The following is a 272,610-nucleotide window of genomic DNA, read 5'->3' on the forward strand; positions in this document are numbered from 1 at the left end:
TTGCCTCCATTCTACAGACAAGGAAAAGGAGACACAGAGACGCTAAGTAATTTGCCCGAAATCGTCCAGCTAGTGAGCCGTGAGCAAGAGTTGAAGCCATGCCACCTTCCCGAGCCTATGCTCTCATTTACTAAAACTCAAATACTTCCACGGACCCCAGGAGCAGACACAAGGTAACAAGCAACAAACGCACACAACGCACACCCTGACTGGATCCTCTCCCCGTGCCCACCTTGCCAGCTGTGGAACTCCACAACCCAGCCTCCCCGCCTCCCAAGCCTGGGGTCCTCACCTGACCCAGCAATGACAATCCTTGCTTTATTTACCCAGCTTTCTTGGCGCGGCTGGGGTCAAATAACCAAAGTTGCTAGCCACTGAGCCTGAGACCCTTGGAAAGACCTAGCATGGATTTCAGAGTGTCTTTGCCCCCTAAGCTTGAGTTAACTTGGAGGGAGTCCTGGCCTAATAGCTCAGAAGAGAGACTCCGGGTTTGTCACCCTTCCTTTGTCATTGGCTACCTGTGGGATCGTGGAAAAGGCAGCCCTCTCTCGTTCTCTCTTTCCCATCTATACCATGGGGGATCATCAAGGACCTTCCGTCTTGGATTGTGGCAAAGACTGTGCTATCCGTTTATAAAGTACTTAGAACACAGCCTGACACAGACTAAGGGCTCTGTAGGTGCTAGTTATTAGTAGATGTGAGTCTCCATTTCTCTGTCCAAGGGGTGCGACAAACCAGATAGTCTGAACCTGAGCATTCATTGAACCCCCCGAAATTGCACACAAAATTGCATGTGTTTACATACAACTTTTATTAGGTTCCCCAGTGGGTCCCCAAAATGGTAAGAGAAGTCCACAGGAAGGCACAAAAAGATGTCTTTCTCTATAGCAAGGGACCCCCAATCACATCACCCTGTCCTGACACCAGGCTTCCCATGTAAAATCCACACTACCCATCCCGGTCTGCAGAGTCCCACTCCACTGGCCAACCCATCAGCCTGACCTTGAGGGGACTCGGATTCAGCCTTGCTGGCTCTCCTTGCTACCCCCCACCCCCCATCCCTGGCCCTCTCTCTGCTCATCAAACACACCAAATTCTGTCTGGCCTCAGGGACGTTTTACATTTGCTTTTCCTCTTCTTTCCAACTCAGCTTCCTACCTAAAATAGCCACACAACTCACCTCACCCCTCCCCAGAGTCTCTAATGAATATCCCCTTTTAGCGCCTAACGCTCTTCATTCATTGCTTCCAACATGACTTTATAAAGCGGACGTGTCAGGTGCTCTTTCAGGCAACAGACACAGCAGTAAACAAGACAAAGTCGCTGCCTTCACGGGGGGCTGACCCTCTGAACCTCTTAACTGTTTATTTGCTGGTCTATTGTCTTCCTCCACCACCCCACCCCCAAATAAAATGTTTACTCCCTGAGAACCAGAAGCATTCCTGTCTCCTGCTCTCTAAGACACTTTTTTTAAATGTTAAAATGTATCCTAAACAGGATCTGCATACAGTCTCCACGTGTGTTCCAGACATTCCTTGGTAATTACAAAGGGGGGAAGGTATTTATACAGTGGTGAGATCATCCCTCTCATCTGACTCTGTACTGACACCGTGGGAACCTGCTTGGGAGTCTCTCTCTGCCCCCCCCCCCACACACACTTGCATTCTCTCTCTCTCTCTCTCTCTCTCTCTCAAAAATAATAAACAAACTTTAAAAATATATGTATATAGATGCTTGAATTTCAAATTTGAACGTGCGAAGTTTGAACACTTGAAATTTGAATGTTTGATAGTATTAAGAAATTATGCTTAATATTTAGACATCCTATTGTGTGGCTGTACGTCAAAAACAATCTTATTTACAGCCGCGTCCTCTAGTGTGAGTAGTCGAAATGATCTTATGGCTGGGATTTATTTCAAATAATCTAGCAGATGCAGGAACAGAGATGAAACAAGAAAGGCCCTGGGGCAATAACAGCGGAGCCTGGGTGACAGGTATGGGAGGCTTCAGTAAACCATCTTCTCTGCTTTTCTGTACGTATTAATCTGCTCAGGCTGAGATGACAAAACTCCCTAGACTGGGGAGATTAGATCGCATACATATATTTTCTCCTAGTTCTGCAAGTCCAAGAACAGGGTTCTCGCGGTGTCCTCACCCAGACTTCCCTTCGTGCTGGTGGAGAGGGAGAAAGAAACAGAGAGAGAGAGTGCGCGCTGGTGTTTCTTCCTCTCTAAGGACATCACTTTCAACAGATTGGGGTCCCACTCTTATGTTCTCCCTTAACCGTAATCACCTCCCCCAAGACCCCATCTCCAAATACCATCCCCCGATGGTTAGGGCTTCACCATATGCGTAGGACGGGAAGGGAACCACAGTTCAGTCCATAACAGCGTGTGTTTGAAATTTTCCATGCTAAGAAGTTCTTCAGGAGAATTCTCAAATGCCAGTGTGCATCAGAATCGCCCAGAGTGCTGGGTTAAAATGCAGCTACTTGGGTTGGGAGGGGGGGTGGGGGTGGGGAGTGCCTGGCTAGCGCAGGTGGTAGAGCGTGTGTGTGTCTCTTGATTTCAGCGTCGTGAGTTCCAGCCCCATGTTGGGTGTGGAGCCTACTTAAAAAAATAAAATGAGGGGCGCCTGGGTGGCGCAGTCGGTTAAGCGTCCGACTTCAGCCCAGGTCACGATCTCGCGGTCCGCGAGTTCGAGCCCCGCGTCGGGCTCTGGGCTGATGGCTCAGAGCCTGGAGCCTGCTTCCGATTCTGTGTCTCCCTCTCTCTCTGCCCCTCCCCTGTTCATGCTCTGTCTCTCTCTGTCTCAAAAATAAATAAACGTTAAAAAAAATTTAAAAAAAAAAATAATAAAATGAAATCTAAAGTGCAGCTACTTAGAGACTCATCCTCAGAAACATCTGATTCTCTGGTGTGGGGCCCAGAGGCTGCACGTTTAACCAGCTCCCCAAGCTCTCCTGATGACCCTTGGACAACCGTCACCCTACTCCACTCCCAACCTCGGAAAAGTAGTACCAAGTACAGAAATCCAGGAGTTAGGGTGCAACGCAGTCCCTCTGAGCGCAAGAGGTCAGTGGACTGTGGGGTGTGAGTCCCAGCCATGCTTCATGTAAACCTCCACTGTTAATTCAAACACCTTCCAGCCATCCTGTCACTTCATCCATATATTCCAGGAGGTATCTTTAAAAACAAGGGCTTTTTAGAGGCACCTGGCTGGTTCACTCAGAAGAGCATACGGCTCTTGGTCTTGAGGTCATGAGTTCAAGGCCCACGTTGGGTGTAGAGATTACTGAAATAAATTAAAAAAAAAAAAAAAACTTAAATAAGGGCGTTTAAAAACATCACTAAAATACAATTATCACATCTAATTTAAAAGTTTTTTTAAAAATGTTTATTTATTCTCTAGATAAAGAGACAGAGTGAGAGTGGGGGAGGGGCAGAGAGCGAGAGACAAAGAATTCCGAGCAGGCTCCAGACTCTGAGCGGTCAGCGCAGAACCTGACATGGGGCTCGAACTCACAAACCACGAGATCATGACCTGAGCCAAAGTCGGACGTTCAACTGACTGAGCCACCCAGGCGCCCCACACCTAAATTTTTTTTTAGAATAATTCCTAACATCACTTAAAACTCCGATGTCACCCAGTGTGTTTGAACATATGAGAGGAGTTTTTACTCTTATGGTGAGGATTCCATGGTGGGAAATTAAGCCAACAACAACAGATGGCAATTATTCAATCTCATGAAAACAAAAAGTTATCAGACAAAATAAATGTAATCATAGCACACTATAAGGCTCAGCTGGGGACAGGATTTTACTTAGTCATAATAATACAGACACGAATATTGATCTAATAATAAACTGCGAAGCAATTCTACAGTGAGGAAGGAGAAGAGACGTGAAGTCAATAGATAATGTGAAATAGAAACATAAGAAGTAGAGATTTAAACATGTTATCCAGAATCCTGGAAATAAAATACCAAAAGAAACAGTTACAAGATTTCAAAGTGGTGGGGCGCCTGGGTGGCTCAGTGAAGCTTCTGACTTAGGCTCGGGACTTGATCTCTCGGTTTGTGACTTCGAGCCCTGCCTGGGGCTCTGTGCTGACCGCTCAGAGCCTGGAGCCTGCTTTGGATTCTGTGTCTCCCTCTCTCTCTGCCTCTCCCTTGCTCACACTCTGTCTCTCTCTCAAAAAAAAAAAGGTTTCAAGGTGGTTTGATAAGAATAAAAATTAAATAAATTAAAAAAAAAAAAAAGAATTGACATTAAATGCACTAGGGGTCCTTATCATGGAGTGTCCATAGTCTCAGAAGGGTGGCGGTCCTTGGGCCATAGGGTTTTGTGTTTGTGTATGTTTTGTTCAAAGAAGTGGGGTGCTGGGGTGGTGCCTGGGTGGCTCAGTCAGTTAAACAACAGACTCTTGGTTTCCGCTCAGATCATGATCTCATGGTAGTGAGATCAAGCCCTGAGTCAGGCTCCACACTCAGCCTGGATCTGGAATCTGCTTGGGATTCTCTCTCTCCCTGTCTCTCTGTCCCTTCCCCCACCCCATGCACACACGCGCGCACTCCCTCTCTCTCTCGCTCTCTCTCTCTCAAAGATAAATAAACTTAAAAAAGAAAAAGAAGCGGGTGCTGGACTCTGGAGGTTCTCTGAGACGAGGCAGTGGGGGGAAGGTGGAGGCAGGGCCACTAGGATTTATAAAGAACCTAGCACAAGTTCAGGGAGCTCTCATCACCCCCTCACCCCCGCTGCCAAAGGAAACTCAGGACCCCCAGGGAAAGCCAGACTATTGTCCCCAAAGGAAACAGAGGGCACGTTCCATTGGAGTCGTTTCAGCAGCTGAATGAGGAGGCTATTTACAAAGGTATAGCCAACCCCCAAGAGGACGGTGCAATATCCTGGGTCAGGTAACCTTGGGGAGCCGTGACCACCCCAGGCTGGGAGCTGTGAGGAGGCGGAATGCGACCAGGACCCAGAGATAGGGAAGGGTCTTCCAGGGGCTTGGGCAAGAGCTGATGCCTTGACCTGTCTCTCCCTTCAATTCCTCCCTTGTCTTGGAGGGAGAGGGGAGGCAGGCATTGGCCGAACCCAACGGGAAGGGGAAGCGGGATCCCATTGATGCACCCCGATCAGAGGTGGGAGAAGAAGGGCAGAAGTGGATCTGACAGGGGCAAATGGAAATTGACCACAGCAGGGGAGCTGAGGGACAGACCAGTGAGTCAGAATCTGCCCGCAACTGACAGGGAGGATGGTGATAGCCAGGCCCTTGGCTACGGGGAACCTCCCCCCTGCCTCCCCTTACAGACGCCCGGATCTCTTCCCCGGTCCTCTCCAAGTGTTTCTCCTCACCACCCGCGTTCCTCCTCCTTCTGAAATGCTTCCCTGGTGAGGAAGGTGGTTCCTGGAAATAGCGAAGGAGCCACACTGGACCAGAGAATACAAATGAGTCATCAGCATGAGAAAAGACGCTCACCTTAGGGACCTTGGACGAGGGAATGACACCAGTAACGATCTTTAGAAAAGATTGTAACCTGGAGAAGTCGTGGTCTGGCCATCGTCTGAAAGCCAATATGTTGGAAAGTTTAGTTTTTTTCTGCTTCCGGTAATGGCAGGCTGAGTTATTTGCCTCAAGGGAAACGCTGGCATGTATAATGTTTAATCTCAGAAGCCCCGAGGAGAAAACAGTTGAACACTTTGTTAAAACACCAATCAGGGGGCGCCTGGGTGGCTCGGTCGGTTAAGCGGCCGACTTCGGCTCAGGTCATGATCTCACGGTTCGTGGGTTCGAGCCCCGCGTCGGGCTCTGTGCTGACAGCCCGGAGCCTGGAGCCTGCTTCCGATCGATCCTGTGTCTCCCTCCCTCTCTCTGCCCCTCCCCTGCTCGTGCTCTGTCTCTTTCTCTCTCAAAAATAAATAAAAACATTTAAAACAAGCTGCATAGAACTAAACGCTCATACATACACACAGATGAATTCAACTAAATGCAAACTCCAGATAAGATCAGCAGATTGTATCAACATCTACATCGCGGTTGTGCTATTATATTATGGCTTTGTAAAATATTATTAATCAGGCAAACTGAGTTAAGAGCGTGCAGGATTTCTATTATTTCTTACGACTGAAGGTGACCCCACAGTTTATCTCAAAATAGAAAGTTTTATTAACAGCATTCACGAGATGAAAACACAGACGGGATATAAACCTACTAGAGTTTGCAGTAGAAACAGAGATGCGGGAAGAATTTACAGAAGGTGTTGTATCCTAAGAGTGTTTTCCTGGAGGACACGGTTGGGTTTCATTTCGTGGCCCCCCAGGGTCAAAGGCCCATTGCCTGGCCAAGACAGGAAGTAGACTGGAAGGCACCCCCACATTAACCTGAGACCCCAAAGTGCTTTTCCGAGTTAGGGCAAAAGCCAGATCTAAACCTGTCCCTGCCCCGACTCCAGGAGCAACCGCCTTGACACAGCAGAAGAGGAGAATGACATTTTCAAAAGTCCTTTACAGAGGTGCCTGGGTCGCTCCGTCAGCTAAGTGTCCGGCTTGATCTCAGCTCAGGTCCTGATCTCAGGGTTCCTGGGATCAAGCCCCACATCGGGCGCTGGGCTGACAGCACAGAACCTACTTGGGGTTCTCTGTCTGCCTCTCTCCCTGCCCCTCCACCCCCCTCAAAATCAATAAATATTTTAAAAACCTTTTAAGTTTATTTATTTATTTTGAGAGACAGAGAGGGAGAAAGCACGAGCAGGGGAGGACCAGAGAGAGAAAGAGAGAATTCCAAGCAGTCTCCGTACTGCTCAGAGGCCGATACGGGGGCTCGAACCCACGACCGGAGAGATCATGACCCTAGCTGAAGTCAGACGCTCAACGGACTGAGCCACCCAGGCGCCCCTCAAACTAAATAAGCAGTTTTTTAAAAATCCCTTAGAAGTTGTGACCTCAGAATGACTCTGGGACAGGGATGCCTGGCTGGCAAGTTGAAAAAGCACGCGACTCTTGGTCTCAGGGTCATGAGTTTGAATCCCACATGAGATAGAGAGACTAAATAAATAAACCTTAAAAAAAAAAAAAAAAAAAGAATGACTCAGGAACAGATTGACACCCCTGGGACAGAGATCTGGGTGAGCCAAGGAACATCAGGGCAGAACTGGGTCTAAGGTGGCTCTGATTGGAAGTGTTACCCCAGAGCCCGGCCAAAGCAAACACAGCCTCCGGCGGTGGCACATCCGTGTTGGGACTAGGGGAAATCCCACAAAGCGGTAATCATCAGTCAGAAATAATCAGGTCACAAGGAAATACTACAACATCAAGAGCCAAGAGAACACAACAGGTGAACTCAGGCTACAAGTTCTAGAATGATTAGACACTGATTTTAAAAGTTATGCTTACCATGTTGGAATAAGGGCACGCACGCTTGAGAATATCTGCCGAGAATTAGGAAACGATCGAAAGTGACACTGTTTTCTGAAAGAGAACCAAAAAACCAGAAACGAAAAAGATGAGCAATGAAATTTAAAAATCAACAGGTGTGGGGCACCTGGGTGGTTCAGTTGGTTGAGCATCTGACTTCCGCTCAGGTCATGATCTCCTGGTTCTTGAGTGTGAGCCCCGTGCGGGGCTCTGTGCTGACAGCTCAGAGCCCGGAGCCTGTTTCAGAGTCTGTGTCTCCCTCTCTCTCTGCCCCTCCCCTCCCCTCAAAAATAAACATTAAAAAAAATTTTTTTTAAGTAAAATTAAATAAATAAAAATCAACAGGTGTGTGTAACAGCAGGATGGGTAGAGCAGAAGAGAAATCAAACGAAATTATCCAAGACACAGCACCAAGAGAGGGAAAAACAGAAAACACAGAGAAAGAGAGAGGTTGATAGATAATACAGGGAAAAGGTCTAACGCGCACACTTACTTCCAATCCTAGAAGGAGAGAAGAGGGAGGATAGGGCAGAAGTAGTATCTGTAGAATAGTTGAAAATTGTCCAGAACTGATCAAAGACATCAGATCACAACTTGAAGAAGCCAGCGAATCCAAAACAAGACAAAAATGAATACACACGTTGAAAACTCAGAGTAAAAAGTTAAAAGCTTCCGGGTTCCGGGGGGTGGGGGCAGGGGCAGGCTGGGGGGGGGGGGCGTAGATTACTTTCAGCAGAAGGCTGTTAAACTAGACGTGACCCCTGGACAGCACCAGCGGAAGTCACCAGAACATGACATGAAATCTCCAATGTGATAAAAGGCTATAACTTCAAATGTAAAATTTCACAACCTGCAAAAGTAGCTCCTAAAGGCTTAACATTTTATTTTATTTTTTTTAATTTTTTTTTAACGTTTATTTATTTTTGAGACAGAGAGAGACAGAGCATGAATGGGGGAGGGCCAGAGAGAGGGAGACACAGAATCCGAAACAGGCTCCAGGCTCTGAGCTGTCAGCACAGAGCCCGACGCGGGGCTCAAACCCACTGACCATGAGACCATGACCTGAGCTGAAGTCGGCCGCCCAACCGACTGAGCCACCCAGGTGCCCCAAGGCTTAACATTTTAAATTTTGCACCCGTAAAAGGCACTCCTGGTTTGGGGCGCCTGGCTGGGTCAGTCAGAAGGGCACGCGACTCTTGATCTTGGGGTGGTGAGTTCAAGCCCTATGTTGGGTATCGCGACTATTTAAATTAATAAATAAAAACTTGAAAAAAAGAGGGTAGGTTTTACTAGTTTTGTCGGGCCATCATGACAAAATACTACTGACTGAGGGACTTAACAGAAACTTATTTTGGAGGCCACAAGCCCAAGATTACAGTCTGCGGGTTTCCAGACCTGAGGCTTCTCCCTGTGGCTTGCACATGGCCACCAGTGAGAACACAGTGGCCTCCTATGGTCTCTCCTCTGTGTACCCATGTGTCTTGGGTCTCTTTTTTTTTTTAATCTTTTAAAAATTATTTATTTCTGAGACAGAGACGGAGCATGAGCAGGGGAGGGGCAGAGAGAGAGGGAGACACAGAATTGGAAGCAGACCCCAGGCTCCGAGCCGTCAGCACAGAGCCCGACGCGGGGCTCGAACTCACGGACCGCGAGATCCTGAGGGTCGCTCAACCGACTGAGCCACCCAGGCGCCCCTCTTGTGTCTTTTTCTATGTCCTCATCTCTTCTTCTTCTAGGACATCAGTCATATTGGGTTAAGGCCCATCCTAGCAACCTGATTTTCACTGGATCACCTCTTTAAAGGCCCTATCTCCTGATACAGCCACGTTCTGAAGTCACATAGTGAGAGTCAGACTCAGCGTCAGTCACATACTGAGAGTCAGGGCTTCAATATATGAATTTCGAGGGAACACAAATCCGTCCATAACCTAGGTAACCTAAAAAAGATTTTCAGACTACAAAATGAGTTCATGAGAGATGAGAGATGAGAGAGTTCATCACCCCCAGACCATCATTAGGGAAAATTATGAAGGATATACTTTGGGCAGAATGCATCATCATCCCAGAGAGAAGGTCTGAGAACGTAAAAAAAAATTAAAAAATAAAAAAAAAATAGTAATGTTGGGGTGCCTACTGGCTCAGTAAGAGGAGCATGATCTTGGGGTTGTGCGTTTGAGCCCCATATTGGGTGGGGAGATTACTGAAAAACAGAATCTTAACTAAAATAAAAATAGTAGACAATAGTAATTCATACACTGGGAACAAATGAAGGGAAGGTAAAGTGTTCTCAGGTCCTTGTATTATCCAGAAGCAGACGAAAGCGTAAATAGTGATTTCAATATGTTAACTATGCATTTGTAATTTCCGGGATGCCCAGTGAAGGAACAGAAACAGGGCACCTGCGTGGCTCAGTTGCCTTCTGCTCAGAACCCCACCCTGCCACTCTCCCTCTCAATCCACCCAAACCATGATGTCCCTTGAATACCTCCGTCATGCCCTGACCTCAGGGCCTTTGCACCGGCTGCTCCCTCTGAGACATTCTTCCCCCACGTATCTCTAAGACTCCCTCTCTCGCCCCCTTTAAGTCTCTTCTCTAATGTTACCTCCTCCAAAAGATCTTCCCTGACCGTTCTCTACCTGTATCTCACACCTTTTATTTTTTTCTCTATAGCACATAGCCTTACCCAATACACTATCTATCATCTGTCTATCTTATTTGTTTGTTACCTGTAGAAAATTCCAGCTCCATGAAGGCAGGGGATTTCTGGATATTTTGCTCATCTCTGTATCTTTAGCAACTCGAACTGTGCCAGACACACATTAAGTAATCAGTAAATGTTTGTTGAATGAATGAGCAAATATTCTCCCCATCTCTCTGGGCCCCCACTGTCTACATGCCTCAGCATAGCACTCCTCAGTAAATCTTTAGTGAGAGAGATTAAGCATAATGGCCAAAGGTCACTATGTACCTGTGCTAATGACTTTACCTGCGTTCTCAGCTGTCATCCTCAAAAACAGCCCCAGGCGCCCCTGGGTGGCTCAGTCGGTTAAGCAATCCGCAAGCGAGCGATTTGGGTTCAGGTCATGATCTCACGGTTCGTGAGTTCGAGCCCCCTCGTCAGGCTCTGTGCTGACAGTTCAGAGCCTAGAGCCTGCTTTGGATTCTGTGTCTCCCTCGCTCCCTGCCTCCTCACCACTCGTGCTCTCTCTCTCAAATACAAATAAACATTACAAACGTAAAAAAAACAAAAACAAAAACAAAAAAACAGTCCCATAGTAGGGGGTCTGCAATGGTCTCCCTTTTTGTTAAACAGGGGAGACAGAAGTCCAGAGAGGTGACATGACATGACTCCCTCAAAAGCACACAGCTGTGAGTGGCAATGCCCAGATTTTACCCAGGCATTCTGGCTGCAGTGACCACCCTCCCAATCACCAGGCGACATCAAGTATTTTTCTTTTATACATATATAAAAAAAATTTTTTTAGCATTTATTTATTTTTGAGAGACAGAGAGACAAAGCATGAGCAGGGGAAGAGCAGAGAAAAAGGAAGACGAGAAAGAGGGAGACAGAGAATCCAAAGCAGGCTCCAGGCTCGGAGCTGTCAGCACAGAGCCCGACGCGGGGCTCAAACTCAGAACCGCGAGATCATGACCTGAGCCGAAGTCAGACGCTTAACTGACTGAGCCACGCAGGCATCCCCGTAGCATATTGTTTTTATTTTCTGTCTCCTGTCTCCATCTTTCTCTCCAAGAGTCTCTTTTTAACTTCCCTTGTCTTGGTCTCTGCACAAGTACACCCCTCGGGTCCTTCTGGGAATCCCTGCTGCCTCTCTCTGTGTGTCTCCCCCACTTTCTCGGGGTCCCCCTCCTCCTGACTCACGCGTGCCCCGCCCCATCCTTCTCTGAACTTCCCAGGAGCTGTTTTCCCACCAGGCACCAGGTTGAGGAGGAAACTCACGAGTAAACAGGGCAGCCTTGGAGTCTGGTCCACTGAGAGTGGTGTGGCCATGGTGGGAGTGGAGGCTGGGATCGAGTAAACACCATGGCTGATGAATTTCTCATCAGTATCATCTCTGACTTTCCCTCAATACACAGCTCTGACCACTCCATGGAAGAAGGCTTGTCTGAAGAGGGATGTCCTTCAATTACTGATCCAGTAAAACACCACTGGGAGGGGGAGGCAGGGTAGCCATGTGCTAATAGCAGTGTCCTAGAAAAAACGACCCTGGGGGCGGGGCGGGGCGGGAGGGGGGAATAATAAGGTTAAAAAAAAAAAAAAAAAAAAGACTCGAAAGCAAGGGAATCTGAGAGTCTCCAAATGGTAGGTGCGATTATTAAGGGGAGTTCATGGAACCTCCAAACCCCCACTTCTCCATAGTCAACCTCACACATGCCATGGCTTCCGGGACTGGCACCGTGTCCCTGCGTCTCCGTCCTGCAACGCACAGGGACTCCTATACCTGCCGGAGCGAAAGCTCCCAGCTGTGACTTTGTGGAAAGCACTTAGCACAGAGACCCCCACACTCGTCCTGGTCCCTCCCTCCAGGAGCCTTGTTCTTCCACATGGCAGATTCTGGTCTCTTCTGCCTCAAGAGGATCCATCGATGGCCGGCAGGTCTCTTTTGTTCTCCCTGTGAAAATCTATGTGGCTCAGCTACCCCCAACCTTCCCAGTTTTCCACTGCAGAATGCAGAATGCCCCTACACCCGGGAAGTCCCTTTCTGCTCCTCTCCTAACCAGTTTTGCAGACTTTCAGGGGGGTGGGTGGATGTCCTGAGTTCAGCTCCAGCCCGCACCCCATACTATCCATATAACCTTGGACAAGCCCCTCGGCCCCTCTGAGCCTCCCACTGCTTATCTGTAAAATGGGGCTGCCTTACAGGATCCGGGGAGGATTCAAGAACACAGGTAGCCCATCATGCTGACCCAAAGGAGATGCTCTGTAAATAAGTGCCCTTAAAATCATTGCCTTCTCTGTGTCTTAATTATCCTAGCTAACGTTTTTGGTTGGTTGGTTGTTTTTTTAGAGAGTGAGAGACAGTGCGAGTGCTGGGGAGAGGGAGAGGGAGAATCTGGGGCAGGCTCCACACCCAGCGAGAAGCCCTCCGCGGAGCCAGACTCGACAGGGGCAGGTGGCAGAACCACACGCGGAACCTGATGTGGGGCTCAATCTCACGAATCAAGAGTCAGATGCCAACCTGACTCAGCCACCCAGGCAGCTCTCTAGCTAACATTTAATAAACATATCCAGGGGCGCCTGGGTGGCTCAGTCAGTTAAGCCTCCGACTCCGGCTCGGGTCGCCATCTCCTCAGGTCATGAGTTCGAGCCCCGCGTTGGGCTCTGTGAGGCCAGCTCGGAGCCTGGAGCCGGCTTCAGATTCTATCTCCCTCTCTCTCTCTCTCTCTCTCTGCTCCTCCCCCCCCCCCACCGGCCCTCTGACTGTCTCTCTCTTTCTCAAAAATAAAAATGAACATTTACAAAATGGCATCTTTCGATAAATAAATAAATAAATAAACCACATCTCATCAGGCGAACACTAGCATCTCTGTGTAGACGTCCATGAATGAGACAGGAATAAACTGTGTGTTGTCTGGACAGTTGCCACCATTAGGCTGGGTGGTGGGGCTTCTAGAAATAGTGAACAACTCTGGAAAACAATATACGCGGTAATTGCGTTCCAAGAAAAGTCAGTGTATCTGAACATCTCGTGAAAGTGCTGGCGTTTATATGCAAAACACAGGTAGGTTCTAGGCTTAGATCATCATAAATGGCTTTTTCTACACATGTGGGTGTCCAATAACACACTGGACAGTTAAATGGGGCCCAAAACAGATCTTGGTCATGTGGATTGTTGAGCTATCCGGCATTCTGTGCTCACTAATTCCAGTCACACTTCCTTTTTTTTTTTTTTTTTTAACGTTTATTTATTTTTGAGAGAGAGAAAGAGACAGAGCGCGAGCACGGGAGGGGCCGAGAGAGAGGGAGACACAGAATCCGAAGCAGGTTCCGGGCTCCCAGCTGTCAGCACAGAGCCCGACGCGGGGCTCGAACTCACAAACTTCGAGATCATAGCCTGAGCCGAAGTCAGACGCTTGACCGACTGAGCCACCCAGGCGCCCCTCCAGTCACTCTTCCAATCACTGTGACAAACCCAAAGAGCCCCCAACCATTTCCAAAACATCCCCTAAAAGCGATCCATAGTCCGATGGCTTCTAGCCACCCCTGCACGCTGGGCTGGCTTATCTTGGGATACTCGCTCTGTTCTGTCCACCCTATCCCTCTTGCTGTCCCCAAATTTTAGGCTTCCATAGCTTGCGTTCCTCTTTCTGGAAGATTCTTCTCTGTGGTTTCAGCTTCTAGGTCACTTCCCTCAGCCTCGCCTCCCTTGGAGCACCCTCGCTATATGTAAGCGGGTATTTTGGGTCTATTGTTTTCTCATTTGCTGGCTGTCCCCCCAGTGGACTCGCAGCTCGTGAAACGGGCACTAGGTAGCTGTCACTGCTGAGTTTCCAGCATCCAAAACAAGGAGCCTCGGTGACTCTGCACTGAGTGGTCAAGGCAACAAATGGAGATGGTTAGTGGAGGAAGAATTCCGCGAGGTGACGTGGGCAGGAGGCAAAGGCCTTTCTTGGCCCCCAAGTTCAGGTAGGATTTGTGACAATGCACAGGGCCATGACGGGGCATTCTAAGTAAGGCTGTGCCATGCCAAGGTCCCCTGCCTGCTGCTTCTAAGATCAATTCCCAGTATTTCTAGAGTCACATGGGGCGTGAATTCCAGTTACGCCATTTCCCTACTGCGTGACCTTGAGTACCTCCCTTAACCTCTCTGAGCCCCCTATCCTCCTCTGTAAAATGCAAGTGATAACCACCTCCTTGAGTGGCTATGAGGCTCAAAACCTGTTTATAGACGTCACTTATAAAACACTGCGGTGTGCACTCAAAAAACATTTATTGAATATATGCTTCCCAGGTCCAGACGTGATGGAAAAGTTAGCTTTTAATCCAAAAGAGCTGGGAGGAGTGCTTGCTTTGGGGTCCCGAAGACCCGGGTAAGAGCCCCAGCTCGGTCACTCGCATGCTCTGTGACTCTGGGCCGGTGAGTTTCCCCCTCTGAGCTTCAGGTAACTCATCTATCACATGGGGCCCATAACTGCAGTGAGAAGGAGATCAGATCACGCAGGGAACTGTGCAGCATAGCGTGTGGTGCGTGGTAAGGGGCGATTATTACAATCAGGAACGGGTCTGGAGTAAATGGAGGACCCCGGCCCGGGAGTAAAGGAGGAGGGGGGTGAGAGGGGCATTTGTGGACACGGAGCTTTATTGAAGGGATAGAGAAACTGAGGCCAGGGAAAGGAAGGGCCTTTCTGGAAGTCTCGAGGCACCCTGGAGGCAGAGGAAGGACCAGAGACCAGGGAAAGGGCCTCCTTCCTGATCTCTGTGGGGGATTACAGTCCGATGGAGTCGTGGGTAAGGAGTGGGCCCTTTAAATCCTAAGCTCCACCTTTGCTTAGAAGGGTCTTTGGGGGAGTATAAAAGGGGGTGCAGTTCCTCTCTGCTCCGTCAAAGCACCTGCTGCTCCTTCCCCCTGGTCCCGCGGCCCTGGCGTCTCTCTAGCCACACGTCACCTCTGCCGGAGAGCCATGCAGCTGCCTCCCTTCGACATGTGGAAGGACTACTTCAACCTGAGCCAGGTGGTGTTGGCGCTGATCCAGAGTGGGGGGCAGAGGCCAGAGGCCCCAGGGACCGGGGAGCCGAGACCCGGGCCCCCGCTGGAGCAGGCTCAGGGTCCGGGAGGGCCCGGGGCCAGCGGAGGCCTGGCCACCTTGTGCAATTTCTGCAAGCACAACGGGGAATCGCGTCACGTCTACTCGTCACACCAGCTGAAGACCCCAGACGGTGTGGTGATGTGCCCCATCCTGCGGCATTACGTGTGTCCCCTGTGCGGGGCCACCGGCGGCCAGGCACACACGCTCAAGTACTGCCCACTCAACGGTGGCCAGCAGTCCCTCTACCGCCGCAGCGGGCGCAACTCGGCCGGCCGCAAGGTCAAGCGCTGAGGACTGTGAGGTGCTTGCCCCCCACCCCCTCCTGGTTCAGTCCCTGCCAAGTCCCAGGACCCTCCCCCTGACTCCCCCCGCCCTCTGGAACTCCTGGCCCCCCAGAAGGACATCCCTGCTGGATCCTGAAACAACAGAGGCTGTTAGGGGGCCAAGCCAGCCCTGCCCCTGGGACCTCTCGGCCACGGGGGTTCTGTCCTGGGGGTGTCTGTGGATTCTTGATGCGGCAGGACCGCTGCCCCTTGGGACCGCACGGCCTCGTGGCCCTTTGTGCGCCACCGTTCATGGATCTTTACTCCTCCTGGGGCTGCTGGTGACGCTAGCCCTGCCCCCCTCGACTTCTCAGCCCTCTGGTTCCATTCCTCGTGGATTCTTGCATCCATGGACCTAGGGGACACCGTGTGCTCTCCCAGGCCAGCCCTCAGAATCTGGAGAGAGTGAACAAGACTGGTTTGGACACTCCCCCACCCCCAAGAACTTTCCAGATGGGATTCTGACTCGAGACCAGCCTTGTCCACCTTCTTCAGCCACCTGTAGAGCCACCGGTGCCTCATGGACCTCCCTGGACTGTTCCTTCCCTGGCCCCGCAGCCCATCCATCATCAGGAGCTGGGGGAGGGAGGGGACACAGAGGGGGCACCCTGTCTTGGAAGGCTTATCTGGGAGTAGAGAGCCTTGTGGTGGGCTGACACCTTTCACCGCCTCCCCCCCACCTTCTTGTTCATTCCATTTCACAGCACTCAACCCCCACCTGCAAATCACCAATGGGTGTTTTCCCCCAGCCCGAGGGCGTCTCTCCACTGCCTCCCACCCTTCAAATCCTGCTAGTTTGCTAAAGGTCTTTTTTTTTTTTCTCCTGTTTTTTCTTTCATCCTCCAACATTTAAGTCAACAAGCTCCCGGAGAAGCATGGGGTTTTAGTGCCCAGAAGGGAAAGGCAGGTGCCTAGATTTTATGTTAGGGGCGAAGTAAAGAAAGAGCCCAGGTCAGATTTTAAGTTGTATGGTTTTTGGCTCCTGGCTGGGGCCCTGGGGGGGGGTTGAGCTCTGGTGAATAAAGAGCGTTTCTGGTTGTCTTTGAAATCACTGTTTCTGTCTTCTCCCTGGAGGCTGGGGGAGGGAACCACGTCTGCCCCCAACGCAGGGAGGAAGAGCAGGAGGGGGTCCTGGGTTCCTCTCACGACGTGTCCTCCCTCATGTCCTCTGACACAGGTCACCTATGGACTGGTCCCCACGTCCTGGCCTCCACCTTAACCCCAGATTCCCTTTCTTCCTCCTTCCTGGGGCTCTGTCCAGGGGTCCCTCTCCCGCCCCTCTAAACCACGGGTCTAAAAGGACCAACTCTGATGGTAGCTCTTAAACTTTGGGCTCCCAGACCCCCTTTGGAGAGCTGACAGAAAGTATGGTCCCTGCCCCTTAGAAAGGCACGTAGGCACAAAACATTGCCCGGAACATCAGGTCTCCTTTTATTCCACATGTTCACAGATATTTATTGATCACCTGCTTTGTGCCAGGCACCTTTCTAGGGGGTGTAGCAGTAAGCAACGCAGACAACACTCCTGCCCTCATGCACCTGACTTTCTAGTGGGGCGGGGGGGGGGGGGGGTGCACTGACGATTAATCAACAAATATCTCAGGAATATCGGGTGGATGATGAGCGCTCCGCTGGGAAAGAAGGCAGGGGAAGGGAGAGACTGTTGCCTACAGGGCGGTCAGGAAAGGCTTCTCCGTGAAAGTGACATTTGAGCAAAACCCAAATGAAGGGGCGCCTGGGGGGCTCCGCCGGTTAAGCGTCCGACTTCAGCTCAAGTCACGATCTCACGGTTCACAGGTTCGAGCCCCCGCTGTGCAGAGCCCTCTTCCGATCCTCTGTCCCCCTCTCTCTCCGCCCCTCCCCCGCTTGCATGCGCGTGTGCGCTCTCTCTCTCTCTCTCTCTCTCTCTCTCTCGCTCGCTCTCTCTCAAAAACAACATTACCTGAGCTGAAGTCGGACCCTTCACCAACCGAGCCACCCAGGCCCCCCTGCCCCCCCCCCCCTCATTTGTATTCTGCATGTATCTGTGTCTGGACATAATCTACTCTAGTCCCATTGACAGCTGATTTCTTCCCTCATTGAACCTTCCCCATTTTTATATTCTGTTAAATTGTCTTAGCTTAATTTTAGTTGGGTTTTCTCTTCCATGCATTTAAATTATTCCCAACCGGTTCCCAGACGTCGGCTATGATTCTGGGGAGTTATGCTGAAAACTGAAGGTGTTCCTTTCCCTCCCCCCGGGGGCCCGGCAGAATGGCTCCCACAAAGAAGGGTAGCGAGAAGGGCCCTTCTGCCATCAAGGAGGTGGGGTCCAGAGAACACAGCAACATTCGCAAGCGCGTTCATGGAGTGGGTTTCAAGAAGTGAGCCCCTATGGCACTCGAGGAGATCTGGACACTCGCCACGAAGGAGATGGAAACTCCAGATGCGAGCTTGGACGTCAAGGCTCAACAAAGCTTTCTGGGCCAAAGGAAGAAGGAACGTTCCATCGTGTATCCGTGTGTGGTGGTCCAGAATACACAACAAGGATGAAAGTTCACCAGACCAGCTCTCTACGTTGGTTACCTATGCACCTGTCACCACTCACAAAAAATCTCCAGACAGTTAATGTGGAGGAGAATTAGTCGCTGATTGTCAAATAAAGGTAAAAAACTGAAAAAAAAAAATTAAAAATAACAATAAATTGAAAATAATAATAATTAAAGAAAAGATATTTGTTTTTAATTTTTTTTACCGTTTTATTTATTTTTGAGACAGGGAGAAACAGATCATGAACAGGGGAGGGTCAGAGAGAGGGAGACACAGAATCCGAAACAGGCTCCAGGCTCTGAGCTGTCAGCACAGAGCCCGACGCGGGGCTCGAACTCATGGACCGAGAGATCATGACCTGGGCTGAAGTCGGACGCCTAACCGACTGAGCCACCCAGGCGCCCCTAAAGAAAAGATATTTGTAAAAAAAAAAAAAAAAAAAAAAAGTCAAGGGAGCAACGTACCTTGACCTCCATCTTCCGGCACCTCACCCCTGTAGGGCCCCGTGCACCTCTGCGGGTACAGCCTCGTCGTGATCTCCACACCAGATTTAGACCCAGCTCCGCACTTAGCCCAGACTCTCAATGAGCCACGGCATCCTGGCTGCCTCTCCTAGATGCCCAGGGGAAGGGGACGGCTGGGTGACACGCGGGTGGCCGGGGCAAGTCCCGGTTGGAGGTAATGGGGTCAATGAGGACATGATGAGTATAAGGTGCTCCAAGGGTGTTACGGGTTGAGTTTTGTCCCCCCCCACCCACCCAAAAAAAGGATGTGTTGACGTCCTAACCCTCAGCATTTCAGAATGTGACCTTCTCTGGAAACGCGCGGTCATCAGAGATGTGATTGGTTCAGATGAGGTCCTACTGGAGTAGGGTGGGGGGCCTTAATCCAACATGACCGGTGTCCTTATAAGAAGAGGAAAGAGGGGCGCCTGGCCGGCTCAGTCCGCAGGGCATGCAACTCTTGATCTCAGGGTTGTGAGTTCGAGCCCCAGGTTGGGTGTTAGAGATTGCTTAAAAGATCAAATAAAATTTTAGAAAGGAAAAGGAAAGAGAGGGGCACACAGGGAGGACAGAAGCAGAGATTGGAGTAGTCCTGCCACAAGCCAAGGAAGGCCCCGGGGCTGCCGGAAGCTCCAAGAGGCGAGGAAGGAACCTCCCCAGTGACTGCGGCACTACCGACAGCGTGGCTTCAGGATTTCTAGCTTCCAGAACTTGGAGAATACATTTGTGTTGTTTTAGGCCACCCGGTTAGTGGTATTGTTATGGGTGCCCTCGAAAACTGAGGCGTCCCTAAGAAAACGAATACACCGGGCATCCAGGGGAGGCATCCAGAATGTTCTTGGTGCCAGGGGAGTCTGGGTTGAGAGGGGGGCTGGGTCTAAATCAGCTCTCACGAGAAGGCTGGAGACAGGGAGCCATGGACAGCAGCGAGGCATAGAGAGCTGTGCAGGTGTGGGTACATCGAGGCAGGCTCAAGAGGCCTGGCATCCCCCAGCACGTCCCCCGTCCCCCATGAACACAGAGACAAGGCAGCCGGGCAGATGCACAAACACACAAGGCAGCCCCCTGGGCTCAGAGCAGGCAGACAAGGGGCAGGGTGGGCTGGGAGAGCATCTGGAAAGTTCTGCTCAGGGGCCTTGTGCGCCCACTCTGTGCCTGCTAGAGCACAGCAGAGGAGGAGACAAGAGGCTGCACTCCATGCAGAAGTGCAAATGCTTAGAAGTGACCCCCTCCCTCCAGCACCACGCTGGGCTTAGGAGGGGCGGTTCTACACCCACTTAGAGCCAGGGAAGGAAAGTCAGGCCCTAAAGATGGCTCTAGAACCCCACAGAGTTCCCGTTGCGCCCGGAAGCGTACGAGCCTCAGGCCGAATTCCCTGAACCTCAGTTTCCCGCTGTGCGCATGGGTGCCTACCATTTTGGGGGTCTCGGAAATTGAATTTGTGCCCCGGTGGAGGTCCAGGGGTCCCCCGGTGAGGTGTAACTATAGGTTAAAGCTGATTTCTTGTTTTGGGGGAGTGGGCAGGAGAAGCAGAGAGAGAGGGAAAGAGAGAGAATCCCAAGCAGGCTCTGCACTCCCAGCACAGAGCCTGACGCGGGGCTCGAACTCACGATCCGTGAGATCATGACCTGAGCCGAAGTCAAGAGTTGGAGGCTTGACCAGTTGAGCCCCCCGGGCGCCCCTCTACCAGCCATTCTGACAAACACAAACCTTCCTCCCAGACTCCACGCTCATCAGGTACCCACTGCCCACGAAATACCCACGCGGATGTCCCATCGTGTCCAAAAAGGACATCCTGTCAGCTCTACCCCCCAGAACACACCCCACCATCCGACCGTCTCCCCCCCGGCCCACTGTTCCCTGATCCCCACCACAACCTCTCACCAGGACTAACGCAGTCACCTCCTCGCTAGTGTCCCCGCTTCCGCTCTTGACCTCCTAGAGTCCACTTCAAACCCCAACAAGAGTGACCCCGTTCCTCCTCAGCTCAGAGTCCTCCTGTGGTCCCTGTCTCACTAAGTAGAGGCCAGAGTCCTGGCCTCTCTCTCTCTCTGACCTCTTCTCCCCCGCCCCATGTTGTTATTGTTGTTTATTTATTTTGAAAGAGGGAGAGAGAGCGCGAGTTGGAGAGCAGCAGAGAAGGAGGGAGAGAGAATCCCAAGCAGGCTCTGCATGTCAGCATGGAGCCCGATGCAGGGTTCACTGCAAAACTGGATGCAGGATTTGAACTCACGAACTGTGAGATTGTGACCTGAGCCGAAGTCAACCGACTGAGCCACCCCGGTGCCCTCCCTCCTTTTTTTTTTTTTTTTTTTTTTTTTAAAGTCCTCACTGTTCCTTGAATGCTCTGGGAACTCTCATGCCTCAGGGCCTTTGCACTTACCCTTCCCCCTACTTGGATTGCCCTGGCCCCAGATAGCCACACGTTTTGTTCCTTGCCTCCTGCAGTCCTTGGCTCGTACATCACCTCCTCTGTGAGATCTTCTCACCCTCTCACTCCTGATGTTTCTTTTTTTTTTTTTTAAGTTTATTTAGTTTGAGAGAGAGAGAGAGAAAGAGAGAGCATGAGCAGGGGAGGGGAAGAGAGAGAGAGGGAGAGGAAGAATCCCAAGCAGGCTCCATGCTCAGTGTGGAGACCAGTGAGGGGCTCGAACTCACAAACCGTGAGATCATGACCTGAGCCGAGATCGAGTCGGGCGCTTAACTGACCGAGCCACCCAGGGGCCCCGCTCCTGATCTTTCTTACCCTGTTCTATTCCTCTTTCCTCAACACCGACCATCTAACAGGGTTTACCACTTACTTATTGATGACGTCTGTGGTTAAGATGGTCAGTTTGATGTATCCACGGCTAGAGTCCCCAGTTATTGAAACGCTAATCCTGGTGTTGCCACGAAGGCATTTTGTAGATGCGATTAAAGTCTATATTTAGTTCACTTTAAGTAAGGAAGATTATCCTGGATAATCGGGGTGGGCCTGATCCAATTAGTTGAAAGGTTTAGAGAGCAGAAACTTCCTCTCTCGAATTCAGTGCCTTTCACTTTTTTACTACAAACCACAATGAGAAATTCATTTCACGTCTTTTTTTTTTTTAATGTTTATTTATTTTTGAGACAGAGAGAGAGACAGAGCATGAACGGGAGAGGGTCAGAGAGAGGGAGACACAGAATCGGAAGCAGGCTCCGGGCTCCGAGCTGTCAGCACAGAGCCCGACGCGGGGCTGGAACTCACGAACCGTGAGATCATGACCTGAGCTGAAATCAAGAGTCAGACACTCAACAACTGAGCCACGCAGGTGCCCCAAAATTCATTTCACATCCTTTTTTTTTAATGTTTTTTTATTTTTTGAGAGAGTGTGAGCAGGGGAGGGGCAGAGAGACAGGGAGACATAGAATCCAAAGGAGGCTCCAGGCTCTGAGCTGTCAGCACAGAGCCTGACGTGGGGCTCGAACCCATGAACTGTGGGATCATGACCTGAGCCAAAGTTGGATGCTCAACTGACTGAGCCACCCAGGCGCCCCTCATTTCACATCTTGATTACACACACACACACACACACACACACACACACATCTTAAACAAAAGTTTCACAAAATAATAATCATCTCAGTAATATTAACACGACAAAGAGCTGTTCAAATACTTTATACATATTGACTTAGCTAATACTCATCACAGTCTAAAGAGATAGATTCTGGGGTTAATCCCCACTTCACAGAGAGGAAAAGTAAGGCCCGGAGAGGTTAAGTAACCCTGTCCAAGTTTATACAACCAGCAAGTGGGAGAGTGTAAACCCTGACAGGCTGGCTCCAGAGTTGAGCAATTTCCACTATCCTGAGATGAGTGTTTTTTTTTTTAACACTTATTTATTTTTGAGACAGAGAGAGAGAGAGAGAGAGCATGAACAGGGGAGGGTCAGAGAAAGAGGGAGACACAGAACCTGAAACAGGCTCCAGGCTCTGAGCGGTCAGCACAGAGCCCGACGCGGGGCCCGAACCCACAGACCGCGAGATCATGACCTGAGTCGAAGTCGGATGCTTAACCGACTGAGCCACCCAGGCGCCCCCTGAGATGTGTCTTAAGAACGTCTGAAAATATCTAACAAACCAGAGTTCCTCCAAGCAATACTTACCCCACACAGCACATTCGGATATTTGGTTTCTTCAATGCTTGTGGCAACCCATTAAATATTTTTCAGGATCCACAGTTTAGAAAACATGCCTTAGAAAGGCTTCCCTGGGGTGCCTGGGTGGCTCAGTCAGTTGAGCGGCCGACTACTGGTTTGGGCTCAGGTCATGATCTCGCAGTTTGTGAGTTCGAGCCCCGAATCGAACTCCACGCTCACAGCTTGGACCCTGCTTTGGAACTTTTGTCTCCTTCTCTCTGTTCCTCCCCGACTCGTGCTCCTGCTCTCTCTCTCTCTCAAAAATAAATAAATGTTTAAGAAGGAAAGAAAGAGAGAGGAAGGAAGGAAGGAAGGACGGAAGGCAGGAAGGAAGGGAGAAAAAGAAAAGCTTCTCTGTTCAACCAGCATCCCAGGGCCCTGGCTCTCTGACCTCCTACACCCACACCTACAGACCTCTATCTGCCTCACCTCTGCCCATGGTTCCTTGTCTCCGGCCTTCTCATGAGCTCCAGACCTGATGTGGATCCACAGCCCCCCCAACCCACCCTTCTCTGGTTCCACCAGCATCCTGGATGCCTCCTCTCGATGCCCGGCGTGTTAGCTTTCCCAGCGCTTCCATAACAAAGTACCACAAACCAGTGACTTAAAACGAAAGGTATTCTCCTAGTTCTGGAAGCTGGAGACCCGAAATCGAGCTGGTGGCAGTGCCGCAGTCCCCCCGAAGACGCTAGGGGAGGATCCTTCCTCGCCTCTTCCTCCGGCCTCCTTGCTTCCTTCCTTGCCTCTTGGAGTTTCTGGAAGCCCCCGGCCTGCCTTGGCTTGTGGTAGGATCGCTCCCATCTCTGCCTCTGTCTTCCCTCCGTGCGTCTCTTTCCTCTTCATATAAGGACACAGGTCATGTTGGATTAACGGTCCCTCCTACTCAAGCATGGCCTTATCTCAACTAATTACATCTCCAATGACCCTATTTCCAAAGAAGGTCTCATTCTGAAGTCATGGGGCGGTTAGGACTTCCACGTATCTTTCTGGGGGGACAAAGCGGAGTGCCTTACAACCACCTTGTCCTAGCTGACTCCACACCCCCGACAGGAGCCTGGAGAAGAGGACCGGCTGTCACCTAGAGGGCTCCCTTCCCCTCCCAGACTGACAGTCTCACCCCCTGTACATGCTGCCTCTCAAATATCTCCCAATTCATTTCTACCCTTCCCACCGTCCCCTGCCTAGTCTCCTCCACCTCTCTTCCTAGCTCCCTCCTGCCCCTGCCCCAGATTTCTCTTTTAAGTCTGGCCAATAGTCTTCCTCCTTCCCATAAGAGCGGGGGAGAGGGGTGTCTCTCTAAAGCACAAATCAGACCCTGTCCTTTCTTGCTCAGAACCTGCACTGAAGTTCCTTAATGCTGCCCACCAGGCCTGGTGTGGGCTGGCCCTGAGCTCTGGACCTCATGCGGCCCATGGCGGGACCTCATATAAACCCAGCCCTGGCGAAAGTCAACTTGTGTTACTCACTGTGCACCTGCACCCACTCAGACAAGTGCGACCCGAGAAAAATCTGTCTCACTTCAACCTCATAGCCGAGAACCTCCAAAGATTGGGTCTATCTGTCTACATTTCCCCGGCCACTCACTCACTATTTCAATGCCTTTCTCCTTTGTTGTCCCTCACCTCGGAGCCTCCCTCTCACCTCAGACCCTGCTTCCTACTCTCCTGAGACAACCGAAGGAACAGAAGAGAAAATTCACATGGCCCTGACATCACATCCTGCCTCCTGCCTGCCTCTGTGCCCTCCCCCTCCCACTGTTTTCTGTAGATGACCAGCTCGTGCCCCTTGGACCACTCTCTACTTGCGCCCGCCCTGCCTAGTCAAGGCTCCAGCACTCTCCCCTCTCTCCTCTGCACCATTAATCTCCCCTCTTGTGATTCATCCTGAATCGGGACACACCATACTTTTACAACTCCCATCTTAAATAAACCTCTGGAGATCCCATGCCCCCTTCCAGATATACCCCTTTGCTGTGCTAGAAAGGATCATCTACACTGGTTCTCCCCAAACCCTCTCAACAAACACATAAGCAAACCCTCTCTTGAACCCATCCAGTCAGACCACTGCCCCCACCGCATCACCAAAGTTGCCCTCTTCGAGATTACTAATGACTTCCAGATTGCTGGTCCCAATGGTCAGCTCTCAGGCTTATGGGCCTTGGGCTCTAGGCAGCATTTGGCATTGATTCCTTCCTTTGTCTTTGATTGACGCCCTTCGCTTGGCCTCCCGGACAGCAGACAGCCCTGGGTCTCCTCTCATTTTACTCATTCTTCAACCTCCTTTGCTGGTGTCAGCCCTCTACCACTGGAGTGCCCCCACCTCAGGCCGGAGACTTCTATCTACAGCTGTTCCCTCTCTAACCTCTCCCATTCTCGGGGATTTAGATTCATGTAGTCACTGACAACGTCTAAATTTATATCTCATGACCCAACCGCTCCCCTGACGTCCAGTCTCAAACATCCAACTGCCTACCCCACATCTGTACTCGGTTGGGTAAAGGCCACCTCAAGTTTGGGGAAACTTGAACTCTTGATCCACATGAATCCCTGCCCATCTTCCCTTCTGGTAGCTCCAGACTTCCTGTTGCTCAGACCAAAGACGATGGAGTCACCCTCAACTCCCCTCTTTCTCTCGCTTCCTGTACCCAGTTCTACTGCCCCCACCCTCCCCGCCTACCCCTCTGGCGGGAACCCCCACGCCCTCTCTCCTGAGCCACCTGTCTCCTCAATTCCCTGAGCCCCCAGCTTCCACTCTTGCTTCTAAACTCCATTCCTCCCCGCCGCGGAGGAAGCCTATTAAAACCAGAGCCAGACCATGGCCTTCCTCTGCTCCGGGACCTTCTGTGACTCTCACTTAGGTAAAGGCCGAAGGAAGTCCCTTACAGGGCTCGGTAAAGCCCGCACGTTCCTGGAACACCGCAGGGCACAGCCTTACTTCTGGCTGCACCCGCTTCCTCACCTCCTTCGCGTGTCTACTCAAATGTCCCCTTCTCAGGTAGGTCTCCCTTGCCAACTTATTTTAAAGTCACAGACACATCCAGGCACCATACCCCCCAACCCTGTTCCGAGGTCTGTGTTTTCCCCATAATGTTCATCACCTCCTCACGTATGTATCATATTTGCATACTGTTTCTCCCAACTAAAATGTGATTTTAGCGTTTATTTTTTTTTTTTACGTTTATTTATTTTTTGTGTGTGTGTGTGAGACAGAGAGCGAGCGGGGGAGGGGCAGAGAGAGAGGCAGACACAGAATCTGAAGCAGGCTCCAGGCTCTGAGCTGTCAGCACAGACCCGGACGCGGGGCTCCAGCCCACGAACCATGAGATCATGCGTGACCTGCTTAACCGACTGAGCCACCCTGGTGCTCAGATTTTTTTGTCTTTTGTATTCGCTGCACTTGGAACCGCGTAGGTGCTCAATAACTATTTGTTGAATAGATGAACGAAACGCTGTCTGTTGAATGACCTTGAGGACTCCTGCAAAGATGCAAATCAAATTTCTCAGCCCGACTTAACTCCATCACCCTTTCTTCCAGCTCAGCCAACCCGTGTTCTAGATTAATTGCTGCCTCCGCGCCTCTGCTTAAAGCCGTACCTGCGCCAGGATCACCCTCCCTACACGCCGAACTCTCCCTCTAAATTCTCGCTCCCCGCGCCATGACGTCACTGTGTGGACAGGGGCCCCCAGGCACCGTTGGAAGGTTGACGGGTTGCCATGGTTACTGCACCGCCTGGGGTGGAATATCCCCAGGGTGCCCCGCCCCCGTGGGTACGAGTTGGCTGGCAGATCCAGGGCAGCCCCGCGCCGGGGCAGGTACGAGTGGGCGGCAATCCGGTTTTCTTACGCCCCCGCCCCGCCCACACCGTTGTCATGGAAACGCAGCGCATCCCTTTAGCGCCGTCTCCCTCCCCTTTCTCCTAGCGAAGGGGACCCAGCACAGTTAAGAGGGCTGGGTTCGGCTGGAAGACTGGTCGAAAAGCGAGGACGCAGCTTGTTCTCAGCGCTCTCTCTCCATCATTTCTCCCACTTCCTCCGAGGATTGCTACGCCTGCGCAGGGACGCAGCCCCGGGATACCAAAGCTAACTAGGAGCGAGGGGCACGCATGCGTGGACAGAGTTCCGCGCGAATGCTCTTGTGGCCTCAAGAAGCTAGGGGAACGAACGCAGCGCTAATGTTGCGCCTGCGCAGCTAAGCCCCCACGCGAGGAGGGCGGTGGAAGGCAATTCTGCGCTTGCGCCGTGGGAGGGGCGTGAAACTCTAGCGGTAAGGGCGTTGGGGGCTGACTGGCGCTAGGTGCGCCTGCGCCATGGCTCTTGGGGCGGACGGGGGCGGGGCCCAGAGGGGGACGAGAGAGGAGGGGGGAGGGAAGAGGCCGCAGAAGCCCGAGCCTTGACCGACGGGCAGGCGGGGGCTGCGGCGGCGCCGGTGAGTGACCCGCGGCCCGACTCGGTCCCCACCCTCCACGACCCTCACTCTTCATGGAGTCCCCCATCGCCTCCGTTGTCCCCTCTTACTCCCGGACCCCTTTACCCCCAGAGATCCTCTTAATTCCTGGCAATCCCCAGAGCCCCCACAATCCCCGCAGACCCTAATCCCTAGTATTTGATAGTCCCAGCTTCTCCACTGTCCCAGGAGCCCCCAACTCCCCATTCTACCTGGACATCCCTTCTGAGGACCCCATCTCGTACCGTTCTTACAGACGTCCTATTGCCCCGGAGCCCCCAGAGCGCTCCTCTGCTCCAGATCCCCCCTTCTTGCTGCGTCTCTCCTTCAGCATCTCCTTACCCCCATGCTTCTTCGACCCCGAGACACCCCCATTCTCCCTCCATTTCGCTTTCTCCCATGCCCCCATTCTCCTCTAACTCCTGCAGACACCCCCTCTTCTTTCGCCTTTCCTCATTTCTCTCCACCCCTCCAGACCCTCCCCCAATTTCCATCAACTCCTCGGCGTGGCACTTTGCGCCGCGCGAGGCACAAGAGGAGCGCTCGGCGGGTGTCAGCTATTATTAGGCGCTCCGAATGTCCCCCGTGGCCCGTCGCCCCCGGCCACTCTCCGCCCCAACCCCTGGCCCCGGGGGCATTGGAGGCGGTGTCTGGGCGGCCAGGGTGGGGCTGGCGGCGCGCGGACGCCGAGCCCCCGCCAGCGCCGTGCGCCCTGTGCCCGCAGCGCCGGCGCCCCCCCATGCGCCAGGCGGCCGGACGGCGGCGTCGGGGGGCGCCATGGCCTCGGCGGCGGCGGGCGAAGCGGAAGAGACCACCCGGCTGCGCAAGCCGCGCTTTTCGTTTGAGGAGAACCAGATCCTGATCCGTGAGGTGCGCGCCCACTACCCACAGCTCTACGGCGCGCAGAGCCGTCGGGTGAGCGTGGCCGAGCGGCGGCGTGTGTGGGACGGCATCGCCGCCAAGATCAACGGCATCACCAGCTGGAAGCGCACTGGCCAAGAGGTGCAGAAGCGCTGGAATGACTTCAAGCGCCGCACCAAGGAGAAGCTGGCCCGCGTGCCGCACTCCACGCAGGGCGCCGGGCCTGCCGCCGAGGACGCCTTCTCCGCGGAGGAGGAGACCATTTTTGCCATCCTGGGGCCGGGAGTGGCGGCACCGGGAGCCGGTGCCGGAGCCGAGCAGCCCTCGGTGGCCGCTTCCTCACAGCCGTCAGCCGCAAGTGCGGGCACCCAACGCTACGTCTTGTCGGAGGACCGCAGGGAAGACCGACGGGCAGGTGAGTTCCTTCGGTGTCACCGTAGCCAGAGCAAGACAGTCGCGAACTCAGCTGTTTGCTCGGCACGGTCCCCCAGCTCTTTACGTGGCTTGCCCAAAGTCCCACAGCCCATGACTGTCAGCGTCGTGAACGGAACCTAGAACGCCTGGCTCCAGAGTCCACACCTGGGATTATCAGCACAGGCAGGATTTCATTAAACGTAACGTAGGGTAGTGACCAATGGAGGCTGACCGGGCTCCAGTCGTGACTTTGTCACTCAGCTGTGTCATTCTGGGTACGTTATCGCAGGTCAGTTTCCACATCTGTAAAATGGGGATTAAAAAAAAAAAAAAAAGCCCCCACCTCAAAAGCCTGCCGTGAAGATTGAACGAGTTAATATGCGTAAATTGCTGAGTACAGCGCTTCCTGAACCTTCCTCGTTCGCTATTGATAGGATTACCAATGCTGCGAGGTATGAACTATTTTGCCATTTTATGTATCAAAGCCTTGGAGAGGTTTGGTAACTTTCCCAAGGTCATGCCATGTATAGGGGAAGTGTGGAGAGCAGAGTACAAAGACATCCCACTTGGCCTTGACTCTGGCTTCTTATTTCTTCTACAGCTATTTCCCCAGCACCTCCCCTGTACTGGGCAGTGTTGGGGACACTGCGGTGAGGGAGACATCTCCAGCCCTGCCCTCCTGGGCCTGAGTTTGGGTGTCCCGAGGGGGCACCTAACCCAGGCTGGAGGTCAAGGAAGGCTTCCTGGAGGAGGAGACATCAGAACAGCAGAGTGAGAATGAAGAGCTGAGGAAGTGTTGCCGGTAGAAGAAACAGCATGTAGAGTGGCTTTGAGACAAGAAAGCTTAGCCAGTTTAGGAACTGAGAAGTTTCCAAGTTAGAGGAAGGGGAAAGTAGAAAGATTGAAGAAATGTTTTGAGATGAGGTCAGAGAGGTCAGCAGAGGCCAGACAGTGAAGAATTTTATCCAGAATGCCATACGGAGTCACTGAAGGGTGTTTTCAGAAAGGGACGGAGGTGGATATGATCAAACAAGTTCAGGATCATGTGGTTCAGAGAGTTTCATTCATCCACCCAAGGTCACCCAGAAAGTAAGGAGTAGAATTGGGACTCAAATGCAGGTTGTGTCCAACTCACAATGCATGCACTTAACTTAACCACTGGGCTAGATTGTCTGGCAATCACAACAACAATTAATATTGACTGAGAGTTAATGGGCATGCCAGAATTAGATCACACGCAGTTTGTAAGTGAAGGTCAGAACTTGGGACTTTATCTTCAGGGCATTTGGGAGGCGTGAAAGTGTCTTAAGCAGGAGAGAGAGACACGATCACGTGGGACCCCTGTTCTCCACAGGAATCTCAAACCTCACTGTTTCTGTCTGTGAAACGGCCACACTGAACCAGGGCAGAGACGGCAAACATTTTTTCGAGAGTCGTACAACTGTGTTATTCCTGCATTAATTCAACAAATATTTATCGAGCGCCTATTCTGAGGGAGGCGCTGTGGCAGATGCTGGGAAGACTGTGGAGAAAAAGCCACCTTCCCTTTTCTTACGGAGCCAGCATTCCAGTTATTGGAGAAAGACACGAACAGACAACCCCAAAACAGATCACATACCAGGAGGTGATAAGAACTAAGAAGAAAAACAAAGCATGTTAAAAGGATAGGGAGTTGGGGTGCCTGGGTGGCTCGGTCCGGTGAAGCGTCCAAATCTTGATTTCCGTTCAGGTCGTGATCTCACGGTTCGCAGGTTCGAGCCCCAGGCTGGCCTCCCCGCTGACAGTGCAAAAGCCTACTTGCAAGTCTGTGTCTCCCTCATTCCCCTAGCCCCTCCCCCGCTAGCACTCTCTCCCTCAAAAATAAATAAACATTAAACCCATGAAAGAGGACAGTAAGTGATGGAAGGGGGTTGCTCTAGATAGTGTAGTCAAGGAGGGCTTCTCTGAGAAGGTGGAATTTGAGCAGAGACCTGAATAGAGAAATTGCGGCAAGTAGATAATCTCATAGAACAGCACTTGAGCCAGAGGAAGCAGTATATGCAAAGGCCCGGAGGCAGGAATGTGCTTAAAGCATCCTTGATTAGAACCTCACGCAAATTTACCCACTGCGTAAAATTCATAAAAGACAAACGGGCTTTGATTGAAAGACTGGAATGGGGCCTGGGGCGGCCTGAGGTGTCTGTGTTGACACTAGAGGAGAGCTCAGGATAATTTATCTCTGACCTAATATTTGAAAACAAAAAAACAAACAGTAACAGCATTGAAGATGCACTGTGCCTGGGGTGATTCAGTTAATCCCTGTGACGGCCCTCAGGGAGAGGTTCTGTTATTCGGTCACTTGGTCCTTTGCCTGCTTACACACGCGCGCGTTGCACACACACACACACACACACACCTATTTTACAGGTGGGGAAATGGAGGCCGAAAGGTTGCAAATAAATGATTTTAAATGTGGCAGCGGCCCTTCCGTGACCCCTGTGGGCACGAAGTGTGGGCCATTTTCTATTCTATTGTTCAGTAGGCTAGAAGAACAGTATTCCAGAGTGGCAACAATCTGGAGTGGTAAGGGAGACTTACCACTCTTGAGCCCTCAAATGCCTCTTCTCGCATTCACCAGCACTGTGATGTCTCTCTGGGCCTCAGGTCTCTGCATCTGTAAAATGGGATGATAATGGCGGCACGTACCCCTTCCCCTCCACCCCCGCCCCCAGGAGAATGGCTGAGAGGACTCACTGGAATAACGTAGGAGGAAAGCATAGCCGCTTCACCCAGGGCCTGGCCAGGAAAGTGTCCAACAAGTGTTAGCTCCGGTTATCATCTCTCTCCGTGCCTCCCCCACCTCCTCTGCCTGCCTGGTCCAGGGAGGCTGGACCCCCAGCATTGAAGGCTGGAGGGGATTGGCTGTTTCTGCAACAGGAGAGCAGGGAGATCAGATCTGGCCTAGGAGCAGGAAGCAGGCTTCTCTGAGGAAGGACTATCTGAACTGGCCAAGAGGCCATGCAAGGGGGATACTCTTAATAGAGGGAACCTCACGTACACTCTCCCTGAGGCAAGGAAGAGGGACCGAAAGGGGTAAGGGCTAGGGCTTTGTAGCCTTAGGGGCTGGACTGTCCCCTGTGGGTGCTGGGGAGCTGTGGGAGGGTTGCAGCAAGGACCTGGGGCCTGGGGCCCCCATCCGTGCTGACTCCTTGGAAGCCACAGTTCTTTTTTCATTAAAGAAAACATTTTGTGCTGGACATTGTTCTAGGCGCTGGGTAAACAGCAGCGAACAAAACAAAGCCCTGCCTGATGGAGCTGACATCAGGAGGAGGAGACAGACAACAAACAGAGCGACCCCATGCCAGGTGGAGATAAGTGCTAACAAAAGAAATCAGGTAGGGTTAGGAGAGCGAAGAGGACAGAGATGGGAAATGCTGTCGACAGAAGGTCAAGGAAGATCTTCCCAAGGAGGCCGCATTTGAGCAGAGGAGCTGAGAGAGAGGGAGCCAGGCAGGTGTCTGGGGAAAGATCTTTCCAGGCCAAGGAACAGCACATGCAAAGGCCCCGAGGCAGGAGCAGGCGTATTGTGTGTGTGGACCAACAGGAAGGCCAGTGTGGCTGGAGCCTAGTGAGTGAGAGAGAGAAGGGAAGGGGTAGAGCTGAGGTCAGGGAGGCACTGGAGCAAATTGTGCGGAGCCTTGAGAGCCTCAGGGACTTTGCTTTTAGTCTGAGACGTGAGAGCCCCAGGAAGCTTTTGAGCGGGGGAAAGACAACGTCTGACTTGTATTTGTTAAACACCTTTATTGAGATACAATTCCCATACCGTACCGCCACCCCTTTAAAGAGGACAGTGCGGTAGCTGTTAGCATCCTCGTGGAGTTGGGCAACCATCGCCACTGTCAATCTTAGAACATTTTCGTCACCCGAAAAAGAAACCCCGCATCTCTCAGCCATCACCCCGACCTGGCCCCCCCCAGCTCCGCCCAGCCCCAGGCAACCACTAATCTACTTTCCGTCCCTGGTAGCTTTGCCTGTTTGGACATTTCCTATACACGGATCCTCGGATATGTGGTCCTCTGTGGGTAGTGTAACCGACACGTATATTGTTTGGACCTCTGAGACTTTGGAGGAGGCCGGCGACCCAGTCGAGGAAGCAGTTGCAAAAGTCCCAAGCGGGAAATGCGGGTGGTTGGACTGGGAGGGGCTTGTGGAGGTGGATGGAAGCGGGACGTTGAAATAGTTTGAAGGCAGAGCCAGTGACCATTGTACATGGACAGTGTCTGGGGCGAGAAACAGAGTGAAAGTTGTGCCCCCCCCCCCAGCGGCTGGAAGGATGGGGCTGTCATCAGCAGCGATGGGGGGCGGCGGACCCGGGAGCGGGATGTGAGAGGGTCAGGAGCTCAGCTCCAGGCAGGAGAGTGGGAGGCAATACTAGACCATCCAGGGGCTGTGCGGCCGGTACACAAATGGAGCAGAGGTTTCAGGCAGGGCCCGGAAATCTGAAAGCCTCTGTATGCAGACTCTGTCCAAGTTCAGGAGCGTGAATGAAGTCTCAGGTGACACGAGGCCGCGTGCGGAAACCCAACAGGCTTGGGGTTGAGGGTTGAACTGGTACAGACCACAGCTGAGGGAGAAATCCCACCACCCGGCCAGAGAGAGCCCACGGAGGTGTGTGGTGGGGGGAGCGTCCAGATAGTTGGAGGAGCCTTCTAGAATGTTGGTTCTGCCTGGCTCCAGCAGGGGACCCTCCAGGACCCTGTTTCCACCAAGGCTGGCATCAGCCACCAGGGGGTCATTCGCTATATTGTTTTTCTCCCCTGTGTCCTCCTCCAAGGCCCGATCTGACTTGGGTTTTGAAAAGATGGCTCTGGAGCCAGGGCGGGTGGGAGGTGGAAAGGGGAAATCGAGACACATGGTGGGGGGAGGGGGGTCACGTCACCTTACCTACATCTCTCTCTCCACAGATACACCAGCCCACAGCAAGGGGGGCTCCAGCAGCCCCGAGCAGTGGGGCCGGCCCTCCTGCAGCCCCCAGGAAGGGGGCTGCCCGCCACCCAAGGAGCGTGAGTCCCCGCCCCCTCCGGCCCTGCAGACCGTGCAGCTGCCGCGCCTGGCCTTGTCTCCTCCGCCCCCGGCCCCTCCACCGCCACCACCCCAGCCGCCTCAGCAGGTCCACGTGGCACCCTCGTCCCCCAGCCCACCACCTCCTCCACTGCCACCACCCACGCCCTCGGCCCCGGACCCCTCCCTGGACTTCCTGCGGGCCCAGCAGGAGACGGCCAACGCCATCCGGGAGCTGGCTGGCACCCTTCAGCAGGGACTGGCCAAACTGAGCGAGGCCCTCAGCGCCCTACTGCCCCTTCTGCCCGGAACCGCCGTCGACAGGCTGCCCCCACCTCTGCCCCCACCCCCACCCCCCAGGCCCCTCTTGCCCCCGCCCACCCCGAAAGCGGAGATCACCCCAGAGCCCGTGTCCGTGGTGGCTGCTGTGGTGGACGGAGCGGTGGTAGCAGCCAGGGGGGTGATCATCGCCCCTAGGAGCGAGGAGGCGGGGGCCCCCCGGCCTCCCCCGGCTCCCCTTCCTCCCCACGACTCACCCCCACACAAGAGGAGGAAAGGTTTCCCTACACGGAAGAGGCGGGGGCGTTGGAAATCTCCCTGAAATCTGCTGTTGGGTTCGAGCTCCTTCTGCCTGTACCTCCTCCCCACCCCCACCCCCAGCTTAGCCCAGTGGAGGAGGGCGACGCACCTTCCCCATCTCGGCTGCACCCTGGCTCCCTGCTGCGGGGGGGCGCGAGCACCCCACTCCCTATACTAGTTAGTGCCTGATTCTCAGGGGGGCTTGTTGATGGGTCCCCCACCCCCTTCTCCAGTACAGCGCTGTCTGCCTGGCTGCTTCCCTGAACCCTAACTTCTAAGCCATCAATTTTACGTTATTTATTATTGCCCTTTGTGGGTTGCGGAGAGAACCTCTCGGGTCTGCACATGCGCCCCCCTTCCCTAACAGCTCCTGGTCTTGACTTGAAGAGAATTGACCCGTAGGGGCCTCCTCACCTCCCCAATCCAGACTTTGGAGGGGGTGGGAGTCGCAAGACAAATCAGAATATGGATGACAAAGGATATAGCAGTCTGTACCCTAGGGAGAGGGGGCAGAGTTCTCACTGGGGAGATACAGGTTGGGCCCTCTGCCTCCCATTGCCGTCTCTGACTTCCAGAGCTCAACCCCCTCATTTCTCCCCGGTGGTGACAAGATATGAATAAACTTATTTTTAATACAATTACTTCGGGCTCTGAGACAGGCCTGGGGTTTCAGCACCTACACCTGTCCCCCTCACCACCCTCCCTCCCCCGACCCTGCCTCCATGGACCAGTGGCATCCCTTTGAAGTTGGGAGGCTGGTGATTTTCCAGCTTTTTTCTTTCTTTCTTTCTTTCTTTTTTCTTTCTTTCTTTCTTTCTTTCTTTTTCTTTCTTTTTCTTTCTTTCTTTCTTTTTCTTTCTTTTTTCTTTTCTTCCTCTTTTCTTTCTTCCCTTCCTTCCTTCCTTAAAGCCATCAGATCCTGTGTTCAAATCTTATTCCAACTTATTCATCCTTCCCATACCAGCCTAAGTGTCCTCTCCTCCAGGAGAGCTTTCTGGATTTCCTCCTCCAGGCTAAGATGGGTCTGCTCAGATTATCTTCTAGTGTCCTCTGTTCTCTAAATGAATACATGCCTTTATCTGTTTAAAGCTTCCCCCACACACACACCCCCACCCCCTTTTCATGAAGGCAAGAGCTGGTTTTCTTTTTTACTCCCAAACCTGCTGGAAAGCAAAGTAGCCAATAACCACCACCCTGAAATCAGCCACACCTGGCTCCGTCCCTGGTGCTGCCCTGGCTAGCTGTGTGGGTCTCCCTTTTCCTTGTCTGTAAAATGGGCATAACAATGTAGGCGTCTACATCTACATTCTATGTTCATCCTTCAGGTCTCAGCTCAAATATCGCTGCCTCAGGAAAGTCTTTTCTGGCACTCCCTCTCCCCTAGCAGTCGGGGGGGTGGGGGGGTAGGGAGGTGGGGAGAATGCAGTTAAATAATCATTTGAGTAAATTTAAGTTGAATGTCTGCCTCCATCACCAGGATGAGCCTTGTCAGGGCAAGGCCTGAACGTATCTCAGTCACTGCTGTGTCCTCAGCCTTGCCCGACACAGAAGAGGGTTGCATCTTTGAATTAATGAGCAGCTTAAAAAACGGTTTCCACTTATGTATGCTGTTCCTTTTCTGGGCCAGACACCATGCTAAACGTTTATATGCGTGTTTTCATTTCAACTTGGAGCTATCCAATGAAGAGCAACTTCTACAGCGTCTCTGTCCTGAGAAGTGTAGGGACTTGCCCTAAACCTGCCAGGGGACAATCCCAATTCAGCCCACCTGAAGCCGAACTCTGGCCAGAACTCTTGACCCCACCAGGAGTGTTTACTGAAGAATGGCTTAAACGCAATTTTAGGTGATCCCTGAATGGCCTCTTTAGTGGTTCCATACATAGTGTTAACTTACTTGATTAAAATGTAGCTAGTACATAAAAAAAAAGTAGGACTGTGCCCATAATACAGACATACCTCATTTTATTGCGCTTCGCAGATACTGCATTTTTTTTTTTTTAAGTTTATTCGTTTTGAGAGAGAGAAAAGGAGAGAGAACACAAGCAGGGAGGAGCAGATAGAAAATCCCAAGCAGGCTCCGCACTGTCCACGAAAAGCCTGATGCAGGGCTCAGACTCACCAACCATGAGGTCATGACCTGAGCTGAAATCAAGTGGGACACTTAACTGAGCCCCCCCCCCCCCCGCCCCCGGGCGCCCCAGATACTGCATTTTTTTAGAAGCTGAAGGTTTGTGGCAACCCCGCCACAAGCAAGTGTATCAGTATCCCTTTCCCAACAGCCGCTCACTTGTATCTGTGTCACATTTGGGTAATTCTTTGACTATTTCAAATTTTCTCATTACATTTGTTACGGTGCTGTGTCATCAGGGACAAAATCTGAAAGCTCAGACGATGGTGACCATCTTTTTTGGCAATAAAGTATTTTTTAGAATTTTTTTTTTTTTTTTTAATGTTTATTTTTGAGAGAGTTAGAGCGTGAGCAGGGGAGGGGCAGAGATGGAGAGAAAGAATCCGAAGCAGGCTCTAAGCTGGCTCGAGCTCACCAACTGTGAGATCGTGACCTGAGTGGAAGTGGGACACTTAACCGACGGAGCCACCTAGACGCCCCGGCAATAAATGTATTTTTAAATTAAGGTATGTACCTTGTTTCTTTGGACATAATGCTGTTGCACACTTAATACGTTACAGCCTAAACTTAACTTTTAGATGCACAGGAAAAACCAGAAAGTTTGTTTGACTTGCTCTATTGTGCTATTTGCTTTATTGCCAAGATTTGTTGTATCGTGGTGGTCTGGAGGGAGAATGCAGTATTTCCGAGGTATGCCTGTATTGCCCAGGAGGAGGCAAAAGTAGATGGCCTTTTGTCCCATGGGAGTCCATATAAAGAAAACAATACAGGTTGTAAGTGAAATTGCAAAGCTGAGGCTGATGTTTGGATAACAAAATCACAGCAGCTGTGATTGCAGCGGGCTGGGGGAGAGGAAGCAGACAGTCCGATTAGTTTGAAAACCAGTAATGAATGCAACTCGGGCAAGTCACGTCAATACTTTTGAGCGCTTATCACGGACCCAGGCTTAGCGGACAGAAAGAGGGTGATGGGGGGTTAGAACCCAAAGACTTGCCTCTCCTCCCCTCCCTACTCTTCCAGTCTGACTCCCACCGTTCCAGATGTTGAGAAGAAAAACCTGGCGGGGGGAGTCCCCAAAGCCCGGTTGGGCCGATCAGGGAATGAGCACTCAAGGCTGGAGAAAGGTGGTTTCCCCGGAAACTAACCCCACGACTCTTACTCGCCATCTCTGGCCTCCGTCCCTTCCCCCAAATTAGGGAGCAGTAGAGGGTGAGGATTTCCTCAACCCAGTGCTCCGAAAAAACGTAAAGCCACCCCAAAATTGAGCCGGGGGTGGAAGACAGCGGGAATCGGGAAGGCCTCCCCCCACCTCCCATTCAGCGGAAGTGCGTCCTTTGTCCTCGCTGCAGAGCATTTTGGGAATTGTAGTGAGTGGTTGATGGGGCTGGCAGGGAGAGATACAGTGTAACCCTTTGTAGACCAGAGCGCGCCGGCAGAACTGGAAGAGAGTTCGAGGGCGCTCGACCACTCTCTTTAATGGATGAGGCAACTGAGGCAGAGGCCTTGACCGAGAGGCCTTCGTTCTTCCCCTTTCTCCCGCTGTTGCCAGCCCCATTCCGAGAATGGTATACAAGAGTGGAGGAAAACGAACTGCCATGCAGAACCCTCCCTCCCCCAGTTGCCAGCTTCCCGTCCCCCTACCCCGAAACCGTCCAATCAGAGCCCCTCCGCCCCGCCCCAGGAGATGCTGCCTTCCTTACCAGTCATTGGCCCACCTCTGATGGGCGGGGAACTGAGCCTCAGAAAGAGCAAGACTTTTGCCTAAAGCTGCACAGCAAGTCGGAACAGAAATTATGCGCGCGGAACCCTGTCCACTTCCTACCATTTCTGAACCCGTGGCAGCTCTGGCCATTCATATCTCCTTTCCGCCCCCAAACCCTGTGCCGGAGCTCCGCGAAGCGCGCCGAACTCCCTGCCCCGCCGTGATGAGTGGTCGGGTTTGCGCGTCGGAGAGGCGGCGAGCCCACTCCCTCTGCCGCCGGCTGTCCCCTTTAAGAATCAGCCCCGGCGGGACTACGTTTCCCAGAAGGCTTTGCCGGCGCGTTATGTAACTTTCCCTGCGAAGCGGCCTCTGGGGCAGAAGGAGGTGGAGGCGGCGACGGCCGTTGCAACGGCGGCGGCGTCGGCGGCGGGAGCGGCGGGAGCCCGAGGCGGCGGCGCCCGCGGCCCATCGCGGGGCCCGAGCTGTGCGCCTCGGCCGGGAGCCCGGACCGGGCGGGGGCGCCGACGTGCCTCTAACAAGCTTTTCAAGGAGGCGGGAGTGAGGAAAAAGGCTTAGGGCCCAGGGGGCGGGGAAGGGGGGCCGGGCCTGGATCGGCGGGGAGGCCGAGCCGGAGGCCTGACTGTGGCTCGCGCGGTCCGGGGGACACGAATCAAACGTCGGCGGCGCGGATCGTACGTCGGCGGCGGGTGGAACGCCGGGGCTCGGCGGCGCGCGCGCGGGGGGTCATGGCGTCGGTGCAGGCGTCCCGCCGCCAGTGGTGCTACCTGTGCGACCTGCCCAAGATGCCGTGGGCCATGGTGTGGGACTTCAGCGAGGCTGTGTGTCGCGGCTGCGTGAACTTCGAGGGTGCGGATCGCATCGAGCTGCTCATCGACGCTGCCCGCCAACTCAAACGCAGCCACGTGCTCCCCGAGGGCCGCTCTCCCGGGCCCCCCGCCCTCAAGCACCCGACCACTAAGGACCTGGCTGCGGCCGCTGCACAGGGGCCTCAGTTACCGCCTCCGCAGGCCCAGCCCCAGCCGTCAGGAACAGGCGGCGGCATCTCTGGCCAGGACCGCTATGACAGGGCCACCTCGTCGGGCCGCCTCCCCCTACCCTCGCCCGCCCTGGAGTACACCCTGGGGTCCCGCTTGGCTAATGGGCTGGGCCGCGAGGAGGCCGTGGCGGAGGGGGCGCGAAGGGCCTTGCTTGGCTCTATGCCCAGCTTGGTGCCCCCCGGGCTGCTGGCAGCTGCGGTGTCTGGCCTGGGAAGCCGAGGCCTGACGCTGGCACCCGGCTTGAGTCCTGCCCGTCCAGCTTTTGGCTCCGATTTCGAGAAGGAGAAGCAGCAGAGGAATGCGGATTGTCTGGCAGAACTGAACGAGGCCATGCGTGGCCGGGCAGAGGAGTGGCACGGGCGCCCCAAAGCGGTGCGGGAACAGCTGCTGGCGCTGTCAGCCTGTGCCCCCTTCAACGTCCGCTTCAAGAAGGATCACGGGCTGGTGGGGCGGGTGTTCGCTTTTGATGCCACTGCCCGCCCGCCCGGCTACGAGTTCGAGCTGAAGCTTTTTACCGAATACCCCTGTGGTTCTGGCAACGTGTATGCGGGAGTCCTGGCCGTGGCGCGCCAGATGTTTCACGATGCTCTGCGGGAGCCGGGCAAGGCTCTAGCCTCCTCAGGCTTCAAGTACCTCGAGTATGAACGGAGGCACGGCTCCGGGGAATGGCGCCAGCTGGGGAGCTGCTGACCGACGGTGTCCGCAGCTTCCGAGAGCCAGCTCCCGCCGAGGCCCTGCCCCAGCAGTACCCAGAGGCAGCCCCTGCAGCTCTATGTGGCCCGCCGCCGCGAGCCCCGTCCCGGAACCTGGCGCCCACGCCACGCCGTCGCAAGGCATCCCCTGAGCCCGAGGGTGAGGCGGCTGGGAAGATGACCACCGAGGAGCAGCAGCAGCGGCACTGGGTAGCACCCGGTGGCCCGTTCTCCGCCGACACCCCTGGTGTGCCCTCACCCATCGCCGCCCTGAAGAATGTGGCCGAGGCCCTGGGCCACTCCCCCAAGGACCCTGGCGGGGGTGGGGGCCCCGTGCGCGCTGGGGGTGCCAGCCCCGCAGCTTCCTCCGCAGCCCAGCCTCCGACCCAGCATCGTCTAGTGGCCCGCAATGGTGAAGCCGAAGTCAGCCCCACAGCTGGGGCAGAAGCGGTCAGCGGGGGTGGTAGCGGCACGGGGGCGACCCCCGGGGCACCCCTGTGCTGTACCCTGTGCCGGGAGCGGCTGGAAGACACCCACTTCGTCCAGTGCCCCTCAGTGCCCGGACACAAGTTCTGCTTTCCCTGCTCAAGGGAGTTCATCAAGGCACAGGGCCCTGCCGGGGAAGTGTACTGCCCCAGTGGGGACAAGTGTCCCCTGGTGGGCTCCTCTGTCCCCTGGGCCTTCATGCAGGGCGAGATCGCCACTATCCTTGCTGGAGACATCAAGGTTAAGAAAGAACGGGACCCCTAGGCCACCACTGCCACCAGTCTACTGCGTCCTACCCCCTTGCCACCCACCGCTGCTGCGGATAAATTATTCCCTCCCCGACCCAACCCAGTGCTACCCCCACCTGTGTACATACCCCTTCCTCGTCCCGGATGGTTCCCTGGGGTAGATGCATTGAGGGTGGGGGGAGAAAGCTTGTGGCTTCTGCCCAAGGGGGTGTTTGGGGTCCCTTGGCCCCTCCAGTTTCCCTCTCCCCTCCTTGGCTTGGCTTTGCTGCTGCTTATAGTCGGGGGAGAGGTGCCCCCCTCCTCCTCGAGAAGGGGCCTCCTGAAATCTCGCTCTTTATAAACAAAGCAAAAGCATTTTATTGCCCCCCCCTCCCGCCCCCTTTTCCTCCTTCAATAAACCGAAAGATGGTTTTTTTTTTTTTTTTCCTTCTTGGTCCCTTAGTTGTGTGAGACGCTGCGCCCCCTTTGGGACCGAACTGATCCTGCAGGGAAAGGACGATACGTGGTAGCCTCCAGGTGGCGCCCTCCACTCAGGCGGGCCCCTTGGCGCTTTTCAGAAGTGCTGGCCACTGGTCAAGCGTTCTAGCCATCTGCCCGTTTTCCAGATGACAGAACTGAGGCTTAGAGAGCACGGGAAGCTCCTTGCATGGGAACCAGAGCCATGCTCGGGAATTAGGTTTCTCTTCTGGTCCCGCCCCTGTATCTACCCAAGGTGTGGGGGACTAGCGCCCGCGAGGGGAGGGGAAAGGAGAGAGGCATTAGGAGGCTTCCTAGAAGGGATGGGCAGTGAGTTCTTGCTCAGCAGGCAGAGAATTACGTTACATTGCTTAGAGGGACTGCCCTAGGAAAGAGGAAAATTACCTCCATGGGGTACACTAACAGGATCCCTGGAAACAAGGTGACTGCATCCCACCTCTGGTGGTGCCCTGAGCTGCGTTGCTCGCACCCATCTTGGGAGACCAGTCTCAACGGTGGCCATCCTAGGACACCGTGACTGGCAGGGTGAAAGGCACTACCCCCCGCGGCAGCCTCTGATGTGCGCGGCCTTGTCCCGCACCTGTCCCGAAGGGCTGATCATTAACCAGGACTTCCTGCTCTCTGGCGTCAAGGGGCGGGGCCTGAGCAGGCTGCGGCAAAGCAAGGGTTAAGGGGAGGGGGCTGCCCCAAGAACCAAGCCTAGACCCCCGCGGTGTCTCTGCGACCCTGAAGTGGAGACTGCGGGAAGGGGGAATGCGGGGCGCCAAGGCCAGTGGATGGACAGAAAGATTGGGGGGGGGGGGAGATTGTAGTGTGTCCTTTGACCGCACAGCACTGTCCTACAGCCCTGAAACCCCAGGTTGCCCCGGATCTCAGGAACACGGGTGTTCCACCGCCGAAATCTGGAAGACCTTAAAGTCTGGACCCATCTGCTTGGTTATCCACGTGTCAGACGCACACATCTTGCAGAGTCACATGGCCCAAATCCCAAACATTAAGGACCCTGGGACTTTGTCCTCCGCATCTGGAGGACGCTCAACTCTTAAACCGCCAGCTCTTGGGCTGAGGGGTCCCCTCCCCTCCCCCAGCCATCAGGTCTCAGGTGTTCTGTCACCCCCGGTACTGCCAGCCTGGGCCCTGGGCAGGGCTGGGAAAACCACCCCTGATTAAATATACAGGCGATAAGCCTGGAGCAAGGGAGACGCTGGATGGAGCTCCGGCCTGGGCACCCATCCCTGGCAATCTTGTGGCCTCCCCTGCCCCAGCTCTGTAGACCCAAGCACTGGGTAGTTCCCCCTCCCCCATCCCCAGGGCAAGAGGCCTCCAGACGCCAGGGTCCCCAGTGAGGGCTAAAGGGCTATGGAGGACACCTGGTCCTTTAAGAACAGCTGGTAGGGGGGTGGGCAGGGGAGTCACCCCCAGCCTGGCTGGTGTGTGTATTCTAGATAGAGGTTGAGTTAACCATTAACGGAGCAGACGGCCTGACCTGTGTGGGTGTGGGGGCTGAATCAGTCCCCCTTCCCCCAGTGCCAGGGTGGGGCCAGAGCGGAGGGATTCTGGATGTATTGGGGGGGATCCGTGAGTAGGTGAAGAGACTTCCAGAAAGGAGACACAGACAGACCCAGGGAAAGATGGGAGACAACAGAGGTGGAAAGGTATAGAAAAACCAGCTCACTGGAAGAGGACAGACCCAGAGGGGGACAAGAGAGCTCAAAGACCCTCTTGAGATGGAGGAAACGAGATAAAAACAGAGGGACAGACAGACGTTCAGAAGAGAGAAATACCCAGATAGGTGCAGAGAGCCTGAGATACACAGATGAGACCCCAAGAATAGAGACCTAGAAGGAGGGAGAGAGAGCATTTGAAAGCAGGAGAAAGGGGAGACTGTGAAATCAAGGAAAGGTTCGGGTTTAAACTAGAGAGTTAAGACATCTTGAAACTCAAGTTCTGCGAAGACAGATCGCTTCTCGGCCTTCTGGCTAAGATCAAGTGAAGTTCTACGAGAGGGAGGGAGAGAATGGAGATCTGTGAAGACGAGCGAGGCTGGGTCTGTCTCGATCAGTTGGTCCCCACGACAAGGCCTGGCTCACTCCTACTCATCCCTCAGGTCTCTCCTCAGCTACCACCTCCTCCAGGAAGCCCTCCTTGGCCCCCAAGCTGTGTCGAGTGCCATTTCTGGGCTCTCACAGACCCTGCACTCCCCTATCCCGGCCCTGCACATTCTGGATCGCCACTGGGAAATCGACTGTGGGCCCCATGAGGACAGGGTTAAAGCCGTCTCGGTCACCACTATGAACCCAGCATTGCCTAGCACAGGGCTAGTTTAAAGGACGGATAGGGAACAGCAGGGAACAGAATGCAGCCCCTACTCTCATGGAGCTGACGTTCATGTAAGAGGTACAGACAGAGCCATAAAATGTGACAGCCATGGAGCAGTGAGTCCTAAGAAGAAAAAAGAAACCAGGGGAAGGGGATAGAGAGTGATGGAGGTTGCTGCCATAAAGGAGGAGGTAGAGAAGGGCTCACTGAGGAGATGATACTAAATTGAAGGAAGCGAGGGAGCAAGCTGGGGGAAATCTGGGGGGATAGCACATGCAAAGGTCCTGAGGCAGGAGTCTGCTTGGTTTGTTCCAGAAGCAGCCAGGTGGCCAGGGCAGCCATGGCAAAGGGGAGAGGTAGAAGAATGAGGTCAGAGTGGGGCGCGTGACTGGCTCAGTCAGTAGAGCATGTGACTCTTGATCTCGGGGTTGTAAGTTCGAGCCCCACGTTGGGTGTAGAGATTACTTAAAAACAAGATCTTAACGGGGTGCCTGGGTGGCTCAGTTGGTTAAGCATCCGGCTGGGGCTCAGGTCATGATCTCGAGGTCTGTGAGTTCGATCCCGGTGTCGGGCTCTGTGCTGACAGCTCAGAGCCTGGAGCCTGTTTCCAATTCTGTGTCTCCATCTTGCTCTGCCCCTCCCCCACTCGTGCTCTGTCTCTCTTGCTCTCAAAAATAAAACATGAAAAATTTTTTTAATTAAAAAAATAAGATCTTAACCAAGAAAAAGAAAAAGAATGGGGTCACAGGGATAGCAGGGAAGCATCGGCCACGGTAAGGACTTTGGGTTATATTTTAATGGGAAGGGAAAGAGCACTGAATGAAGAGATAGCAGCCGTAAGACAGTAATTGCAAAGAATCAGCTGGGATGGACGGCATCTCATTTATCTGTGTCTGGGGCTCAACAGAGGGCCTAGTACATGTGCCCAACAACAGCGTGTGCACGAGCGAATACGCCCCAAACCAGCAGAGAAAAAGTCAGAATGACATTAGATGGACGGACAGACTCCCAGGGAGAAGCCAGGTAAGGACCCGGGGGACACCCAGGGACAACAGACACAGACAGACAGCAGCCGGCTGAGAAGTCCCATTCCTTCCCCACCCGGAAAGCTTCCCTGCAGCTGGAAAAGTCCCCAGGCCCCCCTGCCCGCCTCGCCCGTGGCGTGCCCACTCACACCTCAGGCAGAGGAAGCTGGCAGGCCCCACAGGAACCTTTCTGTGCGGGAGGGGGGGGAGTGGAGGCGGGCGGGTAGCAGGGACGAAGGGAGAGGAGTGGCGGGCGGGCAGGCAGCGGGCAGTGGCTACACAAAGGCCCCAGTGTCTGCCCCTCCTGCCCCCGGGTACAGATATAAATAATATGTACATATACCTTTATATATATACCAGCGGGCTGGGGGCGGGAGGCTGGGGGCCACGCACCTTCCCAAGGGCCCCAGGATGACAGAAGCTGGCTCCTGTGGGGGTTGGGGGCTCAGAGACACACAGAGAGAGTGGCCAAGAGTGAGAGACATGGGCTGAGAAGGACACAGTGACAGGAGGAGAGAGAAAAACTTCTCAAGTATGAAAGAGCAACAGAAGGACTGGCAGAGAGAGATACAGAGTCAGCGAGCCGAGGGGCAGGGAGAGAAGGCAGACTCCAACGGAGACAGACCAGGAAAAGGGAGAAATCGACCTTCACCGAGAAAGAACAGAGAAAGATGGAGTAGAGGGGACAGTGGCAGAATGAAGACAAAGGTCATTCCAGAGAAAGGCAGAGCCACAGAGAAAGGGACAAGCCAGAGAGAGACAGACGGAGAGAGAAGACAGACAGAGAGACAGGGCTGGGCCGAGGCTGGGGGCTTGGGAGGCTGGTGACCGTGGGTGAGGGGAGGGTCAGGGCAAGTCTCCAGTTTGGGGACAGCGCCCGTGGGGCTCTGGCGCAGCCCGGTCCGGGGCAGGCTGAGGGACAGGGAGCAGAGGTGAGGGAGGTGGCCCTTGGGTTCCGGATCTTGGTGTTTACCTGTGGCCGGGCATTGCAAACAGGCACCCAGCCTGGCCCACAGCAGGCGAGGGTGGGATGGGCTGGGCCCCAGCCCTGGCACCAGTGGGCCCGACACGCCCACCTGTGGCCTGGGTGGTGAGTAACGCGGCGACACCTGGGAAGATGGTGACACATAGGGGAACAGACATGGTGACAAACAGGGACAGATATAGGCAGACCCAGAGTGACGGAGACATAAACAGACCCATAGGACCCAGTCACAGAGGCACACTGTTAACAGACGCAGTGACAGACGCACACAGTAATGGACATCGGGATACGAGGAGGGGCAAGCACACTGTTAGGCGTGGAGGGACAATGACAAAACACAAGCAGTGACAGAGATGACACAGTGACAGACAGGCACATACAACACACTGATACGCTGACCGGAGAGACATGTCATGAGGAACACATAAGCCTGTCACGTAATGACCCTGACATGTTCACACCAAGATAGAGATGGGACACTTTACACACACACACACACGCACACACACACACACACACACACACACACTTGCAATGCACCCAGACTGCTGGCTTCTGGGCATGCTTCCCTCCTCCTGGTGCCGGTTGTGGTAGGGAATGGCGGTGGTGGGGGGACTCTGAGGGACGGGTCGGGACCCCAAGTTCCCCCCCCACCTTGCTGTCACCCCTCTTGTGCTCTAGGACAGCACAGCGGTGGAGGGCACTGACTCTGGGCCGGACTGCCTGGGTTCAAGGCCTAGCTCCCCCGCTTACACTAACCATGTGACCTTGGGCAGGTGGCTTCACCTCTTCCGGCCTCCGTTTCCACAAGAATAAAATGGGGGTGGGGTGGTGGGAAGGATGAGGCCAATCCATTCTGTAAGGTGCTCACACAATACCTGACCGGTGATAAGCCCCTAGGAGCCATTGTCAGGATTACTCCCTCCGTCATGGTTATCACATGCCTCCTGATACAATTGGACCTCTGCCTTCAGCTGGGACCCTGCCCTGGCCCTCTTTTTCCCCAGCCGTGGGCCCCTCCCTTGACCCATGTCACCTCAGGCCTATAGGCTCTGTCCAGTTTCACCTGTCCCAGCCCAGGCTTCTCTGTGTCCCCACGGCTGTCCCTCCATCCCCAATCGCTGGCATCATCATGTCTGTCCATGCGTCCCACGTCTGACCGTGGTACTTTTCCACGCTGGACATCAGCCGGCTGTCCCTGGGGTGGGGGTCACACCTGCCCACGCCAGCCCGAACTGGTGGCCACCAGACACCCTGACGGATGGCCCCACCCTCCCCCCCAGGACCCTACAACAACACCCGCCCCTCCGGCCACCTGAGGTCCCTACTGGGGCGGCCTGAGGCCCAAGCCTGGGGACAGGAAGCCCCAGGCCTGGCCGCCCTGAAAGCCTCTTTCAGCCTGGGCCTCCTCCCGCCACCACCGACTCCTCCTGCGGAATAATATTTGGGCTGTTGGCCGGGGGGCGGGGGCCAGATCCGGAGGCCGCCTGGGAGAAGCCAGAAACCGCAGGGCTTCCTGCCTCGGGCCGGCCGACTCCGGGAGAGACCCCCAGGCCCGAGGGAGGGGGGCAGGCGCCCGGGGAGACTGAGGGCCTTTCTCTCGGCCCCAGTTGTTTTTTTCCAGGAACCAGGAGGAATTCCCCGGCCTGCCCAGGACAGCGAGGCCGGTGGGAAGGCTGACGCGAGCCAGCACGGCAGGGGCGGGGGAGGGTGACACACAGCCGCGGCGGCAGGGCGGGCACAGCGACAGAAATAGAGGGCCTGGCCTGCGAGGTGGCAGGTAGGGGCAGAAACTCGGGGAGAAGGAGGAGGGAGGCCAGAGATCCAAAGGCGGGAAAGGGAAGGCCGACCCCAGAAAGGAGTCACAGTCCCCAAGAGAAGGAGGGAGAGACCCAGAGCCCAGAGAGAGCAAGGGACAGAGTCAAAGCAATGGAGAGAATGAGAGAGAAAGCACAAGGCAGACCACAGAAGAGGAAGGCATCCCGAGGATGAGTAACATTTTCAAAACAGCCAAGAGACAAAGTCCAGAGACAGGGCTAGGGACAGGGTGCCACAGAAAGATGACACTAAGAGACAGAAAGATAGGGGTGCCTGGGTGACTCAGTCAGTTGAGCAGTCCGACTTCGGCCCGGGTCATGATCTCGCGGTTCGTGGGTTCGAGCCCCGTGTCGGGCTCTGCGCTGACAGCTCAGAGCCTGGAGCCTGTCTCGGATTCTGTGTCTCCCTCTCTCTCTCTCTCTGCCCCTCCCCACCGCCTCTCAAAAATAAATAAATGTTAAAAAAAAAAATTTTTTTTTTAAGAGACCGAAAGATGAACACAGAGAACCCGGGGGCGACATCACACAACACGTAAACAGACAGCCTTTGGTCTCTGAACGAATGCTAACGAACAAATGAATGAATGACCAGGCAAGCAAGAACCAAGAAAGGCAAACCCCGAATAAGGAAAGGAAAAAAAAAAAAACAAAAAAACCCAAAAAACCGAGAGCAGGCCTGGCTACCTGCTCTAGCCCGGCTGAACGATGTTGGCCTGGGGCCTTTCCTTCTGAACCTCCGCTTCTCCTCCGTGAAATGAGATCCGTGCGCTTGGGACATCTGAGCGACTGACACCAGACCCAGAGCCTAGGGAAGAGATCTGGGGGAACAGAGACACCCAGAGGCCCACAGCTCCCGAAGGCAGACCGAGCTCCTTCCCCCCACACGCCTGCGGGCAGAAGGGACCGGCGCGCTGCGCAAACCCAGGCGGACGCTTGTCAACACGCAGGCAGATGCCGACTCGCAGAGGTACACGTAAGACACGTCGTGACAGGCAGGCCCGCGACACGGATAGAGCCACACACAGATTCCTCGGGGCCGCGGGTTTGCAGACAAACTGAGACACAGACCCGCACCTGATAGTGTGAGACCCAGAAGGCCCCAGGGGTAGGTGTGCGAAGAGAACAGCATACACAAAACGGTAAGAAATCCCAGGCCAGCGGCGCCTGGGGGGGTCTCAGTCGGTTTCAGCGCCCCACTCTTGATTTCGGCTCGGGTCATGATCTCACGGTTTGTGGGTTGGAGCCCCGCGTCGAGCTCTGCGCTGACAGTGTGGACCCTGCTTGGGATTCTCTCTCTCTCTCTCTCTCTCTCTCTGTCTCTCTCTCTCTCCATGCCCCTCCCCCCGCCCCCCCTCCTGCTCCCGCCTGCACTCTCTCTCTCAAAATAAATAAATAAACATTAAAAAAAAAAAAAAAAAAAAAACACAAAATCAGGACACCTACAGTTAGCACCCAGGGTAAGAACAGACATGCAAACCCACACAATCGAGGGATATGAACAATAGGTAACAATCGGAGGTAACAACAGGCAGACCACAGAGACCTCAGTGGGCACAGTGATATCCTAGGACCAACAGAGGCCCACCCCCCCACACACCCACACACACGGAGAAGCCCCACACACCATGTCCTTCAATTAACGCCTTGTTTGTCCCTTCCCTTCCTCCCCAGCTTAACCAAAAATTGAGCAGCCCCCTGGTCTCCTTGGGCCCCAGAGCAAGAGGTGTGTGTCTGGGGAGTGGGGGTGGGGAGATGGCCTTGGTCACTGCCGAGCCACCTCCCCCTTCTGCCCTGGCCCCACTGCTGCGGGGGCTGCTATCTATGAGCAAACTGTCCTTGGGGTCAGGGACAGCAAAGAGCCAAAGGTCAGGTCGATGCCTCCCCCAGCCCCTCCCCCAGAGGCAGCCAGCTCCTGGGGGCCAGGGAAACGACAATTCAGGTGTTCAAGCCCCACAGGGCCCGCCGGCTAAGGAAACGAGACATTCAACGAGAGGCAGAAACAGTGCCTTTAATGGTCAAACACAGCCAGTATCCCGCTTCCCAGGCAAGAACCAGATTTCAGTAGAAGTTTCCCACACCCTAGCCAGTCCTTTCTGGATTCTCCTGGACCAGAGAGGGGGAATAGGCTCCCGAAAAAAACAAGGAATATTCTCACCTGCATTCCTCACTCAACTCGCACCAAAGAGATGGTGGTGACATGGCCAACACAGGGGCTGTGATAGCCGTCATGGTTCACTGGTTACGTCAGCCAACCAAGATAGTGGCCATCATGGCACCCAATGGGCCAAATAAAGATGTTATGCAGGATGTTGGCCAACTTGGCACCTCCTATGCCAAGAAGTTCCCCAAGAAAGAAGGGACCACAGCCCCCAACGGGGCAAATAAGTTGTAATTGCGATGGTGTCACCATCACATGCAAAGGGTCGGTCAAGAGGATGTCCGTCACCATGTCCAAAGGGCCAGCTAAGATGTCATCCAAGATGGCAGCCATCAGAGCACCCAATGGATCAACTTATAACATCGATCAATACGGCAGTCTTTGTAACACCCAGCGGGCCCACCACCATGTCAATGGCAGTTATCACAGTACCCAAAGGATAGACATGACGCCCACAGAGACAGCAGTCACCACAGTAACAGACCAGCCAAGATGTTGACTGACGGGACAAGCAAAGTGTCACCAGGTGGGTCAGGCCCCAAGGGCCAGATGGTGGGAGCTACAGCCATACCCCACCCACCACGCTCCCACGCCCCTGCTAGGATGCGTTAAGCAGAGAGCGGGAATAGACACCCTGGTAGTACACCCCAGGCTCCCCACCCTCTGCCCCATAGCCCCCAAACCCCACGTCCAGTTTAGGAGGTGCTGGTGTCTGCTCCGACATCAGGTTGTTGATGGAGAAGGGGTGGTTGAAATTGTAGGGTGCATCCAGCTTCAGCTCCCCTGGGAGCTCCAGGCCAGCGAAGTAGGGGGTGGAGGAAGGGGGAGAGCCACAGTCCAGAGCCCCCACGTCTTCCCCACCCTGGGCCTCGGGCTCAGGCGGCGGAGGCTGGGGCTGGGGGGGAGAGGTGACCGTGGCAGCAGGCGTGGTGGCCGGGGCGGCAGACCCTGCACTGTTCCTGGAGGTGGACGTCCCGCCAGCCCCCTTCTTCACCTTCTCCTCCAGCTTGAAGCGCTTCTGGCGGCGGAGGTAGCAGCCATTCTCAAACATGTTACCTGAGCTGGGGTGCAGGGCCCAGTAGGAGCCCTTGCCTGGCTTGTCTGGGGAGCGCGCCACCTTGACAAAGCAGTCGTTGAAAGACAGGGAGTGGCGGATGGAGTTCTGCCAGCGCTGCTGGTTCTCCCGGTAGTAAGGGAAGAGGTCCATGATCCACTGGTAGATCTCACTCAGGGTCAGCATTTTGCCCGGCGCCTGCTGGATGGCCATGGTGATGAGCGAGATGTAGGAATATGGCGGCTTGGCATGGGCCAGTGGCCTCCGGTAGCCTTTTGGCACCTCCTTCCCGTGCACCAGCCCCGGGCCCGGGCCCCCATACCCTGAGCTGCTGCCTCCACCAGTGCTGGCACCCAGGCCCGGGAAGGTGGGCCCCAGGGGTGCCGCGGGGGCTGGGGGCGCCAGCGGTCCTGAGGGCAGCGGAGAGGCAGGGAGCCCCCCGGGGGGGTAGGGAGAGCTCAGAGGGTTCAGGGTCATGTAGGAGTTGAGGGGGGCCATGGTGGGCACTGGGGTCACCGGTGAATAGACCTGCAAGGAAGAAGGACACAAGGGGAGAGGTCAGTGAGCTTCTACTCTGCTGGTCAGCAAAGGATCACTGGCCCCCTCTGTGCATCTATCCGTCTGTCTGCCTTGCCTTTTCTACAAAGTCCCTCCCATCCTTACCTCTCTCTGTGGATGGCTGTCTCTTGAAGTCTCTCTCTCTTCTCCGTCCTCATGCACCCCATCCCTGACCTCACCCTCCACCCCCCCCCCGGCCCCCCGTATACTGAAGCTCACCCTTTAAGTGGTTCTCAAAGTGTGGCCCAGGACACCCTGGAGAGTCTCCAAGACCCTTTCAGGGTGTCCATGAGGTCAAAACTATTTGCGTATAATGCTAAGATATTACTAGCCCTTTTCACTTTCTCTCATGAGTATCCAGTGGAGTTTTCCAGAGGCCACGGGGCAGGGGACATCGCAACAGACCAAATGTAGGAGCAGCCACAAGAATCCAGCTGTCTCCTATTGAACCAGACACTGAAGAGATTTGCCAAAAATATAACAGTGCCACTCCTCTCACTACATGTTTTGAAATATAGTTATCCTATCCTATTCTATTTTGTTCAATTATTTTGTTATCCTCTCCTCTCCTCTCCTCTCCTGTTCTATTCTATTCTGTTCTATTATTTTTTTATCCTCTCCTCTCCTCTCCTCTCCTATCTTATTCTATCCTATCCTATCCTATCCTATCCTATCCTATCCTATTTTGTTCTATTATTTTTTTTTATCCTCTCCTCTCCTCTCCTCTCCTCTCCTCTCCTCTCCTCTCCTGTTCTATTCTATTTTGTTCTATTATTTTTTTAAGTAGGCTCCATGCCCAATGTGGGGCTTGAACTGACAAGTCTAAGACTGGCCAACTGAGCCAGCCGGGTACCTCGAAATATACTCATTCATTCATTCGTTTTGAGAGAGAGACAGAGGCAAAGTGAAAGAGAGAGAGAATCTTAAGCAGCTTCCGCAATGAGCGTGGAGCCCAACTCGGGGCTTGATCCCATGATCCTGGGGTCAGGACCTGCACCAACATCAACAGTCGGAAGCTTGACTGACCAAACCACCCAGGCACCCCCAAAGTATAGTTATTTTAACAAAAAACACAGTATTTATACTAAAAAATTATTTTATTTTTTTATTAAAAATATTTGTAATGTTTATTTTTGAAACGGAGACAGAGCTCAAGCGGGGGAGGGGCAGAAAGAGAGAGGGAGACACAGAAGCTGAAACAGGCTCCAGGCTCTGAGCGGTCAGCACGGAGCCCGACGTGGGGCTCGAACCCACGAACCGCGAGATCACGACCTGAGCGGAAGCAGACGCTTCACCGACTGAGCCACCCAGGTCCCCCTAAAAAAGTATTATTTTTAAACTAATTAATCCATATCTTAAAAATTTTCTCAGTTGTAATCTCAAATGCAGTCATTTTTTTTTAGTGCAGTAACTCCTGATAGACATGATCCACATGAATGAAAGCTGTTTGGGGTCCTCAATAACTTTTTAAGCGTGTAAAGAGGTCTTGAAACTGAAAAAATTGAAAACTGCTGATCTCTCCAAACATCTCATCTACGTGGGTACTCTCCATCAATCTTTTAGGTTACAGAATTACAGTGGTTATAGGTCAAAAATGTTTCAGTATCCAAAATGATAGATTTCAATCTAATGTGTGTGTGTGTGTGTGTGTGTGTGTAAAATGTGTATTTCTTTTGAGAGAGAGAGAGCGCCAGCAGGGACGGGGCAGAGAAAGAGGGAGAAAGGGAGAATTCCAAGCAGGCTCACTGCTGCCAGTGCAGAGCCCAACTTGGGGCTTGAACTCACAAACCGTGAGATCATGACCTGAGCCAAAATCAAGAACTGAATGCTCAACCAACTGAGCCACCCAGGCGCCCCCCCCCCCCCGCCCCCAACCACCACAACCTAATATATTTTATGTAGTTACAATGTATCATCCAATCTAAGACATCCTCATTGGTAAGATGCAGCCTTGTTTCAAGTAGCAATAAGAATGGGGGGAAGAAAACAGGGTCAGTCCCTCAACGCTATTGACTAGAAGACCCATTCCAGACTGTAAAACATTTCAGAAACGTTCAAATGGGGAAAAACACGCATCTGCACTCAGTGGAATACGGCAGACGTTGCTAAGTCTCTCTAAATAACCCTCTATTCTTTCATCCATTGAACAAATATCTATTGGCCACCTACTTTGTGCCGGGCACAGCTCCAAACGCTTCACGGGGAAGGGTCTCCTTTTCAACCTTTACAAAGGTACTATGGGGGAGGTGCTATGATGACACCCATCGCATAGCTGGGCAAGCTGAGGCCCAGAGAGGCAGTCCAGGGTCACACAGTAAGAAGGGGGCAGAACTGGGATTCTGAATTTAGGCAGTCTGGCTCCAGACCACCACTCGGGATCGTGCTATAGAAGCAGTGACCAAGACAGATGCAAATGCCTCCCTTCGCAGACCTGACAGTCTAGCAGGAAGTGAACAAGACAAACAAGGAAAACGTAAAGCGGAGATTTCTCCCTTCTGGTGTGCATTTACCCTCCCATCCACTGTCTACCGTCGTCTCTCCCTCACAGCCCCGTCTGCCCTGCTCCCTCCCCACGCTGGGGTCTCCTGAGGCTCTATTTGGCTCTATTTCCTATTTCCGGGAGGAGCCACCTTTGCGGTGAGTCAGTGGGTCCTGTCTTAGACCCTGTCACTGCAAGGGTCTGCAGGTCCCAAAGTCCTGAGAGAAAAGGGAATTGCCAGGGTCACTCAGAGAGCCAGAGACAGGTGGGAACCAACCCTAGTCTGAGGGCAGGTAGAGAATCTCTCTCTCTCTCTCATGAACTTTCAGGTAGCTCTTTTGTCTCCTGTCTCTGAATCTCCCAGCTGGCTCCATGTGTATCTGTCCATCTCTTTCCCTGTCTCAGAACCTCTGTGCTCCTCCCCTCTCTCACTCCGCGGCTCCCTCCGTCTCTACTCCCCCTCTACTCCCCGATCTCTTCTAGCCGCCGTGTCCCTCCCCATCTCTTTCTCGCCCCTCTCTTTTCACCCCCTTCTCCAGTCTCTCCCTCTCCCTCATCTCTCCCCAACCCCCCTGCCTTTCCCTCCTCCTCTTTCCAACCCCATCTCTCTCTCCCCCACCCTATCTCTCCCTGTCTCTCTCTATCCCACTCCCCTGCCATGGCTCTTCCCCTCCAGCACATCTCTGTATCTCTGTTCTCTCCATTCAGCATCGCCGTCTCCCCAGAAGCCTCACAATGAAACTGGGAGTCACAGCTACCCCTCCTCCCTGCACCGGTCTCCCCACCACCACCTTGGCTGTGTCTGTTTTCTCCCCAGAATGAGGGAAGCGGGTCCTTCGGAGCTGAAGGGAGGCAGTGGACTCAGGGGCATCCACAGAGAGTTGGTAAATCCCTCTGCAACCTCCGCTCCAATTCTCCGACTCCATCGGACTCCTTTGTATCACAGAGGAAGACTGACCAGGACCCCAGGGCCCTCCTTTTCTGGTCCCCACCCACCCGGAAGTCCTCCTTCGCATCTGACCTCAAGCTCTCCTGCTGCCCTAATCCACCCTGGGCTTTCCCACGCCCTAGGGCTGGGATGAACCCCCAGTGTCCGGGTGTGAGCCTGTGAACCGGATCTCCCCAGCCAGGGCGGGGCTGAGACTGGGGGGAAGCCTTCAGGGGACCTGCACCCCCATCCCAGGAGGCTGGAATTTCTCTCCTTTCATTTCCTTATTGTCTCTGAGGAAGGGTGTGACAGCGGGCAGAGGAAGGCGGTGTGAAACCAGAAGCCTAGTTTTTGGTCCCAGCCCCAGTCCAGATCCTCAAGCAGCCCCCCAACACTCGGAGAGGCTTCGGGGTTCCCATCTCTAACAGGGGGGAGCCCTCGGACCAGCTGATCTGTAGAACTGGAGTCCAGGGGGGACACCCCAGGGTGCTAACTTTCCAATTTCCTTCCAGATGGGGAGCCTGATCCGGGGTGTCAATCACCCCAGCAGGAGGGTGCTGTGCGCAAGAAGCAGTTTGGGGACCCTCTTAGTTCTTAGATGCTGAGTGAGTGCAGATGTTTCTCTATTGTTCAGACCCAAGGGGGAGGAGGTGGCTTTGCTGGTGGCTGATCCAAAGGCTGGGGACACCATCAGATCGTATTTCCATTTCCAGCCCCCAACATGCCAACTCTTCCAAAATATGCCCCCCAGTGCTAATCCTCTCTAGACTCTCTAGACTGTCCTTGGATTTCTGACAGATTCCCTACAAATTCTTAAACTTCAGACTGTGCCCCAAATGGCAACTCCTCTGTCCTTAGACCCCGCAGGGCTTACTTCTTCAAGATGTGCCCCCCCCCAACACAGATCGGCAGTTGGTTCTCTTAAATCATGTCCCCAGGCTGAACTCTCTAGGGGTTCGGCTGGGATCCCTCACTCCCTGGGAGCCTCCACGTCGGACCTGGTCCGTGCCTTCCCCACTGCACAACCGATATCTCCAGTAGGTCCCAGCTCCGTCTCTCAGCACCCCCAATCCCTTCCCTGGTCGGCCCGCCCCACCCCACGTGCACCTCACACCTCCACAGCCCCAGGACTGGCCCCTCCCGGGCACCCTGCCAAGCCCCGCAGGCCTGGGGAACCAGGAGTCCCACCCTAAGCTTCAAACCCCAGACCCAGAACTCAGGCACGGTGGGGCCCCTGGAACCTCCAGATCTCAGAATCTTTGGAGCTCTCAGCCATTCCAGCCCCACTCCCACCTGAAGCCCAAAGCCTCCTTCCAGGTTAGGAACCCAAGTGTCTGGACCCCCATAATCCTCCTACCAGGACCCCTCCCCGGTCACTTCACAATCTTGACTCTCTGGAAAGAATGAGCCAAGGGGGAGCCCTTGCAGCAACTGGAATGGGAGTTAGACTTGGGTAAGGACTTTCGGTCAGCTGAGGTGCGGGAATTAAGATACACCCCGCCCCCTACTCCAAGGGCGGCCTTGTCGAAGGTGGGACAGTAAGGACGTTGGCAATTACTGGAGATAACTGGAAGGGGGGGTGGTGGTGTGAAATCTGAAACCCTCCAGCCTCCAATTAGGAGTATCCCTGCTGAGGGTCTCTGAAAACAATTAAACCACTGAAGTTCAGTCGGGAGGGGTAAGGATCAGGAGTCGGGATGGAGGGTGGAGACTGACCCCTCTCCAGCCAATGCCGTGGCTCACATCTGCTCTCAGGCTCCCAACTCTGACCCCATCTGGGCCCCCATCTATCTGAGCCCCAACTCTCACCCACCTGTTATTATATTACAGACTCCCCCAAACCATGTCTGGTTTCTTAACTCTGAGCACCAATCCCTATTTTCTGATTCCTAGAGCGCCACCCCCATGTTTATCTCCCAGCCCCCAATTCTGATTTCTACCCCAGAACCCCCATCTTTAACTATATTCTAACCTTGAGTTCCCCGCCTCAGGCTTTCCTTCACGGTGACCCCTTTCTCTCATCTCTTCGTTCCGGTCTTCCTCCCCCCACCCCCCCCCCCATTTTGAACCCCATTTCTCAATCCCCCCAGCTGGGTCCCCTATCCTGGACCTCGGATTCCCATCTTTGGTTTTTAACATTTCAGTCCCTTGGATTTGGGGGTCCCCGAGCCCCGGTCTTCACGCGTAAACTATGACCTGACCCTTGCCTAAATTTTTCTGACTCCCATTTAAGCCCTGGCTCCGGTCAGCCTAAACCGCAGTCCCGTGCTTCGCCCCCCCCCCCCCCCCCCATCCCTGACTCTTACACCTGGTCTCGGTGTCTCCAGTTCCTCCGCCCCTCAACTGCGGTTGGGGCCCCCATTTAATCCCCATCCTTGTCCTCGATTACGCCCGCACCCTGATTCCTGCCCCCCGCTTCCCGCTCCGCCATCCCCGAGGACACACCTCGCCCGCCTCCGGGTAGTAGCTCCACTCGGCCAGGTCATGGGCCTCCATCTTCACAGAGCCCAGCATCCCCCGGGCCCGCGCCCCCTCCCGCCCCCGCTCCGGCCCGGGGTGGGGGGGGAAACCGAGCGCTTCAGATCTCTCAGCCGGCACGGCCCGAGTTCCGACCGGTGCCCGCCCGTCCGACCGCCCGGGGTCCCAGCCGTCCTGGGCGCCGCGGGAGGCGGCCACGCTTTATAGCTGGGACACCCCCCCCCACCCCCCCGCTCTCGCCCGCCCCGGGCTCCCCTCCCGCCTCCCCGAGGGCCGGCGCGCTCGGGCTGGGGCGCCCCCTGCGGGATTGCGAGGAGATAGACCTCAGGCGCCGGGAGCCGCAGCCCGTGGCCGAGAAAGCTGGAGGTGGCCGAAGAGGGACGGAGCTGCAGGTGGGAGACGCTGCGGATGCTAAAGCCAAGCGCAGAGCTCTGGATCTTTTCTACTCCGGTGGGTTTCATCATCTCGACAGGAGAGGGCGAATAGCCAGAGCCCAGTATGACGGCGGCGGAGGAAAGGGGGCTCAGAGCGCAGTGGATTGCAGAGGTCCTTATGCTACTGTAAGGACCGTGAGAGGCCCTCGAACCCACATTCCCACTGGACAGACTGGATGATTGGAGCTTCCGACAGCTGGAAGTGCTCCAGCCTGTGTAAATGGTCAGGACCAACGGTGGAGGGGATCGGAGCCTCTGCTGGGGTTCCACTGGGGCGACAGACCATCTCCAGGACCTAAGAGCTTCGTCGCCCGGACTGTCCACTGGCTCTAACGCCAGCCGTCCAGGGACTCGGAACCACCGAGAACTCCATTTCCCAAAAGCCTCTACCTTCCTTTCCGTCCAGTGCCTCTGCCAAGGGACTACATTTCCCTTAAGGCACGGCGCTCCAAGGCCGGAAACGAAGGGCGCCCCAGCGTGGTCTGGCTGAGGGCGGAAGGCCGCTCGCGCAGCCGGAGGTAGGGGCGGGTTCGGGCCGCACCGTGGACTCCATTTCCCGGCGGCCCCGCGCGCGCGGCGCGTGCGCAGTGTCCCGGCGGCGAACGGAAGATGGCGACGGCGGCGTCTGCGAAGAGGCGCTGCTGAGGGGGCGCGAGGGGGACGGAGGCCGGCGCCGCGGTGAGCGGGGGGCGGCGTGGGGGCCCGGGAACGAAGGGAGGAGGGACCCCCCCAAGCGGCAGGGGCGCTGGCCGGGGGGTTGGGGCGCTGCGAGGAAAGGGGAGCAGTGACGTTCGGGACCCCAGTTTCTTCCCCTGCTCAGGACCCTCCCGTGGCTCCCCAGTGCCCTCAGGGCAAAGTTCCAACGTGGCCCCCAAGGCGCGTCGGCCCCGCCGGCCTCGGCTCGGCCTCTCTGCCCGCTCCTCACTTCGCACAGCTGCCCTGGCCTTCCGGTTCCTCAAACTCGCCATGGGCCTTCCCGCCTCAGGCTTTTTGCACATGCTGTCCCCCCTCTGCCCGCAACATCCTTTTACCCATTCTGCCTGGCTAACTCCCATTCATCTTTCGGGTCTCGGCACCAACGTCACTTCCTATGCGAAGCCCTCCTTTCCCGCCCTCCGTCCCGAAATCCGCCTGTTAAACGCTCTCATAGGTCCCTCTTCCTTTCCTTCACGTCACACGTGGTCTGATTTACCATTGGACCTTTATTTGTGAGGCTTTTTGATTAGGTCCTTGACCGTGAGCTCCACGGGGACAGGGAGGGACTGAGTATGTGTTGGTCATCGCCGAATTCCCAGCACGGCGCTGGTCGCACTGAAGACACCCGGGTACTGTTCGTTGAATGAATGAATGAATGAAAGATAGTCCTGGGGTTACTGCGTAAATGAGGGGAGTCGTCGTACTCCCGGGTGGGAGTATACCGGGAGGGAAAGGGAAACAATGAGCGTTGGCAATAGCCAAAAGGCTGCAAACACCCCAGATGTTCTTCACTAGGCAGGAAGGGCTGGCGGAAAAAAAGCTGGTTAACATCCACGTGATAAAAAGCTATGCAACCGTAAAAAGGAATGAGGGGCTGGGGGGGAAGGGAAGGAAGAAAATGCCTGTACACGGATACAGAGAGTGGGCTCCGGAATATCTTAAGTGAAAACGGGTGAAATGGAAGGCAGGGCTTATTATATGCGCCCCCCCCCCTTTTTTTTTTTACAAGAGAAAGGGAAATGTGTTTATGCCCCACGACAGCAAAGGATAAACCAAAAAGTAGAAGAGGAAGAACGCAGGGCAAATAAGAAAAAAAAAAAAAAATAGTAAATAAATAAAAAATAAAGTGGAAGATGTCAACGCATTATTATCGTGGACAGAGTGGAAAGGTTCGTCATGAAAAAGGTTTATTGTGATCTGGTAAGAGACAGCAGTCTGCTGGCTGTCAGGTGACCATGCCCCCCTTGTGTTGGATGAACAGACCTGGGACGGGAGTAGGTGTTCCATTCAGAGAGGCAGCCCCGCGTGGTGGGGAGGAGGACAGATCCTGCCGTCCTACTGCTGGGTCTGCGTTTTAGAAGCTGTGAGCCTTCGGTCAAGTGACTTTCCCTCCCTTGCCTTCCAATTTCCTCATCTGTGAAATGGAGATTAAAAATAAGACCTGTCTCAGGGCACCTGGCTGACTCTCAGTGGAGCATGCAATTCTTGATCTCAGGGTGGTGAGTTCAAATCCCACGTTGGGTGTGAAACCTGCTTTAAAAAATAAAAATAAAAATAGTACCTGCCTCAAAGAGTTGGTGCCGTGGGGTTTAAATAAGTGAATATATGTATTAGAATTGTGCCTGGCACGTTAGCTATTATTTTTCAGACATTCTAGAACCAAAGGGCATGGATACTAAGTCCAGTGGTTGCTGAAGCCCTTTGGCATTCCCTCAGATATTTACCGAGCACTTAATAGGTGCCGAGCGCTGTTCCATGCTGAAGATCTAGAAAGTGAACACACACACACACACACACACACACACACACACACACACACACACACGTGTACACCCCGGCTTTCATGGAGCTTATGAATATATAGTATGTTGGTGGTAATAAATGGCTGTGTAGAAAAAGAGTAACACAGTTGGAGAAGGAGACGGAATTGACATGTAAAATAGGGAAGACCTGGGGCACGGAGACTGGAGGAAAACGAGGACAGAGGTGGAAGCAGCCACTCATAGGAGGTCTTGTAGTGAGGATGATGGCTTTGCCTCGAAGCAAGATGTGGGTGTGACAGATGGCAGGGAGACAGGAAGGAGGTCTTTGGATACTCATTCATTCAGCCGACCTCGAATTACGCATTCAGCCGACCTCGAATTACGCTCCTTTTGGAAAGTGTGTCTTTTTTTGCCTTCAAAGGATCATTAACAGTCTGTGCAACATCCTTCAGATCTTTTCAGGCGTACCTAAAAATAGTAGTTGTACTTATCACATGTGTTATGTATGTCTCCTAAGTTATCTAGTCCTCAGAATGGTCCTGGGAGGGTAAACATTGTTACCACCCCTATTCTATAGAAAAGGAAACAGACCCGGTTCATTCTGTGTGTCCACACACAAACTTGACAAAAAGGAATTGCTCTATTCTGTGGTCTGTGGGCTGATGCAGACGCGTCGTTTTTTTTTTTTTTTTTTTTTTTTCAACATTTTTTATTTATTTTTGGGACAGAGAGAGACAGAGCATGAACGGGGGAGGGGCAGAGAGAGAGGGAGACACAGAATCGGAAACAGGCTCCAGGCTCCGAGCCATCAGCCCAGAGCCTGACGCGGGGCTCGAACTCACGGACCGCGAGATCGTGACCTGGCTGAAGTCGGATGCTTAGCCAACTGCGCCACCCAGGCGCCCCAGGACGCGTCGTTTTTTGATAACACGTTGAGATCCACCAGATTTATTTTACTGTTTTCTCCCACTTCCGCTTTTTGGTTTATCTTTTCAGTCTTTTTAAAGTATGTATGCGTACGTACGTATTTCCCTTTTGTAAAAAGGGAGCAGGGGCACCTGGGTGGCTCGGCCGGGCAGACGTCCGACTTCAGCTCAGGTCATGATCTCACAGTTCGTGGGTTCGAGCCCCGTGTCGGGCTCTGTGCTGACAGCTCAGAGCCTGGAGCCTGCTTCCGATTCTGTGTCTCCCTCTCTCTTTGCCCCTCCCCCACTCATGCTCTGTTTCTCTCAAAAATAAATATTAAAAAAAGGGCGGGGAGAGCATACAGTAAACATCTGCTTCCACTTTGCTTGTTTTCACTTAACATACACTGGAATCCACTGGTTATCAATGCAGAGACATTTTCCTCACTTCCTTATACAGTTTCCTCCTTTCTTTATGCAGTTGCCTAGTATTTTATTATGTGAATTTATCATGGTTTTTCAGCCACTCTCCCTGTTGGAGAATCCTTGGGATGCTAACAGTCTTTTGCTGTTGGGAATAATGCTGTAATTGATCCTTATTTCATAGTTTTGCCAAGTGTGACTTTGGGACAGATGCGCAAGTCTCGCCTCCCCCCCCCCCCCCCTTTTAAATATAAAATGTTCATTTTGAAGAGAGAGAAAGAGCGTGAACAGGGGAGAGGCGGGTGGGGGGACAGCAGATCCAGAGCCAGCTCTGTGCTGGCAGCAGAGAGCTGGACATGGGGTTCGAACTCAGGACCACGGTGAGATCATGACCTGAGCTGAAGTCAGATGCTTAACTGACTGAGCCACCCAGGCACCCCTTCTCCTCCCCTTTAAACAAACAAACAAACAAACAAAAACCCTCCAGAGTATTCCAGAAAATGGTTGAAACGTTTCTTTAGGCCTTTTCTGATGTGAATACTTAGCATGTAGGACTCTGTGACTGGTGCTCCTCAGAGCTATGTTTTAGAAGACTTGCTCTCACTTCTAGTCCAGAGTACAGCCCAGATGGCAAGACGGGGCGCGGAAACCAGCGAGGTGGCTGCTGTGTGTCCATTCGTTCAGTCATTCGGCAGACGTTTGTGGTCAGCCTGCTGTGTGTAAAGTGCTGGGGGTGAGGCTTGGTACTCCACGAGGTACTGCCTCTGACCTGGGAGGCATCAGTTTCTCCCAGATTATAACCCCCAAGTCTGAGACAGACCTTGGATCGGGGAGGGACTTCGGAAGACCCAACAGGGACGAGGCAGAATGGAAAGGAGGGTTGAGCCCTTTGTGGAGTGGGGGTGAAGGTCCAGCCCATCCGCAGGGCCCTGGAGCTTGATCTCTCCTCTCCTTTTCCAGGCGATACGGGACAGCAGGCATGGCAGGCAGCAGCGGAGATAGTATCACTCGTCGGAGTGTGGCATCCCAGTTTTTCACACAAGAGGAGGGGCCGGGCATCGATGGCATGACCACCTCAGAGAGAGTGAGCACGGAGAGAAGGGCTTGGAATGGGGAGCCACAGCCCCTGTCTTGGGGCGGTCCGCCCCCGGGTGACGGGGCCCAGGGGGTGCCAACGGGGCTGGGCTGGCCCGGCTAGCACCGTCACCTGCCTCTCCCCTCCGTCCAGGTGGTGGATCTCCTGAACCAGGCGGCGCTGATCACCAATGACTCGAAGATCACAGTACTCAAACAGGTGAGGGGGTAGGGGGATGCTGGCCAGAGCAGCGCGAGGGTAGGGGGCGGTGGGAACATGCACAAAACAAGATGCCGGTGTCACACCGGCGTCCACGTTTAAGCATTTAGGATGTGCTTGCTGTGGTGCTCAGTGCCATACAGGCATGTTCTCACTTAATTCTCACAAAAGCTGAGAGGCAGGGTACTTTGGTCCCCAGTTTCTTTTTTTTTTTTCTTTTTTCTTTTTTTTAATTTTTTTTAACGTTTTATTTATTTTTGAGACAGAGAGAGACAGAGCATGAACGGGGGAGGGGCAGAGAGAGAGGGAGACACAGAATCGGAAGCAGGCTCCAGGCTCCGAGCCATCAGCCCAGAGCCCGACGCGGGGCTCGAACTCATGGACCGCGAGTTCGTGACCTGAGCCGAAGTCGGCCGCTTAACCGACTGAGCCACCCAGGCGCCCCTGGTCCCCAGTTTCTACAGAAGGCAGCAGAGTCTCAGGATTTAAAAAAAAAAAATGAGCCTCGGGTCAGTCTGCTGGAGCTGGCTGAACCAGGACTTGAATGCTGGGCTCCACCTCCAAATCCGCTGCTCTTCATGCTTGTATTTCCTCACTGCCGGGTTTCTGTCCAGTGGGGAAGACGTGCAGGTCACCAGACGGTGGGAGCAGAGTGGGCAGGGCTGGGATGGAGGAGCCCAGCCTGCTGACCTGGCCTAGGGGTGGGGAGTCAGGGAGGGCTTTCTGGAAGAGGGGACATGAGAGCTGAGACCTGGAGGACAAGGAGAGAAGCAGGCTAAGTGAGAGAGGGAGAGTGTCTCCAGCAGAGGGCACCATCGGTCATGCAGAGGCAAAAGAAGGCGTGAAGACTTAGATGGGAGTGGGGGCTGGATGTGGTTCAGACCAGGAGGCAGGTGAAGTTCGGGAGCCAGGGGTTTGGGTTGGCCGAATGAGAACCCTCGTTCTGCTACTTGCTCGGCGTGTGGCCTTGGGTAGCTGACTCCTCAGCAGTGGAAGCCACGCCTGTGCTGGCACTGGGCCTAGATGTGACCGTCTGTGGGAAGGGCTAATTCCAAAGAGCCTGGCAAGTACAAGAGCATCAGGAGACGGGTTCTCACTGTCATAACTGGCAGTGTGAATGGGGAATAGAAACACGGAGAGTGGAGAGAATTGATGGATGGGCCTCAGGAAGGAATTCGGGCAGCACTTTCCTCTTTTCTTTAGCCCCTTTGTATATCATGTGCTCGCTACCCACCAGGACCCTGTGCCCTGTATGATCTTCTTACTTTTAAAAAAAAAATTTTTTGGGGGCGCCTGGGTGGCGCAGTTGGTTAAGCGTCCGACTTCAGCCAGGTCACGATCTCGCGGTCCGTGAGTTCGAGCCCCGCGTCAGGCTCTGGGCTGATGGCTCGGAGCCTGGAGCCTGTTTCCGATTCTGTGTCTCCCTCTCTCTCTGCCCCTCCCCGGTTCATGCTCTGTCTCTCTCTGTCCCAAAAATAAATAAAAAACGTTGAAAAAAAAAAATTTTTTTTTTAACGTTTATTTATCATTGAGAGACAGAGAGAGACAGACCGTGAGCAGGGAAGGGGCAGAGAGAGAGGGAGACACAGAATCTGAAGCAGGCTCCAGGCTCTGAGCTTGTCGGCACAGAGCCCGACACGGGGCTCGAACTCACAAGCCAAGAGATCATGACCTGAGCCGAAGTCGGACGCTTAACCGACTGAGCCACCCAGGCGCCCCCCGTATGATCTTCTTATTCAAGCCTCACAGGAGCCCTGTGAGTTGGCATTTCAGATCCCCGTTTTATAGAAGAGCAAACAGACTCAGGGGAAGCCAACCTGCCTGGGCCGTGGTTGGGAGTGGCAGAGCCAGGATTTGAACTGAGTTTATCTGCTGCCTCCCTCCATGCTGTGTTCTACACACTCCTATCTGTACTGACTGGCCCCTGGTTTTATACGTATGGCCCTCCTCCTCATCCCCAGTCTCCTTCCAGGTCCAGGAACTGATCATCAACAAAGATCCCACACTACTGGACAACTTCCTGGACGTGAGTGACCAACGGGAGAGAAAAGATGTGGGTGTAGAGGGAAGGGGAAGGATCCTGGTGCAACCCTGACCCACCTTCCTGATGTTGGCAGGAGATCATCGCTTTCCAGGCGGACAAGTCAATTGAAGTGCGCAAATTTGTCATCGGCTTCATCGAGGAGGCATGGTACGGGGTGGCGCAGGGAGCCCCCGGGAGCGCCCCTGGTGGAGACCGCCTCTTCAGCTCCCTGCCTGGCCCTACCCTCTGCTTCTCAGACCCATTTTCCCTCCCATGCGCACTGATTCCTCAGCAAATATTTAATAAGGTCAAAATCTTGGAGTCATTCGTGATTCCTCTACTTCTCCCACACTTCACATCTATATCATCAGTAAGGACCGTTGGCTCTACCTTCAGAATTTAAACAGTATCTAACCATTTTTCAACCACTTCCTGGGCCATTAGGCTGCTCTAAGCCACCATTACTTCCTCCCTAGATGACTTCAGGGAGGGGCCTTTCTGGTTCCCCTGCTTCCACTTTCTCTCCTGTTTAATTGAACTGAAATTCACATGACATAAAATCGACTACTTTAAAAAAAAATTTTTTTAATGTTTACTTCTTTTTGAGAGAGAGAGAGACAGAGCGTGATCGGGAGAGGGGCAGAGAAAGAGAGAGAGGGAGACACAGACACCAAAGCGGGCTCCAGGCTCTGAGCTGTCAGCACAGAGCCCCATGCGGGAGTTGAACTCACAAACCGTGAGATCAGGACCTGAGCCAAAGTCGGACGGTTAACCGACTGAGCCACCCAGGTGCCCCCAAATTAACTATTTTTCAGTGGACAGTTCAGTGACATTTATAGTACATTCACCCATCTAGTTCAAACATTTTTATCCTTCCCAGAGGAAATACCATAACCATTCCCTGCTTCCTTCTTACGGCAGCCAGAGTGATCCTGTTAAAATGTCAATCAGATCTTGGCAGTCCCCTGCTGTCAGACCTCCACTGGCCCACTGTCTCACCTAGATTGAAACCCAGACTCTTCCCCCTCACGTCATCTGCTCCTGGTGGCCTCTCTGATCTTCACTCACATCCTCCAGCCCCCCCGCCCCTCCCCCCTGTTGTTCCTTAAAAAGCTCTGTTCTCTCAGCTTGCTGTACCTGCAAAGGATGCTCACCTCCCCCTACGCCCCACCCCGGGAGCCACCTGGCTCGCTCCTTCACTTCCCTCTGGTCTTCCTCAGTAAGCCTTTCCTGGCCACGCCAGTCCACTGCCATACCTCTGGCATCCCCATCTGCACTGTTTTTTTATAGTGTTTTTACTAGTTGGAAATACCTTGACGCTTTTTCTTTCAAAAATGTCCACCCTGTGAGGACAGGCCTTCTCTGTGTTGTGGACCACTCTATCCCAGTGCCTGGAACAGTGTTGGCACGTAGGAGGAACTGAATACATACCGGTTGAACAGAAATTGCATCGCAGTGGTGACCACATGGCACGCTTACTGTGCCATGCCCTGTGTGAAAACCTCTCCTCTGTTTTCACCTGTCATCTTCGCAGCAGCCTTGGCTCTGTTATCCTCCTTTTAAGGGAACGGAAACGGAGGCTCAAAATGATAAAGTGATTTGTTCAAGCTGAGTCATTTGTTCATTCAGCATTTACTTGGTGCTTTGTGACGCAGGAAATAAAATAGCCCCTATTTAGTGACTGTTTTCTGTTTGTCAGGCACCATACCGAACGCTTTACCTAGTTACCTACTTTGATTCTCAAAACAACACCATGGATTAGTTATTTGGCCCATTTATCTCAAGACAAAACCGTGACTCAGAGAGGTGAAGTAAGTTTCCCAAGATCACATGGCCAGTATGTGGCGGGGCTGGGATTTTAACCCATTATCTGTAATGCCATTGCCCAGATTCGTAATCGCCACCTTTTACTGGGAGAATATGTGGTAAATTTCCAGAGTTTGCAGAAAAACCGAATGTTTAGCAGGTACGTGCCAGGCATTTGTGTGAGCCTGTAGGAATACAACAGTGAGTAAGTACAGATACTGTTTCTGCCTTGATGGAGCTGGCAGTTGAGTTTCACATTTTTTTTTGACCGATGAGTTTAATATTTGACTTCACGTTGTAGAATGTCGTGAAAATTACATTCATGACCTGAGCTCTAGGTGTGGCCTTCCTGAAGTTTTTAGTTCATCAAGCAAATAATGTATTTCATTCTCAACAGAAAATGGGGCTCCACTAGGACTGACTTTGAAAGGGTCCCCTGCTTTCAGAGGCCCCACATTGAGGTAAACAAATTAGTAAAGAAGACCAGCGATTACATAAAGCGAAGTGCTTTCTAGTAATGCCAGCCCGTATTTACAGATGCTTTCTATCCTGTTCTAAGTACTTTACAAGTATTGTTGCAGTGTTCACAGCAAGCTGTGAGGTAAGTAGTCTCCTAGACGAGACAGTTGGCTTGGCCAGATTCACACCGTTGTCTGGCAATGCCGTGCCTTACGTGAACAGCAGAGTCCTAACAGTGAAAGAATGGGCTTTGCAGCACTAACCTAGAGAGGAGGTTCATGGGTGGCTAAGTCTGAAGGTGCCAAGCATTGTTTGCTGACAGGGCAGGTGCAGTCCCTGACTTTGCCCCGCCTCTACTCCAGTCTCCTGACGTTGATCCCAATTTCCCTTTCCTCATGGACCCCAGGCTCCCATCACATGCCCAAAGAACCAGCTTGCCCTTGCCATTTTTTCTCCATCCCCCAGCAAACGAGACATTGAGTTACTCCTGAAACTGATCGCAAACCTCAACATGCTCTTGAGGGATGAGAATGTGAATGTGGTGAAGAAGGCCATCCTCACCATGACCCAGCTCTACAAGGTGGCCCTGCAGGTAAGCGCTCCCTCCCACCGGGGGGCGTCCCGATCTGACAGGTCTCATTTATAGCCTCCTTGGTTAGACAGGGACAGCTGTGTTAAACCAGGGACGGGTCAAATTCTTTATGGGCAAGATGTGCTGTTGCTTTTTGGGAACAGACAACAAAGGGGTCTAATGTCCCAATGGTCAGGGAATCCCCATTCATCCATCCATCCGTGCATTTAACAAACATTCCCTGAGTACTTCCTCTGTGACTCACAGGGGCCTCAGTGGTGCTTACGGCCTAGTGAGAGAGACCGACTTGTGTCAAAAGCATCACAGAAATTTTAATTTTAGATCGTAGTAAGTTCTATAAGGAAAAGAACACACTGTGATGTGGTATTCTTTAGCGTGAATGAAATAAATGAATCCATTTGATTTCTGCTGCCATGTCGTGAGGTCAGCGTTGTTATCCCTTTGTCGTAAGATTTGAGCCTCTTCACTCCGGGTTGTTAACCGTGCGTGAACCTCATGATGGCGGAACCAAACCTGTCGCGGTCATCACTGGGCCTTGTCCCCACCATCACCTAGCACAGGGTCTGGGGCAGAGGTGTAGCTCAGTAGATGTTTTCCAGATGAATGTATGCGTCACCATTTGTGGACCTCTGAGTAGTGATGGAGTTGGCGATGTCTTGTCCCCGTCCCTCTGTCCCTGTCCCTCTCGCAGTGGATGGTGAAGTCACGAGTCATCAGTGAGCTCCAGGAGGCCTGCTGGGACATGGTGTCCGCCATGGCTGGTGACATCATACTGCTGCTGGATTCTGACAATGACGGCATCCGCACCCACGCCATCAAGTTTGTGGAGGGCCTCATTGTCACCCTGTCACCCCGCATGGCAGACTCGGAGGTGCCCCGCCGCCAGGAGCATGATATCAGCCTGGACCGCATCCCCCGGGACCACCCCTACATCCAGTACAGTGAGTGCCACCCATCAGCCTGTCCCATTTGTCAGTCACTCTACACCAACTACCCTCCTCCGCCCCTGTTTTCTCTCTTAGTTTTTCATTTCTGGAGACAGTATAAGACGGTTAAGAGCCCAAATGCTAGGGTCAAATCCTAGCTTCAACACTTATTATATGAACGTGGGCGAGTTACTTCTCTCTGAACTTCATTTCCTTTTCCACGGGTTTGTAGTGAGGTCCCATGAGGAGGTGAGCACTTAGTAAATGCTGGCTGGTTTTAAGAGTTTTCTTAAAAGTAGGCTCCATACCCAGTGTGGGGTTTGAATTCATTACCCTGAGATGAAGAGTGGAATGCTCTACCAACTGAACCAGCCGGGCGCCCCTAAATTTTTATGCTCATTAATAGTCCATCTCCTAGGACTCATCAGCCACTAAATTTTCTGGTCTTTTCCAGCCATTCTGAGCCATGTGTAAGGGTCTCTCCCCTTTTGGCCCCAAAGGCTGCTTTCTCCAGAGGCCAGGGAGAAAGGCCCCTGCTAACTGGTTCTTTTCTCTCCCTCATTAGATGTGCTGTGGGAAGAGGGCAAGGCAGCTTTGGAGCAGTTGCTCAAGTTCATGGTGCATCCCGCCATCTCCTCCATCAACCTGACCACAGCTCTGGGCTCCCTTGCCAACATCGCCCGCCAGAGGCCCATGTTCATGTCAGAGGTGATCCAGGCCTACGAAACCCTGCATGGTAGGTTGGGCCACTGCCCTCCCACTCTCCACTGGCCAGTCTGCTCCTTCCTGAGAAAATGTGAGCCGGGTAGTGGGTCCCTGAGGGATTCATCATTCTGGTAGGTCTGGACACAGGAGGCATTCTTTAGACAGGAATCTTTGGTTGCGTATGACAGAAACCTGGTTCAAAGCTGGCTTTAATATTAAGATATGTGTGGGTGAAATGATATGATGTCTGCTAAATACTTTAAAATGTTCCAGACTCTCCCGCCCCCACCAAAAAAAAAAAAAGAAAAAAAGGGCAGGGTAGATGTGCCAAGATATAAGCAGAGTGTTGATGGGTACTTGGTTATTTGTTATACTCTTTTCTCTGCTTTTGTGCATGTATGAAAACTGAAATGTCTGGGGTTGAGGCGTGAATATGTACAGATCGTGGAACTGTCTCCATTTCTTGGCTCTTATTTTCTCCTTGTTGGCTTTGTTCTGTGTCACTTTCCTTGGGGTAGCAAAGATGGCCCCCAATACCTCCAGGCCTCCATTCTGTCCACTTGGCAACCCCAAGGGACAGAGTGTTTCCTTCCCAGTCATTCCATCAGAAGTCCAAGGGCTGATGCCCATTGTGCCTGATTGGCTGAGAAGACCTTGGTAACCTGTCTCTGAACCAATCACAATGCCCGAGGGATTTACATTGTTCTTACTGGCTCTGAGTCTTTTGCCCACTTGGACTGAGAATGGAGCCGGGGTGGTTCCCTCAAAGGAAAATGGGAGCACTGTTGGCTGATGAAGGAGGGAAGGATGCTGAGCAAGCAGAATTACAGGCATCCTCTTTCTCTCTAGAACAGGGAAGGTTTGCTCACGAAGGTGACTGTTAGACATTAGAATATCATTCTGGTGGCAGGGACCGACAAGGCACTGTTGACGGCAGTTCAGTTGGGACATTGTGGAGGTGAAGTTGGTGATGATAGCCTCCCCCGGGGGAGGCATGTTGGAATTTCCAGACCAGAGATGGAAGGAGATGAGACTTTATGTTTCATAGGAGAGAGGGTGAGCTTTCTTTTTGTTTTAAGGTTGACTAATCCCGATGGAGACCTCTTGAGGGTTTTAAGCATCAGCTCGTGCAGGGGGACGGCTGCACATGAGATCTGAGAGCGCAGGAACCTTCCTAGGGGGCGCCTGCAACCACTGCCCAAGCTGGGGACTCGGGAACTGAGCTTTGCAGGGCCCCATAAGCTCCGTCCACAGGACAGAGCTCCTGCTTCTTTCCTCACAGCCAACCTGCCCCCTACGCTGGCCAAATCCCAGGTGAGCAGCGTGCGCAAGAACCTCAAGTTGCACCTGTTGAGTGTCCTGAAGCACCCGGCCTCCTTGGAGTTTCAGGCCCAGATTACCACCCTGCTGGTGGACCTAGGCACACCTCAGGCTGAGATTGCCCGCAATATGCCCAGCGGCAAGGATGCCCGCAAGCGGCCCCGGGACGACTCGGATTCCACGCTCAAGAAGATGAAGTTAGGTGAGCCGAGGAGCTGAGCCAGGCCTGGCGAGAGGTGGGGGCAGGGACTGGCCGCGTTTGTAGTATTCAGTTACTTACGTTCAACTGTCAGCTTTATTTATGTTGGTTCATATTACATTGTAAATTATAGCGTTTAGATATGACCTAGCAAATGATATCAAAATAGAGTTATTAAAGTAGTTACGAATTGCTTAAATCATGCAGAAGGTGAATAAACCGAAAAGTCTCCCTCTTGCTCCTCTCCCCAAAAGTAACCACTCCCTAAGTGTTAACACTTAGGTTTTCTTTCAGAAATACCTCTGAGTTCTCCTTTCCTTTGTTTCCTTTATAATTGGATTTGTTTTCTGAAGCAATTTTTTAATGGTTGTATTATTTTGTCAATGGTGTGAACCATGGCAGACTTTCTTACTATAAAACTTTTCTTTTTGGGGCGCCTGGGTGGCGCAGTCGGTTAAGCGTCCGACTTCAGCCAGGTCACGATCTCGCGGTCCGTGAGTTCGAGCCCCGCGTCAGGCTCTGGGCTGACGGCTCGGAGCCTGGAGCCTGTTTCCGATTCTGTGTCTCCCTCTCTCTCTGCCCCTCCCCCGTTCATGCTCTGTCTCTCTCTGTCCCAAAAATAAAATAAAAAACGTTGAAAACTTTTCTTTTTAAATCACCGATGTTCAGTTCTAGAACATTTATGAAAGAATTAGATTTTCTTTTTTAAGGAGGCTCCACGCCCAACATGGGATTTGAACAAGAATCAGATGCTTTACTGACTAGAGCCACCCAGGCGCCCCAAATTCCAAGCAGGCTTCACACTGACTCACAAACCGTGAGATCATGACCTGAGCTGGAACCAAGAATCAGATGCATGACTGAGCCACCCAGGCGCCCCTTTTCCCCGTTGTAAATACTAAGTTGAGGGAGGTACTTGTACTGTCTACAATACATGTTCCCCTTCAAATTTTGACCCAGTGGCTTTAACATCTGTTGATGATTATTGCCTGCATCTGTTATTGCTATAATGGTTATGAGAAGATTTCCTTCTGCATTTATTAGTTGGCATTCTGTAAGGAAGAGCTTTCTTCTTCCAGCTCAGGTCATGATCTCACATTTCGTGAGTTTGAGCCCCACGTTGGGCTCTGTGCTGACAGCATGGAGCTTGGAGCTTGCTTCGGATTCTGGGTCTCCCTCTCTCTCTACCCCTCACTCACAGTCTGTCTGTCTGTCTCTCTCTCTCTCTCAAAAATACATAAACATTAACGTATCCCATACTTTTTTTGAACATTTTTTACTTTCTGGCATAACAAGATGTTCTAGACTTTACTTACCCCAGCTTTGGAATCAGCCTTTTCTCTAAGGAGCTCTGGATTCTTTTAAGTAGGGAGTAGTTTCAGAAACTAAGATTCGAGCCCTGGGTGTGCCCACTGCTATTGGGCACGTGGAAATTCTTGATAGCCACTGCCAGACTGTTTTCCAAAACAACTGCACCACGTACAAAACCCCCGCAGCCTGTGAATGCCAGTTACTACACTCTTACAGCCCTGAATGTTCTATAAACCGCCTGGGTATAAACAGTTTCCTGGGCTTAGATTTGCTTTCTTGCACGTATTGGAGTCAGGCTGGGAGTCCTTTTACACTTCTTAGCCATTGGTTAGCTGTTTGCTGGTCTGTGAGGTGCCTATTCTGTTTGACATTTTGTAACTGAATTGTATATACCCTTGCTCTTGGTTAACTGCAGAGTATCAGCTTTTCCTTAAAGCGTGTTGCAAACTTTTTTAAAAGGCTGCATAACAGCGGTGCCTGGCAGTCTCAGTCAGAGCACATCATGCTTGATCATAGGGTTGCCCAAACGGGCATGGAGCCTACTCAAAAAAAAAAAAAAAAAATTGTGTGACGTGGCATCCTATTTTTGCCATAATCTACTTAAATCATTACCCCGTTAAACATTCCAGCTTTTCCGTTTTTTATAAATACGGTTTCCAGGAACATGTTTGTACCTAAAGCTTTTTCTCTGAGACTCAAAGTATTAGTTTTGGTCCTTGAGCTGGAACCACTGTACTTGGATGAGCCAGCCTGTTCCTGATGGAGACCGTGTGCCATTTCTCATTGTATAGTCAGTGGCGAAGTGAATTCTCTGTACGTTTTACCTTCAGTCTGCCCATGACCTATGTGCTTAGGGTCAATACTTAGAAGTAGGTTTGCTGGGTCGGAAAGGTGTGTACATGGCAAATTTTGGCCTTCAGTCAAATTGCCCTTCCAAAAGGCCTTACCAGTTTACCTTTCCACAGTCCACACCCCTCCTAACAACGGTCACTACCAGCCTTTTTATTTATTTATTTATTTTGTCAGTCATATAGGCAAAAAGGCTATCTCATTAGGTGGCTTTTACATTTTCCTGATTCTTGGTGAGGTTGAGCAATATTCCAAAGACAGAGGATTTTTATGTTTTTTGTTTCTCATGTTTTTGTTTTTGTTTTTTTAACGTTTGTTTATTTTTGGGAGAGAGAGAAAGCACGAGCAGGGGAGGGGCAGAGAGAGACAGACACAGAATCCGAAGCAGGCTCCAGGCTTTGAGCTGTCAGTCAGCACAGAGCCTGACGTGGGGCTCGAACTCACAGACTTCGAGATCATGACCTGAGCCGAAGTCGGACGCCCCACTAACTGAGCCACCCGGGCATCCCCAAAGATAGAGGTTTTTCTAAACAAGCTCGGTGAAATTATTAGTTAACCTTTTCATCTTCTTGGAGTTTGGTGTGATCGGCCGGGCTGGTGTGGCTTATTCCCCTTTCCCAGATGAGGAGAATGAGGCCTAAAGAGAGGCGGGTCATTCTGCAGGGTCCTGTGGTGCTTTGAGGTCTGTGTTCACCGCACGGCTCCTACTTGCCGAGGCTGCCTGGAGGCGGGGACCCCCGGGGCCCCCTGGGAGGAGGGAGGGCCCGGTGCTCACTCTAGCACCATCACCTCCTCTCCTTCCCTCTCCCAGAGCCCAACCTGGGGGAAGATGATGAGGACAAGGACTTGGAGCCGGGCCCATCGGGAACCTCCAAGGCCTCAGCCCAGATCTCAGGCCAGTCGGATACAGACATCACCGCCGAGTTCCTGCAGCCTTTGCTGACACCTGACAACGTGGCCAATCTGGTGAGGATGGACGGGAGCCGTTTCCCACGGGGCAGGGAAGAAGGCCTTCTAGTCTTTCCCTACCCTTCCGCTCCACACTGCCCCCTCTCCCAGATGGCATGAGTCCCAGAACACCTCTGTTCTCCGTCGGGAGGGTGTGATCCCGTGGGCCCTCCCAACCTTGGATGGACCTTTCCTCTTGTCTTTACTCCTTTAGGAGGTCCCTTGTCACCACTCCCAGCAGTCCCTCTTTGGGTAGTCTGAGTCCCCATCCAAACTCATCCCCTCTCGCCCTCTCCTCTCCTTTGAACGGAGGTCGTATTAACTGGGGAGTGAACACCACGACCTGTTTGCTAAGTGGCGTGGGATTGGCATTGGTGGGGCGGGATGGCCAGTGTTTTCCTTAGATTCTCGAAGATACCCTGCTGTGCACTGAAAGAACCGCTGGTTTGAGTTGCTGGGGGCGGGGTGTGTGTCTCACCTCAGTCCTGGGCTGTAGCGGCACTGAGACCTGTCCATCGGGTGCTCCTGGACAGCGCCTCTTCCCCTGCAGTCCTTCCCTGCTCTCTGCCTAGAGGCTCCAGGGGGCTTAGTTGTTGGGTGCATGGAATGGAATTTTTGTCACCAGGGTAGCAAGAAGGGGTTTTCTCTCGCGCTCAGATCTCTTTGGTGAGCTCCAGGCCTGGAGACGTGTCTACATCATGCATCGTTCTCCCCTCAGATGTTCCACAGGCCCCGCAGACTCATTATGTCAGAAGTAAACTTGCAGAATTTCTCCGTATGTTCTTCTCCAGGCCCACAGCCCTCTCTGTGTTCTTGGCACACCAGCCTCCCAGTTCCCAACCCACAAACCTGGGAGTTAAGCTCTTTGCCTTTCCTCCAGTCCTTCCCCTTGTTCTCCATCCCCCAACCCCCGCCACGGGCCCCTGCATGGCCCAGGCACCACCCGCCTGCTCCTTGGCTCTGGCTTCCACTCTCCGTGTGGCAGCCAGAGACATCTTCCCCAAGTACCGCGCCTGCCGTTCCCCTGGCTCCCCTGCTCCAACCCCTGCCATGGCTCTCCATTTCCTTCCAGATAAAATTTGAATGCAGCTTGCCTCAGGCCCTGCCTGGTTATGCTTCCATTCAGTGTTCAGTCGGTGTACCTCATCTGTCCTCTTCACATCCTGGGAAATTGTCCTTTTAAAATTATTGGCTGAAAGCTCTTCACAAGATTCTTTTACTTTTGTAACAACTGCCGTTTGTTAGTAATGTGCAGCGTTTTGGTTTCTAATATTGTCTTCTTACTCTTTTTGTTATCATTCAGTCTTGCCATAGGTTTGCCTTTCAAAGAACTGGCTCTGAAGTTTTGTTTATACTCTTGTGTAACCTTTTCTGTTTTATTTCTGTTGTCTTTATTTCTTTCCTTGAATATCTTATCCCCCAGTTTTAAGTTAAATGCTTGGCTTATAAGTTTTCAACTGTCTTACCCCCGGCCAGCCCTCCCCGCCCCCTCCCTCCCTCCCCCCACCCCCCCCCCCCGCCCCCACCATAAGCATTTAAGGATTTGATTTTCCAAGTACCATTTTAGCTGCATCCCACACATTTTGATTTGTAGTTATTTTAGTATCTCTCTGTTCTAATTATTTTATTATTTCAGGTATATATTTAAACCTCTAAGCATGTAGGGATTTTCAAATTACTTTCTGTCACCAGCTCCTGACCAAAATAGACAAGCTCCCGTTAGGATATGGATTTCTTTTTAAGCCATTTTTTCACATTTATTTGTTTTTGAGAGAGAGAGAGGGAGAGATCATGCGTACATGGGTGATGGGCAGAGAGAGAGGGAGATGGAGAATCCCAAGCAGGTTCTGTGCTGTCAGCGGAGAGCCTGATGTGGGGCTCGAACTCACATACCATGAGATCATGACCTGAGCTGAAATCTAGAGTGGGATGTTTAATCATCTGAGCCACCCAGGCTCCCCAATGGATTTTTTTTAAAGTCAATTTCTGGTTCACAGGACACTCTTCACAGAACTTCCAGGCTCTTGGCAGGATTCTGCTGCTCCTTAGCGCCCCCATGCTGTTCCTATACCCGGAATACACACCCCCTCCCACTGTGAGATGTCACAGTATGCCAGTCTGAAGCTTGCCCTCCTCTCAGATCTCAGTCTAGGTGCCACTTCCCCGGGGAGCCAAAGCTGCCCCTGGCCCTCCTGAGCGTCTCGTGGCACCCTCTACTTCCCCCTCTCGGGCACCATGCTGCAGCATTGCTCATTTTCTGTCTGACTTACCCGGGAGTCTGAGCCCCGTGAGACCCGGCCCGGGACTGTCTTAGCCACCGTCCTTTGCCCAGCCTGGGCCTGGGCCTGGGCCTGGGCCTGGGCCTGGAACGGGTGTTTGTCGAGTCAGTGAGTAAGGAAGGACTCCTCTCCCTGGGCATCCCGCAGGTCCTCATCAGCATGGTGTACCTGCCCGAGGCCATGCCCGCCTCCTTCCAAGCCATCTATACCCCCGTGGAGTCAGCAGGCACCGAAGCCCAGATCAAGCACCTGGCTCGGCTCATGGCCACACAGATGACGGCTGCGGGACTGGGGCCAGGTGAGTGCCACATGGAGCTGACCTGGCCAGGGGTCGGCCCCCTGGCCGCTGGCTTCTGCTTACTGGAGGAGCACCTCTTCCTGGTGGTACAGATGACACTCACGGGAGATGTTAGGGGTAAATAATTACAAGTCCCCCGGATACCTCGAGTGCTTGATATTTTCAGTCCCTGGGCTTTGAATCCAACAGACCTTGGTGTGAGGTCTGTGTCGAACCAGACCGCCTCAGCCACTTAATAGCTGTATAACTTTGGTCAAGTTACTTAACCTCTCTGAGATTCAGGTGTTTTCCTACATTAACAGTACTTTTGAGCTATATATTACGTAGAGAGACACAACTCTTAGTACAGAATTTTCGTAAAGAGAGCACACCAACGTAGTCACCATCCAGACAGAGATATAGACCATTTCCACCACTCCAGAACATTCCTTCTTGCTCCTACCAGTCGCACTCACGGCATCCCACTTCCTGAGATGATCACCATTTTTTTTTTTTTTTTTTTTAAGTTTATTTATTTGAGAGCACAAGCAGGGGAGGGGCAGAGAGAGAGGGAGAGACAGAATCCCAAGCAGGCTCCGCGCTGTCAGTGCAGAGCCTGTTGTGGGGCTCGAACTCCCGACTCCTGAGATCATGACCTGAGCCAAGATCAAGAGTCGGACGCTCGACCGGCTGTGCCACCCGGGTGCCCCAGATGACCGCTCTTCTGATTCCTGTCTCCATGGATTAATTTTTCCTAGTCCTGAATTTTGTATAAAATGGGATCATAGAGAGTCTGGCTCCTGCTCGACATAAGTTTTTGAGATGTGTCCATGTTTTCATGTGACCCAGTGGTTTATTTGTATTGCTGAATAGTATTTGCTTCTGTGACTAGGCCATCATTTGTTTATGGGCCTGTGGCTTGTGTCCGGTTTTTGACCGCTGCGAGTGAAGCTGTACAAATGTGTGCGAGTGTTTTTGGCCGGTTGGTTGGGTTTGCGGGGGTGGTTGGGTCTTTTTTGTGTGCTTGAGTGTAGTTGGTGTGTGTAAGTGTTTTGGTATACACACGCCCTCATTTTCCTTGAGTATATACACTAAGGGGTGGAATTGTCGGGTCATAGGTTAGGGTATGTTCGGGGTTATTACACGGTGCCCATCAGTGTTCCACCGGGGCTGTGCCATTTGATACTCTCACCAGCAGTAAATGGCATTTCTAGTTTGAGCCTTGGTTGTATTGCCAAACGGGCATGAAAAGCGTGCCTGTTCCAGAATGGTGTTTTGCAGATTTACACGACTTTTGTGTATACAAGCCTTAAGATAGAGCCCAGCGCACGGGAGGTCCTTGGATGGGAGCAGGTGGGCGTGACAGTCCTGGGGCCCGTTTGCTTACCTCCCTCTCAGGTGTGGAGCAGACCAAACAGTGCAAGGAGGAGCCCAAGGAGGAAAAGGTGGTGAAGCCAGAGAGTGTCCTGATTAAGCGACGCCTGTCGGCCCAGGGCCAGGCCATCTCAGTGGTGGGCTCCCTGAGCTCCATGTCTGCTCTGGAGGAGGAGGCGCCCCAGGCCAAGAGGAGGCCAGAGCCCATCATCCCTGTCACACAGCCCCGGTGAGTTCCCCGGTAGGTGCAGGTGCAGGACCGAGGGCCTGGTCCTTGGTGTGCGCGTGCACCTGTGTGTGTGCATGTGTTAGAGACAGAGACGGATAAACTGGCGGGGCTGGAGGAGGATCTGTCTGATCCCAGAGTCAATGCCATGGCCACCAAGCCTTACCTGTCATTTTCTTTTACATAAAAATGCCCCCTTACTTAGGTCTAAAGTTGGGATGGTAGTATCTCTCTCTCTAAGGATCAAGGGAGAATTAGGTGGGTTCACGGTGATAGTTTGATCATTCAATGAGGTAACTCTTGAGGTTGGAAATGAATTTGATAGAAAGTATTTAGCCTGATTCCTAACAGGTAGGAAGTGCTGCTGTTCGTTGTTCTCCTCCTCATTGTCATCCCCCTTACAGACCACAAAATCCAACCAGTCCCTGCCCATCCCAACCATGATTTGCTTCCTGGGCCGTGCCTGGTCCTCCCTCCCAGCCCTCCCTTCCCCTCACTCCCTCCTGCAGTCACACCTGCCTCTTGAACAGCCAGGCAGGTAGGTCCCCACTGGAAGCTTCCAGCCTCGGCACTTTCTGTTCTCTCTACCTAGAAAGCTCATCCTCCAGGTATTTGTGCGTCCTGTCCCCTTGCCTCGTTCAGATCTGCACTCCCACCTTGCCTCCTCCTATAAGCATTTCCTTTACACGCTTTACAAAGACAAAATGGCACCCTCCTCCTTTCTCCTTCCCCTGCGCCCTGCCGTGGCTGAGTCACGGGAGAGTTAGAGGGGCGGCGCGGTGAGGGCTGGGACGGGGAGGGTGGTCTCCGTATGGCCCCTGGTGGGCCTCTGCTCCAGAAAGGCCGTTTGAGTCACCGTGTCCCTGTTCCTGCTCCCCCATGTAGGCTGGCGGGCGCTGGTGGGCGCAAGAAAATCTTCCGTCTGAGCGATGTGCTCAAGCCCCTGACCGACGCCCAGGTTGAGGCTATGAAGCTGGGCGCCGTGAAGCGGATCCTCCGGGCAGAGAAGGCCGTGGCCTGCAGCGGGGCGGCCCAGGTGTGCCCCGGTCCCCCCAGCCCATTCTTCCCAGCCCTCCCCTCACCAGCTCGCCTCATATCCCGAGAAAGACACAGCCTTAGACCCAAACCTCCCTGGCTTCGGGTCCCACCTGTGCTGCCCGCCAGCCCTCCGTGCCTCGCTTCTGTCCCCCTCCTTAAGGTGGAGGTGGCGGCAGCAGCCGCACCAGTGATGAGGAAGAAACGCACGGACGCGCACGGCTCTCGCCCAGCACCGGGTGGCTGCGCGGAGAGCCCTGCAAGTGAGGGCTGCCGCCGTGTGCTTTCTTCCTGGTGGTTAATAGTGTTGTTACTCTTAGATTCAGACAGACCTGGTGTAAGTGCTGATTCTGCCACTTGCTGGCGTTGTAACCTCAGCCAGGCGACTTTTTTCCCATTTCTTTAAGTTTAATTTAATTTTATTTTATTTTATTTTTTTTATTTTTTTTATTTATTTATTTTTTAACGTTTATCCATCTTTGAGACAGAGAGAGACAGAGCATGAACGGGGGAGGGGCAGAGAGAGAGGGAGACACAGAATCGGAAGCAGGCTCCAGGCTCCGAGCCATCAGCCCAGAGCCCGACGCGGGGCTCGAACTCACGGACCGTGAGATCGTGACCTGAGCCGAAGTCGGGACGCTCAACCGACTGAGCCACCCAGGCGCCCCTCTTTAAGTTTAATTTTAAATAACCAAGAAGTATGTAAGAGTACCTTCTCTGTTAAAAACAAAAAATTTCCGGGCCATAGAGGTACCATGTCAGTCTTCCCTGACTCCCCGACCTGCCTCCAGTCTCCCGTCCTCAGAGGTGACCATGTACAAATTAAGGGAAGCCTTTAGGATCTCTTTCTGTTTTCTTAAGTATGTAAGATACTACTTTTACAAACTCAGTTTTATTCTATGATGGTTGATCCCCCCCACCCCCACCCCTGCCTTGTTTTTCCTCCCGCACAAATGAGACCTATGGGGGTATGAGGTTCTTCAGCTGGCCTTCCTCACTTAACGCTGGGCCTGCACCGGGCATCCCTGAGCAGGAAGAGTCACAAGACACGATCACAAGGTATCTGGGATCGCCCACCCGCACGCCAACACATACACCCGCTCTCCTGTCAGGTGCGCATAAAGATCCTGGCCAGTCTGGTGACACAGTTTGACTCGGGCCTGAAGGCCGAGGTCTTGTCCTTCATCCTGGAGGATGTGCGGGCCCGCCTGGACTTGGCCTTCGCTTGGCTCTACCAGGAGTACAATGCCTACCTGGCAGCTGGTGCCTCGGGCACCCTGGACAAGTACGAGGACTGCCTTATCCGCCTGCTCTCCGGCCTGCAGGAGAAGCCAGACCAGAAGGATGGGTGAGGGAGACAGCCCTGCGCTCTCCTGTGTCCTGCCTTTTCTGGTTTCTGATCACCTCCCTCTTTACCACCCAAGTCCGTGTGTCCATCCCGAGACTCCCTTGTCTCCTTACCTTCTGGAGGCACATACGAGGCAGATGCAGTGTGGGCTCTGGGGCACACTCCCCGGGCTTGTTCCCGGCTCTGCTGCTTGCCGTCTAAGTGATCGGTGTCACTCCCCCTCTGGGCCTCCATTTTCATAAATAACAGCGCCTGCCTCGTGGGCTTGTATCGCAGGTTGACCTCTCCAGCCCCGTCTCTCGCCTGAATTGCTTCTGTAGCTTCCTCCTTGTCCTCGACCTCCTGCTTATCTATCCATTCTCCACACAGCGGCCTGGGTGACATTTTATAATGTAAATACTATCTTGTTATTTACCCACTAACACCCTCCATGATTCTCCGTTGTTCTTGGGATAAAGTGCAGCCTTTTTTCTATGCCCTATGAGACCTGCGTGATCCAGTTCCTACCAACCTCTTTACCTTCTTTTTCTGCCCTCTTCCTCACGGCCCCCAAACCTTAGCTACACTGGCCTTCTGTTTCTGATCTTTGAACATGCCAAGTGCAGGGCTTAGCGGTTCCTGCTTCTGTACCTGGAATGCTATCCCCCAAGTCTTTGCATGGCTGGCTCTTTCTCCCCACCCCCACCCCCAGTGTCAAATCAGGGTCACTTCAAAGCAGCCACTTTTGGCCACCACATCTGAAAGGCAGTACCCCTCCCCACTCCCCATCATTCCCTTCCATTACTGTAGTAAATGAGTAACGTTAGAAATCCTTGTTTGACAGAGGGGAGAAACCGAGTTTCAGAGAGGTAAGTCACCCAGCCGGCAGCTTTTGAATCCTGCTCCGTTTACCTCCAAAACTCTGTAACCAGGGGGTTGAACAAGCTGTATGTGAGGAGCAGCCCTGCCGGCTCAGCTCCAGCAGGACTGGGAAGCTTGTCTGCAGCCACTCCCCCTCCCTTCCTCTCTGGCAGGATCTTCACGAAGGTTGTGCTAGAGGCACCGCTGATCACTGAGAGCGCCCTGGAGGTGATTCGCAAGTACTGTGAGGATGAGGTGAGGACAGGCGGCACATCTCCCTCGGCCCCTAGCACCTAGATAGATGCATGCAGGAACCCTGGGAGGGACGGGGACCTGAAGAGCGGAGGCACATGGCCTAGACCTAGTGTCGGGATTCTGTGAGGGGACAGGTCCTTTCTTGCCCAGTATTAGATCTGGAGGGAGGCAAGGGAGAAACCCCCCTTGCCGGTTTCCCTCCTTCCTGCCACAGAGTCGCACTTACCTGGGCATGTCTACTCTTCGAGACCTGATCTTCAAGCGCCCGTCCCGCCAGTTCCAGTACCTGCATGTTCTGCTAGACCTCAGCTCCCACGAGAAGGACAAGGTGATCCCCGCCACCCTGAGCTGGGCTACACTCAGCCTTTCCCAGGTCCTGAGGAACTTGCCCAGCCTCTTCCACATTCCCCCTGGAAGTCCTGTCTGGGCCTGTTGCCCTTCCTGCAGTAGTGTGTCAGTGGTGGTTAGTTTTTGATTTTTGGTGGCACGAAACCGCGTAGATATATACGCGTATATACACACCCTCCCAGGAGGGGTCCATTCTCCCTCCTCACGCCACCTGCGTTGGGGAGCCCCTTTTAAGGCCTGCTGCTGTGCTGGGACCTGGTTGGGGAGGTGACAAGAGAGGAGCTGTGTGGCCTATCAGCACGCAGGGAGGACACAGAGAGCTCTTGGAGTCGAGTGGCATTACAGCAGCAAATGCAGCTGTGGGAGCCCTGGGGCGGGGCCTGGCCTACCTGATGGGGGACAGGCAGGGGCAGGGGCTAAGGCTTCTGGAGGAGGCAGCGGGTAAGCCAAGACCTGGAATCTAAGTAGATGGGTGTAACTGAACAGAGGAGACAAGGTGTGTGCATGCATGTGATTGAGAGGGCTCTTGACTCATCCCTGCTCTATCTAGTGTTTTTCAATTCCTTTCCTGGTGTCGTGTGTCCATTCATTCAGCAGACCCTCACTGCAGACTCGGGCTTGGCCTTTCAGTACTGCTGGGCACAGAGCAGGGCCCAAGAATAGTCCCTGTCCTCAGGGCATTCTGGGCAGCAGGAACCTCTAGTGCCAAGTCTCAAAGCCAGGGAGAATGCTGTCACTTTTGAGGAACTAAGGAAAGCTCATTCTGGTTGGAATGTAGCAAGCAAGGCAAGAAATGGTAAAAGAGGGGGCGGGCAGGGAGATGGAGAGGTGATACAGGGCCCTGACCGGGCCAGGAAACCTCTCTCCCAAGCCAGTGAGCAGCCTGGGGCACAGGTGACTCAGGGAGTTGAGGCCTTTCTCGGTCTTGGACTTGTTTCCCACCGGTACTTCCAGGCTCAGTACAGCGGTCTCCCCCGTCCACCGTCTTGCCCCCACTGTCTCAGGTGCGTTCCCAGGCCCTGCTGTTCATCAAGCGCATGTACGAAAAGGAGCAGCTGCGAGAGTATGTGGAGAAATTTGCCCTCAACTACCTGCAACTCCTGGTCCACCCCAACCCGCCATCTGTGCTGTTTGGAGCCGACAAGGACACAGGTTTGCTGCAGCTCATCAGATGCGTGTTGAGCACCTACCGAACCCCAGGCTCCAGGCTGGGCCCTGGCAATAGAACCGGATGGAAACTGAGCGCTGTTCAGCCTGCTAGGGAAGAGAGCCAGGCAATAAGAGCCAGAACGAGCAGGCCTAGGGGCTGCGGGAAGAGGGGCGTCTGACCCCAGCCAGGGGTCAGGGAGAGCATCCTGGAGCAGGGAGTGGTTGGGCTGAGAGTCAGAGGACAAGGAGAGCTAGCCTGTGATGGTGCTCTGGGAAGGGCCAGACAGGTCATCACAGGCCTGTTCCTTCAGCAAAGCCCTGGGTCCCCCAGAATTACAGATGGGGAGACCCAGGCCCTTGGACCATTAAACTGGAAGGTTCAGGGGTGCCTGGGTAGATCAGTCAGTGGAGCATGAGACTCTTGATCTAGGAGTTGTGAGTTTAAGCCCCACGATGGGCGTAGAGCTTACTTAAAATTAAAAAAAAAAAAAAAAATTAAGTTTGTTTATTTTGAGAGCACAAGCATAAGTCGGGGTGGGGGGGGGGGCGGCGGCGGGCAGAGAGAGGGGGAGAGAGTCCCAAGGAGGCTCTGCACTGTCTGTGCAGAGCCCGATGTGGGGCTCAATCTCATGAACCATGACATCATGATCTGAGCTGAAACCAAGAGTCAGATGCTTAACCGACTGAGCCATCCAGGTGCCCATACTTAAATTTAAAAAACTGGAAGGTTCAGGTTGTGACAGGAAGCACAGGACTTTCTGGGAGAATAGGGGCCCTGGCACAGCCCAGGTGCCCTGAGGACTTACTAGCAGAGACACTGTTGCTTGAGGCCCAGAGCATGAGATAGAGAGAGAGAGAGGAGTTGGACAGCAGAGTTACACGCAAAGGAGTGATGTGTGCAAAGTGACTTGGGGCTCTGAGGGACTGTCAGAAGTAGGATATGGCCAGAGCCCAGGGGCAGGAGCTGCCCCAAACAGCATCCTGCGGGTAGAGCAAGGTGAGGCGCTGGGGACTTGTCCTGGGAGCGCTGAGCAGGAGAAGGACAGGGTCGGAACTTCACTTCGGAAAGATCCCTCTGGCTCCCCGGTGGGTTGATGGTCAGAGACGAGGTGGGACTTCCGGTGCAGAGGTTTCTCAAAGGGGAGCAGTCCTGGTCCCACCCCGTTTCCCTGATGATTGACTTCCTGCCCTAGAACAGTTTGCTTCCCAGGCCCACCTCCCTTCTGTGCCTGCTGCCCCCTCCCCTCCCCCCCCCCCCCCGCCCCCAAAAAGGGACAGACACTGAGGGCGGGAGGTGGTTGGGAGGAGAATGTCCCTGATCCCCGCCCCCCTGCCCTATCAGAGGTGGCAGCGCCCTGGACCGAGGAGACAGTAAAGCAGTGTCTGTACCTCTACCTGGCTCTCCTGCCTCAGAACCACAAGCTGATCCACGAACTGGCCGCCGTGTACACTGAGGCCATCGCTGACATCAAGCGGACGGTGCTGAGGGTCATCGAACAGCCGGTGAGGCCCCTGAGCTCACCAGGCTCTGCCCACTCGCGGGCAGGGCCCAGCCCCACGTCCAGCCCTTCCCTTGGTATTCCCACCTCGGCGTGTGCTGGGCACCAGTGGTCGCCACTCCGGGCCGAGTGGCTCTGTAGCTTGGGGGTGGCCCACGTGCGCCAGCTGCCAGTGAAAGCACGAGAGGGTAGCCCCGCAGTTACCGGCCTGGAGTTTGACAGACCTGGATTCACATTCTGCCTCTCACTTTCCCCCTGAACAGACTGACGCCTCTTCGGTAAAATTAGCGAGGATGATTCAGTCCCCCAGGTTTGCTGCTGCAGCAAACCTGCACGTGACCTCATGCACGCAGACAGCTGTGGCACTGTTATCATTTGTGAACTGGCCTTCCCCTGCCTTGCCTACGGCAGTCTTTAGCTGTCGTTACGCAAGTCCCTCCTGCTGCTCTCTTCCAAGCCACTCGGCCACCCACCCAAGAAGTGATTCAGAGCGTCTGTCCTTCCAATTTGCCGCTGGATTTGAAACCACTTTTTTGTATATGTCTGTCCCTGATGTGTTTTTTTTTTTTTTTTTATGGAAAATTTCTAACATAAACAAAAGGAGGGAGTACAGTAATGCTAATTCCCAAATCGCTGCCGCTCAGATTCAGCGGTGTCCCCACCTGTAGCATGGGGATAATAGTGGTTTGCTCAGAAGAAGCAGGTTCTTCTCCCTGTTTTCACGGTGAGCCCACCAGACTGTGAGCTCCTGGAGGGCAAAGACTGCTGGTTCCCGGATGATTACGAACATTTGGCAGAGGAAGGCGTGAGCCCTTGAAGCCGGGCGCCACGTTCTCTGCATTCGTTGCTTCCGGAGTGGGGCGGGCTGCAGACGGAGCCCCGATCTGAGCCAGCCGCCGCGCCCGGGCACTGGCAGTCACCGATGCCTTTAAAAGCCTGCAAAGTCTTCACCAAGGAATCAGAGGGCGGGATGGGCATTAGAGGGCGGGTTAGGTCAGAGGTGACCGGGAGAAAGGGCCGGGCCTGCTGACTAGGCAGCCGGCACTGGCGGAGGCATGGGGGCTGCGGCAAGTCTGTACCCTGTGAGATGGGGGTCGACGCAGCCCGGATGCTGCCGCCCTGCCCCCTCCCCACCTTCCCCACATTTCCCCCAGTTCTTCAAGGCTTCTTTGCCCCCCCAGGTTCACTGAGGTAAAATTGGCGCAGAGCATTGTGTTAGCATGAGGTGTAATACAGATGGTGCTTTGGTGTGTTTTTGTGTGTTGCAAAGTGATGATTACCACAGTTCAGTTAACATCAGCTCATATAGTTTTTTCTCTGATGATGAGAACTTTTCAGATCTCTCTGTCCCCAGTTCTTGCCCCAGAGTCCTGTCATCCCCCCAGCCACCCTGCCTCTGACGCCTGGGCCCCCTCACCCTCCCCACATCACCCAGCTCCTTCCCCAGCCTGCTCTCCCTCTCTCTCCCTATAGATCCGAGGAATGGGCATGAACTCACCAGAGCTGCTCCTGCTGGTAGAAAACTGTCCCAAGGGGGCAGAGACACTGGTCACACGATGTCTGCACAGCCTCACGGACAAAGGTGCCCCCAGGACCCCCACCTTTCATCCTTTTCCTCCGTGCCCTAGACCCTCCCTACTTCCCCTTCCCAAGACCTGAGGATCAGAGCTGCGGGGTATATTGCCAAATGCATTTGAAAAACCGAGGGCCAAAGATTCCCGCTCTGAAATGTAGTTGGCCCTCCCCTCCCCTCGCACACAGCCGCCGTCATTTCACCTTCCCCTCGGTGCTCACCCGCACCCCGTCTGTGCTCCTGCTTCTTTTGCCCACAGTCCCGCCCTCCCCGGAGCTGGTGAAGCGGGTCCGGGATCTCTACCACAAGCGATTGCCAGATGTCCGCTTCCTCATTCCTGTGCTCAATGGACTGGAGAAGGTACGGAGCAGGGTGTCCCCGGATGCCCCCACAGATGAAGACATGGCAGGGCAGGGATGGTGGGGAGGCAGGCACCACCAGTCAGATGCCTGTGAGCCCATCCCAGGGCTCATCAGACTAGGGGTCGGTCTCAACTCTGCTTCATCCTCTGTGACCTTTAGCAAGCCCCCCTTCTCTGCACTTTGGTTTCCTCCTGTCAAGTGAGGATCGCAGTGACAGACACACACACACACACACACACACACACACACACACAGACTGTCTCCAGGCCTAAATGAAACTGCAGACACAGCACATATGTGCTTCCCCTGCTTGGGTCTTACTCCTGACAGGCTGTGAGGCCCTAGCAAGCCTCAGTGTCTCGTGTGTAAAGAGATGATGACCACACTGTCCGCTTGCAGGGGGCCTCAGGGCATGTGACACAAGGAGGGCTCAGATGGGGAGCGATGAACTGGGGCTGAGTTAGGCCCAGTGACTTGGAGACAAAGCTCGGCTCCAGGCGAGAGAGGGAGCAAGAGGAGGGAAGCGTCGGGGCATGATGAGGCCAGAGCACCTCCTCACTTCCCTAGAGTGAGCATTTGGGATGGGGGTACAATCTGACCCGCCTCCCCTGCCCTCCGCCTGCAGAAAGAAGTGATCCAGGCCCTGCCAAAGCTCATCAAACTCAACCCCATTGTGGTGAAAGAGGTCTTCAACCGCCTGCTGGGCACCCAGCACGGTAGGTGACGTCGTGGACGTGGTCAGAAAGCAATGAAGTAGAACCCCAAGATAGAGAAGCTACCCGGTGTTGAAGGATGATCTCCTCTCCCCTCACCCCCGTGGCCGGCGTGGAGGCTGTCTGGTGCACACATAACACGGAGATTTAAAACCCACACACAAGAGCGCCTGGGACCCTCAGCACAGCACTGGCAGAGTGCCGTCTGCCCTGGCGCCTCCCCACAGCGCCGTCTCGGAGCTCTGTTAGCAAGCCCACTGCCCGGCCCGGCCCGGCTCGGCCTGTCCAGTGAATGCCCACATCTGTGCTGTGCTGGGGTCCTGCCCTGCTGCGTGCACAGCTCAGGGAGGAGGGAGAGAAACTGCTGGACCACATCAGATGTTGTCTTAAGGAGGGAAGGAACCCGTCAAGGGGAGGAGAGCAAGATAAAGGCTGTGAAGGAGGGCTTCCCAGAAGGGGTGGCATTTAGTCCGTCTTTCTTCCCCTGCTCCAGCCCTCTGTCCTCCCAGTCCCATCGAAGAAGAGGGCGCCTCATCCTCATCCGCCACTACCCTGATCTGGGGAGCACAGACACAGCTCTTCACTTAGGCTTCCGCACTGTCTCCTTCCCCTTCCCCTTCCCGCCCCCGCCCGCTGCAGGTGAAGGGAACTCGGCCTTGTCCCCGCTGAACCCTGGAGAGCTGCTTATTGCGTTGCACAACATTGACTCGGTGAAGTGTGACATGAAGTCCATCATCAAAGGTGAGGCGCTCCCCCCATCCCCCCCCAAGTGGCCTGGCTGCTGTGGACCCAGGGAAGAACCTCAGTCACCCACATGTGCCCGCTGGAATCTGCCAAGTTGGAGATTGTGCCACCTGCAACCCCATCTCAGCTCTGGATACCCGCCCTCCTCCCTTTGCCTCCCTCCTCCTCTCCTTCCTCCCTCCCTCCCTCCCTCCATCCAAGGAACTGACTTATCTACTATGCGCTGGCACAGAGTAGCCCTCAAGAAAGGTGGGGAGCCCCTCCCTCCCCAGGCCTGGCCTGAGGAATGAAGGGAGCTGAGCCCTCGGCCGAGCAGGGGCAGAGGTGTGGCCAGCAGAGCAGATGGAGCGCACCGGGGCACTTGTTGGACGAGGAGTAGGTGCAGAGTCCGGTCTGGGCTCCTGGGCTCGGGTTGAGGCAGGAGAATGTGCCTCCAGGGCAGGGGCTTGGGGACAAGCTGGCCGGCTCACCACAATCAGCAGTTTCATAATGGCTGCTGTCACCGTTTAGTGAGCACTTACACTGAGCCCGGGCGTCCTCTGTGCCCTACGGGCCTGCCTGCCCCTGCGCACCGCCCCTTACCTGGTGAGTATGCCGACATCCGTGTTATAGACGAGGAAATGGAGGCTCCGGAGAGATTGAGTAACTTGCTCAGGGCCACACACAGCTAAGTGGTGTAGTAGAACATAACAGGAGCTGACGTCCAGTAGACCCGAGCTGGAATCCGGCTCTGCCAGTTCCACCTGTGCGTGCACCCTGGGTCTCGGGCCATCTCCCCAGGAAGCCTTCTGTCCCTCAGCCCTCCTCAGCACTACCCCCGCTCCTCCCCGAGGGAGGTTTCTGGTCCAGAAGCCGTGCTTTCCCACGGAGGTGGGAGCCCTTACTGTCGCCTGCTGTCCTCAGAAGACACCTTTGACCCGTCTCCTTTAAGAGCAAGGAGGGGGGTCTTCCCCTCGCCACTTAGTTTCACGTGTGGCCTAAAGCAGCTTCTTAGAAGACTACTTGTTTCCTAGCCTTCCTCAGCAAGTTCAGTCAGAATCTTTTAGATCAAGAGAGGAACTAACGGAAATTTAAAACCCACACCACAACTGAGGAGGCACTAAGGCCTCTAGCGAAAAGGGTCTTGAAGCTGAGCATCCAGAAGTGGCCTTTTTATTTATTTTTTTTTTAAGTTTGTTTATTTATTTACTTACTTAAGTAATCTCCACACCCAGCGTGATGCTCAGACTCAGAACCCAGAGATGAAGAGTCGCATGCTCCTGCGACTGAGCCAGCCAGGCACCCCTAGGAGTGGCCTTTTTACACACTGTCGCCCCTTTGATGTCAGGGAAGCTCTGGGCCCACTCCCAAGGACGGTACGCTCACACAGTTTTGCGTACAATTTGAGGGGATTCACAGACCCCACCACCCCCGCTAACCCCATTCACAGACCCAGATGTAGTCCCTGGGGGAACACCTGGCTGCAGGTTGCCCCAGTGAACAGTGGCCAGGTCCCTGGAGAGATCCTCAAGGCCTAGCCTTTTTAAATTTATTTATCTCTTTTTAAATGCTTATTTTTGAGAGAGAGAGACGGAGAGCACGAGCAAGGGAGGGGTAGGGAGGGGTGGGGGACAGAGGTTCCGAAGCGGGGCCTATGCTGACGGCAGAGAGCCCGATGTGGGGCTCCAACTCACAAGCCGTGAGATCATGAACCTGAGCTGAAGTCGGTCACTTAATCAACTGAGCCCCCCGGGATGAGCATTCTTTCATGGCATTCACACCCCTTTTAAACCACCCTCTTTCTGTGGTGAGTTTTTCTATAACTGGACCTGCCCCCGGTGGCCCGGTGCAGCAATTAAGAAAACTCGCTGAGCACCTCTGCTCAGCCCTTTGCTGGGTGGTGCTGGGATGGATACAGCCTTGGTCCTCCCTCAGGGACTCACAGTCTATCCCCGGACAATAACAACCCCCAGTGAGCAGGGCTGAGACGGGAGCCCCAAGGGGACACCAAAACTGAAACCACAGAAGGAGGAGTAGGAGTGAGGTAGCCGGGGAGATGATGATCCCAGAGAAAGCAAGACTATTTGCAGAGGCCAAGAGATGCGCTGGCATGGTGTGGTTCTGGAACTGCAGACATGAAGCTGATTAGATCTTGTGGTTTAGGGGAAGGGGCCTGGTCGAGAGAGGTCAGACTGGAAGCATTAAGAAAACCATGCCTGGGCCCCATCCACAGAGTGTCTCATAGGCCCACAGTAGGAGATTGGACTTGATTTCTGGGAGGCATGGGGTTCAGAGTAAGCTTTTTAAACACCCCTCAGGCTGCTATGGAAGGTGGATTAGAGGGCTGGGTGGGAGGCCCAGGAGGAGACTGGAGCAGAGGGGGAGGAGAGGACAGGGGGTTGGTTGTGGACCCTTTCAGGCAGAGCAGGCAGGAGCCGGCCACTGCCTGGAAGGGAGGAGGCGGCGCTTTCTTGGTTTCTGGTAGGTTCACTCTGGCTTCTACACTGTCCTTCCCTTCTACACTCTCCTCTGGCCCAGATACCTGCCCTGTCCCCATCCAGTCTCCTTCCTGCCTGCATTCCTGTAATGCCTCCGTCCTCCCCCTGTTCCTTATAGGAGCCCCCTCATTCCTTATAGGCACCCACCCCTGTTCTCCATTAGCCTCTCAAGGATTGGGGGCCTCTCTTCTGGCTCAATAAAGACTTCCTGGTTGACAGACTCACATGGCAAGTGGTGTTTGGGGAAGAAGGGGTTTGGAGGCAGTTCCTGGGGTCTCCCCCTTAGCACAATGGATCAGAGCACTGCCAATCCTGATTTTGGGGTGCCACAACCCACTCCTGAGGGAACAGACCCCAAAGCCTGCCTGCCTTCATGGATGCCCATACTGTGCCCACCCTCCTTGAGCCCTGCCCCACACTGGGTCTGGAGCTGGAGAGCTCTTCGAATGCCCAGGCTTCCTCCTCTTGCTCCTTCCTCCCTTCTTCTGTGGACCGTGCCTCCCACGTGGCCCCAGGCCTGGTATCCCTCCAGCACCAGCACAAACCCTCATGCCCTGGTCAGGATGGGGAGTGGGCAGCCCCGAGGCCAGCCTGCTGGTGGAGAGCATCTCTCCTATGAGGGCGCTTATGGAAGTCAAAGCTGCCTTCCCACTCTGGTGGGGGTGGGGAGGGCAAGCCAGAATGGGCCCCAGGCTTTGGCAACCTGTCTTTCCTGCCTCAGCCTTCCCATGGGTTGTCCCTGGAGAAAAAGGGCCAAGGTCTGCCCGCTCCGCCCAGCGTGGGGCTCCCAGGAGCTGGACATGTCTTTAACCTTGGACCAAGACCGCAGGCTTTCCAAGGACCAGGCCACAGTACATCCCCTCAGGGACCTGCTGGGTGAGGAAGTCCCTCTCGCCTGGAGCTTCAGGAAGTGAAGGCTAGGTCTCCACTCAACATGGGCAGATAATGGGGCTCTGTCAGGGCGGGGGGGGGGGGGGGCTCCCACCTCCCAGGGGGCAGGCGGGCAAAGAGGACAGGCCCACTTTCCGCCTCCTCGCAGCCACCAACCTGTGCTTTGCGGAGCGGAACGTGTACACGTCGGAGGTGCTGGCCGTGGTGATGCAGCAGCTGATGGAGCAGAGCCCCCTGCCCATGCTGCTCATGAGGACCGTCATCCAGTCTCTGACCATGTACCCCCGCCTGGGGGGGTTCGTCATGAACATCCTGTCCCGCCTCATCATGAAGCAGGTAACCCGCCCCTGACCACCCCAGTCCCGCAGGCAGGACACCACAGCAGGACACGCTGGAGACACATTGGGGGCAGAACCCCAGGCTTTCCCCGCCAGCTTGCCTGCCGCCCCCCAGAGGGAGCCGGGAGGAGAGCACGCTCCAGGAGGCCCGCCAGCCCCTTTGCCCTCCCTGGCCTGGGCCAAGACGAGACGGCCCAACAGGGGGCGCTCACTCAGCTCCAGGATGGCCACTGGGTGGCAGGAGCAGTTGGCAGGCTTCACGGCCCGGCCCGTGTCCCAGGAGAGGCGCAGTGCCCCTTGCCACTAGCTCCGCACCCGGCCAGGAGGCACACTAGAGCTGAGAGGTGGGCCCGTTTTTCAAGAGAAGCTTGAAATCTGGGTGTTTAGAAATACCAAGAGGAAGTAAGTAACAAACCCCACTCATAAGCTCTCAGACGAGATCCAGCCCACAGGTTGCCACTTTGCAACATCTGGCTGACAGGTAAAATGCAGACTCAGACGATCCTGGGTTCAAATCTCGGCTCTGCCCCCTTGGTACCCACGGTACCCTGTGCCTCCGCCTCCCTGGGCCTCATCTGTCTAGCAGGGCCGGTGTTGCCCCTCAGGGCTGCTGTGGAAGTGAAATGAGACGGTGCTTGCCTGATAGGGCCACTCCCGTTTCCCTCTCCTCTTTTCCTAAGTGGCCCTCATGAGCCGCTTGGGATCAGAAAGAGAGTCACAAGGTCTTCTGGAGGGCCAGAGGTGGCGGGGCGTGTAGCCCAGAGCAATCTGTTGCCTGGTAGGGATTTGGGCCCCATCTCGGTCAGGTCTCCCTCCTGGTTCGGGGGGTGGCGACCTGCATGCCCCCTCAGGACCGCTCCCTCCCTGCCCCGTCCAGGTGTGGAAGTATCCCAAGGTGTGGGAGGGCTTCATCAAGTGCTGTCAACGCACCAAGCCCCAGAGCTTCCAGGTCATCCTGCAGTTGCCGCCCCAGCAGCTGGGTGCCGTCTTTGACAAGTGCCCAGAGCTCCGGGAGCCCCTGCTGGCCCACGTCCGATCCTTCACCCCCCACCAGGTACCCCAGGGTGTGGGATGGGTGGCCCCGTGGGTTCAGTCCTGGAGGAGTGGATGGGGGTGCGGAGAGGGGAGCCCTGCACTGCCACAGAGGGTCAGGGATCTGGGGTGTCCGCTTGGGGTCTCGAGTCCGAGCACTCCGTAGAGCCCCCCACCTGCTCTTCCCCTAGCAAGCACACATCCCCAACTCCATCATGACCATCCTGGAGGCCAGTGGCAAGCAGGAGCCAGAGGCCAAGGAAGTGCCCGCGGGGCCCCTGGAAGAGGTGAGGGCCCACAGCCCCCCACTCCCCAAGCCATCAAGGCCCACCCTGTTCTCCTCACCCCAGACACCTGTCTGGGAGAGGCTCCTGCCGAAAGGGATGGGAGGTGGGGGAACAGTTGCCCCGTACTTACTCCTTGTGCCCACCCTGCCGTCTGCCTCAGGGTGCCTTCTGGCTCTTTGCCACCATCCCCTGACAGTCTGTGACCTGCCGCCTCCCTCCCCTGAGCTTCTCTTTGCCCTTCCCAACCCCCAGGACGACCTGGAGCCCCTGGCCCTGGCCCCAGCCCCAGCCCCCCGGCCCCCTCAGGACCTCATCGGCCTTCGGCTGGCCCAGGAGAAAGCCTTAAAGCGGCAGCTGGAGGAGGAACAGAAGCTGAAGCCGGGAGGAGTGGGAGCCCCCTCGTCCTCCTCCTCGTCCTCCTCTTCCTCCACCCGGCCAGGCCCTCCCCAGCCCGAGGAAACCATAGATTTCCGGGAGGAGGGGCCTGAGTGTGAGACCCCCGCCATCTTCATCAGCATGGATGACGACTCGGGGCTGACCGAGGCCGCACTCCTGGACTCTAGTCTTGAAGGGCCCCTACCGAAGGTAGGGATGACAACTTCAAAGCAGCAAGGGAAGAAAACAATCAGGGCCCCGGGGGTGAAGGGTGTGTGCCAAGTGCCCAAGGTTGGGGTGGGGAGGGGAGGGTACAGCCCGAAGGAAGGCTCGGAGGTAGGATCACACTGTCCTTGACCCACTCCCCCTTCTGTCACCAGGAGGCAACAGGCGGGTTGACCTCAAAGGAGGAGCGCAGCCCCCAGACCCTCACCCCTGCCGGAGACGATACCGTGAAGACCCCCAGCCCCGCCGCCGAGGAATCCGGGGAACCCGAGACCAAGGGGAACAGCTGACGGGGCTCGGTGGGGAAGGGGAGTGGGGCAGAGAGCTCGGGGAGGGCAGGGCGGGGCCTAGCCGGCGGGGCTTTGCCTTTAAAATTAAAAAGATCGCGGGTCTGGGGCGTGGATGCAGTCTCTGGTCTCTACCTGCGTGTCAGCTGTGGGACTGCGCGGTAGCTAGTGAACGCGCCCAGCCGCTGGCTGGAGGACAGGCAGCCCCTCGGTCGTGGGGCTGCGCCTGCGCGGAAACCGGCTCCTAGGCCCCGGCGTCCCCGCGCGCCCTCCCCTGGTAACGGCCCGCCCCCTCCCTCCTTAGAAACCGGGCGGCTGGCATAGAGGCTAGCCGGCCTGTGGCGGCAGGCGGGCGACCGGTCTAGCCTGCCTGTCTGCAAGCCTTCCTCCTGGAAGTCGGCGATCCCTTTTGAACTATGGGGGACCCACCGCCCGACCCTGAGCCCCCTTCCCAGCCGCCTTCAAGTCGGAGGAGTTCCCAGGTTTCCCAGCGGCGCGGTCTGGAACTCTCTCGGCCCCAGCCCGCCTTCCCCGAGGAGGCGGAGCAGATACCACTTGATGCCTCCATCCTGCAGAGCAATGGGGGGATTCTGGCCAGCCAGGCCAACCTCCAGGGCTGGTCGCTAGGGGCCAACCCGACCCAGCAGGAGAACTTGACGATGTTCCAGGCTGAGGAGGCCCAGCTGGGTGGGGTGGAGTACCCGTCCCCGAATATGGGCTTTCCCTCCGAGCTACAGCCCCAGCTTTATCTGGAAGAAGGTGGGATCCAGGCCACCCAAAACGCCGGCCTAATGCTGCAGCAACTACAGCGGGGCCAAAGCAACCTCTTCCAGCAACTGGAGTCTGCTTATCTGGAGACCCAGCCGGACTTACTGGGCCAGTTCAACATGTACCAGAGAGATGACCTGCAGTTCAGCCAGCATGGGCCCTACTTGAGGGATGACCCCACCCTCCAGTTCTCACCCTCCGAGCTGGGCTTCACGCCCTTCACTCTGGAGGTGCCCGAGCCGGAGCCTCTGGAGCTGGCCGTGCAGAACGCCAAGGCCTACCTGCTGCAGACCAGCGTCAGTTGCAGCCTCAGCCTGTGAGAAGGGGCTCCTGAGTGGGGAGGGAGAGGGGGTGGGATCCCGGCCGGGAGAGGACCCAGCCAAGGCTCTGCCTCAGGCTCCCAGGTCTCTTCAGTCAGACCGGGGATCACCCCTCATGGGTAACCAGGGACTGTTCCAGGGGCATCTAACTCAGGCTAGGAGTCAGGGGATGGAAACGCTAACAACAGCTAGCATTTACTTACCAGGTCGCCACCATTCATACATTAACATCTAGTTCTCACAGCTGAGATTAGCACATCTACTGTCCCCGTTTTACAGAGGACGAAGCCAAGACAGAAAAATTCGGTCCCATATCCAAAGTGATAACAGCTAGGATGTGGCCAAGTACGTGTGATTTGGCTCCTGAGGCCCTATTAGCCACTAACTTGCCAAAGCCTCTTAGCTGTAGTTAGAATACAGTTCTCAGTCCCCATTACGTCATCGTGGAACTTACATTTTGGTGGGAGAATGGGCAATAAATATAATAAATGATAGGTAATGATGGGAGCTAAGGTGGAAAATAAGGCACGGCGAGGGGAGTTAGGGAGTGCATGTGAAATAGCATGAGGTCAAGGAAGGCCTCTGGGGAGGCCTCTGAGGTGACATTTGATCAGGGACCTGAAGGGGAAGAGGGAGAGCACCTTGCAGGTGACAGAGGAAGCACATTGAAAGGCTTCAAGGCTTGCTGTGTTTGAGGAACAGCAAGGAGGCTGGTACAACTGGAACCAAGGGAGAAAGAGGGAGAGCAGGAAAGGGCCAGGTTGGAGAAGTAACAGTTCTTGCTAAAGCACAAAACTGACCCCATCTGTCCCAGGCACAGGGCTTGCCATGGCTCAGGAGTAAGTGCTTCCTCCTCACAAGAGCCATTCAGCCCCTGCCGCTCTCCAAACTTCATCTCTAGTCAGCTCCTGGCCTCAGATCCTAGAGTCTAGCCAGAATTAACCTCTAGCTTTTCCCAACAGTTCCCACCCTTGGAATCTTTAAGGTCCTTTATTCAAAAGCCATGGTCAAAGTCTGACCTCTCCTTACCCTTCCCAATTCAGTGATGGCTCTCCAGCACACCCAAGACAACTGCCAAAGGGTTTCCATCCAGCAGAGAGTTAGACATACATGCTTTCTTGGAGAGGGAGAGACAGAGAGAAAGCATGCTCAAACATGACAGCATGGGAGAGGGGTTGAGAGGGAGAATTCCAAGCAGGCTCCACACCTAGCGTGGAGCCTGATGCGGGGCTCGATCCTTTAACACTGGGATCATGACCTGAGCTGAAATCGAGAGTCAGACGCTCAGCCAACTGAGCCACCCGGGCGCATCCCAGACACACATGCTTTGAAATCAGACCAACCTGGTTTCAAATCGTGACTGTGTTACCACTGTGTGATCTCATGGCCTCAACTTTTCGGAGCCTCAGTTTCCTCACCTGGAGAGTAGGGATTGTAATTGTTCCTCAGATGTACAATTGTGGTGAGAATCCAACACTGCTCTCAAGTGCTCAGCATCGTCCCTGGCTCAGGTAGAAGGAAGCCATTACAATACTGTTATCACAGTACTGTCTCACTGTGTATCAGGCGGTGTCACTGCCTCCTCTCCTCCCCTGATCCCTCCCTCTCCTTCCACTCCAGCCAACATGCCAGGCACACCCTCCACTCAAGGCCTCTGCACATCACCCCCAATCATACCACCTGCAAACCATGGCAGTTTTCCTTCTTCCTTCCCCATCCTTTTTGCCTTTCCTTTTTCATGTCATATTGCATTAGCCACAACCTCCAGTGTAGTCGTGAAAGCGGGCATCCTCGTCCCCAATCTCATAAGGAAAAAATGTTCAGTCTTTCACCATTATGTGCCATAGGTTCCCCTTTATGCGATTGTAAAAAAATACCTTCTGGGGCGCCTGGGTGGTTCAGTCAGTCCGACTCTTGATTTCAGCTCAGGTCATGATTTCACGGTTCGTGAGATCAAGTCCCTCATCAGGCTCTGTGTGGACAGCCAGAGCCTGCTTAATATTCTCTCTGTCCCTCCCCCACTCTCACTCACATGTGCGCGTGCGCGCGCTCTCTCTCTCTCTGTAAATAAACATTTTTTTTAATTACCTTCTAGGGGCATCTGGGTGGCTCAATCGGTTAAGCACCTGACTTCAGCTCAAGTCACGACCTCATGGTTCGTGAGTTCAAGCCCTGGGTCGGGCTCTGTGCTGACAGCTCAGAGCCTGGAGCCTGCTTCAGATTCTTTGTTTCCCTCTCTTTCTGCCCCTCCCCTGCTCACTCTCTCTCTCTCTCTCAAAACATAAATACACATGAAAAAAATTAAAAATAAAATAAAATTACTTTCTGTTCCTAGATTGGTAGGGTTTTTTAAAATCATAAATGGGTGTTGAATGTTATCAAACAACTTCTCTGCACCTACTGAGGTTATCTTACATATATTTTGAACATATTAATATGATGAGTTAATTTTTTTTTCTGTTTTTCTAATATCTGCCCAGTCTTGCATTCCTGTTATTAGCCCAGTTTAATCATGGTGCATCATTTGTTAAGAGCATCTTTTTGCTGGATGTCATTTGCTAATATTTTGCTTAGGATTTCAGCATCTATATTTCTAAGCAAGATTGGCATGGAATTTTCCTTTCTCCTAGTTTCCTTCAGTTTTTTTTTTAAATCTTTTTTTTTTTTTTGAAAGTTTATTTATTTTGAGAGAGAGACAGAGAGACAGTGCACATGAGTGGAGGGAGAGACAGAGAGAGAGAGAGAGAGAGAGAGAGAGAGAGAATCCCAAGCAGGCCCTGCACCCTAAGTGGGGCCCCATCTGATGAGCCCATGAGATTGTGACCTGAGCCAAAATCGAGAATCAGACACTTAACTGACTGAGCCACCCAGGCGCCCCTTCCTTGAGTTTTGTTGTCAAGATCATGTAAGACTCACGAGATGTCTCAGGGCCTATGCACCTGCTGCTCCCTCTGACTGAAATACTTCTCCACCCCCCCCACCCCCACCCCCAGTATCTGTATGGTTTGCCTCCTCACGTCTTTCAGATCTCAGCTTAAATGTCACCTTGGTGTGACCTTCCCTGGCCTTCCTATTTAAACTTACAAGCCATCTCCTATCCCTGGCATTCCCAGCCCCCCCCTCCCTGCTTTGTCTCCATAGAAATTACCACCTCCCGACACACTGTATGTTTTGCACATTCGGTTCATTTCTGTCTCCATCATCAGAATGTCAGCCCCACCAGGGCAGGGACCTTTTCTGTACTGTGTCCCCAGCGCCAGGCACGGGGGCCAGGTACGCTGAGCTCACTGAGCTGAGCGAGTGATGTCTCCCACCTCCCACTCCCTCCCACGGGAGGCAGGTATGAGCACCTAGTGAACCTGCTGACCAAGATCCTGAACCAGCGGCCGGAGGACCCTTTGTCCATCCTGGAGTCGCTGAACCGCACCACGCAATGGGAGTGGTTCCACCCCAAGCTGGACACCCTGCGGGACGACCCAGAGATGCAGCCCACCTACGAGATGGCGGAAAGACAGAAGGCGCTGTTCCTGCGGAGCGGCGGAGGCGAGGGCCAACAGGAAATGGAAGAGGAGGTGGTGAGAGAGGCTATGGGGAGGGGCGCGTGGCAGGAGGGGCAGTGACCCAGGCTTAGGCACAGCCGGTGCTAAGGTCCGGGGGCGAGGGGATGCACAGTAGGACCGAGAAACCGCAAACAATTTCAGGTCAGTGTGGGAGGTGGGCCACAGGGGGTGGGGGTGGGGGGGCGGGAGGACCAGGTCACAGAGGGCTTTGAATGCCAGACCGAGGAGATTGGGCTTTCTCCTGAGGCCGCTGGAGCACCACGGAAGGGTTTGAGGCAGAGGAAAGGCTAGTGGGCTTTGCTTTTTAGAAGACTGACTCCAGGGGCCTCTGGGTGGCTCAGTCGGTTTAAGCTGCAGACTCTTGATTTCGACTCAGGTCACGATCTCACAGTTGTGAGATCCAGCCCCTCATCAGGCTCTGCGCTGGGTGTGGAGCCTACTTAAAATTCTCTCCCTCAGCTCCTCCCCCACTCGCTCGCGCTCTCTCTCTCTCTCTCTCTCTCTCTCAAAAAAAAAAAAAAAAAAAAAAAGCTGACTCCAGCGGCTAAGTGGAGGTGGAGGCTGGTCTCCCTCTTGCCGTCCTTTACTCCTCCCTCCCCCAAATAATTCTGCTTTGCAGGCGTTTTCTGTGAAACTCCTTGCCTCCTGGAGTCTCTCAACACTGAAGTGCCCCTTATCCCCAGACTCAGTTTCCCCTTTTGTAAGTCGACCCCTTGCTAAGAGCTCTTCAACTCCTGGCCCAGTAACATTTCACTAGCCTCAGAATATTTAAGTCCACAATTCTGTTTCCAGGCTTGGACAACGGCATAAAATTCAGGTGAAGGATTCTTCCACTCGTTCAAGAAACATTTGCTGGGGACTCTATTTATGATGATTCCGATGCCTCCTAGGCCCCCGCTAAGAGCCTTGAGAGCCTTGGCTCGGCTCATCCCCCGAAACAACCCTGCAAAGCAAGCGCTACTTAGTTTCTATCTGTAGAGGAAAGACTTCAGCGCGGAGGGCGGGAAGCTAGGACGTACCAGAGACAGAACTAGGAAGGCAGGACCGTGACCTCCAAGCCCGTGCTATACAGAACCTTTGCCCCATCTGCGGATGCGATTGCTCTGTGCTCACGTCCATGCTTCTGAGAGTCTGGGATTCTGGCGACGGTGGGGTGGGATGGTGAGAGACCACGGGAGCGACAATCTGACAAAGGAATGAGCCCTTGGGTGAGCAAAGCGCAGGTGGAAATACCAAGCCTCGCGCCAAGTTTTACCTGGGAATATGGTTTTAAATTTCAGATGCAGTTTCTCCTCGGGAGGCCCCACCCACTTGGAAATACACCCTTCCCTTCCACCTCCAGGTCTTACCCACATCTAACGCAAGGCCCCGAAGGCTCCGCCTCCTTAGAACGCTTGGCTCCTAGAGGCTCCGCCCCCTCGGAGCACCACGGCGATTGAGGCTCCGCCCCGTTGAAATGCCAACCCCCGGAGACTCCGCCCCCTGATGGGCTTGTCCCTGAAGGCCCCACCCACTTAGAATTTGGAGCTGGAATTCTTTCTGGGAGGTCCGCAAACTCGTGGCAAAATTGTGGGCGTTTGTGGCCTGTGCATGTTTCTAGGAAGAGACCCAAAGAAACCAGTGATTCATCATTTTTTATATATTTCCCTGACAGGAGGTAGGGCTCTCATTTCCTTTTTTCTGTTTCTCCCAAGTCGCTAGCCACGATCCCCAGCAGCCATGGTGGAATAATGCATTCTTTCCCCCCATCCTCTGAAATGCCATCTCTGATTTATTTACGCCTCTATGGACTCGACCTGTTTGTGGATTCTCTATCCTTCTCCTTCGCCCTGTAGATGGCTTTCTGCCCCGGAACTCACTGCGCCTCTGTTTCATAAAGCTCCTGACTACTCTCCAAGTTATAATTTCAGACTAACTTCGGTATTATTGCATCATATTCCAAAAGCTAACACTTTCCTTATTTGACAACACAGACCATGTGAGGGCAGGAAACAGATGATGTTGCAGAAGTGGAAACAAGTGGTAAACAAGAGAGAAGTTTCTCCTCACACCCAATGGTCAGGTGCAAGCAATCTAGAGAGGGCAGGAGGATGCCCGCTGTACGTTCTCTCCCCCCAGGCACGCGTTACTGGCGATAGCAGAGGATGGGGAGAGAAGCAGAGTCTGACCTGACCTTGGGGGGGCAGTTTCCCACTCTTGCTGCAATTAACAGTGAGCGGGGTGGAGTGATATCACTTAAACATGGTTGGTGAGGCCGCTCCATTGCCATGTGGATGGAGGGTGGGGATTCCCAGAAAGAGGGTGATGGCCATTGGCTCATGGGCCAGGCACACACTCATCCCTTTTTTTAAAATAAAAATTTTAAGATGTTTTATTTATTTTTCAGAGAGAGAGAGAGAGCAGGGGAGGGGCAGAGAGGGAGGGGGGCAGAGGATCCGAAGCAGGCTCTGCGCTGACAGCACAGAGCCTGATCTGGAGCTTGGACTCCCGAATCTGAATCCGAGATCACCGAGCCACCCGGGCACCGCTCTACCCTCCTTCCTTTGTCTTCCTCCCCGTCAGCGAGGTGTCTTGGAATTAAGCTTGACTCCGCTCCCCCGAGTGGCTGGTGTCACCACCAATCAGGAAAACCAGCTTTTGCATGGCGTTTATGATGGGAAGAAAGCGCCAGAACCACTTTCAAAAGAACGATTCTCCTACTATTGAGCATTAGGGTGTGTTACATCTCGAGCTGAGGTAAAAACAAACAAACAAACAAACAAAACCCCAGCACAACAGTCTCAGTGGCTTAAAACTACACAGTTTATTTCTCGCTCACACGACCTGCCCACCCAGGGTTCCCAGAAGGGTTTTGCTAATCAGCTGCCTGAGAACCGGGGACGATGGAGGCAGTTGCATTGTGCCACAGGCTCCCACAGTTGCAGAGGAGGAAAAAGAGAGGGTAGCAAGCCCCACATTGGTTCTTTCTTACAGCTTCTGCCTGGCTGTGACATGTGTCCCTGTCACTGCTGTTTCAAGCAGTCAGAGCAAGTGACATGGCCCCTCCTAAGTGCAGGGGCATGGGAACATATCGTTCTCCTTTGGGGAGGGATTTCAAACACTTGTGAATAGTATGCCCATGGCCAGCAAGCATAGAGAGAAAATGCGATAAACTGTTCCTGTTAACACTACAGAGAGAAAGAGAGAGAGAATGGGGGAGGGGCAGAGAGAGAGGGAGACACAGAATCCGAAGCAGGCGCCAGGCTCCGAGCTGTCAGCACAGAGCCTGATGCGGGGCTCGAACCCACAGACTGTGAGATCATGACCTGAGCCGAAGTCAGACGCTCAACCGACTGAGCCACCCAGGCGCCCCCTTATGAAGTATTCTTATGAAGGGTGATGTATCCCTCACCCAGACCCTTCAGAATGTGACCTTATTTGGAAGGAGGGTCATTGCCGATGTAATGAGTTATAATGAGGTCCTTCTGGAATAGGGTGAAGCCCTCATCCATTATGCCTAGTGTCCTTACAAAAGGTGAAGTTTGGACACAAAGTCTCAGTCATCCAGCATGTGGCTCCCACACTTACGTGTTTCACTTGCAGCCACACGCACAGAGGGGACCCGTATTAGTCTCTTATGGCTGCTGTAACAAACTTAGTGGCTTAAGACCACATAATGTTTTACCTTAGAGCTCTGGAGGTCAGAAGTCCGCTTCGGATTGGGCTTCACCAGGCTGAGGTTAAGGTCGGCAGGGTTGCCCTACTGATGGAGACTCTTGAAGAGAAACCATTTCCTAGCCTTTTCCAGCTTCCAGAAGCAGCACACATTCCTTCCTCCTGGGCCCTCCTCTGGAACCTTCCAGTCTCTGACTCTGATTTCTGCTTCCATCACATCTTCTCTGACCCTCCTGCCTTCCCCACTTTCACTTAGCAAGACCCTTGTGTTGACTTGGGGCCCACCCGGACCACCCAGGATGATCTCCCTGTCTCAGGATCCTTAATTTAATCACACCTGTAAGTCACTTTTGCCGTGTCAGATAGTCACAGGCCCAGGAATCGGGACATGGACATCTTTTGGGGGGATCGTTACTCTACCTTCTATACCTCCTCTCTCTCCCTTCTGCTTTCAAATTCTGGCAAGAGAGCATGTGGTCTCCCCGATTTGGGCAATGTGTTTCCCTGGGCCAGTCATGTTGGCCAAGGGTGGGTCATGCCAATCTCCTGAGGAAGGACCTCATGTGTTTTGGTCTCTGCTATATCTCAGTGCCTGCCTAGCCTGGGACTGGCACCCACTGGGTCTTTAATAAAGATTTCTGGACTGACTGAAATGTATTGGGGTCAGCCTGTGGCCATGTGGCTATGGGAGTGGCTGCCTCGGTCCAAACCTCACTGTATTCTAGTCTCAGCCCTCAATTTGCTTGTTCTCACTCCCTTTCTGCCCCCCGCTTCCCCGTCTCTCTGCCTCTCCCCCTCTGTCTCCCTGAACCAAGTAGATGGTGAAGGAGGAGGCGGTGGGGGCAACAGTCATCACCACCATCCTCCAGCATCACTGATTCCTGGGCTCAAGGCCTGCATCTTCCCTTAATTTGTTATATGATTTGGGGTATCTGTTAGGGGTGCATTTGGCTGCAAGTAACGGAAAACATGACTAAAAGTGGCCTCTTTGCCCCATACAACAAGAAGGGAGGTAAGGTGGCTCAGTGATGCCACCAGGGACCCGGCAGTTTCCACCTTTCAACTCTACCATCATTAGGCTATGGGTACACACCATCCCATGCATTGCCTCATGGTCCCAAAATAGCTGCTGTGCCTCCAGATCTCACATCCCATTGCAGGCAGAAAGAAGGGGGAAGGATGAAGGAGCAAAGGATTTTCTCCTGGTGATTTTCCTTTTTATTTCTTTCTCTCCCCCCCCCCCTTCTCTTTTCCTTAAGGGACCTCCTCCCCAAGGACTTGCCCCTACATCCCACTGGCCTACAGCGGTCGCATGAGCAGCTGGGTTACAGAGCAGTTTAGCTCTCCGGATTTCACAAGTCAGGCTAGGGAGCAGGGCTTCAGCCTTCTTTCCTCTGCCCTCCACCCGCCCCTCTGCAGGCTGAGACGGCGGTGCCCAACGTCATGGAGACGGCCTTCTACTTGGAACAGGCTGGCGTGGGCCTGAGCTCAGACGAGAGTTTCCGCATCTTCATGGCCCTGAAGCAGCTGGTGGAGCAGCAGCCCATCCATACCTGCCGCTTCTGGGGCAAGATCCTGGGGCTCAGCCGCAGCTACCTGGTGGCCGAGGTGTCCTTCCGGGAGGGCGAGGAGGAGGGCGAGGAGGAGGAGGCGGAGGAGATGATGGAGGGCGGCGAGGGCATGGACGCGCCCGACGAGGAGGAGGGCGAGGAGGACGAGGAGAAGGACACGGACGTTACCCCCAAGCCCATGTGGAAGCCACCGCCCGTCATCCCCAGGGAGGAGAGCCGCTCGGGCACCAACAAGTACCTGTATTTCGTGTGCAACGAGCCGGGCCGGCCGTGGACGCGGCTGCCGCACGTCACGCCCGTGCAGATCGTGCAGGCCCGCAAGATCAAGAAATTCTTCACCGGCTTCCTGGACGCGCCAGTCGTCAGCTACCCGCCCTTCCCGGGCAACGAGGCCAACTACCTGCGGGCCCAGATCGCCCGCATCTCGGCCGCCACGCACATCAGCCCGCTCGGCTTCTACCAGTTTGGGGAGGAGGAGGGCGATGAAGAGGAGGAGGGCGGCGCAGGGCGCGAGTCCTACGAGGAGAACCCCGACTTTGAGGGCATCCCGGTGCTCGAGCTGGTGGACTCCATGGCCAACTGGGTGCATCACGCACAGCACATCCTGCCGCAGGTGAGGACAGGGGACTCACCGGGGTGGGGGGGGGGGCGGGGAGGGGGAGCTCCAGGCAATGGTCTCAAGCTCTGGCTCTCTGCCGGACGTGCTGCATAACATTCACTCATCCGTTGGTTCGTTCACGCGGCAGATATGGGTTGACGATGCCCTGTAAGACACTGTTGGGGCCGGATGCATCCTGGAGTTCCGAGCTTTTCAGATTTCAGAAAGGTGATGGGGCACCAGAATATTACGCAACAGCTCAGCTCAAGGAGGGGCTGGGGCACCAGCCGGCGCTCAAAAAGATTTCATTCTTTCTTTTTTTCTTTTTTTAACGTTTATTTATTTTTGAGAGAGAGACAGAGCACGAGCAGGGGAAGGGCAGAGAGAGAGGGAGACACAGAATCCGAAGCAGGCTCCGGGCTCCGAGCCGTCAGCACAGAGCCCGACGCGGGCCTCTAACTCACCGACCTCGAGATCGTGACCCGAGCCGAGGTCGGACGCTCAACCGACTGAGCCCCCCGGGCGCCCCAAGCCCTGCCTTTTTTGACCGCCTGATGTGTTGAACTCTATATTCGTGCACTCACTGGTTCAAGGAAGCCCCTGCTGTGTGCTAGGAGCTTTTATTCATTCAGTCCACAAACTTGTATTGACTCTGCCACGCCTTCTTGAATCCAAACAACTTCTTTTGGGAGTGTGGCACGACTACCATCCCCACTGCCTCGCTGAGGCAGCTGAAGTCTGCTCTGTGCTGTGCATTTAGGTGCGTTCACTTAACAAACACATATCAGCTCTTCAGGGCCTCGTGTAGCCTGTCAGCAATCCAACGAGAGAACCCCTATGCTACCCCCATTTCACCGATGAGCAGAAGATCATATGGGAGGCTGAATATCAGCTCCCCGGGGCAGAAATTGGGGGCGGGGGGGTCTCTCCTCTCAAGGATGTTTCCCCAGCACCTATCTGTATGTAGTAGGTGCTCATTAAATATCTGACAAATGAATGAATGAACGCCCAGACGGGGAGCCACACAGCCAGCAGGTGGCAGGAGTCTCCATCTCACCACTATAGCTCTCTCTTCCCCCACCCGTGTGACTAGCCCTGCCCCCCCTGCCCATACTTGGGTCCCTGAGGACAGGGCCAGGCCCCGGTGTGCTTCCTGGCCCCTCACCACCTCCCAGGGTGCAGGCGGGTTGCTGTCCCCCCCGGGAGATGTGGCCTGACCTCCCCCCGCCCGACCTCCAGGGCCGCTGCACTTGGGTGAACCCTTTGCAGAAGATAGAGGAGGAAGAGGAGTTAGGGGAGGAGGAAGAGAAGGCAGACGAGGGGATGGAAAGCGTGGAGCAGGAGGTCGGGCCCCCGCTGCTGACGCCGCTCTCCGAAGACGCAGGTAACAGTCCTCTTGGCCTCACGCACGCCAGCCCACCGGCCCAGGTGGGGACTGGAGAGAAAGCAGGGGTTGGGGGGCATCTCTCTCAGCCTCAGTTGCTCCCTCATCTATAACACGGGCCTGGTGATCGTGCCTCCCTCCTGGGGTTACAGGAACACCTCCATCTTGTGAGCCGCGTCTGGCGTACGGCAGTGGCCCGGGCGGTGGGATATGATCTTTCCAGTCCCGTGTGGGTTTGGGGCGAGAGACAGAGAGAATTAGACAGGCCTTCCCCAAGAAGGCAGGACCCGAGCTGGAATTTGGAAGATTGGATGGGGATTTCCCGAGGTCAGGGTCTCAGGCACCCGGAGGAAGGAGGAAGGAGAGGCCGAGAGCCGGTGAACGGGCAGAGCCCGAATTTGAACCCGGATTTCCGGGACCACAGGGCCTGTGCCGTGCCCTCTGACCCTGGTCCAAAGCCATGGCTGACCTGGAAGGGTGATCACTGAGCACGGCAGCACCTGCAAGGGAGGTGAGATAAGTATACCCACTTCTTGGATGCGGTCACTGAGGCTCAGACTGGCGAGGTGGCTTCCTGGGGCCACACGGTGAGAAAGTGATCTGGAGCCAGCCACACCCCCTTCACGAAGCCCCTCCCTGTCTTCCTTCTTTGCGCCCTCCCCTCTTTCTCTCAGTCTCCCCTCCAGGGGGCTGCGCAGGGCTGTGGGGAGCTCTGACCTCCCCTGGTGCTCTCCACTCCCCTGCAGAAATCATGCACATGTCACCGTGGACCACCCGCCTGTCCTGCAGCCTTTGCCCACAGTACTCCGTGGCTGTCGTGCGCTCCAATCTTTGGCCAGGGGCCTATGCCTACGCCAGTGGCAAGTAGGTCTTCTCCTAGTCCCTTCCAGAAGAGGAAGCCCCTATAACCTCTTCCGAGCCAGGCTGAGGGTGGACGGGGGCAGAGAGTGGAAGGAACCCCTTTCAAGAAGCCCCCTGGGCTGACCCCCTCACTCAGCTCCAGGACTTCCAACCAGGGTTAAATGAGAAATCCCGGACAAAAAGTGAGAGCCCCTCAGATAAGAGAACGGAGGATCAGAGAGGGTAAGGAACTGACCCAGGGTCACACAGCGTATGCAGGATTCAAACCTGGATCTCTGGCCTCCCGGCCCAGGCTTCTCAGCTCTATGAGTCACAGAGCCAGACAGGACTCAGGAGTCCACTTTGATGTGGCCCTGCCAGGGACACCGTCTTCTTTCCGGGGGACCTAACTCCTTCCCTGGGCCCCCTGGCAGTTCTTCCAATTTGAAGGGTCTTGGGTCCATGGGGCAGAAGTCTTCCCTGCCAGGATCCCCCACAAGTTGCTCCCCCAAGATTTGTCACTGCTGCATATTCCCACCCACGCACACTCACTGAGACACTCACCACACACTCGCCGGGCACCGAGAGGCCCTCAGTCTCTCCCACTGGGCGCGACGGAGCCTTTCTGCTTTGCCGCTTAGGGAGCGCCCTCGGCAGCCCCGCGCTGGGCGCACTTACCAACTCCGTCCACCAGATGGCAGGATAAGTTTTCCTAGATTTTTCCCTTTCCAGCTCAGTGCCCAAGGTGCACTGTTCCATCCTATGATGAGATTTCGTGTAATCCGGCTGCTTTCACCACATTCTTGGCGATTTTTTCCCCTCTAGAAACAGGGAAGAGTCTCCTTGGCTTGCTTTCACCAGCCCCTTCTTCTGGCCGCACCCTAATTTGCCAGCAGCTTTCTTTTCTTTTTAAAGATTTTATTTATTTTTTTTAAAGTTAATTTATTTATCTTGAGAGAGACAGAGACAGCATGAGTCAGGGAAGGGCAGAGAGAGAGAGAGAGAGAGAGAGTGGGAGAGAGAGAATCCCAAGCAAGCTCTGCACTGCGAGCACAGAGCCCCATGCAGGCGTTGAACCCATGAACCCCAAAATTATGACCTGAGCCGAAACCAAGAGTCAGATGCTTAACTCACTGAGCCGCCAGGCTCCCCTTAAAGATTTTATTTTTAAGTAATCTCAACCCCCCAACACAGGGGTCAAACGCACAACCCCGAGATCAAGAGTCACACGCTCCACTGAGTGAGCCAGGCAGGCGCCCTGCCAACATCTTTCTGAAAGCAAAAGATAGATCCAAATTGGGAACTCAACTCACCCATCCATCCACCACTCGATCATGCATCCCTCCCACCATCCATTTGTTTTTTCTTTATAAAACCCTCTCGGGTGTCACTGTTGGCCAGATGTATGCTAGGTCCCAGGCCCTTTATTGAAAAGGCGATACGGATCCTGCCTCTGAGAGCAGGCAGAGGAAGCATGGAAATTAACAGTATAGCGCCCCTCCCCCCCCAGCCAAATAAATACCCTGTTACAAACTAAGTACCATTAGGAACAGTGCGGGGACCAATTATAGCTCATACCGGTCATCTTAAGGGGATCAAAGTGGGATTCCTGGGAAGAGCAACCTTGAGGTGAAATCTCTGGGGAAAGAGAGAAGTAAGGCGGTGGGGGGGGGGGGTGGAGAAGCAGGTAGACCAGAGCTTCCCAGACTGTGAGTGTACCGGACCCCAGGGATCTGATTCAAGTGAAGGTTCTGGTGACACAGGAGTGGGGTTGGGGCCTGAAGCTCTATCTTTTTATTTTTTTTAATGTTTCTATTTATTTTCGAGACAGAGCGAGCATGAGCAGGGGAGGGGCAGAAAGAGGGGAAGACACAGAATCCAAAGCAGGCTCCAGGCTCTGAGCTGTCAGCACAGAGCCCGACATGGGGCTCGAACTCACGGAGTGTGAGATCATGACCTGACCTGAGCTGAAGTCAGACGCTTAACCAACTGAGCCACCCAAGCGCCCCTCTGCTCAGGCGCCCCTCTGAAGGTCTGTCTTTCTAGGAAGCTCAACCTCCCTGGTGAGGCTTCCAAGGAAGCAGTGTTTTCGAAGGTTCTAGGAAGACCTGGAGGAAAGCAAAGGTCTCAAGAACAGCAAGGCTGTGAAAATAAGGGCGAAGCCAAACAGCCTGCGGGGCAAATTCTCCATCCCTCTCTCTCCCCCCCCCACCCCCCTGCCCCTCACTGCCTCTCTCCCTATCTCCCAGTCCCCTCCTTTTCCTCCCATTTCCTCCTCTAGTTAAAATTCTGGGAACAGGTGGGCTGGCAGGCTTGGCCCCAACCCCTTCTGTTCTTGTTTATTATCAGTCTCCTCCTTCTAGAATGCAGGCACCACCGCAGGGATTTTTGTCTAATGTGTTCACTGCTGGGTCCCCACACCTAGCCAGCACTGTCCAACATACATAAAATACAGGCCACCTGCATTACTCTACATTTTCTAGAAGAGCGCCCAGGTGGCTCAGCCAGTTACGCGTCTGACTCTTGATCTCAGCTCAGGTCTTGATCTCAGGGTCATGAGTTCAAGCTCCACGTTGGGCTCCGTGCTGGATGTGCGGCCTACTTAAAATAAATAAGTAAGCAAATAAATAAATAAAATGTCCTAGAACTAGCCATGTTCAAGAGTAAAAACAGGCAAGGTTCCTTTTAATAGTTTACTTTACCCTATTATATTTTAAATGTTGTCATCGCTATGTGAAATCGGTAATGTAAAACTTAACGAGCTATTTTACATTCTTTTTTTAAACTTTTCATACTCTGTCTTCAGAATCTGGTGTGAAGTTCACACTTACAGCACATTCCATCTGGATGCTACGTTCTCATCAGAAGTACTTGACCTTGGATTCAGATTTCACCACATTTACAGCTGAGAAAATAGATTCATGGACCCAAGTTGCCCCAGGCACACTTCGACATTCTCCCGTTATCCGATAACAGAACTGAATATCGGTTTTATTGTTTACATCTGAATTCATTAAAATGAAGTCAAATCCACCCAGACGACAGCAGAACACACATTCTTTTCTTTTCTTTTTTAGCATTTATTTATTTTTGAGACACAGAGCACGAGTGGGGGAGGGGCAGGGGAAGAAGGAGACACAGAATCCGAAGCAGGCTCCAGGCTCTGAGCTGTCTGTCGGCACCCCGACGGGCTCGAACTCAGGAACCATGAGGTCATGACCTGAGCCTGTCAGACACTTAACCGACTGATCCACCCAGGTGCCCCAGAACACACATTCTTTTCAAGCGCCCATGGAACTGTCTCTAGGATTAGACCATACGCTAGGCCAGGAAACAAGTGTCGATAAATTTAACCGGATTGATTACACAAAATATGTTCTCTGGCCACACTGGAGCGAAATTAGAAATCAATAACAAAGGAATTTGGGGGACTTTTCGCGGATATGTAGAAATTAAGCAACACACCCCCTAAGTGACCAGGGGGCCGAAGGAGAAAGCACGGGTGAACTTAGAACATCAAATACAATTAGAAACTCAGGCTTTTGGGGCGCCTGGGTGGCTCAGTCGGTTAAGCGTCTATCTGCGGCTCAGGTCATGATCTTGCAGTTCACAAGTTCGAGCCCCGAGGCGGGCTCTGTGCTGACAGCTCAGAGCCTGGAGCCTGCTTCGGATCCTCTGCCCCCCTCCCTCTCTGCTCCTCCCCGGCTCTCTCTCTCTCTCTCTCAAAAATAAATAAAACACTAAAAAAAAAAAAAAAAAAAAAAGGAAAGAAACTCAGGTTTTTGGTCCCACCAGCGACGTTTCAAGTGCTCAGCAGTGACATGCATTGTTGCAGGGTACAGCTCTAGACAGCCCGGCACTTAGGAGACAGATGCTCAGTAAACACTCAAGAGCACGTGAACGGAGAGACCTGGTAGGCACAGCACATTCCACCCCACCACCCGCACCTGTGCAGCCAGGCCAAGCCCTCGCGGGGTCCCACCTTCAGTGGAAGTCCAGGCTGGGGCCTTGGAGGGAGGATCTCTCAATATCTCCCTGCCTTTCCAGGAAGTTTGAGAACATCTACATTGGCTGGGGCCACAAGTACAGTCCCGAGAACTTCAACCCACCCCTGCCAGCCCCCGTTCAGCAGGAGTACCCCAACAGCCCCGAGATCTTGGAGATGAGTGACCCCACGGTGGAGGAAGAGCAGGCCCTCAAGGCAGCCCAGGAGCAGGCCCTGGCGGCCGCGGAGGAAGAGGAGGAAGATGAGGAGGAAGACGAGGAGGAGGATCTGGATGACTGAAGGGGGCCCCCCCAAGCCCCTTCCGCAAGCAGGTAGATAGTAGGTTTTCCCTTATACATAGTTAGTGATGGGGTGTTGTTTTTTCCCCCCACTGTCGGTTTGCTTTCTGCCCCTGGAGGGCAGGAGTAGAAGAGGGAGGTAGCTGCTCTAAAATAAAATTTCCCCATGGCACTATGGCCTAGTTTCTCATTTGTGTGTTGCATTTTCTCACTGCAGTTGTTGACATGGCCCCCAAGTCAGGGCTGTTGAGCTCTGCTGGGAACAGACATTGCTGCATAGGCCCTCCCATCTGTTTCATTCATTCATCTGGCCACCAAACAACTGTTTTTTTTCAATGTTTCTTTATTTATGTTGAGAGAGGGGGAAGGGCAGAGAGAGAGAAGCCCACGCAGGCTCCACGATGTCAGCGCAGAGCCCGACGCAGGGCATGAACTCACGAACCGTGAGATCATGACCTGAGCCAAAATCAAGAGTCAGATGCTTAACTGACTGAGCCATCCAGGTGCCCCCAAACAACTATTGAAGTGCCTTCTGTCAGCCCAGCCCTGTGCTGGGGACACAGGGGGGCCAAGCAGCTCCAGCTCTGCTTTCCCGGGGGCTCACTCTCTACAGGAGAGGCAGTCACATCTCTCGGCGGTGACAACCTGGATGGGGGAGCCCAGAGAACTGACCGAGCTCCTCAGCTGGCTCTCAAAGGGTCAAGAACAGAGTGGGGAAGAGCATTCCAAGCAGAGGGAACAACATGTGCAAAGACCAAGGGCAAGAGAGAGTTCTATGTTGAGGTAGTTTCCCGAATCTCCATGTTTGGGACATGGGGTGAGGAGTTAGTTGTAAGAGATGAGGTTGGAAAGAGAGGTTGGCAGGAGCAGATCACTCAGGGCTTTATTTTGCCCCAAGAACACTAGGGAGCCACAGGTGGTCTTGGGGCAAGGGAGGGCCCCAGTCATACTCATGTTTAGAAAGACCTCTCTAGATGCCAAGTGGAGTGTTGGGATGGGAGTCTGGGAGAGCAGAGACCAGGCTGCTGGGAGGGCAGGACTGGAGTGGAGGGCTTTGGACCAGGGCGATGCAGAGAAAGGGACTAGAAAAGAGGAATTCAGGTAACAGAATGCAAAAGACTTGGGGGCTAGAAGCAGGGGGTGAAGGAAGATGATACAGATCTAGGGAGACACTGAGGTCTGCAGACTGGGTGAGTGGGGGATGGCAGTGTGAACTCTAAGTTGGGGACACAGGAGAGGAGCAGGATTTGGAGGAAGATTTCAATTTCATTGTAGGTCTTGCTGAGTGTGAGATGCCTCTGGGACATTTTGATGAGAAATCTGAGAGACCACTGAGAATGGGTCTAGGAAGATCTGTGATGGGGTCAGGGTGGCTTCAGCAGAAGTGAAGGGCACTGGCAATCAGTGGGGCGTCATGGATTACTAGTGGGTCATCGGGACACTGCGGGCATTGCGGGGATCGATGAAATTTTGGCATCAGAAGAGGGTGTTGGAGAACCAAGTGAGATTGTTAAAGATGGTGAAGTCATGGAGACATATATCGGAGGTTGGAGGGAAATGTGGAAATGTTTGGGGTTAACGTTACTCAGTAGTGGGTGGGTGTAGCCCTAGGAGTTTTATGGAGACACTGGAGACCAGCAGGATTTGGGACATCATCCAGGGTGGGGTGGAATGACTGGAGATGCTGTCGTCAGTCAGGGATTTTAAGATGTCAGTGGGAAACACTGGAGATCAGAAAGGTGTATGTTGCGAGTCTAAGAAGGCACTAGAACCACCTGGGGTCGTCTGTGAAGCGATGGGAAGGCCAGTTATGAAGGAGGCCTCCTCTTGAGGGTCCCTCCGTTGCTAGGCAAACGGTTCCCTGGGCGCCGTTGCTAGGGATTTGAGCTTTTCGACGACCCCGCCCATCTCCCGCTGGGCCCCGCCCCGCAGCCAACCACGAGTCGGCCGCTGGCACAAAGGCCACGCCCCATCTTGCGCCCCGCCCCCAGTCCCTGAACCGTTACCGGAGCGACGGCCCGAGCTCATCCCGCCTCCCGATCCTGTTGCCAATCGAAGAGGCGTCGCCCGGGTGACCACCCCACCCCTTCCGGCGCGAGCCCGCGGCTTCCGGCAGGGGCCCGGCGGCGGGCGGCGGTCCGGCAGCGGCGGGGCCCGGGCGGGAGGGGGGCGCCCAAGATGGCGGCGGGCGGCGCGGAGGGCGGCTCGGGCCCCGGCGCCGCCATGGGGGACTGCGCGGAAATCAAGTCGCAGTTCCGCACCCGCGAGGGCTTCTACAAGCTGCTCCCCGGCGATGGCGCCGCTCGCAGGTCGGGTCCGGCTTCCGCCCAGACCCCGGCGCCGCCCCAGCCGCCGCAGCCCCCGCCCGGCCCTGCCTCCTCCTCCGGCCCCGGCGCCGCGGGCTCCGCGCCGTCCCCGCCGCCCGCAGGCCCGGGGCCAGGGCCCGCGCTGCCCGCCGTGCGCCTCAGCCTCGTGCGCCTCGGGGAGCCCGACGGCGCCGGGGCCGGGGAACCGCCCGCCACGCCCGCGGGGCTGGGTGCCGGAGGAGACCGCGTCTGCTTCAACTTGGGCCGCGAGCTGTATTTCTACCCCGGCTGCTGCCGCCGCGGGAGCCAACGGGTGAGCGGCCTGCATCGTGGTGGCCTCGGTGCTGGCAGAGAGGATAGGGCCCCCTGAGGTGATCCCGAAGTGATGGGAGGGTCTCTGATTGATGTGGGGTTTGGAAATGGCATCCTAGATGTGACGGATGTCCTAGGATGCAGAGGTGCCTGGAGGTTATGCAGAATTCTAAAAGGTGGTGGCCTCTTAGCCCTTTAGCACCCTCCGAGGTGCTGGCCATCCTAGAGGTGATGGAGAATCGTGAGGTCATGTGGGATCTCCGAGTTATGCGTGGGGGGTTCTGTACTGGTATTTTGGAGAGATTCCCAGATGGCATGGGACCCTGTGTGGTTCTGGGTGGTAGCGATCTGCAGGTGATAGGGACTCCTGAGGTGATGCAGGCTGGAAGGTGATGGAGAACCCAGGGGTATTGCAAGTCTGCAGGTATTGCGGGGGGGTGGGGGGGTGGGGGGGAGTCTTGAAACTTTGGGAGCCCAGAGGTGAGGATGATTGTGGAACTGATGGGGCTCTGAGAGGTCATAGGGATCCTGCAGGTGAATGGGATCTTAGGGAACGCAGGTTCTGGAGACACAGGGTCCTGGAGGGAGTGAGAATCTCTGAACTGATGGAGAGCTGGGGGTGATGAGAGCCCAAGGGGACATCCTCAGGTGTGATGGTGGTCTCTAGAGAGATGTAGGTCCCAGAGGGGGATGAGGCCCGTGGAGGTTATGGTGGTCCCCCAGACGTGATGGAGATCCTGGGAGCCCAGAGGTGATGAAGGACCAAAAATGTGGGGGACCATGAGGTTTAATGCGTCTGTGAACTGTGATGGAGGTCCCGAGATTTAGGGACTCCAAAGGAAACAGAATCCTGGGATGTTGGGCATTAGAGTCCTGGGGATGTGGGCGGCCCTGAGTTTGGGGAAGCTTCGATATTGAGGTGCTAAGATCAGGGGAGTTGCTGAGGCCGTGGGGCAGGACTGGAAAGGAATGGGACTGTGGGGGTCTGCAAGCTTTGATACTACGGGCAAGGGTGTCCCCTAAAGTTAGGGGGTCCAACTCTGGGGGTAAGCACCGTGGTCTCATGTGGGGTGGAGGGGGGGGAACCTTCCTGTCTGTGTTTTTCCTTTACTGGGTCTGTGATTTGGGTCCCCCTTCCTGTCTGTGGTTGCCCACTCACCCATCCACCTACCCACTTCCCTCAGGGATTTAACCCTGCTTCCTCTTAGTGGTTTCCCCCGACCTCAACACCCTCTTCCTTCCTCAGTAGTAGAAGCTATTAACTGCTTTTCTCCCGCTGCTCAAGTCCATTGATCTCAACAAGCCAATCGACAAGCGGATCTATAAGGGCACCCAGCCCACCTGCCATGACTTCAACCAGTTCACTGCTGCCACAGAGACCATCTCCCTGCTGGTGGGGTTCTCAGCCGGCCAGGTGCAGTACCTTGATCTCATCAAGAAGGACACCAGCAAGCTATTCAATGAAGAGGTGATTATGGGCCCCCGGGGCCTAGAGCGGCTCCCCCCCTTCCCATTCACCCACCCGTACACCGTGGCCACGAGACTGCAGCTGCCTGGGAGCCGTGTAGACCTGGTGGGGTGGGGGGGGTGGGGTGCAGGATATGGGAGAAAGAGGGGATGGGCTGACGGATGTGTGGGCCGAGGTAACAGCTAGCGTGATAAGGACCAATAATGACAGCTGCGCCTGCTGTGCCCAAGTCCTGTGCTGCTGGGTTAGGGCTCGTGGTGCCCGTGTTGCGGAGAAGACAGTTGAGCCTAGTCACCTGTTGGGACTCGTTTGACATCAGAATTTGGTCTCCAAATTCAGGTCCTTGCCGCACCGTTTCCTCACTGTGTGGTTTCGGGAAGGTGACACCCCCCCCCCCAACTGAGCCTCAGTTTTACTCCTCTGCAAAATGGGATTCTCATCCCTACCTTACAGGACTGTCATTACAAAATCATATGTGGGGATTGCCCAGTCCTGGCTGGATTCGGCACAAGAGGGCGTGCCGATGAACGACCTCATCCGTGGGCAGGGGCCGCTCTTGTCCTCTTTTTTTTTTTTTTTTTTTTTTAATGTTTGTTTATTTTTGAGACAGTGCAGGCAGGGGAGGGGCAGAACGATAGGGAGAGAGAGGATCCAAAGCAGGCTCTGCGCCGACAGCAGCGAGTCCGATGTGGGGCTCGAACGCATGAACCGCCCGAGATTGTGACCTGAGCCAAAGTCAGACGCTTAACGGACTGAGCCACCCAGGCGCCCCATCCTCTGTCTTTTTCTCTCTGTTCAGAGGAGGTGTTCCAAGTACACAGAGTGCCTGAATGGCAGAAGGGAGCGGAACGGTGAATGGATTAAAAACGCACTAGCTCGTCCGTTCACAAAATAGGAGAGGCCTCCTTGCAGGGGGCGGGGGGAGGGGACATTGAAATAAAGACCTGAAGGAGGCCAGAAAGTTATCAGGGGAAGTGTGGGAGGAGGACAGCAGAAAGGCTGAGTGGCCAGAGCAGTTCTTGAGGGGTGGGTGGTGGACGGGTTCTGAGAAAGACCTGAGGGACCAGCCCGTGTAGGGTCTGGAGGGCCATGGAAAAGAGAAGAGTTCGGCTGTTAGAGCCTTTCTTGACTAGGGTTCATCTCAGCCGTAGAACAAAGAAGTGATTTGATGATTTCCGAATCTTTCCCAGCAACGAGGAGCCACCTCGCTGCCTGGGGAGGAAGTTACTTCGTTGTGTACTGCGGGTGCCCAGGGCTTCGTTCTCTCTGGAACCCTGCTTGAGAAAGGCCGCCGTGGTGTTTGGGGCTGGACGGTGCCTGGTGCTGACTTCCATTTTAACAGCCTCTGTCTGGCAACCGAGCGGCAGTGGCAGCCTGGGTGGCCAGTTAGGCCAGCGCAGGGTTGATGGCGACTGGGACCTGCGTGGTTGGAGTGGGGGTGGGGCGAGAAGAGGGCAGGTCCGGGGTGTTCTGGAAGGACTGGATGTGGGCTGGGAGGCGGACGGGAGCAGAGGCGCGTGTGCGGCTGGCGGGCTGGTGCTGCCCCTCGCGTGTCTAGGAGATGTTGTGTGCACAGCGCTGTGCTCTGGGGCTAGGCCAGCGAACCACACAGATCGAGAGCCCTTCTTTGGGGGCTGATGTTCTGTGAATCGATCTCTTGCCTTAAGCCTGACGTGGTGAAGACCGTGGAGAGGGTTAGACAGAGGAGGAGAGTTCTCTGAAAGGCAGGACCGTCCCCTTGCAGAAGAGGGGGCATCGTGGCTCCGCGGAGCTCCCCGTGGCTGCCTCACAGGCCACCCTTCTTCCCCTGCGTTCCCGTGGCCTGGCGTCCATCCCTTACCCTCGGTGTGGGAGGCCCCGTCCGAGAAGGTCTGGGCCACGTCCGAGGGCCTTTTAGGGGGAACCACGTTGGGGAGGAGGTCTGCCGGGAGCCGGGAGCGGATTACCTTCTCCCAACCCCCACGGTTTCTCCCTGGCAGCGGCTGATCGACAAGACCAAGGTGACCTATCTGAAGTGGCTGCCCGAATCAGAGAGCCTGTTCCTGGCCTCACACGCCAGTGGCCACCTGTACCTGTACAACGTCAGCCACCCTTGCGCCTCGGCCCCGCCGCAGTACAGCCTGCTGAAGCAGGGCGAGGGCTTCGCCGTCTATGCCGCCAAGAGCAAGGCGCCCCGCAACCCGCTGGCCAAGTGGGCGGTGGGCGAGGGCCCCCTCAACGAGTTCGCCTTCTCGCCGGATGGCCGGCACCTGGCCTGCGTCAGCCAGGACGGCTGCCTGCGCGTCTTCCACTTCGACTCCATGCTCCTGCGGGGGCTCATGAAGAGCTACTTTGGGGGCCTGCTCTGCGTGTGCTGGAGCCCGGATGGGCGCTACGTCGTGACGGGTGGCGAAGACGACCTGGTCACCGTGTGGTCCTTCACCGAGGGCCGTGTGGTGGCCCGGGGCCACGGCCACAAGTCCTGGGTCAATGCTGTGGCCTTTGACCCCTACACCACGAGGGCCGAGGAGGCAGCCGCGGCCGGCGGCGGCGACGGGGAGCGGAGCGGCGAGGAGGAGGAGGAGCCTGAGGCCGGGGGCCCGGGCTCGGGCGGGGGAGCCCCCCTCTCCCCCCTGCCCAAAGCCGGCCCCATCACCTACCGCTTCGGCTCGGCCGGCCAGGACACGCAGTTCTGCCTGTGGGACCTCACCGAAGACGTGCTTTACCCCCACCCGCCCCTGGCCCGCACCCGCACCCTCCCCGGCACGCCTGGCGCCACGCCGCCCGCCGCCGGCAGCTCTCGGGGCGCCGAGCCGGGCCCCGGCCCCCTGCCTCGCTCGCTGTCCCGCTCCAACAGCCTTCCGCACCCGGCGGGCAGCGGCAAGGCGGGCGGCCCCGGCGCGACTGCCGAGCCGGGCACGCCGTTCAGCATCGGCCGCTTTGCCACGCTCACGCTGCAGGAGCGGAGGGACCGGGGGTCAGAGAAAGAGCACAAGCGCTACCACAGCCTGGGCAACATCAGCCGGGGCGGCGGCGGGGGCGGCGGCGGCGGCGGCGGGGACAAGCCCAGCGGCCCGGCCCCGCGCAGCCGGCTGGACCCGGCCAAGGTGCTGGGCACGGCGCTGTGCCCACGCATCCACGAGGTGCCGCTGCTCGAGCCCCTGGTGTGCAAGAAGATCGCCCAGGAGCGGCTCACGGTCCTCCTCTTCCTGGAGGACTGCATCATCACCGCCTGCCAGGAGGGCCTCATCTGTACCTGGGCCCGGCCGGGCAAGGCGGTGAGTCGCCCCACGCCAGCCTCCCCAGGGCCCAGGAAGAGGCGGGCATCGGCGGAGGGGTTGGCCACCGCCACAGCCTTTAGCCCTGTGGGATGAGGGGGAGCCAGGGAGCTCTTAGTGTCCCAGAGTGAGACCCCCTCAGGTCCCAGGGTGCCGGGCTTCTAGAACTCTCAGTGACGACCGAGAGAGGGTTGGGGATAAGAGACAGCTGGGAGTAGTGGGGACCGTGGCCAGCTATCTGAAGCGGGGAGCCAGTGGGCCCGGCATGGCCCCATCTGATCACATGTCACTCGAAGCCAGATCTCCGTTTCTCCGGGACATGTGATTTGCCAGTTGTGAAACCTGGTGAATGATGCTGGTCAAATTCTCTGGGCGACACTGAGCCCGTGGGCCCGGCTTCCGGCCTGGGTCTCAGACTCTGGACCTGAGCCCACCGCTGGAGTCACGGCCTGGGGAGTCCCAGCGTGGGTTCCGGCGCCGCTCCCTGTGACCTCGGGCAGGTCACTGCTCGTTGACCTCCATCACCTCTTAGGGAGCCTTGAAGGTGGGTGGTGGGCGGATGTGTCCACCTCCCGCTGTAGCTGTGGGGTTCGGCGAGGTCCCGGTCGGGAAGGTCCCAGTAGGGGAAGCACAGACCTGGCGCCTTCTCTCTTTGGAGCTCTTGTCTCGTGGCTCAGCTTCTCGGGGATGTGGGCACAGTGCCCAGGATGCCAGGTCTGAGGGCCGAGGCTGGGTTCCCTCGAAGAGCAGTTTTAGGATTGTGTAGGGTCTTGAATCCTTAGAACGTAATAGCACAGTCTCAGAGGCAGGGTCGTTGGGATCTGGGGAGTCCGGCAAGTCCTAAAAGAGACCCCTCTATCTCCCTAGTTCACAGACGAGGAGGCCGAGGCCCAGACAGGGGAAGGAAGTTGGCCCAGGTCACCCAGCAAGTCAGTGGTAGAGGTAGGATTGTCCCTGAGTTCTCTACCCCCCACACCCCCCAGTCAGAAAGGGCCCCGTCCTCTCCCCATCCTCTCCACCCCTACCCCATCCTCTCTGCTCGGGATCACCCCAAGGACTTTAATTATTGTCTAAGAGTGCCGCCTGCCGGGACAGGGAAGCTAGCTGAGATATAAGTTCCTGACCTAGAGCAGCGGCCTCTGTCCGGGCGGGGTCTGGGGCGGACTGAAGGGCAAGGTCAGGGCGGCAGCCGCCTTGGGGACTCTGGGCTGGCTCCCTCCCCATGGGACTGACGGGAGCCCCAGGCAGCCTCTAACCCTCCTGTCTCCCCTCTCGTCTTCCCCAGGGCCTCTCCTCCCAGCCCAGCAACTCCCCGAGCGGCACAGTGGTGTGAAACCATGGATGTCGGGGTCCCCCCTCTGTTCCCCGCCTCCTAGCCATAACCCCCCCGCCGACCTCACGGATCAACGTATGATTAACAAGACTAACCATGACGGATGGACTGCTCCAGTCCCTTGCCCTGCACAGATTTGGGGATCAGAGGGTCCCCCAGACCGGCCCAGCACTTGGGGGGACGTAGTGGCCCGTGTGGCCTCAGCCCTGTCCCCACCCACTGCCAAGTACAATGACCCCTCCCTCTGAAACATCAGTGTTCGCCTCGTCCCTGTCCCCAGCATGTGACTGGTCACTCCGGGGGGGAGACCCCCCTCCCCCACAAGCTCTGCAATGTGCCCCTCGGCCTGTGGGCAGGGCAGGGGTGGCCTACCCCTCCCCTGGCCCGCACCCTGCCCGTGCTGTTGTTTGTGCTTTTGAAGAGTGTTAAATTATGGAAGCCCCTCGGGGGCCCTCCCTGTCCCCCCCCGGGACCTCTTATTTATACTAAAGTTCCCTGTTTTCACAGCGTCTCTGTTCCCTTCCGGGAGGTGTGGAGGGAGTGCGCGCGCACTTTTGCTGCAGTCCTAGAATCCAGTTGCTTCGACCAAAAGGAAGAGCTAGGCCCTCCCTGCCTCTCCCCCACCCAGTCCTCTCCCTGCTCCCTTCTAATAGCCCGGAACACTGAAGGGCGGAGGGGGCTCGCTCAGTGGGGGACACACAGCCGGTCCAGCCCCAGGCAGGGCCCTTGGGACGGAGGAGGACGTTGCTCTGGCTCCCAAACTCTAGAAGAAAGTCCGTCCAGGACCCCCCTCAGAGCCGTTTGAGAGTGCCCAAACCGGCCCAAGTCGGATATTCCGGGGGGCCTGTCCGGATGGGTCCTCCGGGCCGCTCCTGAGGTGCCCGGAGTGCGCATGTCTGCGCCTCCCGCCGCCTCGGGCCGGCTCACGCGGCCCAGGCGCCCAGAGCCAGCTAGAGACCGCGGTTTCCTGCGGGAGAGCTGTCCAGCCCTCCCGAGAACAGCGAGAGTCCGTCCGGCTGCTGCAGGGAGTGGTGTCTTCCCGCTCTGCCCTCCACCCCCCGAAATGTTTCTGTTTCTAATCCTAGCCCGGGCAGGAATGTGGCTGCGGGGCCAGGGTCCAAGGAGCTATTTTGGGGGCTCCTTTTTCTCCCCCAGGCTTTGGCCAGCGGGTCACCCCTGGTCCTGGCTCCTGAGGGCCTCCCTTCCCAATTCTCTCACCACCCCTTCCCCACCTCCTGCCAAAAAAAAAAAAAAAAAAGTCAGTGTAAAGCAGAGGTCCTGAGGGCTAAATTTAAACCATCCCAAAGTCTGACTCCGTGGCTGAGTCACCCGCGAAGCTGGCCTCCTACCCCCCCCTTCCCAGGCCTCACCCCTTTCTCACCCCACCCCGATTCCTGGGCTTGAGAAGGGGGCGTTACGCGATCATTCTGAACCTCAATTGGCCCCCTCGGAATGGAATGGGAGGGCTCATCTTTGGCTTCTGCCACACCTGTAGCTTCCTCTGTGCTCCGCCTTTTTTGGGGGGAGGGGTGCATGGTGGGAGAGTTGAAATTCTTCACCCCCCCCCATCTCGCTCTGAAGTGTTCTGAGGGGCCCCGGGGGGAGGGAGTTGGGGGGCCTGGCTCATGAGGGGTTAAGGCTGGGAGGCGGGAGGGGGCCGAACCGAGGGGTGGGGAGAAGGGGAGGAGGCCTCAGCAGCAGAGAGAAGTGGCCAGAGAGGCCCAGGGGACAGCCAGGGACAGGCAGACATGCAGCCAGAGCCCCGAGGCCTGGACAGGGGCTGCCAGGCCCCGTGACGGGAGGACCCCGAGCCCCCGGCCCGGGGAGGGGGCCATGGTGCTGCCTGCCCGACATGTCAGCCGAGGTGCGGCTGAGGCGGCTCGAGCAGCTGGTGCTGGACCCCGGCTTCCTGGGGCTGGAGCCCCTGCTCGACCTTCTCCTGGGCGTCCACCAGGAGCTGGGCGCCTCCGACCTGGCCCAGGACAAGTATGTGGCCGACTTCTTGCAGTGGGGTGAGTGCCCGCCTGCATGGACGCCCCCGGATTGGGGGGCGGTGGGGGCAGGGCAGAGACAGGAGATGGGGCTGGGCACGGGGGACTGGTGGTTGGGGGCAGGATGGACGTGGGAGAGCCTCCCATTCAGGAGCCCGGAACTCCGTGCCAGGTCCCAGGGTGACATGCCCCTTCCCCCGTGCCACCCTGGCAGGGCAGGCCGGGGTCAGCAGAGGCCAGGACAGCCAGGACTCACAACCAGGACTTGGGAGGCTGGGCTGGGCACAGCTTCCCGTGGTCCCTCTGTACCCCCTCCACAAAGTCTAGGCCTAAGGACATGCCGGGAGCCCTGTATTTTAGGGTGCCCCCACTGAAACGGGCCCCATGGCCTTCCACCCTGGTTTCCCAGAACGCAGGGGCAGGCAGAAAGGACAGCACGGGGCAGCTGCCAGGGGCGCGGCCAACGGGCAGGTGTTTGGCTCCAGCCTCTCCAGCTGCCCCGACAGGTGCCCAGGCACTGGGAGGGTGCGGTGACTCAGGCAGGCCCCGGGGGAGAGCCAGCTCTGAGACAGGCGCCACTCAGCGCCCCTCACCCCCTGGATGGAGGAGGAACAACTTAAGGTTCTTCTGGGTGTACCCCCCCCCCAGCCCTGTTTCACTGTGGTCTGCATGGGGAGCCCTGACTCCCCTCTAGCTACCCCCCTCCCATCACTCATTCTCCTAGCTCATGACCTCCGACCTCCCGGCTCTCCCACAAAGTCCCTTCTTGCCAGGTCTTTCCCCAGAGACAGGTCTGGAGGGAAGGTGTGCCCGCCTCAGCTTCTGGCCTTGCCTGCCCGGCCCTTCCTCCACCCCAGGGCCCAGGCTCCTTGGGTTTTCTGTCTCTCTGACACCCTGCCACTTGGTCCCCGCACTGGGTTGCCCCTCCAGCGGCCTGCTCTTGGTCCGTGGGCTCCGTGTGTCTCTCTCTGCCTTCTCCCTCTTACTCCTTTCTTGTGACCATCTCCTTTTGACCCAGGCCCCGCTCCTGTCCCTCCCACTTCACAGATAGGAAGGTGGAGATCAAAGGCCAGGCCGCTCAGCCCCTGTAGGAACTTTCTCTCCGCCTCCGCCAACCCTTAGTACCTCTGTCAGCCCTGATTTCGCAGAGCGTGAAGTGGGGCTAGCAGGGTAAACTGAGCCCTGAGCTGGGGGCAGGGGTCTGGCCCTCCCGTAAGGAGCGCTCCTTTTGTGGCCCGAGCAGCATCCTGCGGCCCCTCCCCTGCCGGGCCGCCCGGGCGGGGGAGGGGGCCTGGGTTCCTGCTGCCTTAAAAGGGCTCAACGTCTTGGCTCTCTCCTCCCTCCCCCGTTCTGGGCCCTGGCTGGTTCTTCCCTGCCTGCGGCCCACTCTCCCCGAACCTCATGGGGGGCCCCTCTCTCCCTTCCATAACGCACTCCGTCTCCCCTCATTCCCACTTGCACACGTCCCTCTCTCTGTCCTGCCTCTCAAGTCCCCAGCGTCCGCTACTTCCCGCCCTCCCTCTCCGTGTCCCAGTCTCCCCCTCCCAACCTGCCCCCTTTTAACTCCTAGCTGTGGGGCCTTGGGCCGACCGCCTCACCGCCTGGGCCCTGACTCCCCACCTGTAAGTGAGGGGTACTGAAGAAGCCCTCTTTGTGGACTTGAGGGCAGAGAGAATACACTAGAGCCTGGGATTTGGGGGTCCACGCTGGCTTTGTCTTTCTTGTTCCTTCTCCCAGCCCCACCCCCAGCCCCAAATCCAGTGTCTCCCAAAGTGTGGTCCAAAGCCACCTGCGTCATAAACCTGGAGGTACTGGATTAAACCGAATGTTCCAGAGACAGGTGACCCGAGAGAGACAGAGAATGCTGGGGTGGGCCTGTTGGGCGCTCCCTCCACCAGCCCGAGCGGGGGTGGGGCCTGAAGCTCAGGGGGCCCTAAGGCCTGGGTCTCATATCTTCCCCGTCGGTCCTGCAGAGCCCGCGCTCTCCACCTGCAGCCACTAGGGCCCTCCGGCCCAATGGCCTTCCCAAAAAGGGGTTCCCAGGCATCCCACCTTTTTCTGTAGGAGGGCAGTTTGGGGTGTCCCCAACCCTCACAGTGTTTTGGTGGGGAAGCCCTTGGGAGACTGACAGTCCTAGGAGAGAGAGAGAAGAGAGAACAAGGGACAGAGGAGACCGAGGATGGAGAGAGGGGGAGACTGAGGGGCAGAGGGTGGGACTTCCTCCTGTCTGGGGTGTCAGTCCCAGTTAGCCTCGGTTCTCACCTCCCCTCGCCCCCCAGTGGAGCCCATCGCCGAGAGGCTTAAGGAGGCCCGACTGCAGAGGGATGACTTCGAGATTCTGAAGGTGATCGGACGCGGGGCGTTCAGCGAGGTGAGCCGTGAGCTGTCACTGCAGCTCGGCGGAGCGGGAGACGCGACTGCTCACGCAGTGGGCGGGACACAGGGGTTCGGGGCGGGTCCTTAGAAATTGATGAATGACTGAGTTTAGAAAAACTACACCAGAGGGGCGGGGGGCGGGACTTTGGGTCGATGGGCGTGGCGTTGGCGGTGGGGCGGGGCCACGACTGGGTGGTGTCGGGGGTGGAGCCCGATCGGAGAGAGCCCGGGTGTTTCCGCCCCCCCCCAACCCCCCGCGCCACCTCAGCCCCAGTCACCCCGTTTCGGCCTTCAGGTGGCGGTGGTGAAGATGAAGCAGACGGGCCAGGTGTACGCCATGAAGATCATGAATAAATGGGACATGCTGAAGAGAGGCGAGGTGAGGGCCGGGGCTGGACGTGCGGGACGCGAGGATCACCCACCCCAACTCCCGCCCGGCCCGCTTCAGCGCCCGCGGGTGCCCCGCAGGTGTCGTGCTTCCGCGAGGAGAGGGATGTGTTGGTGAACGGGGACCGGCGCTGGATCACGGAGCTGCACTTCGCTTTCCAGGACGAGAACTACCTGGTGAGCCCCGGGCCGGGGCGACTAGAGAGCTGGACCCCGACCCCGAGGCTGGCAGTTAACGAGACGGGGTCAGGCAGAGGAAGTGCCAGGCTTGGGGAGCTGCCTCTGGGTGTGGTAGGAACTGGTCTTCCTTGCCCGGGAGGGGAGATGTCACTTACGGCTCTTTTCCCGGGCGGATTCTACTGGACTCTGCAAAGATGCCGCCGTCGGGGGTGGGGGTGGGGCGGGGATCTCTCACCGGGACTGGGATAGCTCTCTAGTCGATGTGGGGGCCACTGGGCAGGGGGTATCTGGGCACTGGGTGGGGGGTGGTTCTCTGAGTTCTCTTTTTCCCTCCTTCTGTCCGGTGACATCCTGGGGGAAATTAGGGGTTTTTTTTGGGGGGGGGGGGAGTGTCTCTGATTTGGCCTCGGAGATCTCTTGGGCTCTTTTGGGGCTGGGGCTGCGGGGTCTCTCCCCAGGAATGGGGCATCTGTGGGAGTCTTTGTCCCGGGCTATCGGCGATCGGTGCCGAGGGGTGCTACTGACCCCCCCCCCATGACACGCCCCCTGCTAGTACCTGGTCATGGAGTACTACGTGGGCGGGGACCTGCTAACGCTGCTGAGCAAGTTTGGGGAGCGGATCCCAGCCGAAATGGCGCGCTTCTACCTGGCCGAGATTGTCATGGCCATAGACTCAGTGCACCGGCTGGGCTATGTACACAGGTGGGCGCAGCAGGGGCTGAGGGGCGGGGGGCTGAGGGCGGGGCCCAGAGAGGGAAAGCAAAGTTGCACCCGGGCACGGTACCGCAAAGGTGGGGACCCAGAGGGGGCGGGCCCTGCAGAGGGACCTCCTTGGTTGGGGCCACTGGGGACAGGGCCAGAGGAGTGGGGTTCAGAATTGCAGAGTCCCCTAAGGGGCGGAAGCCGAGGAAATGGGTTCTGAGGGGGTAGGGAGTGGAGGGGCCCGGAGCTGGAGAGCATGGTCCCTAAGAGGGTGGGACCCGAGGCCGCGCTGCCTGGAGGGGTGGAACCTGCCGAGATGGATGGAGGGAGGCTCACATCCACCCCCACCCTTCCGTTTGCCCAGGGACATCAAACCCGACAACATCCTGCTGGACCGCTGTGGCCACATCCGCTTGGCCGACTTCGGGTCCTGCCTCAAGTTGAGGGCGGACGGAACGGTGCGTGGGGCGCCGCTTCGGGCACTGCGGCCACCAATGAGGAGTGGGGGCAGGTGGGGGGACAGAAGCGCAGAGTGTGGGGGCGGGGCTGAGGCGCCCAGGTAGAGGCGGGGGCCCGACCAGATTTAGAGGGGTTACAGGGAGGGGACCCACGCCTAAGTGTGTGAGCCGCTCCCGGTTAGAACAGAAAAGGGGAGGGACTAAAGCACTCGGGGCGTGGTTAGGAGGAGGGGAGGAGCCAGAGCTGGGAGGGGCGGGGCCGAGCCCAGCTCTGGACCTTTTGGCTCAGGTGCGGTCGCTGGTGGCTGTGGGCACCCCGGACTACTTGTCCCCTGAGATCCTGCAGGCTGTGGGCGGCGGGCCCGGGCTGGGCAGCTATGGGCCCGAGTGTGACTGGTGGGCACTGGGAGTGTTCGCCTATGAAATGTTCTACGGGCAGACGCCCTTCTACGCCGACTCCACGGCTGAGACCTACGGCAAGATCGTGCACTACAAGGTGAGCACGGCCAGAAGAACCCCTGATCTCCCTTGGCACGTAGCGCCAGGCCGGCATCCCCTGCCCTCCCTCTCCCTCGTGCAGGAGCACCTGTCTCTACCGCTTGCCGACGCAGGGGTCCCCGAGGAGGCCCGAGACCTCATCCAGCGGCTGCTGTGTCCTCCTGAGACGCGGCTGGGCCGGGATGGAGCAGGTGATTTCCAGAATCATCCTTTTTTCTTTGGCCTTGACTGGGACAGTCTCCGAGACAGCGTGCCCCCATTTACACCGGATTTCGAGGGTGCCACTGACACGTGCAACTTCGATGTGGTGGAAGACGGGCTCACTGCCATGGTGAGCGGGGGCGGGGTAGGTACCTGCGACCCCTCCTGGGCAGAGGGTATTCCCCCCACCCACGCCCCACCCCCATCCCTTATCCAGAGAGCCGGGGTTAGAATAGTACCCATCTCCTGGGGTCTTGAAATCATTCCTCCCCCAGAGCGCCTGCTCTGTGCCCACCCGGCGCCGGGAACCCAGCGGTGATCTGGATTCGCAGTCCAGTGGGGAACATAGACTTGTCCCCAGACAGTGATGCCCCAGAGGGAGAGTTCAGGGGTGAGACAAGGGAGGGGGAGTGCGGGGAGGGGGGCGCCGGCTCCCCACCCAGCCCGGAAAGTCTTGGAGGGCTTCCTGGAGGAGGAAGCCTCGGCTATCTGAGCCGAGACCTGGAAGGATAAGAAGTGAGGCAGGGAAACACCGTAGAGGAATCTCTCCTAGGCCATCTCTCTCTCAACTGTTGTACGAGCCACCCCAGTGCTGGGCACTGCTGGGGACCCACAGGGACCAGGCCAGCCCCGGGTCCCCGCCCTCGTCCACGTGTAGTCGGGAGAAGTATAGAATGACACTGTGGAGAGCGCCCTGAGGGAAGCAGCCGGATACAATGGAAGAAGATGAGGGAGGGACCACTTTAGACGAGGCCCCAAGCTGGGGTGGGGTGGGGAGCTGGCATTTAAGCCAAGACCGGGAAGGGGTGAGGCACCAGCCCTGAGGAGCACAGGTCACTCCACATCTGGATTTCTCTGGTACAGGAGACGCTGTCCGACATGCGGGAAGGCATGCCCCTGGGGGTCCACCTGCCGTTTGTGGGCTACTCCTACTCCTGCATGGCCCTCAGGTAAGCGCTGTTCAGGGGCTCCCAGCAGGGTTGCAGGATCAGGCTCAGAAGCGTAGCGCCTTGGGACCAAGGACTGTTAGGAGTCCGGAGTTGTAGGACCTTACGATGTCAGACCGTAAGTACTGTGAAGTTTTAGATTCCCTTGCAAAATGTCGGAGCCACAGACCTGGCCTTCCAGAATCTTCCAGGCGTCCACTCTTAGATTGCTAGTACAGTCACGGGACCTCAGAATCTTAGAAAATAAGAAGCATAGAATTTTAAAATCAGTCTTAAAGGAATACAAACTTTTTTGAATCGCTCATATAACCACAAAGCTACTTCGTTATTTGTTTGTTTATTGAAAGGAGGCTCCACACCCAATGTGGGGCTTGAACTCATGACCCCTGAGATCAAGCGTCAGGTGCTCTACTGACTGAGCCAGCCAGGCGCCCCCAACCATAAAGCCTTTTAAAAACGTTAATTATACAAACAATACATCGTTTGTCACTGGTAAATTAGAAAATTCTGGCAAGGGAAAGGAGCTCCCTGGCTCACACGCACACACAAGCTGGACAACCGTGAGAACACGCTGTGATCCAGTCTAGTCTTTTGCCGAACAATGTATCAAAATGTCCCTTCTTGTCCTGAACGAAGGCCAAACATGAGCCACTGTGCCGTACTGTCCTTTCTGGGGGGGGGGTGGGGGGGGGGAGACAGGACTCCGTTAACCCATCTTCTCTGTTATAACCCAGATTGGATGGACAGCCGCAGCGCGGTCTCGGGGGGTGCCCAGGATCCTGGGGTCCTTGAGACCTGTTTCCAGAGAGGGAGTGCTGGGTGCGAGGGGCCATCCACTTTTATTGCAATTTCATATTCCTGGGGAGGCGGGGTCTCCCTCCAGCAGCTGGGGATGGCAGGGGGCGGGGTGCAGAGAACTAGAATCAGTCCTGGGGTCCCACACCCAGCCTTAACACTGTATCTTTGGAGGTGGCCAGAGCTGGGGGGGGTCCCCCTCATTGTCCTGACGTCCTAAGGAAAGGGGTCTGCAAAGGTCACATGGACGGGGAGATGAGTGACCCCGCATATGGGTGTCTCGACCCCAGGTTCCCACAGAAGGTGCAGAGGCCAGCTCCCAGGGGCCTGAGGCCATGTGAAGGGCGGGCCTTTACTAACAAGAAGGGGACCCGTCCCATCGACCTGCCCCGCCCCCTCCTCACTCCAGGGGTCCTTCAGGGCCTGGCTGTCCCACGGCCACAGAAGAGGGAGTCCTGGCTCTAAATCCAGAGGGGCGGACAACCTCTTGAGGGGGCCCGGCTCTCCCTCCCCTCGCCCTCTTCCTCTCCCCAGGGACGAGGAGGTCCCAGGCCCCACGGCCATGGAACTGGAGGCGGAGCCATTGCCTGAGCCACCTGTGCGGGCGCCCAGCCCAGAGCCCACGGTGCCGCCACCAGAGGAAACAGTGAGTCTCTGGAGGAGAAGGTCAGTCAGGGAGAATCCGAGAAAGGCAGGGCCTTCCGGGGTCTTGTGTGCTGCCGGCCTGAAGCCCTCTGGGAGCTGGCTTGATAGAAAGAGAGAATGCAAAGTAGAGACAAAGTTACTTCAGTCAGAAATCATTCCTCTGAAGAAATAAAGGCCTTTGTGTGTGGGAGGAGGGGGCCGGCCCTTGGTCAGCAGACAGAACCTCAAGACAAAGGTTTATGCTTGAACCGGAAAGGAGGGTAGTGAGGCCGAATTGTTCCCGGAAGAGGGGGCTGGAGAATGAGGGGAGGGGAGACAGAGCCAAACCAAACAGGGCCTTTTGGTGAGGCAGGCCTTCTCCTGAGGACGCCCAGGGACTGGAGAAGAGGGGAGGGCCATGGTCAAGTTGGGTAAGAGTTGTAGGAATAGCCCTTTGGTTCCTGTGTGGAAGGTGGGTGGGAAGGGCCCAGACTGGAGGCCGGAGACCAAGGCAGGGGCTGGGGTTAGTTAGGGAAGGAGGAGGAGACTTGGGTCACTGCAGGAGCTGTGGGGATTCCGGAAAGATCTAGAGGACAAGGGAAGATCCCAGCCTAGAACCGGTGCCCAAGTCTTGGGCGCTGCAGGAGCGGGCAGCCCTAAGCCAGGTCCCGCACGCAGGCCGAAGCGGCAGCTCCGGGGGCCGTTCCCGCGGCGGCGACGGCGGCGGTGGCGACGGAGGCCCAGGTGACGCTGCGGGAGCTCCAGGAGGCCCTGGAGGAGGAGGTGCTTACACGGCAGAGCCTGAGCCGGGAGCTGGAGGCCATCCGCACAGCCAACCAGAGCTTTGCCAGGTCGGGGTCGGGGCGCCGGGGCTGGTCGCTACCGTCGGCAGCCGGTCTCGCCCAGGTCCGGCCCGGAAGGGCTCACGGTCTTTCCCTCCCCGCAGTCAGCTCCGTGAGGCCGAGGCCCGGAACCGAGACCTGGAGGCGCGCGTCCGGCAGCTGCAGGAGCGGATGGAGCTGCTGCAGGCCGGGGGAGACGCAGGCGAGTCCCCCATCCGTCCCCTTTCCCGAGGGCGACGGGGGGAGGTGGGCCCGCGGCGTGTGTGGACACCTGGGGGAGGGCGAGGGGCCCAGGCTGGGGCACGCCGCGCCACCGCCCTCCTCCGTCCCTCCACGCGCCCTACGCCTCTCTCTTCTCCTTCCAGCTGTCACGGGGGTCCCCAGTCCCCGGGCCACGGATGCACCTTCCCATGTAAGACCCCTCTTTTTCCCCTGTATCAAGCCTGCTGGCCCCTCTGCAACCCCGGCCCCGTCTCCCCGTCCGGATTTAGGGATCACCCTATCTCTTTGGGGTTCCAGACGGCAGACTTCCTCCACTCAGCCCCACGTCTACCAGACAGCCCTCGGTCCGGGCCTCTAACCAGATCCCATCTAGGATCTCCCTAGATTCCCTCCCCGACTCCGTTCGCCGTCTCTCGCCTCCTGCCGAGGGCGGCCGGGCCGGGCTGGGCTCCGATCGGGTCACCTGTCCCTTCTCTCTCCAGCTAGATGGCCCCCCGGCCGTGGCTCTGGGCCAATGCCCGCTGGTGGGGCCAGGCCCCATGCACCGCCGCCACCTGCTGCTCCCTGCCAGGGTACGTCCGGCTGCTCACGCCCGCCCGCCGCCGCGCCCCTCCTCGCACCAAGCACCCCAAGTCTCCTCTGCTTAGCTGCGCCTCTGTCGAGCGGGGCCGCCGCGGGGAGGGAGGATGCGCGGGCAGCCAATCAGCTCAGGCCGCTAGGAAGCAGCCAGTGGCGAGTTCGGACGAGACTTGAAGCTTGCCCGCGGACCAACCGCAACTGCCCGCGGGGGCGGGGCGGGGCGGGGCGGGGCGGGACGAGAGAGGATTGTGGACCCACCTATAGGCGTGGGCGTGGCGAGTCCCAGGAGCCAATCGGGGGGCCGTGCCGCCGAGACCTGATCACGCCCTCTTGTCCGCAGGTCCCTAAGCCTGACCTATCGGAGGCGCGTTCCCTGCTCCTGTTCGCCGTTGCTCTGGCTGCTGCCGCCGCCTTGGGCTGCACTGGGTTGGTGGCCTGCGCCCACCATCTCGCCCCGGTCTGGCGCCACCCGGGAGCCGCCTTCGCCCCCTGAACCCTAGGACCCCAAGCTGGAGGGTTGGGTGACCTGGGCACGGCGCAGAAGCCATTCCTACCGCCTCCCCGTTCACACCGCCTCCCAGCGTGGGTCTCCGCCCGAGCTCCAGCCCTGTGATCCGGGCCCGCCCCCTGGCGGCCGGGGAGGGAGGAGCAGGGGGCTCCAGGGAGGCTTGTAACCGGGAATGCTGCAGTTGCTGCTGGGGAGAATCGCAGACCAACCACCTACTAACTCCGGCCTGGCTGAGGCCCCGCCGTGGATGGGCAAACTGCGATCTAGAGGAGACAGCAGGGCCAGGGCTCGGCCATCAGTTTTTCACCCTCCACGCGCCCCCCGCCTATCGGCTCGCAGACCACAAATCCCTGTGCATGAGGCCCTACTATCCCGGGAATGTTCTCTTCCCGCGGCGAACGTCTAGTGCGAGCCCCGCCCGCCTTCTCGAGAACCTTTTGCTTTCGCCAGCCCCGCTTTTTCGGGGACTCGCGCGCCCTCCTCACGTACGTAGCTCTCGGGGCCACAGCAGGCTCCGCCCGCCTCGGCAGTTTGGGTATTTATTGACCTGTCCTCCGACCCGCCAAGTTCCAGGACCCCAGCACCCTAATCCACGTTTTGGATGCACTGAGACCCCGACATTCCTCAGTATTTATTGTCTCTCCACACCTAGGACCCCACCCCCGATCCTCGCGAATAAAAGGCCCTCCCGTCTGCCCAACGCTCTGGACTCCGCGGTGTCCGCTCTCTTTGCGTTGCGGGAACGAGGCTGCTCAGTGGGCCAATTGGAAGGCGAGTGGAGGCGCCCAATGGCCTGGCAAGAAGCTACAGGGCCGCCAAGCAGACGAATCCGGGCCGGGGGTGGGGGTGGGGACGCTGGAAGGCGTGGCTTCGGCAGCCGGCCAATAGGAGGTGGCTAGCGAGCCGCCCGGAGGCACCGCCCCTTGCCCAGCTGTGGCCCAGCTGTGCCACCCGCAGGCCGGCAAGAAGGGGGTTGGGCCGGCTGCGCGCGCGCGCGCGGCCATCCTCCTACTACTGCGCTTGCGCGGGCCACGCGACTCGGTCCCAGCGACTAGCTCAAGAAAAGTTGCTGCAAACTTTCTAACCCGTTTCCCCCGCCCCTTCTCCCTGCCGGACCCGCCCCCCTGCGGAGCCGGGAATTCCGAGGGGCGGAGCGCGGGCCGAGATGGGGCATGGGGGGGCCTTCAGAGGACTCTGGAGACGGAGGCGTGCAGAAGCTTAGTCTCCGGGCGGAGGTGGCTTCGCGCCCTTAGCCTTCCCGGACGGCCCGTTACCTTCTCCGTTGTCCCGATGGGGAAACTGAGGCCCTCAGCCTGAGGCACACGCGGGGGGAGGAAAAAGCGCGGCCTGAGGCGGAGGGAAAACAAAAGGAGAATCACGGACAGACGGGGAGGGGGGCGGGCACACACACAGACACTGGGACAGAGACCCTAGTGGAGAGCTGGGCCTGGCACTGCTGGGGGAGACGCGGGGTCGGCGGGGGGTTGAAGATCGGGAAGCGCGAAGGGGAGGGCGGAGGGGGGGGGGACGGGCGGGGGAGGGGGCTGGGGAAAGCCCGAGGGAGGAGGAGAAGGAGGGAGGAACTTCCCAAAGTTGCAAAACATGGCTACCTTGCCTGCGGAGCCGAGCGCGGGGCCGGCGGCTGGGGGGGAGGCGGTGGCGGCGGCGGCGACCGAAGAAGAGGAGGAGGAAGCGCGCCAGCTCCTGCAGACTTTGCAGGCGGCCGAGGGTGAGGCGGCGGCCGCAGCCGGGGCCGGGGCGGGCGAAGCGGCGGCGGGAGCGGAGGGCCCGGGATCCCCGGGCGTCCCCGGGTCGCCCCCCGAGGCCGCTGCCGAGCCGCCCACGGGCCTCCGCTTCTCGCCCGAGCAGGTGGCGTGCGTTTGCGAGGCGCTGCTACAGGCGGGCCACGCCGGCCGCTTGAGCCGCTTCCTGGGCGCACTGCCCCCGGCCGAGCGCCTACGTGGCAGCGATCCGGTGCTGCGCGCTCGGGCCCTGGTGGCCTTCCAGCGAGGCGAGTACGCCGAGCTCTACCGGCTGCTCGAGAGCCGCCCCTTCCCCGCCGCCCACCACGCCTTTCTGCAGGACCTCTACCTGCGCGCGCGCTACCACGAGGCCGAGCGAGCCCGCGGCCGCGCGCTGGGCGCAGTGGACAAGTACCGTCTGCGCAAGAAGTTCCCGCTGCCCAAGACCATATGGGACGGCGAGGAGACCGTCTACTGCTTCAAGGAGCGCTCCCGCGCCGCGCTTAAGGCCTGCTATCGCGGCAACCGCTACCCTACGCCGGACGAGAAGCGCCGCCTGGCCACGCTCACCGGCCTCTCGCTCACGCAGGTCAGCAACTGGTTCAAGAACCGGCGACAGCGCGATCGGACCGGGGGCGGCGGCGCGCCCTGCAAGAGGTGAGGGGACCCGGGCGGCGCAAGTCCCGCTTTCCCGGGGACGTGCTACCCACCAACCCCCTCTCCCCCATACCCGCGCCGAGCTCCTGGGGACACCTCCTGCACACACCTTCAGGCGCTCCCCGCCCCCCAGCGCAGGGAATACGTGTGGACGGAACTGGCACACGCCCCGGGCCCTCTCCCCGACCTCACTTCTGTCGCGTAGGCTGGGAGACCTCTTCCCTCTGCTCCATTCGGAGCTCCATCCCGAATCCCATCCATGTTCTTGGCCAGGGGGAGGCAGTGAAGAAAACGGGGGGACTGCGGAAAGGGGGGCGGGCCTTTGTCCGTCCATCCCGCGTGGGGGCACCTTTCACGCCCGCGGGCCGCCGGGCCTTTCCCTGACCGAGGCTCTTCCTCACCCCCCCACCCCCCTGTGTGCCCAAACAGCGTGGTCCGTCGTCTGTCTTTGTTGTGAAACGTGAACCTTCCCCAGCTCCGGTTTCCCTGTAACCCAAGCCCTTCCCCTCCCACCCCTCGCGCCGGCCTCTCTCCCTTCTCTGACGCCCCGGGGGTGGGGGGAAGGCACCGGGAACTGAGCGGGCGGCTGCCTCTCCACTCTCCGAAGACGCTGGGCTGCTTGCGGCCTGACCCAGGGGACTTCGGGCAGCCCAGTGCTCAGCCTCTGGGGCCCCGAGGCCAAGGGGCTGGGAGAGGAGGGCCTCCTCCCTCCGATGTGGCCAGCTTCGGCTCTTATGAAGAGGTATCAATGCTGGACTTGGAAACGCTCTGTCTCAGGGGGCCTTGGGTGGTCTGACTGAGGAGGTTTTATGACCTCCTGAAATTGGCCACGGAAGTTTGGGCCGGGGAAAGGTGGGGAGGCAGTGGTGGGCCTGTGCTCCTGCAGGGCAGCTTGCTGGCCGATGCGGAAGCTCAGGCGTGGAGGACCACAACTCACGATCCTTTCTCTGGCCAGCGAGTCTGACGGGAACCCCACGACTGAGGACGAGTCCAGCCGCAGTCCCGAGGACCTGGACAGGGGCGTGGCTCCAGTGGCATCTGAGGCCCCCGCCCAGGGCTCCATATTTCTGGCGGGGGCCGCCCCTCCAGCACCGTGCCCTGCCTCCTCTTCCATCCTGGTGAATGGGAGCTTCCTGGCTGCAGGCAGCTCCCCAGCCGTGCTCCTCAATGGGAGCCCCGTCATCATCAATAGCCTGGCCCTGGGGGAGGCCTCCAGCCTGGGCCCCCTGCTGCTCACCGGGGGCGGTGGCGCTCCTCCACCACCACCGCCCCCGCAGCCCAGTCCCCAGGGGGCCAGTGAGGGCAAGACCTCCCTGGTCCTGGACCCTCAGACCGGGGAGGTTCGACTAGAGGAGGCTCAGCCCGAGGCCCCGGAGACCAAGGAGGCCCAGGGGGCTGCTTCGGTGCCGGCTGGAGAAGAGGCTCCGGGGCCTCTGCCCCAAGTGGTGCCCGGCCCCCCGCCGGCCGCCACCTTTCCTCTGCCCCCGGGACCGGTGCCTTCTGTAGCTGCTCCCCAAGTGGTGCCGCTTTCCCCACCCCCTGGGTACCCCGCAGGCCTGGGCCCCACCTCCCCGCTGTTGAACTTGCCCCAGGTGGTACCCACCTCACAGGTGGTGACCCTGCCCCAGGCTGTGGGGCCACTGCAACTGTTAGCCGCCGGGCCGGGCAGTCCCGTGAAGGTGGCGGCTGCCGCGGGCCCTACCAACGTGCACCTGATAAACTCCGGCGTGGGCGTGACCGCCCTGCAGCTGCCCTCGGCTGCGGCCCCAGGTACCTCCTGCCTGGCTGGGGCCTGGGTGGTGGCTGGGCTGGCCGAGAGTGCTGGCGGTGGGCTTCTGGGAGGTGGGGCAGCCTGTCCCTGGCGGTGTGTGCCAGAACCCTCCCGACGCCTGGCCCACCTCTCGTCCCCACAGGAAACTTTCTCCTGGCCAACCCCGTGTCTGGCAGCCCCATCGTGACAGGCGTGGCCGTGCAACAGGGCAAGATCATCCTCACCGCCACCTTCCCCACGAGCATGCTGGTCTCCCAGGTCCTGCCACCTGCCCCCAGCCTGGCCCTGCCCCTGAAGCCAGACGCAGCCATCTCGGTGCCCGAGGGAGCCCTCCCAGTGGCGCCCAGCCCTGCCCTCCCGGAGGTCCACGCCCTCGGCCCGCTCTCTGCACATCAGCCGCCACAGCCGCCACCCGCCCCTGCCGCCACCACTGCCGCCAGCCTGCCCTTCCCTGCGGACTCCTCCGGCCTCCTGCCGGGCTTCCCGGCGCCCCCGCCGGAAGGGCTCATGCTGTCGCCCGCAGCTATGCCCATCTGGCCGGCAGGCCTGGAACTGAGTGCAGGCACAGAAGGGCTGCTAGAAGCAGAGAAGGGGCTGGGGACGCAGGCTCCCCACACCGTGCTGAGGCTGCCGGACCCTGACCCTGAAGGACTGCTCCTGGGGTCCACGGGGGGGGGAGAAGTTGACGAGGGGCTGGAAGCCGAGACCAAGGTTCTGACCCAGCTACAGTCGGTGCCTGTGGAAGACCCCCTGGAACTGTAACCCGGCCGGGCCTCATCGCCTCTCCTGACAATGGTGCTCAAGGTCCAGGACAGCCCCAGACGAGGGGATCGCTCGGACATGACCCCTGGGAGCTGAAGATCCCACACACTACGTATCCCTGGGCCCCTTAACCTCTCCACGCCCTGGAGGTGCCGGGGGCTCCCCACTGTCTGCTCCTGCCCAGGGACACCGTCCTCTGGATTGGAGGCCTCCTCTGTTACAGCCCTCTCCTTGCTCTGTGTCCCCAGTGTATGGGGAGCTTTGGGGGTCCTGACTCCGGGGCTGTGCCCCCCTCAACCCAGTACTAGCTGTGAGCTGAAAGTCCTGCCACGTGGCTGGATTTCCAGCCCCCTTGAGCCCTCTCCCTATCACTCCCTAAAACACTATTAATAGGTCCACTGACATCCAGCGTTCCCGGAACCACTTGGAGGGTGGAGGACAGGCAGTCCGCGCCCCAGACCACCAGCCCCTCCCAGCTGGGCCCTTCCTGCTGAAAAGGGAGGCAGGTGTGGGGAGGCCTGGGTGAGGCTCCTCCAGGACTAGAGGCCGCCTGATCACGTCCAGCCCCAGACCAAAGATCCCCTCACCCTGGGGCAACCCTGACCCCTGTGTCTAGTTTGTATCATAAATCTTTATTTTTCTAGGACATGTTATGCCTCCGTTTCAATCAAAATAAAGTTAACAGACAACTAGAACCTCCAGGGGTGTGGGTTCCCTTCTAAATTACTTGCTCAAAGGAAAAGCTGAACTCTAAAAAGCCCCACCTGAGCTTCTGGCTTTCTCACTGTTGCTCCCTGGTGAGGACGGGGGTGGGGGGGGGCGGGCGGGGGGGAGTTTAGCTCCGTGGTGCTGCTTGGGAAGGTGTGGGCAGGGTGTTTCTCAAACTGCAGGCCTCGGGGCCTCTAGATCCTGCAGAAGGAGCACCTCCCACCCAGCGTTGAGGAAGCCAGGGGGCCAAAGGAGCCTCCCTTGTCTTTCTTGCCGGTAACAAGGGTTCCACTTACTTTATTTTGTGGAGAACAATAAATAGTCTATAAATAGAACAGGGGAGGGAGGTGTGGGGTGAGGCAAGAATGAACGGGGTTGAAACCATTGGATTCTGGGGTGGGCAAAGGAAGGGCAGGGCGAGACCCTCCGTGTAGACTTTACCTTACTGCATTTCATTCAGGGCTTCCTCCCACCCTGCAGCTCCCAGGATATACTGGCTAGAAAGGGGGTGAGGGAAGGGCAGTGGACTGCGGGCAGGCACAGTTCAGGCCGCCCTAGTACGAGGAGGCAAACTCATAAAGCATCAGGGTCAATAAATACGTCCCCTCCCAGCCGCACAGGAACTGGCCAAGGGACCTGCTCGAGGAGGGTTGAGGCCCAGGAGGGGACAACTGCTTTGTCCTGGCCTCCTCATTGCAAACCATCCATAGCTGCGGGAGCTGTGAGATGGGCGGGGGAGGGGAGGAGAGGAGAGGAGAGGCGAAGCAGGGTTACCCTCTCAGTTGTGAGGGGGCAGCAGAGAAGCCAGATCTGAGGAAGAGCGGGCCTTCTCAGCCAGCAGCTGGTAGAAGGGCTTGGGGGTCCCCCAGTCTTCGTCGTCGCTGCTGGAGCTGTCCTGCTTCACGATCCGGTTGTGCTGGAGGCTGAACCTGCGCGCTTTGACGCTGGGGGAGAGGAGGCAGATCTGTCATTCCTTCCCTGTTCCCCGTCCCACCTCCCCGGGCCCAGAGCCTGGCTGAGGGGGGAGACGGGAGCCTTGTTTGGCCCCATCAGGCCAACCTCTGGGCCTCCAAGTCCAGGTCTGTGCGATGGAAAGAGTCAAGGGCTCTTCGCTGGAGCCTCAGACTCCCATGAGGTGTTAAAAACCGTGCACAGACATGTCATGTGTTTCAGGGGCCAGTGAGAAAGGGGCAGGTGACAGCTCTGATGTTAGACAGGAGAGGGTGGCAGAGAGGGGGAGGCAGGGAGGAGGCCTAGTGACAGGGCGATAAGAGTCAGCTTCCTGCTCTGAGAAGCTCCCTGTGGCAACAAGGGCAGAAGGGGGTCCACAGCCCGCTATTTGCCCTTCTAAGCTGCGAGGTAGGGCCCCTCTCTACCCATCACCCCCTAACACGTTCCTAGGCATTTGCAACACCCAACTCTTGCACCCCAGTCAGCTCCAGCCTGCCTCCGATACCATGAAGCTGGAGGCTCTGGGAAACAGAGCAGCAGTAGGGAGCAGGGAGGGCCCTCGGCTCCGGGCAGGGGCTCCTCACCAGTATGGTCTGCGCTCCTGCTGGGTCATCACCCGCCACAGTTGGGCCAGCTCCTTGGTGGCAGCCGTGGATGCGGTCCCAGGGCAGGCTCTGGGACAGGAGGGAGGAGGTCAGGAGAGGCCTTCGGGGGAGCCCGTGAAGGAGGTTTCCCTGCCCTCTCAGGGTCCTGGCTTTCCCATCCGCGTTGGCCTGAAAAGCCTCAGAACACACCCTCTGGGGCTCAGTTGTCAGAAAAGGGAGTGGGACTGAATGGTTGTTGGGAAGGGGACACCGTGTCTTGGGACGTGCGGAGGACCTGTATCTGCTGCTCCGGTACCAGCACCTGGATCTTCCTGTCAGGGCACCGTCTCCCCGTTGTGGATCGGGGGGCCTCCCCACCCTCCGCTGTCAGGGCTGGGTGACTGATCTAGCAGGTGAGCCCCGAGAACTTTTGCCGGAAACATTAGAAACAAGGAGCTCTCCTCCCACCAGGTTGCTTGGTGTGACCCTGCACTGACCCCACCCTGAGTGCTGAAGGACAAAGCCAACCCAGAGGAGCCAAGTAGGAGATGGGGACAAAACTTCCAGACAGCAACGTCTGAGCCCTAGGCCCAGCGGCACCTGAAGCAATCGCGTTCTCCCCTTCCGTCAGGTTATATAAGCCAATTGTCTTTTTCTTTAAGTGTGAGTCGGGTTTCACTGCTTATAATTCGCAGGCCTTGACCAAGGCAGTGGGACCCAGTTAGATGCTGGGGGGGCAGGGCGGGGGGTGGGGAGTCTGGCCGAGGAAGGGTCACTGGGTCCTTTCTGGAAGGGGCAAATGTGTCAGACAGCAGGGACGACGCACTCTGGGGGCAGGGGGCGGGTGGACAGTGCAGGTCAGGCCCCACCCAGGGCCCCAAAGGACCCCCACCCACCGGATGTACTGTTTCCGGTTCATCCTGCAGAACATGATGAAGCCATTGACACACTTTTTCTTCATCTGGGTAGGGCAGGGGGGTTTCTTGTTCTCCTTGGGCTTCGCCTGGCCCCTGCCCACCTGGCCCTTGCCCGCCCGGCCCTTCCTGGCCTTTCTCCCGGCAGAGGGCTGGGTCGCGGCCCGCCTGGTGGGGGTCCATGTGTAGTCTCTGTCCTCATCGCTGGAGGACTGCAGGCGCTCGGGGTCGGCCTCATCGTCCTGGGCAGGGGACAGGGAGGTGAGAGTGGGCCAGAGACATGGGACCGACCCCTCCGATGGCTGTCCCCCCTTCACCTCTAGCTGCCTCCACACCGACTCTTCGTCCGTGTTCTCAGAGCTGGAGCTGGACGGCGCATTGCTGTTCTCGCTCAGCGACAGGTAGCAGTGGTCCAGCGAGACAGAGGACTGGCACAGGCTGTGGGAGTCGGGGGGGTCCTTGGGAGCCTCAGAGGGTGTCTCCTGGGGAGTGAGGGAGAAAGACGGGAGATGTGGGGGAGACCGCAGTGTCCCAGCTCAAATTTAAGACTCCCTGGTCCAAACACCTCCTGGACATGTAGGCAAATGTTCCCAAGTTCCCACAGCAGGTCAGAGAGGGGCTGGGTGGGGCTCAGGTCCTCCGGGGCAATAGCTCTCGACGCCATCAATTCAGCAGCCGTTGTGTCCTGGGCAAGGCGTAGCTTCTCCGAGCATCAGGCTTGCCCACAGAATGGCGGTCACTACACGTGCCTCACAGGGCCGAGAAGCACCCACCACAGTGCCCGGCGCTTACTAGGAGCTCCGCCAAAGGTGTCTATGCTGTGATTCAGTTACTCGCTGAGGCAGGGGGCCGCCTCCCACACGAAGGAACACTTATCTGGGGACCAGCTGGGTGAGTGGAGGGCCTTGGGGCCTGGTGTGTGTGTGGGGGGTCCTCTTTCCAGCTGAAGATTCCTGAGCTCAGTCTGCCGTTTTTAGTTTCCTCATCTGTTGAATGCGGGTCACAAGAGACCCCACCTCACAGAGCAATTGTAAAATTACGTGGGGTCTCTTATGGGCACCTGGCAGCTTTTAGCTCTTATCCTTTGTGTCTAGTTTATTCCAAATGCCCAGCACGGAGTGGGGTGCCTGGTGGCCAGCAGTGAATGTTCAAAGGATAAGGACGGACAGACGAGGGCACAGACGGTAGATGAATCTCTGGAAAGACGAGGAGAAGGGTGAGCAGGTGGATGGTGAGTGGGTGGGGGAAGGCGGCTTAACGGTAGAGGAGACGGAGGAGTAAACGAAACAGGTGAGTGACACGTGCGGAAAGAAGGATGGACGTGTCTGCGGACAGATGCCTACCTTGTTCTGTGGCACCCCAAGCAAGCCATCGGGGAGTGGAGACTCAGGATCTAGGAACACTTCTTCAAACAGACCTGTCAGGGAGGGAGACCAGGGCGGGGGCTGGAATGGAAATGCCTCCCTCGCAGGGCCGGCCGGAGAGCCTCAGTGCCCTTCTCTAGATTTCTGTTCTGGGATCTCCTGTCCCAGGTCCAAATCCAGCTCGCAGGCCAGCTCCCCTGGGGCACCTCCAACCTGAGCCGAGTGAGTGGGTCCCCACCGCAGGCTCCTGGAGCCTTCTCCTCACCACACTGGCCTGGGCTGCTTCCCCACGAGGCTGTGGGCTTCTCGAGGCAGGGCCTGGATGGGATTCACCCCTGGGACCCAGTTCTGCCGAGCACAGGACAGCACACTTGGTGGGCATCACCGTATGTTTTCTTTCTTTCTTTTTTTTCTTTCAAGTAGGCTTCGACACCCAGCGTGGAGCCCAATGTGGGGCCTGAACTCCCAACCCTGAGATCAAGACCTGAGCTGAGATCAAAAGTCAGACACTTCACCAGCTGAGCCACCCAGGCGGCCCTCACTGAATGTTTTCTGAATGAACCAAGCGTCACATCTAGCCCTGGGCGCTCACCTTGCATCAGGTACTCAGTACCGTCCTCCAGGATCTGTTCTGGCAGCGTGTTTCCTGGGGAGCTGAAGAGGGAGGGGCTGAGCCCGAGGATCTCACTCGGGTGGCCTGTCACAGCCCAGCTGTTAACCTGGGGAGGCCCCAAGGCCAGCGAGCTCCCTGAAAAGGAAGCATCAGGCTTGAGGATGTGTCAGCCCCGCACAGCAGCTGGCTTCGAGGAGGTGGTGCTGGGCACTGGGAAAGGTGACTCTGCCGATCGCTCACTTGGAGCGCTTGGGAGAGGAAATTAAGAGACAAGATGCCCGGCATGATGCTGTGGATGGCCAAATCCGAAACCATCAATATCTGGTGTGCCAAATATGATAGATTGATTGTAGCTCCCCGGAGCTCTGCGTTAAGAAAGATTCTGAGGCAGTCTCTGGGCTCAACAGAAAGAATGATGGTTGATTACTAACGTCTGCCATAGCAACCGATGGCTCAGCGATAGCAGGTAAGCTTACGTGGCCCTGCCCGCAGCAGCAGTCCTGGTCTCCTCCCCGCCAGTAGGCCTCAGGAGGAAACGACCAAGGACGGCCCCCACACTAGCCTACAGGGAGGACAGACAGATCCAGTCACCATGGGGGCTGCCCTCTGGGGTCCAGGCAGGAAGCCAAGGGTCAGCATCTGGGGACTCCTTGTCCACTTCCTCGCTGGAATCGTAGAACACCATCTTCTGTCTGCAAGAGGTAGAATTCAAGAGGCAGACCCGGAGCCCTGGGCTGGGAGCTGCATGTGACCTGGGGCGAGCCGTTTCTCCCTGGGGCGTCTTGGTGTCACCCACTGTGATTGAAGATGGGGGTCGCTTTGTGCTGGCTGCTGGGGGGGGGGGCGGGGCGGGCCGGAAGCTTAATCAGCTGAGGCGCCTGCCCTCAAGGGGCTTCAGATTGTGAGGAGAGGCAGGTGTCATGGGGTGCTGGTGACACAGGGGGCAGGGCCGTGATGGGTGGCGTTCCAGGAGGACAGAGAAGGTGGACAAGGCAGGAGGGAGGACCACACTGAGGTCAGCCGGAAGGGTGGAGGCTTTCTAGGGGGATGAGGGAAACAGGCTTGCCGGGAAGAGGGATCAGAGGGTGAAAAGCCCAGAGGCGGCAAGAGTGTGGCTCCTGTGGAGTGCCACATATTTCGTGGTGTTAAGGGTAAGATTCATGGGCGAGGGGCAACAGAGAGGGCTGGCAGGATGAACCAGGGCCGGGGAAGTTCTATCTGGCTCTTCCCCATGGGCACTGAGGGAGGCCTTAAAGCCATGAGCTGATGTGACCACAGTCTGTGGTTAGAGAAGTCAGTCAGGCAACTAGGGAGGACGGGCTGGAAGGGGTGAGGCAGGAGGCAGGGAGGCTGGTGAGGGGCTGCAGCCCTGGTCCGGCAGACCGGAAGCAGGGCCCTCCTTGGAGCCTCAACCGCCTGCACCAAGCTAGGCCCACAGAGGTACTCTCTCCACAGATACCAGCGAGGATGTAAATCAACCTCGCTTCTCACTGCCCCTCAGCCATTCCAGACCACACACCTCAGCCTCCCCCACTCAGAGCCCTTGGGGTTCCCTTACCTGGGACAGGGCTGTGTCCTGTTGAGAAAATGGATCCCCTCGGCCCCTTGTTGGGCCTTGAAGGCAAGGTAGGGCCCATTACCCTGGGCACTGACTCTGCAACAGCAGCCTACGGGGGCAAGTCGGGATGCTTACTCCTGTGACTGGAACACCTCCTGGGACTCACAGACACAGGGATGCAGAGGTGCCGGGGCCTGCTACAGCCTCTCCCGCCCAGATCCTAGCAAGACCTCAGGCTGCGGGGCCTCTGCGTGAGGCTCCAGGACAACCCGAATGACCCCTGGGTTTCTGGAACCCTACCTCTTTCTCAGAAGCTGGAAGGGAGCTAAAATCCTGAAGTGGAATAGTGTCAATGAAAATGACGATAGCAAAGACAAGGACAGAGTGCTTACCGTGCCAGCGAGGTTTTAGACATTTTACGTGGCAGTCGGCAGCCCTGGGCTGAAAGGCGCCATTTTTACAAGCCTTTCACAGTTAAGTGAACAGAGGGGATAGAACAGCTCAGGGCCTTGCCTTCCAAGCACCCCTTTCTCGCCTGGCTCCCTGCTGGGTGTGTGTCTGCAACTTTTCAACCTGGCACACAGACCAGAGTCACGAGAGCGACCGCCTGCCCTCCCCCAGTTCTGTGACCCACAGCCTCACATGAGGGCCACACTGAGGCTGTCCCACAACAGAGCCTGAGAAGAAAAGAGAACAGGGAAAGAGGCCTGAGACAGCGTCTCTCTTGTGCACCATGGAGTCCCCAGCTACTGGGACCGGACTCAGGACATTGCTGGTACCTGACAAGCAGTGTATAAATAACCGGCTAAGATAACAGTGAGGAAGGAGACCAACTTGAGATGTCACAGTGGATGCTGTTCTCAGCCATGTCCAGCAACGTCAGCCGGGATCTTCCTCCCTTTCTGTCATCTTGAGGCAGGGCCGATGCAGCTTTGGGGTGATTGCTGGAGGTGGTGCATCTTGAAGGAGTGGTGGTCCTCCCCACATTTCCTCCTTGCTGCTCTGGGGATGGGGTTACCCACTTCTCGGGCTTGTCCAGGGCCAGGCAGCGGCGAGGCTTCTGGGCCCGGGTCTGGCGTTCTGGGGGAGCAGAGAGACAGGCGTCAGAGGGGGCCAGAATATGGCTCAGATGGGGGGCTATCTTTGCTCTGGGTCCCACAACCTATTCAAAGCTTTGCCCAGGTAAGCCTGGGCCTCAGTTGGAGATCAGCTCAACGTAGGCTCCCTTCCCCTGCCCACACGTTAGAATCATCTTGTGAGGTCTGGAAAAATACTGATGCCCAGGTTCCACCCCAGACCACTGGAATTTGAATTTCAGGGTATGAGGCGCAGAGATAGGCATTTTTTTTTTTAAGTTTATTTATTTACTTAAAGAGAGTGAGAAAGCACGAGTAAGGGAGGGGCAGAGAGAGAGAATCCCAACCAGGCTCTGCATTGTCAACACAGAGCCTGATGTGGGGATCAAACTCACGAACCAGGAGATCATGACCTGAGCCCAAACTAAGAGTCTGACCTTTAACTGACTGAGCCACCCAGGAGCCCCAGGGACAGGCATTGGGCTTTTTTTTTTCTTTTTTTTTTTTTTTTTGAGAGAGAGAGAGGGCACAAGTAAGTGAGTGGTGGAGAGAGAGAGAGGGAAAGCTAGAGCGAGAATCCTATGTGGGGAAGAGAGAGAGAAGCGGGGCTCACCTGAAGCGGGGCACGAGCTCACCCGAAGTAGGGCTTGAACTCACAAACTGTGAGATCATGACCTGAGCTGAAGTTAGATGCTTAACCAACTGAGCCACCCAGGTGCCCCAGGGATAAGCATTTTTAAAAGTACCCTGGATGATTCAATTAGATATGCAGCCGAGACTGGAAATCATTGTTTAGGTACAAGTCCCATTTTAAAAACATGTAAACTGAGGCATGTGGAGGGGAAGGGACACATAGCGAGTCAGTAGCAAGGCTGAGGCCAGCCCTAGGATGCTTGCTTTCCACACTTGGGTCTTTCCATCACCCCGCGCTCCCTGATGTCCTGGCCCAGGATGCATGACTGGGTGTAAAGACTACGTGCTAACAGCAGCTTCCACTCACTGAGCGCTGACCATGTGCCTCTCCACTCAGCATTGCTCGAGGGGTGTGTACACAGGCTCATCCTTAACACCACCCAGTGGCAGGTACTACAATTTCCAGACCGGGAAGCTGAGGCTCGGAGGAGGAAAGTAACCGCTCCAGGGGCTGGGAGTTGAACCAGGTGGGTCTGTCTCACTGTAAAGCCTGGTCAGGGGCTCTGGGTTGCTGCCTGGGCCTCCCCGGAGTAAGAACGGCTCTGGGGAAGGAGCTCTGCTCCCAGTGACCTGGCTTCCTGTCTAGCCTCACTTGTACCTGACGATCCGGTCAGTTTCTTCTTCCGAGGTTTCCGGCAGCCTCCCTGGAGACGGGACTTCCTCCAGTGTGGGGAGCGCGAAGGGGTGGAGCGTCTCAGCTTTGCTGGGCCCACGGCCGGGTTCCGAACCAGCCCTGCACAGGACGGAGAAAGAGTCAGGTCGGGTGGCCCCAACCGGCTGACTTTACAAGTGCGGAAACTGAGCTCCTGGGAAGAGATCGGATGGATGGCTGTGAGGCTGCACATCCAGGCAGTAGAGGTACAGGGCGAGAAGTCAGGTGTCCCCAGGGCCATCCTGGGCCTCTGCCAAGAGGGAAGACAGGCTCAGCGCTTCCCAAATGCTTCCCCGTAGGCCTCATCCCCAACCAATGCCTCCTCCTACCTTCCTCAGGGCAGTGAAGACTCCGCTGCCCACCCTGGCTTGCCTGGGGCCTATCAGGCCTCTCAACTGTCCTTTGTTAGCATCTCCCAAATGTACCACTTCTGTCTACAGCCTCACCCTCAGTGCTAGCTCGGTCTGTCCGGTCATCCTGTCCAGATCACTCCTAAAGGCCTCTTCGCTGACCTCCCTGACTCCAGTTTCTCATTTAATACCCAATCCCACACACTAGATGTCAGGCTCGTCTTCCAAAAAAAAAAAAAAAAAAATCTGATCCTGGCTTTCCCTGGCTCAAAGCCCTTCAGGGTCTTGGACCCTCACCTCACCTCCTCTCACTGTGGCCCGTGGATTTTTTATGCCGGAAACAAGGACGGCACCCGGCACACGGGGAACAAGCGGCTTGTTCCAGGCACCGTGTGACACTTTCTATGTGTATTAACTCACTTAAGCCTCATGACGAACACAGGAAGGAAGTACAGGTGGCCCCTGAACAAGTAGGGTTAGGGGCGCCCATCCCCCTGCGCTAGAACTTCACTACTAATAGCCTATTGCCGACCAGAAGCCTGACCAATAACATAAACAGTTGACTCACATATATTTTGCATATTATATGTGTTATCTACTGAACTCTTACCACAAAGTGAACTAGAGAAAAGAAAATGTTAAAAAACCGTAAGGAAGAGAAAATACCATTTACAGTTCCGTACGATATTTCTCCCGAAGTGCCTGTGTAGAGGTGAGTCCATGCGGTTCAAACCCATGTTAGTCCAGGCTCAACTGTGCTAGTATTTTGCAGCCGTGGAAACTGAGGCATTGAGAGGCTGAGGTCCCGAGACCTGTGTCCGCGTCAGGATCCGGTTCAAGAACCTCGCGCGTCATCTTGATGTTACGCGGTCCCTCCAAGCGTGCCCGCTGCTGGCCTGTCCCAGACCTTCCACAGGTGTCTCCTCATACACGCCCATTGCTGCTTCTGCCTGGTGGGGTCCCCCTGCCCCTATCCTCCAAGGCCCAGTCGCAAGGCCCCTCTCCGCCACAGTCTTCCCAGATGCCCCTAAGTTCACAGCATCACACGCATCTCTCTGTCTCTGTCCCCTCGGCCAGGCTCTAAGAGGCCGGAGGGCCTGGACTCATCTAAGTCACTCACTCGGTGCCCCCGACGGCAGCACAGCTCTTGGTCTGTGGCAGGCATTGGGAGATGGGGACTGAACTTACTTACCCCCAAGTCCGCCTTCCCCATTGGCGGTGTGGAATTTGAGCAAGGCCTTGGCCACATCGATGTTTTTCTGGAGGTACTGAATGTAGTGCAGGACGTGCAGGAGAATCTCCTTCTGCCCTCAAAAGAAAGACAAGGCTGAGCACCAGAGTGGGGTCCCACGACAGTGTGAGGCTACTGGGGACCAGAGACAGAAAGGCTCTGGGACCGCGTTCCCCACCCCAACAATTCCTCCACTGGCAGAGGTGCTCCTATTCTGCTGTTTAGTCCTTGCTGCCGCTCAGGGAGACTTCTGTTACAGCTAAGGAAACTGAGGCTCAGAGTGCTAACGCTAAGGTGAAAGAGAGGAAGTGGCAGTGCTGGGATCTGAACCCGGGTCTGCCTGCCTCCTGGCCCAGTTTTTCAACACACACCATCTGGCTTTCCACCCCTGACCCTTCGCGTATGCTGTATTCTCTACCTGCAAAGCCCCCCTCCCCCCTCCCCACAGACCCCTGCTCTGGCTTCTCCACCTTTGAGCCTTACTTAGCACAGTGGTCTCCCCTTCCAGAAACTTTCCACCTCCCTGACCCCTCTCACCCAGGCTGGGTCAGATGTCCCTCCTCAGCATTCTTGTAATACCCTGGGCCTGTTTTATAATTACCTGTTTATGCGTTATTTTCTCTCATTGACCTTGAACTAGTTGAGGGTAGAGATTGTAGCTAAGCGATTCCTGTATCCCTCACTCACAGAATAAAGAGGTAGCTTAGCCAGTGTTCGCTGAAGATTGACCTCCCCCGTAGCACTGAGCATGATGCCTTCTGCCCAGCAGGCATCAGCCAGCCAGCCAGCCAGCCACCAAGTACTGACTAAGTTGGTATTGGAGGCACGAAGCTCAAACAGACCACTACCCACTGAGGGCCAGGTATGCAGGGGTGAACCAACACACTTCTGTTTACCTTCCTGGAATTTATAATCTAGGGAGGGCAGTGGGCCTCAATAAACTCAGAAATGATGCAAAATTACCAACCGTGTGATAAGCATTCCGAATAAGAGTGTAACAAGAGATTCTGAAAGTGGACTTGAGTGTCTGAAAAAGCATTTAAACGGAGACCTGAAGAATGACAGGGGTTTGCCTGGGGAAGAGGAGAGGGAAGAATGCCAGCAAGTATTTCTTGGATTGAACTGATCCCTAGAATAACAACAAAACCATTAGCAATAATCCTCCAAACCCTAGATCAGGAAACACGATCCCACAAAGGGAAATGTGTGAAACCATTCCAGAAGATATAACACCGATGGTCGCTGAAATGATCTGACCTGATCCACGGAAGGAAGCTGTAATCTAACTAAGGAATATGTGTGACACAGGCAGGAGACTATGTATTACTTTGGAAGGACCTGGGCCCCATGTGCCACTTCCTGGCTGGGTATTGGGAGCAGGCCACGTTACCTCTTTGTGCCTCAGTTTTCTCATCTGTGCAGTGGGAATGAGGATATTCACATAGGCTCCGAGGATCATCGTTAGGACTGAATAAACTAGTGTGTGTGAAACTGCCCAGCACAGAGCCTGATACACTTTGGGTGAGAACACTTTCATCAGGTTCTCAAAGGATTAAGTGAGGACCTTTTCTAACTTTGAGAACCGAACTGTGGGTTTCTCAAGATCAGGTACGGTATCTCCAACACCAGGCTTGGCACGCGATTGGCACTCACTAAGCTAAAATGTTTATGAACTATAAAGTAATATGTAATGTTTTTTATTACTGGTATCATTTTTTAGTGTTTATTTCTGAGGGGGGGGGAGGGGCAGAGAGCGAGAGACACACAGAATCCAAGGCAGGCTCCAGGCTCTGAGCTGTCAGCACAGAGCCTGACGGGCTCGAACTCACAAACCGTGAGATCATGACCTAAGCCGAAGTTGGATGCTCGACCGACTGAGCCACCCAGGCGCCCCATACTGGTATTGTTTTTATGCAGAAGGCAATTGGGCATCAATTCAGACTCCAAGACCAAAGGCTCAGTGATCAATACTTCAGGAAGGTTAGTATGGGGACTACCAGCAGAGGTTCAAATCCCGGAGACCTTCTGAAGGGAAGATAGATGGTCCTGTAACATTCTCAACTCAGGGAATTCAGGCACTCACTCATCTACTCGTTCTTTCATTCAACAAACACCTATGGAGCACTGAATGACAGAACCGTTGAGGAGGTGAGCCTTTGGAATGCCACAAACCTGACTCTCTCTCTCTGCTATTAACCAGCTGTGTCCTTGACCCCTCTGTGCTTCAGAGGGGTGAGTTCCGCCAATGGGGAACTCATGCTGGGAACTCTGTGAGTTCCCAGAGGATGGGTCCCAAGTTTCTTTGCCTCCCCTTGTTGAGACGAGAACAGCTTCTGACATCCAACCGTCTTTCCACAACCAGCTGATGAATGAACGAATGACAGGATGGAATGAGAGGAACGAGAGCGAGAAAGCATCACACCAGGCCTTCCAGATCTTTGAGTCCCTTATTAAGTTGCTCCCAGTGGCGGGAGCAAGGTGTCAGCTCAGCACTGCATACTTTTATTGAGGAGCCACTGTGGACGCCCAGAGAAGCCTTATCTATCTCCACCTTGCGGAGGAGATGCCCACAGGACACAAAACAAGGGACTCGCAGAGAGGGAACCGACATTTGGTCGTGACTATTATGTCATTTTGGCCTCACAGTATTGCTGGGTAGTAGATGTTATTGTTTCTTGTTTTACAGCTGAGAAGCATGATGCTGGAGAGGCTGACAAGCTGAGCGCCCGGCCCAGAGTCCTATCGTTTGGGGGCTGAAGGGCTCAAACCCATGGCTGTTTGAGTCCCAAAGTGATGACCTTTACCAGGCTCTTTGCCGATTTTCCCCTCCCAGGTCCCCCTGCCTCCTTTGCAAAAACAGACCCCACCCCTGCCACCACCCGTCTTCTGGTCATGGGATCACAGAAATGCCCCATCGAGGGCGCCGTCCCTGAAAGGGCCTGTCGAGGGGTCCCAGCATGAGGGAGGCTAAGCTGGTTACTGATATTTTCAGATCTGCCTCCCACGTCCGCCTCCTCTCCCTCGGTCCCCATACCTTGGTGAGCTTCTTGGTACCCTTCTTCAGGGCCATGGGTAGCAGCAGTGCCAGCTCCTGCAGTTTGCTGGTGTGGTTTTTCCTTTGCCTCCTGTTTTGGGCCAAGAGCCGGTTTGGGTTAGGACAGCCAAAATGGAAATTGGCCCCTGACCCCCAAACCACTGGTCTCAGGGTTCCCCTTCTCAGAGAAGCTCCCCGCCCCTGACACCCCAGACAGAATCCTCACCCCCTCGGTCATCAAATCTCACCCGTTCCCCTTGCAATCCCTTCTCTCCACCCCCAGCCCCTGGCCTGGTCCACATGTTGACATTCCCCTAGCTCTCCCGGCCTCCTGTCTGGCCTCCTCCAGCCCATACTGTCTCCTAGAGTCAGGGTGATCTTTCTGAAAACCAGATCTGCCCACGGTTTTCTCATCGGTGCAGTGGGAATGAGGAGATCCATTCAGGCTCAGAGGATCATCAATAGGACTGAATAAATCAGTGTGCGTGAAGCCGCCCAGCACAGAGCCCGATATGTTACTTGACTAATAAGTGTTTCAAATCTCTCAACGCCATCCTATTATTAAAGGTCAAGTTTAAACTCTGAACACAGCTTTTATAATGCCCCTCAAGGCTGGGGCGCCTGGGTGGCTTGGTCGGTTGAGCGTCCGACTTCAGCTCAGGTCATGATCTCACGGTCCGTGAGTTCGAGCCCCGCGTCGGGCTCTGTGCTGACGGCTCAGAGCCTGGAGCCTGTTTCAGATTCTGTGTCTCCCTCTCTCTCTGCCCCTCCCCCGTTCATGCTCTGTCTCTCTCTGTCTCAAAAATAAATAAACATTAAAAGAAAAAAATAATGCCCCTCAAGGCCTGGCTCTGCTGACCATCCTGGTCTCATCTCTTACTTTCTTTGGTTCTCCCCCATCAAGTGACTCTAACTCCACGGGACAGGTGGGATACCTCTGCTAAGGTCCCTCAGCCCCATGCTCATGCACTTCTCTGGGCCCTGCTCTGAGCTGAGAGCTGGTGGAGGGGGGAACCACTGTATCTCTAGCATCTAGAACAGGGTCTGGCACGTCGTGGGAACTCGGCACATCTTTGCTAGATAAATAAATAAGGGCATGGCAGAAGCTGACTCCTGGGGGGATGCAGAACTTCCAGGATCTAATCCCTGAATCCATAATTCATCACATATCCCTGTATACACACCTCCACCCCAATCTTGACAGATGGAGACACAAAGACAATGGAGCCTCTCTCCCAAATTACACACCATTGCCACCACTCCCATGACTCCTTTTGAATGCCCAGATCCCCCCCGTTTCCACCCATCTTTGTCTCACCTTCCTTGGGGCTCAGTTCAATTGCCACCTGCCCCAGGCAGCCCCTGGCGACCACCCTTGCCTTCCTCCTTTGCTCTGAATGGCCACAGCACTTTGTCACCTGCAGCATGGCCACGCCCAAAACACTCCCTTGATTACAGCCAGATGTTTAGTTCCTACTCACACATCCACAAACTAACACCTCCTCCTTTTCAGGCCCCGCGCTGGACACCACGGAAGGTGAGAGAAATCATGGTCATTGCCCTCGAGGAGATGGGGGAGTAGTGTGGGACACACACTTATCTCCCTAACCAAACTCTGGAGCTCTAAAGGATCTTTCTCACTCATTCACTTAGCAATTACTTATTGGGCACCTACTATGTGCCAGGAATGGTGATAGGTGATAGGGATAAACGTATATAAACAAAGGGACGCCTGGGTGGCTCAGTTGGTTAAGCATCTGACTGCAGCTCAGGTCATGATCTCATGGTTCGTGGGTTCAAGCCCCACATCGGGACCTATGTTGACAGTGCGGAGCCTGCTGGGGATTCTCTCTCTCTGCCCCTCCCCTGCTCTCTCTCTCTCTCAAAATAAGTAAGCTTTATTTAAAAAGTATAAAAAACAAAATACAGCTCCTTCTAGAGCCCACAGTACACTCAGGGATAAAGGCATTAATCAAACTGTCACACAAACAAACATAAAATTCCAACTGGGACCAGAAACAGCTATAAAACTTACTGGGGTGGAGAGCCTTGCAGATGAAAATGTGGGGCCCCTTTTTCAAAAATTAAGAATTTCTACATGGTGAGAGCAGAGCATCAAACCAAGAATCAGGCTCTGCCAAGCACAACTGCATGAGTTGCACACCCATGAAGTTGGCCCTGATGGAGACAAAGACACCTGCTTGGTGTTAGGAGAACTTGTAACAGGTGTCTTTGATCTAATCGGAGGTTTTCCCTGAGGAAGTTAACCTGGCCAAAACCTGTGCTGAAGGATGAGTGGAGATGGGTAGGTGAAGAGAGAACAAGAACCTTTCAGATAGAGGGAACATGTGCAAAGGCCCTGTGGCACGAGGAAGCATGGAGAACTCAAAGGAAGTAAAGCTGCCAGTGTCCTGGCCCACAGAAAGCAAGGGGTCTTGTGGGGTGACACAAGGCTAGAGAAGATAGGGGCCAGATGAGGCAGGGTCTCAGAGGCTCATGGTGCAGAAGAGTTTTGCCCTTATCTGAAGACCAACAGGAAGCCATAAAAGGGCCTTACACAGGGGATGATATCATTAGTGTACCCTCTCAAAACTGCTATGAAATAGAAGACTATGCATATTAGTCAACTGAATGGAGGAATAAAAGAAAAACAAATCTCTGGTCTCAAGTTACTTCCTGGTAGAAACCACAACTTTGAGGGGCTAGGGTGTTAGCGTTCTATCCTTGGAGGAAAACTGGGTTAGGCTGACCTCTAAAGTCCTGTCGGGCCCTGATATTTACTTTTTGCATACCACTTTCCTTCTGTTCTAGAGGAGCCCCTGGAAGCCCCAGCGAGAAGCAAGGAAGGAAAGCAAGGAAGAAAAAAAGTGTCCAGGCCTATTTAAGTTCAAGGTGTTATTTGACCATGTCTGGGAAAAAGAGTTTCATTTCAACTGTATGTAGTCCCTGGGTGTTTACTCAGGGTTTTGCAAAGCACCGAGAGAGCCTTCTGTGTGCAAACACAGAAGTTCCAGGAAAAAAATTTACAGGGAGAAAAAGGATGACTAGGCATCACAAAATCTTGGCATCTCATGGGCAGTAGTCCTGAATAGGTGTAACCTGGGGTCTGCCCCCAGGGGCCTCTGGGCTCCGGGCACTTCCTCCCATGGCTGCCTCTTTCCTTACTGGATGGTTTGGGTTTCAGACAAACTCTTTCCTCATAGTGTCTATAATTTTCACCCGCTAATTCCAGCTCTGCCCTCTGGGGCTTCAGGAACCGGCCAGCTGCAGCCACATGGGTCCTTTTTCCGTTTCTCTAAACCGCCAAGTTTCTCTCTGCCTTAGGGCTTTTACTATTCCTCCACCTGGAATGTTCTTTTGCCCTAATTGTTGTATGGCTGGTGTGTTCAGCACCTAGCTTAAATATGACCCCCTCTGAGAGGCCTTTTCTGACCAACTGATCGAACTAAACACATTCTTTGTCACCTCCCCATATCATTTATCAGAACCTGAAATCTTTCTTTATTATAAATACCACAGGGCAGGGATTTTGGTCTTTTTTATTAATTGTTATATCCCACACTGACTTATCCATTAGGTACAGTAAGTACAGTACATAAATCTGGTGCCGCTTTTAAGGGCTCATGAAAATATTTTCTTTTTTCTTTGGAGATTTTGTTTTTTAAGTAATTTCTACACCCAGTATAGGGCTTGAGCTCAAAACCCTGAGTTCAAATGTTGCATGCTCCCCTGAGTGAGCCAGTCAAACACCCTAAAAATGTTTTAATTTCTTTTAAAATCGATACTGATGTTGTTGTAAACTATATTTAAAATATGTTTTTGGGGGCGCCTGGGTGGCTCAGTCGGTTAAGCATCCAACTTTGACTCAGGTCATGATCTCTCAGTCTGTAAGTTTGAGACCCGTGTCAGGCTCTGTGCTGACAGCTCAGAGCCTGGAGCCTGCTTTGAATTCTGTTTCCCTCTCTCTCTCAAAAGTAAATAAAACATTAAAATTTTTAAGGGGCGCCTGGGTGGCTCAGTCGGTTGAGTGTCCGACTTCGGCTCAGGTCATGATCTCACGGTCCGTGAGTTCGAGCGCTGTGTTGGGCTCTGTGCTGACAGCTTGGAGCCTGGAGCCTGCTTTGGATTCCGTGTCTCCCTTTCTCTCTTCCTCTCCTCCACTCGTGCTCCATGTCTCTCTCAAAAATACATAAACATTAAATAAAAAAAAGTTTTAATACAAAACTTCTTAAAAATTAAAAAAATTTTAAATACATTTTTAATGGAGGAAGGGGTTCAAGAAGGCAAATGGCCTAGGGCCTATGAAAGTCATGTGTTGCCCTGACTATATCCCAGCTCCTAGAATAATGACCAGCACTAAGTAAGTGTTCAACAAAAAATTATTGAATTTATGGATGTTCCTTCTGTCTTCTGATGGCCTCAGCCTTTGAAATGGCAAATGACTCTATTTCTTGGGTTTCCTCTTCCCTGAGCTAATCAGGCTAAACCCTCCCTAGTTCTTTTATTTTAAGGGAGCTGGAAGAGCCAGTCCAAATATCTCATATTAGATATAGGAAAACTAAGACCCAGATCCTAATGTGCAGACATTTAAGAGTAAGAGCTGCCCCAAAGTGGGACAAAGCAGGGGGCAGTGCCCGGAGGCAGCATAATAGTTCGTTATAAGCTCCAGCTTTTGAATAAGACAGATCTAGATGGAAATCCCAGCTCTGTCACTTGCTGTGTGACTTTGGAAAAATTTTTGATCTGACGCTGTTTTAAACTAATTTATAAAATGGAGGTGGCTAGAAAATTTTATCTTGTCTGGAGGGTGTTGAGCATAACACCTGGCACATTGAGAGTGCTCACAAAATGTTCGAGATAGAAGGTGAATGGTCATTTGTCAGAATTTTCTAGGGAGAAAGGATGCTGAAGGAGGGGGTGGAAGGTTGGCAAACCTGTTGGTTTTGGTTGATGAACATTTAATCCCCCTTGTCTGGTAATAATTTCCTTTGGAACCACCCCTCCTCCACTCTCAGTCTATGTGGCCCAGAAAGGTCAAACCCAACCTCCCCCTCCACTCGGCAGCATAGAACTAAGGTCCAGCTAAGAAGAGTCACGGTGATTGGTTCGGGATTGGGGTCCTAACCCAGCTTTGGCCAATCGGAATCAAGGGTCCTGGAAAGAGACTCCCTGCTGGGGTTGTCAGGCTGGCAGGATGTGGTTCTGGAGCTTCTGGAAGCCATCCTGCCTTCACAAAGAGACAGCCTGCTTAAGAAGGGAGCCAACAGAGGGCAACAGCAGAGGCAAGCGAGGCAGGTTCCTTGCCTGGACCCAGCCAAGCCGGATGCCCCTGAATTTTTAGTTTAAAGGACCCAATGAGGAACCAATGACCCTTTTATGCTTAAGCTGGTTTCAGCAGGTTTCCCGTTAATTGCAACTAAGAGTCTTTATTAATACAATGACCAACACCCTCCCCCCATCTAGAAAGGGGGAAAAGGGAATACATTGTTGGTGACCTCTGGGATTCCAGGAGGAATGGGCAGCAGGAAAGGCATTCTTCATTTTCTTCATAGTGCTCCTTCTGAGCACAGAACCTAAGTCAAGAACCTGAACAAAGCAGATGCTGAATTTTAGAGTTAATAAATGAATGGAGAGATGGATGGACAGTAAGTCATTTGGGGAGACAATGGGGATAAGATGAGCTGTGGCTCTCTTTTCTTTAGCCAGGCTTTGGAGGGAAGGAGAAACCGACCCAACCCTCAATCTGCTGTGAAAATCCCCTCTATGAGATTCCTGGCCCTTGATAAGTGTTTGCCGGATGAATGAATACAGGAAAAAAAGAAAGGGAGGAGGGCGTTTAAGAAACTCAGAAGGTCAAAGCCTGCAAGGGCCTCAGAGATGATCTTTGGCAACCACCTGAGAGTTCTTTCATCTTGAAAATGGCGGTAATATTCGCCCATACTCCCTTCTGCAGTCGTAAGGATTAAAGAATATCATACAAACAAAGGGCTTAGGGGAGAGTCTGACAAACAGTAAACGCTCAGTAAACATTATCGTCATTATTCAACGAGAGTGGCCGAAGCTGTAAGGGAGATAGGGTAGAGCCCTTACCTCTCACTGGGACCCAGGGGACTGGCTCTGGGCCATTCAGGGGAACACAAGTGTCTACTGGAATGCCACATCTGCAAAGAGGGAAAAAAAGAAAGAATTATTAGTGACCTCTGGGATTCCAGGAGGAATGGCTAGCAAGGTGGGCAGCCTTCATTTCCCCCAAGTTGTTCCTTTGAGCACTCAGACAGCCCAAGGGTCCCCGACCCCCCACAAATATGGGCCCAGAGACCAAAGTCAAACCCCTGAACTCTCAACCGAAGTCCCTGAATCCCAAACTGTAAATTTGGGCCAAGTCGTGATCTGTACCTAAAACTAAACACACATTCCCACACTTTAACTTCAGAACTTCTGTCTTAATAGTGACACGTCACACGGCCAGGCCTGCAACCTGGCTTGAGCTCTCTAAACGGTGAGGTTAAGATGCAAAAACCATGACCTGAAACTCTCAAAGTGAAGATCTAAAACCCCCAGAGATGCCCTCCCAAACCTAAAAACCCTCAACAGTAATACTGAGATACTCTAGACCCCCGAACTGGCTACTTCTGATCTCCAAATACGACCCCAATCCCAGTCCGGTTGAGATCACAGACCACAAACCTTAACAGAGAACCCAAACCCTCAAATAAGAAACCCAAAAGCCCCCAGAGCAAACCAGAGTCTCCCACGGTGACGTTGGATCCAAACACAAAGACCTCCAGACCCCAGAACTATCCTTTCAGACCTTCAAATTGTGACCCCCCCCCCAACCCTACAATGGAGATCTCACAGGTGAGTCCCCAAACTGACGCCCCGTACTCAGCGTGGGGACTCCAGGCCCCGAAATTTAAGCCTCAAAGTCCCAAATGGTGACTTCAGCCCCGAAATCTCACACCTCCTACTCCACACTGGGATGCTAGATCCCTAAATCCAATGCAAGGCTTCGAACCTCCCATATCAGGCCCCGGGGGCCCCAAGTGATACCCTGGAACTCAAAATCTCCCCAGGATCTCCCGATCCCAACAGGAAAGCTTCCAGTCACAAAGCCCCCACACCTTCAGACTCCAATACTAGTCACTCCCAGATACAAAGCCGGAGATCCCAGGTCCCGGATCCCTATCCGACAGCCCCGACACTCTTCAGGGTCTTCGGTATCTCAAACCTGAGCCTGGACCCCCAAACCTCGGCCCAACCTCAAACCCAGCACCCCCCCGCTCTGCGGCCCGTGGCCTGCCTTGCTCTGAGCACCCGGGCACGTCCGCCTTCCTGTCCCCCTGCACCGCCGGGAGGGAGGCCACGACCACAGAGCGCAGCTCCTGAGCGGACCCCAGGCTCCCCACTTCTGGAGGGCGAGTTCCCCTCGGCCTCCAGCACCCGCCTCAGGACGTGCAAAATGGCGCGAGGCCCCCCCTTGTGGTTTCACGCCAGCTCCACGCTCAGGAGCCCGATCGGACAGCGTCCGGCGCGCCTCCTGGGAGGCGGGCTGCGCCCGCGAGCCTCAGGCCGGCCTCGGCCACCGCGCTCCCCACCCGGGCTTGGGGTGGCCGCGAACCCCCTTAGCTCGAGGCTCCCGGGCGAGGCCCGTGGAGGGGAGCAAGAGCGAGCTCCTGAGGCCAGGCCACGCCCCCGCCGGTTCCCGCCAAGGTGTGCGGGGCACGAGACTGCAGAGGCGAAACGGCAGGGTGCGAGGGGCCGTGCGCAAGCGCGCCTGGGGACGGGCCCGGTCTTCCAGCGCCCGCGGGAGCTTCGCCTCGCGCCTCCAGACAAGGCCCCTGCCGGTGCGCGCCAAAGGGCCAACCAATCAACGCTCAGGCAGCTGCCCGCCTCCCCGCCCCCGTCTGGCCTCGCCCCCTCAGCTGATTCCTGAGGTCCAGGACCCCGGGATCCCGAGGAGGCGGAGTCTCCCCAACCGCCGACTCTCAGGAGCAGAGAAGGATCTGGCCAGGGTCCTTTCCGGCCTTCATTCCACCTTTTCCCTTCGGCGCATAGCTGAGGAAGGCCTGCTCGGTGCCAAGGATCGTGCTGGAGGCTGGGAATTTCGCTGCGGTCCTCCCCGCGCAGTCGGGAAGCTCACAGCCCTTGAGACTCTAGTGAAGCAGTGGCTGCGTTAAAGAGCGATAAATTGAGAAAAGATGCAAAGAGGAGGGTCGTTGGAATTGGCCTTCGGGAGCAGGTCCCCTCGCGAAGGTGTATGCTCCTTGATAGAGCAAACTGTCTTTTAGAAAGCTCTTTCTGATGGCCCGTGAGGATGGACTGGAAAAGAAGCTTAAGGGAAAGTGATGTAACGACCAAGTGGAGAGACTTGGAGACCCTGGCGTCCAACACATTTCAGTTCAAATCACTTTCTTGCTGTATCGCCATGGAGAAGGGTTTTAATTTCTTTTTGCCTTAACTTTCACGAAGTTGGACTACTACTTGGGTTGTCTGGGGGCGCCTGGGTGGCCCAGTCGGTGAAGCCTCCGACCTCAGCTCAGGTCAAGATCTCCTGGTCTGAGAGTTAGTTCCAGCCTGCGTTGGGCTCTGTGTGGACAGCTCGGAGCCTGGAGCCTGCTTCCGATTGTGTATCTCCCTCTGTCTCGGCCCCTTCCCCGCTTGCACTCTCTCTCTCTCTCTCTCTCTCTCTCTCTCTCTCTCTCTCTCAAAAATAAATAAACATTAAAAAAAAAATACTTGGGTTGTCTGCAGGGTGTCTGGCACATGGTTAGTATGCAATACATATTTACACAAGACTTATTTACACTGTTCTGGGCGCTTGAAGGAGATACAAAGGTGCCTGTCCTCGTGGAGCTTCTAGGATGTTGACTAGTTCCTAGTTCGTGGGGCTTTCCTCCCTTCTAACACTTAATGTTATCATTTGTAAATTAGGAGGTGGTGGTAAGAAAATCAGGAGGCGGTGGTGGCGATGGAAAAATGTCTGAGAAAGTAGAGGGCACTGTTAATTATTATGTTAATTAGTATAACTAAACGTGCTCTTTCCCAACTCTCCACCCCTCACAAACGTCTCTTGGCAATTTGCTCAATTTCTTCCAAAGGGCCCCGGGCCAAAATGGAGGAGCCTGGACTCCATCTCCCAGAGCGCCTGGCGGGGCGCTCTCTGCGCCTGCGCCGCAAAGTGCCCTCGCCGCCTCCTGGGAGTTAGAGTCGATCTTCTCCCCAGCCCGCCCAGTTTGCTTCCTTTCTCCACCTCCAAGCTTGATCACGCTGCCTTCTGGGAGGTGTAGTCCGTGGCCACTCGGACTCCAATTCCCAGCGGGCTTCGGGGCGGGAACCCGGAAGGGGAGGCTGGAGAGGAGCGAGTGGGGGAAACCCGCGTAGCCGAGAAGAGCTGCGGCGCGGAGAGATGGTGAGAACCCCGAGCGGGGGCTGGGGACGCTGGAAAGCTGGGGCGGAGGTTCGGGGCCGGTGGCGAGAAGGAAGGGGCAGTGGCTAAAGAAGAGGCTGGACGAGGAGAGATCGCTTTGGGGAGGGGTTTGGGAGAAACGGGAGCCGGAGGGAGTAGTAGAAGAATGGGGGCTGGGGAGGGGTCTTGGAGGTGGGGAGGGAGTCGAGCCTTGGGATTGATTGTAAGGGAGCTCCGAGCTGGGGAAGGGAGTCCCGAGTTGGAGAAGGGGCTGGGCGTCCCGGCAGAGGCCCTGAAGGGAGCAATTTCGAGGGGGAGTAGCCTGGGGGATGCGGAGAGGCATGGGAGTCAGGGCTAGATGAATGAGGGGGTCTGTAGGCTCCGAGGGAGAAGCCAGCTGTGGCTGCGGTGGGTTGGGGCCTCTAGATCGGACTGGGGGCAGGAGGGCAAGCTGAGGTGGTGGAAGGAGAGAAATCAATGGTAGAGTGATGTGTTGGTTAGGCTACCGTACTGGGAATGGGTGGAGAGCATGAGATTAGGCGCCTGAATGTAACGATAGTTTGCCTAGACCAGCCAGAGACTCCCAAGAAACTGGACAGTCACAGAACTAGGATAAGACGGCCAGAAAGGGCCACAGAGAGAACCTTTTGCACTCGCGTTTCTCCAGTGGGATCTCGAAAAGTGTAGTGGTCGATGTGTACTGGCAGTCCAGCCTTCAGATCTCATTCGGTCCCTCCTTGGTGACCTGAACAAGTCTCCCGTCTCTGAAACTTGGTGCCCTTATCTGAGTTGTGGGAACAACTTGCCACTGAGAAGAGGGAGGGCCTCTTAAGATTGTTACCCTCTCTTGTAATAAGTCCCCAGTCTCGGAGCTGTTGGTGGGAGGTTCCCCACCCCAGGAATGTGACTGGGTCACAGGTGCTGATGGATTCCCTCCTTATCAGTCCAACCCCGGAGGCAGTTTCTCAAAACCTGGCACTGCTCTGGGCATATCCCGGCTAAGAAGCATGCCATGCCCAGGCTCTCCTCAGTGGATTACAGCTGACATTTATGGTTTAGGAAGTGCCTGGCCCTTTTCTTAGCTCTTGGTGCATATTAACTCATTTAATTCTGGCAACACCCCTAAGGTGTAGGTGCTGTTGTTATTTCCATTCTACAGAGAGGAAGCAGAGGCACAGAGAACTTAAGCCACTTTCCTAATGTCATCCAGCATTAAATCGTAGGCTCAGGATTCCAAGCTAGGCATACTGGCACAGAATCTGCTTTCACCACTGCAATTCAGTCCCTTTGCCTTGTACTGAAACGCCAAGAGTAGGGCAGAGACTCGAGAACAGAGGCAGTCTTCAGTTTGAACTGTGATTCTGTCATTTGCTGTGTGACCTTGGGCAAGTCTTCTCCTTAACTTCTCCTTAACTATGAAATGGGATCGGTAACCCTAGGAAGGTTAGAGGATCCAGGGAGGTCAGCACGTAAAGTTCTTGGAGTAAGTGCTCAATACACATGAGTTAGCATTTTTTGAGCGGGAGCGGGAAACAGACTTGAGAGAGAAAGTGGAAGACAGCGACCAGTGAGGGAGACATCAGCCAGTCTGCCTCCTTTTCGTTCTCTCACAGATTGCCCCCATATCTCACCCTTCTGGTGTCCCACCCACTACCCCTAGGCTCCCATGTCCAAGGGCGACTCCCCAAGGGGGGTTGCTCAGAGACTCAATCTGTCCCCATTCCCATCGCCAGCCAAATATAAATAATTCACTTCCCAATGCCCAGCCTGGCCCAGCTCCAGGCATTTCAGTGAATAGGAAATATTTCCAACAACTGTGTTTTCTTACCCCAACCTTTGGGTCATTCCAGCCTCCCTGGGCAGTTAGGTAACTTTGTAATTCATCTTGAAACAGTTTGGTTCATTTGTTGTGAGGCTTCCTGAGTTTATCAGGTAAGTTTTCTGACTCTGATGGGAAAGTTTATGGTTAAAAGCACTCGCCTCAGATACACCGGGGTACAAATCCCTTCCTCTGCGCTGTGTGTCCTTGGCCAAGTTGCATTCCCACTCTGGCCCTCGAGTTTTCTTGTGTAACCTGGGGCCACATTCCAAGCACAGGGCTCTTGTAAGGAGATGATAAGGTAACATATATAAAACGGTTAGTGAATACGAAGTATGAGGTGTTTTTGTGATTTTTATTCTTTCGGGAAAGAAACTATCGAGCATATGCTTTGGAACCAGAACGCTCAGATTTGAATCCCGGCCCCATCACACGCTAGCTGTGTGACTTTAGGCAAGTCACTTAACCCCTCTGGACCTCGGTTTCCTCTTCCAGAAAATGGGGGTTCCTTCCTTGAGTAGTTCACAGTGTTGATAGAGCACCTACTATGTGTAGACTGACACCTTGCCCCTGGGGAGCTTGCTGTTGTCACAGCGCTGGTGACATTCGTGCTCATTTTTCGGGTTTGGGATTTCTCTTACTGATTCATTTGCAGCCCCTCATGCTAGCTTTGCCTGCTTGTGCTTGCTTTCAGGGGTCTTTAACCCTTTGTCTTCAGCTCTCAGTGTGTTATCTGAAAACTTATTGGTTTGGGAGTAAAGCGTGCCAGCCTCTCACTTGTCCCTGTGCCTGTATGTCACATCTGGGTCCCCTGGGGTATGGTGACACTTTGCTCCCCCTTTCCTTTATTTGTCCGTCTTGGGAAATGTGCCTGCTTTCCAAGTCATTTTGCCTTTTCTTAAAATCTTAAATGTGTTTTTCAGCCTGTGCCTGTCCGAAGCTTACTCATACAATGATATTTTTACCATTTCTTTTCTTTTCTTTTTTTTTTAAAGTAGGCTTCATGCCCAGCATGGAGCCCAATGCGGGGCTTGAACTCACGGTCCTATGATCAACACCTGAGCTCAACACCTGAGCTGGGGCGCCTGGGTGGCTCAGTCGGTTAAGCATCGGACTTCAGGTCAAGATCTCGCGGTCTGTGAGTTCGAGCCCCATGTCAGGCTCTGTGCTGACAGCTCGGAGCCGGGAGCCTGCTTCAGATTCTGTGTCTCCCTCTCCCTCTGCCCCTCCCCCGCCTCAAAAATAAAATAAACACTAAAAAAAAAAAAATTAAAGACCTGAGCTGAGATCATGAATTGGAAGCTTAACTGACTGAGCCACCCAGGTGCCCCTATTTTTACCAGTTCTAATGGTATATTTCTAGTAGCTCTGGTAATGCTGTATTATTCCTAAAAGTACAAGTTTTCCTGGCTTGTCACCTGCTCCATGATTCCATCCTAACCCCTCGATTAAGATCATAACCCTCACTATGGGGCTCCTGGGTGGCTCAGTTAGTTAAGCATCTGACTCTTGATTTTGACTCTTGATTTTGGCTCGGGTCATGATCTCATAGTTTGTGAGATCTGACGGCACAGAGCCTGCTTGGGATTCTCTCCCTCCTCCTCTCTCTGCCCCTCCCCGGCTCACGTTCTCTCCCCTCCTCTCTCTCTCAAAAATAAATAAACTTAACAACAACAAAAAAAGATCATAATTTCCACTTCCACTCCCAGTCCTCCTACTCGCCGTATTTGTTTCCCCATAGCGCTTGCCACCTTGGAACTTAACTTACTCTATTTTTACTGTTACTGCCTCCAATTAGTATGTGAGCCCCAGGAAGGCGAGGATTTTTATCTCTTTTTCCCTGCATATCCCCAGTGCCCAGAACAAGCGGCTGGCACACAGTACCTGCTCTGTAAATATCTGTTTCATTAATAGGGGAGACCCAGTACATGACAGGAACAAAGGAATGTCCATATTTTGGTTACTGTGAGGGACTAGGGTCAGTTTCACTTCAGAGTTATTAAATAAAGAGGGATGAAGTCTTTGGTTCAGCCAGTGATTTCCAAACTGTTAGGCAGTCTCACGTTCTCTTAATAATCTCAGAGCCTGGGGGCGCCTGGGTGGCTCCGTGGGTTAAGTGTCTGACTTCGGTGAAGTGTCTTGACTTTCGCTCAGGTCATCATCCCGTGGTTTGGTTCCTGAGTTCGAGCCCTGCACTGGGCTCTGTGCTGACAGCTCAGAGCCTGGAGCCTGGCTCCCTCTGTCTCTGCCCCTCCCCCACTTGTTCTCTCTCTCTCTCTCTCTCTCTCTCTCTCTCTCTGTCTCTGTCTCTCTGTCTCTCTGTCTCTCTGTCTCTCTCTCTCTCTCAAAAATAAACAAACATAAAAAAAAATAATAATCCCAGGGGCATCTGGGTGGCTCAGTCGGTTAAGTGTCTGACTTTGGCTCAGGTCATGACCTCACCATTCATGAGTTCCAGCCCCGCATCAGGCTCTGTGCTGATGGCTCAGATCCTGGAGCCTGCTTCGGATTCTGCCTGTGTGTCTCTCTCTCTGCCCCTCCCTGCTCATGCTCTGACTCTCTGTCTCTCAAAAAATAAATAAACATTGAAAAAAAATTTTTAACATTCAATAAACAATTGAAAAAATTCAATAAATTCAATTCAATTCAATAAACATTGAAAAAAATAATAATCCCAGAGCCTGAACACTGATCCTCTCCTTGGTGCCTAGCTGACACTGAGCACTGTACCAAGGTTGATCTCAGTGAATCATCAATCAGCCCGTGGGTGGGTATTGTTATTATCTGCATTTTACAGTGGAGGAAACTGAGGCACCGAGGGTTAAGCACCCTGCCTATGGGCACATAGGGAAAAGTGGGAAAGCTGGGGTGTCTGCAGGCCCTGCCTGGATTCTTTCTGCATCTTGAATCTCTAGATCCTGAGGATTTGGATGATTCCTGTCACTAGGGAGCTGTTGGGAAGGAAAATTTGAGAGGGAGACAGAGACCAGCAGACCCTGAGGCCAAAAAGCCGAGAAAGGGGCCTGGATGAATCAAGATTGTGGACCGAATGGTGGCAGGAGTGGGGGTGGAGAGGGTGGGGGATAGAAGCAGCAGGACCAGGAACAGAGCTCTGGTAAGAAGCCACCGATTCCTGCGGGACGGTGGACCAGTGCATTCCCTGAGCACCTGCTCTGTGCCCAGCCCTGTGCTGCCGTGACCCTGACAGCCCTATCCCTGGGATGGAGGCGCCCCGAGGGCGGGGGTTGGTGGGGACATCACCGTGAGTCAGAGTGAGGGGGGCCAGGCATCCACTTTTTATTGCCTTTCTCCTTTCTTTGCTTTATTCTGCTGTAGTTGACATTGTTTCCAACTTCTTAAGATGTGCACTTAGCTTGTTAATTGTTAGCCTTCCTCCTTTCTTTGTGCATTGATGGGAACGGGTTCTCCCTAGACCTCCTGCACCGCACTGTCCTCCCAGGCTGTCCCTTTACCTTCATGTGGGGATTCCTTTTGCCTCTCTTCCGGGGCTACACTTAGTTCTTTGATCTGATAGCTCCCTTTTTCTTCGTTCACTGTTTTCATATCGGAGAAGCAAATCCTCCGGTAGCTTCCTGAGAAGGGTTCCCGGACAGGTATTTTTGTTTTTGCAGACTTGCGCCTCTCACAGAAAGGTTTTCAGCAGGGGAGTGATGTGGTCTGATTTCTGTTTGGAGCAGTCTCTCTGGCTACCATGGAAAGGATAGAGCCAGGAGAGCTAAACTAGGCCAGTTGAGCCAAGTGCGGAGGCTGGAGCAGCTGTGCCTTCGAGGAGAGGTCCCAGCCTTCCAGAAACCCACAGGGTGGAGGGGAGATGGGCCCTCACCCAGGTCATTGTCATTCCGCAGTGACAGGTGACAGATGCTGCCAGAGGAGGCCTCAGGAGGAAGAGATCCCGAATAGCTTGGGAGGGCACTCCCGAATAACTCCTGGAGGAGGTGCTGGGGGCAGGCTTTCCCCACGGGGGCTTGTCTGGAACCAGCCAGCTTTTCCCAAGAGGTCCCCAGTAGCCCGAGGGAAGACGGGCAGCATGGCAGGGTTAGGAGTTTGTTCCAACAAATATGCATCGCATACCTCTGCTGTGTTAGGGCATTGCCTCTCCAACTTAAACGTGCATACGAATCCCCGAGAGACTTTGTCAAAGGGCACATTCCGACTCAGCAGGTGTAGAGCAGAGCCCGAGACTATGAGACTACGTTCCCTTTTTTTTTTTTTTACATTTTTTATTGTATTTACTTATTCTTTTAAGTTTATTTATTTTGAGAGAGAGAGAGCAGGGGAGGGGAAGAGAGAGAGGGAGAGAGAGAGAGACTCCCAAGCAGGCTCGTCACTGTCAGCACAGAGCTCGACCTGGGGCTCTAACTCACAAACTGTAAGATCATGACCTGAGCCAAAATCAAGAGTCAGAGGCTTAAAGCTTAACCGACTGAACCACTCGGGTGCCCCAAGACTACATTCCTAACACACTCCCAGGGACCACTGTTCCAGGGAGAACGGTCTGAGTCGCCAAGTGCTTGGTGCTGTCCTAAAAGCTGGGGATCTAGCAGTGAAATAAAGTGGACGAAACCACCAGTCCTGGGGGAGCTTGCGTTTTAGTGAGGGGAGACCGACAAACTTTATAGACAAAGTTTATGGTATATTAGATAGTGATATGTGCTAAGGGAAAAAGCAAATCGGGGGCCCCTGGGTGGCTCCGTCGGTGGAGCATCCGACTCTTGATTTCAGCTCAGGCCATGATCGCAGGATCATGAGATCGAGCCCCCCCATGGGGCTCTGTACTGAGCTTGGAGTCTGCTTAGGATTCTCAGTCCCTCTCCCTTTGCCCCTCTCCCCTGCTTACATGCGCTCGCGCTCTCTTCTCTCTCTCTCTCTCTCTCTCTCAAAAAAAAAAAAAAAAAAAAAAAATCGGGAAGGGAAAGGAGAATGTATGTGGCTGTTGCTGGGGGGACTGCAGGTTTTGAGGACTGAGTAACTTGATCCACACAAACTGCTGCTCGGTGAATAAAGCCGCTGGTACTTCGTGAACTCCTGCCACAAAGCTGTGTCTGAGGGCAATTACTTCGCCCTTCTGTGCCTCCACTTCCTTGAAATGAGGTCAGAAATGGCGAGGTGATGTGAGAATGAAGTGACTTAATATCCGTAAAACGCTCCGAGCCAAGCCTGGCAACCAGCGAGTGCTCGAGGGCGAACCGCCGTCGTGATCGTCATTTTCTCTCCTGACACATTCATGTGGGTCACGACTGTTTATTTGGACGTCTGCCCCCTTTCTCATGAGCTCCTCGTGGTGAGCTCAGTGTCATCTCTGTGGCCCCGGCGCCCAACTCCAAGCCAGCACACGGGAGGGCCTCTGAATGTCAGCTAGGGGATTCTCGAACTGTTGGGATCTTTCCACCACGGGTGTGGATGGTGTGGTTCAGTTCCTTACTAATTTCATCAGCCCAGCCCGTCTCTTCGGGGGAGATGCTTTGCGGTTTCCCACCACAATTGTGGAGTGGGAGCGGGGGAGGGGCAGAGAGGGAGAGAGAATCGCAAGCAGGCTCCCTGCCGTGGGACTTGAACCCATAAACCACGAGATCACGAGATCACGACCTGAGCCGAAATCAGGAGTCCATTGCTTCACCGACTGAGCCACCCAGGGGCCCCGCCGGTTTTTTTTAAACGGTATTGGCACTCTTCTGCTTGTCTCTTGGTTCATAATTTGTCTGGTCTTTTTCCTTTTTTTTTTTTTTTTTTTTTTTAACTTTCAGCCTTCTGGGTCACGATGTCTTACAGTATTGGACCTTCATGGAGCATTCTCTGAAAGCTGACCTCGTGTAGGGCCATGTGGAGGGTTCAGTGTGTGGGAAGTTAGAAAATTCTGCCCCAGTGACCTCGGACACAGACAGAAGCTGGCTGTGAAACAGAGTCTACACTGCCAGGCCTCGTAAAGTTTCAGACAGGGAGCTGCAGGGGCGGTCCAGCCATTCAGTCTCACGCTGGGCAGTGCTGCTGGGGACACCAGAACGACCATGACTGCTCTGGCCCCTCTGGGTTCACTGTCCAGCAGAAGAGACAAATCCATCTGTAGAGACAGTGGTGACTCAGCATGGGCAGGGCTGGGACTCGTCAGAGATCCTTCTCTGGGCAGGTGGGAGGTTTCCCCGGAAGGGAGCTCAGGCAAACCCTCCCTGTTTCGGTTACATTTGAGCAAAGCAAATGGATTAAAGAACTGAGCCACGTGGAGATCCGGAGGGAAAGCATTCCAGTTAGTGGGAAGAACCAGTGCAAAGACCGTGGAAGGGAAGAGTTTGGTGACTTTGAGGCGCCCGAGGGGGGGGAGCGCAGAGGGGGAGTGTGACCCAGGCTGGGAGATTCGCTTCTTCGAGAGAGGAATGGCTAGTACCCCAGAGAATATACAGCAAAGCAATGGGGCACAGCGTTCTAGAATCAGATTCCCTGGATTCCTATCCCTGCTCCCACTCGCACCAGTTCTGCGTAGGCCACCTGTCTGGCTTCTGTTTCTTTATTCTTACGTTGGAGAGGATAATAGTTTCTACTGAGGGTCAGACAGGGTTGCAAGTACTCAAACCACTCTCTGTGCCAGATCTGGTGCCCTCCGGGGTCCACTGGGGGTGTGGAGGAGTGAGGAGGGATGAGGTTGGACTTGTAGGGTACCGGGGCTTTCTCCCAAGGGCACCGGGGAGTCATTCATGGTAGGTTTTGTACAGGGTAGTGACAGGGTCAGGTCTGTGCTTGAAGACCCTTCTGGCTGTGATGTGCAGGATTGGTGGGAGCAGGCACGGCTGGGGCAGGGTGGTGGAAGGACAGACAGGTGACACTTGGACAGATGGCTGCAGTGGAGTCACTTTGGATAGCTCTTCAATCAGCCTGGCTTTGTAAGGATCTAGGTGAGCCCTGTTCAATAGAAATAATAATGCGAGCCGTATGTGTAATTTAAAATCTTCTAGTAGCCACATTTTTTAAAAAGTCAAAAGAAAGAGATGAAGTTAATTTTAAGTAATTTATTTAAATTATGTCCTAAGTATTATCATTTTAACAGGTAACTAATATTTAAAAAGCATTGTTGAAGTATTTAATATTCTTAACTTGTACTAAGTCTGAGTCAGATTTGGGGCGCCTGGCTGGAAAGGCTGAATGGAGAGGTCCATTTGGACACACAGCTTGAGCCTTCAATGCCAAGCCCAGAGCCTTAGACTCATGGCCGAGGTGGGGAAGGCGGGTGGGGAGGCATCGCAGAGTTCTGCCATTTGTTTTTCAAGGATGATGTGATCCCGCTGCCCAGTTTCCCCCACTGGAAATCTCGGTCTCCAGGGTTCCCAACCAAACCTGGGCACTCAGATCTTTCTGCCCGGTTCCTTCTGCCCTCAATCCTGAAGCTGCCCGGCCCTTTAAATCTCAACTGTCAATCGGGGCTCCTGTTTAGAGGGAAAGCCGTGTAATGTACCTATCCCTGAATACCATGGCCTCTGTCCTGGCCTTGATCCTACGTTTTAGCAAGAAGTTGGGAATTGTTCTACGCTCTCTTACACTCCGCTGTTTCCACACCCCCTTCACCTCTCGCCTACTCCTCCCTCTTTCGAAGTTGGGCCCCTTCGCCAAGCCATTCCTTATATGGGCATCGCCCCGAACGGCAGCCGCTCATTGGCTGGGGGCGTCACGCGCGCGTCTGTCAACAAAGGGGCGGAGAGAAAGTAGTCGCGCGCCACCACGCGACGTCCGGAGAGCAGGAGTGAGGGGGCGGGCCCTCTTCTCTGGCGCGCGCATGCGTATGTGCTGCCTCCCTCTCCCGCCGCAGGGGGGCGGGGCTCGAGGGTGAGGGCCCTTTGGGGGCGTGTCTAGGTTTCGGGGGTCGTCCGAATGGGGGGGCAGTTCAAAATTTGGGGCTCCCTTCGCAGTTAATCGTTATCTGGGGGCTTGAGAAAGTGCGTGGGTGTGGGGGATACTTGGGGTTCCCTTGAGCTTAGGGGGAGCCTTGGGGTTTGGGTTTGGGTTCTTTCGTAATGTGGAACTTTCGGTTGTATTGTAGGGGTCTCCTTTGCGGTTTGAGATGTCTGGTGGGTTTGCGATTTGAGGAGCTCACGGAGAGACTTAGGAACAAAATAAAGAATCCAGGCGTACCGATGCTGGAGCCAGAATGCCTGGGCTTTCGCCGCTTCAACTTCTTCCTACCTGTCTGACCCTCGATTTGGGGTTAAACCTTTCTGTGTCTCATCTGGACACAGGAACTAATTAATACGCTAACCTGCTTCATCGGGACCGAGGAGGATTAGCAGGAATTGTTAGAACAGTATCTAATAAGCTCCAGCGAACACGCAATAAGCACGTGTCATTTGTGAGGATTCTTTGGGAGCATTTGGGGGTTTGGGGGACTTTGAAAAATATAAGGTTTGGGATTAGTCTTATGTGTTAGGGAGCTTTTATGTTTTAGGTTTTTTTTTTTTTTTTTCTCAGTCGAAGGGCTTGTGTGGAATTAGGAAATACATATAGAGGTTTAGAAAGTATTTGAAGGGGAGTATAGGATTTCAGGAGACTCCTCTTTTTGGGGTATCTGTGAGGTTGGGAAATCACTGTGAATGTCGGAGTCCTTGGTAGACATGGGATTTGGGAGGGGTTCCTTGAGATTGGAGCCTTCTGTGCTGGAGGGGATATTTATAGGTTTAGGAATTTAAATTAGGTTTTGAGAGAGTCTGGATATTTGGGGGAAGGCATATATTCCGAAGATAAGGGTAGGGTCTGAAGGGAGGATTTTAGAGGGTAGCCAAGTTGTAGAGTGATCTGTAGAGCATCTATAGAAAATGGCTTTTGCTATGTTTGTGTGTCTATTCCTGAGCATTTGGATGTATTGATGAACGGCAGACTTCGTCCTCTATAGGTTTTAGGGGTTGTATGGTGATTCTTGTTAGAAACAAAGAACTGGGATTTCAGCAGGGGTTGTAAGTATTTGAGGGGAAGGTGGGATCATGGATTATGAGGGATAAGTATTTTTAGGCTTAGGACTCTCTTTGTGACTGGTGTCTGTGGGTGTTTGGAGGCTGTCTGAATTTTGAATGCTGTCCACAGGACCATGAAATGATGGAATTTTTAGTGGTGTCTGTGGAATTGCCTGAATTTAGAATTCAGGACCCCTGGAATAGTCTGTAGTGCAGGGGTCAGCTGGCTTTTTCTATAAAGGGCCAGATAATGAGTATTTTAGACTTTGCAAGGCCGTATGCCCTCTGTTGCAACTATTCTGCCATTGTAGTATGCAAGCAGCCATAAATAGATGAGCATGTTTCAGTAAAACTTTATTTGCAGAGACAGGCAATGGGCTGTAGTTTGCTGATCCCTGGTCTATGGGGACGTGGGAGGTTGGAGGTTTGGGGAGGTTGGAGGTTTGGAGAGTATTTTGGTTTCAAGATGCCTGGAGGGAGATGGGCCCAGGGAATGATTGAGACGGAGGGATGTGCTGCCTGGTGGTCCCGCAGTGCGAAGCGATCACGTCAGACTCAGTGGCAGAATTGTCTCCAGAGTAGGTCATGCACAAAGTCGTTGCAAAATAAAACGGTCGTCATTAAGAGAGCCCTGAATTGAAAAGTCCCGAAACCAAGTTTGAGGGCCTGGTGTTACGCTAAGTAAACCCTTCCCCACTCAGTTGACCTGTGTCCACCAGAGCAGGCCTTCTTATCCCGGAGGTCTGTGGCTGTGCCTAACGGAATTAATCACCTGCACGGTCTTGTGCGAGTGTGTGCGTTCTTTCTGGGCGAGGACACACAGCTTTGAGGGTGTCTCAGGGAGCCCCACGATTTGAACAAAGTGAAGAGCCGATTTCTTAAGGGCCTGGCTGGCTGTGACCTTGGATTTTCTCCCCCTGCCCAGCCTACCTCATTCCTTCCTCCGTGGGCTCAAGTAGCCGTAGCTGTGGGTAGGGCTGGGAATTCTTGTCTTTTGAGGAACTGGCTGTTGGGTGAGCAAGGAGACAAAGGAGGACCTGTCAGTTGCTACTTTCACTAGAGTCCAGGGTTATGGTAGCAGGAGGCCTCCGGATCGTGAGTGAGGGCAGTCGGGCCACGGAGTATGACCTGCACGGTTGCGACAGGCTGCCGGCTCTGGTTACCTTCTGGGTGTTTAAAGACCGGCTCTCATCCCCTCTGCAGCCCTCCCTTTGCTCACCTGTGCAGCGGGGCAGGAGTAGAGTTCTCAGTGGTCTAAGTTGGTCTGTCCCCTCAGAAGAGGTTGAGGCCGGGGTGGTAGGAGGAGGGCAAGCTATTCCCCCAGCTCCCCAACCTCCTCTTCCCTGTCTCCAGGTGGCCTGCGGAGCCTCCCCTGACCATCCGGGCAGGTCCTGAAATGCGGTGAACCCCGGCCTGTCTGCTACCGTTTCCCAGGATGGACCGCAGCGGCCTCCTGCCCTTCCAGCTCTGGTGCCCCCGGCCCTTTGGCACCTACTCCCAGAACCAGCCGCGCCCGCCTGCCGCGGCCCTCAAGCCATCAGCCTGCCCGGAGCCGGGCAGCGGGGCCGAGCCAGACCACGGGCCTGCCCACTCAGAGAACACCCCGCCCGCCTTGGCCACGGAGGCCCCTGCCTCCCAGCCTGCCCCGCTCCTCTCCGCAGCAGCTGCTGGCGATGAGGGGCGAGTCCTGCTGGACACGTGGTACGTGATCAAGCCCGGGAATACAAAGGAGAAGGTGGCCTTCTTTGTGGCCCACCAGTGTGGGGGGGGCAGCCGGGCCAGCTCCATGAAGGTCAAGGGGCACTGGGGCAGTGACAGCTCCAAGGCCAAGCGGAGGAGGCGCTGTCTTGAGCCTACTAAGGCTCCACCGGACCCAGGGGGCCGAGAGGGGCCCCCTGCCGCTGAAGGGGCCCCAGCCTCAGCTGGTGAGGATGTAGACCTGCTCTCTGTGGCCGAGATGGTGGCCCTGGTGGAACAGCGGGCCGCCCTGGCCCTGCAGAACTACCCACGCCCCGGCACCCCGGCGCCTGTGGTCTTCGTGTCGGCTGAGCAGGGTGGGCCTGCCAAAGGGCTGGGGTCCGAGCGGAGGTCTGGTGGCGGGGACTGCAGCCGCGTAGCTGAGGCAGTGGCCCACTTTGAGGCCCAGCGGGACAGCCCTCCAGCCAAAGGCCTCCGCAAAGAGGAGCGGCCTGGGCCCGGCCCAGGGGAGGTGCGCATCGCCTTTCGCATCTCCAACGGCCGAGAGCCCCGGGCGCCCGACGGCAGCTTGCCCAACGGGAGCAGCGGCCGGCCCGGTTGTGCCTACCCCGGCAGCCCAGGCCCCGGGGCCCGAGCCAAGGACAAGATCACCTGTGACCTGTACCAGCTCATCAGCCCCTCTCGGGATGCCCTGCCCAGCAATGTGGAGTTCCTTCTGGCTCGGGCGGATGAAGCCAGCGAGGGGGAGAGCCCGGTCCCTGCCAGGCCTGAGGACACTCCCCCGGCGCCCCCTCCGCCCCCTGCCCGGGACTGCGGCGCGTCAGGCTTCCACGTGGACGTGGTAGTGACGGGTGTGGTGGACGAGTGCATCTTCTTTGGCAAGGATGGCACCAAGAATGTGAAAGAGGAGACGGTGTGCCTGACGGTCAGCCCCGAGGAGCCGCCCCCACCGGGCCAGCTCTTCTTCCTCCAGTCCCGGGGTCCGGACGGGCCCCCCGAGCCGCCCCCAGCCGACTCCCCCACCACCGCGCCAGGCCCGGACGACGCCGAGGGGACAGCGGACACCTCCCTGTGCCGCCTGTATCGGCACGTGTCGCACGACTTCCTGGAGATCCGCTTCAAGATCCAGCGGCTGCTGGAGCCGCGGCAGTACATGCTGCTGCTGCCCGAGCACGTGCTGGTGAAGATCTTCAGCTTCCTGCCCACGCGGGCCCTGGCGGCCCTCAAGTGCACCTGCCACCACTTCAAGGGCATCATTGAGGCGTTCGGTGTGCGGGCCACAGACTCGCGCTGGAGCCGCGACCCCCTGTATCGCGATGACCCTTGCAAGCAGTGCCGCAAGAGATACGAGAAGGGTGACGTGTCGCTCTGCCGCTGGCACCCGAAGCCCTACCACCACGACCTGCCTTACGGACGTTCCTACTGGATGTGCTGCCGCCGAGCGGACCGCGAGACGCCTGGCTGCCGCCTGGGTCTGCACGATAACAACTGGGTGCTGCCCTGCAACGGGCCGGGCGGGGGCCGGGCCGGCCGGGAGGAAGGGAGGTGAAGCCGGGGGAGGGGTGGGGGGAGAGCCCACCGTGCCCACCCCTCCCCCTGCCCCCTGGGAGCCCAGGGCCAGGACTGGGTCACCCTCCAGGCGGTGTCGATCCCCTTCCAGAACCGAGATGGGGTTCAGGGGGATGATTGAGAAGGCACTCCGATCGACCGACCCCTATTGGTTTTCTACTCTTCAGACCCAGGGCCCGTGGACCCCTCGAGCAGGGTGGTTTTTATCAGCATCTCAATTTCTTCTCCGTTCAGCCCCAACACCCTCCTTGCCACTCTACACCCCAGGGACCCACCAGCAGGGAGCAGACGGCAGCTAATTTTGGTACTACTTAAGGGTTCCCCCATTCTGGCCCCCTTGTGCTGCACCCCCCGCCCCCATCCCATGCCAGCCAGTTCTTTGTCTCTGGAGCTGTGTTCTCCCAAGAGGCTGCAGCATGCAAAGCCAGTATCTCTCCTGACCTGCCACACCAGGGTTCACCCACCTCCTCTTTAGGAATTGGGGGCCATCAGATCACAGATCAGATGTGGCACTTTTCATGGCAACCTGCCATTTCTAGATGTTTTCCCCATTAAAACAATAAAAAAAAAATCACTGTTTTCTTCTTAACCTAAAGCTACCAGTCTCTTCGCTTCCCCTAAAGAAGAGAAAATAAAGCTGAAATATAAAAATTCCCATCTCCCATTATTTAAACTATTGCCATCGCTTCTCTACCCCCCCCCCCCAAAAAAAAAAAAAAGCTGTGAAGCCCTTTGCCTCGCTCTTGACAGCGTGGGGGGCCGGTGGGCAGGGACTGTGGGTTTGAATTTCCGGATTGTTTTTCCTTCCATTCTGGGTACTTGTTCAGGCATTGGGGTCTCTCCAGCCTCAGCCACGTGAGTTTCTTTAGAATCCTTTGGTCACCTGAGACCTTGATTTTTCAGGCAGTTTGGCCTGGGGTATTTTCATTTGTTCTGTTTGGGGTTTTTTGTGTTTTTTTTTTTTGGTTTTGGATTTTCATCCTTGTGGTTCTGGAAGCTTCTGGTGTGTGGCGTCTGACCAGTTTTGAATTGGTCCTTTCTATAAAATCAATATTTATAAGGCTGGGCCCGGACTGGTTTGTGTGTTGTTTAGGGAGGGGGTTGGAGAGAGGAGGGAGCCCTGGGCCACTGCATGGTGAGCTGGAAAAGACTGAGAAAAGAATCGTCAGCCAAGTCCCTTAGCTTGAGATTGTTTTTGACTCTGCTTCGTCTGTGTCCATTTGGATTCAAAAATCTCAACGTTATTAGTAGCTCAAACAAGATAGTTTTTATCTCTTTAGAAATCCAGGATGGGCAGGTACGGTGGCCCTGAAGTCATCAGGAACCCAGGCTGCTTCTGGCTCACTATTCTTTGGCTGTGGCCCCCATCCTCATGGTCTAAGATGGCTGCTAGAACTCCAGCCATCATTATTTTGCAGGAAGAGAAGACTCCTTCCTCCCAGAACTACTGTGCCATACAACATTTCATTAGTCACAGCTTAAGCCACATGGAAGGGCTGCAAGGGAGACTGGGAAATGTTGTGCCTTAGCTGGTACATCATGCCCAACAACAAAAAACGTATTTTACTAAAGATTCCTGTGTTCCCCATAATTGAAGCTTTAAAATCCTCACTTATTTACTAAATAAGAAGAGGAATTAAGTCACTGAAACAATTCAAGTATAAAGGAAGAGAGAAGAATGGATATTGAGAGCCAATTAACGGTCTCTGACATTCTCATCAGGGTATAAAAATGACCGGAGAGACTAGGCTACATCACGGTCGTTATTTAATACTTAGATTTTGGAATCAAAGAGAGCTGGGTTTGAGTCTTGGCTTGGCTTTGTGGGCCAGTTTTCTGGAGGGAGAGACCAGATTATTTGGATTCTTCTGCTGAAAAGAGGTAGTTAAAAAATCGTAAAAGCATCAAATAGCCAATATAACACAGTTAAAGGACACATCACGCCAGAAATTTAAGGGAAAGGTACATGGGGCATGGAAGCTACTTTTGCTCTGAGGGCATTTGCTTATGCCAACAAACTTGAGTTGTCCTTGAGGGACAAGCAGACAGAAGTCAAGGCCAAGCCTGCCCAAGGTGGGAAATCTCACAGGAGCTGGGATCCCACCAAACTACAAGCTCCAGTAAGGATGACCCAGAAGACTGCAGAGAAGATGTTCTAAACACCGAGGGGAGGGGCGCCTGGGTGGCTCTGTCAGTGAAGCACCCGACTTTGGCTCAGGTCATGACCTCACGGTTCGTGAGTTCAAGCCCCGTGTTAGGCTCTGTGCTGACAGCTCAGAGCCTGGAGGCTGTTTGAGATTCTGTGTCTCTCTCTCTCTCTCAAAAATAAACATTAAAAAAAATTTTTTTTTTTTTTAAATAACACTGAGGGGAGCACAAGACCAAAGGAGAGAAAAAAGTGGACCCCAAGAATTCATGGACACAGGCTGGCCCTTGGCTCAGGTGTGTGGCCCAGGTTTGTATCATCTGTGTTGCAGGGTACTTCTTAGCTGAGACGTCTGGCAGAAACAAACATAAATCCTCTGGGGTAAGGAACTGTCATCTAGAATGCCCACGAGTGATTTTTCAGACAATGACTAGTAGACAGTCACAGACAACAGCAGAAGCAGACTCACAAAGACTTCACAGGGTGAACCGGTCAGGCACAGATTAGAATACATCCCCCCTTCCCGAAAGTTCAAGTTAATTCACCTCGCCTTTACACAAGGCCTACATTAGTACGGTAACGGCTCTTTTCGTAAAAGTGAAAATCTTCAGATCTCTTTCCTTTAGTGAAAATAGGTACCAGTGTAGGTCTTTTTGTAAAAGTGCCATGGTGGGACATGAACTTTTGGAAAGCAGGGGATACTCTTTGTGGCTTATAGGTTTCATAGGATTGCTCTATACAAGAGCTTGGAAATCTGGGGGGTGGGGGAGTGGGCGGAAAGAAGCCACAGGAGCGCCTGGGTGGCTTAGTTGGTTAAGCGTCCAACTAAGCTCATGTCCCGATCTCACGGCTCGTGAGTTCGAGCCCCACATTGGGCTCTGTGTTGACAGCTCACAGCCTGGAGCCTGCTTCGGATTCTGTGTCTCCCTCTCTCTCTGCCCCTCCTCCACTCATGTGCATGCGTGCTCTCTCTCTCTCTCTCAAAAATAAACATTTTTAAAAAGGGGGGTGGGGGAGAGGGGAAAATGGGTGATGGGCACTGAGGGGGGCACTTACAGGGATAAGCACTGGATGTTGTATGTAAGCGATGAACCACAGGAATCTACCCCAAAAACCAAGAGCACGCTTTACACGCTGTGTGTTAGCCAATTTGACAACAGATTATATTAAATAACAATAACAGGGAAAAAAAAAGAGCCACAGACTCAATAACCCAAAGTAAAAACTCAATAGCTGGGCTAAACAGCAAATAAGACATGACTGAAAAAAGATTTGTTGAACTAGAGCTAGGTCTGAAAAGTTAGCACAGAGACAAAAAAGAGACACACACAAAAATATGAAAGAATGTCATGGAGAATACAATGTCTAACATATACAGTTGACCTTCTAGAATCAGAAGAGACAATGGTACAAAGGCAATATTTAATTTTTTTTTTAACGTTTATTTATTTTTGGGACAGAGAGAGACAGAGCATGAACAAGGGAGGGGCAGAGAGAGAGGGAGACACAGAATCTGAAACAGGCTCCAGGCTCTGAGCCGTCAGCACAGAGCCCGACGCGGGGCTCGAACTCACAGACCGTGAGATCGTGACCTGAGCCGAAGTCAGACGCTCAACCGACTGAGCCACCCAGGCGCCCCGCAAAGGTAATATTTAAAGACAGGATGGTTGGCGAATCCTAGACTGATGAATGACACCAACAAACCCAAATAATTATAAGCAGAGCGAATTAAAAAAAAAAAGTGCCCCTAGACACGTCGCATGAAAGTGTCCGGCTACGTGACCTATAGCCATTGATTTCTCTGAAGCTGTTTGTTCAAGTGCAAAATGAGAATACTGACCCTTCTTCGAAAGATCGATGTGTGAGTCATCGGCACCTGGATTGCTCAACAGGTGTATTTCAGATAAACCTAGCGGCCCCTCCAGAGTTGTAAAACCGGAAAGCCCCTAGTTTGGGGGACAAGTGGGAGCTGCGGAAGAACACCTGGCCAAGCACCAGCTGCCTCATCTGTGAAATGGGGCTAAGGATCCCTGTCCCAGATTCAAGGGTGAAATGTGCATCAGGCCTCCCTGCCCGGTGCCTGGTACTCAGTACACCCCACTGGGAGGTCTTGCAGGAGACGTAGAGAGCCCGGGGTGTGTAACTGAACACACGGCTCCCCGTCTCTAACACCGAGGTGATGGTCTCCCCTCCCTTGGGGATGGCAGTGAGGCTAAGGGGAGATGAAACCCTCTCGAGTGCTTGGCACTGTGGGTAACACACAAGAAATGAACAAACAGGAGCCGTGCCTGTGGCTTGGATCCAGGCCACCCTGGCTGTTGATAGAAGACACAGAACTTCCATTTCTAAACTCGACTAGTGCCATGTCCACCTGTAAGAGGCCACCAGTGTCCCTCCAACCCCGCTCTAACTTGCAGTTAATTATGCGGCAGGAGGAGCTACTTTTTGTCAACCATCTGTTGGGCCAGCACAGGTGATTTCTGGGAGATGAGACATGGGGTTAAGAGTGCAGTTGTGGGTGAGAACGTGGGCTCTGTAAACAATGGGGTATCATTCTCGGCCCTAGCCACTTCCTTTGCAAAATGAGAACCGAAATTGTACCTACCTCAGGACTTGGGCGGTGACTCCATGAGCCAATCTGTGTAAAGTGCTCACGGCGCCTGGCACACAGCAGGTGCCAGACGAAGGTCAGCTAGTATGGAAAACCACGAACGAGGACCTATTTCTCCTCTCTCATTTGATATCCTGGGTTTCAGCCTGTGAGTTTTCTGGAGTCTTCTCCAGCCCCGAGCTGGCTCGGAAGGCCAGGGCTCACCTTCACTACGTAACTGCCTGCCGGGACTCCATCAAAGTCACAAAACCAGCAGGCACAGAGCCCGGCACAGGACTCCCTTTCTAGGCACCCTCCATGTTATGGTTTTCTTTTGAGTAGGTTTGCTAAGCTGTCGGGAACGCACCTTAAGGACAGCGTGTCTCCCCCAGCTTTATGGGGGATGGGAAGGCTTCCTCGGGTGCTCAATGCAAAGTCCCAGCCCCTCTCTGGAGTTCTGATTCAGCAAGTTTGGGTGGTGGTTGTGGGGCGGGGGGGAACGGGGGGAACCTGGGATTCTGAATTTTTGAATAAGCGCTCCACTTGAGCCTGAATATTAGGTAGGGTTGGGAAATACGTCCTCAACTGGAGTTGCAGTGACCCCCACCTTCTCACACTCCCGCACCCACAACAGAAAGACAAAGGATGGTTTGGTAGACCTGGTGGGCAGTGAATCAAGGTCCGTCTTATTCCCTCCACGGACACACTCAAACTTGTCAAAACCGAGTGTTTCCCAATGTGACTTCTGAGGTACCCTAGTTCCACGAGGCTTGCAATAAAGGGGCTCCACGCTGAAATAGTTTGGGGGAAACAACACTGCATTCTGTCTTACTCTTGGAAATGTCACATTGTGCAATGAAGAAACTCCTTTAATGTCTCATCCCGCGTCTCTGATCCCCCTTTCTCATGCAACACCTAGTCATGCTAATTCTGCCGAATATGTTCCCCAGAAACACTGGTTTATTGCCCTTGGGTCTGGCAGACTCGAGTCCCCAAATATCGGCTTCCGTCTCCTCTGTTCCTGTTTACAAGCACGTCCCCTGTGGACCCCCCATGGCAATCCACTGACATCGTAAGAACATAAGCCACGGAGGATTCATTTGGTGGGGCGATGCTGCTGGTCCAGATGCCTGGCCAAGGTCTGCTGACTCCAACCAAACAGCATTTGGTGCCTGTGAACCTTCAAACCAAGTGCTTCAGGACAGGGTCCGAGCTCTCATGCCTTTGGCTCTCGCCCCCACGGTGGCCTTGTCTCTTCCGTGTCTTTGAAGAGTGACAGCTTGAGACCATCAAAGGAAAGAGGATCTTCCGGTCATGGCATAAATAGAGCTGAAGAAAGGATCAGGCAGCCTGGCTTGAGCTCTGTTGGCTCCGGGTGCCCTTGGGACGTCCCAGCTGGACACTTCTCCTTCAGAGTCCGCCAAGGGGGGCTAGAGCCCCAGATACTCAGCCAGGAACACGGCGAGGATGCGGCTCAGGTTGTGCACCGTGGGGGGGTGCAGGTTGGCCTCCGAGTCGCCAGGCGTGTGCCAGACAGAGGGGAAGGGCATGGAGATGAGGTGGAGTACTGGGACCCCTGTAGGAGAGAGGGGAGGCTTGGTCAGGCCGACGGCCGACCCAGGAGCCCAGACCCAGGCCCGGGCAAAGTTGTCTCACCCCCACCCAGAAGATACTGAGTCCTGGCCCTTGAAGAACTCTGAATGACGATTTTATGCACGTGAGGGCAACGTGTTCGTTTGAAAAAACACATCTGGTGTATCTATTGTTCTCAGACACACGTTAGAGAAACTGAATAGTTAATGGATTATGCAAAGACCAGACGAAGGGAAAGAGGCCTTTGAGTTTCCTTACCAGGTAGACTATTAGGCTGTTTTTCTGTTCTTTATTTATAGCTCGTACCTTTTAAAAAAAATTTTTGTTTAAAGCAATCTCTAGGCACGCGTGGGTGGCTCAGTCGGTTAAGCATCTGACTTCGGCTCGGGTCACAATCTTGAGGTTCGTGGGTTTGAGGCCCACATCGGGCTCTGTGCTGATGGCTCAGAGCCTGGAGCCTGCTTTGGATTCTGTGTCTCTCTCTTTCTCTGCCCCTCCCTCGCTCACGTTTTGTCTCTGTCTCTCTCTCAAAAATAAATACATATTAAAAAAAAAAGTTTAAGGCAATCTCTAACACCCAGTGTGGGGCTCCAACTCACAACCCCAAGATCAAGAGTCAGATGCTCTATCTACTGAGCTAGTCAGGTGCCCTTAGCTTGTACTTTTATCACACATGTTCTATTCGAGGCCCTACACTGAGGCCATACACAGCCCCACACACCATTTTATCCCTGCAATAATCCTTTAGAGTAATCCTATATTTACCCCTATTTCATAGACGAGGACACCCAGGCACAGAGGCAGGCACAGTGATTCGCCTAAGCTCCCGCCTCTAGTAAACCTGCACAGCAGTAACTGGAACCCAGGACACCTGTCTCCTAAGTCTGTTTTCCTAATCCCTGCACTGCGATGAGTTCCTGTCCTCAAAGCACTTTCTTCTGTGTTTGTCCATATCTGTCAATATCCAATATCCTCTGTGTTTGTCAATATCTGTCCCCCCCCCCCACACTAGACAGGACCCAGGCCGATTATTGTCCATCACTGTATCCCTGACACCTGGCCCAGTACTGCAGTGGGAAATAGTCACTGAATGAATCAATAAAGAAGGCTCTGGAGGGGCACCTGCATGGCTCAGTCGGTTAAGGGTCTGACTCTTGGTTTTGGCTCAGGTTTGTGAGTTTGAGCCCCGCATCAGGCTCTGTGCTAACAGTGCGGATTCTCTCTCTCCCTCTCTCTCTGCCCCTCCCATGCTCATGCTCTCTCTCTCTCCAAAAGTAAATAAGTAAACTTAAAAAAAAAATCATTAAAACGGACTTCAAGCTGTATTACAAAGCTGGAATCATCAAAACAGTATAATACTAGCACAAAAACAGACACTCAGATCAATGGAACAGAGTAGAGAACCCAGAAATGGACCCACAAATGTATGGCCAACTAATCTTTGACAAAGCAGGAAAGAATATCCAATGGAATAAAGACAGTCTCTTTAGCAATGGTGCTGGGAAAACTGGACAGCGACATGCAGAAGAATGAACCTGGACCACTTTCTTACACCAGACACAAAAATAAGCTCAAAATGGATGAAAGACCTAAATGTAAGACAGGAAGCCATCAAAATCCTTGAGGAGAAAGCAGGCAAAACCCTCCTTGACCTTGGCCGCAGCAACTTCTTATTCAACACGTCTCTGGAGGCAAGGGAAACGAAAGCAAAAATGAACTATTGGGACCTCATCAAAATAAAAAGCTTCTGCACAGCGAAGGAAACAATCAGCAAAACTAAAAGGCAACTGACGGAATGGGAGAAGATATTTGCAAATGGCATGTCAGATAAAGAACTCATCAAACTCAACACCCAAAAACCAAATAATCCAGTGAAGAAATGGGCAAAAGACATGAATAGACACTTCTCCAAGGAAGACATCCAGATGGCCAACCGACACATGAAAAAATGCTCAATATCACTCATCGTCAGGGAAAGACAAGTTAAAACCTCAATGAGATACCACCTCGCACCTGTCACAATGGCTAACACTAACAACTCAGGCAACAACGGATGTTGGCAAAGATGCAGAGAAAGAGGATCTCTTTTGGATTGTTGGTGGGAAGGCAAACTGGTGCAGGCACTCTGGAAAACAGTATGGAGGTTCCTCAAAAAACTAAAAATAGAACTACCCTACGACCCAGCAATTGCACTACTAGGCATTTATCCAAGGGATACATACAGGTATGCTGTTTCGAAGGGACACATGCACGCCAATGTCTATAGCAGCACTATCCACAATAGCCAAAGTATGGAAAGAGCCCAAATGTCCATCGACGGATGAATGGATAAAGAAGATGTGGTATATAGATACAATGGAGTATTACTCGGCAATCAAAAAGAATGAAATCTTGCCATTTGCAACTACGTGGATGGAACTGGAGGGTATCCTGCTAAGCAAAATTAGTCAGAGAAAGACAAATATCATATGACTTCACTCATATGAGGACTTCAAGATATAAAACAGATGAACATAAGGGAAGGGAAACAAAAATAATCTAAAAACAGGAAAGGGGACAAAACATAAGAGACTCTTAAATATGGACAACAAACAGAGGGTTACTAGAGAGGTGTGGGAGGCAGGATGGGCTAAATGGGGAAGGGGCATTAAGGAATCTACTCCTGAAATCATTGTTGCACTATATGATAACCAACTCGAATGTAAATTTAAAAAATAAATAAATAAGATAAATAAAAATGAAAAAAATAAATAAATAAAAGGTGCCCTAGAATCAGAAAAAAAAAAAAAAAAAGATTTTAAAAAAAGGCACTGTAGGGGCGCCTGGGTGGCTCAGTCGGTTAAGCGGCTGACTTCGGCTCAGGTCATGATCTCGCGGTCCATGAGTTCAAGCCCCGCGTCAGGCTCTGTGCTGACAGCTCAGAGCCTGGAGCCTGTTTCGGATTCTGTGTCTCCCTCTCTCTGACCCTCCCCCGTTCATGCTCTGTCTGTCTCTGTCTCAAAAATAAATAAACGTTAAAAAAAAAAATTTAAAAAAAAAGAAAAAAAAAGGCACTGTAAGGAATGCATATTTGTTCAATGAGTAAATTATAGAGCAAAAATTTAAAAAGCCGTTGTTAATACTCACTATATGCCAAGCACTGCATACGAAGGCATTTTATATACCTACTCTTGTTCAATCCTCCCTACCCTGTGAGTATGAATATACACATACAGGTGTGTTTGTATGTATCTGTCTCTTCGTTTTCTAGAAGAAACATAGGCAAGAGGCTCAGAGAGCCTGGGTAATCTGCCTCAAGTCAACCCATGGTAAGCGGCAGAACCCAAGCCTGTCCAGTTCTAAAAACCTAGGTTCTGAAGCCCTCTAGCAGATGTCTTCAGCCCTGGCTGTGCCTCAGGATCATCTGGGAGTCTTGCAGAAATAATTCAGAGACCCAAGACTGTGGTTCAGTAGGCCAGAAATGAATGCAGCTGGCCATTTCTCGAAGTTCCTTGGGTGATTCTGCTGGGCTGCCAGGGCCTGGAAAGACAGGCTTGGGCTGGAATCCACAATCACTGAGGCACCAACAAGAGTAGCTAACATTTTCTTGAACGCTTATTATGTGCCATCACCATGTAAGCAGCGTCTTTACATGGATTAGCTCAGTCGGTTCCCTCCACGGCTCTGAGACAGGGGTTGCTAGTGACCCCATTTCACAGATGAGAAAGTCGAGGCACGAAGATGTTAAACAACTTGCCACCAGTCCCCAGCCCTGGGAGTGGGCCAGGGCCAGGCCCCATGTGTGCTTTCCTTGGACCCCCGCCCCTCCCCAACCCTCCCTCCTCCCTCCAGCACCTACCTCTGCGGAGGAAGGGGATGTGGTCATCTTCCACAGAGCCAGGGGGCTCCCCGGGCTGGAAGTACATCACCTCCTGGGGATGGGACTGCAGCAGGTTCAAGCGGTGCAGACGCTTCTCTGGAGGTGGTGGCGTTAGAGAGTAAGAGCCAGCCCCTCAGGGTCAGAGGTTCTGCTCACAAGTCAGAGCAGGGCAGGAGGCCTGGGCAAAGCACTGATCATCCCGACAAGAATGTAGTTACCCCTTCCTGAAGGCTCACTGTGTACCCGGTCTATTTATTCCCTCTGAGCCTCAGAGATAGGTACCCCTCCTATTGTCAGTTTTGTGCCCATTTTACAGATAGGAAATTGAGGCTCAGAGAGATGAAGCCACTTGCCCAGGTTCACACAGCCTGTAAGAGGCAGAACCAGAATTCAAACCTGGGGCTATTTGGCCCCAGAGCCCCTGTTTGTAGTCACTGCACTTGATTGCTGTGGGATCTTTGTGTGTTTCTGCCCTAGTGCCTTAGAGGCTAGGGAGGTAGAGGGCAGGCTGGATGACCCCTTAGAGACAGGTGCCTGACTCGGCTGGCCGTCCCTCCCACATCCCAGGCTGGCGCCTGCCTCGGCCAACATCCTTACCTATGCTCCTCAGCCGATGGAACCAGCGGGCCGTGTGAGGAAAGTGACTGTAGAAGTTTGGATTGGGGGCGCCCAGGAGATCAAGAAGCATGAAGAGCTCCTAGAGAGAGAGGCCAGGTGGAATGTGGCCAACCTTGCACGGCCCTCTCCCTCCCTCGCCGGAACCCAGTGGGGCCCTGGTCTTACGATAGCCTGGATCCTGGTGGGGCCTGGGCTGTGGGGTGCAGACTCCATGAGCTGGGCCAGGTGCCGGGAGCCATAAAGGGAGTCCTTGGGTCCCCACTCCTTCAGTGCCTCCTCGCCATCCAAAAAGAGCAGCTGCAGAGTCACCGGGGCTTCCTGTGGGAGCTGGTGGTCAGGGCCCGGACCCATCCACATTTCCTGCCCTCTTGCACAGCTGAGCAGGGAAAACTAGGTCTCCTCCCTCATAGAAGGTGGTAGCCGGAAGTACAGACTCTGAGCCAGACTGCCTGGGTTCAAATCCTGGCTCGGCCACTTCATAGCTGAGCAGTTATGGGTAAGTGACTTCTCACAGCATCAGATGTCAAAATGGGGTTAATAACAAGTCTCATCACACAGTAGGATTCAAATTCGGGTCCTGGCGTAGTGTCTGGCATATAGTAACTAAAAAGGGTCAGCTCTGATTGTTAGTGTTATTTCTTAGGCTCATTTAGCAAAAGAGACCCACACACGAGTAAGTGTACAAACAGTGAAATACACTTGGGACAAATGCTTCCAAGAATTACAGGGTTCTCGGGGCACCTGGGTGGCCCGGTCGGACTTCGGCTCAGGTCATGATCTCACGGTTCGTGGGTTCGAGCCCCGCGTCAGGCTCTGCACTGACAGCTCGGAGCCTGGAGCCTGCTTCGGATTCTGTGTCTCCCTCTCTCTTGCCCTTCCCCTGCTCACACTCTATCTCTCTCTCAAAAATAAATAAACATTAAAAAAAGAAGAAGAACTATAGGGTTCTAAAAGAGCATAGGAAGGGAGTCAGGGATAAACTAGCCTGGGAAGCACGTCGGGTCTCCTGGGAAGAGACATTTGCACCGAGATGAGTGGGAGGTGGCCTGGCAGAATGGAGCAGAGGGAAGAGTGTCCCCAGGCAAGGAAGCAACATGGATGAGGGCTGGGGCCAGAGCCAGAGAGCTTGGTGGAAAGGCCCGGGGGGATTAGCAAGGGCCTTGTTACAAGGCTCTTGGGCCTTGTTACAAGGGGTTGAGCCAAGGAAGGGGTCTGAGCAGGGGAGGAGCATGAGGAGATTTGTGGTTTCATTCATTTATTCATCCCACACATTTCCACTGACATCCTAATTTATGCCGGGTAATCATCTGGGCTCAGGGAATACAGCAGAAAACCAAGGCAGCCAAATCCCTGCCTGTATGGAGCTTATTCTAGTTGGGGAGACAGACAGACAAAGCGCCATAAAGCCTGGGATGGTGACGGGGGGCTCTTTCAGGGTGGTTGGGAAACCATCTCAGAGGGGGTGACACTGGAGGACCCTTGGAGGAAAGGCAGGAGCCAGCCGGGAAGGTGTCTGTGAAAAGCACATTCTAGGCAGAGCAAAGAGCAAGTGCAAACGCCCTCAGATGGGAGGGACTCTGGGAACTCTCTAGAATCTGAGGAACAGGGAGGAGGTAGGTGGCTAGAGCACAGTGAGGAGGGACAGGGGTGAGAGATGGGAATGGAGAGGTAACAGGGCACACCTCATGGGCCTCTGTAAGGACTCTGGCTCAGGCTTGCAATGAGGTGGGAGCCCTGGGGAGGGTTTCGGGCAGAGGAGGGACAGGATCTGACATTCAGGGGGTGAAAAGATCCCCGTGGCTATGTGTGTGGAGTGGAAGCAGGAAGACACGTCCAGGCAGGGGAGGCTGGTGGCTTGGACCAGGGTAGAGGCAGCCCGGGCCCCCCACTCCTCACCTGCTCCTTGGCTCTACTCAACTCCCTGTCCAGGGCCTGGGCCAGCTCCAGCAGCAGGGCGCAAGGCACGGCCGAATCCGTGGCCCCCACAAAGGGAGCCGACCCAGATGGGAAGAGCTTGGAGTCGTAATGGCAGGCAAGGGTGAGGTGACGGGCAGCCCCTGGGTCCAGCGTGGCCACCACGTTGCCAAAGTCCAGTGGCCCCAGGGGTGTCGAGGCCGTGAAGGGGTCCAGTTCCACATGCCAGCCTGCCGTCAGGGTCCGTAGGGTAGTCTCCAGGAACTAGTGGCAGGAGAGAGGTGGGAGGGTGGGTGGGGACTGGGGACGAGGTCGGGAGAAGGGCCATGTGACCTGAGCCATGCAGAGCGCTTGGGCTGACTCAGGATCCCCACTTCTGTTTAAGTCATTCCCTTGACACACTTTTGCTGAGTCCCTACTGAGTGTGTGTAGTGACCCTGCCTCTTCAAGACTAATCCCAGCTCACTCTTCAATAGCACTCACTGCGTGCCACGCCTGAGTCTAGGAGCCTTATGGGGATAGGACTGTCGATGGCTCGCTCCATTTCATAGATGAGGAAACTAAGGCACAGAGAGGTTAAGAAACCAGTCCAAGGTCACACTCCAAGTGGCTGAGGTCGGATATGAACTCGAGGAGTAGGGATTCAAACGACTCTGGATGCCCCAAAGGGAGACAATACAAAGATGTTGTTGTGCCAGCTCTGGAGCCAACCTGAAACTTGGTATATCATTTATTAGCTGGGCAAAATGCTTAACTGCTCTGGGCCTCAGTTTCCCCATTTGCATAGTGAGGATCACATTGTTACGCACCTCATGAAACAGTTGTCTAGCACATAGTAAGCTTTGGGGAGCAGTACAGAAGGCAGTACAGCCTAGTGGTTACTAAAGTGGGACTCTAGATTCAGATTATCCCCAGTCAGAGCCCCAGCTCTGCGTCTCAGTTGCTCGAGGGATCTTGGGCAGAATGCCTAGTTCTTATTCCCTGGCAGGCTGCCAGGTCAGGGCTTGGAGGTGGGGCCCCTTACCTTTCTGACTTGGAGATTGCCGGGGCTGCCCGGGGTCCGCACAACCAGCAGGGGGCGCAGGTAAGTGTTCCAGAGACGGTGTGGGTCCAGTTGCCCCACCACCCTCCGCAGCCGGGCTTCAGGGAGGCTTCCGATCAACCGGCCCTTGGGAGGGGGGTAAGATAGGGAAGAGAAGTGCAGAGCATGAGAACAACCCCCATACCGACCCTACCCCGGAGGCCACCTCCCCTAAGAACCCCGGTTCTTCCTAATTCGGGCCTCCAGCATCGGAGGTTTCCAGGATAAATCCTAGATAGACTCAGAAAAGGTCCCTCTAAAATCATCCGGTCCCTCTAAATCCATCAGGTTGCCCACCCCAATCCTGATTGGGAAATCGAGGCCGAGAGAGGGGAAAGGACTCTTCCAAATGGCTGACTTTCGGATTGGAACCCAGAACTCCCAGTCTTACTACTTCCAGACTCTTCCTCTGAGGGAGAACCACCTATTACAGAACAAGCCCGATAGCAACGGGCATGCGCTCTATTGACGGAGACCGCAGCACCTGCGGCTACCGCCGTACGATACAGACACGTCCACCTTGAGACCTCAGGGAAGCGCAGGCGGGGTTAAGGGGTACCCGTGTCCCTGCCCAGCCTCACCCGCAGCTCCCGGCCCCGCGGCAGCTCCTCAGTCTGGCGGTGCCAGCCGCTCCAGATGGTGTAGAACGCCGAGGCCACGGCCAGGGACAGCAGAAGCAGAGGCAAGAAGTGCGCCCGCGGTAGCAGGCGGCGCTTGGGCGGTGAGGGTGGCTCCAAGAGGCCACGTTCCCCCAGCCGTAGCCGGGGCCGCCCGCGGCCCCCGGAAGGCATGGCAGCTTCGCCCTGAAACCGGTCCGGGACCGCGGATAGTTTAGGCCCAGCCAAATCCCACCCCATGGAATCACCGGACCAATGAACAAGAAGAGCGACTACACCATCCCACCCTTTCTCTACGGGTGAAGCCAATGCGGACTCTCGTTCTGAGAGCACGCCTTCCTGTCTCCCTAGGGCTTTGGGGGTTGGTCCCCTGAGGGTTGCACAACCCAAAAGGGAGCGCGGAAGGCATAGGCTCCACCTCAGCGGAAGAAGGGAAACCAATGAGAAATGTTTGATCATGGAAAACATTCGACCTAGGCGCAGGTCCACGCCCCTCGTGTATGAAGGCAAAGGATTGGTTACTCGGAGTCGGAAAGCTCAATAGACCCGAAAAGGACCTTCCCTAATGGAAAAGGGGCGGTGTCCATCCCTGAGGCGAGGAGCCGATTGGCTTCGTGGAGGCCGCGCCCCCGGAGGCAAGGCCGGCGGGCATTTGGAATAGCGTGTCCTTTCCCTCCTTCAGCCTGTGCCACTCTACAGCTAAGTGATTTGAGTCGGACCCGTTTTTTCTCTCCATTCTCGTGAATATCTGCCCCGTACGGTCCTAAAAGACCTGGAACCACTACGCGAGGCTTCTACTCCACCTCCGCGCAGGCCTGGCGCGGATCGCTATGGCAACAGGCCACGCCCCCCCCGGTTGGGATTGCGCAGGCGCCAACGGAAGTGGACCAAGGGAAACGGAAGTCCCTTCTGTAGCTCTAGTTTCAGAGGCGGGAGCAACGCGGACGAGACGGCGCTGACCTGAGAGCCCAGCCGCTACCACCATGTGAGGCCGGGCTAGGCTTTGGCGGCGGGAGTGGGGTTGAGGGCGTAAATGTGGCCGCTTATCAGTGATGGGCAGAGGCGGGACGGAGGCAGATTTTAGGGGTAAAGTACGCACTTTTCCACCGATGAGATTGAGGGCGGGCGTGGGGCCCTTGATGGATCCTAAGTTCGGGAGAGAAGGCAGCTTTGTCAGATAATAGGCTAGGAGCTTTCCCAGAGAATTAATCTTATTGAAATGGATTTTGAGGGGAAGAGCCTGCGAAAGGGGAATGCGGAGTTTTAGAAATAACGGTTTGAGGCATGGGACTCAGCCGGACAACTAGAGCTGGAAACGGTTGGCTTTTCACCTATTTCGCGACTTTTTCGACTAACGAGTCGCCGTAATGATTTCGCTTGTTTATTTATTCATTCTTCAATTCTTGAGTGCTCATGTATCAGACACTGCTTTAGACACGTGGGATAGATATATCAGTGAGTAGCACTCCCCACCCCGCAAGGGGGGAAAACCTGCTGCGGCTTATGGGGTGGGCAGAGGCAGGCAATACATACACTGATAATAAACATGTAAAGCATATGGCATGTTAGGTGACCAGAGCTGTGAGTAAAGAAACAATAGAGCAGGGTAAAAAGAATGGGGAATGCCAGTTTTGAGAGAGATTAACTTAATAATAAGTGCAGAAGGACACATTGAGAGGGCAACACTTGAGCAAAGACCTGAAGACAGAACCACAGAGATAACCTGGGGAGGTATCCAGGCTGAGGGAAAACAAATGCAGAGGCCAAAGGTGAAAGTTTGCCTAATACCTTAAAGGACCACCTAGGAGGCCCCTGGTTGGAACCAGAGGTATGGGGGGAGATGCAGGACATTGTAAAAAAAAAAAAAAGTTGGATTTTACTTTTTACAGAGATGGGAGCCATGGGAGGGTTTTGAAGAGTACGATGATATAACAGGTTTTGATACAACATCCGGGACTACTCTGGAGAACAGACTGTCCGGGCGCATGGGTGGAAGCAGAGAGACAAGTAGGGCTCTGAGGAGCGAGATGGTGGAGGTTTAGGCCATGGTTAGAAATGGTGACACTCTGGATGTATTTTAGAAGCAGATGGCAGGGTTTGCCGACAGATTGAATGGCGGATGTGAGAGAGAAGAGTCAAGTTGATACCAGAGTTTTTGCTCAAGGAACTAGAAGGATGGAGACAGGGAAGGCTCTGGATAGAGTAAGTGGGGGCGGTTGGGAGATCTGCAGCTCAACCGAGGATGCGTAAGGTTGGAAATGTCTATTAAGCATCTGAGCTGCGATGCCAAGCGAGAGGGGCTGAGCAGGAGGGTGGGCGTGTTAGGGGGAAGGTTGAGGAGACGCTGAGCGCAAGGCCATGTGACCACCCATGCTCCAGCTCTGGGCCCTCTCACCTACCGCTTCCGTACTTGCCCACGCAGGAGCCTCCTCAACAAGCCCAAGAGTGAGATGACCCCCGAGGAGCTGCAGAAGCGGGAGGAGGAAGAGTTTAACACGGGTCCGCTCTCTGTGCTCACGCAGTCGGTCAAGAACAACACCCAAGTGCTCATCAACTGCCGCAACAACAAGAAGCTCCTGGGCCGTGTGAAGGCCTTCGATAGGTGAGTGCCTGGCTCTTGGAAGGTGTTCCGTCCAGGCCTGCAGAGGCGGCCCCAGCTCCAGTATGAGGAGCCCAGACACAAGGTTTTCAGAGTCCTGGGGCATAAGCCTCTTCAGACCTCGAGGTGTGCAGTACAGTAGTTAACGGGCATGTACTTGGGAGCCGGTCTTCCTGGGTTCGCGTCCCAGCTCTGCCTCTTAGCAGCCGCGACACCTTCGGGAGCTAACTTTCTCTCTTCCGTACCGTGGCAGTAATTCTGGTGGTTGCAAAGATTCCGTGACTTAATACACGCGGCATCTAATCAAGTCATTAGAAGTACAGCATCTGGTGGGGCACCTGGGTGGCTCAGTCAGTTGAGCCTCCGACTTCGGCTCAGGTCATGATCTCCCGGTTTGTGAGTTCGAGCTCCGAGTCGGGCTCTGTGCTGACGGCTCAGAGCCCGGAGCCTGCTTCTAATACTGTGTTTCCCGCACCCACTTGTGCTCTGTCTCTGTCTCTCTCTCTCTCGAAAATAAATACACATTTAAAAAAAAATGAGGGGCGCCTGGGTGGCTCAGTCGGTTGAGCGTCCGAGACTTCAGCTCAGGTCACGATCTCGCGGTCCGTGAGTTCGAGCCCCGCGTTGGGCTCTGGGCTGATGGCTCAGAGCCTGGAGCCTGCTTCCGATTCTGTGTCTCCCTCTCTCTCTGCCCCTCCCCCGTTCATGCTCTGTCTCTCTCTGTCTCAAAAATAAATAAAACGTTAAAAAAAAAAAATTTAAAAAAAAAATTAAAAGAAGGACAGCATCTGGCACACAGGAAGCTCTTAATCAGTGTTTGCAGCTATAACATAGAATGTCTAACATCAAGTACCCATGCTTGGGACTTTTTTAGGCTCCAGAGACACAGCAGTGACTAAAGCAAAGTACGGGATAGCTCCTGTACTCAGAGAGCTTGTGCTGTAGGTAGGGAAGCCGACAGCAAGCACAGGAATAAGCTGTCAAGAGAAAAGTAAAGCCAGGTGAGAGTATGGAATGCTGGGAAGGGGGTGCCATCCTAGACGGTGACGTGAGAGGCCCCATAGGAAGAGGCAGCGGTGAACACCCGAATCAAATAAAGGAACAAGCTAGGATCTGAGAGTTTCAGCCAGAGGGAACAGCAACTGATTTTTTCCTCTCGGAGCCTCAGTTTCTTCTCCAGGAGATTGAGACCGAGACCGAGACCAGGAAGTGCCGAGCCCAAGGAGGCAGGTGGACCTGGCCTTGAACACAGGCTCTGCCACTTCTAAAATGTCATCCCACTGTGCGCAGTGTCCTGCTCTGGAAGCCGGAGATGACACTCGTGTTTACCTCCCGGGGGTAAGCTGCAGTGAGGATTGCTGGGTCAGTGCTCAGAAAGTGCTCAGAAGAGGCCGGGGCGCTTGATAAGCGCTCAGTAGGTGGTGGTTCGTTTTCTATGTAGGATATATATTTTATTATATATGTTTTTTATGTATGATATAGATCAGCCTCCCACCCTAGTATGTATCCTGCCACATTTGACTCACACACACACCCGGGGGCTCCTTCGTGGTGTTTGCCGACAGCTTTATTGAGGTCTCATTGGCATGTCGTCGCTATCGTGAATTTAGTTGTTTTTAAGATAGAATCTTCCACGTGCTCTTCTGCGTCTTGTTTTTCACACATATCCGCGGTCTGAGAACATCACTGCAGGTCAGCGAAGGCATTCTTTTTTTTTTTTTTTTTTTTTTTTAATGTTTATTTATTTTTGAGAGAGAGAGAGTGTGTGAGCAGGGGAGCAGCAGAGAGAGAGGGAGACAAAGAATCGGAAGGCTGCCTTCCCCAGGAAGCCCTCCATGGCAAATTCCTCGGGTCTCCTTACGAGTTCTCATGCAGACAGACAGAGGAGGGTGCTTTTTCTTTCTTTATTTTAAAAAAAAAATTTTTTTTTTAACATTTATTTATTTTTGAGACAGAGACAGAGCATGAACGGGGGAGGGGCAGAGAGAGAGGGAGACACAGAACCGGAAGCAGGCTCCAGGCTTCGAGCTGTCAGCACAGAGCCCGATACGGGGCTCGAACTCACGGACCGTGAGATCATGACCTGAGCCGAAGTCGGAAGCTTAACCGACTGAGCCACCCAGGCGCCCCTAGCTTTTTCTTTATTTTTTTTATTTTTATTTTTTTTTTTAATTTTTTTTTTTTTTTTTCTCAACTTTTTTTTTTTTTTTTTTTTTTAATTTATTTTTGGGACAGAGAGAGACAGAGCATGAACGGGGGAGGGGCAGAGAGAGAGAGGGAGACACAGAATCGGAAACAGGCTCCAGGCTCCGAGCCATCAGCCCAGAGCCTGACGCGGGGCTCGAACTCACGGACCGCGAGATCGTGACCTGGCTGAAGTCGGACGCTTAACCGACTGCGCCACCCAGGCGCCCCTTTTTCTTTATTTTTAAATCACTGCTGGAGCACCTGGGTGGCTCAGTCGGTTAAGCCTCTGACTCTTGATTTCGGCTCAGGTCATGATCTCGCGGTCCGTGGGATCGAGCCCCGTGTCGGGCTGTGCGCTGACAATGCAGAGCCTGCTTGGGATTCTCTCTCTGTCTTCCTCTCTCTCTGCCCCTCTGGCATGCCCCTCCCCTTCAAAAAAAATAAACAAACTTTAAAAAATAAATCCGTGCCGATGGCCTACCACGCAGTTTTAGACCTCGGCTTTTTCACTTAACGGTATCTCAGGAATGTTTCCATATTGGTACACTACTTTTTTTTTTTTTTTTTTTTTTTTTCAAGTGCTAATGTGTTCACATCATTCCAAAAACAGTAATAGCACTCCAGTGGCAAGTTTCCATCCAGCTTGTCCCCAGTCCACCTAGGTCACCTTACTGCTCCCAGTCTCTGAGCGTCTTCCAGGATTCTGCATTCTGCAAGCCAAGCGGGTGGTATATATGCTTCTCCTACCCTCTTTCTTCCCTTCAGAAGATCACTTTCCATGCACACTTGGCCTTTTTCACTCAGCAGTCCCTCCTGGATATCACTCCATAGCGAGGCACAGAGTTTCTCTGCTCTTCTTTTTTTTTTTTTTTTTTTTAATTAATTAACGTTTATTTATTTTTGAGAGAGAGAGAGCGAGTGCGTGCAAGCAGGGGAGGGGCAGTGAGAGAGGGAGACACAGAATCCAGAGCAGGCTCCAGGCTCCAAGCTGTCAGCACAGAGCCTGACGCGGGGCTCAAACTCATGGACCGAGAGATCGTGACCTGAACCGAAGTCGGACTCTCAACCAACTGAGCCACCCAGGCGCCCCTTTAATTTTTTTTTTTTTTTTAATGTTTATTTTAGAGAGAGAGAGGAGATAGAGTATGAGCAGGGGAGCGGCAGAGACAGAGGGAGACACAGAATCGGAAGCAGGCTCCGGGCCCCGAGGTGTCAGCACAGAGCCCGACGTGGGGCTTGAACTCACGAACCGTGAGATCATGACCCGAGCCGTGGTGGGCCGCTTACCCCACTGAGCCACCCAGGTGCCCCTGCTTCCCCACTCTTCTTAACGACTTTCTTTTCTTGTTAGCACTTGGTCACATTTCCTCATATCCTTCTATCCCTTCACCCGGCTTGAATTGTTCTTCTTAGCAGTTAACATAACCTGAGAGCACTTCTGGTTCCTTTGTTTACTCGCTTGGCATCCTTCTGTCCTCACTGGGACGCAGGCCCCGTCAGGGCGGGGATATCCTGTTTCATTCACTGCCCTGTTCGTGGCAAGTGTTTGTTGAGGGAGCTAATCCAAACCGTCCTCAGCCGTGTACCCCTGGCACCCTGAGCAGGACTACAGTGGAGGCGTCATGTACACCATAGGCCCCTGCGGCCTCTGTTTCTCTAAAGAGAAGCAGCATCCCTGCTGGTGCCTTTATTTTTTTTCAACTTTTTTTTTTAATTTATTTTTGGGACAGAGAGAGACAGAGCATGAACGGGGGAGGGGCAGAGAGAGAGGGAGACACAGAATCGGAAACAGGCTCCAGGCTCCGAGCCATCAGCCCAGAGCCTGACGCGGGGCTCGAACTCATGGACCGCGAGATCGTGACCTGGCTGAAGTCGGACGCTTAACCGACTGCGCCACCCAGGCGCCCCCCTGCTGGTGCCTTTAGACGCACTTGGAGTTCAGAAGAAACACAGGCAGACCCATTTTGCTTGCCTTTATCCTGGGCCAGTCCCTTATCGTAAGTCTTGACAAGAATAAGAATACTGTATTGATTTTTTTTTTTTTTTAATTATTTATAGAAAGAGAGAGGGGAGGGGCAGAGAGAGAGAGAGAAAGAATATCCCAAGCAGGCTCCACGTTCAGCACAGAGCCCGATGCGGGACTTGATCCCCTGACCCGGGGATCATGACATGAGCCGAAATCAAGAGGAGGGCGCTGAACTGACTGAGCCACCACCCAGGAGCCCTCTGTATTGATTCATTTCATCGAGACGCCGTACGAGGGAGGTGTTGCAAATGGCTCCATTTTAGGGAGGAGGACACTGAGGCACGGAGGGGTGAAGTTCATTGCCCAGGCCTCAACCCGAGGACTTGTAGAGGTGGCCTGGGAGCCCCAGCTGTCCTGGCCCCGGGCCCGCACCTTCTCCCATGCTGCACTGCTGGAAGAGGGTGGGCGGAAGGCTCCCACCTCACTCCTGGTGCCTCCCCACCCCCTGCCCCCACCAGGCACTGCAACATGGTGCTGGAGAATGTGAAGGAGATGTGGACCGAGGTCCCCAAGAGCGGCAAGGGCAAGAAGAAGTCCAAGCCAGTCAACAAGGACCGCTACATCTCCAAGATGTTCCTGCGCGGGGACTCCGTCATCGTGGTCCTGCGGAACCCGCTCATCGCCGGCAAGTAGGGGCCTCGTCCCCGCTGTCATCCTGCGAAGACCTGCCGTCTGTAATGGGAATAATAAAGTCCTGTGTTTTTCTTAGTGACATCTGTCTGTTCCCAGAGCCTTGTGAGCGAGGCAGACTCGGGAGGGAGGCAGCTGGGCGTGGGGCCGGGCGCTGGAATCGGGACCTCTCTGAGCAGGTGAAGGGTCCCGTCTCTGCCCCTTCCAGGCCTCACTTTTCCCGTCTGTGAAACGAACAGGTTGGATACAGAGAGCTCGTTTTTCTGTCTTCATCTTTCCTAGCTGCTTCTTGTCATCGCATCTGGCTCTTCGCTTCCTCTACCCCTCTCTCAGTAAGTTGGGGTCTAACTCAGGATTTCTTTCAGTCTTTTTTTCCATTTGTTCAGTCAGGAAACAGTCCCCCAAGTGCCTCCCCTGTGCCAGGCCTGTGTTGCCATGCTGGGGACCCAGCAGTACCCAGGAGAGCCCCGACCTGCCCTCCCCGAGAGGAGGAGAAGGTACCGTTGTAGCAGTCGGTACCCAAATATTGACAGCGACCGCAGCTGACAACTGCCAAACTGTTAGGGTGCCAGGCCCCGGCCCCTGTGCCGCTCAGCCTTCCTGTCCGCCGCTGTGAGCAGGCGCTGTTAATTCTGGCCTCCGTCTCCAGAGGAGGGAACTGAGAGGTACAGAGAGGTGAGCACTTCCCCGGAGGTACCCAGCCGGGAAGCCGGGAAGCTGGCATTCAAACCCACCCTGCTCCAGAGCCTGGGGCTCAACCCTGAGCTCTGCTGCCCTCGAATTACAACTTAATTGCCCTCTGCCCTCTGCCCTCGGGTGAAATTTTCTGACTAATGTAGTAGGGCAATTGCCCTCTGCCCTCGGGTGAAATTTTCTGACTAATGTAGTAGGGCGTAGGGCAGGGCGTAGAGCGATAGAGGTGGGAAGGCAGGGTGGGAGGCTCACTTATTGTGGGGAGGGGGATAAGGAAGATCCCTGTCTTGGGGTGATGCGCACACGTTGTGCTCTCCCCCACCCGTGTCTCTGTTCTGTCTCTGCCTGCGTCTTTCACTCCGTTCTCCAGATGGGGCCAAACGCTCGGTCGGTCGGGAGTCGGCAGGCCTCGGGTCAGAATGAGGACAAAATGAGATGTCTGATGCCCTGAGCTGTGGAAGGCACATCCTGAGTTATTCCAGGAGTCCATTAGTGACAGCGAGGGACCCCGTAACAGGAGAAGGCGTGACACAAAGCGACAGCCGTAAGGTTATAGAGGTGCACATTTACTGAGTGGTCCACATCTAATTGGAACACTCGTCTGGTGAGTAGATACTAGAGCCATCCCATTTTATAGATGAGACAGCTGAGGCCCAGAGAGGGTAAGTGACTTGCCCAGGGTCACTCAGGAAATGATGGAGCCACGTTATCTAACGTGGGAGCAGTGGTGCTGCTGCAGGAGATACTCCTCCCACCGCCCCCACCCCCACCCCCCGCCCCCTCTCCACCCCTGCAAGCATTCGATTCTTGTGCAGCAGCTGGGAAAGCACAGGCTCTGGAATCCCAGTCCTGGCTTCAGATCCCTGCCCTGCCTCCCCCTTCTTGGTGACTTCTCCCCAGGAAGTGGGAAGTTGTTTCCCTGCCTCGAGGGCTGGCAGCAAAGGCTCCTGCCTCAGGCACCCTGCTTGGCATCAGTCTGAATTTCCTCACCCCTTCACCCGCCCCTGCCCAAATGGTTTCTAATCACCCCTTCCTTCATTGGGTGAAAGCGAAAGCAGAGATTGCAGGAAAAGCATGCCCCCTGCACCAGGGAGCATCCTAAGAGTAACTTGCCAGAGTCTCGGGCAACCTAGATTGTAGGTGCCATCATTGTACCCGCTTTCCAGAAGTAGAAGCTGAGGCACAGAGAGGCTGGGAATTTTTCCCAAGTCATACGGCTAGAAAGTACCCAAACTAAGTTTGAACCAGGCTGGTTTCTGCAGTCTTGCCATTCCGACGCCATTGTTCAGAGAAGCAGCCCTCAGAAAATGTTTGGCACACACACGCAATTTTAATTGTACGCACGGCAGAGAGTTGCGTATCGGGAGATCACAGAACATTCCCAGTAGGGGTTTCTCCTAGGCACGGGGGACGGTGGCAGCGTAGCGTCTGTGTTCTCGTGGCAGCACGTGGCTGAAGAGCAGTGCTACCCTCCAGAAGTTACCCGGCCACGCAGCCAGCCTCATTTCTCATGCTTTATTTACAAGGTCCCTGCTTCAGAGCATCCCCCAACGCCCACGGGGGGGGGTCCCAGCGGGACCACATGCTTGAAGGACTCCGGCAGCAACGGGGCACATCTGTCCAGGGGGCTGCGGACCCCAAGGCAAACACCCAGCTACTAACTGAATCTAAGCGCAGATGTGAGCCAGGGGCGGATTTAGGAGGGAGAGTCTAGTGTGGGTACAGGTGGTCCGGACACAGGCTGTCGGCTTCCCCCTAATTCTCCCAGTTCCCAGGGGCCGCCCAGGAGGGTGGGGATGTGCGTCCGCACCCCCAGCCGACAGTGGTCCTGGGTTCGGCTCCGAGGCCTGCCTTTAATGGCCCATATTTAGCCTACAGGCCAAGTCCCTTCTGGCCCAGCATTCTACCCCCGTTTGTATTTCTATCTCCCCTCCTGTGAGCCCCAGGTCCTTTTTCCCAGCCTGACGTGACCAAAAGGCACTCTTGATTCTCCCCACCCTGAACTCCCCATCTCCCTATCTCTTTCCTCTCCACCATCCAAAACTTAGGAGTCTTCCTGGACTTCTGGCTGCACGTCCTGCGTGCCACACATTAGCAAGTCCTCAGTGCTACCTTTAAAATAGCGCCGGAGTCTGACCACTTCACCCCCCCTCTGCAGTGGCCACTCCTGCCCCTAATAATCGGTTCCCTCACATGGCGGACAGAGGATCTGCTTAAAACATTAGCCCATCAGGGGTGCCTGGGTGGCTCAGTCGGTTAAGCATCCGACTCTTGATTTCGGCTCAGGTCACGATCTCATGGTTCTTGGGATCCCCTGCGTGGGGCTCAACGCTGATAGCGAGGACCCTGCTTGGGATTCTCTCTCTCTCACTCTTTCAAAACAAACATTAAAAAAAAAAAAAATTAGCCCATGAGACACTCCTGCTAGGAATCTTCAATGCCCCTGGAAGAAAACTCCAGATCTTGCCCACTTCTCTCTCCCCATCGGTTGGGCCCTGACTCATCTCACTCCAGCCACGCAGGCCACCTGTCCCCCAAGCTCTTTCCTGCCTCGAGGCCTTTGCAGATGCTGTTGCTTCTGCCTAGAATTTTCTTCCCAAAGTGGTCTCCTTCACCTCTTGCAGGTATGGCCTAAGTGTCACCTCAGAGACAGAGATCCTCCTGGCTCACCTTAGGCTCCCTTTTCATTTTTCTTCATGGGCCATTCCACAACGAATGTGTCACTTGATGTTCTTTCTGTCTTTGCTGTTTCCCCCACTCATTGGTGAGCTGCAACAGGGACCTTTTCTTCTGTTTCCCCCCTCCCACCCCCACCCCAATTTCCCCAGTGCCCTCCACACTGGACCTGGTACACAGCAGGCGCTCAATAAATACGTGCTAACTCGAATGGACCGCTGCCTAGCAGTGACTTTCCAAGCCCCGGCTGGCCTCATTCCTAGGCCCTGGGAGGGTCCCCAAGGACGGGGTGCGGTCAGTGGCGACCGGGCGGGGGCCTGAGCCCGACGGCGGGGTCCTGGAGGCGCGCTCCGGTGGCTGGCGCCGCTCCTCACCGAGGCTGTGGCGCAGGCGACAGCGATGCCAGCAGCGGCGGATCTCCGCCCGCACCTGCAACGGAACGTCGCTCAGAGGCGGCCCCGGGCGCGCCGTTCCCTGCGCGGCCACCAGAGGGCGCGGGCGGCGAGCCGGGGCTGTCCCTCCCTACCTCCTTGTTGATAAAGCAGTAGACCACGCCGACGAGGAAGCCCTGCCGGAAGGAGGCGCGGGGGTCAATCGAGAGTGGGGGCCGGATGGCAGATACCCCCTCAAGGGCTCGGACCCTTAGCAGGTCCCAAACCACCTCGGCTGCCGCCACCCTGGTCCTAGACTATTTCAGTCACTTTCTCCCGGCACTGGAACGCCTTCCGCCCTCTCCTGTTTGCTGAACGATCAGGTTGAGAACAGGGGGACCGCCGCCTAGATAGGATACCCTGCTTGGCCACTTTCCGACCCACTTAGGCCAGTACTTACCCCCTCTGTGCCTCAGTTTCTCCATCTGGAAAGTGGGGGTAATTATAATAGAGTGGTGATTGTGAGAACTGAGGTAACAAATATGCAAGAAGCTCTGGTTCCTGGCCCCTCGTGTTGAAATATCATATTACGTGTTGTTAGTAAATTAGTTTTACTTGACACTTATCTATTTCTATAAATACATACATTCTACATATAAACTTAAGATCCAAACTATGCATAACTGCGAATAAATTACTTGATTAACAAATCAATCATTTGTTATTAAGATATAAATCTCATTAATTCCCATGATCCCATTAAAATCCAATTCTGGAGCGCCTGGGCGGCTCAGTCGGTTAAGCATCTGACTTCAGCTCAGGTCATGATCTCACAGTTTCAGTTCGAGCCCTGCTGTGAGCACAGAGCCCGCTTTGGAACCTCTGTCTCCCTCTCTCTCTCTCTGTCTGCCCTTCCCCCACTAGCTCTCTCACTCTCTCCTAAAAAAAAAAAAAAAAAAAAAAAAAATTAAATTAAAAAAGATTTTTTTAAGGGGCGCCTGGGTGGCTCAGTCGGTTGGGCACCTGACTTCGGCTCAGGTCATGATCTCGCAGTTTGTGAGTTCGAGCCCCGCTATGGACTCCGTGCTGACAGCTCGGAGCTCAGAGCCTGCTTCGGGTTCTGTGTCCCTTTTTCTCTACCCCTCCCCCCTGGCGCGCGCTCTCCGAAATAAACATTAAAAACTTTTTATTCTAAATAAATAAATAATTTTTTAAAATAAACTCTAACTCTGATCACATCCCTCTCCGCTGGCTCCCCACCCACTCAAGGAAAAGCCAAGGTACTCACTGCCCGGGTACCTCGCCTCTCTGGGCTATCTCCCCCTTGCTTCCTCTGGCTCCCACCGCTTCAGGCATGTTGGCCTTCTTCCATCATGAAAGGTACTCTCGCCCACGTCAGGGGTCTTGCACTTCATGTTTCTCTTCCTGGAACATCTTCCCCAAATATCTGCCTGGCTCGTTCCCTCGCCTCCAACGTATGTCTTCTCAGCGAGGCCTTCCCTGGCCCCCTGTCTATAACCCCATATATTGTCTGCCCCTCTATTTCCCTCAGGGCACGTCTCCCCATCTGACATTCGGTAGATTTTTCTCCTATGGCATGTTTAGCATCTGTCTCTCCCACTAGAGGGTAGGAACCACTCGGTTCCTGGCCGTATCCCCATAGTAAGCCTGGAAGATGGCTTGGGACCCGGTAAGCGTTCAATAGGTTTTTGCTGAATTGAATGAAGGAACGGCCTTGTGAGGTGAGATTCGTATTGTTCCCACTTAGAGATGAGAAAACTGAGGCCCAACAAGGAAAAGCAGGTGGCTACTGGGGCAGAACAAGTGCAGGCAGGGTTAGCCCTAAATTCTGGAGTGAGTGCCTCCTTACATTTTGAGCCCCAGGCACCTCATCTAACCCCCACCCTAGCTCAGACTCTAGGTGAAGGCCATGGAGGTGGGAAGCCCTGGGAGCCCCTGTGCAGCTGCAAAGCCCTCCATCTTCCCCAGGAGGCAGTACTGCTAAGCCACCTGGTCTACTGTCCCCATCCCGGCTGCCTCCCCAGCTCAGGACAGAGCTAGCTCAGTACCCTGCACAGAATGGAGGAACGTGTTCATGTGTCCACACTGCATTCAGTGGCTGCATCGGTGGACGATTGTAGCCCCCCCCCCCACCGCCCCTTCTGGGGAGGAGGGCCCCAGGCCGAAGGGTGTACCCCCTGCACCCCGCCTTAGCACCTGGAACGAGCTGAGGAAGATCTCAAAGCCGAGCTTGGCGAAGCGCAGGGCACCCCGGGCCTGTTCCTCTGTCACGGGAGCAAACACCACCTCATGGACGCCCAGCAGGGGCACCAGCGTCAGCGTGGAGCGAGCCAGCCTGTTGGCGGAGGGTGGCAGTGGTCCCGCAGCCCCAGGTCCTCCTCCCTCTCGCGCCCCGCCCCTTTCCCTCCGTCCCCGGCCACCCTGCCTCACCTCAGCCGGTAGTCCGGGCAGCGCATCTGTCGCGTCCTCAGTTTGGACACGAGGATGCCAAGGATGCGAATAAAGATGAGAAAATTAATCTGCAGGGAGAGACAGAGGCTGAGCCAACCGCATCCCGTCCCGGGGGACAGGAGGCGCCCAGTTTCCCAGGGTGGGGAATTCCAGAGGATGGCCCGGAGGAGGCAGGGTCGGCCTTACCGAGATAGTCACGAGGATAGGGGTGCGTATGATCCACCAAATGGCCTTGACTTCGTTCCGCTCCCAGCACCTGGTGGGAGAGGGAGTAGAGCTAAGAGAAAACCCCAGGACCCTCGGGATCACGCACACCCTTTCGCCAGCTCCGCCCACTTTCCTTAACGCCACACCCACGTTCCTTTAAAGCCCCGCCCTCTACGATCCAGGCCCCGCCCTTATTCCGCCCCCCCCCCACCCCGTTCCAGCACACAACCTTTCCTAGCTCCCCGTTCCTTTAGATCCCACCAAGCCCCTTTCCCTCCCAGCCCCGACGTGCCATCCGAACCTCCCCGCGTTTCCATCACAACCCGCCCGCGTCCCTCAAAGCTCCGCCCACCTCCCAGGCCCCACCCCAGACCCCAAGACTCACTGCGTGTTCTCGTACAGGTACCTGACGATCACCCAGGGAATGACGAAAAGCGCGGGGGCCCCTGTGCAGACCCCGACCCCCGCCCCCCACCCCGCCGCAGCCGTCAGCGCGCGCACGGGCCCCGCCAGGCCCAAGACCCGCGGAATTTCCCCCGCCGGGGTGGGGAGGCAAAAACCCAGAGAGGGGAGGAGACCCCCTGAGGTAGACCAGCGGGGTAATCGGGAGAGTGGAGACGCGCTGGGCTGGGCAGGGGACAGGGTCGGGGCTCACCCCAGCCGAGGAACACGTAGCAGCGGAAGTGGCCCCCCTCGGGACCTCCCACAAGCACCAGGAGACTGTGTAGGTAGACCCCCTCCACCAGCAGCCACGTGTAGTTGGCGCCCACGCAGTACTGGGTCACGATCTGGGCCGTGCGGCAGGCAGCTAGGGCCTAGGGAGTGGCCAGACCGGGGGAGGGGGCAGTCAAGGCCTCCAGGGGGGCCCCAAGCCTTCCTCCTCCATCTCCCGCCATCAAGCATTCACCTCCCTCTCTGCACCGCCAGCGGATGGAGCCCGTGGTCGATTTCCCTCATCTGCTCTCTTCCCCTGTGCGAGCTATGCCACGCTTAACCTCTTTGACACTTGGTATCACCCATCTTGCTTATCAGAGTCCCTCCCCAATCCTCCCTCCCCCAAATATGGCCTCTCACACCCCACCTCCTAAAAATTGAACTTAACTACTTGCCCTATCCAAAGGTTTCTCCCATCCCATCCCCCTGGTCCCACCAGCACATGGGCTCTCCCACCCCATGGCTTCTTAACTAGTGGTATGGCCCATCTCGCGACCACAAAGTTTTTCTCACCCGGGCCCCCAGACCCTTAGCCTCTCCCACCTTTGTCTCTCAGCAACAAATTGGTGTGTTACCGAATCCCGCCCCACCCCCCCCACCCCCGCTCGCCCAGTTAATTTCTCCCATCCTGCCACGCCCCGCCTCCAGCAAGGGGACTCTCTCCTTGGTGGACAAGTCCCGGGAGGGGTGAGATAATGAGAGAAAGGGAATGGAAAAGTCCCATACAGGAGGTGAGGGGGCCAACGATGGAGGACGCTGAGGAGGCAGAACCCCAATTTGAGAAGAGCGGGACGACGCTCACCGGTTTCCACAGGACAGGGGCTTGGTCCCCAGGGTAGGGGCCAGGAGGAGGTAGCAAACGGTCTCGAGTGAGGATGGCCGCCGCCCGCAGCATGAAAGACGTGAACAGGTTGATGTGGATGTAGTTTCGAGTGCAGCGCAACCGCCTAGGGGAGATAGGAGGCAGGCTGGGGACCCCTGGAGACCTGTCCGTGGCCCCAGAGAACCCCTTAAGTCACCTCCCAACCCTTCCCACAGAACCGCTTGTTGGATGCCTGTTGGTCGTGGAGACTGACCACCCCATCTTACTGGGCAAACTGAGGCCCAGCGTCTGCCGCTGCCGCTCAGGGCTGGAGGTCCCACCTGAAGAAACTCAAGATGAGCAGGGCCAGCAGCAGTGTGGCCAGGGACACGGAGTAGCCCACGGTGTACATGACCTGCAGCCGCTCCAAAATCAGCCGTTGATCCTAAGCCGGGGTGGGGGTGGGGTGCAGGAGGACAGGGGGACACAGGGACAGAGTTCAGTGCTTCCCCCAGGGCCAGAAAGGGGCCCTGCTTTTTGTTCCCGCCCAGCTTCCCAATTTTCCCTTGGGGATCCATCTACCCTCTTTGGGTGGGGCTGACTCCGCCCCTCAGTCCAGGGCTGAGCACGTGACCAGCCAGCCAATCAGAGCATTCTATGTAACCCCCTGCACACACAGACACACCCTTACACAGTGTGCCGGGCGGACGCGACTCACAACAGGCCAATAAGTGTCAGTCCTGGGACATTTCGTTAGAGCTATGGAGAGCAAAATGCAGTCTCCCCACCGTCTTGCTTGGTTGGTGGGATGTGAGCCTGGTGTTCGTTAATGGGGACCACACTTTTCACCCCACAGAAAAGATGAGACCAGCACAGAGAAAAACAAAGTCATGGTGTAGTGAGAGACAGAGAGATTTCCAACAACAGCATTTGAGCGCCTAGATCCAGCTGTGCCTGAAACTGTGGCCTAATGCTTTTCAATCACAGAAGCCAATATACATTTCTCTTTCTTTCTCCATCGTGCAAGTTTAAGTTGGGTTTCTATCTTCAACAGTACAAGGGGTTTCAGGCTCTACCCGAGACAGCTGTCTTTTCATCTCTCCCTGCACATCCTAACCTGAATCCCTCACCGCTCTTTACCTGAAAGGCTCCATTCTTCTCTGGGTCCTCACACTGAGAATGGTCCCTCCAAGGTCCCCATTGGCCATCACTGCCACAATGGCGGAGGACAAAGCCTGTAGCCACTGTCAAAAACAAAGGAGGGTGTCAGAGGCACAGAGAAAGAGAGAGAGAAACAAAGACAAGAGTACTATTATCAACCCCATTTTACAGATGAGGAAGTTGAGGCATAAAGAGGTTAAATAAATTGCTGTAGGCCACATAGCTGGTTAGGAGAGGCAGATCAAGACGCCCAAAGACAGACTCAGGAAAAGGAAAAGGAAAAGGAAAAGGAAAAGGAAAAGGAAAAGGAGAGAAAATAAGAACCCAGGGGCTCTCAGAGAGATACAGAGACAGAGCTTGGTCAGGCAGAAGGAGACACCCAGCCGGACAGAAAGGAGCAGGAGATCAAGCGTAGGCGAGATTTGGGTGAGTGGTGTCTGGGGCAGGGTTAGGATCTATTTTTGTTGGGGGGGGTGCGGGGTCCAGGGGGCACCTCACCGTGGCTGTGCCAGGGCAGGTACCAGGGGCAGGACGCACGGGCGGTGGCGTTGGGTGCAGCGTAGTCCCAGCAGACGTACATATCGAAGGACCCGTTACAGGCGAGGCCTGGGGTGGGCGTGGGGGCCAGGCGTCGGGTGGACCGGCTGGACCCAGCGCAAGGCTTCTCCGCCTTCCACGAACAAGCTCTGCCCTACCCCCGCCCACCCGGAGCGGTCTGCCACGGCCCCTCCCACCGGGCCCCAGGCCCCGCCCCTTCGCGGGCCACTTTAGGCTCCACCCACCGGATTCAGCCCCGCCCCAACCCCCGCCCACTTCAAGTTGCTTCTCGGGCGGCTCCCACTCAAACGAGCTACGCCCGAGTCTCTCCAAGCACTGAGGTCTAGATGCTTCCCGCCGAGGCCAAGCATCACCCAGGCCTCTGCGACCCAGCCCACCTCGACCCCAGCCTTCCTTCAGGCCCCGCCCCCCAGTCCTAGCCCCGCCTCAAGCGCCCGCCTCTCAGCCCTGGTCCTCCCCCTGCCCTCAGTTCCCGCCTCCAGTCACACCTGCTGGGGGGTCCACGGCCTCCAGCGTCTCCTGGCACTCTCTACGGTACCGTTCCCAGCGCTGGTACAGCTCCCCCGCCGTCTGCCCCACAGAGCCTGTCTATGGAAAGAGAGGAGGGAGGACCCCCCCCCCCACGACCGACCCCCCCTCCCAGGCAGCGCGGTTCGTGTGGGCCAAAAACACCCTGCGGGGACCTGAAGAGGCTGCCCTGTTTTGTCCGGGAGTCTTGGGTGGCTTAGAAACCTCTTCTAAGTCTTCGGGGGTGCCTAGGCCGGGAAGTTGGGGGTGGGGGTGGGGGCAGGGCTGAAAACCGCCAGGAAAACTAGGGGAAAGAGTGGCTGGAAATCATCAGGGGAATTTGAGGGGGAAACAACTTGAATCTGGACAGGCGGGGCAGCCTTAAAACTCTCTCTGCAGTGGGGGAAGACTTAAAACCGTCCCCAGACCGCCCTCCCAGGCTTGAACTCCTGTGGCTCCTCGGGTCCTCACCTCCGCCCTCCGGAGCAGCGGCCCCCACGACCAGAGTAGCGGTAGAAGCAGGTGCCAAGGCGGACCGTTCAGCATCGTGAGGACGGTGGGGCATGGGGGGAGAGGGGGACCAAGGGTCTGATCACGTAGGGGCAGTCAGGGGCCTGCAGGGTCAGGGGGTAGAGTCAGGAGCCTCCGCCCTCCCCTCCGGCCCCAGCGCCATCGGTTCTGGGACTCAAACTTGCAGACTGGGAGGCAGCGCCCCCCACTCCGCTCCCACGAGTGACGACGGAAGGGGTGGGGGCGAGGGGGCGAGGCCGAGATCCGACACGTGATCCCCAGGCCCGCCCCCAAGTGTTGCTGGGGCAGCGGCGGTGGAAGGGGGGTGTTTGCTGAGGGCGCGGTTGCCTTAGAGCTGCTTCGACAGGGCGGAAGCGCTAATGTCACCCGGAGTCTAGACCTAGAGACTCTGGGAAACCTGGGGACTGCCTCGGAGAAGAGGTCACAGAAATCGTCAGGCACGGGGCTTGAAAGGACCCTCGGAGTTCCCACTCTCCCAGCCCACGGGGTTTTCAAATGACAGATGGGGACTCGACCTTATAGACCTTGCCCGATCCGGAGAAAGCCGAGTCGATGGAACGACCCTCTCCCTAGGGACTAGAGAGGAGTCAGAGGCTTAGGGGCTGGGGGGCTTAGGTCTGCGGGGACCCAGATGCCTGGAAATGCGTCTGACCCCAATACCTGGCACATTAGCACCATGTAGAGAAAGGGGGGCGGGCAGGGGAAGATCTCAGACGGAGCCCGAGAAATGGATGAAACAGAAATACAGAGACTGCGCGGAATGCGACCAGAGAGCAAACGACAGAAAAAGACAAAAATGTGGGCAAGGAGACAAAGAGGGGAGAGAGACATGGAGAGAGACACAGAGAATGGGGCAAGGAGAGATAAAGGTTCAGCGATAGGCTGAACAGAGATTGGGAGACCTGGAGACGGAGATGCCCAGAGACAGACAGGAGGATAGAGACCGTGGGCATGGAGAGACAAAGACAGCAAGGCGTGGGTTAAGAAACAGAGAAAGAGGGACCCAGAGACTTGAGCGGGACATGGGGGCAGGGCAACGGGCTGGGATTGGGGGAGCCCTCACCTGTCCCCAGATCTGCTCTTGGTCACTCACTCCGGGGCGCTGTGGCTGCCTCTGCTGCTGCCTCCACTGCCTCACCAGGGCTCTGGAGGAGGTGACAGCCCGGGGTGGTGGGAGAGGGCGGGGCCTGGGGAGTAGGAGGGGGGAGCTCTGGAGAGACCCAGAGCAGGGGGCCAGTGGCGTGTGAGTATCAAAGTCGCTCAGAGTCACGTGCAACAGCAGCCGGGGAGCCGGGGTCACAGTCTGTCACGCTGTCCCACCCATCGCCCCCAGCCGTCACACACAACCGCAGTCACGCAGCCACACACGGTGTCACACGAGGTCCCATCCACTGAGCCATGGAGAGGCATAGCACGGTCACACGCTGTGGCTCCCTGAACACTTTTCCGCCGGTCATTTACAGCTGTGCAATCCAGGGTCACTCTCAGAGAACCAAGGTCTTTTCCCCCCAGGTATGACAGTCATCCACGGTGATACAGTCATGTGCACCCCGGGTGCAGACCCCTCCACTCACCTAGCAACACAGTCACATCTTCGCGAAGCCCCGGGGATACCGTGTCAGTCACACGCACTGTCACACAATCACTAGGTCACGTCACAGACACCTCTGTCTCTCCAACTGGCCTGTGGCAACTTGCGGACCCGGCCAGGGCCTTGCGGTCATCGCTGGGTCCCCAGTGTCACTCAGCACAGGTTCAGGCATACAGCAGAGTCTCCAAGCATGACTGTCGGTGACATAAGCCCACCGTGATGTGGCTCTTCACCCTGTCACATCATCCTTTAATGCCACGACCTACAGGTCACACAACCATACCCACCGATGCTCTTACAGTTCACTTAAGTCACCAGGGTCCACAGCCACATCCCAAGGACACACATTCCCCAGTTGTCACTGAGGCACACACTCTCACGGCTGCTGCCACATGACCACACTGTCACCCTCACGTGGTCACCCCCAGCGCCGTGGTGGTACAGGCACAGGACTCTGCATCGCACCCTCACCCGCACTCACCAGTCCCAGGCGGTCACATGCACGTCACGCGCCATGATGCCGCCATCACACCATCACGCAAAGCCACACAGACGCACCGAGGGTCACAGGCCATCGTCCCACGATCACACACAAACCCACAGGCTCACAGGGTCTCGTGGTCCCCATCACCACAGAATCACACACCTTGGCATGGTCTCCGCTTCCAGTCTCTTCCTTTGCCTAAAAACGTCTGTACGGGACGGGGGGAAGCCTTAGAAACTGAATCCCAGTTCCCAAGGTGCAAATCCCTCATTAGTACAAACTGCGACACACTTCGTGCACGTTAGTCAACTAGTAACATTCAGGAGCACACCCTCCCCCCCCCCCCCCCCCCCCCCCCGCCGGGACCTATTAGATAAGTGGGGCAGAGGTGAGTCTGCCCACTTTGCAGAGGAGAAACTGAGGCCCAGAGGCCCCAGCAGGGGCAGGGAGTAGGGGGAGGCCAGGTCCAGCACCAGGGGCTGGAAGGAGACAAGTCTGGGAGAAGGGGTGACCGGGAGGGGTCCTGGCTCTCTGGCCTCCAGCTGTGGCCTCCTTGCTCTCTGCCCCACATTCCTGGCGCCCTCTGGGTCCTGGGAAAGGCTCAGTTGGCGGGGTGGAGAGGGAGAGGGGTCTGAGATAGCCCAGCACCTCGGGGAGAGGCTGGGGGTGGGAGGGCGTTTCTCCTGGACCCCAAGAGAGCCTGGGGGGGGTGGTGCCCAGCTAGAGCTGGGAAGGTAGTGGGGAGGCTGGAAAGGGGGAGAGGAGAGACCGGAGAAGAGGGGGGAGCAGTGGAGTGGAATTTAGGTGGTGAGAGAGACAGGAAAAGAAACCAAGGGTCCAGAGAGACCAGAGACAGACAGACAGGAAGAGATGGAGACAAGGAGACCAAGAGAGACAGGGACAGAGAGAGAAAGAGACAAACATAGAGAAAAGTACACAGGGAGACAAGGAGGGAGAAACAGAGGCAACAAGGGGGCGGTACAGAGGAGGAGGGGAAGAGGGAGAGAGAACATGCAGAAACTGAGCGATGGCCACTTTGAGAGGAAGACAGGGGAGGGTGGAGGGACAGAGAGCCTGAAAAATGGGCCGTGAGGAGAGGTGACCAGCCAGGACGCTGCTGTGGCTTTGGAGCTTCTCATCAGCCCTCAGAGTCTGGAGGTCCCCTGCGGGGGAACCAGTCACAACCGAGCACAGGGTGCACAGGAGGGGCAGTGCCTGGGACCCTGCCTGGCCCTCTGCTCCCCCCACCAACCCTCCTGGGTTCTGGGGAGGGGGCAGCAGGGCCACATACACACACACACACACTCTGATTCCCACACCTCTGTTCTCTCCGTGTGCGTGTGTGTGTGTGTGTGTGTGTGTGTGTGTGTGTGTGTGAATCTCTCCCTCTCCCATCTTTAACCTCTCCCCTTTCTCTTCCCTGAGTCTCATCTCCTCTCAGCTCTTAGGGTGCCCGTCTCTCTGTTCCTCTCTCTCCATTGCCTCAGGTCCTGGGTCTCTGTGCCTGTCATCACCCCACCCCCAGCAAGGAGCAGGCGGTGCCCCCCAAAGGAGGCAGTCAGGCGAGGTGGGGTCGTGAGGAAGAAGCTGGAAGGTCTGTGCCTTCCCCGCTGGGGCTGTAGCCAAGCAGAGCCTGTGGGGAGCAGGCAGGGGCCTGGCGTGCCAGCAGATGGTACAGGAGAAATGAGGCAGAGAGAGATGGGGACAGGGGGCACCCTGTGGGGACTGAGGCCAGAAATGGGAGGCTGAGATGGCCCCCCTGAGATTCAGGACTGCAGACAGATGAGGCCTGAAATACACACACACACACACACACACACACACACACACACAGGATCCAGAGAAAGCAGGAACCCAGGGGCAGAAAGGGACAGCGATCCAGAGACAGGGGCCTAGAGAGACAAACACAAACATGGGATCCCAGAGACAGACAGAGACAAAGCCCCAAAGACAGACCAAGATACAGAGACATGAAACCCAGAGAGAGCTAGAGCCACGGAGAAGCATAGAGCTGGGGACCCAGAGAGAGACAGTAAAGGACAGAGCAAGAGACCCACAGAGATGAGGCCTGAGAGACAGAGACCCACAGACAAGTATCCAGAGACAGAGACAGAGATGAGGAGATGGTTCAGAGAGAGAAACGTGAAAGGCAGACAGGATGGGGGGAAACTCTCAGACACAATCAGACAGAGATGAGGCAGAGATGCCCAGCACCCCTCGCCCTCTGCCGGGAGGGGGTGCTCCCCCCACCCTGCAGCCCCGTCTCCATAGCGACCTCCTCAGATCCTGAGGACAAATATTGTCCTGGCTGGAAGCGGCGGGGCTGTATTGACATAATCTCCTGCTGGTGGGGTGGGGGCTCCAGGGGCCCAAGGGGCCAGGGTGGTGGCAGGACAGCAGAGGGGCTCTCAGCCGGCCCCACAGATAGCTCCAACTCCCCCCCCCCCACCTCCAAAGCAAGGTGTAAACCTCCCCACCCTGGGAAAACACACTGAGAGATTCAAACCTGTAGCCCTGGCTGCCCCCTGGTGGTGGCGGGGCCAGCCCTGAAGCCCCTTTCCTGGTGTCCAGGAGAGCCGGCTGGCCTGGGCATTTCCCTCCAGGTTTCTAGTATCTTCCCCTAGACCCGGTTCTGATCCAGGGCACCCCGGTCGCAACCCTCTTCTTTCCATCTGCACGTCTTCCCATAGGACAGCCAGGCAGCCAGAGTGATCACGCTAAAGCAAGAACTGCCCCTGTCCCTCTCCAGCTCAGAACCTGCCATGGCTCCCCAGTGCCCTCAGAAGGAAGCCCAGCCTCCTTCTCCCTGGCCTCCAAGGCCCTTGCTGACCTCTTCAGCCCTGTTTCCGAGATGTCCCAGCTCTTCAGACTCTTCCCAGGCCCTTGACCTTTGTTCTAGCAGTACTCTCTGCCTCAAGTGCCTCCACTCAAATTTTGTCCAGTATCCCGAGCCCACCTCAAAGTTAGCTCATTTATGTGCTCATCCATCCATCCATTCATCCATCCATTCAACAAATAACTACTTCCTCTCCCAGACTGTGAGCTCTGTGAGGACAGGACTGGGGCTATCTCAGTCGCTTGTGGGTCCCCAGCATCGCCCAACACTGGTTTGGCACGGAGCAGGGTTCTGTTCATTTTACTGGGTACTTTTAATGTATCAGGCCCTGGGCTAGGCAGTGCTAGGGGTCCCGGGGCCCTGCCCCTTTGGAACTCCCAGCCCCGGCATAGACCCAAATAGGGAGACAGACTAACAGAAGGCAAGGTAGGAAGAGAAACACAAAGAAAGAAGAAGGAATCAGAAAGACAGAGGTTACTGCAGTAGCAGTAATAATAATTATAGTAAGAACAGTAGGTACCAGACATTGGTCATTTCACACACGTGCCATCTCATTTAATCCTCGGAACAGACCTGCGGCAGAGGTATTCCCATCTCCATCTTCCCGATGAAGAAACTGAGGCTCAGAGAAGGGAGGTAACTTGCTCAAGGTCACATAGCTCATAAGTGATGGATCAACAACCCATTTCCAGACAGAGACACAGAGGGAGACAGAGAAGAGAGAAGAGTGGCGAAGGAAGCCTGCAGGCAGAGAGAAAAGACAAAGCCACGCCGAAAGCCCTGCCCCCTCAGTCCTGGCAGAGCCCTCTCCTCCCCACTCCTGTCTTCCAGGCCTTTGACATCTCCCTGCAAAAGCACTTGTAATAAAACTGGCTCCATTAGTTGTACCCAAAAGCCACCGTGCTGAGCACTTGACAGGCCTGAGCTCACTGAACCTGTTTTTCTCCCCTGGGACTCGGGTGCTGGAATGGCTCCCGTTTTGCAGAGAAGCAAAAGCTATTTGGCCAAGGTCACTGCGCTCACATGGATCCCGACCCCCCCTCGAGGGCTTATCTCTGTGTGTCACTCTCCGTCCCCACCCCCCCACCCCCCAGCACATAACCTACCAGGCTAAATTCCTCTGCCCGTGGCTCCTCTCCCCTCCCCCAACACATGGAGCTTGCAGGATCTGAACTCTGGGCCCCCACTAGTGTCCCCTCTGGGGGCAGTCCATATCAGCCCGAAGCCTGTGTGGAGTTCTGTACCAGGAGTCTGACTTGCCCTCTCTTAGCGTCTGAGCTCACCGAGGTGGAGGGTGGGAGAAGTGGGAGTTGGGGAGGCAGGATATGTGGGTTCCTGCTTTGTTTCAATCAATAACACAACTAGCTGTGATCACAGGATGTTGATGGCCCACATCTACTTTGGTCATCGCTTTGAACCCATTATTGATCTTGGTGCTTTACACAGTGGGTGTTCGCTGGGAAATGAATAGGAATTGCCATCATTTACGTGAGCCTACGTGTGTCAGGCACTGTACTCGTGTGTAATCTACATCTGTGACTCACAGAGGATACAGCACCAAACTGCAAACATCTTCCCACAGCCTTCTAGGCCCTGGAGTATCTGTGGGCCCATCTCCTCCCTGACCTCATCTACCCTCCGCTCTCCTCTCCCTCTGTGGCCCCAGCCCTACCAGGCTTCTTCTTGTTGCCCCAGGAACATGCCAAACTCATACCTACCTCTGGACCTTTGCACCTACTGATGCCTCTGCTCCGAAAGCTTCCCCCCCCCCCAACTTCGTGCATAATTCCTTCCTTGTCATTCACAGCTCAGCTCAAATGTTACCTCCTCAGAGAGACCTACCCTGGCCCCACTCTCCCTGAATTAGCTTCACCCTCTTATCCTTGATCACATCACTCCTTATCTCTGTAATACAAGGTTCTGAAATTATCTTAGCCTGTTTCTTCATCTGCGAAATGGTGGTGAAAATAGGGCTGGCAGTGAAGATAACTGAGTGTTTGGCATGTAGTAAGGGCTTCATAAATGTTAGCTATTATTACTTATTTATTGTGTGCATGGTGGCTTACTTCCTCCATCAACCTGCAAGATCCATCAAGATCCCGTCCCCCCTTTATTTATTTATGAATGTTTATTTTTACTTTTTTAGTTTATTTATTTTTGAGAGAGAGAGAGTGAGAGAGAGAGAAGGCGAGAGAGAGAGAGAGAGCACGAGTGGGGCAGAGAGAGAGAGGGAGAGAGAGAATCCCAAGCAGGCTCTGTGCCATCAGCTCAGAGGCTGACAGGGGGACCTCGATCTCACAAAACCCAAGATCGTGACCTGGGCCCACATCAGGAGTCAAGACGCTTAACCAACTGAGCCACCTAGGCGCCCCTGTTCCCCCCCTTTGCTAAATCAAAAGCCATTTTTGAATGAATGAGAGAGGCACGATATGACCGCCCACTTGCCAGATGTGGACATTGAGGCTCAGGGTCACAACCAGAAACTGGCGGAGTCAGGATTTAACCCCAGGTCCATCTGGTTCCAAAGCCCAGTGCTTTCAGGATAAGCCTGTGTGTCCTGAGGTAGGTCTCTTCCCGCTTTGGGTTCGCTTCTTCCTATAAAACGTGGTCTAGGTGCTGACCCTCAGTGGGGACTGGGGGAAGGTGGGCCACCATTCTTTAAATCCATTGTCAGGTTTTCTACCCTCCCCTCCTCCCCCAACATCAGAGCCGGCACGGACTGACACCGCCAGTGTTCCCGGAGTCACAGCTGGGCCTATGTCAAAACCCGGACTGGATAATGAAGTTGTGGGAGCTGAGGGCTGTAGGGGGGGAACTAAGGGGACCCTCCTCTCCCCCATAAGAAAGAGGAAGGAAGTGTTGGGGAGGGATATCAGACTTGGGGGGGAGGAGTCTAAACCCCGGGGCGGAGCTAATCCTATAAGAAGGCGGGGCCGAGGGCTCTGAGCGAAGTACTGTAGCTCTCGGAGGCTTTGGGGGCGGTGCCAAAGGCTCTTGGGGCCGGAATAGAACTTCAGCTCCCGCGGGATTCTGGGGGTGGAGCTAAGAGTTTGGGGGCGGGCCTACATCTAATAAACAAGGACTCGAAGAAGAAGAGTTCGAGGGCGGAGCTGGTGGATATCTGGGCATATTTGAGGCTCTAGGGTCAGGCCCTGGTCTTGCGAGGGGGCTTTTGGGAAATTCAGCGAAAGATTAAGGAGAAGGTTTTGGGGTTATGGGAGTGTCTTCCTCCACCCTATCTTCCTCTCACAGCCCGGGGCTGAGCTTTAGGCTGAAAAGCAGCGAAAGCCCTGCCCCTTCCAATCCTTCTGCATCCCTATTGGCTGAGGGGCCTGCGCGACAGCCTCTCATTGGTCCTGAACTGGCGAGGAGGGGGTCTAGAGAGAATGCGCGCAGACTGTAGGCGGGACCAGACGGTACCTAGGGGGATATAGGCTCAACCAATCCCGGTCCAAGGATTGTGTCCAAGGGGGGGGCCTGGCAGGGGGTGTCCCGACCCCCCTTTCTTGGCATCCTGGGGGATGACCCCGGTGCCAGGCCCGGCGCCGGCCGCCTGATGCCGGGCGGGCCGAGCCGGGGATGCTGGAACGAAGGGCGTTGCTATGGCAACGGGAGGCAGGGCCTGGAGGGGGGGACCGGGCCCAGGCTGGGGCCGGGGGGGCCGGCGGTGGCTGTGGCGGGGCGATGGCGGAGCGCGGCCCGGCCTTCTGCGGCCTCTACGACACGTCCTCGCTGCTTCAATACTGCAACGGTGAGACCCCTCCTCAGTTCCGACCCTGGCTCCGCCCAGGGCTGGACCCATTTCCTCCTGCCCCAACCTCCTCCTTCCAAGTCCCCATCCTCGCCCCTTGCTGAAGATCTTCCTCTCTCCCCCCAGGTGGACCCTGACCCCAGAGCAAGGTTCCTGATCCCCAAAACCCTGATCCCAGTCCCCCACCCGCTTCGACCCTCCCCTTCTCCCGAGGTGGCTGGATGGAGAGAAGGGGGCAGAACCTTCAGGAGCCTGGGGTCGAAGGGGGTAGGCCTGAAGGTCTGGAACTCTACCCTATCCCCTCTCAATCCTCTGGGACCCTCCCCCTTCTCTCTGGCAGAGGGACTGACAGATTAGGGGGAGGTGGGATTTGGTGTTGGCTTGTGGGCAGTGTGTGGGACCAGGCAGGGTAACCAGAGGATTCAGCCTCCACTCTACCTGCAAATCCTCAGCCCCCACCACTCCCACTCACTGGGACTCACCCCTCCTTCCTAGACACCCCTTCCTCCTTCCAGAAAGGCCACTGTGTCAGGCCCAGATGAGGGGGAGCAGGAGGCAGAGCAGAGGGGAGGGGAGAAGCGGACGAGTGGGAAACCAGAGCTGGTCTCCGGGCAAAAGGGCTGGGGGAGTGCTCAGGAAGGAGTAGAGGACTTGAGTTTGGGGTGGAGGGACGGGGCGAGGCCTCAAGATGCAGCTGGTCGTTCTGGGTGGGGGCTGAAGGACCTAGGTGAATGCTATCCATTTCTCTCAGCCCCCCCCCCCCCCAGAGGAGACTATCTTCCAGTTTGTGGGCTCACTCCCCCCCAGTCACACTGGAGTTGGCAGAGGACCGGAATGTTTGTTTTGTCCTCCTCTGCCCCTCTAAGAGGCAGGATGCCTCAGCCTGGCTGTTCTGCTGCCGGAAGGCTGTGTGTCATGAACAAGTAACTTCATCTCTCTGGGCCTCAATCCCCTTTCTCCTCCCCTCCTCCTAAAACGGGTGGAATCCCACCATTACTGGAGTTGCCTGGAACAGTAGGTACCATAATAATGGTTCATTGTATTCTGGCTTTAGTGAGCATCTACCATGAGCCAGTGTTTTGCTAAGTGTTTTGCCTGTCACACGCAAGCTCACTATAACGTTACAATTTGTCTCTCTCTCTCTTTGGGGGAGGTGGGGGTGGGTCGAATCTGTAAAGGTGGGTAGGAGGGGGCCTGGCACAACTAGGTGATTGGGCCCTCCCGCCCCTCATTTAATGACCGTGTGACCTTTAGCGAGTCTCCGCGCGCCTCCCCAACCTCCGTTCTTAGTTTCCTCCGGTGGAAAACGGGATACCAGCAGGACCCCGAGATTCCCTCTTCTTACGAGTTCTCAGTCCTGACAGCTCCCTTCCTCCGACTTCGGGAGGCCCCCACCTTCCTCTGCAGGTCCGGGCACCGGACCATAGTGGCGCTGGGTGGGGGGCAGGGCGGGCGAGGCCGGGCTGGCGATTGGGCCGCTAGGGTGGGGGGAGGGAGGGGAGGGACCGACGGCTGCACTGCGGAGCCCGGCGGGCGGGCGGGCGGGGCGGCCTTCCGACTCGGGATGGCAGGTGCGACCTCCACGCCCCGTCCCTGTTAATGATACTACCTTCACTTCCACCCGGCTGGGAGCCAGGTCTTCCTCAGTTGTGGCCAGCAATGAGTCTGGGTATGAGTGGTCTGGGAGGGAGAGGGGAAAGGGATGCCTCAGTCATCCGCTCTTCCCACTTGGGGGAAATGGGCTAGGTGTGGGTTTGGGGGGTGATGGAGGAGTTATTTGGCCGTACCATGGGCTGGAGAGGAGAGGGAGAGCCTACTCTGGGGCGTGGGGTACAGAAGCGAAATAAAAAAAAAAAAAAAAGAGGAACAGGAGAGAGGGTCCGGCTAGAGTTTGGCAGCCGGATCCCCGCCCGCATCTCCCAGTGGGTCTCCCGGGTCTGAGATGCGCTGCCTGCAACCCCCAAGTCTACCGCCAGGGGCCGCAGAAACTCTGTCCTTGCAACTGGCTCTCTGGGGTCGAACCCCACGGCGAGGAGAGAAGGGGAAGGGGAGGGACCAGGCATCACCTTTTAGCTGGGGAAGTCTTAAGAAACAGAAAGGGAACTTTAGTCCCAGGGATAAAATATTGATATTCGTCAGAGAGTATCGGGGATCAATTCTAGAACGTTGGTGTCACCAGGAATTAGTTGGTGTCGTTTAAAACAAATACTGATATCACTCATAGATATTTAGCATCTTAGTCATAGACTCTTAAAACCAGAGCTGAGAGGCTCCTGACTCGGAGCATCTTAGAAAATAAGAGAGTAAGGGACTTCCCTAAGGTCACATCTCCAGGGCGGGCAGAGGAGTGTGGGGGCAAAGGACTGAGAGCGTTGGGGATTTCCTTCCCCCTCGTAACCCTCTTCCTGGCCCATCTCTGAGCGTCCCGGCCGCAGGTCGAGGGAGAGGAAGGGGGAGTGGCTGGCCTCGCCTTAACTCGGGAAGGGGGGAGAGGGGTGGGGGTGGGGGGCGGACCCCTCCGGCCCTGGAGCTCCGGAGTGGTCTCCGCAGCCAGCGCTAACCCTTCCTTCCAGATGACAATCTGTCGGGCACGAGCGGCATGGAGGTGGACGACCGCGTGTCGGCGCTGGAGCAGCGGCTGCAGCTGCAGGAAGACGAGCTGGCGGTCCTAAAGGCGGCGCTGGCTGACGCGCTGCGTCGCCTGAGGGCGTGCGAAGAGCAGGGCGCTGCGCTGCGCGCGAGGGGCACCCCCAAGGGCCGGGCGCCTCCACGCTTAGGCACCACGGCCTCAGGTATCTTTGCTAGACTGGAGGGATGAGATGGGGAGACGTCGGGACCCGGACCTCGCACTCACTACTTCTGTCCCGGAACCCCATCCTCCAGTGTGTCAGCTCTTGAAAGGCCTTCCCACCAGGACCCCCCTCAATGGCGCGGGACCCCCGAGGCGCGTGGGCGGCTATGCCACCTCCCCATCCTCCCCCAAGAAGGAGGCGACCTCTGGGCGCAGGTAAGGCACGGAAGCCTGGATCTCTAGCCTCCTCCAAGACCGTATGGGAGACAGAGGCTGTTTATACGGCGAGGGATGGGCTCGGGGGCCCGAACTCCGGCAATGGCAAGTGCCAGGAGGTTCTCGCCCTCCTCTTACACTGGCCTGCTAACCTCACAGGCTCCGCCCTAACAATGCGCTCTCTCTTCGTAGCGCCCGCCGCTGCTTGTCACCAGAGCGCCTGGCTTCGGTGCGCCGCGAGGACCCCCGCAGCCGCACCACATCTTCTAGCAGCAACTGCAGCGCCAAAAAGGAAGGGTAGGTGTCTGGGGTGGGGGTCCTGTCACAGAGGGTGAGGCCAGGACACCAGTTTGGTTTGGAAGGGGGGATGCGGAACTTCGGGTGATGCCCCAGGCCACGAGGTGGTACCGTAGAGCGAGGCCATGTAGTTCAGAATGCGGGGACAGCGCCGAGGCTGGGAGGGACCAGTCTTAAGAGAGCGCGGGCGAAGAGGAAGGCCCGCAAGGGCTCTGCCGGCCTTGGGGGGTGTGGCCAAGCCTTAAGGGGCTGGACTAGAACTTCGGGGAAGCGAATGGTTAGGGTCTTTTGGGTGGAGCCAGAGTGGAAATTGAGGGAGGAGCCAGGCTTGTGGGCGTGGCCATTAAGTAAAAGAGTCCCTGTTGGGTCTCAGGGGTGGGGCCGGGGCAGAAGCTTCAAGGGAATTTCTGCAGGGAATAGGGGAATTGGGGGGCGGGGGCATGATTGGAATTGGAGGGCATGACCAGAGTGTTAGCCTGGGTAGAATCAGAACCTGGGGTGGGGGTCACTGGGCTCGATACCGGCTGGTGGTTTGTCAGAGACGGGGCGGGGCGACGGGGGGCGTGGTCAAATACCAGGAGGCGGGGCCAACCTGGAGGCCTTGAACAGACTCAACTCAGAATCAGAACCTGGGGTGGGGGTCACTGGGCTCGATACCGGCTGGTGGCTTGTCAGAGGCTAGTTGGTGGAGCATAGCCTGCGACAAGGCCAGAGGGGAGGGGCGACAGGGGGCGTGGTCAAATACCAGGAGGCGGGGCCAACCTGGAGGCCTTGAACAGACTCAACTCAGGGACTGGATTTCTGTAAAGTGGTAGTAGTCAGAATGCCTGGCGGGACCCGAGGCGCGGAGAGGGCCGGGAGGGGCAGTCAATTATCAGGAGAGGTGTCAACTCTGGGGACGGATCGGAAGGGGAGGTGGGTGTGGTCAGAATGTGGGGCGTGGTCAATTCTCTGGAGGCTGGACCACCCTGAAGCCCAGGGCAGAGTAAAAACCTAAGGATGGAGTCTAGATGCAGTGGACTTGGGGGCTAAACTAAGGCAGGAACTGGGTCAAAAACCACACATTTCAACCCCACTCAAATAATAGCAAACACGTCCATGACGCTATGTACTAGGCACTACTCCAGGCACTTGACATGAATTAACCAATATAATCCTCGCAATCACCCCGCGAGGTGGGTACTCTTTTTACCCCCATTTTTAATTTTTTTTTTTCAACGTTTTTTATTTATTTTGGGACAGAGAGAGACAGAGCATGAACGGGGGAGGGGCAGAGAGAGAGGGAGACACAGAATCGGAAACAGGCTCCAGGCTCCGAGCCATCAGCCCAGAGCCTGACGCGGGGCTCGAACTCACGGACTGCAAGATCGTGACCTGGCTGAAGTCGGACGCTTAACCGACTGCGCCACCCAGGCGCCCCATTACCCCCATTTTTAAAAGGAGGAAACCGAGGCAGAGGTGGGGCAATTTGTCCACACTGCTTAGCAAGTGGCAGGGCTGGGGTTTGAACTCAGGCAGACACGCCCCCTAGTCCTGTTCTCAAACAACACTCTCCCCCACCCCCACCCCCCACCCCCAAAAGAGCCTGGTATCAGGACCCCACAGCCCGGGATCTGAGACCCAGAATGACCGGCCGGCTCCCGGGGTCGGCCGCGGAGGGCGGGGCAGGGCGCGGCGGCGCGGGCGCCTCCCAGGGCCGGAAGCGGCGGAGCCCGTCCCGGCTCCACCCCCGGTCCCGAAGCTCCGCCAGCCGCCGCCATGAGTAGCTTTGGAGCTGGGTGAGACCCTCTTGCAGCCCCCCTCCTCCCTGCACTCCCGGGGCCTGGATCCGGGGCTCCCCCCACCCTCGCCAGGGACCCAGGTCCGCGACTATCACCCCTTTCCGCCGGCGAAGGGAAGGTGGAGACACGCCCCTTCCCTTAAACCTTCTCGGCTTCCCTTGCTGCTTGAAGTTTGGGGCACCGTGGGACTGGGGGTGGGGAGCTCCGGGAGAGCGGTGCTGATTAGGAGGGAGGGGTCCCTGGTGACTCCCGTCTTCCAGGATCGCGTCCCTGCCACTTCGTGCTGTGTGATCTTTGGCGATCACTGCCTCTCTGGGCCTGTGTCTTAGGCTCTGCAAGATCAACCGAGCAAAGCACACGGCCTGCAGAGAGGCAGCGCTCCGCTTCTTACTCGGCCCCCATTATTCATCAGAGACCTCCGGGCAGCGGTGGGGTAGGGGAGTGGTTTCTCCGCTTTTCAGACCCGTCTGCTAATTAGGGCGCTTTTTCTTCCCCTTTCCTGACAGCAAAACCAAAGAAGTTATCTTCAGCATGGGTGAGTGGGGAGAGGGGGAGGAGCTTGGTTGGGGATTGCTGGAGGTCAGGAGACGTGGCTGTTTGAGCCTTTGCCTCTCTGGCCTCAGTTTCCCCATGCGTTAAAAATTTTTTTTTATATCTTTATTTTTGAGAGAGAGAGAGAGAGAGAGAGCACAAACAGGGGATAGGCAGAGAGAGAAGGAGACATAGAATCTGAAGCAGGCAACAGGCTCTGAGCTGTCAGCACAGCACCTGCCTCTGGGTTCGAACTCGTGAACCAGGAGATCATGACCTGAGCAGAAGTCCGACGCTTAACGGACTGAGCCACCCTGGTGCCCCTCCATGCATTTTTGTTTTTGTTGTTGAGTGAAGCCTGAAGGGGAGAGGGAATTGGGGTGCGGGCTGGTGGCGGCGCCTGACCTCTGGGGGTGTCCTGGCAGAGGAGGGCTCCGTGAAAATGTTCCTGAGGGGGCGCCCTGTGCCAATGCTGATTCCCACCGAGCTGGCGCCCACCTACAGCCTCGACGCGCGCTCTGAGCTGCCTTCCAGCCGGCTCAAGCTGGACTGGGTGTATCCTTTTGCTGTAATCCCTTCCTCCCTGCCCCTCATCCCCCAGTCTGGAAGAGACAAACACCCTTCTGGTAGGGGACTTCTGCGGGAGAGAGGGTCTTTACAGTGAATCACACTTGCAGGCCCCTGCGGCCTCAGGGGTCAGGATGACCCTGGGGTCAGGGCGGTGCCGAGGAAAGCAGGTTAGTTGAAATGACCTTTTTACGATGCACTGAAGTAGCAGATGTTTGCTGAGGGCCTTCCATATGTCAGATTCTCCTCTACAGTCCCGCCCTGGTCACTTGGGGCTCACCTTCTAAAGGAGAAGAGAGAGACGATAACAGAAGCCAGTGATTAAATAAACACGGTGATTCCAGCCAAGTAATAAATGCTGGGAACACAGGAACCTAAAGTCATGTGGGAAGAGTCACTGTGTTTCTCTGAGGAGGGGGCATTTGAGCTGTGAGTTGAACAGCCAGCATAGGAAGAGCTAGAAGGAGAATGTTCCAGACGGAGGGCATGGCAGGTTTGAGGGCTCTGTGGCCGGAGTGACCTAGGTGTATCTGAGAAACAGAAGGAGTTGGAAATGGTTAAGGGCCCCGTGTTTGGAGCCTGGCAGACCTGGATTGAAACCCCAGCCCAGCTGGGCTTTGTGATCCTGGACAAATCACCTCGCCTCTCTGTGCCTCAGCCGCGTCCTCTGAAGAATGGGTTTCAGGATTTCAGATTCATAGAGCCGGGAAAGGAGGTATAAAGGTGCTGAGCTCATGACGTGTGCCCCACAAACAGGAACTGATCAAAGAATAACTGCTCATTATTGAGGACTTAGACGCCAGGCGCCATTCTAAATTGTTTCATGTGTAAATACGGTGAATGATAACAATCCTTCTCTTTTGTAGCATTGAGAGTGTATTTGTACAACCCGTGGCCTCCTAGAGCCCTCTGACGCCTGCAGCTCGGGAATTACTGCCTTCACTGTCTGGATGACAAAGCTGAGTCCAAAGGAAAGGACTGAGCCTTGTCCTAGGGAGTCAGACCAGTTCTGGGGCGAGAACTCTTGCCTCCGTGGCCCACGCTTTTTCCAGATCAGCAGCCTAGGGACCCAGGCCCCGTCCTCTTCTTTCAGCCTTGATTTCCGCTCTAGTGGAGGCAGGGATGTTGGAGCCCAGAGTCTTCTCGAGAGAGCCGGAAACATCTATGAGAATCAAAGCACACTAAGCTGTTGTGCCAGGCGGGGTCAGCTGAGACTGCAAAACTCAGTGTGGGCCTCGGATGCCCCATCTCCGAAATGACTGCAGGGCGGGACCATTTCTGTGGGGTCGAGACCCATATGGCAGCATTCATTCAGATATTTTCTGAACATCTGGGGCCACGAGCTGGGCACCCAGGGGTCGTCATGACAGCCTGCCTTCCTAGGGCCCCTAGTCGAGTGTGGGGACAGACTCTTTGATAGTGATAACCCACAGTGAGCAGGGCTGGGATGGGGGAACCCAGAAGGGCAACTGCCCCAGCCCTGGGGGTCACGGAGGGCTTCCCAGAGGAGGAGGTATAGGAGTGAACGAAACAGCCCAGTCTTGGCCACCTGGGAGCACACAGCCTCATTGGGAAATAGCGACAGTTAACAAATTAACCAGGTAATTATTAAGTGACATGAGGCCGGTGGAGGAGGTGAGCATGAGGGCAGCTCTGAGGAGGTGACCAGGTAGAATGTACTAGGCAGAGGGAAAGGCTAGTGCCAAGGCCTGGACTAAAGATCTTGGCATTTTGAGGAACTCCAAGATCAGAGAGCACAGGAGGGCAGAAGCCCTACTGGGGCCAGGAAGGGGCCAGGCAGGCCAGTGGGAGGAGCCACAGAAAGTTCTGAACAGGGGAGGGTCAGCCATTCCTTCATCAGATACTGAATTCCTATGTCTGTTCAGTCCCAGGCCCTGGACTCCAGGGATAGAGCAGTGAACAAAATGGACAAAGATCCCTGCCCTCCTGGAGCAGATACTCTAGTTGGGGAGACAGTTAAGCCGTGTTATACCAAGTTAAACCGTGTGGGATTCTGATGAGTGTATGACAGAAATATGAGCGGGGGGGGGGGGGGGGTGGTGGCAGTGAGAGTGCATGAGTTTGCAGTTTTAAATAGAATGGGCAGGGAAGGCCTCTCTGAGATGCTGACAGTTGAGCAGGGACCTGAAGGAGGCAAGGGAGCCATGGAGAGTTGAGGGGGAGGAGTACTCAGGTGGAGGGAACAGCAGGTGCAAAGGCCCTGAGGTGAGGACAGAGAGCAAGAGGCCAGTGGGAGTGGAGCCTGACTGAGGACTGAGGAATCCGGCCCAGGTCAGGCTAGACCTCGTGCCCGGGCTTTCATAAGGATTTTGACTTTTGCTCTGAGACGGAACTCATGGGGAGGTTCTGAGCAGATATGAGCTAACTTAGTGTTAACAGGACCCTTCTGGAGGGAAGGGGGGGTTGTATTAGCGTTCTGTGACTGCTGTAACAAATCGCCACAAACTCTGTGGCTTAAAACAGAACGATTTTCTCTCCCAGCCCAAAGTCAAGGTTCCAGCAGGCCCACCGCCCTCCGCCCTCCCTCCAGAGGCACTGGCAGAGAATTTGATCTATGTCTCCTAGCGTTGGATGGCTGCTGGCTGTCCTTGGGGTTCTTTGGCTTATAGCCACACCGCATCACTCCAATCAACCTCTGATTTTCATGTGGGTCCTACCTACACCCCTGGTGACGTTCGGTGTCTTTTCCTCTCTGTCTCTTATAAGGGTACTCGACATTGGGTTTGGGCCCCACCCAGATAATCCAGCATAATCTCATGTTGCGATCCTTAATTACAGCTGCAAAGACTCCCTTTTCCAAGGAAGGTTATAGTCACAGGTTCTTGGGGTTAATATTTAAAAAACTTTTTTTTTTAACATTCGTTTTTGAGAGAGCGAGACGGAGCACCAGCGGGGGAGGGGCAGAGAGAGGTGGGGGACACAGAATCCAAAGCAGGCTCCAGGCTCTGAGCCCGATGCAGGGCTTGAACTCACAGACCGGGAGATCATGACCTGAGCCAAAGTCGGATGCATAACCGACTGAGCCACCTGGGTGCCCCACGGGGGTTAATATTTTGTTGGATATATTACGGGATTACGGGAGGGGGGTACCATCAACCGCCCCTCTCCCCCCCCCCCCCCCGACGGGGTCTGAGTGGAATCAGGAAAACCTCACTGCAGGTGTTGAGTTGGCACATACGATGCAAAACAGGCTCCTTAACCGGCCCCCGGGCATCTCCAGCTATGGCTACCGAGGCCGAGACTGCCGGGCCAACCTTTACCTGCTGCCCACGGGGGAGATAGTGTACTTTGTGGCCTCCGTGGCCGTGCTGTACAGTGTGGAGGAGCATAGGCAGCGCCACTACCTGGGCCACAATGATGACATCAAATGGTGAGGCCTGGGAGGGGCCACTCTTGGAGGCGGAGGGGGGGGAGGCCGGGGGGGGGGGCGGGGAGGTGGCTGTGGCCAGGCCTTTGCTTGGCCTACCGGCTGAATTCAGGAAAAAAATGTGGACTGATCATCAGTATTTTAAAGGTCGGTGAATTCACTTACATGCCTGGATTTTTCACTTCTTTTCCGAAACTCCTAGCTGGCGCCCCCCGATGATCCTAACAGGGTGGGAGCCAGGCAGCGACAGCCCCTTTTGATGGCTGTGCCCCCCTGGCCACCACTTGGGTACAGTCCTGAGCTGTATGGGCATTTGAGTTAAGAGACCCCAGGACGGAGTCTTGCTTCCGAGGCTGGGTACCTGGAGAGTAGCCCCTTATTGTTACAGAAGGACTAAATCGATGTTTATTGGCTAAATAACTCACTCAACCAACCTGTGGGATGAATAGCCAGGCATTGTGACTTCAGCCTGTTAAGGGAGGAGGAGTCCTGGGCCCCCCTTTGAGCCCCATCCCTCCCACTGAGCCCTGTCCATCTGTCTTCTTTCTCAGCCTGGCTGTCCACCCTGATATGGTCACCATTGCCACTGGACAGGTGGCAGGCACCTCTAAGGAGGGGAAGGTAACAGATTGGAGGAGGAGGGACCGGAGACTGGGGTGGGGTGATGGTGGGGGCAGACAGCCAGGCCCCCCAGGTAACAGGCCTCTTTCTTCCTTGCAGCCACTACCCCCCCACGTGCGCATTTGGGACTCAGTCTCCCTCTCCACCTTACACGTGCTGGGCCTGGGGGTGTTTGACAGAGCTGTGTGCTGTGTGGGCTTTTCCAAATCTGTAAGTCCTGTGCGGGGACCCTTCGCCTGTCCCCTCCTCCAAAGTCAGGAGTCCCTCCTCCAAAGTCAGGAGTCCCTCGTCCAAAGTCAGGAGCGCGCGCGCGCGCGCACACACACACACACACACACACACACACACACACGCCCGCGTGTGCGCCTCTTTGGGATGGGGGAGGGGGCATGCCTTAATTGTGACGTCACAGGTATAGGCCACGCCCCCTGCAGAATTGCCCGCCCTGCAGGCCAACCCTTGGTGACCTTACAGGGCTGCTCCCTTAGCCCTTATGAAGGGGACCCACGTGTCCTGATTGCTCCCAGACAAACTCCTCGGTGACTGGTCATGCTGGTTACATTATTAATGGCACCCACTTTCCTTTGCGAAAGGTCCTTGTAAGGCCTTGTGGTTCCCTGGTCCAGCCTAGATGGGTGTCGGCAGGATGGGTGATGGCAGTTCTGGGCGAGATAAGCCCAGAAATGGATAGTAAGCCTTCAGGAATTTGCAGAGCAATTTCATATTTCCTGCAACATCCTAGTCTGTGATGGGTGGGCTTTTTTTTTTTTTTAATCATATTTCACATTTTTATCAAAATGTATTTTACCAAAGTATTGATCAGCAATGGATTGAGGAATAAAAACCAAGAAGCACGGGACTAGAGCCTCACAGGTTTTCTGAGGCCTAAGGAGATCTTTGAGGGCATTGTGGGGAGTGGTGGAGAAAAGCTACTTTGGTGACACTGTGTGTGTGTGTGTGTGTGTGTGTGTGTGTGTGTGTGTGTACGGGGAGGAGGGAACCCTGCAAAATCAAAATTAACCTGTTTCACCAAAGGTGTGAACACCCAACATTTTAGTAATTCGGTGGTTTCATTTTGTGTGCATAAAAGTCATTTCATTTTGTGTGCATAAAGTCATCTTCATATAAAAATGCAGATTAGATGGTTTCAGGACTCCTGCAGAGAAACAGTAACTGAGGGTAAATGAGATGAATTTCTTAGGGAGGAGTCATTTCAAAAGGAAAGTTCTAGATGCCCTTTAAGATGTGTACATGGCTGCCGGACGGGGAGTGTATTTGCATGTGTTTCATCTACTGTGGGCCAGGAGCTTTGAAAATCTTAAAACAGACCTGAGTGGGAAGTTCCTGTGTGGGCAGAGTGTTGAAGGGGTGGATCCTGACCCCCCTTCTCCACTCCCCCTCCTCTCTCCTCCTTCTAGAATGGAGGCAACCTGCTCTGTGCAGTGGACGAATCGAACGATCGCATGCTCTCCGTGTGGGACTGGGCCAAGGAGGCCAAGGTGGTGGATGGCAAGGTGGGGTGACCGTTCTCACCCCGCCTCCTTGGGGTGCCTGTGTGGGACTGGCTAGATCTCTGTGGTTAGGAGTCTGGAATCAGACAGACTCACATTCAAGGCCAAGCTTTGCCATTTGGTGGCTGTGCGACTTCAGGCAAGCGGCTTGCCCTCTCTGAGCCTCGGTTGCTCGTCCGTAAAGTGGGGATAATGGTAGCATCTTCCTAGTAGGGCCTTGGCTTTGATGCTGGGATGTGGGGTGGCTAGACCAGGCGCAACAAAAAGGTCGGTGCAAGGCAGCTACTGACTGTAGCCTTGCGACATCCAGGACATTGACTTGCATCTCTGGGTGGCGGCTTGACTTGTAGGGAATAATCTGAGGCATGGTAGAGGGGAGAGCCTGTTGCCCAAGGTCATGTGCCTATTTTGGAGACCTAGGTTCCGGATTGGGGCCCACAGTTTGTGGACAGAGACTTAGTAGTTGAGAGGCTGGGCTCTGGAGTCAGACCTATGTGAATTAATTCTGGACTTGACTCTTACCTGGCTGTGTGGCCTAAGGCAAGTGACTTCCCCTCTTTGCGCCTCACTTCACCTGTAATGGGGAGCGCTAATGAGCCGTACCTCACGGAGTGCTTTGAGGAGTACAGCAGTTAATGGATAAAGTACTCAGCACAGCACTTGATGCAGAGTTGAGGCTCTCCAAGATCTGCTGTCATGTTGATAAAGGTGGCAGTAATGCTTTGCTGGCCGGCCCTGCCTTCAGTATTTTAGCTTGCCTGTATAGTAAAGACACAGGCGAGTAGGTTGTGCAGTGCACAACTCATGCAGCTGTATAGGGCGGTCCTACATGGGGTGGCCCTAGTGGCTTTGAGGTCGTCATTCTGAATCTCCCCCACTCTCCAAAGTGCTCCAACGAGGCCGTGCTGGTGGCCACCTTCCACCCCACAGACCCCACCGTGCTCATCACCTGCGGAAAATCCCACATCTACTTCTGGAGTCTGGAGGGGGGCAGCCTGAGCAAACGGCAGGGCCTTTTTGAGGTGAGTGCCCCGGGGTGCGGGGACAGGCTGGCCCTGAAGGAGACAGGCAGGGACACCCGGGAAGACAACAAAACAGAGGGTCCCAGAGGGTCCCAGATTATGAGGATGCCGAATTTCTGCTGGGGCCTCAGTTTCCTTATCCCATACCATGAGGATCATCCTCCTTAACTGTCTAAAGTTGTGAGGATTCAGCGGGATGAAGACCGTAGTAGCTCCTAGCAGATAGTAAATACTCAATAGGCAGTGCTCTGCTTGGCCATAATGTGGAAAAACACGGGGGTCAGAGGCCAACTGGCTGAAAGAGACGCGCACCGAGGCAAACAGACACTGAGCGGGAAGCAGAGGGCCTGGGAGAGAAGGTGCAGGGGCCCCTCTGCCAGGGCTCGCCTTCCATGGGTGAGAACTGGAGCTTCCACCCCAAAAAGGGAGGCCCGGAGGACACCAGGCATAGGTGAAGATGAGACAGATACTGAGGGGAGGGTGGGGAGAGGCAGAGAGAGCGACATAGAGATAGAGGATGGGCAAGGAAAGGGGAGGAGAGACGGTGCAGGGGGAGAGCGGGGGAGAGTGGCGACAGAAAGGGGGAGACCCAGGGACAGAGAGGGGGGACCCGGGGACAGAGACAGGGGAGACCCGGGGATGGAGAGAGGGGGAATCCAGGGACAGAGACAGGGGAGAGCCAGGGACAGAGAGAGGGGGGACCCAGGGGCAGAGAAAGGACAGAGAAGAAAAGTCAAGAGAGGAGGCAGGAAGTGCTTCCAGGGGTAAGCAAGGGAGACAATGTGGTCAGAAGCTCTAGGCTACATGAGCAGTGCACGGAGGCCGGTTGGAGACGGGGGTGCCCCACAATGGGCCTCATACCCGACATCATGGCGGGGATCCCCTGACCACGGTCCTGGATGGTGGGTGGGCTCTGGGAGGCTCTCTGCTTCAGCAACCTTCTGACACCTTCCCTTTCTCCCCCACCTTAGAAACACGAGAAACCGAAGTACGTGCTGTGTGTGACCTTTTTGGAGGGTGGCGATGTGGTCACCGGGGACTCGGGGGGGAACCTCTATGTCTGGGGCAAAGGTCAGTTTCACTCCACCTGTTTGGTACCCAAGCCAGCCCTCCCGAACCCCCTTTGGCCAAGCCTTGCTCTGACCGAGCTTGTATGGAATGTATGATACAACAGGCTAAATCCTTACTTGTCTAATTCCTATATCCCCCTCAAGGCTCCCCATCTCCATGAAATCTTGACTTATTCCCCACCCTTGTCCTCTGCAAATCCTGTGGTGGGGATCAAGTTTGAATTATAAGCGAATTGAATGGTTAACCCACTTGTGGGTGGATGGGTGGGTGGATGGAGAGGTGGTTTGTCCCAGAGCAATCAATGAATAAGGCAGTGAATGAATGAAGGGGCTGTCCTGCTTAGTGAGTGGAAGAATGAGTGAATGTACTGGCCTCCTTAATGGTGAATGATTGGGTGAGTGAACAACTGAATGAATGAATGGTTGTCCCCATGATGGATGCTGGGGTTAATAAATGAAGAAGTCTTAAAAAAAATAAACGAAGAGGTCTTTTCCCAGCAAGTGGATCCATAAAGCAACGACTGAATGAATGAGTGAATGAACGAATGAATGGTTACCGCAGCCAATGGATTAATATATTACGAAGAATGGATGGTTCCAGGAAGTAGACTGATTGCTGAATGAGTAGAAGAGTTGATTGTTCTAGCCAAATGGATGGATGAAGAAATGAATAAATGGTTGTCCCAACCAATGGATTAATGTATTGTCCCAGCAAACGCTAATGGGGTGAATACAAGCTTGCTCTAGCCTTTGGGTGAATGATGAATCAAGCAAAGAATGGGTTGTCCCAGCAGATGGATGGCATGCACAAATCAGTGAGTTGTTTTGGCCTGGGTACGTTTGCTTTCACGTACATTATGCTCCTAAATCAAGGGTGCACTGAATATTATTCCCATTTCATAGATGAGAAGCCCCAGGCTCATGGGGCACCTGGCTGGCTCAGAGCTTCCCTTGAAATTACACAGCTGAGAATAAGCTCTGAATAACTGACAGTCTTTTCCAGCAGATTGTGAGCTCTCTGAGGGCAGAGACTGGGTCTGATTCGTTTCTATATCCCCAGACCCATCACTGGGTCCATCCCGTAGGGCTGTGGTGGGGTGGTTGGAAAGACAAGTGGACAGAATGATAAGTGGACGTGTGGCACCACATCTGAGTTGAGGACTGTTCCTTTGAGTCCCTGCCCCAGCCTCCTTCCTGGTCCTTGGCCTTTATTTATCTTGCCTCCTCAAATTCCAGAACCCAGTGTAAATCTGACCCTTTTCTCCCCTTGCCAAGCTCTACCATTGTTCCCTGGTTCCCTCAGGACAAGGCCCAGGTTCCTCACTGAGGCCTCTAAGACCTTGTGTGGTCTGGCCCTGCCTTCCCTTGCCCCTTGCATGTTACATGAAGTCAAACCAGATTTTCTATAGTTCTCTAAATAGCGCATGCTCTTGCTCTCTTCCCTTTACACACATTGTTCCCTCTGCATGCAGCCCTTTCCCACCCTCTGTTGGCCTAGCTGACTTCTATTCATCCTTCAGATCCTTGTTCAGCTGTCTCCTCCTCCAGGAAACCCTCCCTGACCTACCAGGCTGGGTATCTTCTATGGGATCCCCCAGGCTCCTGGCTTTCCCTATCCTAGCTCCAACCACCTTGGGTTGTCATTGACTGGTAATAGGTCTGTTTCTGAAAATAGACTGTGAACCCTGTGACGGCAAGATCTGAGGTTGTCTTGGTCACCACTGTGTTCCCAGTATCATCCGCTATGAAGCTGGGCCCAGAATAAATGCTGGTTACACAGTTGTTGATTGGATGGGTTAACGGATGAATGAATGGATGATTAGATTGACAGGGTGAGTGGGTAGATGGATTGGAAAATGGGTGGATGTTTGGGTAGGAGGATGAATTGACTGGTGAATGAGTAGTTGAGTGAAAGAGGTGAACAGATGGATGAGAGGTGGATGAATGGGTGGGTGGATCAGTACATAGATAGGTGGATGGATGGATGGGTGGATTGGATGGGTGGGTGGGCAAGTGGATAGATGGATGGATGATGGATAGATGGATCGATTAGATGGGTGGGTAAGTGGGTGGATGGATGGATGGATGGATGGATGGATGGATGGATTGGATGGGTGGGTGGGCAAGTGGATAGATGGATGGATGATGGATAGATGGATCGATTAGATGGGTGGGTAAGTGGGTGGATGGATGGATGGATGGATGGATGGATGGATGGATGGATGGATTGGATGGGTGGGTGGGCAAGTGGATGGATGGATGGATGATGGATGGATGGATGGATGATGGATGGATGGATCGATTGGATGGGTAGGTAAGTGGGTGGGTGGATGGATGGATGGATAGATGGATGGATAGATGGATAGATAGATGAATGGATGTTTGGATGGAAGGATGGGTGGATGGATGGATGGATCAATGGATGGTTGGGTAGATTGATGGGTGGGTACATGATCAGATAGGTGGATGGAGGGATGGATGGATGGAGGGATGGATGGATGGATGGATAATGGATGGGTGAGTGGGTACATGGGTGGGTAAATGGATGGGTGGGTGGATGGATGGATAGATGGATGAATGGATGGAAGGATGGATGGATCAATGGATGGTTGGGTAGATTGATGGGTGGGTACATGATCAGATAGGGGGATGGATGGATGGATCGATTGGATGGGTGGGTAAGTGGGTGGATGGATGGACTGGACTGGATGGGTGGATGGATGGATGAGGGGGTGAGTGGGTGGGTGAGTAGATAGGTAGATAGATGGACGAACAGACCAGTAGGTAGATGAGTGGATGAATGAATGGGTGAGTGGGTGGATGGATCAAAAGTGACTGGGTAGGGGCGCCTGGGTGGCTCAGTCGGTTGAGCGTCCGACTTCAGCTCAGGTCACGATCTCACGGACCGTGAGTTCGAGCCCCGCGTCAGGCTCTGGGCTGATGGCTCAGAGCCTGGAGCCTGCTTCCAGTTCTGTGTCTCCCTCTCTCTCTGCCCCTCCCCCGTTCATGCTCTGTCTCTCTCTGTCTCAAAAATAAATAAACGTTAAAAAAATTTAAAAAAAAAAAAAAAAAGTGACTGGGTAGATGTTAGTTCAGATGGTTTAATGGATGGATGATAAGATATTTGAATAGATGGCCAGTGGGCAGGTGGGTGGAAGGGTGGATAGAAAGGTAAGTGAGTGGTTGAATGTAGGATTGACAGTTGGAGGCGTTTCAGGGGTCAGTACAGGGACAGCTCCCTCATGCTGATCCCTGCTCCCTGGGCACCCCTTTGCCCCCACAGGTGGGAACCGCATCACACAGGCGGTGCTGGGTGCCCACGATGGCGGTGTGTTTGGGCTCTGCGCCCTGCGGGACGGGACGCTGGTGTCCGGAGGGGGCCGTGATCGACGGGTGGTCCTTTGGGGTTCCGACTACAGCAAGCTGCAGGAGGTAGAGGTGAGGAAGGGGACAGCTTCGTGTGAAGGCGAGGGGACCTCCTCCCACCGCCCCCACCCCGACTCCTAATGGAGCCTCCTCTCCCCAGCTTGTTTTCCCTCACCCCTTCTCTGCCTGTGCCCTACACTCATATGCCCCCAACCTCACCCTCAGGTACCAGAGGACTTCGGTCCGGTGCGCACTGTGGCTGAGGGTCGGGGAGACACGCTGTACGTGGGGACCACCCGCAACTGCATCCTGCAGGGCTCTGTCCACACAGGCTTCTCATTGCTCGTCCAGGTGAGCGATTCTCCTGCACCTGCCCTCCTCCCCATTTCTCTCCTCTTCTCTTCCCACTTCCTTCCATTTCTCCTCACCTCCCCACCCCATCCCTTGGCCTGACAAACTCCACTCACCTTCCCTTTACCTGCTCCCACCCCGTAAACCCACCCCTGTCCCAGGACCCCTGCCCCAGAACCCCCCCTGGTCCAGCAGCCAACGAGTTACCCGCTGGCACGGCAGAGGGTCCCCAGGACCCCGCCGCAGCCGGGCCACCCCCTGTCCTTCTTCTGATCAGGGGTGGTGTCCATTTCTGTTGGTAAGTGTCCTGGCAGGTTGTCACCTGGGCCACATGCACCTTGGGCCACACACCTCCTGAGATCTGGGAAGGCCCTTTGGGGTTGGCCTGTTTTTCGTCTGGCAGCTCACATGTTCGCCCCTTCGTCCTGGCGTGCCAAAACCCTATCTACACCCAGTTAACACTCCAGCGCCACCCCCACCCCCCCACCCCCCCCACCGCCCCGCCGAGGGGCTGTATAGTAGGATGGTCAGGAACAGGAATTCTGGAGCGGGACTGCCTGGGATCAAGATCGCAGCCCTGTCGCTGGTTAGCTGTGTGATGTGAGGCAAGTGAATGACAGTCTCTGTGCCTCTATGAAACGGTGCAGCAGCAGAACCCATCTTCGTGGGGGTTTGTAAGGATCCCATGAGTCGGTTCATAGACGGCATTTAGATGGTGCCTGTCACAGAAGTCTTGGCCAAAGTTACCCCTGGATCTAGTGGCTCTGGATACCTCCGTTCCTTCCGGGCATTTCCCCTTTTCCAGGCTAGCTGAGGTCCATGCTGCTGCATTTAGATCTCCCTCTGGCTCTGGTCTCCCTGGAACATGAAGGAAAACCAGGATCAGAGGGATTCCCCAGAAGGGAACTTAAGAGACCCCCCCAAAATAGCATCAACATTACACATCGTTGATTATATTATGAATAGGTCAATATATATTAGAGCTTTATTACCATGCATCGTTATACTAACGTCAACAATTATATTATCAGTGTTCGTTGTTATTTAATAGCGTATTATTAGCACACGTTATTAATAATGATAATAATAACAGCCACTTGCATTTTGCGAGCGCTTTGTACTAGCCTCAACACCTTCCATCCATGATTCAAGTGAGCGCAACGATGTCCCCATTTTACAGAAGATTAAACTGAGGATCCGGGGAGAGGGCACCTGTCCAGTCCGTAAGAGAGAGCTGAGGTCAGATTCACCAGGCTGAGTGCCCTCCATGGGATCCCACAGCCTTCTGGACACCACCCGATTCAAGCCGGTCAAGGCTCCAGCTCCCACCCAGCATGTCTCCTGCCCTGCGTTGTGCAAACTGGACAGCAGAGGCCTGGAGAGAAGGGGAGCATTCACCCCGAGCCACACACCGGGGCGAGGGTCCGCTCAAGTCACGGCCTCCTTCAGACGTACTGGAGAAAGGGCCTTCCCCGGGTCACCTGTGGCCCCAGTGTGTCGCCGGGACCGGCCTGGCACTTCTTTCTGGGACCAGGCTCGGTGGGGGAAGGGCCCGGATTGGCGGGCTCCATGCTGCCGTCTCCCCTTCCCGCCAGGGTCACGTGGAAGAACTGTGGGGTCTGGCCACGCACCCCAGCCGGGCACAGTTTGTGACGTGCGGGCAGGATAAGCTGGTGCATCTGTGGAGTGCAGAGTCCCGCCGGCCCCTGTGGAGTAGGATCATCGAGGTAAGGGGACTGGGGGGGGGGGGGGGGGGGGGGACGGGGACTCGGCACCCTGTTCTGACAGAAGCGCCTGTCTCCGTATGTCAGGGTTCAGGGCACCAAACCAATCTGCCAGGGGAGCCGCTGCTCCTGCCTCCAGGGGAGCGTGGTTTGGGTGGGGTCAGGACAATGCCATTGTCACAGCTGCAGGAAGCTGTGGTCCCTGCAAGGGCTGTCTCTAGAGCCGCATTGGTCAATAGGGTGGGTCGTCACACTTCAGTTAACTTTAAAATGTAAATAGAATGAAGCATTCAGGGGCGCCTGGGTGGCTTAGTCGTTTGAGCATCCGACTCTTGGTGTCGATCTCATGGGGTTCGAGGGTTTGAGCCGAGTCGGGCTCCGCATAGAGCCTGCTCAGGATTCTCTCTCTCCCTCTCTCTCTGCCCCTCCCCTGCTCATCCTCTCTCTCTCTCTCTCAAACTAAATAAACGAACTTAAAAAAAAAAAATTCAGGGGCGCCTGGGTGGCTCGGTCGGTTAAGCGTCTGACTTCGGCTCAGGTCATGATCTCGCGGTCTGTGAGTTCTAGCCCCGCATCGGGCTCTGTGCTGACCGCTCAGAGCCTGGAGCCTGTTTCAGATTCTGTGTCTCCCTCTCTCTGTGCCCCTCCCCTGCTCATGCTCTGTCTCTCTCTGTCTCAAAAATAAATAAATGTTAAAAAAAAAAAAAAAATTTAAAAAAAAAAAAAAAATTCAATTCCCCGGTTGCACTGGCTACGTTTCAAACATGTATCTAGTGGCCACCATGTTGGGAAGTACAGATAATGAATGTCTCCAGCATCGCAGAAGCTTCTGTTAGACGGTCTTGCTCTAGAGCAACCCAGTGCTGGCTACATTTGCATTGTATACTCGATACTCCATGTACTTGCCTTTTTTTTTTTTTTTTTAAGTTTATTTATTTCTTTTGAGATGGGCGGGGGGGGGGGGGGGGGGGGGGGGGAGGGAGGGGCAGAGGGAGAGGGAGAGAAAAAGAATCCCTCGAACCCACGAATTGTGAGATCGTGACCTGAGCTGAAATCAACACTCAGATGCTCAACCGACTGAGCCACCCAGGCGCCCGTGTGCCCTTTCCTCTTAAGGCCAGCGACGGCTCACGATCATAGCCAATGCCATTGCTTGCCCAGCCCCCATGATGAGCGGAAATAGAAGAGCAGGCCCTCTGCTTTCTGTCAGCACAACGGATTGTTAGACCCAAATCCCAGTGGGACCCTAGCTGCAAGGGATTCTGGGCAGTGTAGTTTTTTTAATATATATATATTTTTTAACGTTTATTTATTTTTGAGAGAGAGAGAGACAGAGCATGAACGGGGGAGGGTCAGAGAGAGGGAGACACAGAATCCAAAACAGGCTCCAGGCTCTGAGCTGTCAGCACAGAGCCCGACGCGGGGCTCGAACTCACTGACCGCGAGATCATGACCCGAGCCGAAGTCGACCGCCCAAACGACTGAGCCACTCAGGCGCCCCTGGGCAGTGTAGTTTTTAAGCTCCCCTACCTGTGCAGTATGGGACACTAGAATGTCACTCCATCGTATCCCCCACACCACGCTTTGAGACTTCGCTCAAGGAATCTAGGGTTACCTCTGATTCTGGGACACTTGATGGCCTTTGAACTTTGAGTCAGGGATGGTATGTTCTGGAAATTGTTAGGGCCACGTATAATAATCCTCATTATGACGTCAAACCGACTAGGAGACACAGAACTCTTAACCCCACCCACAGAGAATCTGATTCAGGAGGTCTGCGTTTGGGACCGGAAATCTGCAGTTTCTAACGCGCTCCCGTAGATTTTTCTGATTCCGGCAGTCTGTTGACGGCGCCCAGAGAAACTGGCGTAGCATTTTACCCCCTTCGTCCTTTCACCTTCTCGCAACCTCCACAAGGCAGTGGGGATGACAGATCCCCACTTGGAAACAGGCTTGATAAGGTAAAAATCATCACGGTGCGATTTTAATCCAAACCAACTGTTGTCGAGTGCTGCCTGTAAGCCATTTTACTAACCAGCTTGCTGTTCTAAGGACTTTACGTCTTGTTTTTAGAAGAATCCCGGGGAGCACACGTTGATGTTCTCCACTGGCCAGATGAGGCAGCCGAGGCTCAGACAGGGAAGGTTATTTGGTGTCACATAACTAGGAAGTGTCAGAGCCGGTTTGAACCCGAGTCTGATTCCAAGACGCTCTATTGCCTGCGCACCAACCAAACGTCCCCAACGATCGAGAAGTGGTGATACCCCTTGCCAGGTGTTTAATAAAGATGTGGGGAAACGGACACTTGGACGTGCCTGGTGATGAGTTGATAGAATCTTATGGAAAGCAAATTGGCATTATCATTCCAAAGCCTTCAAAATATGGCTATCCTTTGTCCCAAAAAATCTCACTTCTAGAAAATTACCTAAGTCACAGATGAATAAAGCTGTGAGAATTTAGACCGGGAGTATAAATGGATCTAGAGTCCACAGTGAGAGCAGGACTGTTTTGTGTTTGAGCTGACACAGGAAAGGAGGATGGTTTGGGGGGCGTCTGAGTGGCTCAGTTGGTTAAGCAACCGACTCTTGATTTCGGCTCAGGTCACAATCTCACAGTTTCGTGAGTTCGAGCCCCACACCGGGCTCTGCGCTGACCCTGCAGAACCTGCTTAGGGTTCTCTCTCTCTCTCTCTCTCTCTCTGTGTTCCTCCCCTGCTCGCTCTCTCTGTCTCTCAAAAACAAAAACAAACAAAAAAACACTTAAAAATATTTTAAAAAGGGGCGCCTGGGTGGCTCAGTTGGTTAAGTGTCTGACCTCAGCTCAGGTCACGATCTCACGGTCCGTGAGTTCGAGCCCCACGTCGGGCTCTGCGCTGACAGCTCTGAGCCTGGACCCTGCTTCAGATTCTGCATCTGCCTCTCCACCACTCACATTCTGTCTTTCAAAAATGAATAAATGTGTTTTAAAAGAAAAATTTTAATATTAAAAAAAAAAAAAAAACCCAGAAGAACACAGTTTAAAAACAAAAAATGGAGGATGGTTTTGGGGTGTCTGTGGCTGCGGTAGGGGAATAGCCAGATAGGCCGGAGACCCCAGTTCTCAGCCCTGCCTCCTCTCTCTCCCCTCAGGACCCTGCCCGCTCTGCTGGTTTCCACCCCAGTGGCTCTGTCCTGGCCGTGGGCACAGTGACTGGCAGGTAAAGCTGAGCTGGGCATTTGCAGAGGGTTTCTCTGCTCCCTCCCCTCCCAGAACTGTCCCTTGACAAAACCTCCCTTCCCCTGTGTCCCCAGAGCCCACAGAGTCTGCAATTAACAGCCTGCTCACCAGACTGTTTCTCGGTATTCGTCTGGAGTCAGCCTCTCTCCCAAATCTTTTCTGGGGTCCCAAGCTCAGGCCCCTCAGAGTCCCGACCCCGATCCCCCGCCCCCTTCAACCCCCTGCTGCACCGGATCAGCTCACACCCCCTCCCCAATCGTGCCTTCTCCCTAAAGATGGCTGCTGCTGGACACAGAGACGCACGACCTGGTGGCTATCCACACAGATGGCAATGAGCAGATCTCAGTGGTCAGCTTCTCTCCAGGTAAGCGGCCCGGTGCTGGATCTTGGAGCAGCCAGGCCTGGGAACTGAGGCTCAGTGACTAGCAGGGGGAAGGAGTGGAACCTGTGTGGCAAGGCCTAGGGGCCGGTCTAGGACTGTAGCGGGGATGGAGCTTGGGACAGCTGAGGAGTCTGGCATAGCGGGGGCGGGGGCTGAATCGGAGAGAGAAGGGGGTAGAGCCTGGGTGCCTCCTCATAGCCCCCCCCCTCCCCCTCCCCCAGACGGGGCGTACCTGACCGTGGGCTCCCACGACAACTTGGTGTACGTGTACACGGTGGACCAGGGCGGCCGCAAGGTCAGCCGCCTGGGCAAGTGCTCGGTGAGTGGGCAGTGGCCCCCAGCCCGCGCCGCCACCCCTACCAGGGGCCGCAGAATTAACCAATTTTCTACTTCAAGGGAGCACAGCTTCAACACTCTACTGACTGCCCTGATCACAACCAGGAGTCTTAGCCCCGCCCACACATTACCCCACCCCCCCACCCCCCGTGTTATAAGCCCCTCTGTGTCTAGCTCTGCCCACGTTCTAAACTCCCCCTGTGTTCTAAGCCCTTTCTGTCTAGCCCCGCCCATCGCAGTCTGGCCCCGCCCATGGTAGTCTGGCCCCGCCCCCACGCTCCAAAGGCTGTGTATCCTTCCTTTAGCCCCCTTGTGTTCTCCCCCTACCTGTGTATTTTGCCTTCCGCTTTTCCTGGTCGAATCCTACCCGCTTGAGCTCTAACTCCACCCCTTCCCTCCCCCTCCGCAGGGCCATTCCAGTTTTATCACCCACCTGGATTGGGCCCAGGACAGCAGCTGCTTCGTCACCAACTCCGGGGACTACGAGATCCTGTACTGTGAGTTCTCTGAAAGCCGAAGGCGGCCCTCCTCCAGCCTCCCTATTTACGTGTGCGATTTACATAGACTTCCCTGACTTCTAGGAAGGGAGGAGGGGCTTTCAAGTCTCCGTCCTCTGGCTCCTGTGTTCAGGGGCTGTTCTGTTTGGCCTCCTGGCTTCCCATTTCCTCCCCTTCCTGGTCTGATGGGTGAGGTACAGGTCTCTAAGCAGATGACCCTGCTCAGGCTTGGGGTGTCACCACCCAGGATCTAGCCCCCTCAGCCAAGTCTGGAGAGGTGGAATAAACCCTAGGACCTTAGCCTCCTGTCTCAGACCTCAGTGCCCGTTGACTATAAAATGGATGGGTTAAGTCAGTAATTGTTTTCTTTCTTTCTTTTCTTTTTTTTTTTTTTTTTAAGTTTATTGGAAGTAGGGGCGCGGGGAGAGAGAGAGAGAATCCCAAGCAGGCTCCCACTGTCAGCCCAGAGCCTGACGTGTGGCTTGAACTCACAAACCGAGAGATCATGACCTGAGCTGAAATCAAGAGTCAGACGCTCAACCGACTGAGCCACCCAGGCGACCCAGTTCTTTCTGCTCTGAACCCCTCCCCCTGTTTTCTGCCCCAGGGGACCCGGCTACCTGTAAGCAGATCACTAGTGTCGATGCTGTGAGGAATGTGGAATGGGCCACTGCTACTTGCGTCCTGGGATTTGGGGTGTTTGGTAAGTTCTGGGATGGGGGAGGTCCCACTGAGAACAGGGGTTCCAAGCAACATCCTTCGCTGGTGGTCTTCATAGTCTCTTGTTGGTTATCCCCAGGGCGGGAGACCGGCGTAGACTGGGCTGGCATCTGGTCCCAGCCTGGGAGGGAGTCACGGAGGGCTTCCTGGAGGAGGGGATATCGAAGCTGGACCTGGAGGATGAGGAAGCAGCGAAGAAGGAAAGCAGTCCCTAGGATAGGAAACCGTACCCTGTACAAAAAGGCTGGAGGTGGCATAGAACTTGGCATTTGGAGAAATCCAAGAAGGCAGCATGGCTAAATCGCTGTGGAGTTCAAGGGGAGCGTTAGGGAGGACAAGGCTGGAGCAGCGTGGCAGACCAGGTCAGGCAGAGTTCAGAGGTCGTGCTAGGAAGCCCAGGCTTTCTCCAAGGCCACCAGGGAGCCACAGAAGGGTTTGGAGCGGTGGGGGGCCAGGGTCAGATACACATTTACAAAAGATGATTCCAGTTCTCCTCCCTGGCTGCAGACAAGCCAGGCTGGCTGGGAGAAAGGCGGGGAGCCTGGGGCTGGGGCCTGCTCACCTCAGGGGTCCCTGGCCCAGGCTGACCTCTCACCACCACCCACCCCTCATCTTGCCCACAGGGATCTGGTCTGAGGGAGCCGACGGTACCGACATCAACGCCGTGGCCCGCTCCCATGACGGGAAGTTGCTGGCTTCAGCCGATGACTTTGGCAAAGTGCACCTGTTTAGTTACCCCTGCTGTCAGCCCCGAGTGAGTCCCCCGGGGGGGGCTGGCAGGGTGGGGAGGAGCAACACTGCGGGCAAGACTGAGGCGGCACTCTCCAGGCCTCAGCTTTCCCATCTGTACGAGGAGGGCAGTGGCTTGAGCCCAAGGGTCATTCTTAACCTAAAAGTCGGTAAATTTCAGAGTCCAGAGTGCCGACGCTCTGCTCTGAGTGTCTGCGATTCCGGGAGCTTTGGTTGTTTGATCCTTACTAGTGCAAGCAATATTCCTTGAGCACCTACTATGTGCCTGGCACAGGGGATGCAGCCAGGAACGAGACAGATTGCCTTCTTTCACTTCTTTCTTTCCCTGTCAACAGGCCCTCAGCCACAAATATGGAGGACACAGCAGCCACGTGACAAATGTGGCCTTCTTGTGCGATGACAGCGTGGCCCTGACCACAGGGGGCAAGGACACCAGTGTGCTGCAGTGGCGGGTGGTCTGAACTGGGGACGAGAGTCCTGGGCCCATGGGGCCAGGATAGGGTCAGGTGACGGGGCAGGAATTCTATTTTCGGGAGATGTCTATTGCCGAGTAGAGTAATATATAACCAGAGTATGTCTATAGCAGAGGGGGTTATGGGGGTGGGAGGGTAGACTGACAGAAGTCTCTATTTATCGGGGGGTGGGGGGAGAGGGGTCACATTGCTTTGGGGGAGCCATTAAGGTGTTTGGTTTGGAGTGTTTTTTTAAGTTTATTCTTTTATATCATCCAGAAATAAAGACACATGCACTGAAGTGGAGTGCGAGGGTGTGTGTGTGTGTGTGTGTGTGTGTGTCCCCAGATTCAGTGTCTTGAAGCATGTGTATGGGGCAGGGCGTGTGTGTGTCCATCACAGTGTGATGGGGGACCATTACCTAGGTCTTTATGGGTCTTTGAGGTTGACAGAAACCAAGCTGGCTCTAACCTGGACCAAAAGAGAGCTCAGTTGGCCCACATTGCCAAATAGGGAAGGGCAGATGTGCCTCCGGGCTCTAAGGCCATTGAACCAAAGATTTGAGGGCAATCAGGATACTCCTGCCATACCTTCCCCGACCTTTTGCAAGTCAGCATTTTTCTCTGGAACCTGCATCCTCTACCCCACGAACACAAGGCACCCAGCAGCTTCAAAGCTCATTGTCTACAGCCTTGGGCCTCCAATCCAAAAAAAAAAAAAAAAAATCCCAGGGAAAAGTTGTGATTGGCTCATCTGCAGATCAATCAACTTGGCCTGCTGGCTGGTCTGCTCTGATTGGCTCCACTTGGGTGAAGATCAGCCTGGGACCAAACCAATCCCTGTGGCCAGGGAGGTGGGAGAGTGGGAGAAGTGGAAACCTCCACCTGAACCACAGGTTGAAGCAGGGCAAGGAAACCTTTTAGGCAAGTGGCCAGATGACAGTGTAAATGTCTGGGAGGTGGGGTATGAGGGCTCCGGGTTGCCAGACCCAGCAACCCAGCTCTCTCCAGCATAAATGATAAAAAGAAGTTGCCAGGTCATGAAAACTAGGTGGGCCGGGAGGGGCCCAGCTGGGTTCAGTGGACTCAGATATTGTCGTCAGGGTTCTCTTTGGGGACTTCTCATCTTTTTTTTTTTTTTTTTTTTTAATTTTTTTTTTTAATGTTTGTTCGTTTTTGAAAGACAGAGAGAGACAGCACAAGCAGGGGTGGGGTGGAAAGAGGTGAAGCAGGGTCCAGGCTCTGAGCTGTCAGCACAGAGCCCGACGCGGGGCTCGAACTCACGGACCGTGCGATCATGACCTGAGCCGACGTCAGACGCTCAACCGACGGAGCCACCCAGACGCCCCTGGGGACTTCTCATCTTAGTGTCTGTAACCTTGAGCAAATTTGTGACTTTTCATCGATATCGAACATACATACTGAGAAGTACACTCATCAACAATGTATAGTCTGCTGAATTCACGGGCTGTTCCTATCCATGCAGCCAGGTCCCGGATGAATAAACAGAACCTCTCCAGCACCCCAGAAGTCCCCCTGGTCCCCCTCACCAACATCACCCCCCACAGCAACCACTACCCTGACTTCTCACACCACAGAATCGTTAAATCGGAGGTTGGCCAACTATCTCCCTAATGGACCAGATAGTAAATATTTTACACTTTGTGAGCCACCCAGTCTCTGTCCCAACTAACCGACACTGTCATGTGAAAGTGACCAGAGACAACACCGACATGAACGAGTTCGGCTGTGTTCAAACAAACCGATTAATGGATACTGAAATTTGAGTTTCTCATCTTCGCCTGCCACAAAATACTATTGTTTTGATTTCTTCTGAACATAAAAAAAAAACGTAAAAGCTGGGGCACCTGGGTGGCTCAGTCGGTGAAGCCTCTAACTCTTGATTTCAGCTCAGGTCATGATCTCAGTCTATGGGATCGAGCCCCGCATTGGGCTCTACGCTGACAGGGCGCAGCCTGCTTGGGATTGTTTCTCTAAAAAAAAAAAAAAAAAAAAAAAAATATATATATATATATATATATATATATATATATATATATATATATGGTATATTTATATGTATATATAGGCCATCTTTGTACACAAGCCTTACAAAGACAGGTGGTAGAGAGAGAGGAGGAGGGATGGAGAGATTTATTATAAGGAATTGGCTCATGATTATGGAAGCTGACAAGTCCCAAGAGCTGTAGGGTGAGTCGGCAAGCTAGAGACCCAGAAAGAGCTGATGTTTCAGTTCAAATCCAAAAGCAGGAAAAAAACCAAATGTCCCACTTCAAAGGCAGTCAGGAAGGAGGATTTCTCTCTTACTCAGGGGAAGGTCAACCGTTTTGTTCTAGTGAGGCCTTCAACTGATTGGATGAGGCCCACCCACCTTGGGGAGAGCAATCTGTTTTACTCAACCTCGGCGTTCAAATGTTAATTTCATCCAAGAACACCCCGGGTGATGTTCCACCAAATACCTGGGCGCCTCGGGGCTCAGTCAGGTTGCCACATGAAATTAACCACCATAGGTGCGATCCAGATCCGTCAATAAAAACACAATAGGTCCGAGGTCTCAGTGGGAGCCTGTAATAAATCTGAGCTACAGAAGCTAACCTAACTGAGGTGAAGACAATCGTGAGGTCTCTTCTGGCGGGGCCGGAGGAGTGGCGGGATTCAGGGTGTTGCAGCAGTGAATAGAAGTGTGAGGGGGAGAGCATACCAGAATCTCACAAGAGGCTGACTGGCTGGCCGAAAGCATTGTGTGTTTTCAGTGGTGGTGTCCATCCCGCAGTGAGGAACCACGAGGTGAAGCTGGGCGCCTAGGACTAACTAGTGCAGCAGAGGCATCGAGTTTTGCCAACCCCAGCAGCTGCCCTAGGACAAGGAGGGCAAAGTCTTTGCTCTTCATTAGTGACCACTGACTCCCTGGAACGAAGCTATTTCAGCCACTTGTTGCGCAATCCTTGAGCGCGATGCGATGGTCAAGAAAATTCTTGAGATGGTTTATGGCGCAAGCTAGTACGGGTATACAAGTAGCATGCGGACAAGACCCGTGGGCAGAAAGAGCCACACCTTCGCCGTCTGAAGCTGGTGGTTATGTGCTTAGGGCTCAAGGAGGGAGAGAACCTGCAGGGAGTATCAGATCATAAATGTCTTCTCCGAATTTCTACTCGTGAAACTACTTTCGCAAGATTTCTCTGGTGCTTGTCATTCAGTTTGATACTAACTATCGATGAGACGTACAGGCAGTCATGGGACCCTTTAAGAATGTAGCGACCAGAACTTATTTGATCCTTATCAGAACTACACAGGTGAGCCTCGGTTAAAGGTGAACATTTTCCTGCCTCTATCCCTCATCACAACACACACACACACACACCGCCCCCAGTGACCAATCTTTGGCCCTTGAATCTTCAAGGTTGTAGAAGGGCAAAGGGCACATCTTCTGTGACTTCTTCAAGCTGACAGCGGTCATAGAGATGTCCCTACCTACGGACCTAAGTTGGTCGCTATCTGTCCCGGCAAGTAACAATGGAAGACCATTGCTGTAGAGTGCAGAGAGGACATTGGGGTGAACTTGTTTTGAGGGGCAGGGATCATCTGTTGGCTGGGCGAAGGAGTCAGGAACTGCTCGCATGTATCTCGACAATAGGAGAGAGCAAAGCCAAAAAGACATCTTAGGATTAATATTGTAATAAAAATGATCAATGTGGTAGGAAGACCCTTTGGGGTGGACCATAGTCCACCTCCCGGCCAGGAATTTAACCCATCAGGAAGTGACAGTGTAGGGTCTTTAAGAGAATCAATGCAGGGGCAACTGGAGGACGCAGTCTGATGCCTGGTTGCCTTGTCTAGTAGGTAGCAAACCAAACAGTTGCCTGTAAAGTGATGACGTGGTCACGGGATTCTGCGGGGAGCCATCCCATTGGGCGAGCATTATTGGGCCATGACTCAAGGGTTTGGTTTCGGAGGGCCTCTTTTTGAATTCGTGGGTGACTCCATGTTGGATTGGGTTAATGATGGCAGCTGTATGCTTGGCTAAAGCCTCTATTTGTAATTTTACATCGGTAGGGGTGGCCCTCGGGACAAATATGGCTAAGGGATAAAACCATGAAGAAGTCCTCTTTGCCTGATGTCTAACCTTGACAATATCCTCATTGGGAGGAATTGCTGGCAAGCGGGAGGTGAGTAGTCCCGGTAGATGAGGGCATCCCCAAACCCCTTCTCCAATCCAGTTATAAAGAAGGTGGGAAAAAATTAAAAAATGAAAAAAAAAAAAAAAAAAAAAAAAAGAAGAAGAAGGTGGAGCCGGGGCGCCTGGGTGGCTCAGTTGGTTAAGTGTCTGACTTTGGCTCAGGTCATGATCTCACAGTTCATGGGTTGGAGCCCTGCCCTGGGCTCTGTGCTGACAGCTCAGAGCCTGGAGCCTGCTTTGGATTCTGTGTCTCCCTCTCCCTCTGCCCCTCCCCCGCTCATGCTGTGTCTCTCAAAATTAAGTAAAACGTTGAAAAAAGATAAGAAAGAAAGTAAGTAAGTAAGTTGGGGCCATCCATTGTCTCCACAAGTCCATAGGGTAAGCTCTGACATTTTAAGGAGTGATTTTGTTATCCTGGACACATAGAATTTATCAAGCTGACAGCTGAGTTTCACAACTGTCGGGAAGCCTATCTTATCTTCCAACTGTTAAAATAATCATATACCCGCGGGGCTCTCAATTATTATCCCCACAGAGGAATAGGCATAAAGATTGTCTACATTTGAGCTATAGTGACTATACCCCTCACGTAGTCTAGCTTAGGCAAGCAACAAGTTTACCTACTCATTTTATTTATATTTTAAGTAGGCTTCACACAGCATGGAGCCCAACGCAGGGCTCGAACTCACAACCCTGAGATCAAGACCTGAGCGGAGATCAAGAGCCCGCCGCTAAACCGACTGAGCCACCCAGGTGCCCCCAAACAACAAACACTTAAAGACGACGAAAACTTGAATCTAACATCCATAAGGATGCATTTCTGAAACATAGTTTTTCTCTCTAAATTCACCCTTATTTCCAGAGATGGCCACATCAAGACTAACTCATTTGTAAAACAAGCCCAGATTTATCAAACTTGGCCTAATTATTTACATAAGCTCAGAAAGAACAGTGATTAATCATAGGGATTCTTTATTTTTTTTAAGCTTTTATTTATTTTGAGAGAGAGAGAGAGAGAATATGGGAGGGGGGGGGGGAAGAGAGTTGCATCAGCACCCACTCTGGGCTCAAACCCACTCACGACCTGAGCCAGAGTCTCACGATGCACCGACTGAGCCACCCAGGCGCCCCTCATAGGGATCCTTTAAAATCTACTTTGCTGGAACTTTTCCTAAGGAATCTCTAGACTGAGCTTTCAAATGTAATGTCTTTTTCTTCACGTTTATTTCTTTTTGAAAAGAGAGCGCGAGTGGGGGAGGGGCAGAGAGTGAGGGAGACAGAGGATCCCAAGAGGGCTATACGGCTGACAGCAGCGAGCCCGATGTGGGGCTTGAACTCACCAACCGCAAGATCATGACCTGAGCTGAAGTCGGACGCTCAACCTACTGAGCCACCCAGGTGCCCCTAGATTGAACTTTTAGTGGGTTCTCGAGGCCAGAGCCAAGCCAAACGCTGGTCATCAGGCTTGCTTGCAATTCCTGCAGATTTGGGTGAATTCCTCTTCTCTAGGTCTCCAAAATATCCTGAGATTCGGACACACCTTCCAGGGGGTGATATTCTTTACTTACCTGGTAAGGCCGCCAGGAACTCTGTAAGCAAGGTATCAGGCCAACGTTTCCATGGGATTCTCTTGGTTCCATAAAGTCAACCTTAGTACCTTAAAGCTGTCCAGGCGTAGCTGAGTCTATGTCTCATATATGACATTCCAGTCAAAGCCTGGGTAATATAACCAGTGTTTCCAATGGTGTCCTGTTACGAGGAGAACAGATTCTTACTGAACTAATGCAAATAACTGTAATTGTCTTGAAAGAAAGAATACTCCCGCGAAGAGTTTCTGAATTCTGGAGGGTTCAGGCAGGGAGAAAAGTTAAATGTTTCAGTTTGTTCACAAAGGAATGCTTTGTTATATTTCTGGAAGTCATGGATACCTTAAGAGAAAGTTTCCCAGGGGTGACTGAGCACCTGCCTGGCCCAGTCGGTAGAACATGTAACTCTTGATCTCGGGGTTGTGAGTTTGAGCCCCACATTGGTTGTAGAGATTATTTTTAAAAATAATAAATGTAGGGCCACCTGGGTGGCTCAGTTGGTTAAGCGACTGACTCTTTTTTTTTTTTTTTTAATTTATTTATTTTGAGAGAGACAGCACAAGTAGGGGAGAGGCAAAGAGAGAGGGAGAGAGAGAGAATTCCAAGCAGGTTCCACACTGCCAGTGCAGAGCCTAATGCGGGGCTCAAACCCACGAAACTGTGAGATCACGACCTGAGCTGAAACCAAGGGTCAGAGGCTTAACTGATTGAGCCACCAGGCACCCCACAACAGACTCTTGATTTCTGCTCAGGTCATGATCTCACAGTTCTCGAGTTAGAGCCCCACATTGGGCACTCTACTGTCAGCACAGAGCCCACTTCAGATCCTCTGCCCCTCCCCCATTCATGCTCTGTCTCTCTCTGTCTCAAAAATAAATAAACATTAAAAAAATAAAAAATAAATAAAAATATTTAAAAAAAAAACATATGGGGGTGCCTGGGTGGCTCCATTGGTGAAGCATCTGACTTCGGCTCAGGTCATGATCTCACGATTCATGAGTTCAAGCCCCGCGTCGGGGTCTGTGCTGATGGCTCAGAGCCTGGTGCCTGCTTCGGATTCTGTGTCTCCCTCTCTCTGTCCCTCCCCTGCCCTCGCTCTGTCTCTCTTTCAAAAAACAAAACAAAACAAAAAACATTAAAACAAATTTAAACATCAGTCTTTAAAAATAAATAAAAATTAATTTAGATAAGTTAAAAAAACCCATATGTTTATCCCACTACAACCGTTCAATAAAGCATAATGCGTGTTTACCAATGGACTCCAGTATCCTCAGTTTCTCTGAAATAAGAAGCCAAAAGCACGAACTTCTGTTCAGTAATCAATACTTTAGTGTTTTATCTTACTTGGAAAAAGTTTAGATGTCCCGTGAATTCAGTCCAATTTACCCTTTGACTTAGCAAAACTTCAAAGGGTCAGGTTACCAAAGATTTTGAAAGCAATTTAAAGTTTTGCTTATAAACCTTTTTATTTATTCAACCTATTTGTTTTTAACAATTACCCATGGAAAATCTTATGAGACAGACAAAATTGACCATCGTTTATTTTTTGTTGTTGTTGACTAATTGCAACAGGGAGAACACGAGCTTATGACCTTTAGTAAACCTTGGTGGAATAATAATTTGTGTTTTTGTTTTTGTTTTTTTAAGATTTTATGTAATCTCAGGGCACCTGGGTGGCTCAGTTGGGTGTCTTGACTCATGATTTTGGCTCAGGTCATGATCTCACACTCTTGAGATGGAGCCTGGAGTGGGACTCTGTCAACGAAGAGTCTCCTTGGGATTCTCTCTCTCCCTCTCTCTTTGGCCCTCCCCCACTTGCTCGTGCAAAGAAGTTCTTCTTTAGAAAAATAAATTTAAATAAATAAAACAAGAGATTTTACATAACCTCTACATCCGACATGGGGCTTGAACTCACACCCTTGAGATCAAGGGTCACATGCTCTGCCAACGGGGCCCACCAGGTGCCCCTAGAGTGAAAGTCTTTGTATTTATTATTTTTTAATTTATTTTTGAAGGAGAGAGAGACAGAGCATGAGCAGGGGAGGAAGACACAGAATCCGAAGCAGGCTCCAGGCTGTCAGCGCAGAGCCCAATGCGGGACTCGAACCCACGAACTGTGAGATCATGCCCCGAGCCGAAGTCGGATGCCTAACCGACTGAGCCACCCAGGGGCCCGGAGAGTCTTTGTATTTAATGCTGATAACTCTAAAGACAGGTTTGCCTTAATTAAATTTAACACACTTAAACTAGTTTAAATACGGAATCGGTTGCAGCTGGGACCACTGGGTCAATCAGCTTGTTCTCCAATTTTCGATTTTATCTGGGACACCTGTGGGGAAATCTGAAGTGGGCCGTTGCAGTCCAGGGAGGGGTGCTCTTTGCTCCTGGGGGCGGGGGGGGGGGGGGGGGAGAAGCAGGAGCCAATGGCCGGAGGCACGGAGGGTGGTGCGGGAGCCTGTGACGCAAGCTGAGCCATGGTGGTGCAGAAACAGGAGGAGAGGGAGGTGGGGGGGCAGCAGAGGTGAGGTGCCTCCAGGAAGGCTGCAGGTGGATAAAAGCACCGAGGGCAGAGAAAGAGGGCTCCCGCCCCGAAGCTCGTCAGCTCCTGCTGATGAACAGACACACTTTTTCCTTCCACCAACAGAAAGTGAAACTAGGCAATCCATGTCGGGCCGGAGAAGGTGGAACTTCCCTGAGACTAAAGGTGTTTGGGCAGCTGCTTGGGAATATTCCTTAAAGTCCCTGGCCAGCAGGAGACTAATCAGACAATTGGCTCCAGGGATCCTAGCCAGTTAGTTTCCAGTTAGTTTCCTAACCCGGAAACTAACAAGGGAGGAAACCGCACAGACAACACAGAGTCCACCAAGATGCTCTCAAGATCTACACCAGATCCAGGTTCTACACCAGGTTTGTGAGTTGGAGCCCCGCATCAGGCTGTCTGCTGTCAGCACAGAGCCTGGAGCCTGCTTTGGATCCTCTGTGCCTGTCTCCCCCGCCCCCTCACGCTCTCTGTCTCTAAAAAAACATAAATGAAATTGTTCTAAAACAACTAAACAAACAAACAAAAAAAAACCAGATTAGCCTGGGTGACTCGGTTAAGCATCCGACTTCGGCTCAGGTCATGATCTCACGGTTCGTGAGCTCGAGCCCCATGTCGGGCTCTGTGCTGACAGCTCGGAGCCTGGAGCCTGCTTCGGATTCCGTGTCTCCCTCTCTCTCTGCCCCTCCCTTGCTCTCACTGTGTGTGTGTCTCTCTCTCAAAAATAAAATCAAAACATTAAAGAAAAGAAAAGAAACATTAAAAAAAGAGTAGAGAGTCAGGAGGGGTGTCCTCGGGCCCCCTAAAGGCAAATGGACAGATCAGGGTTTTGGTACAGTGCCATAAAGGCCTGACCATGTGGGATGTGGGGACATTTTTCTGGGCAGACTTTCCCATCCTCTAGTTTATATGGAGGCCAACAGTGTAACAAAAGAAGAGAAGGGAAGGAAGCACACGAGGTGTCCTTTTTAGGCCTCTTCCTGTAGATCAAAAGAGAGAGCGGAACAAAGGAGAACAGTGACTAAGCAACGAAGGGCAAGGAAGCAAGAGCTGGCGACTCAGCCACAAAGAGGGTTGCTGTCACCTTGTCCCTCTGTGGTTGCCAGAAAGATGTTGCCGGGGGAACTGGGGAGACCCCAGAGTCCCCTAGCCAGACCCAAAGGAGTGGCCGAGGGTTCTTGGTCTCCTCAGGAGAAGGAATTCAAGGACAGACATGCGGCACAGCGGGAAAGTATATCAAAGGCAAAAAGTACACTCTTGAGATGTGAGAGCAGGCGAGCGAGTGAGCGAGAGAGAGAGAGAGAGAGAGAGAGAGAGTTGTGCCCTTTGGGGGTTGGGTTTGCTGCTTTTTCTCTTTCCTTTTTTATTATTTGTTAATAAATTTTGTATTTATTTTGAGAGAGAGAGAGAGAGCGAGAATGTGGGGAGGGGCAGAGAGAATCGCAAGCTGTCAACACAGAGCCTGATGTGGGGCTCGAACTCACGAACTGTGAGATCATGGCCCGAGCTGAAGTTGGACGCTTAACCGACTGAGCCACCCAGGCGCCTCCTTTATTTATTCATTCATTCATTCATTCATTCATTCATTCATTTACCAGTTGGCTCTAAACCCAACATGGGGCTCAAACTTGCAACCCCGGGGGGCGAGAGTCGCAGGCTCTACCCACTGAGGCAGTCAGGCGGCCCTGGTGCTTTTTTTTTTTTTTTTTTACATCCAAATCGACGCCAGTATGTTAGGAGACAGTCCAAGAAGGGATCCTTTGGGATCGAGGAAGCTGATGTCCTGGTTAATTCCTACAAAACGAGGAGAGTCCATTAACTACCTAGGAGTCCATAGGTACCAAAATCGCCCTCAGCTTCTGAATGGCGTCCCATCAGGAAATGTTGGCGAAGGTTCTTGGGGTTCAGAGTGGGGGGGGAGACATCCCTCATCCCTGACCGCTCTTGACACCTTTGTGCCACTTGAGAAGGGATGTCGACCTCCCTTCACCTCTCCATGGCATTCTAGACTGGAATGGGTGTCCATGAACGGACGGAAATGCCACAGAGATTGGAGCTGATATACGTGATGACCAATAATAAAACCCTTGGTGAGCCTCTAGATCCAGTATTAATGGGTAGGGAAGAGGTCCTGACCTTTGTTAAGAAAGGGCAGCTACTTTATTTATTTGTTTGTTTGTTGATTTTTCAGTGTTTATTCATTTTTGAGACAGCACAAGCAGGGGAGGGGCAGAGAGAGAAGGAGACACAGAATCCCAAGCCGCCTCCAGGCTCCGAGCTGTCAGCACAGAGCCCGACGCGGGGCTTGAACCCACGAACCGTGAGATCATGGCCTGGGCTGAAGTTGGACGCTCAAGTGTCTGAGCCACCCAGGCGCCCCAAGAAGGGGCAGCTATTTCATATCACATGAAACATTATATATCTAAGCCAGAAGTAGTTTCCATCTGAGAGAAGGCTCGAGAACACCAACCAGCCAATGGGTAAGGACATATGAGAGACACGGAGAAAAGATGAAAATATGGAACTCTTTTCTAATTCACGCAACGTTCTCATGAGCTTTATCCATGATCCAGCCTCAGGAGAGTGGTCCCCCGTTAGGGGAGTGCCCCAACTAGATCTAATCGGTCCCTTTCGGGAAGCACGCGGTCAGACAAATCTTGGGTTTATGTTCATCGAGGGATCATACCTGGTTATTTGGAAGGAAACCTTACACGGGAGTCTTAAGATCTCCAGCCGCCCTAATGACATGTATGGCCATCCCATTGCCCAAGGAATACAAGTATTAAAAGAACAGGTAAGGGGCCCCTGGGTGGCTCAGTCGGTTAGGCGTCCGACTTTGGCTCAGGTCATGATCTCACGGCTTGAGTTCGAGCCCCGCGTCGGGCTCTGTGCTGACAGCTCGGAGCCTGGAGCCTGCTTCGGATTCTGTGTCTCCCTCTCCCTCTGCCTTTCCCCAGTCCTTGCGCTCTCTGTCTCTCTCTCTCTCTCTCTCAACAATAAACACATAAACTTAAAAACTTATTTAAAAATAAAAAGAATCCCTAAAACTAAGAAAAAGAGTTTTGTTCGAGCCCAAGTTAGGACAGCTGCTTGGGAAACATGCTCCAGAGAATGAATAGTTTTTACAGAGTTATGTATACTTTTGCAGATCTTGTAAAAGGTCAAAAGATTATAGATTATCATATAGGCAGGAATCACAAGTTTCTTTTTAAATTAAAAAAAATTTAAATATTTATTTATTTTGGGGAGACAGAGAGAATGAAAGCAGGGGAGGGGCAGAGAGCGAGGGAGACACAGAATCTGAAGCAGGTTCCAGGCTCTGAGCCATCAGCACAGAACCCGACGCGGGGCTCGAACTCACGAATCACGACCTGAGCTGAAGTTAACCCACTGAGCCACCCAGGCTCCCCGAATGAATTCTTTAATGTATGCAAGGAGAATGTTTATTCTAGGTCAGTCCGTAAGCTGGGCAATGCTTGGGCACAGTGGTGAGGGACAGAGCCCCAGCCCTGCCCTCAAGGTACTCACAGTCTATTGGGGAGGGCAGACCCATCCTCAGACAATGATGACCCTGAGGGGGCAGAGGAAGACCTAGGGAGCAACAGGAGGGCTTCCTGGAGGGGATAGCAGAGTGGAACAGTGAAGGATGAGGAAGAAATGAACCAAGTGAGGGGAGAGTTTCAGGTAGAAATTCTAATAGTTTTCTCCTCCCTCCTCCCTCCTATTCCCCCCCCCAAAAAAAACTGTGACAAAGCCCCTCTGGCTTCCAGCACCCCCCTCCCACCTGCCGAAGTGTCACTGTAAGGGATATTTGTCACCCCCACACTGGCTGCCAGTCCTGGAAGGGAAGGGCCAGGGCCGTTGCGGTCACTGCTGTGTCCCCAGCGCTGCCCAGCACAACAGCAGGGGCTCAGGGAATGTTTGCTGGATGAATATGAGTTTTCTGTGTGAGCGAGTTGAAAGTCTCTTCTACAAAGGGGGCCAAAGTTCAAACACCTCAACCCTCGATTTCCCACCCTGAGAAATAGCCAACCAGTGGTTAAAGCACTGGAACCCAATTGCCAAAATTCCTGCGTTTCAACTTCCTCATCTATGCCTCAGTGTTTGCATCTGTGAAATGGCATCTCCGAGTAGGTGTGTTTGTTTGCCGTTGTTTAGGATTAAATGAGGTATTCGCACCAAGTGCTTAGCACAGTGCCTGGAATTTAGTCAGCGGTCATTGAATGTCAGCCGCCCTCCCCCTTTTTTTCCCCCCAATCCTTTCTTATTCTTTGCTCTTCCAGCCAGAAGCCTCTCCTGCCCCCCATCTGTCATCTCCAGGCATTTGTACCACCAGTGTTTGCCCTTCCCTGCGACATTTCATGCCTCTGAGCCTCCGTACATGCGGTTCCCTCTGCATCCGGACACCAAGTCTGAATGCATCCACTTGGAGAACTCCTACGCAGCCGGTACCGCTCAGCCATCCTATCACCCCTCCAGACCCCCAGGTTTCAGAAGCCAGTTTCCTACCGCTCTCAAATCAAAGCCTCCTTTTCTGTGTGGCCCACGCTCTGGAAACAGCCTTTTTCATTGGTGCTCCCGGTGCTCTGTCGCCCCCTTGTGCCGGGTCTTAGGCCTGCATGGAAAAAGTGCCGGGCGATTCTCTCCACCTGCCCCCCAGAGTGACGCTGAGCCCTTCTCCTCCTGCCCTGGACCTTGGGAGACCGCCCTGTGTCCACTCCATCCACGGGGGTCCTTCGCTCTCCGCCTTCTGGTTGGGTTCTGCCTATTGGAGGCAGTAGGAATGCAGGAGGGGAGAGGTGGGAGTATTTATTTGGGGGGCCCCTCCCTGCATCCCTGCCCTTCTGGCAGTGGCTGCGTTCCTCTGCCTAGAGCCTCGAGTTCTGTGGCCTCCTCTCCAAACCCCAGCTCCCTGCCCTAAGAGTGGCAATGGCTTGATTCTCACTGTGGCTGGTCCCCTGCTGCCGCCTCATACTATGTGGGTTCCTTCACCGTTCCCACCCCCCCTGAAACGTCCCTTCCTAAATGCTCCCACCTAAGACCTGAATGGCTAGTTGTTTCCCCCCAGGTGAGCCCAGGAGACAAGGGGATCCTCACTGCCAGTGGCCCCTTAGAATTTCTTCTTAGGAGGAGCTTGGAAAGACCAAGCTCTTTCTGACGAGAGGGGTCTGCGGGGCTTGTCTTGAAACTGATAGGACGCGTCCCGGGGTTCTTTGTCGGGAGGGGCTACAGCCTTCGTGATACCTCCCTTGAATGCTTTCCCCGACTGTGTCCTTGAAGGAGGAAGAAAGGCAAATGTCTCTATTCCTCTGTGCTTTGCAGGTCGCTTGGGCGCTTGGTTGACTCTCTCTCACTTTCTGTGTCCCTCAAGAGCCCTGAGAAGAAGTAGGTAATACGGCTCAGAGAGGGGAAGTCACTTGTCCAAGGGCACACAGCAAATGACTATAAGAATAGCTACCTTTAAAAAAAAAAAACGGAAAGGAGCAAAGAACAATGTTCTTGAGTGCGGGAAATGTTCTGTGTCTTGATTTGGGTGCTTAGTCACACGAGTGTATCTGTTTGTCACAATTCATGGTATTGTTCCCTTAAGATCCGGGCATTTTGTTATTTTTTTTAATTTATTTTTTATTTTTTTTAAACATTTATTTATTTTTGAGACAGAGAGGGACAGAGCATGAGCAGAGGAGGGGCAGAGAGAGAGAGAGGGAGACACAGAATCTGAAACAGGCTCCAGGCTCCGAGCTGTCAGCACAGAGCCCGACGTGGGGCTTGAACTCACGGACCATGAGATCATGACCTGAGCCAAAGTCAGACGCTTAACCGACTGAGCCACCCAGGTGCCCCAAGATCCGGGCACTTTAATTTTTATTGAAAATAAAGAAAGATGGGGCGCCTCGGTGCCTCAGTCGGTGAAGAATCCGACTCTTGATTTTGGCTCAGGTCATGATCTCAGGGTTCATGGGATTGAGACGTGTCAGGCTCTGGGCTGGCAACGAGGAGAAGGCTGCTTGGGATTTTCTCTCTCCCTCTTTCTCTCTGCCCCGCCCCCGTGCTCTCTGTCTCTAAATAAATAAATAAACTTTAAAAACAAACACATGAAAAAAAGAATGAAAGACAAACGGATTTGTGAACCTAATAGCTGGCGTTTCTGCGTGCTCCATGCCAGGTCTGTCCCAAGTGCTTTGACCAAGATGGAATGAATTCTCACGACCAATTTCTGAAGGTCGTGATGGTCGTAATGAAACTCAGCAAATGCTTTTGAAGCATTGATCGTTCCCGTATGCACTCGCTGAAAACGGGTCTCTTGCACACCTATCGTGTGTCCGGCTATCTGCTGGGCAGCAGCAAAGAAACCAGATGCAAACAGATAATGAAAAAAAGGGGGGGGGGGATGAAGTACATTGAATGTGTGATGGGACAATTTCTACGGGGGGGAAAAGTAAATGGAACAGGGAGGAACGGAAGGACGGGGCGGAGGGGGGCATGCTTTATAGACTTGGTAGCGTTAACACTACGAAATGACATTCCCCATGACACTCGCCAGGCGAGGGACCACTTGGACAGAAGCGGAAACTGAGGCACAGAGTCATTAGCCTAAGGTCTGGCTAGCCAAGAGGCAGCACTCCTTCCAGGGGTGGCCCTGGCCCCGCTCGTTTGTGCTGTCCCTTGGGAAGGGAGGCACGCAATGACCAGAAAGTTAAGGACTGGGCCTGGGAGGGGAGGAAATAGCTCAGCTCAACGAGGGTCAAAGTCTGAAGGGTCGGTCGAGTCGGAGGTGTGGGGCTGGAGGGAGGGTCAGCACACGGGGTTAATGAGATGGGGGCCCGGCCTCCAGGCTGGGGACTCGCGGGGGTGGGGGGGGGTTGGGGGCGCTAGGGCAGCAGGTGAGGTTTCCTGCCTTTGGCGGGGTGAAAGCTTAAAGGGGTTAAGGGGCGGCGACGGGGAGGGGTTAATGGGGGCGGGGCCGGCCGGGGCGGGGCGGGGCTTCGGCCGGCGGCTGCGGCCCGGGGCCGGGAGGAGTCGCCGCCGGGTCCCTGCGCCGCGGGCGAGCCCAGACGCAGCTGCAGCCGAGAGAGGCGCCGCCCGCCCCGTCCAGCCGCTCCGCGCAGGTAGGCGCCGGTCCCTCCCCGGCTCCCGCCGGGCGTCCGGCCGCCGGGGGCCGCTCCTCGGCGAGCCCCTCGGGGGCCCTGCGCCCGGGCGTCGGCTGCCTCAGTCTCCCGCGCCGGCCCGTCCCCGCCCCTCTCTGGGGCTGGCGTTCCCGCCGTCTGCGCGCGGACCGCGTCTCTGGGTCGGCCTCCCCTCTCGGCGCCCGTCTCTGATGGGTCCCCACCTGCGGTCCTCTCGCCCTCTCGGCGTGCCTCTCCTTCTGCCTCTCTGGATGTCTCTGTGTCTCTGCCGGATCTCCGTCGGTCTCTGGCTCTGCCTCTCCGTCTCTGTATCCCTTCTCCCTGTCTCCCTTTGCCCCTGTCCCTCTGAGGCTCAGCGACGCTCTCTGCCTCCAACTCCGTGGTTCTCCCGGTCTCTGTGCACCTCTTTGCCCTTTCCCTTCCTGTCCCTCCCTCTCTCTCTCGTATTTCTGTCTCTTCCTCTGTGTATCTTAAAGACCCTCTACTGGCACCGTCACCCCATCGTCACCTCATTCCGAATTCTGGTGCATCCCAGAGGTTTCCCCTGGGCCTAGGAGCTGCCTGGGAGCGGAGTGGGGGGGAGCAGGCTTGCCAGTTGGGGCTGGTGGACTCTGAATGGCACCGTGACCCCAGAGCCCCCTTTAGAGAGTCACCCCACTGCTCCTGAGGTCGCACCCACCCCACCCTCCAATTTCAGGAATTCCTGGCTGGGGGGTGGACTTCCTCCCCCACTTCCTCCCTTCCAGGATTTGGCTAGGTCACCGTTAACTCCTTCCTGCCTCCACCTCCCTCCCTCCTCCCCCGCTGCTTGCCCTGGACATCCCACCACCCCCGACGAGGCTGAGGGAGAGCTCTGGAATTTCTGTGAGGCATTGTTGGCCGTGAGATGTGTGTTGTGGACTCAGGCAGGATGTGCGCTGGGGGATTTGTGTGCAGGCACAGAGATGATAGGGGCCACCCCCCACCCCCAGGGTCCCCACCCCAGGGCCCACCACCAGCCCCCTTCCTCTTGAACCCTCCAAGAGGGCTCCTCACAAGCTCTGGCTCTGCAGATGAACTAAAGTTCAGGTTTGGGGTGAGGATGGGGAGGTTTCCCTTTCTGGGGGATCCCAGTAGGAGGAAATGAGAGAGACAATGGGCAGCTCCTGAACTCTGGGAATCATAATGAAGAACCCTTGGGTGTGAAGTCTTTGAACGGAACGGCCCAGGACGTGAGAAGGATCAGGAAGACTGGGGCTGCACAACCTTCAAATCAAAGGTCCTCAGGATATATGAATCCTTCAATCCAAAAAAAAAAAGTAGTGTCGGGGCGCCTGGGTGGCTCAGTCGGCTAAGCGCCCGACTTCGGCTCAGGTCATGATCTCAAGGCTCGTGAGTTCGAGCCCGGCGTCGTCGGGCTCTGTGCCGACAGCTCGGAGCCTGGAGCCTGCTTCGGATTCTGGGTCTCCCTCGCTCTCTGCCCCTCCCCCGCCTGCACTCTGTCTCTCTCAAAAATAAATAGACGTTAAAAGAATTTGTTTTCTCAAAAAAAAAAAAAAATGATGTTGGAATCTTGGCAGCTTTCAGAGGTCAAAGCAGAGAGCTCGAAGGGCTTACCGAGGCGGCTGGGCCAAGCACCCATTTTACAGATGGGAAGACTGAGGGCCCAAGAGCAGCAGTCCCCACAGTGAGCCAGTGCCAGGCTGGGGGCTGGGACTCCGGTTCAGCTGAAGCCCGGATCCAGAGAGCCGGCTTCTTTTGCTGCCAGTAAGTCGGATTAATTTGGGAAAAGAGGTGTTCACAGTGACGAGGGAAGAATGCCAGGGTATGAATCGTTGGAATCCTGAGGGGAGCGTTTGAGAAGGAGAGAAGAGAAAATATTTCTAAAACCGTGGTGGTGGGGAGGGGAGAAGGGACAAGAGATGGTTTGGGCGGAAGGGGTGGAGTTTGAGAGAAGGAGGGAAGAGGAGGAGGAAAATGGGGGGGGGGGGTGCAGGGATTAATTCCCGCCGCCTTCTCCTGACCCTCCCCATGAAGCCCACTGCTCCCTCGGGGCAGGGCCTATAATTTGGTTTGTGTCTAGACAAATAATAACTCAGCTGGTGTGAGCGAGCTGGGAGGGATGAGGGGAAGGCCGGCAGGGCAGGGGTATGGGAGCAGCCTGGGTTCCTAGGAGCCCCCCCCCCACCCCCCAGGTAGTGAGATATTAGGGGCTACGGGGAGGTGACTACTTACTCCCCCCCCCCAGCCTCCCATCAATCCCTAGTATTTTAGAATTCTGCACAATCTTAGAATGTCAGGCAGCTGGGATGTTAAAAAGCAGAATAGCCAAGGGAAGAGGAAAGGAGCCGGGGTTCACTGTAGATAGAGTATGTCCCCCCATTTCTGTAAAAAAAAGAAAAGGGAAGTACGTATGTGTGTTTGCTGGGCAAAGATAATAATCACTGAGAGTTTAATAATAGATTATGAAAGTCGTAGAATGTTTAAAAAAAATCATAGTGTTCTAACAATAGAACTTTAGAATCTTGGAATGTGAGACTCCTAGAATATTGGAAACTTAAAGGGTAAGGGCATGGAAAGCCGCTAGGATAATAATAATAGAATGGAAGAAAGGTAAAGCTCTAGAATGTTATAATAATAGAATGGTAAACCATGAACCAGACTAACAATAGATCCCGAGGATTTGAGAACGCTGGAATGGAGACTGTCAGAGGGGTAGGGTAGGAGGACCCTGGCGTCCCTTCTGGGCGGTGTGGGAGGTGGGGGGGTGATGGGGACCCCTTTGGTAGGCATGGGGAAACTGAGGCCCAGCGAGGTGGTCACGGTGGCCTGACTGCCCCCCAGTTTCCGCCTGGCTGCCAGGGCACCAGGTGGGGAGCGAGGCGCGGTGATCACATTTCGTCCCCTAATGAGCAGACCGGAGCTGGCCGGTCCCCCGGGGCTGCCAAGGGGGTGGTAAGCCAGAGCCTGCAAAGGAGGGAAGGGGGGCAGTCTGGTGGCTTCTAGGACAAGGCTGGTGAGTGAACCCCGAGGGTGGCGGGGGTGGGTGGGTGGGTGGGGGCTGCATCCCATCTTAGTCTTGTGTCCTCAACCCTCTCAGTCCTTTAGTGTTGCTGGATTTAGGGGTGGCTGGTGGGGCCCAGGGACTTATCTGGCTTGAGCAGCTGAGGCATAAAGTGGAGGCCGGGGTCTGACCAGTCCTTCCTGCCCCCTCACTATCTCTCCTCACTTGGGTTTATCTCTCCTCCTTGCCCTTCTGGGGGAGGGGCTAGCAGGGTCTTGACCCCAGGAGGCTGGGCAAGGGAGTCAGTTGATGAAGGGGCACAAAAGACGCTGTGGTCACTTGCTTTTTGCGCTGAGAAAATCCTTGTGTCTTTTAGCGGATTCTCCAAGGGGGCTGAGAACCCCAGAACGACTTGAGAAAAATGACAGGAGCACAGGGAGTGAGGAGAGAAAGCATTCAGGGGAGGGGAAGCTCTTTGGTTAAGAAGATAGGAGATCTGCCCAGTTCTGACACATCATAGGACGCAGACAACCGTCTTGCTGCGCGGGGCCTCAGTTTCCCCATGTGTACCAGGAAGGGGCCAGAAATAGCCTTGCACCCCCAGTTGGGGCATATAGACCAGTTGCACTGCAGAATTCTAAGAGTTTCTGGTCCTGTGCTTTTGAGGGTTTGATGGTGGGCAGATCTCAGGTGGGGAGAAGAGAGGGCTGAATGCCCCTCCCCCATGCTCAGAATCCCCAGGAAGCAGGTGGGTTGAGGAGGGACGGGAGGAGGATGAGATGAGCGCTCAACTGGTTCCCCCTTGAGGAAATTAGCAATGAGAAGTGTATTTCCTCTGGCTTCCGGAAAGAAGTCGCATGCCTGTGTACCCACCCCAGCTGAATCCAGGGGGGTCTTGAGTGGGTGGGACAGAGGGAACTCCCAGCTGTGGTTCCTCTGTCTCATCCGTGGAATAATAATTGTTCAAATGCTGCACATTTTGTAGATGTTGTGATGTTCTACCAAGGACTTTCGTGTCTGCGATGTGACGAATATAAAAGTTCTGCCCTCCCCTCCCCCTTTTATACAGAAGAACTGAGACTCTGAAAAAAGAAGGCATTTTCTCAATGTTACAAGAAGAGGGAGAGAAAGAAGGGGAGAGAGGAGGAGACCAAGGGTCAGAGAGAAGGGGAGGCTGAGAGCAGAGAGAGGGGGGGTGTTTTGAGGGACTGGGTCTGGGTGGGGAAGATTCAAAGGGACCGGATTGCTGTTCCAGCCAGGAGCAAGCCCTCTCCTTTGTCCACAGGATCCAGGAACCTCTGCCTGTGAGTCTGGGGTGGGGGCAGCCGCTTGGCTGCCGAGGACCCCACAGGGGGTAGGGCTTACTAAACAGGACTCAGCCCTGACCTTTCAAAGTCAATTATGTAGCGGATAGATCCTGCCCTTTTCACTTTTTCCCTTCCAACCTCTTTCCCTGGGACCCCCCACAGGGACTTCTTTGAACTTGTTGGGGGCGGGTGGGGGAGGGGGGAGGAGGAGGGTTGTGTGGCCTCTCTTGCATCACGGGATGGGCTGACCTATGCCTGTTCCTTCAAGCCGCAGTCATTTATTGAGTGTCTACTATATGCTGGGCCTGTCCTGGGTGCTGGGATACAGGAGTCAACACCTGGTCTCCGCCCTCCTGGAATGTCCACCTCAGACCCGCAGAGAGATGTGAACAAGATACTAGGTGATGTGAAGAGAGCGTCCCGGGGTGGGGGTGGTGTTGGGAGGGGTGGGACTCTGGGTGGGGAGGGCCTCCCCATGAAAGTGAAGGAGGTGAGGGAGCTTCGTCCTAAGAAGATCTGAGAAAGAGCAAAGGTTTTGAGGCTGAAAAGAAGGCCCTGGGCCTTGAGCTTGCTGAGATGGGGGAGGAGAGGCGGGGGAGAAAGTCCGGCAGTGCCTTGTCACCTGGGGCAAGCCGTTTGCATTTTACCCTAAAGCCACTGGGAAGGCACTGGGGGTGGGGGGTGCGGTTTCAAGCATAGAAGTCACCTGAGGAGTGATTTCCATGTTAGAAAGGCCTTTGTGGCTGCCCTGTGGGAAACAAGTCGAAGGAAGCCACAAAGGCAGCCTGGCAAGCAGTGAAGAGCTACTGCAAAGGTCCGAGCAGGCAGTGACGGTAGTGCACGGCGGACAGCGGCAGGGGTTTCCGAGAGACATACATGGATTCAGGATTTATGGTGGAGGTAGGGCCAAGAGGACTTTCCCATGGAAAGATGCTGAGGCATCTGGGACGTTCCCAAGAGCCCGATGTATGACTTTGGGCTCGTCCCTTCCCCTGTCTGGGCCTCAGTTTCCCCATACACTCTGTCTCTCAAACAGTAAAATAAAACGTTAAAAAATTAAAAAAAAAATCCAACTCTGTGCAAAGCTCTGGATAGAGTGGCTTCCGAAGATGCCGCTGATTCAGGACCTCACTCTCCTTCCCTCTGGGGCTGACAATGGTCAGGGGGTGGTCCATGACTGTCCTTTGCCCTGTGTCTGCAGGTCTCCCCAAGGGGTAGACAGGCCCAGGATTCACACTCAGGGAAGTTAGGGCAGGGGAGAGGCAATGAGGGAAGCAGTCCCCGAGGGAGGTTTGCCGGCCCTGCTTCCAGGGCTTCCCCTTGCTGTCCGAATGTGATCACATCCAGCAGCTCTTGTCCCTTCCCCTTCCCCGGTCCAGAGCAGCCGCGGTTCCCAGCCCCCACTATCCAGCCGAGGACCCCTTTCTGTCCAGGTCCGGTTACTCTTAGGTGGAAACAGGATCACAGGCTGGAGAAAAAGGGTGAGAGCCGAGATTCTCTTTCTCTTTCATCATCAGCACCTTGGACAGGTCTCTGAACGGCTCTGTGCCTCAGTTTGTCAACTAGGAAGGATAGCCGTATTTTCCTCGTAGGGTTCTTGAAAATGTCATGAATTAATACCCGTAAAAGCGCTTAGGACAGGGTCTGCTATGGGGTGGGCCTCAATAAACTATCTGTTATTATCCGTTATTATCACTGTCAACATTGGGGTGCCCTGGGTTCGTAGCGGAAGACGGGTCCCAGCCGCCAGCATGGCCTTGCTGTGTATCCTTGGGGGGAGCGACCAGTCTTTCTGGGCCCCACGTCCCTGTCTGTGAAATGACAGAGTTAGCATTTCCCAAAGCATGATGCCACAGCGGTGCATTTTACACAGTTCCCTGGAAGGAAGTTCGAAAATCTGAGTTGGGTCTTTATTTTAATATCTGTCCGGGAAAATATATCTGGATCCCCAGACCTGCACTTTTAGAGATCCATTGCTTAGAAAGAGGCTCAATTGGGCATCGCCACCCTCTTGCAGGAGGACATCCACCCTCTTACAGCCCAGAGGTTATGGCAAGGGGTGTGGGGAGAAGGGGGTGTCCCTGACTCCCCTCACTGCAGACCTCTCTCCCTACAGGCGCTGTTAAGTCAGCTTTGCTGTGTGAGGTGGGCCACCTCCCCCCAGCTTGCTGCTCGGCTCGTACGAAGATCGACCCAGGAGTCCCCCCCCTGCCCCCCTCAAGTTCCTCACTCCATCTGTAACCCTCCTTTGCATAGCCCTTACTCACCTCCTTCCTGTTTCTTAAAAACCCTTCCCACATTCCCTGGACCGAGGTCTCCTGCTTTTCCACGCTCTTCTCTTTGCTGGCTACCTTGCTTATTTCCTTATTTCACACCGGGGTCCCGGGAAGCGTCGGCACCCTGAATGAACTTGCCTGGCGTTCTCAACACTCCCTGACTGCGGTCTGTCCTGTCTCAAACTATCTTGCATATTTTGCCATTTCCACACAGCCACACTTACTTTCTCTGATCTCTCCAAATATCTCCCTTTTTATACATTTTTTTAATGTTTATTTATTTTTGAGAGAGAGAGAGAGAGAGAGAGAGAGAGAGAGAGGAGGGGGGGCAGAGAGAGAGAGAGGCAGATACACAGAATCCAAAGCAGGCTCCAGGCTCCGAGCTGTCAGCACGGAGCCCCACGCAGGGCTTGAACTCACAAACTGAGATCATGACCTGAGCCCAAGTCGGACGCTTAACTGACTGAGCCCCCCAGGCGCCTCATACAAATATCTTCCTCTTACTACCACCCGTACCCCAGTATTCCCTCATTTACACTCTGACTGGGTCTGTAGACACCCCCTTGACAAGACAAAGCTTTTATAATCCCGCCCCCCCTCCCCCACGCCTCCTCCCTGTCCTAATTCTGTCCTTCCTCCAACTTTTCCCTCTCCAGCTCTACCCTTCCCCGCCCAGGCTGGCCCACAATTCACGGTCACCCTCGCCTCTTCCCCGTGGACTACCTCCCGCCATGTTCCCCTGAGCCCCCAAGGAGGGGGCTCAGGGGGCCCGATGGCCTCCCGCCCCCCGTGGCCCCACAGCCCCCGTGGGCCAGGGGAAGTGCCTCGAAAGCCCCAGTGCCGAGGATGGGCAACCGCACGTGGGAGGGCTGCCACGTGGACTCGCGCGTGGACCACCTCTTCCCGCCGTCCCTCTACATCTTCGTCATCGGGGTGGGCCTGCCCACCAACTGCCTGGCCCTGTGGGCGGCCTACCGCCAGGTGCGGCAGCGCAACGAGCTGGGCGTGTACCTGATGAACCTGAGCATCGCCGACCTGCTGTACATCTGCACGCTGCCGCTGTGGGTCGACTACTTCCTGCACCACGACAACTGGATCCACGGCCCCGGCTCCTGCAAGCTCTTCGGGTTCATCTTCTACACCAACATCTACATCAGCATCGCCTTCCTGTGCTGCATCTCCGTGGACCGGTACCTGGCTGTGGCCCACCCGCTGCGGTTTGCCCGCCTGCGCCGCGTCAAGACGGCCGTGGCCGTGAGCTCTGTGGTCTGGGCCACGGAGCTGGGGGCCAACTCGGCACCCCTGTTCCACGACGAGCTCTTCCGTGACCGCTACAACCACACCTTCTGCTTTGAGAAGTTCCCCATGGAGGGCTGGGTGGCCTGGATGAACCTCTACCGGGTCTTTGTGGGCTTCCTCTTCCCGTGGGCGCTCATGCTGCTGTCCTACCGCGGCATCCTGCGGGCCGTGCGGGGCAGCGTGTCCACCGAGCGCCAGGAGAAGGCCAAGATCAAGCGGCTGGCCCTCAGCCTCATCGCCATCGTGCTGGTCTGCTTCGCGCCCTACCACGTGCTCCTGCTCTCTCGCAGCGCCGTCTACCTGGGCCGCCCGTGGGACTGTGGCTTCGAGGAGCGCGTCTTCTCAGCGTACCACAGCTCACTGGCCTTCACCAGCCTCAACTGCGTGGCCGACCCCATCCTCTACTGCCTCGTCAACGAGGGGGCCCGCAGCGACGTGGCCAAGGCCCTGCACAATCTGCTCCGCTTCCTGGCCAGTGACAAGCCGCAGGAGATGGCCAACGCGTCGCTCACCCTGGAGACCCCGCTCACTTCCAAGAGGAACAGCATGGCCAAGGCCATGGCAGCTGGCTGGGCGGCAGCTCCACCCTCCCAGGCGGACCAGGTCCAGCTAAAGATGCTGCCGCCAGCACAGTGAACCTCCGACTTGCGCACAACTCCCTCTCCCCGCTCCTCAAATCGTAGCCCACATTCCCTTCCCTCCTGGTCTGATGTATGCAAACCGTATGCAAATAAGGCTGCGTTAACATTCGGGAGAGTGTAAGAAAATAGGAAAACGGTGAGGTTGGTGGGTCACTGGTCCATCATCATCCACCGTGACCTCCTTCAGTTTATCTGTGCCTAGCACTGCGCTGGGTGGTACTCGTGACATAGCGGTGACCAAGGACACCGCTGGCCCTCCTTCACTCGCCCACACTCCCATGGGGGAGGCAGACCTGCCCCCAGACAGTGATGATCCTGACTGGGTGGGGGCTCAGACAGGGAGCCCAAAGGACATCGGACCCAGTCTGTGAGGCAGGGAGGGCTTCCTGGAGGAGGGGACAAGGTAAATGAAGTCAAATGTTTGGTCTCCAGAAGGTAAAGACCAAAAGAGAAAAAAGGATATTTCCAACAAGGAGGTAGAATTTTTGTGACTGAAGGAGACGGAAGAAGAAATTCACTGAGTGCAGAGTGAACATCTTTGCCCTTGGGAAGCCCCTGGTCATATAAGGGAGTGAGGGCACAAAGAACACGTGTGAGTTTCTAGATAAACCGTGTTCTCCAAGTCAGGACTGAGGGCCAGGGAGACTTTCAGAACCTAAGGGAAGGGCAATCGGGGCAGACTGGCTGGAAGAGTGGCGAGCAGGGCAAGCTTGGGAAGGGGCTCAGGACAAGAGAAGGGTATTTATTCATTTGTTCAACAGAGATTTATTTATATCTACTCTCTGCCCAGCCCTGTGCTGGCTGGGGCTGGGAACACAAGGGTGACCAAATCAGCCCAGGCCCCACCCTCACGGGGCTCACGGTAAACAAGTAAATAAAAAGAAATACAATGTTTGGAACTGGTAAGTGTACTGGGGAAAAATACAGCCGACTGAGGGGACGGAGAACTCTGATCTAGAGAAGGAGGTCGGGGGAGGGCTCACCGGAAAGCGACATTCGAGCTAAGACGTGCAGGTGTGGGGGGTCAGCCGTGTGGCTGTCGGTGGGGAAGCGGACGGCACGCAGAGGGAACAGAGAATGCAAAGCCAAGGAACAGTGGTATAGATGGAGCAGGAGGCCTGCAGGGTGAGGGGAATGGTCGCCGATGGATGAGACTGGCAAAGGACGGGCCGACCTTTTGGGGGCTTTGTAGGTCCTGGTGAGAATTTTGCCTTCTACTCTGAAATAAAGGAGAGCCACAGGAGGGTTCTTAGCAGAGGAGGGGTGGGATTTGACTTAAGTGTGAACAGGATCCTGCTGGCTACTGAGTGGGAACCAGTATGGGAGGCCAGTGATAGGTGACTGCCATAGTTTCAGGCAGGAGATGCTGTGCTGGCAGCTTAACGGGGGAGGGGGGGGGCGTGGTGAGCAAGGAACAGTGGTCAGCTTTGGGATTTATTTTGAAGGAAGGCTTCAAAATGATGGAAGCAGGAGTGCAGGGCCTTGTGGGATCGTGTAACACCAGCCCCTTGCCCATCCTGAGAAAAGGGTGACCACAGGGCCTGAACTAGAAGGACCTCCGGGAATGATCCCAGGCCCTATTCCAGGGCGGTCACTGGAGAGGCCAAATGACTAGGCCAGGGTCACACAGCTGGTGAGTCAATGTTGGGGTTATCCTGGGCTCTCTCTCCCCTCTCCATCTCTGCTTCTGTTCCCAGGCCCCAGGGTGGTCAAGGCGGCCTGCCTTGGTGGATGGTGTCGCCCTCCCTCTCCCTGCCCTCGGGGGCCACGAGGAATGGCCATCCTTCCATGACCGCGCTGGAGAGCAGGAGGGAGCACCCAGTGCTGGACAGGCCTTGCCCTTTCTGATAGGTCACTTCTGTCTCTTCCTCCCAATGGATGTGTAACAGGCTCCAAGCTCCTGATGCAATGTGAAGATCTCCATCGCGCGCGCGCACACACACACACACACACACCCTTGCCCCAGAAGAGGTTCCTGGAAACCCTTCCCAGAGAAGGGAAGAGGAGGGAGGAGGGGAATGAGAAAAAAAAAAAAAAAAACAACAAAAACCAGATTCAATGAGGAAAATGGTTTTGCAGGAGGGGGGTTAACTGATATGCAGGAAGTTGGGGCTTTGTTGGGTGCGGAGAGAAAAAGAGGGAAGCCTGGGATTTACGGGGCCTCATAACTTTCCCACACCAAAGCCATAAAGCTACTGGGATGGACATATAAGGGGCCAGAACTTTCTGGAACACAGTCTCCTGGGAGAATCAGATGACAGCCTGCCCTCTGCCCCTCCACCAAATGCTCATTCCCGTTTATTCAGTAAATATTTATTGAGCACCTACTGTGTGCCAGGCACTGTTCTAGGAGCTGAGGAAACAGCAGTGAAATAAACAGAAAAAAGTCATGTACGGTTTGGAAGTTTCCTAAACCCATCAGGGGGGACCTCAGCCCCTGAATAGGTCTCTGGGCCTCAGACTAACATCCCAGGAATAAGGAGAAGACCTGGCAGGGACCCAGAAATCCATTCTGGGACTTAGCTCCAATCTGATTACCCCTGGAACTTTGGATAAATCCTTTTCTTCCTCTGGCTTCAGTTGGCCAGTCTGTAAATTGGGGAGGGGTTTAGTTCCAAGTAGATAATTGACCTTGAATAGGCGCCAAGTTCTGTCACACCTTCAGTCCAGAAGGGTAGTTTTTATGGAGTCTTGGCATTTTTACTAATTTAGAATAACCGGGTTCACACGTGTCCGTGCCATCATTATTACAGATGGAGATAAGGAGGTCCGTCTGTCTCAGGGATTTGACAAAGGACACGAAAGGAGTCTGAGTGGATGCTGAGGAAAGCCCCAAGTCCCCCCCTGGAAAGCCCCGATTGCTCTCATTCTGCCTTCTGAAGGGCCGCTTCCTCCTACACACCACTCTTCTGCCCTCCCCTCTCTCTCCTAGAATCTCTTAATTACCCATCAAGACTCCGTCATCCAGAAATTTCTCTCAACCCCTCCCTGACCTTGTTTATATGATTTTGCTCCCTGCTGGGTAAAGGAGGACAGTCTGGGACATGTCCTTAAACTCCTTCTTGAGCCAGCTCCCTGGGGACCCTCGCCCACCAATGGAGGAAGTGGGGCTGCTTGAGAAGGGTGTGGTTTTACTAGCCAAGACGCTGGGCTATCCCCCTTCTGCTGGCTGAGAGACCTCTGCTAGCCCCCCGCCCCGACTCCGTGCCTCAGTCACTTAGGAAAGGGTTGGATTAGCTATTTCTGGAAATGGAATGCACCCTCAGGCTGGAGTTAGCAATAATAATGTTAATACCTGTATAGCATTAAGGGCTGTGTATCGAGGGCGGTGACTGGCACCTTCTAACCACTTACCACGGCTCACTCACTGTTTGACATTCGAGATTCGCAGGCAAGCCTTACAACTACCTAACAAGGTAAGTCCCCTTTTGTAGACGGGAATACTGATGCTCAGAAAGGTTACATCATTCGCCTAACATCACAAGCAAGCAAAGGGCGGAGCTGGGATCCCAACCCAGGTCTGTATGACTTCATGGTCGGTTTTTTCTTATTCCCAGTGAGGGCTCTAACCTGCGGGGAAAGTGCATTTGGGACTCATTAGCCCTAATCAGGACTAATTAAGAGACTCCTTTAAGCGGGGAAGCCACCTAAGTACAAGACGTCACGAAAGAACACGGTGACAACAGCCAAAGCGGGCGTGGGAACCCAACCACGCTCCCGCGAGCAGCAGTTTAACGGCTCCGCCCCCTGACCCGCCTCACTTCCGCTTTTTATTTGCATATTCAACGATCGGACGTCAAGCGTCAGCGTCGACGCGGTGACATCAGGGGGCGCCCCTGCAGTGCCCCCTCCCCGAGCGTACGCACGTACGCACGCACGCACGGAGACGAACGGGCGGGGGAGGAGGGAGAGATCGGAGGCGCCCCGCCCAGTCGGCAAGGTTGCGCGTGCCCCGTGCGACCGCCAAGATGGTGGTAGGCGCGTTCCCTATGGCGAAGCTGCTATACCTGGGAATTCGGCAGGTCAGCAAGCCGCTTGCCAACCGCATTAAGGAGGCCGCCCGCCGAAGCGAGTTCTTCAAGACCTATATCTGCCTCCCGCCCGCTCAGCGTGAGTTTGACCCCACATCTCTCCAACCTTTCCATTCTCCAACCCCTCTCTGGTGGTTGCTCAGGGGATGGACTTCTGTTTCCAACCAATCACAGCCCGAACCGGCAAAGCTCTACAGCCAATAAGGAGGGTTCTTGGAAGAGGGGCATGCGGGTAGCCCAATAGTAAGAACGGCCGTGGAGCAGGGGGCAGGGCAGGGCGCCCTCGCCCGAGTTAGGAATATCAGCCAATAGAGGAAGAGAGCACGTGAAGACTGACGTCTAGACGAGCCCATAGTGTAGGGGGCAGTAGTAATATGGGCGGGACATTCTGGGACTGAGAGGAACTAGGGGCGGGGCCAAGGAGAGACTTGATCGGGTCGTTTGCCAGGCCGTCCTTATAAGTTTGGGTACCTAAAGTTTGCTTTCCAGGGCCTAGAATTCTTGGTGCTTTGATATTTTGTGAGGCCTCTGCCAGAGGTGCAGATCTTAGAATGGAAAAGCGTCGGGTTTCACAGCTACCAGAGTGCTCCCCTATCACTTCTCTCATTTGACCCTCGCACTGTTACATCCCCATGTCAGGGAAGGGAAATGACTCCCCCAGTTTACAGCAGAGAACATTGAAGCCTCGAGACCAGAAGGGAATTGCCGAGGTCACACATGGGAGTTTGGGCCAGAGTCAAGACTTAAAAAAAAAACCCTGCCCTCTGGATTCCCAGCGCTAGTTTCTGGGTTCTCCCACTGCCTTTCTCCCCAACACCGTGTCTTAGCACCGTGGTTTAGGAAGTGGCTTCTTGGGTCACACTGACATCGCTTCTAATCTGGACCCCACGCCTTCCTGGCCAGGTCACTCAGAGCTTCAGTCTTCTGTGCAGTGGGCATTATATAATAGCAACATTTAATGGGCACTCACTTTGTGCCAGGCTCTATGCTGAGCACTTCACAGGCCTCCTGGCATTAAATCCTCACAAAATTATTCCCATTTTGTGGGTCCGCTACGTGTTCATTTATGCGGTCAAGAACGCTTCTGTTGTGAGGAGTAAATGGCTGTAAAATGCTAAGTCAGTCTGTGGTACTGAGAAAAGGCTGTTGTGTAGATGTTATGGATACAGAAAAGAAGAAAAGGCACAGAATCTTGGCCTTGGGGATTTTGCATTCTTGGGGCGGGGGCGGGGGGAGCCAGATCATAAAATAAGTAGTTAAACTCTGAATTCTAGTAGATAGCAGTACTTGCCCTGGGAGGAAGCATCAGGGCTGCAAAAGGAGAACCGTCTGGGGGAACGGTTGTAAGTTTAGAGAGGGCAGCAGGGAGACCTCAGTGAGAATATGAGAGGAGGGAGCATGCAGTGCAGGTATCTGGAGAAAGAACGAACATTCCTGCACTTGCAAAGGCCCTGAGGTGAGAGTTTGCCTGATAACGTTTGACAAGCAGTGAGGAAACCAGTGTGGCTGAGCAAAGAGACAGGGTAGAGAGGAAACTGAGGGTGGAAAGGTGGGGGCAAGTTGCTCAGGGCCCGTGGGCCCCTGCAGTGCTTTGGTTTTCCTTTTGAGTGGGTGGGACTCCCAGGAAGGTATCAGCAAAGGAGGGACAGGATCTGAGTTATATTTTAACAGGAGCCTTTTGGCAATCTTAGGGTAAAGGTGGCTGCAGGGAGGAGTTGACCACAGTACTCTAGGTAGAAGGTGAGTGGGGAGGAGGACTCCGTTTCTGGAGATGTTTTTTCACCTGGCAAACCCAGGGGCGCCTGGGTGGCTTAATGGGTTGGCCATCCGACTTCGGCTCAGGTCGTGATCTCACGGTTCGTGGGTTCGAGCCCCGTGTCGGGCTCTGTGCTGCCCGCTCAGAGCCTGCAGCCTGCTTCGGATTCTGTCGTCTCCCTCTCTCTCTCTGCCCCTCCCCCGCTCACTCTCTGTCTCTCTCCCTCAAAAATAAATTAAAAAGAAAACAAAAACACTTTAAAAATGTCAAACCCGCAGAGCAGTTGAAAGAGAGAATGGTGTAGGGGCACCTGGCTGGTGCTTCAGATGCTGATCTCAGGATTGTGAGTCCTTCCGTGTTGGGCGTAGAGATCACTGAAAATAAAGAAATACACTTAGAAAACAAAAAGCTTAAGTTATTTAAGAAAAAAAGGAAGAATGGTACGATCATCAGTTACATACCCTTTACCACCTAGTTCATCAGTTATTCGCTTTCCACAAGTTTGCCTTGTTTCGCTCTCATACATATATGCGTGTGCATATGTATACACACTCTTCTTTTTCTAAACAATTTGAAAATAAGTTGCGGACATAAATACTTTAGTCTGTGTTTCCTAACAACAAAGACATTCTCGTATATAACGCAGCACCGATGTCACAAATTTAACATTGATAACAATGATATTGATAGCGATATTACTTAATATATAGCTAATATTTAATACATGGCTCATTTTCTGATTTCTCCAGTTATCCCCAAAACGCCCTTTTTAGTGGTTTATTATTATTTTTAATCTAGGGTCTGCTCAAGGATCACGCACTGCGCCTGATTGTCACGCCTCCTTAGTATCCTTTAATCTACGACGTGGTTTAGCAATCCAGCCCACTGCCCGTCTTTGTAAATAAAGTTTTATTGGCACACAGCCACACTCATTTGTTTGCATATTGCCTGTGGCTGCAGAGTTGGGTTTTAGGGCCCACAGGTCTAAAATATTTACGCCGTGGCCTTTTCAGAAAAAGTTTGCTGATCCTGCTCTATAACGGCATTCTTTTCTTTCTTTCTTTCTTTTTCTTTCTTTCTTTCTTTCTTTCTTTCTTTTCTTTTCTTTTCTTTTCTTTCTTCCTTCCTTCCTTCCTTCCTTTCTTCCTTTCTTTCTTCCTTTTCTTTCTTCCTTTTCTTTCTTCCTTCCTTTCTTTCTTTCTTTCTTTCTTTCTTTCTTTCTCTTTCTTTCTTTTCCTTCCTTCCTTCCTTCCTTCCTTCCTTCCTTCCTTCCTTCCTTCCCCTTAGTAATGAATACCCAGTATATTTGTTTGGAAGGCGGCGCTGGCACGATTTCCCCTGGATTGGGTGTGACAGTGACTGCAAGAGGGGGCAGGTTGGACAGAAAAGACCAGGAATTCAGCTTGGGATAGATTTAGTTAGAGGTGCTATTAGGTGTTAGAGTGCACGGACTTCTTCTGTATTTACACTCTAAAAATCATGTCGTTTGGTATTTTCCCTTTGCTGTCTTCCCCTTGCCGTGGCCCCCAGCCTGTGTGAGCAGAATTTTCCAGATCCTATGGCAGCTGTGCGTTCTCCTGGGTCAGGCCTCCCTCCGCGCGCTGACCAGCACATCCAGCATCTGTGCCTTTGGCTGAGATGCTTTGGACTCAGCAGGGCGGGCCTGGCTGTGTTCTCACAACGGAGGCCGGAGTGGTAGATAGGTACTTCTGAGGAAAGAACAGTAAATACAAGAAGCGTAAGTCATCGATGATATGCTGTGTTGGGGAGGCAAGGATCTTTTTACTTTATGATTTTTTTACTTACTTGGGGAGATAGAAGTTTATCGGACACACTGTAAGGGAGCAGCAAAAGAGAGACCGTCTGCTCCGCGGCAGTGGTGGGGGGCTATAGCTAAGGGGGGAGAGGGAGGAGGTATGGGAAGGTATGGAATTTCCCTTTTTCGATACGGGTGCCCAGTTAAGTAGCCCATCGGTCAGCTGGGGCCTATGGATGTCCTGAGGTGGGTCACCTCGTGAGCCTGTGTGCATTCAGTCCAGTGGTCCCTGCGGGCCCTTTTCGCTTACTTGCTTTTCCATTGCTCAAGCCCATTGCCTAAAAGCGGCCTCTCCATTCCCCGCTGACAGATCCACAATGACAGGTCTTTGGCATTTAGGGGAGAGGCCTCATCCTCAGTAGCTGCTTCAAGCTGAAGCGGGGTTGGGGGGCGCCGTCCCTGCCTCCACTTGTCGGCCCATCAGGGGTTCTGTGCCGTTATGGACCAGAGCACGGTATTAGATTAACATGCTGATAGGCGATTGGAGTGAAATTCCTCGGCGGCCAGGTCCACGGGATTTAGGGGGAGGGGACCCTCCAGTGGTATGAGCCGGAATCCTTGTTGAACCGTGCCTTGTACATGGAATTGTTGCATTCACTCAGACGTGTAGCAACATGCTTTTCCCATAGATCAAGATGGTGGCCGGATCCACAGGAACAAAGGAAAAAAAGGGGGGGAGACCCAAAAGAAGCGAGGTGGCTGAAGTCAGCCAGGGTCAGAGACGGGTCCCCACCAGCCCGTAATGTGTGTGGATTTGCCCTGGACGAGGTGCCACTGCAGTTGTGCTGGTCGTTGGGACCGGAGGCCTCGGGGAGCGGGAGAGCCGAGGAAAGGGGTCTTTTGCCCTCAAAGGCGCGGACAGTCCAACCTGTCATCCCTCGGACGTTCCGACCACACGCGGGAGCCACCCTGGCCAGAGATCTTCAGTTGTCTGAGGAGCACTAGGGTTAGGCCGCCGAAGGGCCAAAGAGAGAAAGGAGATGGAGGGAGGGATCCCTCTGAAGGGCAAAAGGGGAAATCCCTCACCCTTTCGGGCAAGGGCAGCGTGGCCGGTTCCCCCTGGGGCTTCGGATCCTCACCGAGGAGTAACCTTGACCGTCAGTCAGTTCCCCAAGGAGGGTAGAATCGGTCCACGAGGGAATGTCCCAAGAAATTCCTGGAAAATCTGGATGGCAGAGGGTTCCCACGAGGGCCAGCAAATGTGGGGCAACCCGGTTGGGTGGAGGCCAGCAGCACCAGCGAGGAAAGAATTCACGAAAGTGGAACAGAGGAGATAGAGGTTTATTGAATACACTGCACAGGAGCAGAGGGCAGGACAGCAAAGGAAAGACTGTCTGCTAGCAAGGATCTTTTTATTTATTTATATTAAAAAAAATTTTTTTTTAAATGGTTGTTTATTTTCGAGAGAAAGAGACACAGAGCGTGAGCAGGGGAGGGGCAGAGAGAAAGGGAGACACAGAATCCAAAGTAGGCTCCAGGCTCTGAGCTGTCAGCACAGAGCCCGACGCGGGGCTCGAACCCACGAACCATGAGATCATGACCTGAGCCGAAGTCGGTCACTTAACTGGCTGAGCCACCCAGGTGCCCCAAGGATCTTTTTAAGCAAAGATTTCTGTGGTGGGGTGAGGGAGAGGTCGAGATACGTACGTTTGGTGATTGGTGCCGCCAGGCATGTTGGGAGCACTCTTGCAAAGTGTTCTGCTGACACTTCTGGGGGGGCCGCGGGGCATCCCTGGGCAGTGGGAAAATCCCGGTTTGTTTGTGTTTATTCCTAAAATACTGGTCATTTTTCCTGGCTTACTACTCACAGTCGGTGGGATAATTGTCCCCTAAAGATGTCCACATCCTAATCCCAGGAACCTGTCGAATGGGTTGACTTCCGTGACAGAGGGGACTTTACAGGTGTGATTGAAATCAAGGGTGTGGGGACAGGGAGAGAGGGTCCTGCATCATCCAGGTGTGCCAGTG

At 54.7% G+C, this 272,610-nt stretch overlaps 17 protein-coding genes, 1 long non-coding RNA gene and 1 pseudogene across 36 annotated transcripts in view; 14 read left to right on the top strand and 5 right to left on the bottom strand.

Moving 5' to 3' along the window:
* The first annotated feature begins 15,057 nt into the window (after positions 1-15,057).
* Positions 15,058-15,474, top strand: NANOS2 (nanos C2HC-type zinc finger 2). The gene has a single exon (XM_042920891.1). The coding sequence runs from the start codon at positions 15,058-15,060 to the stop codon at positions 15,472-15,474; it is 417 nt and encodes a 138-aa protein (XP_042776825.1).
* Positions 15,475-17,758: 2,284 nt separating this feature from the next.
* On the top strand, positions 17,759-18,129 carry LOC122208884 (annotated as a pseudogene).
* Positions 18,130-26,594: 8,465 nt separating this feature from the next.
* LOC122208645 (Myb related transcription factor, partner of profilin) lies at positions 26,595-34,678 on the top strand. 2 transcript variants are annotated; one of them, XM_042919914.1, is made up of 3 exons: positions 26,595-26,963; positions 27,868-28,419; positions 33,362-34,678. In XM_042919914.1, the coding sequence occupies exons 2-3, from the start codon at positions 27,921-27,923 to the stop codon at positions 34,057-34,059; spliced, it is 1,197 nt and encodes a 398-aa protein (XP_042775848.1). In that variant the 5' UTR covers positions 26,595-26,963; positions 27,868-27,920; the 3' UTR covers positions 34,060-34,678. The 2 variants fall into 2 exon arrangements, with proteins under 2 accessions (XP_042775848.1, XP_042775847.1); XM_042919913.1 differs by lacking the exon at positions 26,595-26,963 and having other exon boundaries at positions 27,070-28,419.
* Positions 34,679-37,981: 3,303 nt separating this feature from the next.
* On the top strand, positions 37,982-40,744 carry IRF2BP1 (interferon regulatory factor 2 binding protein 1). Its single transcript, XM_042920040.1, is given in 2 exon segments — positions 37,982-39,598; positions 39,601-40,744. Coding segments are annotated over 2 exon segments (1,752 nt in total). The 5' UTR covers positions 37,982-38,613; the 3' UTR covers positions 40,368-40,744.
* Positions 40,745-48,984: 8,240 nt separating this feature from the next.
* Positions 48,985-56,705, bottom strand: FOXA3 (forkhead box A3). Its single transcript, XM_042919432.1, has 2 exons — positions 56,597-56,705; positions 48,985-50,714 (listed from the first exon to the last, which is right to left on the bottom strand). Exons 1-2 carry the CDS (start codon positions 56,663-56,665, stop codon positions 49,731-49,733), a joined length of 1,053 nt encoding a protein of 350 aa, XP_042775366.1. The 5' UTR covers positions 56,666-56,705; the 3' UTR covers positions 48,985-49,730.
* A 931-nt stretch (positions 56,706-57,636) lies between these two features.
* On the top strand, positions 57,637-93,320 carry SYMPK (symplekin). Of its 3 annotated transcripts, none has more exons than XM_042918012.1 (27): positions 57,637-57,741; positions 61,811-61,934; positions 62,079-62,144; positions 64,117-64,170; positions 64,262-64,335; positions 66,898-67,024; positions 67,716-67,965; positions 68,516-68,686; positions 69,938-70,177; positions 73,146-73,300; positions 75,709-75,859; positions 77,237-77,441; positions 78,324-78,474; positions 79,586-79,821; positions 80,835-80,916; positions 81,131-81,244; positions 82,269-82,416; positions 83,756-83,916; positions 85,386-85,494; positions 85,745-85,845; positions 86,473-86,563; positions 87,200-87,301; positions 90,821-91,008; positions 91,888-92,064; positions 92,234-92,329; positions 92,582-92,914; positions 93,085-93,319. In XM_042918012.1, the coding sequence occupies exons 2-27, from the start codon at positions 61,830-61,832 to the stop codon at positions 93,217-93,219; spliced, it is 3,822 nt and encodes a 1,273-aa protein (XP_042773946.1). In that variant the 5' UTR covers positions 57,637-57,741; positions 61,811-61,829; the 3' UTR covers positions 93,220-93,319. The 3 variants fall into 3 exon arrangements, with proteins under 3 accessions (XP_042773946.1, XP_042773947.1, XP_042773948.1); XM_042918013.1 differs by lacking the exon at positions 57,637-57,741 and adding an exon at positions 57,886-58,388 and having other exon boundaries at positions 93,085-93,320; XM_042918014.1 differs by lacking the exons at positions 57,637-57,741; positions 61,811-61,934; positions 62,079-62,144; positions 64,117-64,170 and having other exon boundaries at positions 64,318-64,335; positions 66,839-67,024.
* Positions 93,321-93,503: 183 nt separating this feature from the next.
* RSPH6A (radial spoke head 6 homolog A) lies at positions 93,504-110,367 on the top strand. Of its 2 annotated transcripts, none has more exons than XM_042918015.1 (6): positions 93,504-94,300; positions 97,645-97,879; positions 102,938-103,702; positions 104,927-105,071; positions 105,818-105,935; positions 109,959-110,367. In XM_042918015.1, the coding sequence occupies exons 1-6, from the start codon at positions 93,633-93,635 to the stop codon at positions 110,194-110,196; spliced, it is 2,169 nt and encodes a 722-aa protein (XP_042773949.1). In that variant the 5' UTR covers positions 93,504-93,632; the 3' UTR covers positions 110,197-110,367. The 2 variants fall into 2 exon arrangements, with proteins under 2 accessions (XP_042773949.1, XP_042773951.1); XM_042918017.1 differs by lacking the exon at positions 109,959-110,367 and adding an exon at positions 108,718-108,950.
* A 1,993-nt stretch (positions 110,368-112,360) lies between these two features.
* DMWD (DM1 locus, WD repeat containing) lies at positions 112,361-119,375 on the top strand. The gene is made up of 5 exons (XM_042918438.1): positions 112,361-112,814; positions 114,099-114,281; positions 116,261-117,538; positions 118,406-118,480; positions 118,824-119,375. Exons 1-5 carry the CDS (start codon positions 112,374-112,376, stop codon positions 118,869-118,871), a joined length of 2,025 nt encoding a protein of 674 aa, XP_042774372.1. The 5' UTR covers positions 112,361-112,373; the 3' UTR covers positions 118,872-119,375.
* Positions 119,376-119,468: 93 nt separating this feature from the next.
* Positions 119,469-130,881, top strand: DMPK (DM1 protein kinase). Of its 5 annotated transcripts, none has more exons than XM_042918440.1 (15): positions 119,469-120,883; positions 123,142-123,233; positions 123,534-123,617; positions 123,707-123,802; positions 124,359-124,507; positions 124,872-124,965; positions 125,255-125,461; positions 125,546-125,809; positions 126,529-126,614; positions 127,941-128,052; positions 128,709-128,881; positions 128,977-129,074; positions 129,238-129,284; positions 129,577-129,666; positions 130,014-130,881. In XM_042918440.1, exons 1-15 carry the CDS (start codon positions 120,724-120,726, stop codon positions 130,164-130,166), a joined length of 1,905 nt encoding a protein of 634 aa, XP_042774374.1. In that variant the 5' UTR covers positions 119,469-120,723; the 3' UTR covers positions 130,167-130,881. The 5 variants fall into 5 exon arrangements, with proteins under 5 accessions (XP_042774374.1, XP_042774373.1, XP_042774376.1 ...); XM_042918439.1 differs by having other exon boundaries at positions 129,581-129,666; XM_042918442.1 differs by having other exon boundaries at positions 125,546-125,794.
* Positions 130,882-131,722: 841 nt separating this feature from the next.
* Positions 131,723-135,879, top strand: SIX5 (SIX homeobox 5). The gene is made up of 3 exons (XM_042918437.1): positions 131,723-132,580; positions 133,536-134,350; positions 134,494-135,879. Exons 1-3 carry the CDS (start codon positions 131,784-131,786, stop codon positions 135,111-135,113), a joined length of 2,232 nt encoding a protein of 743 aa, XP_042774371.1. The 5' UTR covers positions 131,723-131,783; the 3' UTR covers positions 135,114-135,879.
* A 108-nt stretch (positions 135,880-135,987) lies between these two features.
* Positions 135,988-156,455, bottom strand: MEIOSIN (meiosis initiator). 3 transcript variants are annotated; one of them, XM_042920493.1, is made up of 14 exons: positions 156,142-156,455; positions 154,932-155,002; positions 148,842-148,932; positions 145,769-145,880; positions 144,173-144,307; positions 142,640-142,885; positions 141,806-141,914; positions 140,839-140,939; positions 140,227-140,382; positions 139,614-139,687; positions 138,588-138,752; positions 138,253-138,512; positions 137,357-137,446; positions 135,988-136,765 (listed from the first exon to the last, which is right to left on the bottom strand). In XM_042920493.1, the coding sequence occupies exons 2-14, from the start codon at positions 155,000-155,002 to the stop codon at positions 136,600-136,602; spliced, it is 1,776 nt and encodes a 591-aa protein (XP_042776427.1). In that variant the 5' UTR covers positions 156,142-156,455; the 3' UTR covers positions 135,988-136,599. The 3 variants fall into 3 exon arrangements, with proteins under 3 accessions (XP_042776427.1, XP_042776428.1, XP_042776429.1); XM_042920494.1 differs by lacking the exon at positions 156,142-156,455 and adding an exon at positions 154,337-154,427 and having other exon boundaries at positions 154,932-154,985; XM_042920495.1 differs by lacking the exons at positions 140,839-140,939; positions 141,806-141,914.
* A 1,706-nt stretch (positions 156,456-158,161) lies between these two features.
* FBXO46 (F-box protein 46) lies at positions 158,162-173,347 on the top strand. Of its 4 annotated transcripts, none has more exons than XM_042919507.1 (2): positions 158,162-158,250; positions 170,368-173,347. In XM_042919507.1, the coding sequence occupies exon 2, from the start codon at positions 170,450-170,452 to the stop codon at positions 172,259-172,261; it is 1,812 nt and encodes a 603-aa protein (XP_042775441.1). In that variant the 5' UTR covers positions 158,162-158,250; positions 170,368-170,449; the 3' UTR covers positions 172,262-173,347. The 4 variants fall into 4 exon arrangements, with proteins under 4 accessions (XP_042775441.1, XP_042775442.1, XP_042775444.1 ...); XM_042919508.1 differs by lacking the exon at positions 158,162-158,250 and adding an exon at positions 167,232-167,896; XM_042919510.1 differs by lacking the exon at positions 158,162-158,250 and adding an exon at positions 167,232-167,850.
* Positions 173,348-177,682: 4,335 nt separating this feature from the next.
* Positions 177,683-187,507, bottom strand: QPCTL (glutaminyl-peptide cyclotransferase like). 2 transcript variants are annotated; one of them, XM_042919363.1, is made up of 7 exons: positions 186,664-187,504; positions 186,026-186,169; positions 184,984-185,265; positions 183,253-183,405; positions 183,067-183,166; positions 182,449-182,565; positions 177,683-178,593 (listed from the first exon to the last, which is right to left on the bottom strand). In XM_042919363.1, the coding sequence occupies exons 1-7, from the start codon at positions 187,165-187,167 to the stop codon at positions 178,448-178,450; spliced, it is 1,446 nt and encodes a 481-aa protein (XP_042775297.1). In that variant the 5' UTR covers positions 187,168-187,504; the 3' UTR covers positions 177,683-178,447. The 2 variants fall into 2 exon arrangements, with proteins under 2 accessions (XP_042775297.1, XP_042775298.1); XM_042919364.1 differs by lacking the exon at positions 177,683-178,593 and adding an exon at positions 181,688-182,129 and having other exon boundaries at positions 186,664-187,507.
* A 70-nt stretch (positions 187,508-187,577) lies between these two features.
* On the top strand, positions 187,578-194,223 carry SNRPD2 (small nuclear ribonucleoprotein D2 polypeptide). The gene is made up of 3 exons (XM_042919365.1): positions 187,578-187,684; positions 189,122-189,301; positions 193,970-194,223. Coding segments are annotated over exons 1-3 (357 nt in total). The 5' UTR covers positions 187,578-187,682; the 3' UTR covers positions 194,145-194,223.
* A 3,021-nt stretch (positions 194,224-197,244) lies between these two features.
* GIPR (gastric inhibitory polypeptide receptor) lies at positions 197,245-204,897 on the bottom strand. The gene is made up of 13 exons (XM_042918623.1): positions 204,774-204,897; positions 204,284-204,383; positions 203,736-203,843; positions 203,217-203,320; positions 202,418-202,521; positions 202,077-202,221; positions 201,216-201,375; positions 200,946-201,006; positions 200,540-200,609; positions 200,333-200,421; positions 200,099-200,237; positions 198,037-198,078; positions 197,245-197,939 (listed from the first exon to the last, which is right to left on the bottom strand). The coding sequence occupies exons 1-13, from the start codon at positions 204,846-204,848 to the stop codon at positions 197,733-197,735; spliced, it is 1,404 nt and encodes a 467-aa protein (XP_042774557.1). The 5' UTR covers positions 204,849-204,897; the 3' UTR covers positions 197,245-197,732.
* An 8,298-nt stretch (positions 204,898-213,195) lies between these two features.
* Positions 213,196-239,385, top strand: EML2 (EMAP like 2). 4 transcript variants are annotated; one of them, XM_042918619.1, is made up of 22 exons: positions 213,196-213,495; positions 216,069-216,287; positions 216,379-216,502; positions 216,695-216,799; positions 219,087-219,115; positions 219,537-219,666; positions 222,920-223,069; positions 223,618-223,687; positions 223,787-223,897; positions 225,106-225,201; positions 226,086-226,220; positions 227,192-227,291; positions 230,574-230,728; positions 230,882-231,007; positions 232,603-232,734; positions 235,860-235,927; positions 236,223-236,311; positions 236,551-236,648; positions 237,075-237,162; positions 237,770-237,865; positions 238,506-238,636; positions 238,968-239,385. In XM_042918619.1, exons 1-22 carry the CDS (start codon positions 213,324-213,326, stop codon positions 239,091-239,093), a joined length of 2,550 nt encoding a protein of 849 aa, XP_042774553.1. In that variant the 5' UTR covers positions 213,196-213,323; the 3' UTR covers positions 239,094-239,385. The 4 variants fall into 4 exon arrangements, with proteins under 4 accessions (XP_042774553.1, XP_042774554.1, XP_042774555.1 ...); XM_042918620.1 differs by lacking the exons at positions 213,196-213,495; positions 216,069-216,287; positions 216,379-216,502; positions 216,695-216,799 and adding an exon at positions 218,509-218,577; XM_042918621.1 differs by lacking the exons at positions 213,196-213,495; positions 216,069-216,287; positions 216,379-216,502; positions 216,695-216,799 and adding an exon at positions 218,584-218,660.
* On the bottom strand, positions 220,072-223,998 carry LOC122208043. The gene is made up of 3 exons (XR_006197096.1): positions 223,839-223,998; positions 223,232-223,427; positions 220,072-220,840 (listed from the first exon to the last, which is right to left on the bottom strand). It is a non-coding gene; the product is annotated as an uncharacterized LOC122208043 (long non-coding RNA).
* Positions 239,386-254,444: 15,059 nt separating the features above from the next.
* On the top strand, positions 254,445-264,035 carry GPR4 (G protein-coupled receptor 4). Of its 2 annotated transcripts, none has more exons than XM_042918740.1 (2): positions 254,445-254,515; positions 261,756-264,035. In XM_042918740.1, exon 2 carries the CDS (start codon positions 261,946-261,948, stop codon positions 263,032-263,034), a length of 1,089 nt encoding a protein of 362 aa, XP_042774674.1. In that variant the 5' UTR covers positions 254,445-254,515; positions 261,756-261,945; the 3' UTR covers positions 263,035-264,035. The 2 variants fall into 2 exon arrangements, 1 of the variants encoding a protein (XP_042774674.1); XR_006197106.1 differs by lacking the exon at positions 261,756-264,035 and adding an exon at positions 260,940-261,406 and having other exon boundaries at positions 254,451-254,515.
* Positions 264,036-266,930: 2,895 nt separating this feature from the next.
* Positions 266,931-272,610, top strand: part of OPA3 (outer mitochondrial membrane lipid metabolism regulator OPA3) — a 46,264-nt gene continuing 40,584 nt past the window's right edge. Inside the window, exon 1 of the mRNA XM_042920886.1 lies at positions 266,931-267,149. Coding sequence (XP_042776820.1) covers positions 267,008-267,149 — 142 coding nt within the window. The 5' untranslated portion in view covers positions 266,931-267,007. The remainder of the gene's footprint in view (positions 267,150-272,610) is intronic.

The sequence above is a fragment of the Panthera leo genome, chromosome E2 (assembly GCF_018350215.1).
Source record: "Panthera leo isolate Ple1 chromosome E2, P.leo_Ple1_pat1.1, whole genome shotgun sequence".
Classification (NCBI taxonomy): Eukaryota; Metazoa; Chordata; class Mammalia; order Carnivora; family Felidae; genus Panthera; species Panthera leo.

Bases quoted from the DNA above. Each gene is read 5' to 3' on its own strand.
- QPCTL (XM_042919363.1), bottom strand. From the start codon at position 187,167: ATGTTTTCCATGATCAAACATTTCTCATTGGTTTCCCTTCTTCCGCTG. The intron at 185,266-186,025 runs GTAAGGGGCCCC...TCCTGCCACTAG, and splicing joins GCAATCTCCAAGTCAGAAAG to TTCCTGGAGACTACCCTACG. The intron at 178,594-182,448 runs GTAGGTGCTGGA...TCTCTCCTACAG, and splicing joins CATCCCCTTCCTCCGCAGAG to GGGTCCCAGTACTCCACCTC.
- FOXA3 (XM_042919432.1), bottom strand. From the start codon at position 56,665: ATGCTGGGCTCTGTGAAGATGGAGGCCCATGACCTGGCCGAGTGGAGC. The intron at 50,715-56,596 runs GTGTGTCCTCGG...TCTTCCTTGCAG, and splicing joins ACTACCCGGAGGCGGGCGAG to GTCTATTCACCGGTGACCCC.
- GPR4 (XM_042918740.1), top strand. From the start codon at position 261,946: ATGGGCAACCGCACGTGGGAGGGCTGCCACGTGGACTCGCGCGTGGAC.
- MEIOSIN (XM_042920493.1), bottom strand. From the start codon at position 155,002: ATGTGGCATTCCAGTAGACACTTGTGTTCCCCTGAATGGCCCAGAGCC. The intron at 139,688-140,226 runs GTGAGCGCCCAG...CCTCCCTGACAG, and splicing joins TACTGAGTACCTGATGCAAG to GTCTGTTTGAAGAAGTGTTC. The intron at 136,766-137,356 runs GTGAGGAGCCCC...CCTCTCCCCCAG, and splicing joins CAGGAGCGCAGACCATACTG to CGTCAAAGCGCGCAGGTTCA.
- LOC122208645 (XM_042919913.1), top strand. From the start codon at position 27,720: ATGTCCCCCGTGGCCCGTCGCCCCCGGCCACTCTCCGCCCCAACCCCT. The intron at 28,420-33,361 runs GTGAGTTCCTTC...CTCTCTCCACAG, and splicing joins CAGGGAAGACCGACGGGCAG to ATACACCAGCCCACAGCAAG.
- FBXO46 (XM_042919507.1), top strand. From the start codon at position 170,450: ATGGACCGCAGCGGCCTCCTGCCCTTCCAGCTCTGGTGCCCCCGGCCC.
- DMPK (XM_042918439.1), top strand. From the start codon at position 120,724: ATGTCAGCCGAGGTGCGGCTGAGGCGGCTCGAGCAGCTGGTGCTGGAC. The intron at 124,508-124,871 runs GTGGGCGCAGCA...CCGTTTGCCCAG, and splicing joins CGGCTGGGCTATGTACACAG to GGACATCAAACCCGACAACA. The intron at 128,882-128,976 runs GTCGGGGTCGGG...CCCTCCCCGCAG, and splicing joins GCCAACCAGAGCTTTGCCAG to TCAGCTCCGTGAGGCCGAGG.
- EML2 (XM_042918619.1), top strand. From the start codon at position 213,324: ATGCTGGAACGAAGGGCGTTGCTATGGCAACGGGAGGCAGGGCCTGGA. The intron at 216,503-216,694 runs GTAAGGCACGGA...CTCTCTTCGTAG, and splicing joins GAGGCGACCTCTGGGCGCAG to CGCCCGCCGCTGCTTGTCAC. The intron at 238,637-238,967 runs GTGAGTCCCCCG...CCCTGTCAACAG, and splicing joins ACCCCTGCTGTCAGCCCCGA to GCCCTCAGCCACAAATATGG.
- DMWD (XM_042918438.1), top strand. From the start codon at position 112,374: ATGGCGGCGGGCGGCGCGGAGGGCGGCTCGGGCCCCGGCGCCGCCATG. The intron at 114,282-116,260 runs GTGATTATGGGC...TCTCCCTGGCAG, and splicing joins GCAAGCTATTCAATGAAGAG to CGGCTGATCGACAAGACCAA. The intron at 118,481-118,823 runs GTAGGATTGTCC...CGTCTTCCCCAG, and splicing joins CCAGCAAGTCAGTGGTAGAG to GGCCTCTCCTCCCAGCCCAG.
- SNRPD2 (XM_042919365.1), top strand. The intron at 189,302-193,969 runs GTGAGTGCCTGG...TGCCCCCACCAG, and splicing joins CGTGTGAAGGCCTTCGATAG to GCACTGCAACATGGTGCTGG.
- SIX5 (XM_042918437.1), top strand. From the start codon at position 131,784: ATGGCTACCTTGCCTGCGGAGCCGAGCGCGGGGCCGGCGGCTGGGGGG. The intron at 132,581-133,535 runs GTGAGGGGACCC...TTCTCTGGCCAG, and splicing joins GGCGGCGCGCCCTGCAAGAG to CGAGTCTGACGGGAACCCCA. The intron at 134,351-134,493 runs GTACCTCCTGCC...TCGTCCCCACAG, and splicing joins GCCCTCGGCTGCGGCCCCAG to GAAACTTTCTCCTGGCCAAC.
- RSPH6A (XM_042918015.1), top strand. From the start codon at position 93,633: ATGGGGGACCCACCGCCCGACCCTGAGCCCCCTTCCCAGCCGCCTTCA. The intron at 103,703-104,926 runs GTGAGGACAGGG...CCCGACCTCCAG, and splicing joins CACAGCACATCCTGCCGCAG to GGCCGCTGCACTTGGGTGAA. The intron at 105,072-105,817 runs GTAACAGTCCTC...ACTCCCCTGCAG, and splicing joins GCCGCTCTCCGAAGACGCAG to AAATCATGCACATGTCACCG.
- NANOS2 (XM_042920891.1), top strand. From the start codon at position 15,058: ATGCAGCTGCCTCCCTTCGACATGTGGAAGGACTACTTCAACCTGAGC.
- SYMPK (XM_042918012.1), top strand. From the start codon at position 61,830: ATGGCAGGCAGCAGCGGAGATAGTATCACTCGTCGGAGTGTGGCATCC. The intron at 62,145-64,116 runs GTGAGGGGGTAG...GTCTCCTTCCAG, and splicing joins AGATCACAGTACTCAAACAG to GTCCAGGAACTGATCATCAA. The intron at 73,301-75,708 runs GTGAGGATGGAC...GGCATCCCGCAG, and splicing joins CTGACAACGTGGCCAATCTG to GTCCTCATCAGCATGGTGTA.
- GIPR (XM_042918623.1), bottom strand. From the start codon at position 204,848: ATGCTGAACGGTCCGCCTTGGCACCTGCTTCTACCGCTACTCTGGTCG. The intron at 200,610-200,945 runs GTGAGTCTTGGG...CTCTCCCACCAG, and splicing joins TACCTGTACGAGAACACGCA to GTGCTGGGAGCGGAACGAAG. The intron at 197,940-198,036 runs GTAGGGAGGGAC...GTTCCGTTGCAG, and splicing joins ACTGCTTTATCAACAAGGAG to GTGCGGGCGGAGATCCGCCG.